This window comes from Ochotona curzoniae, unplaced genomic scaffold (genome assembly GCF_017591425.1).
Source record: "Ochotona curzoniae isolate NIBS_2020 unplaced genomic scaffold, NIBS_Ocur_1.0 scaffold_2453, whole genome shotgun sequence".
Classification (NCBI taxonomy): domain Eukaryota; kingdom Metazoa; phylum Chordata; class Mammalia; order Lagomorpha; family Ochotonidae; genus Ochotona; species Ochotona curzoniae.
The window spans coordinates 18,899,082-19,140,715 of NW_024467094.1; the positions used below are offsets into that span (position 1 = coordinate 18,899,082).

A 241,634-nucleotide genomic window follows, 5' to 3' on the forward strand; every position below is an offset into this window, starting at 1 on the left:
CCCTCCACCCTTTGGCTCTCTTTGCCAACATGACTTTGCAAACATGACTGTGTGGTAAGAACTCCTGGAGCCAGCAGCTCTAGAGAACCTACGAGAGGGATGGGCAGGTTGTGACACATACCAGACAACACAACGTGGGGTTGTTGAAATTCAAGGTGTACTGGGTCCGGCGTGATAGCGCAGTGGTTAAAGTCCTCACCTTGAATGCGCCAGATCCCATATGGGGGCTGGTTCCAATCCCGGCAACCCTGCTTCCCATCCAGCTCCCTGCTTGTGGCCTGGGAAAGCAGTCGAGGACAGCCCAAAGCCTTGGGACCCCCGTCCTGAGATTCCCCGTCCTGAGACCCACCAGCTGCCAGGAGGCAGCTGGAGGTTTAAATTCCCAGGCCTAAGGTCGCGCCCCTCCCAAATCCCCTTCACCGCCCAATGAGGGCAGTGGCTGGGTGCCGGACCTGCCCGGTCCCAGAGGCCTCCCCCCTCGGTCTACTCACCCCAAAGGAAGCAGCCTCTGGAACCCAGCAGGCCCGGACACGGCTCACCATGTGCCCATGGCGGCCGTCCGGAATCCAGGCATGAGACGCCCCGTCCTGAGACCCACCAGCTGCCAGGAGGCAGCTGGAGGTTTAAATTCCCAGGCCTAAGGTCGCGCCCCTCCCAAATCCCCTTCACCGCCCAATGAGGGCGGTGGCTGGGTGCCGGACTTGCCCGGTCCCAGAGGCCTCCCCCCTCGGTCTACTCACCCCAAAGGAAGCAGCCTCTGGAACCCAGCAGGCCCGGACACGGCTCACCATGTGCCCATGGCGGCCGTCCGGAATCCAGGCATGAGACGCCCCGTCCTGAGACCCACCAGCTGCCAGGAGGCAGCTGGAGGTTTTGTGTTTTCATTTAGTAACAACAATTAGATGAATGGATCCCCTGTAAATGATCTTGGTGCATGCTAATTCATCTCGAATTTTCTTTCAGCATATCATTTTTTAAACAGATTTATTTATTTTTATTGCAAAGTCAGATATACAGGGAGGAGGAGAGACAGAGAGGAAGATCTTCTGTCTGATGATTCACTCCCCAAGTGGCCACAATGACCAAAGCTGCGCCGATCTGAAGCCAGGGGCCTCTTCCGGGTCTCCTATGTGGGTGCAGGGTCCCGGGGCTTTGGGCCATCCCCCACTGCTTTCCCAGGCCACAAGCAGGGAGCTGGATGGGAAGCAGAACAACCAGGACACAATCAGGTGCCCATATAGAATCCTGGTGCATACAAAGCGAAGACTAAGCTGTTGCACCGGACCCTCAATACAGCCTTTTGATTAGGCCTTTCCTTATCTCTTTACAGAACTCAAATACATTTAAGCCCTCAGTGAGGTCAAATACGAGGTGTTTAAGAGTTTGCTACATTGTCACATAAGGTGAGTTTTGCTTTTTAAAGATTTAGGAATTATTTATTGATTTAAAAGGCAGAGTGCCCGAGAACGAGGGAGAGAAGGGAAGGTGAGATCTTCTACTTAACGGTTTGTACCTCAAAGGGCTCCAGTGACTCAGCTGAGCCTGGGTCTGTACAGCAGGTGGCAGGTCCTCGAGCGCTGGAGTCCGGGCCGTCCTCTGCTGCTTCCCAGGCATGGTAGCAGGCAGCTGGACGGAGGCTGAGTGGCCAGGACTTGAACTAGTGCTCTTACGGGGGTGCAGCATCACAAGCGATGGCTTCACCTACTGTGCCACAACACAGGTCGCATTTTGAGGGGGAACCTCTGGTTTGGTTGTTCTTCTGAAGCTGCTGAATTAGTGAGAAAAAGCCCTGGAGTGAGGAAAGGTGAAAGACAGCCTCAAGACTTTTTGTTCTTTCCTGGCTCTTCCTGGATGCCGGCTTCCTGGATGCTCGTACCGGCAAGCAGAGCAGCCTCCTGCCAGACCTTCAGTCTGTTCCTTCAGGGTCTCGCTCAGCTCTCTCTATATTTTTTTTTAAGTTGAGTGTTTCCTACTTTTGTCCAACTGACAGATACCTCAGTGATACACTGAGCCTCAGAATGGATCTCTGTGCTGTAAAAACGCACACCGTTCTCGCATTTTGTGTTTCCAGTCCCTACTATGTTTGAAGTGGTCTGGAGCGCCTAGGGCTGTTATTAGGACTCCTAGGTCAACATTGCTCCTGATTGCCCAATTTGCCTATTTTCTTGCCTCAGCAGCGGCTCAAGGGCGTCTGACCCAGGGTGTTTCTTCTTATTCACTGTTTTGCCCTCTGCCTTGGAACTACTTGCCACCAAACTGCCATTCCTAGCAGCGCTCGTGCCCTTCACCACACACCTGGGTCAGAATCAGGAAACCACTCCGGGTGTTCCTTTAGATTCTTGCACGCAGTTGGAATTCACTCCATCCCTCTCAAATACAATTTTTTTTCCTTCCACTTTTCATTCTGTCCCTGCCTACTGGTTGTACCAGGCTGCCTCTTCGGAAATTTCACATTTTCTGTTCTTGTTTTTTTAAGATTTATTTATTTATTGGAAAGTCAGATCTACAGAGAGGAGAAGAGACAGAGAGGAAGATCTTCCATCCGATGATTCACTCCCCAAGTGAGCACAGCGGCCGATGCTATGCCGATCCAAAGCCAGGATCCAGGAACTTCCTCCAAGTCTCCCACATGGGTGCAGGGTCCCAAAGCTTTGGGCCGTCCTGGATTGCTTTCCCGGGCCACAAGCAGGGAGCTGGATGGGAAGTGGAGCTGCTGGGATTAGAACCAGCGCCCATATGGGATCCCGGGGCGTTCAAGGTGAGGACTTTAGCCGCTAGGCCACGCCGCCGGGCCCCACATTTTCTTTCAATCACATTTCTTCAGGAATTTGGTAAAACCCGTGTTGTATTGTGTTGGGGTTCCTTCCAGTTCTAACTGAATTTCCACACACAGCTGCTGTGCAAGTGTCGCTGCGAAGTAACTGGCAGAGCTCAGCGACCTGGCCTGGCGTCCTCTCCTGGGCTTGGTATAATCACAGTGGAGCTTGGGAGCGGCCAGGAACTGGCTGGCACCTGTCTGCCCTGCCCAGGGCTGGCGGCTTTTGGTCCTTTGGCACACTGAGCTACTTTGACCAAGGCTTCTCCTCAGTACTCCAGAGTTCCTTTGGGGTGGGCGGCAGAAGTGGAACAAGGGTTTCCGGGGCCGTCTAGGAGTTGGCAGGCACTAACCCGGAGACCAGCCTCCGGGAAGAAGGGCAGCGGATGGACCCAACATCCACCGAATCCAGGCCCGCACGCCGCCTGCCCCACTCGCTCCTAGCTGCCGCTGGCCCTTCGCTTTCTGCGTCCCGGGGCGCCCGTGCTCCGCCTAGGCGGTGCAAGCGGGACCTTGTCCGCCGCTTGTTCCCCGTCCGCCGGGAGAGGGAGCCGGCGGGCCGGCCTCGCACCAGCTGCCGGCAGAGGAGGCGCGGAGCCCGGGCCCGCCCGCCCTGCAGCCGCTCGGCCCCGAATGGCAGAGCCGCGCTCGGACCATCGGCATCGCCTCACGTCGCCCCGCCCCGCGCCGCCCTCCCATTGGCTGCCCGCCGTTCCTCGGGACCCGCGCCTCGGGCGGCCCCCGGCAGCCGCACGGACCTCGCGGCAGCCGGAGCGGGGTTGGAGGTGAACGGCCCGGAGTAACCCCGGACGTAGTCACCTCATGGGGCTAGCCCGCTGAGGTGGGGGCGGGGGCGGGGCCGGCCGCAAGCCCCGCCCCTTCCCCGTGTGCCCGGCCGGCCTGGTGCTGCGCGCCTGTCAGCCATCGCCGGAGCCGCCGGCGTCTCCTCCCGCCCAGCAACGCCTCCCCGCGGGGGCCCCGGGACCGCCGGACGTGAGGTGAGGGCCCCCCTGGAATCCGTGACCGGGGGGGACCTGGAGAAGCTGGGGCCCGGGAAGGGACGGCGGCAGGCAGAGGGGCCGCCTCCCAGCCTCCCCCGCACGCGGCCCGGACTCCATCCTGTCCAGACCTGGGGCTTGGCAACCTAACCCTGGCCGCAGCTCCCGAGTGTTGAGGTCGCCTCCCGACAGCCGTGGAGAGACCTGGGGTCTCGGGGGGTGGGCTCTCCCTCGGGACTGGGAGAAGTATAGCCCTGGGCCGCAGGGAAGGGACTGGCATGTGTCATCCTGGCGCTCTCCTCCCGCAGCCCCATGGACGTCCCTCCGGACGCCTCTCCCATCCAGCCTTGGGCTGGGGAGAAGAGCAAGGCCACGTGGGAGTGGGTGCTGCTCTGGCTTCTCTCGGCTTCCATTCAAAGTCTTCCTCTGTTGCAGAGTGAGGTGTGGGGTGCAGAGAGTCGGCGTCTGCTCTTCTCGCTGGGTCTTTGTGTGGTGGTGAGAACCAGGGCCGGGCGGCTTGTCCCTGGCCCGTTCCTGCTGCCGGGATTTTAGGTTTTCTGTGAGAGGCGTAGTAAAAGTACTTACCTGCTGTTGCTCTTCCGCTGGCCACACTGATCAGGGGAAGCTCTTGCAGCAGAGGAAGGCGATGTGGCTAATGATTCCAGAGGGAAAATATTCATTGAAGGGCCCTGCCTGGGTTAGGGCCATTTGGACATGAACAAACAAATGGACAATTCAACTTTCAAAACCAGGGACTTGATTTAAGAACTTGTGGGTTTTGTTAGAAACATACACGGGGGAACTATTTTAAATTCAGGTGTTATTATTTGTCTTGTGATTTAAGACTGAAATCCAGAGACCCTAGAGCTTCCTGATTCCTTTCCTGATTCAAGCAGTACTTCAGTGCATTTATGAAGGAGGGTAAGCCCAGTCTTGTGGTCTTGTGAAAGTTGGTGTTCTTTGCTCTCATCCTGCCCCTCCCCCTCTCCAGTTATGCAGTTATTTCTTGGGTTAGGGTTTTCTTCTCCCCGTGGGCAGCACTGCTCTGGTTTGTCTGTTCTTGGGAATGCCTGGGATGCCCGTGGGGAGGGTTTCTGGGCTGTCTGTGGGGCAGGCACTTTTCAGGAAGGCATTGTTGTCTAACAGAGCAGGGCAGGATCACTGGTGGCAGTGTCCAGGTGGGTGCCTGTTTGCTACACAGTGACAAGTCTCTTCCCACTTGCTTTACCTAAATCGTCACCTCTGCTTGCTTAATGCATGACAGAAAGGCCCCCATCAATGTCGCAATCATCAACAGACATTGTAAGGTGGGTACAGGAAGGACGTCCGAGGTGCGCTGCTCTTCTAGGAAGTTAGCTGTGTTTATCAGTGTAGACATGTTTTGCTTTACCAGTGTGGGATGGAAATAAGCATAAGATTAAATTGTAAAATGAAAGGTTAGAAAGGAGTGGACTTTTGCTAAATGAATTTATAATTAAAGCCATGATTAGGTAATGTCTTAGGCCTGGCCTTGAGAGAACTGCCTCCCCAGGTGCTGACGTCTTTCAAGGGCCAAGGACAGGTTCAGGTGTAGCGCACGAAGTAACAGTCGACAGTATTCCTATTACTTGAAAGGCAGGCAGAGAGAAAGGGAAAGACACAGGTCTTACATCTGTTGGCTAATTCCCCAAAAGCCTGTAAAAATCAGGGCTTCGGGCCTGGCTTGGTGCCTAACAGAGTCCTCGCCTTGTATGCTCTGGGATTTCATATGGGTGCAGGTTCGAATCCAGCTCTCTGATTGTGGCCTGGGAAAGCAGTTGAGGATGACTCAAAGTCTTGGGACCCTGCACCTGCATGGAGACCCGGAAGAAGCTCCAGTCGATGCAGTTCCTTGGGGAGTGAATCAACGGATGGAAGCTCTTCCTTCTGTCTTTCCTCCTTTCTGTATATCTGATTTTGCAATAAAAATAAATCTTAAAAAAATCAGAATCAGGGCTTAGATCAGCCTGAAGTCAGGAGCCCAGAGCTCTGTCCAAGTCTCCACATGGGTGGCCAGAACCTAAACACTGGAGCCATCTTGTGCTGCCAACCAGGTGCATTTCCAGGAAACTGGATGGAAGGTATGAAGTAGCTGGGACTCTAACCAGGCATCCCATGTAGTCGCAACGGCCAGAGCTGAGCTGATCTGAAGCCAGGAGCCAGGAGCTTCTTCTGGGTCTCCCACACGGGTGCAGGGTTCCAAGGCCTTGGGCCATCCTTGACTGCTTTTCCAGGCCACAAGCAGGGAGCTGGATAGGAAGCCGGGTTGCCAGAATTAGAACCTGTGCCCATATGGGATCCTAGCATATGCAAGGCCAGGACTTCCGCATGGGGCCCTATCTTGCTCTTTTCTTTTCTTACTTGTTTGAAAGTCCAAGTTAGAGAAAGAAAGAGATCTTCTGTCCGCTGGTTCACTCCCCAGAGAGCTATGTTGGCCATGGTTGGGCCAGGCTGAAACCAGAAACTTCATTTGGGTTGCCCATGTGGGTGGCCAAGGTCTCAAAAACTTGGATGATCTTCTGCAACTTTTTTTTTTATACCATTAGCCTGTAGTTGGATTGGAAATTGAGCAGCTCTAACATGAAACAGTGCCCATGTGGGGTTTTGGTGTTGCTGGCAGTGACTATTAGCTGGCTGTGCTAGTACCAGTCCTAGTATTTTCTTTCCAATCAATAGGTAGAAATATACATACATACATACATGTGCATAGGATGTACGTACATATATTAACTCGTCACACCAATTGATTTAACAGATTGGCACTAGAGCTTTTTATTAAAAAATATTTTTTCCTTTTTTGGGCTAATATCCTAATAGTTTTGGTTGAGAAAAGAATTTTTTTTAAATTGGAGAATAATATTTTGTAATTTAGGATTTATAGTTGTGGGCAAGGAAAAGAGAATCCTTTTGCAGTTGGGAAGAAGCTGTTGGATTATTATCTAGCCTGTTCATGAAGGTTAATAATTATAGGAGTTATGTAGCAAACATCTTTCCAAACCCATAAAACAGATTATGAAAAATGGATAAACACTGAAGTCTTATAGGGTGGAATAATTCCTATTGAGGTGACCCCCCCTTTTTTAAATGAAAGATTTATTTATTTTTTATTTATTTGAAATACAGAATCACAGAGAGAGGAGGAGAGGTAGAGAGAGATCTGGCATTCACTGACTCACTCCTCAGATGGCTCCAATGGCTGGGGTTGGATCAGGCTGACCTGGAGCCTGGAGCTTCATCTCACCTGGTTAGAAGTTCCACTGTTTTCCCAGGTGCATCAGCAGGGAGATGAATCCAAAGTAGAGTAGCTGGTTCTTCAACTGGAACCCATAATGGATGCCAGTGTCCACAGTAGGAGGCTTAACATGTTCATGCCCTAGTGCTGGTCCTTGGTGACACTGATTTTTACAGGAAAAAAATTGTTGATTTTTCACTTTTTTTTTTCTTTTAAAGATTTATTTATTTTTTATTGGAAAGTGAGATATACAGAGAAAAGGAGAGACAGAAAGGAAGATCTTTTGTCTGCTGATTCACTCCCCAAGTGGCCACAGTGGCTGGAGCTGAGTCAATCTGAAGCCAGGAGCCAGGAGCTTCTTCTGGGTCTCCAACACGGGTGCAGGATCCCAAGGCTTTGAGCCATCCTTGACTGCTTTCCCAGGCCACAAGCAAGGAGCTGGATGAGAAGCAGGGCTGCTGGGGTGAGAACCAGAGCCCGTATGGGATCCTGGAGCATGCAATATGAGGACTTTAGTTGGTAGGCTACTGCACTGGGCCTGACATTGGGAATTTTAATTGCATGGACATATTAGATGGCAAAGTGGTCAGGCCAGATAGAATAAACTTCTATAAATAATGTTCCTTTTTTAGTTGATCTGAGCCAGGAGCTTCTTCTGGGTCTTCCATGTGAGTGCAGGGTCCCAAGACTTCTCTCCTGCTTTCCCAAGCCACAAACAGGAGTTGGAAGGGAATTGGAACAGTTGGGATTAGAACTAGCACCCATATGGGATCCCGGCGCTTGCAAGGTGAGGACTCTAACCACTAGGCTAGCTCACAGGGGCTGAAATTGGTTAGTTTTTAGGTTAAGAATAATGCTAGTATATTAGCACCATCTTTTTCTTATTTGTTTATTCATTTATCTGTTTATTTCTGAAAGGCAGAGTTACAGAGAAAGTAAAGACAGTGAGAGATCTTTCATCCGCTGGTCTACCTCCCCACCCAAATGGCTTCAGTGACTGGAGCTGAGCTTGTCTAAAGCTGAGAGTCAAGAGCTTCCTCCAGGTCTCCCACATGTGTAAGGTCCCAAGGGCTTGTGCCATCTTCTGGTGCTTTCCCAGGCCATAAGCAGGGAGCTGGATTTCGGGAAGTGGAGCCGCCAGTTGAAGTGGCAGCTCGGCTAGTGTTATATGAATTCGTGGCTATTGTGATCCAACCTGGTCTAACCTGCATCCTGTTCTGGCCATCAGTCATGACAGTGTGGGCTGTGGACCACCCCTGCCTGGTTCGCCCCAAGACCCAGCTCCCATGTGCCAATGGATATTGCAACCCAGCCTGGTCTAGCCTGCTTTAGCTTGCTCCTAGCTTGGTGGGTTCCTGGCAGGTGAATTCTGTGTTCCAGTGTAACTTGGCCCATCAGCACTTGGAGCTGTCTATGAAAGCTGGTGAGTGCTGCAGTCCCACAGAGTGGAGCCAACAATTATCCTACAGAATCTCCCCATGGATCTGATTATCTCGTGTTTTAGTGGGTGCTGTGGCCCAGCCTGATGTGGTCTACCACCTGCTCAGATACTTCTGGGTGGGTGCTATGGCACAGCCCAGCCAGGCATGTCCCCCAGCCCCAGCTTTTGCACTAGTGGGCTGCAGGTCTCCTACTCTGCCTTAATTAGACATGCTGTCCAGTTTCCTCCCTCTAAACCACTCAGTTTCAGCTCCCTTGTCTACCTGCAAGTGCAGTGGCCTGGTCCATGGAAGAACCAGACCTGATTCCTTTGCTGTCAAACATTCCCTCCGCCGCTCCCACTCCAGTGTATCCTCAGGATCCTTCGCTGGGTAATCTGCAGTCCTGTAACCTGGAGGCTGGTGTGGGTGTCCTGGTCTGGAGTTCCTGTCTTCTCTTATTAAAAAAAAAAACCACAAAAAACCAAAAAGCCAGCAGCAGCAGCCATGCTGGCATACTGGTATAGTTAACACAAATTTGGCATTAACCAGGCCCAGAATGCCTACCAGCTAGCTAGCTATTGGTAGAGAAAAAAATCCTCCATCTGCTGGTTCACTCCCCAAGTGGCTGTAACGGCTGGAGCTGAATAGATCCCAAGCCAGGAGCCAAGAGCGTCTTCCAGATCTCCCACATGGGTGCAAGATTCCAAGAACTGGGATCACTCTCTACTGCTTTCCCAGGCTAAAGCAATGAGCTGGAAGGGAAGTAGAACAGCTGGGACACAAACCTGCACCCATATGGGATGCTGGCACTTGAAGGTAGAACATTAACCTGTTGATTCATTGCACTGGCCGTATCTCCCTCTTTCTTAGTAACTTCTAAATAAACAAGATAAAAATTCACAATGATTTTTATAAAATATATTTTAAAAATATTTTTATTTGATTGATTTGTGTAGTACCTTAGTTCTTTAAGGGTAATAATGACAGTCCATTAGGCTTTTTTTTAGACACTAATTTTAGTCTTACAGAAAATCTGCCAAAGTAGCACATAGAGTTCTTGCATACCCTTGCCAAGCTTTACCTAGTGTTAGTATTTTATATAGCTACAGTACCTTTGTCAAAACCAAAAAAAAAAAAAAAATTAGTATAATTAACATAATACTGTTAGCTAAACTATGGACTTTATTTAGATCATCTTTTTTTTAATTGTGATGCTTTTCAGTTCCAATATCTAATCAGGATGCCACATTGCATTTAGAAGTCATGTCTCCTAAAATAAAAGAAATGTCTCGTTAGTTTTTCCCGATCTGTGACATAGATTTCCCAGTTTTCCAGTGACTTCAATAGGCTTAAAGAATATTCTAAAGATATTTATATATTTTTGTGTACACATTTATATATTTTATGCTTGAAACACATTTAAAATATGAACTGTTTTAAAGAGTATGCTATAGCAAGTTCCTCAGTTCGAATTTGATACTTTCTCCTGGTTCTCCTAGGGTTATGGGTTTCAGTGGAGTTTACCATGGAGCTGTTCTTCCTTCTCTGTTTCCCCACTCCTCTAGCCTTTTTTTTTTCCCCTTAACTAATATTTATTTATTGAGAGAGGCAGGGAAATGAGAGCTCCCAAGTATCTACAACAGCTGAGCCAGAGCAGGGTTGCAGTCAGGAGCCAGGAACTCAGTCCGGATGTTCTGTGTGGGTGGCAAGAAAACCCAGTTATTGGCTGCTCCCTTAGCAACAGGGTGGAATCAGAAGGTAGAAGCAGGCCTTGAACCTGACACTCTAACATGGGATGTGAGTGCTTTTTGTTTTTGTTCTTTTAGTACTAATGTTTATTTTATTTAGCTCAGGACAGAGTGACAGAGAATAGAGAGAGAGAGACAAAGAGATCTTTCCCCTGCTGCTGCTGCTTTTCCTAAGTGGCTGCAGTGTGCAGGACTGGGCCAGGCTGAAGCCAGCAGCTTGGAACTCCCATCTGGTTTCCCATGTGGCTGGCAGAAGCTCACGTCTTTGGGCCATTTTGTACTTCCTTCCCAGGTACATTAGCAGGAAACTGGATCCATAGAACAGATGGGGCTCAAGTGCTCTAATTTGGGAATGCCAGCTCCTTGTACCATAGTATTTCCCTTGGAAGCAGGCGTTTTAACTAGGTCTTAATTGCTAGGCTAAACACTTATCCCTGTTATTATAATTGATTTTTTTCATGTTGGAGATTTTTCTTAGGCATGTAATATTCCTTAGGTGTCTGCTTATATTTAAAAGGGGAATTGGAAATCTAATTAGAGATTAGGAAAATGCTGAGTGGGCTTGTTGACGACTTCACTGGTTGAGCAAATGAACTAGGGAACTTTGGTGTTAACTTGAGGTTTTTCTTTCTTGAGCTGGTCAAGTTCTGTAAAGGTGGATCCCAGTCTCCCTCCTGGAAGGTGAAGACTATAGAGTTGTTTTACTCAATATGCGTATTTGCTTTATCCACTTCCATTAATGCACTCTTCCTTTGCTGTTGCTGATATCCACCAGTCTAGAAACCCTCTGTTGTCACCCTCCCCAGAGAATCAACTTTCAGTGTTTTTAAAAAGTTTTTTTTTTCAATTTATTTTTATTTATTCGAAATGCAGAATCTTCTATCTGGTGTTTCACTCCCGATAGTGATAGTGGCTGAGGCTGGGCCAAGCCAATCCTTTTTCTTGGAAGGCAAAGTTACAGAGAGGAAAGAAGAGATCTCCCATTGGCTGGTTCAATTCCCAAATGCCACAATGGCCAGAGCTGAGCTGGTCCAAAGCTGGGGGCCAGGAAGGCACATGGGTCGTCTTGTGCTGCTTTCCAGGCCATTGGCAAAGAGTGGATCAGCCAAGATGGTAACGGGTGCCCTGTAGGGATGCCTGCGCAGATGTAGCCTGCTGTATAGACTGTGACACCAGCCTTCCCACACCCACCCTAGCCCCACCAGGTGCTTCTTCCAGGTCTCCTGTGTGGGTGCAGGGGCCAAGTGCTTGGGCCACGTTCTGCTGCTTTCCTGAGCACATTAGCAAGGAACTGGATTAGAAGCAGATAAACTAGGACTCAGACTGGCTACCTGGTGCCTATATGGGATGTCAGCGCTACAAGTGGTTGGCTTAATCCAGTACTCCACTATGCTGGCCCCAAATTGTCAGTCTTATCAAGATGATAGAATAGCAGGTACCCAATTTCAGTATTTGGGAAGAAAATCTAATGATCTGAGGCTTCTGAGACAAAATTTCAACTCATTTTCCCTTTTTATTTTTAGACTTTAATTGAAAGTCAGAAAGACAGAGGCACCCTAACAGACCTCTTATCTTCTGGTTAACTCCCCAAATACCTGCACAGTTGGGGTTGGATCCAGGCTGAGGGCGGGAGAGTGGGACTCTGTGACAGGGGTCCAGATACTTGAGCTATCACCTGTTATCTTGCAGCGTGCATATTAGCAGGAAGCTGAAATGGAAAGTAGAGCTGGCAGCCCAACCCAGGCGTTCTAATCCAGGACGTGGGCCTCCCAAGCAGAAACGTCACCACTTCTCCACACGCCTGCCCGGGATCCTGGGTTTTGACTCCAGCTCTGCTGAGCTTCTGATTACGTGATGCAAGCTACCTTTTCCACTTTCTCACTAATATTAGATGGGACTTTTCTGTCTCTTCTTTGTGTAAATATGCCTTTCCAATAGAAATAGATAAATTTTTTTTTAAAAAGAAATTCTGGCTTACTCAATTGCTTCGTTCCTGTATTTCCTTCTCTATTCTTGACCTGTGATTCTCAAGCCTGGACTTGCATTAGTGCAGAACAGAAATTCAGGCTCCTTCGACCTCCAGCGGCACTTGTGGTTCAGTAGATGCAGGGATGCTGTTTAGGCTTGTGAATTTTCATGCAGCTCTAAGTTCTTTTTCATATACACTCAAAGCTAAGATTCTCTTGATTTCAGTTTGAGGGCTTAGCAGGACATGCCGGGTAGTAGCTAACGACGCTTAGGTCGCTTAGAGAGTTTGTATAATAGGCGCTCTGTCCTCTCCCTGACTTCTGACCTTTGTGGTGTGTCACTGTAACACTTGGAAACATCATCAGAGCCTAAATGAATTGCGGAGAAGCTGTTGGTTCTCTTCTCAGTACCATCTCATGCTTGATGCAGTATTAGAAATGATAAAGGCTAGAAAGAATTCATCAGGTGTACAATTGGAAAAGTCACCCGGGGAAATGGTAGTCTTAAACCATTATTCAATAATTACTTAAATAATAATAAAGTCTTCAGATTTGTAATGCTTTTAATTTATAGAATTAAATTACCAAACTTTATGCTTCAGGTTAAATAAAGATTTGACCAAGAAAAAATAGGATATTTTAAATATTATTAATTTTACATTTTGCTGAGCAAAACAGGAATTGATGAAAATTTGATTTAAAAAAAAAACCTTCAAGTCTCTTTCTTTCTCTCTTTAGTTCTTTTTGGAGGCGGATATCTGCTCTGGCAGTAAGAATTTTAAGAGGTCAGTTGACAAATAATGTTTCTTCCTGTTTACAGTGTGAAAAAAAACTATGTTCATGTACTCAAATGTTGAACTGTGGGCTTTCATGTTTGGAGTTATCTCTGGCAAAAGATCGTGGGCAACGAAAGGGTGGGTAACGAGCAGTGACCAGAGTCCAGCACTGGTGGAGTTCCCCCACCCTCCTCCATTCAGGGCTAGAATCCGTGGAACTGGGGCAGGCTGGGGAGCAGCTTCTAGAGTGTCTGGACAAGTTCTCAGTGATTTTCCAGACACAGCCTCTCTGCCCCGTTAGCGTACGGCCTTGGGGCTGGGCACACATCCCATACCGTTGCTGCCTGTGGCGCAGGCTCCAAGGCGGCCTGCCCTAATCGGCTTCCTATCTGTGCAGCTCTTCACAGAAGGCTGCATCCACATTCGCTGCCAGGAAAGAAAAACCTGAGGTTGACCTTATTGAGTCTTTCATTTAATAACATGGGGACCATGTTTTGTTAATTAACACTTGTTTTTTTTTTTTTTTTCTCCTGCAAAATCAAAGAATCATCTTTTTGGTGTGTTCCTCTGATTTCAGTGAGACAGTAACCTCGGGTCTCAGGCGACGAAGGCAGCCGTTATCTTTTCTGTCAATTGGGATGTATTTTTTTTTTTTTGCAAGATCTATTATTTTTAAATTCCAATTGCTCACTGCTCCAAAATGTAAAAGGAATTAGCTGTTTTACCTTTTGGTGTTCTTCAGAGTCAGTCTGTTAGAACTTTCCATCCCTCCTTTCACTATTCCCCTTGGTCTTTTGCTCTTTTTCTCCACCTCACCCTACCCCCTCCCGGCTTTTTTTTTTAATCGGAAAGTTGGATATACAGAGAGGAGGAGAGACAGAGAGGAAGATCTTCTGTCCACTGATTCACCCCCCGAGTGACTGCAACGGCCAGAGCTGCGAAGATCTGAAGCCAGGAGCCAGGACCCTCCTCCGGGTCTCCCACATGGGTGCAGGCTCCCAAGGCTTTGGGCTGTCCTCGACTGCTTTCCCAGGCCACAAGCAGGGAGCTGGATGAGAAGCGGGCTGTCAGGATTAGAACTGGCACCCATATGGGATCCTGGTGCTTGGAAGGGAAGGACTTTAGCCACTAGGCTACTGTGCCCGGCCCCACCGTTTCCCTTTTCAAGGTTGAGATTTTTTTTCCTTAGGGTTTTATAATGAACCTCTTCATAAAATTTAGACACATTTAAATTTTTAGAAAAACCTAACAGCCCAAGGGAAAAATGCATGCTAAATTTAGATATCAGTTTTTTCTGTTGCATGATACTCTAGATTGAAAAAAAAAAGACAAGACAGAAGGGCCTTTTATATTCTGATCCCTCCTCAGATGGCTTCAATAACTTGAGGCGGGCCAGTCCAAATCCAGGAGCCAGAAATTTCTTCCCGGTCTCACATATGGGTGCAGGAGGCCGAGCACTTTGGGTATCCCCTACTGGTTTTCCAGACACATGAGCAGGTAGCTAGATCAAAAGTGGAGTAACTTGGACTCAAACTGGTTCCTTCAGGCAGCAGCTTTATCAGCTACGCCATGGTGCCGGCCCTTGCACTTTAAAAATGTTTTTTAAATGTTTATTGGAGGAGCAGAGAGAAGGCAAGAGCAAGACAGAAAGAGTGTAGGCTGCCATCTTCTTGGTCACTCCTCAGATGCCCCCAGCAGCTGGGGTTGAGCTGTCCTGAAGCTAGATGTTAACTCAGTCCATGGCTCTCACATGAGTGACGGAAACCCAATGACTCGAGCCATCACTTGCTGCCTCCCAGGGTCTATATTTGTAGGAGGTTAGAATCAGGACAAGATTAAAAAATGATACTTAATACCTGAACCAAAGTATTTTGATGTGGGACATAGGCATCTTAACCTAAGGCCAAATGCCTGCTCTCTGCAACTATTTTCTAAATTAAACCTATTGGTGAGGGGTGGCCACTTGTCACAGCTGATCAAGATGATGTTTAAGTCAACCATATGTCAGTTTGGAGTGCCTGGGTTTTAATCTTAGTTTTGCTTCATTTCCCAGTCCTTACTGATGCTCCGAAAAGCAGCAGATGGCATAAGTACTGAGTCCCTGCCACCAACGTGACAGGCTCGAATGGAATTCCAAGCTTTGGCTTCCATCAGGCTCAGCCTTGGCTTTTACCATTATTTGGGAAGTGAACCAGCAAGTGGAAGATCTCTCTTTTCGTCTTTGTGCCTTTCAAAATTACAGATTTTAAATTTGGTGGTAGATTAACTTTCTCGCTGTATCAACCCTAACACATTACAGTCCAAAGTGCACATTTTTGGGTGAATTTTTAAAATAAGTAATCTAAGGATATGAAGAGGACATGTAAAAATTTCTTTTTAATTAAAAGGACACAATTGAGTTTGCTTTTATGTACTTACACAAAATTCGTAGCTCTTGAATATATAGTGTTTAAAGCCAAATGAGCGTTATGTTATTCCTTCTAAACACCATCCTTCAAACTAGCACCACATTTCCCACTATACCTTCCTCATACGAGCAGCCAGAATTGCAGTGTCCCAGGGAGCAGGTTCCCCTACCACAAGGATTTCTTTGTGGAGCACAGCTTTCTCTTGGACATCACCACATTGACAAAGAGAATTATAATTTTTCTCCAGAAAGATTTCTTTTGGGGAGAAGAGGAAATGTTTTTAATTTTTAGGCCTAATTCGCATGCTGTGGGTTTCTCTCAAGGCTGAGGAAGCTCGCTAGTGCCAGGCTCCGCCCTCGCCTGCAAGTGTCAGCTGTGCTTCAGTAGCATCAGCTGGATTGTCCTCAGGTGTTGGTAGTTCTCTGCCATCAGCTTTTCTCGCTCACTCTTCGTTCTCTCTGCAGCTCTGAGAGCTCATTTTGCAGGAACAATGGAGGAAACATCTCCCATGGCCAAACCTCTGGAGCTCAACCAGCACTCCCGATTTATAATTGGGTCTGTGTCAGAAGATAACTCTGAGGATGAGATCAGCAACCTGGTGAAGCTGGACCTGCTGGAGGAGAAGGAGGGCTCTCTGTCCCCGGCTTCCGTCAGCTCAGATACGCTCTCTGACCTGGGGGTCAGCAGCCTGCAGGATGGCTTGGCCTTGCACATGAGGTAAGAGAGAGAAACTTGATAATTTGCTTATTTCCCCCATCTTATTAGCTTTCCTGCTTCTGTTCTGGAATGAGCTGGATTGACTGTCCCCTTCCTAAGTCACTGGACTAAAAGCTTTGATGAGGAAGGTGGGAAGTGATGTATTTGGCATGCTTTAGAGCTGTGTTTTCCTGAATGTTCTCAACTTTTTTTTTTTCCCATCCCTCCTCTTCACCCAGCTTCCTTAGCAAGGAATTTTAATCTGCACTGCTTTGACTAACATTGTTGTAACTGTCTTGATGATTGATGAGAATTCTGCAGGGGTAGGCAAATTTGTAGTAATTTTTCTGTGCATTGCCTGCTCACAGCAGGAAGTTACAGTCTGTTTCTGGCGGGGCTTATTCTCAATAAAGGATTATGGCTTGAACAAAGGATTGTTACAGAGCTGTCCTTTTTCTCTAGAAACACTATTCACTGTACTTGAGAGCGTCAGTGAATCGTAACACTGTTTTGTTTATTCACATTTTATTATTCAGCCAAAGTATAAAATATCATCCTTTGGTCATTTACTTCCTAGGTTTCTGAACCAGTGGTTCTTGGTTCTTATTGCTCATTGGTCTCACTTGGGATCGACTTCAGAAGCCTCATCCGAGATTCTTATGTATTTGGTGTTGGTTTCACTTAGAACTGAGGCTTTAAAAACACACTCACACAAGCCAACAAAACTATCCAGGTGATGTTAATGTACAGCCAGGGTTGAGATTACAGGGTTGGTCTCAATAAACATTCGTTAGGATGGCTGTGGCTGTTGGTATTTGTACATCTATTATTAATGGACTATAACATCATTCAGCTCCTTTTTGTACACTCAAGATTCTAACTTGAGTAAAACTCCACACTGGATGTGGCTGTTGTGCTTTATTGTTAACCTGTAGTTGGGAGTCTTAACTTCTAAGAGATGACCTAGGTAATAATGCTGCTAATCACATTTAGCCATGTGGAGGTCAAAAGAGTAAAGCGAATTAATTACGTTTTACCTAACAGAATCCTGGAATTGCAGTGAAACGGGGAGGGAGGGAAGCCTCAGGGTTTTTGTTTTACTAGATTAGAAAACTGAGGCCTGCTGAGGGGAAATAAGTTGTCTAATGCTGGATAGTGAAAAATTCAAATAGATATCCTGATTCCATCTCTGTGACTGTTTTACCCTTGCTTTCATGGCCAAACAGGTGTCTTAAATATACAACTAGTTGAGAAGAAGATTTGTCTCATGGAGTAGATGAGCAAGGTGTTTTCTGTAATCTAAAAGACTAGGGGGCATTATTATAAGCAGGCAAAAGAAGTTAGGTTAGGTTTTTACCTTTTGTGTAAACTTTTTTATTGCTTGATGGTTTACTTAATGGTTGACCCCAAGGTTAATACTGATGGCAGAGGTATCTTCACTCTTGAGGTCCTTTGGAGGTTTGTGGAGGTTGTGCCTCACAGGACTGCTGGCATCTAGAGGACAGAGGACCAGTGACATAAAACATGTGCAATGTAGGTAGATAGTGTCACACAGCCAAGAACTGTCCTGACCATGGTGTAATGCACCGTTGAGAAAAGACCGGTTTAACTCTAAATCTCTAAAGCTAAGCAACACGTTGAGAAATCCCATTTCAGACTATCTGTGAAAGACGATATTCATTTATTAGATTAAGAAACTCTGAGTTTGTCAATAGTGAGACAAATGTCAACATAGAAATTTCAGCTGATGATCTCGTGGGCAGTTTGTAGTTGCCAGGCTATCCCCAAAGCTGATGGCTCTTCTGCAGACACTGTGAGCACTGGCATGATTGCCTGCGAATGTCTTTGCAGCATGCCTTACTGTTACAAAACTCAGGCTGGTAGCTCGTGGAGGACCCATGGATTGAAGTGTGATCAGAGGCCTGGGAAGGAGTCAATGCCAGTTTCCACTCACTTCTCAGCTAACTAATGCTCCAAAATAGAACACAAGTTCACTGTTGAGCTACTCCTTAAGTCACTGTGGGCATGGTGTCCTTAGGTGTAGTTTAAATCAAGTCAAAGTCATTGGATAGTAAAAACTCCTCTTCTCTGACACTGGCCGCTTACTAGGAATGTTCCAATGTGATGTGCCTGACTCATTTCCCTCATCTATTAAAATGAAGATAATGAATCAGGTGCTACCACTCACTTTGCCTGCGGAGTGAGAGACTAGTTGTTCTTCAGATCAACTCTTCAAATAAGTAGCTTAATGTGTGTGTGTTTTAAAGATTTTTAAAAAAGATTTATTTATATTTATTGGAAAGTCAGATATACAGAGAAGATCTTCCTTCTGTTGATTTACTCCCCAAGTGGCCACAATGGCTGGAGTTGAGCCCATCCAAAGCCAGGAGCCCGGAGCCTCTTCCAGGTCTCCCACGCAGGGCCAAGGCTTTGAACTGTCCTCGACTGCTTTCCCAGGCCACAAGGAGGGAGCTGGATGGGAAATGGAGTGGCCGGGATTAGAACCAGCACCCGTATGAGATCTTGGCACTTGCAAGGTGAAAATTTAGCCACTAGGCTATTGTGCCAGGCTGGAATAGTCTAATGTTTCAACAGGTGATACAGATAATTAAGTGGGCAGGACCATTCCTGGGAGATGTTAACAAAGCATTCCTGGGAGATGTTAACCTGATCCAGGTTGTCACTAAATTGCCACAATACAAGATAAAATTGGGCCTTTCAATAAGACTCTGTTAGAGGCTCCAAATAAGGCTGTAAATAAAATTTTGGTGGGCAGGAATAGAAAATGGATGTTTTCCAGAATAGAGATGACTTACGTTAACCATTTCTTGGAGTCCGATGAAAGCCTGGTTGATCACTTTAAATTTCTGGCCCATACATTTGAAAATAAGGCTCAAAGTAGTCATAGCTGGGCTCAGCACAGTAGCCTAATCTCACCTTGTACGCACTGGGATCCCATATGGGATACGCCATCAGATCATATATCAGTTACAGAAATTAAGATGCCCTACAATCAGTCAGTGCCTATCAGTGTTTTCTTTTTAAGATTTGCCCATTTATTTTGAAGAGCTACAGAGAGAGAGAGGACTTTCATCTGCTGGTTCACACCTGAAGTAGTTGTCTTGGCCAGCATGGGGCAGGCTTAAGCCAAGAGCTCATTCTGGGTGTACCACATGGATGGCAGGAGCCCAAACACTTAGGCCACTTGGATGGCTTTCCCTAGGCTATTAGCAAGGAGTTATATTGGAAATACAACAGCTGGGCCATGAAAAGGTGCCCATATGGAATGCCAACAGTGCAGGCAATGGCTTTATCTCTGATGCACTCTTATCTGGTCCCAGTCTTCTTAAATGTTCAATAAAATAGTAATGGTGAATTTCGGAAATATATCTACTTAGTTTAAATATCAACACCCAGTTGATCTTAATGCAAAAAAAAAAAAATAGCAGCTCAAAATAGTTGTCTACAATGAGGCCTATACATTCTCACAGCTATGACTACATTTAAGATTTATTTGTTTTTATTGGAAAGTCAAATATACAGAGAGGATCTTCCGTCCGATGATTCACTCCCCACGTGAGAGCAACGGCTGGTGCTTTTGCCCATCCAGACAGGGTCCAGGAACTTCTTCCGGGTCTCCCACATGGGTGCAGGGTCCCAAGACTTTGGGCCATCCTTTACTGCTTTCCCAGGCCACAAGCAGGGAGCTGGATGGGAAGTGGAGCTGCTGGGATTAGAACTGACCCTGGTATGGGATCCCAGCACGTACTTGGAACCACTACGCTATCACGCCAGGCCCACAAGTGAAAATTTTAACCTCCTCCCCAACAAAATCTAATGAGTCATGAAGTTGGGCCTTGTTATTCAGTTAGACTTACAGATTATTATCTGAGAAAGATTCTTAGGACCACTGACAATATACAGTTTGGTCAGCTACTAAATGAAAGTAATTGCTATCATGTTTCCTTGATTTTTGCCCTGGTATATTTCTTTTACTTCCAGCATCACTGGCCTTAAGTGGGTGTTCTTTCTAACTTTGCCTATTGCTTTTGCCTTCTCTAATTTCTCTGACTTCAGTGCCTCTCTATTTCACAACTCTTTTAAAAACTAATGTTCTCCCCATTCTTCCTTCAGATTAAAGTCTGATAACAATAGATTTCAACCTCAACTGCAATTTACTGAGCGCTTCCTGTGAGTTGGGCCCTGTACTAAGTGCTTTCAGTATTTATCTCATTTAACCAAACACCTGTCAGGCCTCCAGAATGAGTGTTTATTTTCTTTGTTTTATAGGTGAGATGCAGGACTAGAGATTGTCATTTACTGATTGTAAAGTGGTGGAGGTATTCAGTCAAGGTAGTCAAGTTCTTCTATAGTCCCGCTAGCATGGATTTTTCTAGTCTTTTTCTAGTCTTCTGCTGCTTTCCTAAGCTGTTATTAAGGAGCTGGATTGGAAAAGGAGCAGCCAGGACTTGAACCGGTGCTCAAATGGGGTGCCAGCATTACAGGTAAAGGATTAACTTATTACACCATAGCACCGGCCCGTAGACATACTTTTAATTCATCCTATAGCTTTGTCTAATAGTTCATTGAGAAAATGGAAGCCTTTTTTAAAATAAGGCTGAACATCTTCTCTGAAATTGGTATCTGTACTCATATTCTCATTTTTTCTTATAAATTTCTCCTTGGGTCATCTTCTTTACATTTGAAATATATAAATATAAATATGTATATATAAGTAAATACTGGAACATTCATACTGGCATCCAAATGTACTGTGATCTTGCCAATCTTTTTAAAACCTTCTTTGGCCTTGTTGCCTTTGGGCCACTGCTACACCTTTCTGTCCACTTCCTCATCTCCTGCTCATGCTTGAAGCTATTCTAGTTGGACCTGTGCCCACTACCAGTAACTAGTATATTGCTGAGTACTTTTAAGTTCACCTGCTCAGCCTTGTCAGAGGGTTCTATAAAATTAACTATTTTTCCCCCTTGAAACATGGGCTTTTCTTTTCTGATTAATATTATATTTTGTTGGTTTTCCTCACCCTTACTCCTTTTCTAGTCTTCTTTACAAAGCTTTGTGTGTGTGTGTGTGTGTGTGTGTGTGTTTGTGTAACTTTTTAATGGTGAATAATTTTGTTCTGAGTCCTAAACCTTCTGTTCTCACTTGATGTGTATTTTCTCTTCATGTAATCTCATTCCTTTGCTATCACTTGTATATTGGAAATTTCCAAATGTAATATCTACCTGTCATCTGAGATCTCTTGTTTTATTTACTTATGTATATGAAGTTTTCATTTGGTTGTCCTATAAGCATTAAACTCTTCTTGGATACCCCTAAAACCTTCTTCTTGAATTTTGTTCTCTTCTTATTTTCTTCATCTCACTAACTACATCCTTTAGCCACTCTGCTCAAGTCAGAAATTTGGAAGTTCATCCTAAACTTCTATTGATTCTGACTCCGTTCCTACCTAGGTACTTGTGTGTTTACCTGCTGTCACCTTAGTTCAACTCTTCCTCATATTGCTAAAATCACTTACCTGAGTTTCCTGCTTTAGATTATACTCTAGCTTCTTGATTTTCTGCTGCAGTTAGCATAAGACACAGAAAATCATTTTTACTTTACTCTTTGTTTGCCTTATCTGAAAGGGAGACACTGAGTTCTCATCTGCTGGTTCACTGGAAGTGCTGGCTACAGCTAGGGCTTATCCCAGCCAAAGCCTGGAGAGGAAGTTTAGTGTGGGTAGCAAGGACCCACTTACTTGGCATTACCTGCTGCCTGCCCAGGCGTGTAGCAGTAGGAAGCTAGAACAAGGAGCAGATCCAGGGCTGGGACCCAACCATCTGATATGGAATGCGAATTTCATAACTGGTATCTTAACTACCAGCATTTATCCAAGGTATAAAATGCTTAATTTGGCTCATGAACCTTCTGATCTGACAGTTGAAATTCATTAATAATAGGTGAGTCTGTGGTGTCTCATCCACCCTTTCCCAATTCACAGGCATGGGGGTTTTGCCCATGAGGACTAGCAATTCTGATGCCACATTTAAAGGCAGCTTACCCAATGGGTGATGGAGGTTGTCTATGCTCAGTGGCCTAGTTGGAGGAAGTGACCATCCTGACAATGGATTTATTAGAGGGGATTCTGTTTGTTTTGGGTTCATGTGACTGGAGCAAGCCTTCAGCTATCTGAAGCTGTGTACATGCATAGTAGAGACATAATCAGGCCTTATAGAATGTAAAATGTAGGGCAGACTTGAAAACGTCTAGACTGTGGATGTGCTACTGTACCTTACATGTAGATGGACAGAGTACAAAAGCCTCTCTGGTTTTAAGTATTTGAACATATCTCCAGTCATTGGCTAATGTCTGAGCTGTGTAGACATAAGGGTGATTCCTTATGTCAGAAGCCAGGTTTAAACATAAAAGAAGAGGGGCAGGAATGAGCCCAAATATTGATGGCTGCACATAATAGAGGAAACAGATTTCATGGGCAGAGTATTAAGCCAAGAAAGAAAAAAAATGTAATAATGGCATCTTTCATGGATAAAAGAAGAAAGAATCTAGAGTTGTTTTAATAATTTGTTTATTACAATCAGATTTTTGAAATATTTGTTATTTTGAAAAGCTTATACCTTCCATCTCCTGGTACTCTCCCCAGATGGACTGAGACGGCCACTGCTAGCCCAGACCGACAGTCAAGAACTTCTGGGCCTCCGACATGGGTAGCAGGGGCACACGTACTCGGGCCATCTTATTCTGGCTCCCCAGGTGCATGGAAGTACAGGGAAAGAGCTGGATTGGAACTGGATTAGTTCAGACAGGAATCGGTGCCTTTATGGGATGCTGGCATTGCAGGCAGTTACTTTATGCAGTACTCCCTATGGCTGGCCCCAGTAAATTCAGTTTTTTTTTTTTTCCCCCAAGATGTATTTTATTTTTATTGTAAAGTCAGATATACTGAGAGGCAGAGAGATAGGAAGATCTTCCATCCAATGATTCATTCCCTAAGTGGCTGCAACGCAAGAGCAGTGCCAATCTAAAGCCAGGAGCTTCTTCCAGGTCTCTAGTGTGAGTGCAGGGTCCCAAGGCTTTGGGCCGTCCTCGACTGCTTTCCCAGGCCACAGGCAGGGAGCTGGATGGGAAGTGGAGTTGCTGGGATTATATTTGGTGTCCATATGAGATCCTCGCATGTGCAAGGCAAGGACTTTATCTACTAGTCTACTGTGCCAGGCCCTAAATTCAGTTTTTTTTTTTTTTAAGATTTATTTATTTTTATTGGAAATCAGATATACAGAGAAGAGGAGAGACAGAGAGGAAGATCTTCCATCTGATGATTCACTCCCCAGGTAAGTGCAATGGCCAGTGCTGTGCTGATCCAAAGCCAGGATCTAGGAACCTCCTGCAGGTCTCCCACACGGGTGCAGGGTCCCAAGGCCTTGGGCCATCCTCAACTGCTTTTCCGGGCCACAAGCAGGGAACTGGGTGGGAAGCAGGGTTGCCAGGCTTGGAACCGGTGCCCCTATGGGATCCTGGCATGCACAAGGCGAGGACTTTAGCTACTAGGCCATGGTGCCAGGCCGCCTAAATTCAGTTTTAAACCAACAAACAAACCAAAAAAGTCATGGCACATGATAATGTAAAGGAAAATGTAACCTATATTTAGTTTCTATGGATTTCAAGTTTTTCTATCTATAAGTAACCCTAGATGCTGGGTTTTAAAAATCTTTAAAATTGTGACAAATGTATTGAAAGAACTAAAGGAAACTATGTGCAAATAATTTCTTAAAGCATGATAATGATAAAGCAAAAAGTAGAATGTCTCAAGATACTTAAATAAGTGTCACTCATTAAAGAGCCTACACAGACATGAAACGATGTTTATAGCTAACAGTCTTAGCTATTAGGAAAACACAATTAGTAATTAGCTGTCCAGAAAATTGCAGATTAAACTAGCAAAGTGATACCTCTACACAGCTATGAGAATGCACATAGTAAAATATACTGATAACATCAAATGTTTGAGAATGCAAAGAAATTAGGTCATTTGTACATTGCTGGTGGGAATGTAAAATGATAAGCTACTGTGAAGAATAACATAACACTTCCTGTAAAACTAACATTTACTTCCCATATGATCTAGCAATTCCACTCATGGTTTTATACACTCCCCCCGCTAAAAAAAAAAAAGGCAAACATTTTGCTCACATGAAAACTTGCACATGTGGGCAGGGTTGGGGTAGGTTGCAGCATCCATTGATTTACGTAAGAGAGGACTGTAGATAGAACTGACCCAGCAATTGCAACTACCTGTGTGTGCGTAGGCTGATGTAGGGTGACGGACTGAGCCGGATCCTGTACCGGCAAGCACAGTCAGTTCTGTGATCACCTCACTGGAGGTCTCCTGGGGATGCTCGCTTCTGAACTGCTGGCACTGATCCCAGGGCTGATCCAGGCTGAAGCCAGGACTTGGGAACTGCATCCAGTTCTCCCAGGTGGTTGGCTTGTGGCATCACAGGCAATCAGTTAACCCACTGAACCATAGTGCTGGCCTTTGGGAGCTATTTCTTAATAAAGTCATTAACAAATTTTTTACAAGGAGTTTAGCAAAGTCATACGGAACAAGATCTATATGCAAAGGATAGTTATGTTTCCGTATGCTACTTAAGAATGAATTACACGGCCCGGCACGATAGTGTAATGGTTAAGTCCTCTCCTTGAATGCGCCGGGATCCCATAGGGGCGTCGGTTCTAGACCCAGCAGCCCCACTTCCCATCCAGCTCCCTGCTTGTGGCCTGGGAAAGCAGTCGAGGATGGCCCAAAGCCTTGGGATCCTGCACCTGCATGAGAGACATGGAAGAGCTCCTAGCTCCTGGCTTTGGATTGGCTCAGCTCTAGCCGTTGCGGCCACTTGGGGAGTGAACCATCAGATGGAAGATCTTCCTCTCTGTCTCTGTTCCTTTCTGTACATCTGCCTTTCCAATAAAATAAAATAAATCTTTAAAAAAAAATCACACATCATAAAAAAAAAAAAAATCACACAAAAATGAAATAATTTTTTTCACAATGACATAAAAAACAATCAAATATTTAGAAATAAATTTAACTAGCTTTAAGCTTTGTTTGCATACTGATACAGAACATGTATGACAGAAATGAAAAGTCTAATAAATGGCGAGGCAGAAGTGGGTCTTGTGCCTCAGAGGTTAAGACAGCTCTTAGCTTACTTATCTGTATCCCATATCGGGGTGCCTGGTTTGGAATTCCCGCTCTATTTCATACCCTGCTGTTTGCTAATGTGCACCCTGGAGGGGGCAGATCATACTATAAGTCCTTGGATCCCTGTAATCCCTGTGGGAAACCTGAGTGGAGTTCCAGGGTCTTGATTTCAGCCCGGGCCAGCTCCAGCTTCTCTGGGCCATTTGGAAAGTGATTCAACAGATGGAAGATCTCTCCTGTTTTTCTCGTTCCCTCTGTTTGGTTTTTCAAAAATAGAATAAATGGAGAGACTATCCATGTTCATGGGTTAGGAGATTCAGCATGACCAAGATGACACTCTACATTGTCTGTCATATATATTTAAAATCCACTTCAGAATCCTATCAACTTTTTTATTTTCTGTTTAGAATTTCACAAGGAAACCCTAAAGTATGCCTGATGTCTTAAGGACTGAGAAAAGCCGTAACAATTTTGAGAAAGAGTATATTTAAAAGATTTGTATGGATACTACCTGATTTCAATATCTGTAAAGGGATAGTTATAAAGACTGTGTGACATTACTGGGCATGGCACATAGATCCATGGACAGGATTTATATACCACAAATAAACCTTTGTGTAAACAGTCAATTTTCTCCAAGGGAAATGCTTAGAGAAATATGCTTCGTCCAGGATTTCTCTGCTCGTAAAAGCCCCAGTGTAAATGTCTCAGCTGTGGCTGCAGTATAACTCAGCATTGCGATCAAGTCCACGAATGCATCACTGTCTGCTGGGTGAACTGCTACGTCATCCTTGGCGCTTGGCATGCTACAATGCTGGGATCAGTGTGGGCTTCTAGTTGGATTTTGTGCCAGGTATGTGTCAACTTGGACACTCTGTGTTAATGGGACATTTGAATGAGGGTGGGAGGATGCCTTGAATTGGAGACATGGGTATGGCTTTTTATTTCTCGCGTTCTAATATTACAGAAAGATTGTGAGCCACATCCGCAAAAGAGCAGATCTTCTCGCTCTGCTTTTAGCATCTTGGTGTGCTGTTTGAGTGGTTGTGTTAGAAAGATCCTTTTAGTGAAAGGAAGCATAAAACCCGATTACTGAATGTGCCACCTTAGCTGATTTTTTTTTTTCTTGATATTCACATGCAAAACGACCTGCCTTCTTCCACACTTCGTGGTTTGTTTGCTTTTTAAATGTTGAGCCTGGGTAACAAAGGCAGGGATTCTGTTTTGGGAATGTCCTGTGTCTGGCAGTGGAGGCTTACATGTGTGTAAGATGGAGCTGCTTCTGCATGTGTGGCCATTGTAACTCCCAAACAAAGGCTCCCGTGCTTGGATTTCTGAGACTGGTTTTTCTGACGAGACATGTAAAGATAAGGGACTCTGTCTCTGCTCTTATTTAAAGGAAAAAAAGCAAAATTGACTGTCAGTATTATTGGGTGTTGGCATGACATAGAAGGGTTGAAATGGAGTGGGAGAGGCCAAAGAGTAACCTAGCACTTGGATTTATTATACCCGGTGGTCCTGTTAGGGCCTGAGTGAATCACTTGGATCACTTAAATGTCCCAAGATGATTTGCTTTAACCGTTTAGGCTCTGTCTGCTCATTTATTTTTTGAAAATGTATTTATTTAGTTTGGAAGAGTTAGAGAGAAGGTGGGGGGAGATTGATCTTGCATCGCTGGTTGCTCATCAGGGCAGCAGCAGGCCAAAGCCAGGAGCCTGGAGCTTCATCTGGCAGAGCCCCCATTTGGGTACAGGGACCCAAACATTTGGACCATTTTCTGCTGCTATTTTCAGGCCATTTTCAGGGAGCTGGATCAGAAGCAGAGCAGCTGACTTGAGCTGGCACCCCATGGGATACAGGTGTTACAGATAGCAGCTTTGTCGACTACACCACAAAGCTGGCCCCCAATCATTTGTTTTCTCTGTTGGTCATTTGTGTCCCTCTGTTTATGAAAGTTTTCCTGAAAGGTTGGTAGATTCTCAGCATACTTGGAATTTTATTTATTTATCTTAGATCTATTTATTTTGTTTTTGTGTTTTTAAGATTTGTTTATTTATTGGAAAGTCAGATATACAGAGAGGAGGAGAGACAGAGAGGAAGATCTTCCGTTCGATGATTCACTCCCCAAGTGAGCACAACGGCCGATGCTATGCCGATCTGAAGCCAGGAGCCAGGAACTTCTTCCGGGTATCCCACACGGGTGCAGGGTCCCAAGGCTTTGGGCCGTCCTCCACTGCTTTCCCAGGCCACAAGCAGGGAGCTGGATGGGAAGTAGGGCTGCTGGGACTAGAATCGGCGCCCCATGGGATCCCAGTGCGTTCAAGGTGAGGACTTTAGCCGTTAGGCCACGCTGCCAGGCCCAATCTATTTATTTTGTTTTTTTTCCCCCGATCTATTTATTTTATTATTATTTTTAAAGATTTATTTTATTTTTATTGGAAAGGCGGATATACAGAGAGGAGAGACAGAGAGGAAGATCTTCCGTCTGATGATTCACTCCCCAAGTGAGCACAATGGTCGGTGCTATGCCAATCTGAAGCCAGGAGCCTCTTCCGGGTCTCCCACACGGGTGCAGGGTCCCAAGGCTTTGGGCTGTCCTCGACTGCTTTCCCAGGCCACAAGCAGGGAGCTGGATGGGAAGTGGAGCTGCCGGGATTAGAACTGGCGTCCACATGGGATCCCGGGTGTGCAAGGCGAGGACCTTAACCACTGCGCCACCGCGCCGGGCCCCCGATCTATTTATTTTGAAAGAGAAAGGGAAGGAGTGACAGAGCAAAGCAATTGTCCATCTGTTAATTTATTCTGCAAACATCAGATTATTTGTTCTACCCAACATTTTGATGGCCAATGCTTTTTTCTATGGTATATGATTGTGTTTTCATGCAGCACTGATTCTTTAACACAGCACTGAGGCCTACTCTCAGCAAGTTGCCTTTGTAGATTCTAAACTGTTAGGATCCTTTACTGTGATTTTGTTTCCTTCCTTTACAAGGGTGCAGTATCGCGAGCATCTTTAAAAAGTTTATTCAGAGGTGCAGGTGGCATAGTGGCAGGCTAATGCGCCACCTTGCCGCGCTGGCATCCCCTATGGGTGCCAGTTTGTATCTTAGCAGCTCACATCTAGCTCCCTGCTTGTGACCAGGGAAGAGAGCAGAGAATGACTCAAGTCCTTGGGCCTCTGTATTCACATGGGGGTCAGCCCTGGCTTCAGTTCTTCTCAGCTCTGGCCATTTGGAGGAGTGAACCAGAACAAATGGAAGCTGTCTGTCTCTAAATCTGCCTTAGACTTAACAGTAATTAAATCTTAAAAAGTTTATTCAAGGCCTGGCACAATGGCTTAATGGGCTAATCTCTACTTCTGATCCAACTCTGCTTATGGCCTGGGAAAGCAGTGGGAGGGAAAGCCCAAATCCTTGGGCTCCTATATTCACATGGGATAGCCAAATGGCCGGTTTAAAGAGAAGGGAGAGAAAAATCTTCCATCCTCTGGTTCGCTCCCCACATGGTTACAATGGCTGCCACTGAGCTAATCTGAAACCAAGTACCAGGAGCTTCTTTCAGGACTCCCATGTGGGTGCAGGAGCCCAGACCTGAGCCATCCTCTGCTGCTGTCCCAGTCCATAAGCAGGGATTGGATCATAAGTGGGCCAGCCAGGATACAAACAGGCACCTGTATGGGATGCTGGCACTGCAGGCAGAGAGTTAGCTTGATATACCACTGCGCTGGCCTGAAAATTAAAATTGTGCCTCCTGCGCTCTTCTGAGTTCCTTGATAGTGCTTCCTATATGCTTCCTGTCTTTCCCTCCTGACACGAAACATGTCTGCTGTGGCTAAAGCAGCTATTTTCTAGCACAAAGTTCTATTTCACCCCCATCTCCTTTGGGAAATCAACTAATTCTATAAGTGAGCCAACAGTGTAGGGAGGAAAAAGAGAGAGAGACACAGACAGAGAGAAAAGGGAAGGGAAACATGGAAACTGCGGACAAACTAGACAATAACAGTGCTCTGAGGCTTTTGGGCGTCCTGTCGTCTGACTGAAGTGGGGCCAAGGGTAGGCAGGAGGCATGGTATCTGTTGACCTGGATTTTCACTGGCTGCTGCAATAGGAGGAAGAACTGTGACTTTAAAAAGTTAGGCTGAAATCCAAAGAGAAAACTTTGATCGCTTGGCCTTGTCGATATGGAAGAGAAAGCAGAGATGAGATATTATTTGCGACATAGGTGAGTCTTAGAAGTATGTTTGGGTAATATGCGCAGAGTCAAGCCCTGCAACTTATGGGAAATTCTTTTTTAATACTATTTTATTTAATGTATGTGTGAGAAAATAAAGGCCACTGTATTCTGTCCTGTATTTCTGAGCTCTTATTTAACACTCAGAATATATTTTAAAGATTTATTTATTTTTATTGGAAAGGCAGATGTACAGAGAGGAGAGACAAATAGAAAGATCTTTGTCCACTGGTTCACTCCCCAAGTGGCCACAATGGCTGGAGCTGCACCAATCTGAAGCCAGGAGCTTCTTCTGGGTCTCCCATGCGGGTGCAGGGTCCCAAAGCTTTGGGCTGTCCTCGACTACTTTCCCAGTCCACATGCAGGAAGCTGGATGGAAAGCGGGGATGCCAGGATTAGAACTGGCATCCATATGGGATTCTACCGTGTTCAAGGTGATGACTTTATTCCCTAGTCCACCATGCTGGGCCCAGTTATCACTCATTCTTTGACCCCACATCACAGTTTTCTCTAAAGTCATCATCATAGATTCTTTTCCTGTTTTCTTTAGGCTTATAAACTTTCTTTGTATTGTTTAGATATTTATATCCGCTTGATAGAGTGAGAAGGAGAAAATCTTTGATCCACAGGTTCACTTGCCAAATACCCACAGTACTTAGGCCTGGGCTGAGCCAAAGTCAGGGCGATGGAACGCTATCTAGCTTTTCATGTGTCAGGGACGAAAGAGCCATCACCAGGCTTCACATCAGCAAGGAGTTGTACTGAAAGCAGAAGAGCCGGCACTTGAACCAGGAACCTCTGATGTGGAATGCAAGTGTCCCAAGTGGTGTCTTAACTGCCATACCAAAATTTTGGCTCATTTTTAAAGTTAATTCTTTATTAATATGTTTTATGTGTTCATTTTTATAGAAATAAGGCAGCATTTCAGCAATGTCTAATTCTGTATATTTATCACATCAGGCAGTTGGTGTCATCTCTTTCTTTACAACTGAGCTCTTGTGGCTCCGCTTGCTTCTCTTTAAGCAGTATATTTTATAATATTACTAACCTTGCTGTCAGTCCTTTTGGATATTGGAGTGTAATGGTTGATATGGCAGGCATATGTTTGATGCTTTTAAAGCTTTGGAGAACAAAGGTAACTATATTTTGCTTTTTAAAGTAATTGATAGAAAACCAACCCCTGGTTTAAAAAAATTTTAGTGATTATTTATCTTTTTTTGGAAAGGCAGATTTACAGAGAGAAGAAGACAGAATGAGCTCCCCAAGTGGCTACAACAGGCAGAGCTGAACCAATCTGAAGCCAAGAGCCATGAGCTTCCTTCAGGTCTCCCATGCAGGTGCAGGGTGCCAAAGGCTTGAACCATCCTCTACTGCTTTCCTAGGCCACAGAGAACTGTATAGGAAGTGGAGCACCAATGACCTGAACTGGCACCCATCCGGGATGCAAGCACAGGCAAAGTGAGGATTTTAGCCACTGAACCATCATGCCACCTCCCCCCGCCCCCGGTAAAATTGGCTGTAATTCTTCACAGGGATAGACAGTGTATTAGGAACTGTGGCCATATTCCATGCAGTTTGAAGCCAGTACTGTGGACTAGTCACTCTCCAAGTACTGGAGTTAGAGCTGTACCCTAGTTTCAGCTCTGCCACCCCCAGCTGGGTATGTGAGCAGGGAAAGTTTCAGAACCTCTGTGAACTTCACTTTGCTCTTGTGTAAAATGGTGCTCAACTATCACAGTATTTTGTGAAGGTTAATATGCCAACACATACTCAGAGCATAGCACAGTATGTATGTTGTAGCAAGTATTCAGAAATAGTGTTATATTTTGTAACTGTTAATCATTAATAAATGATAGCAATGATCAATCAGAAATGTTCAAGCAGTTTTTACATGTGTTGGAAACCTGTTGGTGCTAGAGGTATAGCACCAGCCTGATGGGGGCCGGCATGGTGCTGTAGCAAGCTAATCCTCTGCCTACAGTGCTGACATGCCCTTTGGACATTGGTTTGTGTTCCAAAGCCCAACCTGGCTGCTGCACTTCTGCTCCAGCTCTCTGCTAGTGTGGGAAGGTAGCAGAGGATGGTCTACAGCCTTGGGACCCTGCCCCTGCATGGAAGACCTGGAAGAAGCTCCTGGCTCCTGGCTATGGATCAGCTCAACTCTGGCTGTTGCAGCCATTTGAGAAGTGAACCAGCAGATGGAAAATTTCTCTTTTTTTTCCTTCTTTCTCTGTGAAATGTGCCCTTCAAATAGCAGACATAAAATAAAATCTCTTAAAAACAAAACAAGAGTTCCTGACCACCAGGGATGATTAGGAGACACTAGCCTCTAGGAACTTATTGTTTCTATAAAAAAAAAAAAACGGGTATGGAAAGTCCGGTGCCAGTCTAGGGTGACTGGTAGGAAAGCTGTGTGTGCAGGAGCACGTGTGGCACAGAGGAAGCCCAGGTATCTGTAATAGTTGGAGCCAGAAGGATGAGTGCCATCAAAGGTCCCATGTGAAGGATGACCTTTGAGTTGTATTCTGGAGGATGAATTGCACTAGCTCTGACCGACAATGAGCAGAAGAGCATTCCTGAGCGACAGCAAGAGACGCCCATGCCTGGAGATTCATCAGTGTTATGTTTCAGAAGCTATAACTAACAGTCTTTCTTCCCCAAGAAGAACACAGCTTATCACATACACAGTTGTGTCTTTTGTGGAGTTTGCACTGCTACTTCACTCTGATTTCCTTTGCTGTCTTCCTGGTTTTCTGCTCTCTTTCCTCTCAGTGATAACTTACCTCGTGCAGGGGAAATGAATGCATTTGGCATTCTGGAACTTGTTTCTTGGTTGCTATTAAAATTTGCTCTTTAAACTTTAGGCAGTTGCTGTATACTAGTGTGGATAGGAAGGAGAGACAAAAATGAAAGAGTGCACTGGTGGCTTCCTGTGGCTGGGGGCGACTAGAATCTAACTCATAACCCTGCTTAGGGCATGTCATGCCCGTGTGGGTTTCCACATGGATATGGGATAATGGAAAGTGAAGGTACCCAGGATTAGCCCCAATTTGTATTTTTTTTTCTTTTAGACTTATTTTTTTTTTTTTTTTATCAGAAAGGCAGATTTACAAAGAAAAACCGATAAAGATCTCCACCTGTGGATTCACTCCCTGAAATGGCCAGACTGTCTGGAGCTGAGCTGGTCCAAAACCAGGAGCTACTTCCAGATCTCCCACGCAGGTGCAGGGTCCCAAGGACTTGAGCCATTCTCCACTGCTTTCCCAGGCTGTAAGCAGGGAACTGGATCAGCAGTGGAAGAGCCAGGACACAAACCGGTTGTGCCATTATGTGATGGCATTGTTAGCTAGTTGAGTCATCATGCTGGTCCCTCCAGTTTGTATTTTGAGTGACGTTTGTATCCTCAGATTTTAACATATTTGTGGGAAATGAGGCGAGGGTGTCTAAAGAAGCCATTGAAGGTGTGATGAGAACAGATGTGGAAATGTTGGATTATGTCATGTTCACAGACATTGGCTTCAGAGTGTGGATACCTCCCTTTAATATTTTATTTGTTGTTTTTCTATAGTAATAGTTTTCTGAAGGCATCTTTATTGAGGTGTAATTATAAACAGATGCACCTTTCATGTGGACAGTTCAGTGAGTTTCTTTTAAGTTAATGTTGTTGAGATATAAAGTTTTACAGTCAGGTTAACTTTTTGTTAAGATTTATTCATTTGAAAGGCACTTGGAGAAATTGACAGAGAGAGGTTTTCTATCTGTTTACTCCCCAAATGGCTGTGACAGCTGGATTTGGGCTGTTCCAAAGCCAAGAGCCAGAAGCTTCTTCTAGGTTTTCCACATGGATGCTGGGCCTCTAGGACATTGGCCACCTCCATTCCTCCCCCTGCTTTTCCAGGTACGTTGGCAGGGAGCTGGATTGGAAGTGGAGTAGCCAGGACTTGAAGCAGTGCCCATATGGGAGGCAGGCACTGCAGGCAGCAGCTTAACTAAGTATTCTACAGTGTACAGTGCCAGCCCCAGTGTGTACTTTTTCATGCCTGAGGTTTTTCTCTGAGCTTTTTTTTTTTTTTGAGCTTCATTCACACTATTACTCATTCTGATACACTGATTAACAGCCCATGGTCTTGGAATGGCAAATAAAGTTACAGAGCAGGAATGTATTTATTTTTAATGTGTGCCCTGGCAATATTTTCAGACTGGTTTTGTTCAGAATGTTATACCATTGAATACTGAATAAGACCCAAAAAGCCTGGTTTCTGATCCGTGTACGTTTCAAACTTTGTTACCAAGGGCAAATCATTGTATTTGTGGATTTGTTTCCATTGAGGCTTCTGTTAAGTTCAAACTTTGTTCCAGATGCAACATCACTAAATAACATGCAGAGAAAGTAATGAAGAGGAGAACGAACATATAGAGTACCTGGGTTCGAGTCCCATGTCTACTGCCTTAATAGACTTACAGACAGCCCATAGTCACTGCTGGTGTTCAATCTGTAAGTTTTAGTCTCTGATCCATCCTTCCTTCCTTTGTTCCTTCCTTGCTTCCTTCCTCCTCTTCTTTCCCCTCCCCTCTCTTCCTTTTCTTCCTTCTACCTTGCCCTTCTCTTTACATGCATTTATTTGAAAGAAATCCTTCATCTTCTGGTTTAGCTCCCAAATGACTGTAGTAGTTAGGGTTGGGCGAGCCCAAGCCAGGAGCCTTCCAGCTAGGTCTCCAGTGTGGGTGGGATGGGGCCCAAACACTTGGATCATCATTCACTACTTTTCCAGGTGTATTAGCAGGGAGCTGGATCAGAAATTGAGCAGCTAGGACTTGAACCAGTGCTCACAGGGATGCCAGTGTCTCAGACCATGGTTTAACTGGGTGCACTAAAACACTGGCCCCAGATACCAATGTTTGAAGTCAGCCATTCTAAGATTTTCTTCCAATTTTTCTTTAAAATAGTTTTGAAATGTATTTTTATTTATTTGAAAGGCAGAGAGAGAGAGAGACTCTTTAACCAGTGGTTGACCCTACCCTTTCCCCCACCAAATGCCTGCTGTTGCTGAAGGTGGGCCAGTCTGGAGCAATCTGGGTCTCCACTGTGGGTGGCAGGCAGCCAAGTACTTCAGTCATCACCTGCTAGCTCTCAGGGTCTGCTGGAGCGTGAAGGCGAGGTCAGAAGCTAGAGCTTGCCATTGAACCCAGGCATCCCAGTGTGGGATTACCCTACCCTTAATGAAAACCTATAAAGTCAAAATCAGTGTGAAAAGTCCAAGATGAAGGACCATTGTTGTGGCGTTATGGGTTAAGCTTCTACTCTGCAGCACTGGTATCTTGTCCGATCCAGTTCCCTGCTAACATATCTGGGAAAGTAGCCAGAAGATGATAGAAGTCGTTGAGCCCCTGTACCCATGTGGGAGAGCCAGATGAAGCTCCTGGCTTCAGCTTGGCCCAGTCTTGGCCTTTGCGGTCATTTAGGGAGTGAACCAGAAGATAGCTGTCTCTCTCACTTGTTTGTAACTCTGCCTTTCAAATAGATAAATAAATTTTTTTTTTTAAGATTTATTTTTATCATTTTTTTTTTTATTGGAAAGGCGGATATACAGAGAGGAGAGACAGAGGAAGATCCTCCGTCCGATGATTCACTCCCCAAGTGAGCGCAACGGCCAATGCTATGCCGATCCGAAGCCAGGAGCCTCCTCCGGGTCTCCCACGCGGGTGCAGGGTCCCAAAGCTTTGGGCTGTCCTCGACCACTTTCCTGGGCCACAAGCAGGGAGCTGGAAGGGAAGCGGGGCTTCTGGGATTAGAACCTGCGCCCATATGGGATCCTGGGCGTGCTAGGCGAGGACCTTAACCACTTGCGCCACCTCGCCGGGCCCAATAAATCTTACAAAAGAAACCCCATGATGAACAAAAGTCGATATTTTGAATAATACAGAGACTTAATGCTGAGTTTTCCTTTTGCCTGCCCTCCAGTATGGCTCTGCAGGACTCTGGTAAATGTCTTAACTTAATAAATTTAATTCATTAAAAAGTACAAATATTTATGAGATTTGATGTGATGTTTGATATTTGCATATAATATGTAATGATTAAATATGGATAATCAGTGTATCTTTCCACTCAAGCATTTATGATTTCTTTGCACTGAGATGTGCAATAATCTCTTTATTTTGAAATTGCAACATAGTATTGCTAATTATTGTCACTTTACTACAGAACAAAACACTAGAATTTAAACCTATTCTCTGTAACTTTGTACCCATTATTAACCTCTCTTGTACCTCTCCATCCACCACTCCCACATTATTTATTTATTGTTTCGTTTAACATGGAATTCTGTGATGTGTTGTATGAAGTTAGATCAAAGTTGGTGAAGGAAAAGGGAGTTTTTAAATTCTAGTTATATTTTTTGTTCTATCTCTAAAGGTGTCCATTTATGAATATCATTTAATTTAAATCTATTTTTAAGTATCTTCTATGATTTGTTTCTGTATATATGCTGTTAAGCTCCTCAGGGGAGAGTGAGGAAGGTACATGAGGAGGTTGAGTTGGTACATGTATATGTTTGTACATTTACATATATACATATTTTATGTACAGATACTCTTATACATATGTTTAGGGTACATACACACACGTGTGGGTAAAACATTAAGTGTACACTGTAAAACCAAGTGGTAATTACGTTTTAGGACCTCAGGTGATACTTAAGTCTACTACAGGCTTTCTATTGCCTTATTCAGTTGTCAGCTCATGACCCAAATGTAATTCCTGTTTGATTTTTCCAGTGTCATCCTCTGAGTCAAAACTAAGATAAATGCAATGCTGGAGTATACTGTGTTGTGTGACAGTTGATTGATGGCAGGGGAAAAACAACAGTTCTCCTAATATACTTATGATATGGTGTGTGAGATTTAGGTAATGTTGAAGATAACTAAAAACAGTCAGGGTAAATGGAAGATTCCGCACTGGAAGTAAGGTAGATATCTGTCCTCTTCCTCTGCCCTCCTTATTTAATTAGAAGGATGCTCGGAGCACTCTATCAGTTCCCTTGCGTCACTGATTAAGTCACCTGTCAAGTTCCTTCCCCACTCTTTTTGAGTTTAGATCTGTGTTCTTACCTTTCACTACCTGCTTGGTTAGCTGAAAGCTGGTCTTGGGGTTTGGGGAGAAACTAATAAGATAGTCATAATATTTGGTTTATTGGTTCATGACACACTTACCATTGGTTCACATTGACTCACTATTACTTATTTGGCTAGTTTTTATTTACTTTAAAAAATAATATAAGAAGAAATATGAAAGCACCACCACCTAAAACAAAGGTAGGTGTTTAATGGTGATCTGCATCTAGCCGTCTGTCCCCTCCTCAGCTCTTCTCCCAGCCTGCCCCCACTCATATGGCCATTTTCCTGAATCACATGTTCATTACATTCTCTTACTCGATTTCTAAATTAGTTTTAATATATCTAGACAGATGTCTTAACTATATTTTAGTTGTGTTAAACTTTGCAACATTTTGCAAAATTTAAAATCTATAACTTTTTGTACAGTAATCATGTATCTAAGTACAGGTAATATTTTTTTTAAGATTTATATTTATTATTTTTATATTGGAAAGGCAGATATATAGAGAGGAGAGATAGAGAGGAAGATCTTCCATCCGATGATTCACTCCCCAAGTGAGCACAATGGCCGATGCTATGCCGATCTGAAGCCAGGAGCCTCTTCCGGGTCTCCCACGCGGGTGCAGGGTCCCAAAGCTTTGGGCCGTCCTTGACTGCTTTCCCAGGCCACAAGCAGGGAGCTGGAAGGGAAGCGGGGCTTCCGGGATAGAACTGGCACCCATATGGGATCCCGGGCGTGCAAGGTGAGGACCTTAACCCCTTGCGCCACCTCGCCGGGCCCCAAGTGCTGGTAATATTGTGAAATGTACATCCTGGTCATCATCGGTTTCCTGACACATAGCTCTTAAAACCTTTGAAATCTCTCAAATGATAAATACCCTTCACTTTTTTTTAATCCAGTGAGATGATTTGTGTCTAGGGGGCTTCTGGATAGCCTGGGAGTGAGTTCTCTTAGAAGACTGAGGCTTTCAGTTTTACTCCCTGGCCGCTGGGGCGAGAGCAGAGGGTGAGGACTGAGCTGACGCCTAGCAAGATCATCAATCATCAATGTCATCAGTTAATGCTGATGAAGTCTCCGTAAAAATCCCTGAACTGGGGGGTGCAGAGAGCTTTCCCGGCTGCTAAACGTGTGGAGGTACCTGCAGTGTGGAACATCTGTGCTCCTTCTCACCTGCTTTCCCAGTGCCTGTCTTCATCTGACTCTTCAGCTCTGTGCTTTGTAGCATCCTTTGCAGTGCGTCGACTGATGTAAGTAAAGTGTTTTCCTGGAGTCTATGAGCTGTTCTTCCTAGAACCCAAAGAGGGGATCACGGGAGCACAGGTCCCTGGGGCTTGCAATTTGTATATGAAGTAGGGCAGTTTGGAGGAATCGAGCCCTTAACCCGAAGCGTTTAGCATGTACCTCTGGGAAGAAGGTGTCACAATTGGGCTGAACGTGTGATGGTGTGGAATTGTTCCCTGTGTGGGCAGAACTCTCACATGGGGTGGGCCCAGAAGCGTTCTGTAAAGATTAAAGTGGAAAAATTTGGTTGTCACATGTTTACTAAGTTTTCTTGTTTGTAATAATTTGTATGTAGAATTTTTTATGTGTTTTATGTGAGTGATAGCACAATTCTCGAATAATGATAGTTAAACTCTTCTTTGTAACTTTAATAACCCTATTTTTTCATTTTATTTCACTTTCTACCCTTTTAAAATCAACATCTTTTTAAACAATATTTTCATTTTTCTTTGAAAGGCAGAGTTACAGAGAGAAATATGTTCCTTCTGCTGGTTCATTCCCCAGTTGGCCACGTTGGCCAGAGCTTGTGTAGTCAGAAGTCTGGAGTTTTTTCTGGGTCTCCCGTGATGGATGGGGTACAGGGGCCAATGACCTGAGCTATCTGCTGCTGCTTCCTAGGCCATTAGCAGAGAGTGAGAGCAGAAGTGGAGCCACCAGAGCTCAAACCAGTACCCATATGCAATGTTGTTGTCACAGGCAGAGGCTTAGCTTGCTGTGCCATGGCTCAGGCCCGCTCTATACCTCTTAAGCATTTTTGTTTATAGATTTCCTAAAGTTGCCCTTTGCTTACATGGGACAAACTCGATTTGGTCATGAAGAAATATTTTTGTCTTAACATTTTGGATGTTTTGTTTAAGAAGACTGTAGGCATGTATAGAATGCACTTGGAATTTTCCCTTTACTTGACAGTTTTGGCAGGATTATTACTCTAGTTAGAGAGTTTTACTTCATTTGTTGTCATCTGGGGGTTTGATAGATGATTACTCTTGAAAGTTTAACGAAACTGGCCTTGTGTCTGAACCACGTGCTACCTTTGGAGATATTTTAACCATATTCTTTTATTTTCAAAAGATAATTTACTGTCCTGTGAAAGTTAGATTTAGGAGCAAGGAAGAAAAATTGAAATATGAGAAGAGTAAGTCTGCCTAGCAAGCGATGTATGAAGATGCTTACGTCTGTTACCTCCTTAAATCATGAGAACCTCTCAGAGGCTCTGTTGGCTAGGTCTTGTAGACAGAGGGTGTTTATTTTGTTATGACAAGAATAAAAAGTACAACATAATGATGCTGAAATAACCCAGAATTAACTTTAGGAAACCTTGTTACTGCTCAAGTTGTGAGAAAGCAAGAGTCCTGAAGCAGGACCTGGCAGCTTGCAGAAAGGCCATGCGGGCTGGCACAGGGACCTCCGAGCTGAAGGCCATGCTGGCTGGTACAGGGACCTCCAAGCTGAAGGCCATGTGGGCTGGCATGGGGAGCTCCGAGCTGAAACGTAGTCTGACTGGGGCTCAGCTGCCTGGGGAGGGGGCTTGGCTTGGCAGGCATGGGTAGACCCCTGGCACTAAGGCCCAAAGGAGTTGTGGGCAGGACAAGGCTGATACTCTGACTGTCGAAGAATTATAACTCACTCACTGTCACAGGTAGCTTAAATTTTTTTTTTCCTGGAAAATTTGATAGAAACCAAAGGCTGGAGTTAATCTGCTGTAACTGCTGGAACAGTGCTGGTAAGAGCAGAACATAAAAGATTGGCCTTGCAAATGAGAGTCAATAGGCAGATCACTAGAACAGTGAATAGAATGCATGTTTTACAAAGAAAATCTCAAAGTTGGAAAGATTAAAGTATTTTACAAACCCCCCAGAAAAGGGAAAGAAAACAACTAGAGATATTAATTGAACAGATCTGGAGTTTAAACCCAGGCCTTGGCTGCCTATACTGTATTTCATCTGATTTAAGATACTGTTGATTGTCAGGAAAGGCATCATTTTATGAACCACAGAGGGAGGAAAAAACTGATTAAATAACGTATGCATTGTAAAGAGACATACAAATTTCAGAGATTTAAAAAACTAAGCCAAGTGAGGGAGTATCTTAAAATTGATGAACTATGATATATTCCAGTGCCCTGTAAAGAGTTTTGTTTTGGAATTGTTAATTTTGAAATATCTATGGAATTTTTAAGGAGATCACCTAATAGGCAGTTAAAATGTGGAATGGTGGACGAAAGGAGGAGGCTGGAGGTCCAAAGCTGAAGGTCGTCCACTAGTTATAACCCGGAAACAGTCTAAATTGATTTTTTTTTTTTTTTTTTTTTTTTAGCTTTAGTGGTTTCTAAGTCTATTTCTTAGGTCATTGTGAATGTCTTTGCAGTGGCAGCTGTAGGAAAATGCTGATACTATCTTTAGTTATTCAAGAGCACCTTTTTTTTCCCTTTGAGTTGACACAAACAAGGATCATTTCCTTTGTTCTTTTTCTATTAGTGAAGTGTGTGGTCCTTGGGCATGCAGTGTCCTCAGAGGTGCAGTTGGAAGAGGCAGCTATACAAGTGAGGTAGTGCATGGCAGAGGATGCAGACGCTGGGAAGGAGCCCCTTCTACAGTCTCTCTCATGGTTTCGCTGTTTTACAGATCCAGCATGTCTGGCTTGCATCTAGTGAAACAAGGTCGAGACCGAAAGAAGATAGACTCACAGCGGGATTTCACTGTGGCTTCTCCAGCAGAATTTGTTACTCGTTTCGGGGGAAATAAAGTGATTGAGAAAGTAAGTTATCATTTGCTGAATTGTTTCTCGAGAGTACATGCATTTTAATACCTGGGTTTGTTGTCTAGATTTTCAGAGACTTTACCTCTTAACATGGAATTGCCCTTTCTGCCTCCCTAGCACCCTGTTATGTAATTTCACTATTTCCTGAAACATTTACCACTGATGATTCTGTGACAGCTAATGAAGGAGATGAGCCTGTTGCTCTTGAAGTCCTTTTGGAAAGACTGTGTTCCAGCAGGGTGTGAGGGATGTTACTGCTTTAGGAGTAGGGAGGGGAGTTTCAGAACAGGCTGTAAGAACTTGATAGGCAGGGACATTCTGCCTTCCACCAGTTGTGGAGGTTGGGTTATTTAGAGGGATTTTACTGCCCAAAATTCATAAAAATATCAGTTACTTTCAAGTGTTACAAGTATTTTGTTACTTAAAGTTACATTGAATTGTTTGAAAGGCAGCATTTTAGAGGGAAGGAGGAGAGCAGTTGAGAATCGTCAAAGTGCTGTTCACACCCCATCCTCCGACCCAGTGTCCATGGGTCATCAGACTCTCCTGGCTTCTCGCTGTGGCCTTTCTTCCTGAGGCAGTCTCTATGATTCTGGGATATCAGAGTTCGGCATTTTGGAGAGAAGCCATCAATGCCAGTGCCCTATTTTATTTCGGTAGAGACTAGCACAGGCCCGGCATGATGGCCTAATGGCTAAGTCCTTGCCTTGCATGCCCAGGATCCCATATGGGTGCTGATTATCTCGGCTGCTCCACTTTCCATCTAGTTCCTTGCCGGTGGCCTGGGAATGCAGTAGAGGATGGTCCAAAGCTTTGGGACCCTACATCTATATGGGAGACCTGGAAGAAGCTCCTGGCTTCCGACTTTGGATTGGTTCAGCTACAGCCGTTGTGGGCATTTTGGGATTGAACCAGTGGATGGAAGATCTAGCACCTGATGTATTGGTTTATTTGATAATATAGCATCTCATTAAATTTTCTTCTTTTCCTTAGCCATAAGGATGCTAGAGTAATTCATGAATCACACTCATATTTGATTTTTTTCCCTTGCAAAATCTGAAGTTAGGAAGGAGTAAGCATCACTTGGCACCTATTGAAGTATTTGCTTAGCAAACATCCCAAAGTACCACTTGTTCATTATGGGAAGTTTCTAACAGCTTGCAGGAAGAATTCCTAGTTTGAAATATGACGTTATCAGAGAAAAACTGATAAGCAAAAATTCTCTCATCTCTTCCTTTGCCATTGCCTTTGGTTTCTTTCTCTCCAATCCCTCTTCATTTCTTCCCAGGTTCTTATTGCTAACAATGGCATTGCAGCGGTGAAATGCATGCGCTCCATCCGCCGGTGGTCTTACGAAATGTTTCGAAATGAGCGTGCCATCCGGTTTGTTGTCATGGTCACTCCTGAAGACCTGAAAGCCAATGCAGGTGAGTTATTCTTGTTAGGAAAGCTGCACCCTCAAGCAGGAGACCTTGACCAGTGTAGTCTTCAAGTAGGAGAACTTGTGTAAAATTGATCTTTAAAGGATTTATTTCTTTGAAAGGCAGTGTTAAAGAAAGAGGGAAAGAGAGAAGGAAATAAATCAATCTTCCATCTGCTTGTTTACTTCCTAAAGGCTTCAACAGCCTGAAGCCAGGAGCCTGGAGGTTCATCCAGATCTCCCATGGGTGTGGCAGGGACCCAAGCACTTGGGCCATCTCCCATTGTCTTTCCAGGTGCATTAGCAGGGAGCTGCATCAGAAATAGAGCATCCAGACTTGAACTGGCACTGCTGTCAGTGGTTTTACCTACTGTGCCCCAACACTGGCCCCATTTGGGGGCAATTTTTTTTTTTCTTTTAAGATTTTTTTCAGGGCCCGGCGCGGTGGCGCAAGTGGTTAAAGGTCCTCGCCTTGCACGCCCGGGATCCCATATGGGCGCCGGTTCTAATCCCGGCAGCCCCGCTTCCCTTCCAGCTCCCTGCCTGTGGCCTGGGAAAGCAGCAGAGGACGGCCCAAAGCTTTGGGAACCTGCACCCGCGTGGGAGACCCGGAAGAGGCTCCTGGCTTCGGATCGGCATAGTATCGGCCCGTTGCGCTCACTTGGGGAGTGAATCATCGGATGGAAGATCTTCCTCTCTGTCTCTCCTCTCTGTATATCTGCCTTTCCAATGAAAAAAAAATAATAAAAATAAATCTTTAAAAAAAAAAAAAAGATTTTTTTCATCCCCATTCCAAAGTGTGATATACAGAGAGAAAGATTTTCCATCCAAAGATTCATTCCCCAAGTGACCACAATAGCTGATGCTGTACCAATCTGAAGCCAGGAGCCAGAAACTTTCTCCAGGTCTCCCACATGGATGCGGGGTCCTGAGGCTTTGGGCCATCCTCGACTGCTTTCCCAGGCCACAAGCAGGGAGCTGGATGGGAAGTGGAGCTGCTGGGATTAGAACCCTACGCTTTCAAGGCAAGGACTGCAGCTGCTAGACTACCACGCTAGGCCCAAGGAGTTGGTTATTAACAGGAGTAGAGATTTTATCTGATTTTGTAGAAGATCAGGCCATATTTTCAAGCTAAGTGGGAGAATGGTGTATTTGTTGCTTTTTTTTTAAACTTGATGTTAGGTATTGGGAAGTGGGAAAAATGAATGATTATTGAAATCCTTAGTAAAGAGTTGAGTACTGTCGTTGCTCAGTGTCCATGGGAGTTTGAGTAAAGGTCCTAAGACTTGGATCCTTTATATAAAATGGTATAGTATTTACACACCTTCCCAGATACTTCATATTTTTTAAAAGATTTATTTATTTTTATTAGAAATACAGTTTTGGGCCTGGCAGCGTGGCCTAGCAGCTAAAGTCTCGCCTTGAACACACTGGGATCCCATATGGGCGCCGGTTCTAATCCCAGCAGCTCCACTTCCCATCCATCTCCCTGCTTGTGGCCTGGGAAACCAGTCGAGGACTGCCCAAAGCCTTGGGAGCCTGCACCCATGTGGGAGACCTGGAAGAAGTTCCTGGATCCTGGCTTCAGATCGGCATAACATCGACCGTTGCACTCACTTGGGGAGTGAATCATTGGATGGAAGATCTTCTTTTCTGTCTCTCCTCCTCTCTGTATATCTGACTTTCCAATAAATAAATAAAATCTTAAAAAAAAAAAAAAAAGAAAGGCAGTTTACAAAGATAGAAAAATCTTTCTGCTGGTTTGCTCTCCTAGTGGCCTCAAGGGCCAGACCTAAGCCAATCTGAAGCCAGGATCCTCTTCTGAGTCTATCACACGAGCACAGGGTCCCAAGGCTTTGGGCCATCCTCAACTGCTTTCCCAGGCCACAAGCAGGGAGCTGGATGGGAAGTGGAGCAGCCAGGACATGCATTGGCATCTGTATGGGCACTTGCAAGGAGAGGATTTAGCCACTGGACCATTGTGCCTGGCCAAGATATTTCATATTTTAAAAATATTTATGTATTTACTTTATTGAGAAAGCTGAGTAAGAGGGCAAGAGAGATTTTGTATCCACTGGTTCCCTTCTAAGAGCCTAGGCGGTGCTAGGCTATAGCCAAATCAGAATCTCCCTCCAGGCCTCCCATGTATTGTCAGGGAACCAAGTATCTAAACCATTATCTACTGCCTCCCTGTGTGTGCATTAGTAGGAAGCTAGCTTGGAAATGGAGCTGGAGCTTGAGTCCGGGCACTCCAACAGGAGATGAGGGTGTCCCATGCTGTGGCGTCAGGCTGCAGCTTAACCCAGTGGGCTAGAACACTTACTTCTTAAGTACTTTAAAATCATCTATAGATTGCTTATAAGGCCTAGTACAACATACATACTGTGTAAGTAGTTGTGGTACTATATTATGTAGTGAATAATAACCTCCCAACAATCTGTATATGTTCTACACAGATCTCTTTTTTTTTTCCAAAATACTTTCTATCTGTACTTGGTTAAATCCAATGGATAAAGACCCAATGCTTATGGAGAGTCAAAAGTACTCTTTTTTTTTTTTTAGAGGATTTTTTTTTGTTTATTTGCAAATATACTTGTGAATAGTGTCTCTAGTGGCGGTTGTAAGGATTGCAAGAACTAGGAATTGATGGAGAGACACAAACTGTAAACTAAGTGAAAAAACTGTGTTTCTGCATGTCTTATCTTCACTGTCTTCCATCATGATAATGGATTTATTTGTGTAGAACTGTTTAGTTGCCAACTTTTGTGGACTTGTGTGTGTGTGTGTGTGTGTGTGTGTGTGGAGCATTTAGGCCAGCAATTAAAGGAATTCTGTTCTGCTTCCATTGTCCTGCTAACCTACGCACACCCTGGGAGGCAGATGATGGCTCAAAAACTTGGGTTCTATCTCCATTAGGGGAAACTCAGCCTAGTTCCAGGCTTCTGCCTCAGCACCTGCCTTTATGTACTTTTCTCCATTGGAATTTTAAAAAATATTTATTTATTTTTATTGGGGAAAGTCAGATATCCAAAGAGGAGGAGAGATAGAGAGGAAGATCTTCTGTCTGATCATTTATTCCCCAAGTGACCAAATTGGCCGGAGCTGAGCCAATCCAAAGCCAGGAACTAGGAGCTTCTTTTGGGTCTCCCACATGAGTGCAGGGTCCCAAGGCTTTGGGCCATCCTCAACTGCTTTCCCAAGCCACAGGCAGGAAGCTGGATGGGAAGCAAGGCTGTCAGGACACGAACTGGCAGCCATATGGGATCCCTGCACATAAATGGCAAGGACTTTAGCTGCTAGGCTACCGTGCCAGGCCCTTCATGGAATTTTTTTTAATAAACGACTTAAAATCTTTTGAAGTTAAGGACAGATATAAGAAATAATAACTATGGTATATATTAGCTTTCAGCAAGTTACTTAACTACTTTAAGCCATAATTTTGTATAAACTAGGCCACTAGCAATACCTGCATGAATCAGATTCCTGAGAGTGCTATTATGTGTAATGAAGTGCTTTAGCACAATCCCTCACCGTGGTAGCAGCTCTGCTGCAGTTGTTTTTTCCAGAATAGAAAGAGAATATGATCTGCTGCCGTATTTGAAAGAGAATAGTGAGCAAAAATATGTGAGATGTATAGAAATTTTTTTAGAAGTTTACCTAAATTTAGAATTTTAATTGCTAGCAGCTGGGGATGGGAGCAAAGAGGAACATGTAGGTTGCATAATGGCCCCATGTCACAGTCGGAAGGGAGAAGCCTCTGTGTGCCGCAGCATGGTGGGTGGCTGTCGTTCATAATGTTGTATAATATAGCATATACATGACAGGGGGAGGAGCTGGTAGGATCCAAACATAAAGGAAATGGAAATGCCATTTGCCTGATTTGATCCATTTATGCTTCATTACAAAGTGTTGAAAAATTGTACCATGTCCCAATTTGCATGTTGATTGCAAATTTTTAAAAATCAAGAAATTCAATGTAAATCACGTAATTATCATTCTAAATTTTTTTTTCAGATGCCTGTTAACCTCCTACATTCCAGATAAAACATTTTCAGGCACTAATTAGACTACTAGAACTAATCTTTCCAGTTTAGCCAGTCTGCAAACCCTCCAGGCACTACTGTGTCTGTCCATTTTGTCCTGCTCCACCTGAGGAAACCAGCTTTCTCAGGGTGTAAGTTAAAAGTAAAGAATGTCAGGGCTAGAACTTTTTTGGAATAGACTCTGGGCCATTAACCACCAGAAACGGCAACCTTTCTGCAGAGTCCCTTCAGAAAGTTACACCGTGACCTGTTTGCCAAGCGCAGTGTTAGCGCAAGCTTCTTATGTGTGTGTCATTTAAACTAGGAGCTTACTACTAAATAGTCCTGAGATTTCCCCCTTAATGCAGTTGGGTCTGTAGTTCCTTATAAGGATGGTTCTCCCTATCCTTTCCATGACTTTGCTGCACCACTGTGTGTCTGAAAACAAATCCCAAGTTCTGTTTAATGTGCTTGCTTTTCCAGAGTACATTAAGATGGCAGATCACTATGTCCCAGTGCCCGGAGGCCCAAACAACAACAACTATGCAAATGTGGAATTGATTCTGGATATCGCTAAGAGGATCCCAGTCCAAGTAAGAGATGCTGATGTGTGCTTCCAAACCACTTGCAGCTGTTCTCCGGAGAGAAGCTTTTTCCAAATTAACTTTTTGGGAATTTCTGTAATGTCTTTCTGTGGAATAATTGAACAAAGGAATAGCATGAGTAAATGTGCTGGTGTTTTAGAGATGTGGAGTATTTCCTTGTCCCCCTGTGTTAGGGATTTTTTTTTTTTAAGATTTATTTATTTTTATTGGAAAGGCAGATATACAGAGAAGAGGAGAGACAGAGAGGAAGATCTTTTGTTCGATGATTCATTCCCAAAGCAGTTGCAATGGCTCAAGCTGAGCCAATCTGAAGCCAGGAGCCAGGAGCCTCTTCGGGGTCTCCCACATGGGTGCAGGGGCCCAGACCTTTGGGCCGTCCTCAACTGCATTTCCAGGCCACAAGCAGGGAGATGGATGGGAAGTAGAACTGCCGGGATATGAACCGGCGCCCCTATGGGATCCCGGTATGCTCAAGGTGAGGACTTTAACTGCTACACTATTGTGCCAGACCGTATGTTTTAGGAATTTTAAGTGCTGTAATCCACCAAAAGCGTAAAGCTCCAGATTCGCATGGCGATTAGGTCAGCCGAGTAAGAGGACTTATAGAAGATGGCCAGTACTTCCAGATAATGTTCTTTGGAACACTACCAGAAGCTTCTTATCAATTTCAACTTTTTAAAAACAAATTTTACTTTATTATTTTATGATTTTTACATAGTTGACTAGGGTGATAAGGGTCAAAGGCTACAGAAAGGTGGGTGAGGTTAACATTTCCACCTTCTCTTTTTTTTCCTTCCTGTAAATGGGGGAAGGGGAGAGACAAGGAGAGAAACCACTCAGAGCCTCCCAAACGCCTCTGCACCCTGGGATGGAGGGCAGCGACACGACACCACCCCAGCGTCCCTGGTGTGGGGCATGCTCTGAGGGTCCTGCTCAAGACGTTTCAGTAGTTCAACAGTTCTGAATTACTGCCGATCTCACCATTCCAAGCACGATGAAATCTCTCCAGGATCCACTGGTTGACATAGTCCAACTTAGAGTCCCCATTTGCCCAGATATTCACTGCCAACACTTGGCTGGGTAGCTGATCGACTTGTTCTCTCCTCCGTCCTGTTACTGTACTAGGTGTCCTCTGCAGGCTCCGATGTACTGCCATTCCTGCATGTGCACCTGGATATACTGTCCACTGCTTGATCTAAGCCACTAAGGACGCTCAGCTACGACACATGCACTGTACCATCTCAACTTGATTTTGACCTCTTTATAGAGATTTTGTCAGAGTAGATTGCTTCTTATTCTATAATAATAATTTAAAAAAACTTGCCCGCAGCCACGCCTAGAAGCTGAATTGAGCGTTCTGTTGTCATAGCTTTTTTGTACCTCCTGAAGTAGGGCTAGCCTTCGTGCAGACTCAGCCTGTGGTTCTTTTGGCTTGGAATGTGCTCATGAACCATCCTGTGTCCCCTTGCAGGCAGTGTGGGCCGGCTGGGGTCATGCCTCTGAGAATCCCAAGCTGCCAGAACTTCTCCTGAAAAACGGCATCGCCTTCATGGGTAACCTTTACCATACACTCTTCCTATCTTTGTGTTTTCCTTTTTGTTTTGTCCATGTTCCTCAGTATAGTCTAATTTTTTTGTATTTACTGTATGTTACACTCTTTAATTTTCTCAGCAGTTCTCAGAGCAACCCTCTTTGTTTTATCTGTTTTTTTTTTTTAAGATTTAATTTTTTTGCTTGAAAGAATTAGAGAGAGAGAGAGACAGAAAGAGCAACATCGTCCATCTGCTGGTTCACTCTCCAAATGGGTGCAACAGCCATTTCTGGGTTCATTTAAAGTTGGGAGCCAGGAAATTCTTCCATGTCTCTCCTGTGGATGCAGGGGCCCAAGCCTTGGGCCATCCTCTACTGCCTTCCCAGGCCTTTAGCAGGGAGCTGGATTAGAAATGGAGCAGCTGGGACTCAAACTAGTATCTATATGGGATACTGGCATTGCAAACATTGGATTTGCTGGTTATTCCACTGCATTGGTGGCACTCTTTTCTTCTTTAGTTTGTTTGAATCTGCAATGACAGAGAAGGGGAGAGAGATTTTTCTAACTGCTGGTGCACTCCCCCAATAGCCTAAATGCTTTGATCTGGGCCAGACTGAAACTGTGAGCCTGGCACTCTGAGTCTACCATATGGATGGCAAGTATCCAATTACTCAGGCCATTGTCAGGCAGCTGATTTGGAAGTGGAGCAGCTGGGTCTCCAACCAGAGCTCCACTGTGGGATGCTGGCAGCACAGGTGGGAGTTTAACCCACTGTGCCACAAAGCCGAACCTTGTTCTTCACTTTTGCTATTTGGCGTCTATTACTTCATCTTACCATGTTTCCTTCGTACTTTGTCCCTAAAATTTGGGGAAAGTCTTGGTTTCTGAAACTGGCCATTAGTCACAAGAAAACATACGGCGGAAGGACATGTTGCAGACTGTAAAGACAGTCGGTTACTCAGGATACTTGGTAGCGTGCCCTTCAGTATGATTCAGCACTTTCCCATTTAACCTGTTAGCCTGTATTCCTGTGGGGAAGGGCTTCTGATGTGCCTAGGCTCCTTGTGGCAGAGAGAAAAACAGACATTGTACAGCTCCAGATGTTTCTCTCTGAGAGACGCCCCCATGACACTGCACTTTGTAAATCTGCCTGAAGGTAAACTCCTGTTGAAGATCCTCTTGAGCTCAAGCAAGGTATCATATGTCAGACTTCAACTCCACAACTTTATAGTCTGCATTTTGGGATATTTAAAAGACAAGACATTGTTATCTTGGTAAAGGTAAATCATGAAGCATTTCACATTTATGTTGATTTGTCAAGAATTTAATTCAGCATATGCTTCAATGTATTGCGTTCTTACTGTGTTCAAGAAAACTTGATTAAGTTTCTGGGGGTAGATTTCTCCCTTTCTCCTTTCAGGAGACACCCCATCTTTTGATCCCTCTTAGAAGGTGCTTTTCCTTTCCTCCTTTTTATGTTTACTTGTTCACTTTGCACATAAAATTTTTCTTTCTGCAAAAAAGAATTAAGTGTAACATGATGAATCAAAATAGAATAATTTCTATAATCAAGGTTTTCTCCTTGTTTGAATTTTAGGTCCTCCAAGCCAGGCCATGTGGGCTTTGGGGGATAAGATTGCATCTTCCATAGTGGCTCAGACTGCTGGTATCCCAACACTTCCATGGAGTGGCAGTGGTAAGAAATATTTTTCTTTTGCATCTTCGTTTTGTTTTTTCTCTTTTGTATCTTGAACTGCAGAAAGGCACCGTGAGATATCGGAAACTGTGGCTTGGGCCTTAAGTTTTTAAAAAATGTACTGGCATACTTGAAGAAATGGAATCCTAGTTAATTAGTGGTGTCTTGTATCTCCTGGTTTAATATACCTGTGAATTAACATCCTAGAAATGAATGTTTAGTCCCAGGACCATGTGCTAAAATTGAAATCTGGAGTGATCCTGGCACTTAATTTGGAGAAATTCTGGCATAACACGGAAGGTTCTGTGGCTTTGGATAGCCTGTGGATAGGCTAGTGCCTTCCTCAGCCAGAATTGTCTTAGGTGGAATTGGGCCTTTCACTTTACATGGCACTAGCCTGGATTTATAGAAAGAACCCTAAAAACCATGTATACCAATAATCCCTGCCAACTGTTTCCTGATGTGAGCCCACAATCTGTTACTGATTTGCTTTGCCTGTTTAATCCCATTCAACCTCTGTGGCCCTTGATGTAGAAAGGGAGGCAGGTAGAGGGATAAAGGTTTTCAAGAAAGAAATGAATTATTCTTGACAAATCCCTCAAAGAGTAGCATGTGAATTATTTCGACTGATAACTGCATGAGCATCCCTTTTTTAAGTACACAGGTCCTGGGAGCAGAAAGACATAAGTTGCTAAAGCATCTTTTAAATGGGAAGGACTGTTGTCTTGAGGCTAAATAGATTTGAGCCCTTGTTACTCCGGCTCTCCAGGGGGATTGCAATATCCTCTCCAGAGCTGCTGGGTCAAACAGTTTAAGATAAAAGGCTGAATTTGTTCTTGTCTGAATAGAGAGTCTCTAGTGTTCCCCTTGTGGCTGAGACCATGGACGTTCAGGGAGCGTGGAATCATGACTCTGCTGAGGCCAATAAAAGCGCCATTCCTATTTCCATTGGGCTCATAAAGATTGAATTATTTCTCAGACCTCTGGCCCTGGAACAGGCCTGAACACACACACATCCAAGATATTTTTGTCTCCTCAATTACCGTGAAAAGTCCGCTGTGCCTTTTTGGTCTTGTATGTCCTTGCATTTTTTTTTTAATTTTTTTTTTTTAAAAGGTTTATTTTTATTATTTTTTTTATTGGAAAGTCAGATATACAGAGAGGAGAGACAGAGAGGAAGATCTTCCGTCCAATGATTCACTCCCCAAGTGAGTGCAATGACCGATGCTATGCCAATTCGAAGCCAGGAGCCTCTTCCGGGTCTCCCACACGGGTGTAGGGTCCCAAGGCTTTGGGCTGTCCTCGACTGCTTTCCCAGGCCACAGGCAGGGAGCTGGAAGGGAAGCGGAGCTTCTGGGATAGAACTGGCACCCATATGGCATCCCGGGCGTGCAAGGCGAGGACCTTAACCCCTTGTGCCACCGCGCCGGGCCCTATGTCCTTGCATTTGTATAAGTTGCTCTCTGTTAGCTCTCCTGGCTTCTTCCAGAATAAGGACCCACATTGCCAGTTCTCGCTGCAGCTTAGCTAAATACTGTCAAACCCAAGGACTGACGAGGATTCTGCGGCATCCTTTCCTCCTCCCTTCTCCCCTCAATTTGGGGTAAACATGACAGCATTTTCACAGAGGCGTAGCAGAAAATTGACAGAAGCCAAAGCTCTGTGGCTGCTCGTAAGTCACTGTTATTTATTGCAGGTCTTCGTGTGGACTGGCAAGAAAATGATTTTTCAAAGCGTATCTTAAATGTTCCCCAGGAACTGTACGAAAAAGGTTATGTGAAGGATGTGGATGATGGGCTGAAGGTAGGTTGTTAACCAGGGAGTGATGCTTTTCAAACGACCAATTCAAGTCACAAATATGGGGGTTTGGAGCCTGGCTCATGATAAATGCCCACGTTGGCATGGAGGTTCTAAGGTGAGCAGGTATAGTTGATAGAGTATAGAGTTTTGAAATGAACCACATATGTAAACAGGACATTCCTATACTGTTTTAAGAAGATGCTATTTTTTTCTCCTTTTCTGCCACCTGCTCATGTTGGCAAGAGGCCAACAAAGAGCACACTTCCCTTTATCTGAGTAAAGAACAAAAAAGCTAGGCAGAGAGATGACCAGTGTCTGCCTAGTTACAAAAAGATACGTTGGCGAAAATGGCTAAAACGTAGTGGCAGCCGACAGATCTGTAAACCTAAGCGCTGTGATTCAGTAGACTTCCTCTGACCCTGCAGAGACAGCACTTGTACCAAACTCAGCTTCCTGTGTGACCGTGAGCTGACAAGCAGCACATGTATGTGAGAGAAGCGGAGCTACAGGTGCTCAGATCCTCCGGTCACATAATTAGTTCTTGTCCTTGTGGAGAGGTGAGGGCTGAGCCAAAGGAAGATGAAAGTGTCCCTCTTGTTATTGTCCCTCCCTGTAGAAAGGTGCACTTGGGCCGAAGGCATCCCTTCCCCCAGTGCTACCCTTTCTTTCCTTACAGTTAGGACTCGTTTATTCCTTCTTTCACTTTTTAGCTTGTTGGAAATATCAGTTATGCTCACAGGTGAAAGAGGCAATTTTTGAAAAGTACACTGCTTGAATTTGACCTGTATGTTATAAAATCAAGAGGAATGATGAATGTTCCAATGAAATTTGCTGTTTGTGTTTCAAACTGAGCATCCTGTAAGCTCCTTGATTAAAAAAAATTAGTATGTCTAATCAAATTACAAATGCTTTTTTCTGCTTGCTATAATTTGCAGAACAGTGGAAGTCCATTGTAGGAATTTGGCTAATTTTTAAAATTTGTTTTCATTTTTATTTGAAAGGCAGCATTACATAGAGAAAGAAAAATCTCACTTCAACTGGTTCACTCACCAAATGGTCGCAACAGCAAGAGCTGAGCCGTTCCTAAGCTAGGAGCCAGGAGCTTTCTCTGGGTTTCCCACATAGGTGTAGGGGCCCAAGGACTTGAGCCATAATCTGATGCTTTTCTTAGACACAACATGGAGCTGGATGGGAAGTGAAACAGCCGGTACTTGAACTGGAGCCACAGATGGAAGGTTGGCCACCTACACCATGCACTGACCCCAAGAGTTAGCTGTTTTGTTTATCAGTTAAATATCCACTGGTGGGCCCTATGCGGTAGCCTAGTAGCTAATGCCCTCGCCTTGCATGCACTGGGATCCTATATGGGCACTAGTTCTAAACCCAGTGGCCCCGCTTCCCATCCAGCTCCCTGCTTGTGGCCTGGAAAAGTAGTCAAGGACGGCCCAAAGCGTTGGGAACCTGCACCTGTGTGGGAGACCCAGAAGAGGCTCCTGGCTCCTGGCTTTGGATCAGCTCAGCTCTGGTTGTTGCAGCTGATTGGGGAGTGAATCAACGAACAGAAGATCTTCCTCTGTCTCTCCTCCTCTGTACATCTGACTTTCCAGTAAAAATAAAATAAGTGTTTTAAAAAAAATTACTTATAAACATTTTCCCATGACATAATGATTCTCTAAAATATTCTTAATAAATGACCCGTGACTGAAACTTTTATATATTTCTAAAAGGAATAGAGGCCAGTGTTGTGGTACAACAAGATATGCCAGCACCTGGGCTGTAAGCATCCCATAAGGTCACTGGTTTGAGTCCCGGCTACTTCTCCTGCTATTGCTGCCACCCATGTAATTCCAGATGGAATTGCAGGCTCCTGGCTTCTGCCTGGCCCAGTCTCAACTGTTGTAGCCATCTGGGCCATGATCCATCAGATGAAAGTTTTTTTCCATGTCTTCCTCTCTAATTCTTCCTCTCTCTCTCACTCCATCTTCAATTTTCTATGTGCTGCTGAAGTGAGTACTGTCACTCTGTTTTCAAATATAAAATAAGTCATTGGAAAAAAATTGAAAGGGCAATTCACTGGTAACAATTTTGTAAGGTATTGTTAAATGCGGTAAGATTAACAGACTAAAACATTTTTATGGAGATGGATTGGCGTTTTTAAATTTTGGTTCACTTTTCCTCAATTAAAAAATATATTTGTTTATTTTTATTGGAAAGACAGAGTTACAGAGAGAGGAGGACAGAGGGAAAGGTCTCCCATGTGCAGGTTCATTCCCTAAGTGCCCGCAATGACTGGAGCTGAGCTGATGCCATGCTGGGAGCCAGGAGTCTTCATGGTTTCCTGTGTGAGTGCAGGGGCCCAACGACTTGAGCCATCCTCTGCTGGTTTCCTTGGCCATGACAGGGAGCTGGATGGGAAGTGGAGCAGCAGGGACACAAGCTGGTGCCCGTATGAGATGCTGGTGCCAAATCGAAGGATTAGGCTGATAGGGCAGCATGCCAGCCCCAGTGCGTATTTTTATGTTTCTCACAAAACTGAGAAAAACTTGGAGTGTTTCAGAATTTCAGTTTGTTGAGTCTTACACACGTTTGCAAGTTGTGATGCGATATGTGCTTATATTGAGATAATTATTTCTTTTTTCCCCCAAATTATGAATAACATGAACATCTGCATAGTATCAGTGAGAAATTATTTTTTATTGCAAAGTTAGATATACAGAGATGAGGAGAGATAGAGAGGAAGATCTTCCATTCACTCTCCAAGTAGCTACAACAGCTGGAGCTGTGCCGATCTGAAGCCAGGAACCAGGAGCTTCTTCCTGGTCTCCCACGCTGGTGCAGGGTCCCAAGGTTTTGGGCCATCCTTGACTGCTTTTCTAGGCCACAGTCACGGAGCTGGATGGGAAGCGGGGAAGTCGGGACATGAACCAGCACCCAAATGTGATCCTGGCATATGCAAGGAGAGGATTTTAGCCACTAGGCTACTGTGATGGACCTGAGTAATTTTGAGTGTACAGAAAAATATACTGTAAAAAAGTGAAAGTGGGGCCCGGCGCGATAGCGCAGTGGTTAAGGTCCTCGCCTTGCACGCCCAGGATCCCATATGGGCGCCGGTTCTAATCCCAGCAGCCCCGCTTCCCATCCAGCTCCCAGCTTGTGGCCTGGGAAAACAGTCGAGGACGGCCCAAGGCCTTGGGACCCTACACTCGCGTGGGAGACCTGGAAGTAGCTCCTGGCTTTGGATTGGCATAGTATCGGCCGTTGCGCTCACTTGGGGAGTGAATCATCGGATGGAAGATCTTCCTCTCTGTCTCTCCTCTCTGTATATCTGCCTTTCCAATAAAAAATAACTCTTTAAAAAAAATGAAAGTGTACGTCCTTCTTCATTTTATAAATCATCTCTGATTTATTTCCAGGTTAAATTTCATATTTATATATTTGAGTTATGAATGCAAATGTAATCACATAAAAATTTGGGGGGCCCATCTTAGATGATTTTAGATTGAACCATGTGAAATTTACAGTGTATTTATTAGAGAGGCAGGTTTTGGGCCTAGTGGCTAAAATGCTCACGTTGCATGCATAGGGATAGCATTTGGGCACAGGTTCATATCCTAGCTGCTCCACTTACTATCCACATTCCTCCTGTGGCCTGGGAAAGCAGTCGATGACGGCCCAAAGCCTTGGGCCAGTGTGGGAGACCCAGAAGAAGCTCCTGGCTTCAGATAGGCTCAGCTCTGGCCATTGCAGCGACTTGGGGAGTGAGCCATTGGATTTAGCATCTTCCTCTCTGTCTGTCCTGCTCTCTGTAAACCTGATTTTCCAAGAAAAGTGTAAGTAAATCTTTAAAAAAAGGCAATTTTTTTTTAAATAACCTAATACTACCGATATCATTCTGTTTCATACTTTTTTGCTGCACGGTATTTATCTTGAGGACTTTTGTTATTTACTACATAGTCTGTTCTTAAAGGAGGAAATGCCAGGTTCCTTTTCCCTCTTAACTGCACTCTTTCCATTTCTCTTTCCGAAGGCAGCTGAGGATGTTGGATACCCAGTCATGATCAAGGCGTCTGAAGGAGGAGGAGGGAAGGGAATCAGGAAAGTCAACAATGCAGATGACTTTCCAAACCTCTTCAGACAGGTGCAGTATGAGCATACGTGGTTAACTCATAATTTGTATGTCCAGGAAATACTTCAGTTTGATCTGTATTGAATCTTGTCTGTGTATCCTCTGCTTGTTTATTGGCAAGGGAAAAAACTATACAGTTCAACTTGAGTTTTATTCAGTTAGGTAATTCAGAGTGATTGTCACATGAAATAGTTCTCTGTTTCCCATATGGTGCGTGTGGCTCATGGCATCTCCGAAGAGCAAGGGAGAATCAGGGGGTTTTGTTTTGTTTTGTTTTTAATGTGAGTGTTCCTGTTCTGCTGACATTATAGGTTAAGTGCTTGGGTGGTGATATGATAACTGGTCCAGTTGCTCTTGTGTTGGCTGGTCCAGGCTCTCTGGCCTTGTTCCAAATTGGGTATTAATCTCTGAGTTTCCACCTTCTGTCCCCAACCACCCCCCACTGGTGCAGCAGTCCAGACTAAGTTATACCTTCTCATCCATTGTGACACAAAAAACACATGACAGTCCTACTTTATGGAAGAACTGAGAGTGGCTCAGTAAAGCTTTTCTTAGTGCTTTGTCTGCTATGCCTTCTGCCTTGTAGCCAAATTGATATAGGCGTAAAGACTGGTCATAGAGGCAGCAAGAAGTGTTATCTTTTCAGAATGTTCGAGAAAAAGGAGAGAGGACCCTCCTTCGCCCTGCCCTCAGAACTTTACTTATATTCTTGATTCCCCCCTTTTTTTTTCCTCCTACCAACACTCAATGAAAGATGTGTCAGGAAAGAATAAAATAAATCTTTCCACTCCCCTAACTTCCCACTATTTTAAGTTTTCCCAGCATCTCCTACCTTGTATTCTTTTACGAATGTTTTGAATGCCTCTCACATGCTACTCCCCTCCTTCAGAATCATTCAGCAGCAAGCCTTTTGTTTCATTCTCAAAGGCTAATGGGAAAATTCTCTATAAATTCTTTTCCACAGTTTGATAAAAGAGTGTGAAACATATTTTCTTACTGCATTATCCTGTTTTGAATGTCACAAGTTAGCTATTACCTCAATCTTGTTTCCCATTATTTCTGTAAATTCTAATTTTGCAGGCAGAACAATGCTTCATGGGGTCTTGAGAAAAGTTCTCAGCTCTTAGAGCTTACAGAAAAATGTTAAACCATGTTGACTTTTCTTTTGACATTTCAAAACTACTTCCTGTGGAATTAAAAAGTTGAAATCCAGCATACCCGGAGGATGTTTTATGTGAAAGTCCTTAAGTTATAATAATGGTTAGTGAAATGTCTCAAACTAGTTCTCCCATTGAGAAGAAACTAGAAAAGATGGATCAGACTTTTTTAAAAGTCTGCTTTGAAACACTACAGACGTTTCAAGAAAGTGAAGAATTACAAGAAGAATTACCCGGAGAGCAGGGAGCCTGCCCTTCAAAGCCTTTCATTTATTTGTTTGTTTGTTTATTTATTTATTTATTTATTTATTTATTTATTTATTTATTTATTTATTTATCTGTAAAGAATGTCTTCTAGTTCAAGATTTGGGCAAAAAGCTGGTGACCAGTTTTCAGCAGTGTAAAAAAGACTAAGGCTGAACGCACTTAACATGTCAGGGCTTGCTGAGAGTTGGTCCCAGGAAACCCTCCACATTTTAGAATGGAATCCCAAAGCATGTAACTGCAGGTGGAAGAATGGACTGGAAATAGAGCGGTCTTCATAGGTGTTAAAACTGCCTCAAAGCCCTTAACCTCTGACTCAAGCAAGATGCTATAGGATCATTAGCACTTCTAACTACCTGCAATAATCAGTGTAAATCCTCAGATTGTTAGTTTTTATATCATGTATCTAGCTTCTAGTTAAAAAGGAAAATGCAATAAAATATGTACTTGAACACCAAGAAAAACAAAAGCATTAGAAACAGTCTCACAGAAGATTTAAATAATGGAACTATGAGACAAGAGGTTTAAGTTTAATATATTTAAGAAAATTAAAGACAAGATGGGGAATTTTGGCTTCTTTATACTTTTCAAATTATGCAGCAATGCAAATTTTGAAGTTGAAAATTACTGAAAGTAATAGGTCAGTGTAAGATTTTAATAATAGATACAATTGAAGAAAATTCAGACTCAAACATAAAATGACACAAAAGGATGGAAAGCATAAGAACAAGCAAAGTGAGATGTCTTTGTGTACTTTTTCCTGTACAGTATGATTTTGCTGCTCCTCCCATCAAGAAGTAGAGTTCATATTTTCCCACCCAGCTTTCAGTTGGCCTTGCTGTGTTATAGCCGATGGAATGTGGCATAAACGCTTTATACACCCTGAAGCTTAAAATTCAAGTGGCCTTGTAGTTTCTGTCTTGACCATCTTGGAACGAGTCCCATCCAGCTTGCTGGAGAAAGAGACCAAATAAACCAGGGGTGATTATTTCTGCTAAGACCCCCTAGTTCTGCAGGCAGACAACACCACATCTGAGATATATAAAAGCAGATTATCCAACCCAGTTTAACTGTAAGGTAACTATAGCTGCATTATGACTCCGCGAAAGAGCAAAATCAGAACTGCTGAAAAGGTTGTTTTCTGCAGGATTAAGATTCAATACGTAGGGTCCTAACAGCTGAAGTCCTCGCCTTACACGCGCCAGGATCTCATATGGGCACTGGTTCTAATCCCAGTGGCCCTGCTTCCCATCCAGCTTCCTGCTTGTGGCTTGGGAACACAGTCGGGGACAGCTCAAGGCCTTATGATCTTACACCAATGTGGGAGACCCACAGGAGGCTCCGGGCTCCTGGCTTTGGATTCGCTCAGCTCTCACTGTTTCGGCCACTTGGAGAGTGAATCAACAGATGAAAGATCTCCTTCTGTCTCTCCTCGTCTCTGTATATCTGACTTTCCAATAAAAACAAATCTTAAAAAAAAAAAAAGATGCAGTAAGTAAAGAGATTGCTATCACAGATACTAAAATTTTGTAACCTGTTAAGTATGGAAGATAAATGACACAAAAATGTATATGTAAGATATTGATTCTGCTATATCCGAAAACTGAAACATAAGATATTCACTTTGACTCATAGGTGGAAGCTGGAAAAATGAGGAGGAGGCTGGTAAACAAGGATGAGGGTGTGGTGAGCACAGTGTTAGTGGAGACTGAAAAAGTAGTGAAATAATGATTGGAGCTTGGAAAAACAATCTTCTATAACATAGAACAATTGGCAAAAATATTGTTTGAGTATATTGAATATATCATTTTCCATTTCAGTCAGACTTATGGATCTGGCTAAGTAGGACCTAAGAAAAAATGTTGAAAGTATGTTTAATGCCATAAATCATTAAAAAATCATAAAACTACTTTAAATCATTAATGTTAAGGAATCATAAATTAAGATGAGCTAAAGAGATTATTTTGTATGACATTTGGAGGAAATGTCGGGGACCCAGAGCTTGTTGCATTTGAAAGTAGGACACTCTTTTCTACCCATTTCTGCAGCTGGTAAAGTATTTTCAAAGTAAAATGCCTCAGGTGTGAAAAATCTAGTCAAGAGTGCTCGTGACTTTTAAGATTTCAGAAATAATTAAAGCAACATCTGATACAGTAATCTAAGAGATTACTAATCTAATCTGGTAATCTAGTAATCTAAGATATTTGTCATAAAGAAATTTCTCATAAAATGCAGTCAGGAGTAGAATGGCCTAGCCAAGAGCTGAGGATTATGGGTTAGGGATCCACTTCGATAGCAGCAACATATCTTCATAGGAAAAACTCCATGCCCTTGGAGAAAAGATGCTTGACAACATGTACCCATGGGAGGGGGTGAGTCTATTCTGCATGTGGGAGGTATGTGAATTATTGCAACCAGAGGGTGGAGCATAGTAGACTGTTTGCAGAGATGGCCGCAGTAACTCCTTCCATTCCTGTATGTATACTCCTTGCAATGTGACTTCACTGTTCCTTCCATCAGGAGGTGGTGTGTTTCCCCCACCCCTTGAATTTCGTCTGGCCTTGTGGCTTGCCTAAACCATTGGAACGTGGCCAAAGCTGTGAATAGGGACCAGAGCCTAGACCTCAGGGGCCTCGAACTTTCTGCCCTCATGCTCTGGAGCACTACCATGAAGACTGTTTTCTAGCCTACTGGAGGATAAGCAGCCATATCAAGTACAGATGAACTATTCCAGGTGAAGCTCTGTAAACCCAATAGCCAACACAGTTCAATCAAATGAGTTGAGACCATTCAGCCCAACTTGAGCCACCATGTGATGAGATGCACATGCGTTTTAGACTAGGACTGTCCAAATGAACACAGCATCATGAGCAAATGAAGAGTGAACAAAGAAGACAGCATAAAGAGGTGCATTGTAGTGATCTAACATCATGTACTTGAAGTCTCAAAGGGAAAAGGAAAAATGGAGTGGATGCAATTTTTGAAGAAATAATGGAACAGAAGCCATGTTTGAGATAAAATACAAAAAATTCCCTTAATCTGAGAGAGCATACCAAGCAGAGATTCAAGTACCCCTCTGAGTCAAGCAGAACAGCCACAAAGATAACCATGACTAAGCTTATCAGAGTGAATCTGCCACCCAGCCTCACTGAGAAAGAAAATCTTAAAGCAAAGGGAGAAAAAAGGTGACTTTCAAAGGAGTAGAAGTAAGTTGGGCCATCTCAACAGAATCCACGAAAGCCAGAAAATATTGGGTGTCATTAAGGTGATGAAATAACTACCAGTTGAGGATTTTGAGCCCAATGACAATATTCGTCAAAACTGAAGGCAAAAAGCTTTTGACTGTGATATAATGCAAGCCAGGAAAGCATCTGATGGAGAGGAAGTTGCACATTTAGCTCTATGAAAAAGGCAGCGGTGCTTTGCCCTGTTGTGCAGTTGTGTATGTTTGTGACTTTAAATATTTTGTTGTTTACCCTTATAATACAGTGAATGTTTGTATGTCTTCATTTCCACCAATTAATATGTTAGAAAACTAAAAAGGTAGTGTCTTCGAGATAGATGAGGGCATGGACTGTATTTTACTTAAGCATTGTGTTCCTACTGGTTAACATGGTTCCCAACACTTCCAGACATCTGCTTGTTGAAATCAGACCAGCTTATCAAGATAGGAAAAGTGTTTACCATTTATGAATTTGTTTCATTCCTTTTCTAACACAGGTTCAAGCTGAAGTCCCTGGATCTCCTATCTTTGTGATGAGACTTGCCAAGCAGTCTCGTCATCTGGAGGTACAGATCCTAGCGGATCAGTACGGAAATGCCATCTCTCTGTTTGGTCGTGACTGCTCCGTGCAGCGAAGGCATCAGAAGATTATTGAAGAGGCACCTGCTGCAATAGCTACTCCAGCAGTATTTGAACATATGGAACAGGCATGTCGATTTAAAGCCTTAATGTCTATTTTTTTTATTTATTGTTTTGATTATTTTGACATAGTTAATTAGGGTAATAAGGGTCAAGGACTATAGGAAGGTGAGTGAGACCATTTCCACATTCTTTTTTTTTCCTTCTTATATCTGGGGGAGGGATAGGGTTAAGGAGAGAAACCACACCCAGCTTCCCAAATGCCTCTGTACTCTGGGATGGAGGTCAGTTACCAGGGTCCCTGATGTAGGGATACCCATTGGTTCACGTGGAAGACAGGGCTGGAAACAGAACTGACCCAGCAATTGCAGTGACAATGTACATAGCTGTTTGGGGTGATGGACTGTGCTGGACTCTGTACTGGCAAGCACACACAAGAATCAGGTCTGGGATCACCTCAGACGAGGTTTCTTTGGAGATCTCTCCAACTGAACTGCTGATCTCAGAACCCCAACCATGAAGAGACTGTCAGCCAATGGATTCTGAATAGATTTCATCGTGCTTGGAATGGTGAGATCAGCAGTAATTCAGAACTGTTGAACTATCCAGACTGCTTGAGCAGGACCCTCGGAGCATGCCCCACATCAGGGACTGGGATGGGTGGGAGACTGTGTAGGGCTTCTCCCTTTGTTTCTCCCCTGACCCCTGATACAGGAAAAAAAGTGATGATATCAGTGTGGAAACTATGATATTATCCATTTTTCTGTAGCCCTTGACCCTTTGTACCCTAAACAACTAAGCAAGATTATTAAACAAAGATTTGTTTTACTTCAAAGTCAGAATTACTGAGAGAGAAGAGCAAACGGAGAGAGGGATGGATCTCTCCCTCCTGTTCACTCCCCAGGTGATCACTATGGCCAGAGCTGGGCCGGTTTGAAGCTGTGGGGCAGGAACTTCTTCCCGGTCTTCCATGCCAGTACATGGGGCTAGGCACTTGACCATCCTCCTCTAGTTTTTAGGTGCAATAGCAGGAGCTGGGCTAGAAGTGGAGCAGACAGGACTTGAAGCAGTCCCAATATGGGATGCTGGTGCAGGTGTAGGAGCAGCCCGATAGGCCTCCATGCCAGCCTGTAAACACCGTAGTTGGCTCTTACAAATGCTGAATGTATGTTTTTTAAAGATTTATTTATTTTTATAGGAAAGGCAGCTTTACACAGAGAAGGGAATAGAGGAAAAAAAATCTTTGATTTGCTGGTTCACTCCTCAAATGGTCACAGTAGTTGGAGCTGGGCCAATTTGAAGCCAGGAGCTTCTTCCAGGTCTCCCATATGCATGCTGGGTCTCAAGGCTTTGGGTCATTCTCCACTGCTTTCCCAGGCCACAAACAGGAAGCTGGATAGAAAGTGGAGCAGCCAGGACACAAACTGGTGTCCATAGGAGGTATTGGCACCTAAGGGGGAAAATTAACCATTTGAGCCCTGGGACTGAATGTTGAAGTCAAGAAGTCATATAGTGAGTTGCAATAATCTAGTAGCTTGACAAGGTGAGATATTTAGGTTTGCTTACCTTTTCTTCTTTGAGTGTGCGGTGAAACTTGCCAAGATGGTTGGTTATGTGAGTGCCGGGACTGTGGAATACCTTTACAGCCAGGATGGCAGCTTCTACTTTCTGGAGCTGAACCCTCGGCTTCAGGTGGAACACCCTTGTACAGAGATGGTAGCTGATGTCAATCTTCCAGCAGCACAGCTCCAGGTGAGTCACCCTGTTCTGGGCTCCAGGGGGCGCCTAGAGCAGTTGGGAATGTCCTGATACTGGAAAAGCTGGTTTAGCCAGTGTCTGATAAGAAAAAGCACCTCCTATCCAAGTCTGAGCTTGGTTCTGTTGTGTGATTAAGAGTATGCATGTGTAGGTTGGTTTTGCTTGCTGAAGAATGAGCACAGGAATATTACTATATTTTCTAACCAGACACATTGATACAAGCAATCATATTTTAGAAACTTTAAAAAACATCTTTTACTTTTTTAATGAGTGTAAACCCTCAAACTTTGTAATTATCCCTTACCTCTTTTGTCTGCTGTTCTTTACTGAGGTTGTTATATATCACCGTGATTATTGAGGATTTTCCTGCAAGACTGGGGAAGCACACTTTTATTTTTAAAACATATAAAAGATTTCTGCTGATATGTAATGTCTTCTGTGAGACCAGGAAGCCATATTATGGAGAACACTAATAGCTAATGATAAGATTTGATATTCTTTTTATCTGCTTGTCCACACTGGATTTGTCTGCTGATTTGCAAGTATTTCCTTCCTATGGGAGGAAGGAAGACATAGTTAACATTTGTTATGCATCCCCTCCTTTTAGATAACTGCTAACCACAGCCTATTTTCTGGAGTATTTCCATTCTTATTCCTTTATGGAAAGATGACAACAATGGGAAACTCAAATGTTGCCTTAGGACTTTCAGGACTTGTTTAAAGATTGAGGGATTTTCGAGCAACTTCTGTAGTGGTTTATTTCATTTCAAGAAACTTAGACTCAATGATTATAGAAAACAGCCTACAAAACCAGATTGTTTTAGGTGGAATTGTAAACATGAAATATCTTTAGTAATCTGGTACCCTTCACACTTTAAGGAAGGTAACTGTGAAAAAATGAATGACATGTGTTTTGCCACCTTTCAGATTGCCATGGGGATTCCTTTATACAGGATCAAGGATATCCGTATGATGTATGGAGTATCTCCCTGGGGCGATGCTCCCATTGATTTTGAAAATTCTGCTCACGTCCCTTGCCCAAGGGGCCATGTTATTGCTGCCCGGATCACTAGTGAAAATCCCGATGAGGTAACGCATCACTTAAAAGGTTGACATCTTTTTGTCTTTCCTGGAAATGTTGCTATTAAGATATAGGATCTGTGGACATACTTCAGCAATTTCTTGAGTCTTCTTCTGGGGAGGGAAATTTATAGGGGCTTCTCAGAACCAATAAATAAGTGATTATTGCCTTGTTGGTCACTTACACATGAGTCCACCCAGGGGTCCTCAGTCTGAACACTGGGCCTCGGCTTCGCGGTTTGTTGGCATCATTTCTGCTTCCTCGGGTGATTAATACAGAGCTGATGCAATGAATATCTAAATGTTCTCTTCCTTCCAAATAAAATCTGTTCTCTCATATTCTTCATTCTTTAACAGGGTTTTAAGCCCAGCTCAGGAACTGTTCAGGAACTGAATTTCCGGAGCAATAAGAACGTCTGGGGTTACTTCAGTGTTGCTGCTGCAGGGGGACTTCACGAGTTTGCCGATTCTCAGTTTGGCCACTGCTTTTCCTGGGGAGAAAATCGTGAGGAAGCGATTTCGTGAGTAAAAAGTGTTTGCGTTTTGTGGATTACCTTTGTACTGATCTGTCATGAAGGTTGAGCGTGCATCCTGTTAGTTAGTACTAATATGAATAGTTTGTGGATTGTACTTGTGTTCATATTGTGTCAAATTATACGGTGTTCAGGTGTTTTTCTGTTTTGAGTTTTTCTTAAAGACTTATGTATTTTGAGAGTCAGATATACAGAGAACAAGATTTTCTGTCCACTGGTTCACTCTCCAAGCGGTTGCAAGAGCAGAGCAAAGCTAATCTGGAGCCAAGAGCTTCTCCCAGGTCTCCCTCTTGGGTGTAGGATCCCGATGCTTTGGTCCTGCCTTTCTGGCTTTCCAAAGTTACAAGCAGGAAACTGGATGGGAAGTGGAATACTAATATTTTAACATTTTCACAAGTGGAGATCTCCTAATTTCTCTCCTTTAAACTTTACAACTTTTCCCATTTATTTAAAACTCTTAAATGAAAAATTAAAGCAGTACTGTCTCAAAAAAATGGCTAGCGTCTTAAGGCATTGGACCATCTTCTATAGCATTCCCGGGCTACTAGCAGGGAGCTGGATGGGAAGTAGAGCAGCTGGAACATGAACCAAAGCCCATACAGGATCCCAATATTTGCAAGAGGAAGATGAACTAATTGAGCAACAGCACCGGGCCCTGTTTGTTTTGAAAGCATGAGAGAGACGGCTTCAGTGGCAAATTCTGGGCCATGCTGAAGCCACAAATCACGAGTTTTATTTGGGTCTCCCACATGTATGGCAGTGGTCCAGACACTTGGGCTGTCTCCCACTGCTTTCACCAGGTTGTTAGCAGGGCCATCCTCTATGTTTTCTCAGGCCACAAGCCGGCAGCTGGTTGGGAAGTGGAGCATCTGAGGCACAAATTGGTGCCCATATGGGATGCTGATACTCTAAATCTAGTTAGTTAACAATAAATTAATGGAATGATGTAAGCTTACTAAGTGAAAGATGAGGATGATTTATGTGTAATTTGTCTTATGCTGTTTATAATAAAATGTATGCTATTAGCTGGTGCTTTTGTGGTAATATCAACCAGAATTCATAAGTCTTCTGACTTTTAGAAGTTCTTCCAACCAACACAAATGTGAATGACCACATTTTCCTATGTATCTTCTTTTGTTCTCATGTCTGCTTTCTTTTGTAAGACTCCAAAGAAGTCAAAATATTGTTGACATAGATTAACTTCTGTTCTTCTAGAAACATGGTGGTGGCTTTGAAGGAGCTATCTATTCGTGGCGACTTTCGAACTACAGTTGAATACCTGATCAAATTGTTAGAGACAGAAAGCTTTCAGTTGAATAGGATCGACACTGGCTGGCTGGACAGATTGATAGCAGAAAAAGTACAGGTGTGTATTTGTCCCCTTCCATAAACAACCTGTGGGATTTAGTTTTAGGGTTTCCTGTTGCCTGTATTTGAATCATTCTGTATGTTGTAGTATTATTTCCTGGAGTGCTTGAAGAAAGGCATGCAAGGGTTAAACTATTACTGTGTCCTTTCTTCATTTGGTGCTGAAATTTAGTTCTATTTTACAAGTACATGTGTTTATTTCAAGAAAATCAGGCAATGAGAATGAATGTTTTTACTGTGAGATGTTTCATCTTGGCCTTTGTAATTCTGGATGCCACACTGCCCATTGACCGTGTATTTACTCGATCCTTTTTTTCCCAGGCAGAACGCCCTGATACCATGTTGGGAGTTGTATGTGGGGCCCTTCATGTGGCCGACGTGAACCTGCGGAATAGCATCTCCAATTTTCTTCACTCCTTGGAAAGGTAGGCTTTGTTGCTCACGGGCTAAAGAGCCAACCAGTGGTCCTGCATCCAAGCCTTGAGCTCAGATAGGTTTATTCAATCCATTGCATCACACTTGTAGGTGCTACTTGGCTGTCACATACTGAGGTACACAGAAGTAGGAGGATAGAATTATTAATGGCCAACTATTTTGAAATTCTAGTTGCAGATTCTAGACATTAGCTTGTGAACAGATCATTTAAAAAAAAAAACACCTGGAATCCAGCTCCAGTATTTATTCTGTCCAATACAACCATCAAATCTCCCCAATCCTGGTGATAAAAATCTAGTGTTTCTCTCTAGCATTGATCCCTAAATATTATTTGTATTACCTGTGCCACCTTTTGGGAATTAATAATTGAGGCTGATCCGCGAGATGACCTTGTGAGTCTTTGAAGTAGAAGGTCAGACATGTTCAGGGCTTATCCAATTTTTCATGCTGGTTCTGGAGGCCAAGCTCTGCCTCAGAGTCCCCGGAGGAATGGTCCCAGGGGCTAATCATTTTAAAGCACTTTAATCACAAGCACTTTATTTCCTTCTGTGTTGTGAAATGTGTATCAGCTGCCTTTTGAGGTACCTGAAAGGAAGTAACAAAACAAATTTTTGAAAATTGAACTGAGATTGCAAACCCTGAGATAAATATCTTTCCCCGTGTTATTTCTGTGTGCTAAAACCTCTAGCCATTCTCCTTTCCTTTCTGTATCAAATCTAAATCCCTCAATGTGAGGCTCAACTCCATGTATACTTTGGTCCTTTTTTTTTTGGCCAATTCAGCCTTACTTACTTCTATTTCTTAGTGTTCAGTCCCTAACATCAGTAAATGATTTATTTCCCTACTAGCATACAGGTGTGTCACATACAACCTCTTTTATAGCCACCTTCCCCAATGTAATGTTGTTACATTTGGTTTACTTTTTAATGTACAAATGTTATTATTTGAGAGGCACAGGCAGAGTAAACTCCCATTTGTTGATTTAATTCCTAGATAGATGCACTGTACCTGGGGTGGGGTGGGGGGCGGCGAGGGCAGTTTCCAAAGCTGGGGGTAGGAATTGGCAATCCAGTTAGATCTCCCTCTGTGGCATGAACCCAATTGCTTGAGTCATCACCACTGCCTCCCAGGGTCTGCATTAATAGGAAACTGGAATCAGGGGCAGAGCCAGGTATTAAACCCGGGTACTGATCTGGGATCTAGGCATCCCAACTGGTGTTTCTACTACTTGGTAAAGCACCCTCCCTTTTATTTTTAAAATTTATTTAGGAAGCAAAAAGAGATGGACAGGTAGACCAAGAGCACCCATACGCTGGTTCATTCTCCAAATGCCCAGCACGGCCAGGCAGGGCCAGGCTGCAGCGAGAGCTGAGAACTCGGTCCAGGTCTGCCATGTGGGTGGCAGAGACACAACTACCAGAGCTAGCATCTGCTCCCTCCCAGAGTACACACGTGCAGGAAGCAGGAATTTGGGGTGGACCCAGGACTCAAGCCAAGGCACCCACATGGGACATAGGCATCCCAAGCAGTTTGTTCAACTGCTTAGCCAAAATCCCACTCCACATTTGTCAGTTATTAGTGTCTGGTCACTCTATCTTATCATTCAATCTCTCTATTATTATTAAAAATATTTCTTGGTAATGTTTCTCTCCTTAGTAATATCTTCCCTTTCTCCTTTCCTCAGCCTGTTGGAATTTTTAAGACCTCCTAAAAAGGTCCCAGTTTCTAGGAGTGGATTACACTGAAGGGAACAGATAATATAATCAAATGGTTCAAAACTTAAAAGACAAAATGATGCCTTTGAAAAGTCTTCTTTCCTCTGATTCCTGGTCACCCAGTTCTTATGGTCAGTCTGTTTTGCTGGCTTCTTTTACAACTTTCCAGAGAAACTTCAAGTTTATATAAGTACATGGGTGTAATACTTATTTCTTCCTGTCCTCTGATTTTTTAAAAACAAAAATGGTAGCATATTTTGAGACGATTCTTCACTTAGCATTTTTCAGTTAACAGTGTATTTGAAGATTGTTTAATATTTTATAAAAGGTTTTATCTTAGCTTTTTCAAGAAATTTATTCATTTGAAAGGCAAAGTGACAGAGAGAATATGAGAATTAAGCTTTCATCCATTGGCTTACTGCCAAAATGGCCATAAAGGTTGGGGTTGGTCCAGGCCAAAGCTGGGAGCCTGGAACTTCCTCTGAGTCTGTCCTGTGGTCAGCAGGGGTGCAAGCACTTGAATCATCATCTGTTGCTTTCCCAGATATATTAGCAGGATGCTAGGCTGGGAGTGGATTAGGCAAGGAAATGGAGAACCTGGGAGTTTTGTATACTATTGCTAACAATGCAAAATGATGGAACCCCTATGAAAAATGGTGTTAGAATTCTTTAGAAACTGAAATACTGAATTGCTGTGTGTTGCATCAATACCGTTTCTGGGTATTCTGAAAGAATTCTAAATTGAATCTCAAAGAGATATATGCTTACTCATGTTCATATAGCATTATTGAAAGTAGCCAAAAATGAGTGCAACCCACCTATCCACCGATGGCTGAGAAATAAAATATGGTGTGACTATGTGTACCAGTGTCCTAAAAGGAAGGGAATTCTGACATATGCTAAAATGTGGGAAAATCTTGAAGGCATTTTGGCAAATGAAATAAACCTGTGGCAAAAAGGCAATTACTATATGACTTTACTTTTGTTTTTATGAGTTACCAAGAATTGTCAGGCTCAAAGAAACAAATGAGAATGATGGCTGTCAGGGCCTGGGGGACAAAATGGGAGTTGTTTAATGGAGTCTCAAGTTTTGATTTTGCCACCAAAGATTGATTGCATAATAATGTGGCTGTAATTTAAAAGTATATATGTTAAGATTGTTAAGATGTTTTTATATTATGTATATTTTACCACAATTTAAATGAGGGTTTGAATTGTGGCATCGTGATTTAAATCTCTGTTCCTGATGTCGGCATCCCAAATGAGTGCTGATTTATGTCCAGATGCTCTTTTCCAATCCAGCTCCCCGTTAATATGCCTGGGAAAGCAACAAGACATGGCCCAATCACCTGGGCTCCTGTTGCCCTTTTGGAAGCCCTGGGTGACCCTGAGCCAGCCGTGTGACCATTTGGGGAATAAATCAGCAGGTGGAAGGTTGCCATCTGTCATTCTCGCCATCATCCTGCCTTTCAAATATACAAATGAATGTTGTTACACAACAGGAAAGAGGAATACATGTTTAGCACAGCAGATAAGACACCTGTGTCCCATTCAGAGTGCTTGCATTCACTTCTGAGCCCCAGCTCATGGTTCATTTCTCTCCAAGACAAACCTTGTGAGGTAACAATGATGACTGGCATAACTGGGTTCCTGCCAGTCACATGGGAGCCCTGGGTACATTCACAGCTCCTGGCCTTACCTTTGGCCTAGCCCTGGCCATAGCAGACATTCGGGGGGAACTGGGAGATGGGACAGCTCTGTCTCTCAAAAAGTGAACAGATTCAAATATTGCAAGATTCATTCATAATTTATGTGCTCAGTCCCTCAAAGATGGTCTTCAGGTGGTTCTGGTGTTTCAGAAAGTGCTGAAATCTGTGATTCCCTTATGAACTGCTGAAGTTTTCCAAAAATAGGTGTTGCACGTTTCTCTTATAGAGGTCAAGTGCTTCCTGCCCATACGCTTCTGAACACAGTAGATGTTGAACTGATTTATGAGGGAGTCAAGTATGTGCTTAAGGTATGTTGAACCCCCGTGAAGCCTGCACTTTACTTTTGGTCTGTCTCTAGCTTATTCTCTTTAAATCAATAGATGGGGGGCAGGGGAGGAGGGAGGGAGTTCAATTTACTGAAGAGCTAGGAGTGCTAGTGAGATCACTGCCTTATTTGTGTCAGTAACCTGAAGCTGAATTTGATGATATTCTTTTTAAAAAAATTTTTTTAAGATTTATATTTATTTGGAAGTCAGATATACATAGAGAAGGAGAGATAGAGAGGAAAGATCTTCCATCAGTTGATTCACTCTCCAAACAACTGCAATGGCTGGAGCTGAGCCAATCCGAAGCCAGGTGCCCAGAGCCTTTTCCTGGTCTCCCATATGGGTGCAGGGTCTCAAGGTTTTGGGTCATTTTTGACTGCTTTCCCAGCCACAAGCAGGGAGCTGGATGGGAAGTGGAGCTGCCGGGATTAGAACCAGTGCCCATATGGGATCCCGGCGCAATCAAGGTGAGGACTTTAGCCACCAGGTCAGCGCTCCAGGCCCAAATCTGATATTCTGTGAACATCCTGCTAGAAGTTTCCCAGTTTTACATATACATCCAACAAAGAGAAGCCGTTGAAGCAGCCTGGTGTGCTTGCAGTTCACTCATCCACCGCAGTGATGCACCAGACACATTGATCTTCCTCCTCCTCAGTATTGAAATTCTGTGTGGAGCTGCCTGGAGGGGACTCGCTGGCTCAACCCTTTTGGCCCTTGTTCACTGCAGGTGACTCGACAGTCTCCCAACTCCTACGTGGTGATCATGAATGGCTCATGTGTGGAAGTCGATGTGCACCGGCTCAGTGACGGCGGACTGCTCTTGTCCTACGACGGCAGCAGTTACACGACATACATGAAGGAGGAGGTGGATAGGTGGGTTGCTCTTTGAGGGTCTTTTACTGGTGATTGTGTTAGCTTTCTCTCTTGCTAGACGCCAGCACTGGGAGTTTTGCCAGGACCATCTTTGTATTTTGTCTTTTTTTTTTTTTTTGTATTAACTTAAAAAAAGGAGCACATAATTTAAAACAAATTTCAGTGATACACAAGTGCTTGCAATGAAAACCATGTCTTCCTGCCAGTACAATGAATGAAGAGTGAAAAAAATTGCTCTATAAGCAACAACTCTTGGGTATTTTGGTAGGAAGTTTTATCTGCACATGCATGTCACATATGTATACATGCTGAGTGTTTCCTTTATGCTTACACAGGGAGCAATATCCCTTTCACACTGTCTGTCCCTTGTTTTATCCTGTAACTTCTGTGGTAGACTAAAAGAGCAGGCACAGTGTTCTAAGAACTGAGTGAACTGACACATTAGAAACATTGCCAGCAACATAAAGTTGAAGAAATGTTAGTTACTATGTCATTATCATCTTTGTTTTTATAGAGGTGCCTGCTCTTTTTATTGGTTCTATAGTATTCCACTATAACAATATACCATGATTTATTTAGTCCCGGTCTTATTAGAAGAAATTATTGTTTAGCATTACAAACAAAAATAGATTAAAATGTGTGTATGTTCAGTTGTTTTGTTTTGTTTTGTTTTTTTTTTTTTTACATTTTGTACCATCCTTCTTTACTTTGCAACGCATTGTATTGGCTTATATTTTCCACTTGTCTCCTAGATACCGCATCACGATTGGCAATAAAACCTGCGTGTTTGAGAAGGAAAATGACCCATCAGTAATGCGCTCACCTTCGGCTGGGAAGTTAATCCAGTACATTGTGGAGGATGGCGGCCATGTGTTTGCCGGGCAGTGCTATGCTGAGATTGAGGTCAGGGAGGTAACTGGGTTGTCAGGTATTGGGCAGGGAGGGTGGGCTGGGATGGGCTAGGACAGAAAAGTAGCAGAAAGGAAATAGAATCAGAAAGAACATGTGTTGGCTTAGCTGAGGCTCTGAACCTTGAGTTTTTAGACACAAAAAGTTCATTCATTAACGAATGAAGATTCTAAGTCTAAAAGTAGGTAATAGACAATAACATTTATTGAACATTAGTGTTGTGTTGACTGCTGGCTTAACACAAAAACAAAGTATGCATTCCAAGGGAGGCAGGCACGGAGTGTGAAGGGGCTGTCTAACCCAGTTCTAGATATGGTGCACAATAAGGGTAGAGACCATGAGAGAGCGAGCTCTGGAGCTTAGTTTCTCCGAGGAGGTAGTACTAACTCAGGTGAAGCAGGACAGGGAAGAGTGTTTCAGGTGGGACAATCAGCGCCAGGGTGTGGTGCAGCTCTTTGTGATGCCAGCTGTCCCTCTGAGTGCTGACTTGAATCCCAGTTGGTCCATTCTCAACCAGTTTCCTATTCATCTCCTAGGAAAACAGTAGAAAATGGCCCATGTGCTTGAGGGCCTGGCTCCTGGCTCTGGCCTGTCCCCGTCCAGCTAGCAATTGTGCCCATTTGGGGAAGTGAACCAGCTGATGGAAAATATCTGTCTCCCGTTCTCTTTCACTCTTATTCTGCCTTTCAAATAAATAAATACACATATATATGAGTCTTTTTTATAAGATTTATTTATTTTTATTGGAAAGGCAGATATACAGAGAGGAGGAGAGACAGGAAGATCTTCCGTCTGATGGTTTGCTCCCCAAGTGACCACAGTGGATGGAGCTGAGCCAATCAGAAGCCAGGAGCTTCCTCCAGGTCTCCCACACAGGTACAGGGTCCCAAGGCTTTGGGCCGTCTTCGACTGCTTTCCCAGGCCACAGGCAGGGAGCTGGATGGGAAACGGGGCTGCTGGGATCAGAACTGGTACCCATATGAGATACTGGCTTGTTCAAGGTGTTTAACCGCTATGCTATTCTGCCTGGCCCAGGAATCTTTAAGAGTTGAGAAGTACAAGTACAGGAAGAAGAGAGTATTATGCATTTAGGGAACTGCAAAAATCTATTAAAAATTGATGAAGGTATAATAGGGAATAGCAAACAAAAATGGGAAAAATGCAGTTTGAGGTCTTGAAGGATCTTATAAGCCACACTAAGTTTAGACTGCTCTGGAGGCAGTAGGAAATGACTGAAGGAGGGTTTTTGTTTTTGTTTTTGTTTTTTAATGTTTTTTATTTGAAAGTCAAGTGATACGGGTGGGTGTGGGCAGTAAGAGTGATCTGCTAGTTCACTTCCCAGGGGTTGCAATGACCAGGGCTGGGCCAGGCTAAAGGCAGGGACCAAACACTTGTGGCGGCTTCTGCTGCTTTTCTCAGGCCATTAACAAGGAGCTGGATTGGAAGTGGAGCAGCAGGAACCCGAAGCAGCACTGATACAGGGTGCCAGTGTTGCAAGCAGCAACTGTTACATGCTACACTGCCACACTGGTCCTATTGAGGGAATTTTAATTAGAAAAGTGACAGGCTGAGATTTGCATCCTGGAATGATTGCTCTTGGTGACCCTTCTGCAAGTTTATAGCAGGTAGGGAATCTCTTAGGGTTTTGAAGTGCTGTAGGCCAGAAATGATGAGGGTCTAAAGTCACGACAGGAGAGGAAGGGCTCTGAGAGAAGTTTAGAAAATGTGCTTGGCTGTTCCACATGCATTCCCCCCTTATCTGTACCTTTAGCTGTGGGACCTGTGTTTAAGTCCTTTACCTCTTAGTTGTTAATTGGTGGGTAAGGGAGAAAAAGGGCTGAAGAATGACTGTCAGATTTTAGTGGGAATACCTTAGGTAGACTGCCTAGAAGCAAACACGTGGGGCCACTGGTCTGAGGAGATACAGAAAAAGCAGAATCACAAACTGGTAAAACGCGTTCAAGAGTTAGAAGCAGGAAATGTCGGTAACAGTTGTTGATCCTCACAGCTAGCTCCTGGCAAAGTTTCTAATTGCCTGCCTAGGTGATCCGAAGACATTTAGATAGATACCCATTTTTCTGGATTGAGCTAAATTTTGCCCCACGTAGATGGTGATTAAAACCCTGGCTTCTTCAAAACCTTCGTCTTTGTCAAGGGAGGTCAGGGCTCTTTCACCTGTGCACCTTTTCACTGTAGGTGATGAAGATGGTGATGACCCTAACAGCTGCAGAATCTGGCTGTATCCATTACGTCAAGCGACCTGGAGCAGCTCTTGACCCTGGCTGTGTAATCGCCAAAATGCAGTTGGACAATCCGAGCAAGGTTCAGCAGGTGAGGTAGTCCAAATGTTGGGTACTTGGGGCAAGCAATTTCAGTGCTTGGTTTTCCAGTGTTTTTATCCAGCTCTTTTCTTGTTATTCTTCTCATCTTTTGCCCTATATCTGTGCCTATGGTGTTGTAGACCTGGAATTTGCAAAGTCAGTATGATACTGCAATTCTCCAATTTCCTCCACTACTTCTCCCCCGAGAGCGGGATGTGGTGAAGGGCTGCCTTAATTCTGAACAGCGACTCAGTTGCTGTAATGTGTGTGCCCAGAATCAATGGTAAGAGATGACTTGCTCTCTTGTTGGGATTGGCAGGCGGAGCTTCACACGGGCAGCCTGCCCCGGATCCAGAGCACCGCACTGAGAGGCGAGAAGCTCCACCGGGTATTCCACTATGTCCTGGATAATCTGGTCAACGTAATGAATGGTTATTGCCTCCCAGACCCTTTCTTCAGCAGCAAGGTATGAAGCACTTTCTGGGTAGGGGCATATGAACAGGGCACTCCTTCTCTAAAACAGGTTCAGGGTTTTTGTTTTGTAATGAGGGAGGGAAAGAAAGCTGTTTGGCTTAGCATTCTGTCCCAGTTTTTTGTTTGTTTGTTTTTTAATGTTTTAAAAAGTTTTTGGGGTTTTTTTTTCTCTAAATTATTTGAAAAGCAGAGATACAGACAAAAAGAAAAGAGCGTCCCTTTACTGGGTCACACTTCAAATGCCCACAAGATGGGGTCTGGGCTAGGCTAACGCCAGGGGCCTGGGACACACCGTGGGTCTCCACTGTGACTCACAGGGGCCAAGCTGCTAGCACCGTCTCCCCTGCCTCTGTGTGTGTGTCCAAGCAAGAAGGTAGAATCAGAAGCAGAACCTGAAGTTGATCTGAGTGCTCAGGGAGGAGTGGAAGGTGTCCAGAATCGTGTCAACTGCCCGCTCCCTTCCACCCACCATTAGCTGGGGGATTTGAAGTATTTAGATTCTTTACGGACTTTACATTTTATTGGGATTATTCCTTTTTTAACTCAGAGATCAGGGACAGTGTTAGATGCTTGCACCGCAGTTTCATAGTAAATGCTGTATGATAGTGAATTCAAATATATATAAGTTTTCAGAGAGAGAGCTGTTAAATTTGTACTCTATTTTTTTTCTTAGGTAAAGGACTGGGTGGAACGGTTGATGAAGACCCTCAGAGATCCCTCCTTGCCCCTCCTAGAATTGCAAGATATCATGACCAGTGTCTCCGGCCGTATTCCTCTCAATGTGGAAAAATCTATCAAGAAGGAAATGGCTCAATATGCTAGCAACATCACATCAGTCCTCTGTCAGTTTCCCAGCCAGCAGGTACTTACAGGATAGCACTGTGGTGATTTTCTATTGGCTGGCTGTCCTGAAATTGGGGTACTGGGTCCTCATTACTGTCTGGATGTTGTCATCACAGACTTATTCCTGAATACTTTAGCAACGCCCTTTCCCTTTGCTTTGCTTGGAAAGCAGGTTCACGTCTCAGGGTTAAGGGCTTGGCAAGTGGCGAGCAGTTTACTTCTTCATCTGAAGTAGCTCTCACATGTCAGAGACTCTGCTACGTGGCTGTCTTGGTCATAGAGCCCTCAGCCCAGCAGGAACGGGTGAAAAGATGCTGGGTCCCTATGTTATGTCCAGTGACTTCTCTCTGCTGCCTCCATCCTTGGGAATTGTCATATCTTCACTAAGATGATTGATACTGTGATGCTGTCAAGGCTGATTTTGATTCCCTTTCTTACACCCGAGATTGCCAACATTTTAGATAGTCATGCAGCCACACTGAACCGGAAATCGGAGCGGGAAGTCTTCTTCATGAACACACAGAGCATCGTCCAGCTGGTACAGAGGTTAGTCACATGTAACCCCAGCTTCTCAGCTGCCCATCCCATGATTTCCTTACCTTTAAATGCCAACATAGAGATTTGCTTCAAGTTTGACTTTCAGGAAATTACAGGGTACCTTGTGTTTTAGCAATTACTAACCTAACCCTCATACTTGATATTTCTAATGATTTATTAGTCTACATTGTTGTTTGCTGAGTTACTAAGGCATAGACCTTTCCTTGCTTCCTTTTTCCTTGCATTTTGATGATGGCCTTAGTTTTTCTTTGGTACAAGGAGCAGCAGTATGACATTTTTCCTTAAGTGTTGAGTCAGATGTTCACAAAGAAATTTCAACTTAAGGGTACGTAGAAATAGGAGACCTTAGCCTTTTCAGTGATGTGGAGGTAATTCCTACTCACTAGTAGGAACTTAATCACAATGTTGTTAGATGGGACTCAGAAGGCATTTTTGGCTTTGTTTTCCTTTTTTTGTAAGATTTATTATTTTTTTTCTTTTTAAAGATTTATTTATTTTTTATTACAAAGTCGGATATACAGAGATGAGGAGAGACAGAGAGGAAGATCTTCTGTCCAATGATTCACTCCCCAAGTGAGTGCAATGGCTGGTGCTGTGCTGATCCGGAGCCAGGAACTTCCTCCAGGTCTCCCACGTGGGTGCAGGGTCCTGAGGCTTTGGGCCGTCCTCGACTGCTTTCCCAGGCCACAAGCAGGGAGCTGGATGGGAAGTGGAGCTGCCGGGATTAGAACAGCGCCCATATGGGATCCCGGTGCGTTCAAGGCGAGAACTTTAGCCACTAGGCCACTGTGCTGGCCCCAAGATTTATTTTTATTGGAAAGTCAGATATACAGAGAGGAGAGACAGAAGTATCATTTTTCCATTGATTCACTCCCCAACTGACTGCAACAGCCGGAGCTGAGCCGATCTGAAGCCAGGAGCCTGGAGCATCTTCTAGATCTCCCACAGAGGTGCATGATCCCTAGGCTTTGGGCCATACTCGATTTCTTTCCTAGGCCACAAGCAGGGAGCTGGATGGGAAGCGGGGCTATTGGGTTTAGACCTGGCACCCATATGGCATCCTGGCGCATCCAAGGTGAGGACTTTAGCTGCTACGCTGCCGAGCTGGGCTTGAGTTTTTTACTTTCTGTATTAAAAAATCATGTCGTTAGCAAGATTTCTTTGGGGTTTATGATTTAAATTCATTTTGTTAGACCATCCTGTATTGGTCCCTCTCCTTGCCCCATATTCAGAGGATAACATTTCAGTGGAATGTCTAGAAAACTACATTTGGCCTCCAGGTTTGATATTTAATAGTTAATTATTTAGCAGTATTTGCCTCTCACTTTTTTTTGATGCAAACTCTGTCTGTCTACCTAGGTACCGAAGTGGCATCCGGGGCCACATGAAGGCTGTGGTGATGGATCTGCTCCGGCAGTACCTGCGAGTGGAAACACAGTTCCAGAATGGTAAGCTGTGCAAGTTTCCAGGGACATGACCCAGCCCAAACCATCTCCAACAGATTGTGCAAGAGCTAAGCCATTGTATCTCCTCACTAACACCTCTCGTCAATAAACTCTTCTTCCTTTCAGCATGCCCTTTAAAAACCATTCTTGCATATCCCAGTAGAGCCAAGACAAAACAACGCGGTGTGGCTTGATGGTTGTGGCTCTAACGTGCTTCTGGGGGATGGCTGGGATAATTAATGATTGTATAGTGAGAGCTATCTGCATTATGACCAGGCTGAGGTTGAAATTTTGCGGCTGTTGTGTCTCAGCAGCTCATCCATGGACTGAGCTGCAGGCATCTAGGAAGGACTGGTGTTTTCCTGTAATGTTTTAGTGTGACATTTAGGTGGAGTCTGTCCCAGCTTTCTCTGAAGAGCTTCACTAAATGATGTACACAAAAAATGTGAGATATCAGTACCTTGGCTAAGAATTTAAAAGCTGTTCACTGCTGATACTTCCTCCTGCCACCAGATGGCAGTGAAATACCACAGACTTTGACCATCACACCTCCCTCCATGCCTTTTTTTTGTTTAATCTATTCTGTTTCCTTTTACTTCTTTTAAACGATGGTGCTGCCGTGCTTGACCAAGAAAAATTCTCAGGCAGATATGAGAAAACTGAAGCTGGCAATGTATAACATAAACCATTACAACCAAGTTAGTGTTATTCCACTAATGAAAGATTGATTTATTTGGGGAATATCATAATGCTATAATTTAATAGCGTAATGGAAGAAGAAACATGTTCATTATCTTAAGATGGGGAAAGCAAAGCATTTGACAAAATTTAGCATTAATTCTTGCTTTATTCTTTGAAACTAGGAAGGGAGTGGAACTTTTGTTTTTTTTAAGGATTTATTCATTTATATTGGAAAGTCAGATAGGAGAGACAGAGAGGAAGATCTTCCATCTGCTGGTTCACTCCCCAAGCAGCCACATTTGAAACTTCTTTTGGTTCTCCCACACGGGTGCAGGGTTCCAAAGCTTTGGCCATCCTCTGCTGCTTTACTGGGCCACAGGCAGGGAGCTGGAAGGGAAGCGGGGCTGCCGGAATAGAACCGGCGCCCATATGGGATCCCGGGTGTGCAAGGCGAGGACCTTAACCACTGCGCCACCACGCCAGGCCCGGGTCCATGTGTTCTTCCGATTTCACATGGTTTTAATCATTCCTACTGCCAGAACACACATCTACTGTCAGCTTAAGACTGAATCTCGGTGGGGGGAATAGGAATTTATCCAGTATAACCAATTTTTTTTTTAGCAGTTTCCATAGTTATAAATCAGTCTTTATATGAAATTGGCAGCTCTCTAGACAACTTCGGGCCACTGTATTGAAAGGCCTTTTCATTTCGACATGAAAAAAATATGTATAATTCAATTTCAAATATTTAAAGCAGATAAAAGCAGAGTTGCCCTTGGCTAATGTGCATTCTAGGAAACTGAAAATGTAGTTTGAACACTACCATTTTGGCTTGTAACTCAGCAAGGAGCTGAAGTGATAATCCTGTAGTTTGTTCATGATTTCTTAAAATTCTGACCCTTGAGAACATTCAAACACAAGCTTTTTATTTGGAGACTTAATTTGAGGAATACTGTCTTGTGATGAACTGAAATGAGTGTTAAAACAGGGATGGGAAGAAAGATACCTTTTTTTTTTAAAGTTATTCATTTGAAGGCAAGATTACAGAGTGAAAGGGAGAGAGACAGAAATCTTCACTTCTGCATTGGTTACAATGGCCAGGGTTGGGCCAGGCTGTATCAAGCAGCCTTGCACTCCATCTGTGTCTGTCACGTGAATGGCAGGGGACACTTAGGCCATTTTCCACTGCCCTGTCAGGTGCATTGGTGGGGAGCTGGATCTAAATTAGAGCGACTGATGTTGCCACTGGCACAGATACAGGATGCTAGTGTCCCAGGCAGCTGCTTAATCCACTGACCCACAACACGAGACCACTTGTATCCCTTCATGTGGCTGTCACGATGGTACAGCGGAAGTTTAGGCTTCTGTGGCAAAGTTCCATTTTCTTACTTAAAACTGCCTCACCCTTGGAGCCCTTCTGGAAGCTCCGTGAAGACATAACCACCTAGAGTCTCCTGCAAACCTTTTCATGAAACCAAAGTTCTTGATCATGCCCAGGTTTGTCATGCATTGCTTAGTCGTTCTTTGGATTTACAGGGAGAATGTTGATTTCAGAGGTAAGTCATGCTTCCCTTAGACATCGATGGCATGATTGCTTGAGCTAGAGCTGTTGCTACAAGTAGGACAGAATTTTCAGCGTGTCAAACATGGAGCGCATCTCACACTGGGGTAGAGCTCAGAGGCCACCAGTGGAAGGGTATTGACATTTCTTTTTAAGCAGTAGAATCGTTTCTTCTAAGGAAATCGTTGCAGGAGGCCAAGGGAGGGAGCGTGATGTAAGAGATGAATGGAGTTGTCCCCAACCCCTCAGTCTTTAATACTCACCCCCGCTTGATTTTTTTTTTTTTAATATAATGAAATTGAGGTTTGGAGAAGTCAAATCATTTGGCCACAGGCACACAGAAGTTGGTAAGAGCTAGGCTCCAAGCCCACGTCTTCAATCTACATTGCCTGACTCCTTGTTCACTGTTCCATTTCATAAACTACACTGCTGGTTTCCATCTAAGAAAATCCTTGCTTACTAGTTGACATTAAAAAAACAGCACGTGAATGTGAACCTTCATACATGGATGAGGACCAGTTCTTTCTGCTGCTTGCAGGTCACTATGACAAATGTGTATTTGCCCTTCGGGAGGAGAACAAAAGTGATATGAACACCGTACTGAATTACATCTTCTCTCATGCTCAAGTCACCAAGAAGAATCTTCTGGTCACCATGCTTATTGTGAGTACCTGGGAGGTTGGTTAGCAATTGGCACAAAATGTTCTTTCTGATGGCTGTGGTAGGAGAGAAAGTTACTGATCTAGCATTGTGGATTAACAACGTTTTGCATCTACCTTTGACCTTGATCTGAAGGCACTTTCCAGTTAGGGAAAAAACTATTCTGTCTTGTATGTACGTAATACTGCACAGGAACTCAAATCGTGACTCTGCTTACAAATGCCTGTTGCTTCCTTATTGCAGTTGTCATCATAACCGTAGCTTTAAAATTTGGTCAGAAGAACCATCATGGCACATCTCTTTAAGTGCATGGATCATGCCATATGAGCACAGATTCATGTCCCAGCTGCACCACTTCTGATCCCGTTCCCTGTGAATGTCCTAGGAAAGCAGTGGAGGATGACCCAAGTAGTTGGGCTGCTGCTATCCACGTGGAAGACCTGGATGGAGTTCCAGGCTCCTGGCTGTGGGTTGGCTCATTTGGGAAGTGAATCAGCAGGTGGAACATGTTTCTTGCTTTCTGTCTCTCTCTCTACTTCTGGCTTTCAAATACATTTTTTTTTTAATGGATTCTTACGTAGCCAGTGTACTCTTTCACTTTAACTCTTGTTTGTTACATAGATTAAAGCAGTGACTCATTAGAAAAATTGGTACTACCCCTCCTCACTGCCAAAGAAATCTGAATTTATTCTGGATCTTGTTGGTATCTTTTTATTTACTGACATGAAATCTAAGCTCAGATTATTCAGTTTGTCATAGATATATGATTTTGTCCCCATAACCCAGGAATCTAAGAGTTAGAAAATGGGAATGAGGGTTGAGACTAATCAGTGTAAGGTAGACTAATGTCCATTTATTAGAGCAGTGAATAGAATGCTTATGAACTTAGGAGTTTAATTTTTTTTTGATTAATTAATTCACTTATTTATTTTGGAAAGGGAGATCTACAGAGAGGAGAGACAGGAAGATCTTTTGTGTGCTGGTTCACTCCCCAAGCAGCCACATTGGCCAGAACTGAGCTGATCTGAAGCCAGGAGCCTCTTCTGGGTCTCCCACATGGGTGCAAGGTCCCAAGTTTTTGGATCATCCTTGACTGCTTTCCCAGACCATAAGCAGGGAGCTGGATGGGAAGTGGGGCTCCAGGGGTTAAAAACGGTACCCATATGGGATCCCGGGGTGTGCAAAGTGAGGATTTGATCCACAAGGGAATTGCACCAGGCCCATGAACTTACGAGTTTTAAAGATGTTTTGCTCACCTCTGAAAGCTGGATCTGTGGTTGAGTTACTTCGCGGAATCTGAAATCAATGGAACCGATCTTAGAGTCTCTTACCCCGTGGTTCCGCCCAGTTGCCTTATTTTATTTTATTTTTTTTTGTCTTTTAAGGGAACACCTTTTAGTCCTTTAACCTTTTCATTGCTAGAGTGTCCTTCCTGTCCTGTAGAAGTGGTGTTGCTGGTACCTTAGTACCATTATTTCTTCTTGGAGGGGAACAAAATCAGAAATCTTTACTGCCATCTTTTATTTCATACTTTCGAATGAAGAGAGCTGTCTACCTTATATGTCTGGTTTACAACAGTGCCACTCACTCGGTTAGCTGCCTGGCCGGTTAACTCTAACGAATGTAACATTTTCTAGAACAGCCACTTTTAAAAATATGTAATCATTTACATAGCATTTATATAGCATTCCTTCACTTTGCTATCGCAGAATGGCTAGATCGTGAGAAAATCAGATGATATATTTGAGAGAGGAAAAAGAATCTGTTAAAACTATATAATATTTCAACTTCCCCAAGTGATAGGTTTCAGCAAAGAAATGATATCTTCTGTGATAGCTTGCTAGATTTTTTCTCAATCAATAGAGTGAAGAAATCGTGTGTGTGTGTGTGTGTGTGTGTGTTTAATTTTAATTCAGGGGTTGTTAATGCTTTTTTGGATAAAGCCAGATTTGCAACAGAAAAGGGTAAAAATGAGGTGTAGAGGAATTCATCCTAGTGGACCCAAAATGGGACAGAATTTGCCTTTATAAGAAGCTAATTATGGAGAGGTTTTCGTCTTATTATGATTACCTTTTTTTAAGAACTTAACAGTTTTCTGCACTAAAAATAGACCAAAGCCCAGAATCCTTGGAGCAGCCAAAGAGTAATGATCGTCCAAGACTGTCGCTGGGTTTCTTAAATTCTAATTTGTAAGATATAGGGGCTCGGCTCGCTCCTTTTGCGGAGTGATTGTAAGTAACGCTTGCCTTAAGAATCTCATTATTGGAACACGGAGCCATATTTCCTCTGAGAATTCTGGAGTAGCTTTGAGCCGGGGCTGTTCATTTCTCAAGTAATCACGCTGGTGTGATGGAGAGAGAAAATGGCAGCTGTTCGGAGCTCAGGCCTTCAATTTTCTTCAGAGTCCAGTCACTCAAGTGTGTAATTACACGGGGGTGCTGCAGAGGCGTTGGGCCCTGTCAGAGAACTGGTTTGAGGCTTTGCTTTCTGCTCTTGCCAGTCAGGACAGGCAGAAGCCAATGGGACCCTGCCTTGCTGCCCGTCTTCCCTTCTCCCCACCCCCACCCCCACCCTGGTCATCCTGATTACTTCTTACCTGCATGGGGCGGCCTCAGCTTGCTTTCCAGCAGGCTGAGCTCTTTGGAGAAAAGAGCCGTTTCAGAATGTTCGGGTTTGCATGAATAGCAGACAGATTTGTCTTTTTCTTTATTTTGGCTACTTCACATCTTTTTTTTCCTCTCTCTTTCCCTCTCTCCCTCCATTCCTTCCTTTCCTTAAAAAAAAAAAATTCAGTAAATGTAATAGCATCTCTAGGTTTTCATATCCTCAATTTCTTTTGAAATACTGATATTTTCTCCACATCTCAGTGATACCGAAATCAAGAAATGAATTGATATGATTCCGCTCAGGGCCGGCTCGCAGTGTAAAAGGCCCAGAAGGCTCTCCTTTCTGAACTCATGTTTCTGAATGCCAGCCGTGCCTCCCTGTCTTTGACCTGGCTGGCTGCTGCTCCTCCTCCCCTCCGTCTGCATTAATGATAACTAGTAAGCGTCATGTTAGCCATTTGGATTACTCTTTATGTCGGTCTCACTGTCTTTGTGGATGTCACCTGACAATGGTGGCATTTTCATTTGCTCAGCCTGTGTTCTCTGCTGGTTCCCCATCCTGTGCTCCCCTTGGCGCCCCTGACTGATGCTTATGTGCCTAGCGTTCCAATCTCTGCCTTCTAGATGCAGGGATGTTGATAGTACACTCTGATGCGAGATGCTGATTTCTGGCAGTTTTAACTCTAGCAGGAGGAAACAAGCAAATCAAGTTGTGCTGTCACAGAACACAGACTTTTTTTTTTTTTTAACAAAACTGAAAGTGTCTGGTAAGAATTGTTCTTTTTAATGTATTTGTATTTTGATAATGTTGCATAGTTGATTAGGACACAAACGGTCAAGGGTTACAGGAAAGTGGATAATACCATGGCTTCCACGCTAACATAATCTTTTTTTTTTTTTTTTTTTTTTTTTCTGTATCTGGGGTAGAGGGAGAAACAATGGGAGAAGCCCTACCCAGTCTCCCACCCATCCCAGGTCCCTGGTGTGGGGTATGTCCCGAGGGTCCTGCTCAAGCAGTTTTGATAGTTCAGCAGCTCTGAATTGTTGCCAATCTCACCATTCCAAGCACGATGAAATCTCTTCAGAATCCACTGGCTGACATAGTCTCTTCATGGTTGGGGTTCTGAAATCAGCAGTTCAGTTGGAGGGACCTCCAAAGAAACTTCATCTGAGGTGATCCCAGACCTGATTCTTGAGAACATGGACTTTTCTAGTCAAAGGTGCTCCACCCTCCTGTGAAGCTCTCTGGACTTGCCCGCTGCAGCTTGGCTCAAGGACTTTTGGGTAAACTTCCCTCCTTCCTTCTTTTCTGTCTCTTGCTTCTTCCCTCTCTTCCTTTCTTTCCAAAGAATGTTTTTTTATTTGAAAGGCAGAATTAAAGAGAGTTAGAGAGAACTTACATCTCTAGTTCATTCTCCCAATGGCCAGAGCTTGGCCAATCTGAAGCACGGGGCCAGGAATTTCTACTGGGCCCCCCCGTGGGTACAGAAGCCCATGGACTTGGGCCAGCCTCTCATGTCTTACTAGTCCATAAGCATGGAGCCGGATGGGAAGTGGAGCAGCTGGGACACGAACCAGCACCTGTATGGGATGCTGGCACTGTAGCCTGTAGCTTAACCTACCATGACTTGGCACTGGTCCCTCACATTTCTTCTAATTTTTCACCTTGCCTTAAAAATCCAACAAGTCAAAAATTGAGACTATCGAATTTCCTCTATTTAGAGGAACAGTTGAAAACAAAATCTAGACAACCGATAGTAAATTTATTTGAGTGATGGCCAGTCCCCTTTGAATTCAGCTTCCCCATCATGTACTTGTTGGGAGGCAGCTGATGATAGCTCAAGTATTTGGGTCCCTACCAGTCACTTTGATAACCTGGGAGGAGTTCTAGGCCTGTTTCTGATCTAGTCCAGCTCCAGCTGTGCATACCTCTGGGGAGCTGACCAGCAAATGGAAGGTCTCTATTTCTCTCTCTCATTCTCTGTTTACTCGGCATTTCAAATCATTTTTTTTCCAGTATCAATATCCTCATAGCTGCTTAGGTAGCAATGTGCATATCCTGTAGCCTCACTATCCAGTTGTCCCTCACTGCTTATGTCTGCTTTCCAACCCATGTTATGTGCTACACACAGGCACCTGCTGTAGGCCTTGATCCCATGCGAGTGATGCTGTATACTTGCTGTGATTTGGTTTTAGCAAGCAGCATTTCAAATGTGGAACAGACTCCTGCATACTCCATTGGAATGCCTGTTCCAGACCTTGCTACTCTGGGCTTTTCCCCTTTCCCTCAATGTTTGTATTTATTTTAAAGGTAAAATGACAGATCTTGAGGCACTGCTTGGATCCCCGAATGGCCACCATAGGTAGGCTGGACCAGGCTAAAGCCAGGAGGCTAGAATTCTATCTTGGGTCTTCCGGGTGAGCAGTAAGGACCCCATGTATTAGGCCATCATTCACTGCCTTCTCAGCTGTATTAACATACTCTGTATTGGAAGCGGAGTAGCTAGGACTTGAACAACCACTGTAATATGAGCAGTATCTCCGCCTCTACTATGTGCTATTTATCCAACTTCCTGTTGGTGTGTTTGGGAGGCAGTAGGTGATGGTCCAAATGTTTGGATTGTTTCCATGCTTGTGGGAGACCTGAATGGAATTCTTGGTTACTGGCTTTAGCTTGATGGAGTCCTGACTATTACAAGTATTTGGGGAGTGAACCATTGGATGGTAGGTCTTTCTTTCACTCTTGCTCTCTTTCTGCTTCTCAAATGAATAAGAAAATACATCTTTCAAAATTGCCTGTGAGTGTCTTTCCTCCCTCCGATTAACATGACTGCAAAGAAAAGCCTAGTGATCCCGAATTTCCCAAATAACAGTAGAATTAGCATCTTCTTGTTAAGCCCGTGCTGGTCATCTCTGGAATGTCACAAAGTCCAGATGTGCCTGGAAGAAGTCAAAGTCCCTTGCTGGTAGTGGAATTAGGCTCTTGCCCAGTTAAACAGTGGCTGAGATCTTGAGGCACTCTGCACAAGGTCACTGAATGGCTCTCTGAGGCGTTCTAATGCCCGGGGTGCTAAGATCAAGTGGGACCTTACCAGGCTCTTCTGTCAGCTGTCATGGTTTTGATCTTTAAAGGTGTTTGTTGTTATTTTTCTTAGTTAAACATATTCTCTCTAGGGAGCAATCATTTAGGACCAGAACTTAAAAAGAGGAAGTAACTATTGGACTAATCTTAATTATTCTGGATAGTAATTACTAACTTTGGCCTACTGATTTGTTTTAGATGATCCAGAATCTCACAGTCACCAAGTTGTTTCTTTGGATGAATCTTTCTCTGTTAGGGAAACACTTTTCCCCCCAGTGATGTCACCTAGTGATGTCCAGACGTTCAGCAGGGTTAGATGGTGATGGGTGCGCTGGTCAGCTGCTCCCGGCAGCCTCTCTGCAATATCGACAGCCCAAGTCTCCCAGCGTATCAGGATTCTGAGAGCTCCAGTGGTTTCTTCCAAGGACCTGAATATCACGTGTAGATCCGAGGACAAGGGAGGATTGAGAAAGTTACTCCATGTAATTTTCTTTTGCCAATCTTTTTCTGAGTTTTAATGATGATAATGAAGAAAATAATATTTGATTGAAAAAATTTCAAGTCAGTATATACTAATGGAAATAGTTTTTTTTTTAATTCATACTGCATTGGACACTTCACAATGCAAAAAAAAGGATGGTTTCTATACTCTATTACAAGGGGCCCTGGAAGATTGTTAGCTTGTGGTCCTCAACTTTTCCTATAATGCTGTCTTTCCTATCCTGTTTCATCCCATTTCTCTCCTAGTGCAGAGTTGAAATTTTTAAAAAATTGATTTTTTAAAATTTAAAAGCTGTGGTGTTTGTGGTTTAAGTAGGAACTTGATCTGTGGTTAAGCGAAAGGATAATTTTTTTTATTTCAATTTAATCTGAAAAAATCAGCTAGATTTCTGTTAAAGGGAAAACACTACGTATCAGATGGGGAGGTACCCAGTGTTACTTTGCCATGTTGACATTCAGATTTGAGTATGGCTAGATGTGGAGTAGTTGAGTATACCTCATGTTTTTGCATCTTTTGGTGAGTCATTCTGATGTTTGAAATTAGTACCTTTGAAAAGAATGTTTGCTCTTGGACTTGTCTTTACTTTCTTTATATATATAAAGATTTTTTTTTTTTAATTGGAAAGGCAGATATAAAGAGAGGAGAGACACAGAGGAAGATCTTCCATCTGAGGGTTCACTCCCGAATCAGCCACAATGGCTGGAACTGAACCAATCTGAAGCAAGGATCTCTTCTTGGTCTCCCACATGGGTGCAGGGCCCCAAAGTCTTGGCCCGTCCTCAACTGCTTTCCCAAGCCACAGGCAGGGTGCTGGATGGGAAGTGGGGCCACCAGGATTAGAACCAGCGCTCATATGGGATCCTGGCATGTTTGAGACGAGGACCTTAACCACTACACTATCGCGCCAGGCCCTGTCTTCACTTTCAAAGCAGCTTTTTTTTTTTCCTCAGATGAGTGAGTTGCCTACATTAGATGTATAAAAATCATACAACCACTTTCTTAACTATAAATTCCATCATGAGTGTTAGGATTTTGGAAAGTAGGAACGCACTTCACATTGGTGGACTGGGAAATTCATAGTTTGGATTGTTTTCAAAAATATTAATAATAAAGTTTGAGAATCTTTGTCACTGTAGGTTGCCAAAAGTCACACCACCTTTATTTCTCTTGCCGTGATAAAAAGGCAATAGATAATGTTCCCGAGATAGGGAAGATAAAGTCTCAGATGGAGATTCCTCAAGAAGAGGACAGACATCCAAGAGGAAGAAGATTAAAAAGTGGCAATAGTGCTTTTCAAAAAGTAGAGGGAAGGGCCTGGTGCAATAGCCTCTTGGCTAAATCCTTGCCTTGCATGTTCTAGGATGCCATATGGGTGCCAGTTTGTGTCCCAGCTGCTTTGCTTCCCATTCAGATCCCTGTTTGTGGCCTGGGAAAGCAGTCAAGGATGGCCCATATCCTTAGGACCCTGGAAGCTCCTGGCTCCTGGTTTCAGACTAGCTCAGCTCCAGCTGTTGCAGTCACTTGAGGGAATGAACTGGTGGATGGAAGTTCTTTTCTTCCTCCTCTCTGTAAATCTGCCTTTCCAAAAAAATAAATAAATTTAATAAGAATGTAGAGGCAAACAATAAAAATGGGCCTGCACTGGGCCGCAGCGGATTCGTCTGCCCCATGTGACATGTGCATCACATCAGGTTGAGTCCTGGCTACTCCACTTCCTATCTAGCTTCCTGATAATGTGTACCCTGCGATGCAGCAGAAGATATTGGTGTCCTTGCCATCATCGGGGGGAACCTGGATGAAGTTGCAGGTTCCCTTCTTTAGCTCGGTATAGTCTTGACTGTTGCAGGCTTAAACAGTGGTATCACAATATGAATATGATGGGAGTTTTTGTTACTATTTAAAAATTTTTAAAACGGGAATAACCCCAAGATTGAATAAACCCTAGATTCTATAGTAGGAACAGTTCTTTTTTTTTTTAGATTTATTTATTTTTATTGGAAAGGCACATACACAGAGAGGAAGATCTTCTGTCCGTTCACTCCCCAAGCGCCCACAATGGCTGGAGCTGAGCCAATCTGAAGCCAGGAGCCTCTTCCAGGTCTCCCACGCAGGTGCAGGGTCCCAAAGCACTACTTTCCCAGGCCACAAGCAAGGACCTGGATGGGAAGCAGGGCTGCCGGGATTAGAACCAGCGCCCATATGGGATCCTGGCATGTGCAAGGCGAGGACTTTAACCTGTATGCTATCACACTGGGCCCAGAACTTGTTTTTGCCTCATTATAATCCAGCTAAGTCTTCACCATGTTTTAGTATCTAAAGGAATGACTCTTAGTACAAGAGAATAAATGATTTTTGGTATAGAATTGCCAGAATATGAGATGGAGTTTTTAGTTAGTGTGTATTTATAAGTGAATAATATGTTTTTGTGTTTATTTTCTATCCTCCTAGGATACTGAACATTTGGTTTGTATAATGAAAACCACCAGGGTGGTTCTTTTTTGGCTTGTTTTGCCTTCTTTCCAACAGTAGTAGAGGGAACAAAAAGACTTTTAACTTCTGTATTAAAGCTTGTTAAAGCTTTGAGACCTCATTTGTTCCTTTTTCTTTTTTTTTTTTTCTTCAATTTTCATTTTTCTTTATTTGGGAAAAAGAGTGGATAAGAGGGAGGGGGAAAAAAAAACTAATGTGCTGGTTTTTGCTCAAATTTTTGTAAGGGCCACAACTGGGCTGGGTCAGGATTAGGAAATGGGACGTCAGCTGAGGTCTGCCATGTGGCTGGATGGAATCCAGTTACTCTCACTGCATCAGCAGTGCATTAGCAGGAAGTTGGGGTCAGGGGTCAGAGGTGAGTATGGAACTCAGGTATCCAGTATGGTTCATGGATGTCTTAACCACTCGGCCTAACATCTGCCCCATTGTTTGATAATTTTTACTCAGAATCCCTTTGAATCCTTCCAGTGATTTCTTCTGAATGTTGAAAGTACAGGATTAATTCATAAAGAAATACACAAAGAGTTTTGAATCAGAATGACTTGGGTTGCTCCTTCTTAGCTGCCACTTGCTCTGGGCCATCTTTATGAAGTTTGCATTTTGTAATAATGTACATTTTGTTAAAAAATGAAAAAAAACAGCTGTTTTGACTTTGCTTTCATTCCATGTCCCCGTTTCGAAGTCCAGTGCACTGTCGTTTTTAATGTAGATGTGTATGTTTTTCTTTTTTTTCACATTAACCACTAGGATCAGTTGTGTGGCCGGGATCCTACACTCACTGATGAGCTGCTAAATATCCTCACTGAGCTAACTCAACTCAGTAAGACCACCAATGCCAAGGTGGCACTTCGAGCCCGCCAGGTAAGGACGTTTGTGGATTATCTTGAAGGAGGGATTAAGCTGGTCTAAACACAATGACCTTTCCCTGAGTCAAATTGTAAGGCCTATGCAATTGTATGCATGCATAACACTGCCTTTAGAGCAGATGTTTTCATGTGGAATACTTTTAAATACTTTTAAAAGAGGGAGGAAATGGTTAGTGTTGAGTCCCTGCCATTTTCTATCCTCCCCAGTTACCCTGTGATGGTAAACCAAGTCAGGAGGAGGAACAGCAACTGAAGGAAGAAAATAGACTCAATATTTCTCTCTCCAAGAGGGAGCTTGGAAGCAGATGAAAACTTCTCAGTTTAGAAGAAATAATCAAGTGGGGAAAGCAGAGAGATAATGAAAGGAGTCTTAGGTCCTAGAGAAGTCCCCTCAGTTTCACCCTGTAGACTTCATTTCCATTCCAAAAGGTTTCAGCGGGGGAGCGGTGAGTGGTGCTCCCTTTGTGTGTCGGTACACGGGCATCCACGAGGAAGCAGCATTTGAAGCTGTTCAGTGACCTTCTGCCTTCTCTAGAATTGTATCCATGTCACTGAATACTCAGTTATTGAACCTCTCAGTGACCTGCTGAGGGTATTCAGCTCCTACCACGTCCCAGTTTGTTTGTTTGTGGCACTACTTTCACTCTTTTTTGCCCTCGCACATACCTTGGCGTTACTTCCTGTCGCCTCTCCCTGTTCTCCATGCTGAGTACCTGGGGCCTTCAAAGCAGCTTCTCCTAGTCCGTCTGCCTGTCAGTTGGGAGCGGCTGGCCAGGCTGCGTCCACCCTCCCCACAGCTGCTCCCTGCCAGGCCTGATTCCCAATTAACAGCTAGTCCCGCAGTCCCCAGGACTAGCAGCTTTGCAATGGGAAATCAGATGCACTGATGGAACTTGATTGAGGCTGTTTGCTCTCCCTTCCCCCTAACCCCCTTGGGAAATTGCCCACGACGCGAATCATGATGAGAGCCAACTGAGATTTTGTATTTGGTGGCATTGGCTTTATGTTACAGGACCTAGAAGTTGTTTTACTTAGTCTCTGTTTTATCTTTGATGCCTGCACTTAAAGATTTATATTTATTGCTCTTGTATCAGAGCTGCCTAATAGGAGCCTAGAATAATCACTCCCTCAGGAACTGATGCCTCTTTTTTTGCTCTCACTCTAGGTTCTTATTGCCTCCCATTTGCCATCCTATGAGCTTCGCCATAACCAAGTAGAGTCTATCTTCTTATCAGCTATTGACATGTATGGACACCAGTTTTGCATTGAGAATCTGCAGGTATATACATAGACCCCTTTTCTGCCACTCTGCACTCTTATCTCTATTCCCAGGCATAGTTTAATTAAGTAATCAATCAGTTTTGATTTTGTTCATGTAATGAAATTTAATGCCATTCATTTCTAAAATGATTTATATTTATGAATATTTTTGCATAAAACTGCTGTTTGTTGTGGTTTAAAAGATCAAATAGGTCTGCCTACGCAGAAGTGTCTGAGGTGTTTATCTTTTGTGCCTCTGCCTGGAATGTGATCTAGGCTGGGTGTAAGTGGCAGAACTTATAAATAATGTTTGAATCAGGTGTAGTATTATGGGTAGTTGCTACTCTTTGGAAGACAAAGCTTTTTAAGTAGCAATGTTCAATTTAATGTTTCTTATTAAGCTTTGTAAAGAATAACTTTTGTAAGAATTTTGACTTATTTTTCTACTGATGGGAAGAACCTTGATGGTTATTATTAAACATCTTCTTTATACCTAGGAACAAGGCTAGGGGGCTTTTCAGACTTTTTGTAAGATTTCCTCCTGGGCTGCAAGGGGAAGAAGAATATTAGTTCATGGTTAAAATTAAGGGTTTCAACAGAGTTCAAATTTAGAGGTTATTATGGCATAGGATTGAGAAAGCAGGAAGTATAGATATCGCTAAAAAAATAGTGAGTTATGATTTAGGTTTAATATGTGTAGTTAATAGACTGTTGTAGCAAGACACCTAGAATTTTGCGTGTGTTAACTTAGAGTCCAGATTAGAGCCCTGTGAGGACAGGTGCTGTTTTTTCTGTTCTGTAGCTGGAAATGGCATTCATAGTGAGTTCTTAGGCTTTTCTAAATATTCAAACACTGAACAGTGTCCACTGAGATGGTTTCTCTCTTGGCCTTAATTGATTAAGCCTGTCTCTGTACCTTCCAGAAACTCATCCTGTCTGAAACATCTATTTTCGATGTCCTGCCAAACTTCTTCTATCACAGCAACCAGGTGGTGAGGATGGCAGCCCTGGAGGTGAGTGTCCTGTGGTTGCACATGACCTTCTCCTTTGCCTCCAGCCGAATTCTTGTGTTTGGCTATCACGTCCATTCTTTGGCTTTGGCCAGAAGTTTAGTTCTTCAGGGTAGTCATCAGTACTTTGCCCAAAGGTGCTTTGAGCAACGTTAATCATCAGCATTTGGGTGCCTGTCCCAGGGAAGTAACTGCCAGCATGTTTCAATAGTCCCTACTTCATAGGTGTCTGACTTCAATGAATTGGGATCCCCTGTAACATGATAAGTGAATGACAACACATATGAAACATTACCGTTTTGTGATTTGGGCCATCTTAAAAATGGTTTTCATTACATTTTGATTTGTGAGGCAACCTCATAGGAAAGGAAGTGATAGCATTTCACGAACTATTTTTAAGGTGCTTTGCTTTTTGTTTGTTTGTTTGTTTTCTTGCTTTTAATCCTACAATTACTGTATGGAACATGAAGAAAATGAGATTCTGAGAGGTGAAGTGACTTGTCAAAAATCACATCGATAATAATAAGAGAAGTTTGTATTGGAACTTCCTTCCGATTCCATAGACTCATGGTTCTACCACAGTGCACACTACACAAGGCATAAAATTGTGGGTCCTGAATCTTGTTGTAAATGTGCCCACTGATTGTTCCGCGTTTGTAGGTGATTTTATAAAATAGAAGATTATCATGTATTGCCAACTTTTTGGGGTTCCTTCTTGTTGATTTGTAATCTTTGGGTAGCATGTGATGTATCCTACTCAGTAGATACAAAATTTCACTTCGTGTGAATGAAAGTTTATGTGCCCCAATTGTTGTCCCATAGAAGCAGACTACTTCCGGTATAATATAGTAGCTCTGTTAATCAAGCCTTGTTAGTGCGTACAGAATCTTGGGACCTTTTTCGCACCACCAACCGCCACCCTCCACCATCAGATAATTTTTCGAGATGAACTTTTTCATGGACTAGCTATTCTGCGATTCTTGAATTGTATTTATTGAGGCTTTCTTTTTAACCCAGGTGTATGTTCGAAGGGCTTATATTGCCTATGAACTTAACAGTGTACAACACCGCCAGCTTAAGGACAAGACCTGTGTGGTGGAATTCCAGTTCATGCTGCCCACGTCTCATCCGAATAGGTGAGTTTGAACTGCTGTGTGTGCTTGAGCAGACCAGAAGAGAGTGAGGCGGGGTTTTGTGTTTGAGAAGTCCATGTGTTATTAAGCAGACATATAGAATGTGAAATGGACAAATTTGATTTTTCAAAATCAAACCAAAATTTAAAAACTGGAGCTAAGATATGTAATCAAGATGAGATTTAGCATTTTTGTTTTCACTCGCTCTTGCCTATATTATGTTACTGAGGAAGACACAATTCTTTTCTCTCCCTTCTGTGTCTCGCTCTCCATCTCTGCTTCTATCCCTCTGTTCCTCCTTGTCTTCCTCTTTTTTAGTTAGCACATTTTAGTCGGCAAGTTTTTAATTTGATGGAACCCTGGCAGAAAAATAGCCTTTTTAATCATTTTAAATTAGCCATTGGAATCTTCCTCTCGTCCCCCCCAAAAAAGCAGCAAAATAAAACAAAAACAGTGAGTAGAATGCTTTCTTTTCCTTTACGTCTGCTACTCGCTGAGGTTACACCTAAGGCAGCTTCATTATGTCCCTAAAATCAAATGTCTGAAGTTAGCAATTCAGATGCAGTATTATAAAGTCATGCTTCAGAATTTGGGTTCTCAAATCTAATTATTTAATGACCCATTCTAATTTCATTATGCTTTCCATCCTAAGTTCTTTAAAAATAAAATGTTTGCTTTAAATAAAAATCTTTATCTCACATACTCATTTTTTTAAAAATGAAAAAAAAAAGCATTGACAATCTCAGAATTCCACCTACATCCTGTATTCTCATTCTTTTTAGTTGTACCACAGGAAATATAAATATCCACTGCCCCTCTTCATTTCTGCTTTACGGCCTCTGGTCCTTCACTTGGTATTACAAAGGACTGTGTCTTTGGGGATCCTTAGGTTCAGACACCAGGAGTGGTTTTGTTGTGAATTGCTGCTTCCCACAAAGCAATAGAAACCTTTTCTGGAAACAAAAGAAGTCTGTGCTGAGCCTTTTGGCCACTGGATGCCACTGTTGATCCAGCAGAGGTTGGCAAATGAGCAGCAACATCTTCAGAAAAAGTACCTTTCTTCTTTGTCTCAGAAGATCCTTTCACTCCTCCACCTCAAAAATACTGTACGGCTGGCAGAGAAACACACATATCCTTGATTTAGCAAGCATCTCTTGGTACATTTCCACCTCCATGGATTTCAGAATCTCATTTTCTAGAAGCGAATACTTGTCCTGCAGCCAGTGAGCCGCCAAATACTCACAGCACACATGGGCTCAGCACTAGGCCTTCTTGCCATTCCTGCGTTCCGTGAGTAGTCACGGAGGACAACGTGCTGCACTCACCGCTCCTGGTGATTTCGCAGGACATCTCCTTCCTGCTCTCCTGCAGCCGCCCTCTTCCCGACTCTGATCAGCCTTCAGGCTCCCGGGCCACCTCGGAGATTCTTCTTCCCCCAGGGCACCCCTTTGCTCAGCTGCCCTCCCTGTCCCATTTTTAAATTTGAGAGTATGTGTTCAGTTTGCTGATGGGATTTGGCAGAAAAATGAGAGAAGTTCCTCTTAACCTCTTTGTTAAGAAGCTTTATTTACTTTTCTCCATCCCGGTGTGCATCTTCATTACTCCTGATCTGATTTCAAAACTTGTACAGTTATCTCTTAACATCTGAGGTTTATGCAGCAGATTTGAACAGAACTGTAGCACTGCAGATGCTCACAAGTCTTCTTGCGTCACTTCAAAGTTACTGTATTATTATTATTATTGACGTAGTTGTGAAGGTGAAGATAAATAAGAGATAAGGAGAAAAGATAATCCCTGAAAACCATAGAAAGTTTTAAATGGCTGTAATACTTCTTTTAGATACAAGATCTTTTGTTGGTTTATTGTCAGATGATCAGATTTGATCATAAAATGATATATTCCATTTTAAAGTTTATTCATATCTTATTACAAATTTTCTCTTTTAGTTTCTGCACTATTTCAAAAATATTTTTTCTAAAAATACCATTGTTGCAATTTGGAACTTTGGCCTTACTTTGAAAAAAGCTAATACACTGTAGTTCAGATGCTAACCTTGTTGCTGATCATATACTAGAAGCGTTCAGTCCTTTCTAAAGCTGCATCTACCTCAGACGGGGATACAAATGAGGTTTCCAGAATTCCTGCATTTCTAATTGGATGCAAATTTGAGAGTTCCAACAACTCTCCCAGTTCAGTAATTTCCTGGAATAATTTATAGAGCTCAAATACTAGAGTTATATATATATATATATATATATATATATATATTTATTTATATATGTATATAAAGGATACAGATCAGAATCATCCAAGGGCCAGCATTGTGGTATAACAGGGTGAGCCTCAGCCTGCAATGTTGACATCCCTATGGGTGCCTATTTGAACCCTGGCTGTTTCTTTTCTCATCCAGCTCCCTGCTGTTTATCCTAGGAAAGCAGCAAAAAAGGTAGCCCAAGTCCTTGGGCCACTGTACCGACACGCAAGACCCAAACAAAGCTCCTGACTTCTGGCTTCAGCTGGCCCCAGTCCCAGGCATTGTAGTCATTTTGGGAGTGAACCAGTGGATAGAAGAGCTCTTTCTAGATTTCATCCCCCCAATCCTCTATAACTCTAGTTTTCCAATAAAAATAGATCTTTAAATAATAATAAAAGAAGTTGGCCAAATGAAGAGAAACCTTTGGGGTGTGTGGGAAGATCTGAAATGCAGAACTTCCTTATTATTTCCCTGAGGAATTGGGGTGGAGCACTCTCCACATATTGGTGTGCTCCCTAAGAAGCTCCCCTGAGTTTCAATATTGAGTTTTTATCAGGGTCTCATTATGTAGGCGGGGTTGATTGAATCATAGGCTGCCTGATTAGTCTTGGCCTCCCCCTCATCCTCTACTCACATGGTTGATCTCGCTGTGACCTGCTTCTATCCTGAGTTATCTCATGTCTTCGTGTAAACTCAGGTATGATCCAATGGGCTCTTAAAGAACAAATATGTTCCGATTATTTGTCAAATTCCAAGGATTTGGAAAGGACAATGAGCATTCAGTTCTTGATAACAGGCCTGCTCTCCTTTTTCAAAACAGAAATATGACTGAATAATGGTTTCCTAGTTTTATCTAGTTTGAAATCATGTATTTTTCTCATATTTCCTTCCTAACTCTAGTTCTTTTATTATTTTTCTAAGCTTTATTTTATTCCTTCAAAAGGAAGAATGAAAAAAAGTGGTGCAGAAAGAGATCTTCCGTTTGTTACTTAATGATTGGGGCTATAAGGCAAAAACTGAAAGGAAGTACATCTGGTCTCCCATGTGAGTGCCAGGATTTCAAGTGCTTAAGTTATCCACTACTTGCCAGGCACGTTAGCAGGGAGATGTACCGGAAGCTGACTCTGCAAGTGGCTTAACTTACTGCACCACAATGCCAGCCCCTCCTTTCTGTTATTGGTTAGAATAAACAGGCAGTAAACTTACTGTTTCCTATTCTGCAGAAATAAGGTATAGAAGACATTAGAGTCCATTCTGCTCCCAGGCCTGCAAGGCTCACAGACTCAGTTATGTCCACTAGCCGCTAGATTAATGAGTCTCAGGATTTATCTGAGGAATGTTTTGAAAATACAAATGTTGGGAGCCTGGCTTTCAAGATTTGCATTCACTGATTCTGAATTAGAATCCAGGTGATTACTTTTACAATGTATTTTAATGTACATATTTACAGGATATAATATGTTGTGGTAGATATATACTACTACATCAGGATAATTGGTATATCTGTCACCTAAAACATAGTTTCTTAATGTTGGGAACATTCAAAATTCTCTTTGCTGTTTTGAAATCACTGATAGTTGTCAACCTAGGTGATCACTTTTTGAAAAGTTTTGAAAATTCTGATGAACATCTGCGTTTGAGTATTATTACTTAGCACTGTTTAATAGATGTAATGAAACCCACAAATACAATTTTAAATTATTGGTCACATTTGAAAGGTTAAAAGATTCTCATTGTGACACAGTAGCTAAGCTGTTGCTTGCAGATGCTGGCACCCCACATGGGTGCCAGTTCATGTCCCAGCTCCTGTTAATGCACCCAGGGAAGCAGTAGAAGATGGTCCACATGCTTGGATCTCTGCCACCCATATGGGAAGCTTGGATGGAGTTTTAGACTCCGAGCTTCCGCCTGTCCCAGCCTCAGCCATTGCGGTCGTCTGAGGAGTGTGTCAGCAGATGCAAGATCTCACTCTCCTCGTTATCTAACTCTACCTTTCTGATAAATAAAAATTTTAAGATAAAAGGCTATAAAGAAACAAATTGATTTTAATAATGTTACATTTAATTCATATAGACCAATACCATTTGAATGTATATACAAAGGTATTGAGTTTATTAGTATTTTTTTCTCTTTTTGTCTGAAATATATTGTTTCGCACTTACTGCCATATGTCAATCTAGATTGCCACATTGGTCATCTCAAATCTAGACCAAAAATTATATTTTTGTCCTAGGAGAGAACAAAAAACATGCTTCTGTTGGTTGTTCTTAGTGCTTACAGGAAATGTCCAAACCAGATAATAAATATGTACATTATAGTACAATATTTTAAGTATGCCTTAAAAACATTTCTTGAGAATATGTACTCTGTGAGACTAGAGGACAAGCATTTGAATTATGCATATTATGTTTCCCAATTAGGATTAGCAGACCAAATATTCTTGAGAAAGTAAACACTTTTTGTTTAATGAAATTTTTTCGAAATTTTTATTTGAAAGACACCTTCCGTCTACCTCCTCTTCCCACCTTCCCCCCCACACACACACAGCTGAAAGAGGTTGAGATTAGAACGTAACTGAGAGCTTATTTTTGTGGGTTCACTCTCCCAAATGTCCGAAATGGCCAGGGTTGGTCCAGTCTGAAGCCAGAAATGTCAAACTACCTGGGTCTCCTATGTGGCTTGCAGGGGTCCAAGTACTTAAGCTATCTTCTGCTGCACTCCAGGGAGCACATTAGCAGCAAGCTTGAGGTACAGCCAGAAGTAAAATCCAAGCACTTCAGTATCGGATGCATGTATCCCAAGCAGCATCTTAGCTGCCTCTGTTTAACCAATTTTTTGTGTGTTTTCTTTCTTGATATTTGGTCTTCATATTTCTAGCCAAGTACTCATTTGAGGTAGACTGAACATGCTGCTACAGGTGTCTTGATTAAGTTGTAACATCAAAGCTAGACTGTAGTCTCTTATTGTGTAAGTGGTCACCTGGTGGAATTCTAGTCCTGAAGTTTGTTTTTCACTAGTGACTTATGCCCTGTGCGTTGGGACGAATCATGGAATTTTGCAATCTGGCAGCAGCAGATTAGGTCTTCTTCTCTCCCAGGAAAATTCCTTGGTTGCCATTTATATTGAAGACCTGTTTCTGATTAGGACCTGTTTTATTTTTGGAGGCAGGCAACACTTATTGTGTAGGGCCACCTGTATAGAAGGAAAATGGTTCTTTGAGTACATTTTGGCGGTTACTGTGTGGCCAATATGTTTGATAACTTTGTAGTTTTTAATTTATCGTGGGATTGTGAATAGTTGGCATTTAGTTACTCTAATTGTCAGTGTAATTTGACATTTTGCCTAGCATTACTTGTTTTAGAACAAATTATGAAATAGTTTATTCCCTTTTAAAGATTTATGTTACTTATTTGAAAGGCATAGTTAGAAAGGGAGAGATAAAGACCTTCCATCTGGCTGGTTCACTTCTCCAATGGTCACATCAGTCAAAGCTCAACCAAGCTGAAGCCAAGAGCCAGGAGTTTCTTCCAGGTCTCCCACGTGAGTGGCAGGGCTCCAAGCACTTCCGCCATCCTCTGCAGTTTTTGCAGGTACATTAGCAGGGAGTTGATTCAAAGGTGGAGTAGCCAGTTTCCAACCAGCACCCCTGCTGGATGCCAGCATTGCAAGTGATAGCTTCAGCTATTGCGCCACAATGCTGGCTCCTATTCCTAACTTCTGACTGCATGTTCCGTGCATATTGCTAGGTTACTTTGTTAAAGGGTGTTTTCTTCTTAATCATCTATCCAATACTTGCGATTTTTTTCTCTGGGAATTGTATTTCCAAGTTAATTGGCATCCCTAGGTACTATTCATCAGAGGATCTTGAGCACTTCACTCAGGGAAGTTCCTGGTCTGGATTGACCCTGAAAGTCTCTTCCCTTGAACAACAGAGATATTTTCTAATTTAGGCCTAGTTAGAAATGTGTGTGTGCGCATGCACGCACACACAACAAATCTATGTACTTGTTTTTATGTTTTCTTAGTAAAAATTGTATGCTGTTGTTAAATTCTTTGGAGCGGAAGGGATCTTTTTTAAAAGGAGTCAAGTGTTTAACAGTGACTTGTTGGCCAAGTAACAATTGTTTTTGCAGGAGAAGTGAATTTTTTTAGTTGTTTTCTTGGTGCAGGACTTGTCAGGACAGCTTGTTTGCACTGCGAGAGCATTTTACTATTGCTCAGTCTTCAAGGACTTAATTCTGTGTCTTGGATGCTATGATTCCAGCTTTCCATGGAGTTCAAGCAGTGTGATGTGGATTAATCTCAAAGCTGAGGTCACATCATTCAGGATTCCTTTTTTTTTTTTCCTCCTTGTGGTTGAGGCTCAGGTTTTTGAGTCTGAGGTGTTTCTTCTTTTCTCATCCTGGTATCACTCACTGATGCTGAATATGCAAAAGCTTATTACACTGACATGTCATCTTGTCTGACTTTTGACAATTCACAGAATCATTTGACTTTGAGGGTTTCACTTAACTTTGGACGATACACGAGACTATCTGGAAACAAATAAGTTCTTAAGTCAGTATCCCTGTGTATTTGAACTACCATAAAGCTTTATTTATATAAATATAGATAAAATGTATTATTCCATATACTCTGTGACTGTACATATGGCTCAATATATTATGACAGTCTAGGAGTACAAAACTTTAAAAGTCCAAGTGATTCTCATATGTCATACTAGTGAATATGGGCAGTTTTTAAAAAACTTTTAATCCTGCTCGAATTCTGATTAAATTTGAAGTATCAAAATTGATGCAAAAGATGAGAATACATCTGGTTGTGTTTCTTTATCTTTGTAATGGGCGAGGACCTATTGGTGTTTTTTCTGCTCCTGTTTCTTAGATGGAAGTCCATGTTTTAGTGAAGTGTTGGGTTGCATTGCACCATCTCTGCTATTTGCTCCTTGTGAATTTGGCCTTCTGTATCATAATGCTTTAGTTCAGGTACTTCCATTTTCTCATGTCTTACAATCAGAAGAGGTTGGCTGGGTTCTCCCCTGGAAGCACATGTTTTGGTCATGGCAGGGCTTAGGCTACTTGGACTTCCAGTGTTTAGCTATTGGTGGGTGTGGGCAGTTTCTCTGCCTCTTTATTTGTGAGGAAAGTTAGAAATGACAAACTTTCCAAATGATTAATCAACGGCCTGCTGTCATTCTTGAGAATCCTGATAATCTTTGATGGCGAGAGAGTAGATCTTTCTTTGGACATTGCTGGGACACTCAAAAGTCATCCAACTCGTGGCATTTTTCAGCAGTGGGAGCGCTTGGTTGTAGTTAGCAGGCTAGAATGAGCTATAACTAAGTAAAATCCTCCTCCAGTGCCTGCTGTCTTCATTCGGGGTAGTCTGCTGATAAGATGCGAGCATCTGGCAGAAGAGAAGGATCTCAGCAGGTTGAAGTGCTTACCAGAGTGCTTTCCTCTACCCATGGCTCAGCTTCTAGCCTCTGCTGTGTTATTTTGGCACTCTAGACTTTCAAGATTGGAGAGTCGAGTTTAAAACTCCCAATATATCATTAGGGTAGTCCAAGGTCCCTTCCTGTCAAGGAACACTAGCTGATTCCAGGGGGAAGGAAAAGCCGAATCCAGGGCACCTGTAAATCCCTGTAGTTTTGTGCTGTGGGTTTGTAGCTAATTATACAGCAGACAGCCATAATACTCTGTCACCCCGTTGGCGTACTTGTTTCAGAAAAGCGCAAAATTTTCCAGCAGAGCAAAGAAGGGGCTTTAGCAGGTCTGCAAATGAATGAAGCAATGATCATTTTATTGTAAGCTAAAACTCTGCCGTGGAATCGGGGCATCTGAACTGCAAGGAGGTGGTGGTAGGGGTGATGGCAGTAGAAATATGTGGTTTGGATGTGTTTTACAGCTCTTGATTTGGATTCTCCTGCAGAAATACAGTCACGCAAGGAGACCACCACTGATCACAGCCAGTCAAATTGCTCTTTCTCCTACAGTACTGCTGTTAGTGAGTGCTAGCAGGTTATTCAGCCGACCTCTTCCGATTCTGCTTTGCTGCCTGATTTCAAAAGATTTGCCCTATCCCGGCTCTCACTCACAGCTTGATGTAACCACTGCCTGTTTGCATGCATCGCCATCATTTTCATACAGAGTTTTGTTTTCTGTTTTTTTCCTTCAAGTGAGAAGGTAAAGGAATCAGGAGCCTTTTTTTTTAAAGATGATAAAAGATTTATGTAGGGCCAGCTAGAATCCAGCAAGATGAAATTCAACTGGAAAGGATGGTAAAAAGGCTCAGGGAACTTGTGACTGCCAGAGAAGTCAGTGTTCTTTAAATTAAAGAGGATTCAGCTCCCAGGCAGCAACTCTGACTTTGCATTCATATTGAAGCAGGCTCTCCAGCCGTTCTGGGCAGGCAGATCAATAAAATCAGAGGTGACTTAATGCCGAGAACCTCAGAATTCAAAGGACTTCTCTTGTACTCCTTTAAAGTCTATATGGCTGTGGAATGCAAGTTTTCAGGAGCTGAGATGAGAAAATGCCAGATCTAGATTCTGGTTTATGACACCATAGTGAACTGTGTCCTTGGAAAGCATTCCTCCTTGGTTCTCCAGTTACCACACCTATAAAACGGAATCCGTCTCCTGGAAGGAAAGTGATTCCCAATTTTAAAAAAACAATGTGAATGAAGAGTTATCATTCTTAGAAGTGCTTTGAGTAGCCCACACAGCAGAACCTGAGAACTGAGTTCATATTCCACTTAATGTGTATAAAAAATACAGTTGGTTGCTTTTTCAGAGATTCAGCAATTCGAACATTTTTGCACAATGAGTTGGCAGCAGAATATGGTAGGCTTTATGCTTAGTGAGATAAATGGAATATTTGACTCCTGTACAATCTCTTCCTTAGTTTATTTTTGTACAGGCTGTGGGTCTAGCTTTCTGCTATACCAAAACTGTAGTATTAGGGCACGTTTGTCCTGTTCTTGAATTGATCAAATAGCCCCTGCATACGACAGCAGGCTACCTGAGCAACCATCTTAGACCTGGCCAAGTATTCACCTGTTAATAGACACTTTATCCTTTCTTCCCTGTTCACCTCCTCTGTGACCCCACAGATGCTTAGTGTACTGGAGAGGATTAAAGCTAGCACTAAACTTACCTCTTACATGATTGATTTGGGGCCCTGCCTTTAGAAGCCAGAGATGTTGGGAGTTTTTGTTCTTCACCCCATACTGTGCAGATGGTGCATAATTCCTGTAACAAAGCAGCAGGGGACCCTGGCTGAGAGCTTGAGAGTTGCTGATGGAGGAAGGCTGGCTTTTTGCTGTTGATGGTGTTGTGTTTTTGTTTTTTTTTGTTTTTGTTTTTTGTTTTTTTTTCAATGAAAGCCCTTTTCTACTGATGGCTTGGCCCGCATCCCTAAAGAAGGGAGGTGTAGCAGTAAGATTGTTTTATTAGTTTAAGAATCCAGTTAACAATTGAGAGAGATGAACTGGTTTCTAACTCCAGATATCTGTATGAACAGAGCCTGTGGCTGCTTTGCTGTCTGTTTCTTCTCTCTGAACTAAAATTCTTGGTAAGAGAGTGTGCAGGTGGCACCTTTCTTTGGAATCCTTTCTGTCTCAAAGACTCTTCCTCTAATCTTGTTAGCGTCTGCAGTATGCTAATTAGTTTTTTTATTTTTGTATAGCTACATCCCCCTCTGTTCTAGAACCTGTTCATATGTTTTGAGTTTTAATGGGGACTGAGAGCATTATAACTCAGGATCTCTTGTAAAATAAAGCCCACTCTCCTGAGAGGTTCAAGGACTCCAAGCAGCAAAGGCTGAGGTTTTTTGTGCTCTGAGGTTGTTCTTGCTGCCTTGTGAATTCACTCTGTGATACAGGTTTGATGCAAAGAGCATTGCTACTCACAAATCACATGAGGTATACAGTTTGTGTGCTGTGATATGTCACAGCTTTTCATTTATATGACCAGCTCAGTCTATTCTGCTCCTTCCGCTGCCTTGGAAAGTGCATCATTTTCCTCCCTCTATCCTCCTTCCCACATATCATCAGTACCACCCACTATGTTCTGCCCATTAAGTCTCTGTGTGCCAGAAAACACCTAGAATGATTAAATGTTGATCAAGCAATGTTAGAAGGTTGAGATATCAATCCATCAGCCCCCTAAAAAGGCCTCTAAATTGTGGGTGGTAAGTATAACTTTGCCCTTTTTGCATTGAAAGTAAGGATTTTTATTCGTTTGAGTCTTTCAAGTTGGAGAAATGACTGACATCTGATCTTTTTCAAATAGTAACAAAGACCAGAAAGAATGTAGGAAATTGGCTTTATAGTTTCCCGTTCTTAGCCTGCTCTGTCTTTCGTGATTTTGGCATATTTCTTATCGGGAAGTTCCAGAGCTAGCTCAATTTAAGTAAGATTTTTGTTTATGTGAGGTCTTGAATTTTTAGGTAACAACAAAAAACTCCTTTAAACTTGTTATTTTCCAAGACTTAATTAAAACGTGTTAATTTTAGCCAATTTTATCAGTTTAGTCTGAGAATCATTTACTGATATGGTCTTGCAGGATTTTCATTACCTGTAACCTCCTATAGTACAGGATGCGCTTTTGCCCTTGTCCTGGAAGGAAAATCATAGTAAAGACGACAGGAAAGCTAGGAACTCAAAGTATGGGATTCTTTATCTTAGAATTTTCAGGTCTATCATAGGTCAGGTTGGAGAAGCTGTGGAATAAACTTTTTTTCTGGACCTTCTGTTACACCTTTAGTAATAGGAATAAGAAAGAAGAATGATAATTCCAATTGGAAGCTTAGAGTAATATGCCATTATCATATAGCTTAAAGTAATTTTCATCGACCTGTGTTTTTGCCACTGGTTTGCATTATTCTTTTGTAAGAAAACTGCGAAAAGAAATGTACGGTAAATGTCTTCTGACCCTGTCCACCCACAGCTGCTGTGGTGGGGCAAGTCAGGAGGCAGGCCTGCCTCTTGGGAGGCTCCCTGGGGGTTGAAGGGAACAAGCCCCTGACTGTGTCTGCCAAATGCCAGAGCTGCCTGACACACTCCTCGTGACTGGTCGGTATCTGCTCTGACAGTTCTTGTATTATGACTTTCACTAACCTATCAGTAACTAACTGTGGTTGTTTAATTACAGAGGGAACATCCCCACGCTCAACAGGTACCGTATGTTTAGTTTCTTTTCCAATTAAAAGCTCCTTTCTTATAACTTACAATAGCAAAATCTGGAAAAATAACACTTTGCTTGATAAGCTAACGTGTCATCTTCTGTTAAGGAGTCCTGAGCTCCCCTTTGGACATCACAAATTCTTCTCTCTGTTTGGAAAACATGTTTTCAGCCCTTGAAAAAGCAGTCCCTGAAAAGCCTCATAGTATAGAAAAGCTCCCATCTTACTGTCGGTGCTAGGGAGTTTGCTGACTATCAGCTTGGATGGAAACATCTTTGCTAAATTTGCTGTCTAGTTTGGGGCTTTCAGAAGAGGAAACCCTTAAGGTTTCTAAATACGGCCTATCCTGGCGTAGTACTCAGTTAAAACAATTTTTTTTTAAATCTCTCTAAATCACTTCTCTTTTTAGAGGAGTACAAATCCAAAAAAAGGCTGAGCTTATGCTTTATCAGTTTGCTACTTATTTTTGCTAAGGTTTTAAAGTTCTATATAATGATATAGTTAAGTTTTGTTTTGGACTTACAATAAAGTTAATATTGGATAAGAACATTAAGTATTGCTGTGGTTAGCTCTGTGAAGAGGTTTCTAGGCAAATATAGCACAAATGATGTCTTAGTGTTTTGAGTTCCTCTACCTCTCGAGCCAAGCAAGGTGACAAATTGCAAGTTTGAGAGGATAGCAGGGCTGATTGGCATTGAACACACCCAGCGCTAAAGCAGTAATGAGCTGGTGCCAAGCTCTGTGGAGAGAGTTACACACGGAAATATTATTGTGTCTGTCTCCCTTTAAAATGTTAAGTAATTGAAACTGGTCATAGTTTTTAGAGCTATATTTTGATTTGCAGAGAAAAAAGAAGGGCTTTTATTTGCCCCTTCAGTCTTCCCTTGGAGAGAGGGCTTGGTTTGTTCCTGCCTGCCTTTAGCTGCCCTGTGAACATTGTAGTGGAGAGAAACTGAATAACTTATGTTACTCAAGGGATTTAGTTGAGTGAAATAAAGATCTTTAACCCTGTGCTTGCCACAATCAGCCAACAGGCTTATCCAGAGGGAGTTCCCTTTAAATGTTATCTGGAACCCTTTTGTCACTCCTTTCTGATGCCTGGCAGGTAGAAAAAAAAGAATGCCTCTCAAACTTGCTGTTTTAATGTATCTGGTGATCCTGAAAGAGAGGATGGTGGTGGTGTTTCTGAGTTAGCACAACTCCGAAGCCCAGCTTCTAAGGAACACCATGTGTGAGACTTGCTTGATGTATGTTTTGTTTGTTTCATTCGTGGTATCAATGGTTTCCTCTCCCACTCTGCCTTTCTATTCCACAGTACTGTCAAAAGATGAACTACCTTTCCCGTAATCATCACTTGGCAAAGAAATAAAATCCTAGAGTGTCAGTCTCTATAGTCTGTGTGAGCAGCCTTCCCATCCTGTAAAGCATCCCATTGCTTGTAAGAATTAATGCTTGCAGTCAGGTGCAATATGTATCAACTCTTGGGGCCACATTCTGTCTCTTTCCCCTGCAACACTGCAGGTGTTGAAGGAGATTTCTGAGCAGTCCCCCAAAGTTCAGATGCCAATGGCTTGTTCTGAATTCGCTTCAGATTAGTATGCACGACACATCAGGCAAGTCCTCGAGGCATCCTGCAGCTTGGTCCTTCCTGAGACGCAATCCTGATTGACCAGACATTCAAAAATGCTTTACGTATTATGGATCAGTATGTACTCCTGAGGTACACCAAGGAACATGCAGTTCTTTAGGGTTTAGATTGAGTAAATCAGTTCAATTCTCTTTAAGCATCTGCATTTAGCTACCGTTTGTCATGCTTACACATACTTTGAGACCCATGCTCTGCCTTTTTTTTTTTTTTTTTTTTTTTTGGTCTTGCTGGGAATTATTAAGGACTTAGTTTTTTTGCCTTGGTACAGAAATGTTTAAAGAGGAAATTTTTGCAGTTTAGGAGTGGAAAAATGGCTCTCTTTCCAAAAGGGAGAATTATAAGCCTAATAATTATCCCTATCACTCCATTGTAGGAAAAAGTGACTATCTTGGTAGAGTCCCTTTATAGGCTATGAGTTGTTCCTATGTCTAAATAATGCTGGTAGAGGAATTTACCAAGCCTTTCTAAATGATTGACTTAGAATTATTTCACATAATATGTATATCTACCTACTGCTATACCTAACTAGGAATAATGTTACAGTTCATACAGAAAAATTTCTTACATGTTAAATAGTTACAACTCACTTGGCTTGCGTATTCCTTTTGGAATGAGCAAACGTTACAGGGAAGGGGACGATGCAGGATGGTTTTGAAGCCCCATGTCCTTTCACTCATTAGATATAATGCCATTATAGCAAAACTGTCATGATACTCCAGACAGTCCTTATATTCCTACTTGGAGACATTTTGAAGTGATAAAAATGGAGGTCAAATGGGGAATCAAATGATAGGGCTAACGTGAATCTAGCAGGCTACTTTATCCATAATGGCTAAAAAACCAGATCCTGCTCCGCCACCCGCCCCTACCTCAGTCTTCTTTCAGCTCCTCCCCTCTGTTGTTACACTCCCTTTCCCTACTCCTACCCTTCATGTCTAATGCACTTCATTGGATTGCCATTTAGAATGTCCTTCTCCTCCAACCTCAACCACTATGGCATGACTCATGTAGCTAGTGTCAGTGACGTGCTGCTGGACAACTCGTTCACTCCACCATGTCAGCGGATGGGCGGAATGGTCTCTTTCCGGACTTTTGAAGATTTTGTCAGGTAAGACGTAGCACTGTGTCTGTACAACAAGGGGCATGGCCATCTCTGTCTTGGCAGGCGGGGTGGGGGAAGGGTCTCGGCTTTCCTAGAAGAGCCATGAACCAGCTAAGGAGATGGAGCATTGGCCATGTAGGGCCTATGGGAGGTATATTTCCTTCCATTTCCTCCTCTCTTTCAGGCAGCGCAAGTCACTACTTGTAGTAATGAGCCTGGTCAGGGGGAAGGAAAAAAAAAAAAAAAAAAGAAACAGAAGCCTTCTTTTCCTTAGGAGCTAACAGAAGAAGCTGTCTGCTCTGTGATGAGTGAAATGTCAGGAGAAATTAAACACAACACTAGAGTGAGCCCCACCAGAGACGATACATCTTTTGATTAAATGCGTTCAGCATCTATCTCTTGATGTATACTGATGCGTTACCCTAGGGGGAGGGGTAATTACATTGGTCTGTCACCGTTCCGGTCCCAGGCTCCTTCTGTTACTTTAAGACCGATGATGACAGCAGTGCTCATATCTTACAAAGGGAGGGGAGAAAACAAGCCCAAAAACCTCTAGATCATTTAAAAAATAAAAGGAAAAAGAATACACACAGTTTGAGTTTAAACAATCCATCCTCCTAATTTCTGCCACTTGGAGAAATTTTGCATGTCACCTCCAGCCACTGGTGATTCTATTCAGTTGATTTTTGGGTTACAGGATAGGAGAGCTAAACCTCTTAGACTGAGCTGCCAATGGCAGTGTGCGTCTCCTGCCACTTGGGTGTTCAGTGTTTGGCTGATATTTTTCAGGATCTTTGATGAAGTGATGGGCTGCTTCTGTGACTCCCCACCTCAGAGCCCCACGTTCCCAGAGGCAGGCCACACGTCTCTGTATGATGAAGACAAGGTACAGTGTCCCCTCAGAAGAGCTGCTTTGCTCTTTTGCACACAGGTCTTATGCAACAAGCTACCTTTCTATCTTTGCAAATTAAAGGGAAGAATGCACTGTTTTTTTTTGTTTTTGTTTTTGTTTTTTTTTTTTTTTTACCCTACTTGATATTATTTAACTTTGTGTGCCTAGTTAAAAGTATTTTTTGGAAATAGGTGGCATATGAATTCTAACTCTAAAACTATCTTAATCTATAAGGTAGGATGAATTCAGCCGTAGCCATTGCAGCTGTTGCAGGATTCCTGAATGTTGTCTTTTTAAGATCTGAGCTTTGGGACCCGGCATGATAGCCTAGTGACTGAAGTCCTCGCCTTGCACATACTAGGATTCCATATGGGTGCCAGTTCTAATCCCAGTGGTCCCAGTTCCCATCCAGCTCCCTGCTTGTGGCCTGGGAAAGCAGTTGAGGATGGCCCAAAGCCTTGGGACCCTGCACCTACACGGGAAACCCAGAGGAGGTTACTGGCTCCTGGTTTCGGATCAGCTCAGCTCTGGTCATTGAGGCTGCTTGGGGAATGATACAACGAACAAAAAAATCTTGTCTCTCTTCCTCTCTGTCTAACTTGCTTTCCAGTAAAAATAAAATAAATTTTTAAAACAAAGCCCTCAGCTTTGGTTGCTGGTATTCTCACGTAGGGATGGCTTGTGGCTAGCCACGGTTCTCAGGCGATGATGGACTTTAGGTTGCAGCAAAACAAAACAAAACAGTGATTTTGTTTAAAACCTTTTTTTTTTATTCCCTTTGCATTTTTCCAACAACAAATTAAGTTGTATTCTTTCTCTACATTCTTTTCCTGTGGTTTGATATTTTCACTGTTTGATAAACTTTCAGGAAATACTTAATGTGAGAGGATGTTCAGTTGGCTTCTTGTACCCCTTTTCCTTCACTTCTGTGAAGAGACGGGGCAAATCAAATGAATAAATGCTCTCCCTTCCCCATTTCCATGTTGGAAATGTTGAGACCCGGATCTCTAAGTTCATGTCAATTCATGATTTAAGGCCACCTCTAGGTAACGCCTTTACTGCCTTACATCTTAAAAGTTATATGCTTTGTTGAATCTCTGTGTGGCTGGTGGGCAGTGGTTTCAATTTGCTTATTCCTCCTGATGGGTGAGCCAAAACGCCCCGTGGGGATGTTTTCACATGTTCGACCAAATAGTGTAATGTCTTCTGCTTTTGAGTTAGCCAGCCTCGTCATTTCTTGGTTTTGTGTTCTTGGGTTACAGGTCCCCAGGGATGAACCAATTCACATTCTGAATGTGGCTATCAAGACTGACTGCGACATCGAAGATGACAGGCTGGCTGCCATGTTCAGAGAGTTCACCCAGCAGAATGTAAGTCCTCAGATGGATGCAAGCTGGCCGTGGTACTTTTCCCTGCCGTCTGCATCACACCCATCGTTCTGTCAGCTGCTGCTTACACAGTTTGTCTCTGTTCCTGGCTGCATCTTTAATCACAGCTGTCAAAACTGTAGCTAGCTCTGCCTATAGAAATAAGATAACAAAGTAATTTTAAAAAAACAAAACTACAAAGCAATCTAATTATTTGTAATGAACATACTTTCATATTGAGAAATACAAACCCTAACCATGGAAAACGCATGTCAGGGGCTCTGGCACTGTAGCAGGGTCCTGTGCAACGGCAGGTTGAGCTACTGCCTGCAGTCTCAGCATCACCTGGGGAGCACTGGTTGGAGTTGCAGCTTTTCCACTTTGTATCAGTCCAGCTGTCTGTTAAGCACCTGAGAAGGCCGATGGACAGCCCAAGTACTTGGGCTCCTGCGTCCCATATAGGAGACCCAGATAGAAGTTCAAGCCCCTGGCTTCTGCCTGGCTCTGACCTAACCGTTATAGCCATGGGGGTGGGGGGCGGTAGTTAGCATGTGGTTGGAAGATCTCTCCCTCTTTCTCTATCTCCTCCCCTGTCACTGTCATTCTACCTTTGATGAGTGAAGTGAAGTGAATCTTCAAAAATAGTTTTAAAACATGTTTTAGGGGAAGTTGCATCTCTAAAGCTTTCCCAAAGCTTCAGCCTTGAACTTTCAGACACCTGCTGATTATTTTCCCATGGTGGCTTAACTGTGCACATGGCAAGTCCAAATCCACTCAGGTCCTTTCTAAGTCTGTATCTTTCCAGCTTCAAAAATATCAGATATATGCTGTAAGTTTCTGTTCTGTGGATATTTCATGCTGACATCAAGCTCCCAATAGTTAAATTGAAATTTCTGTCATTTTTCTTTTTCTTCTCACCAAATTTCACCTCTTTGATGAGGACTTAGCCTTAACAGCACTGTTTGTTTTGTTGTTTCTTTGTTTTATCTCTTGATTTCCTAATTGTACAGCATACATTTATTTATTAAGAGTGCTAATGCTTTTTACTTCTGAGAATTTTCGAAATCTTAACATGTGTACTATAGACCAATTCCAAGAATTGTTTCAGTTCTAAGACTTGGGGAATAATTGAAGCTCAGAGAGTGTAACTAGGGGCTGATCACAGAGAACCAGGAGTCTGAAGCCTTGGTGCCAGCTCCAGGGAGTGCAGGTCCAGGAATAGTAGACCAGTGAGTAGAATGCTGTTAGTCCTGAGGGTGCTCTGGGTCTAGTGGAGGGACTGAGACGGTAACCATGCTGCTTCATTACAGTATGTGATAGCTGCTGCTTTGCTCTCTTACACTGCCCCTAGTGCCCAGAACCATGTGTTCTCTTTGAATGTGCAGTGGAATGGACCCATACTACTTGAGACAAAGAGCTCAGTAGATGTTTCTGGAATTTAATTAGGCATTGGCGTCACATAGGCTGATGGTAGTAGATGTGTACAAAACAAAAACGGTGACTTTGTGATTAATATTAGACTAGGTACTTAATCTGTGATGCCCTCCCAGTCCATAAACTCACTGGGATTTGCCAACATGGCCAGCAGAAAGAAGAGCTGTTTCCAGAGAAAGGAAAGAACTTGCCTGGGAATTTTTCTTTAAAAGTAAAATTCAGTTTACTTCTTGCCATTGGCTAGCTGCTATATAGAATTAACTTGAAAACCGTGCTCAGGGTAACTACTGGACGAGTCCTCCTATTCCATATGGCTGCTACTGTTGCCAAAGTTTCTTCCCAGGTTTTGAAACACTACTTGTCCATGTTTATTTGCTTTTCTGTAAGTTGTTCACTTTCAGCTTTTCGTCACCTTTACATCAAGTGTTACATAGCATCACACATTGATTTAAAAAGCTTTCATCATTTTCACTATGTGTCTTTCTAATGTTAATGAGCTTGTTTTCCTTTACTGCAACTTTAAACTGGGGTACCAAGAAATCCAGTTTCTACGCAGAACTATTGAGAAGGATCAGGGTTGACTATGCCAACACTAACACTCCAATCCTAGAGAAGCTGTTAACTGGTTTGGGTATTATGCTTATCTTCAGATATTTGGTATTTTTATCTGATTGTTTAAAAAAAATCATGCATCTATATATACATACATGCACACACATACACACGGAAGGAAAAGCAATTTTAAGAAGCAGAAGTGATAACTAGTTTTATTATTCACTTCATGATCATGTTCCGAGCACTTTAGAAAAAGTTTTTTTTTTAAAGCACACATTAAACTATCAAATAGGTTGATCCAAATTGTCCAAATAATCTTCTAGTCCCAGCATGCCTTTTTTTCTCTTGTAGAAATTAGGATCATATATTTGTAAATGACTTGTGGAGGAGATTGCAACCGTCAGTGTAAATGGAGTTTCTCCAGGTGCTGACGCCTAATCGCTGGGTAATAGCTGTGGACTTGCTGTGAGACCCGCATTATTACAATGTAATCAGAATCCTGTTGCTCTGCTGTTATTGTCAGCCACTTGTGGAATTTTAAAAGCAATAACAATTTTGATTTTAAATCATGGCATTATTAAAGTTATTTTCTTCCCTTGCCAGAACATGGCTATTGATGCTCATCTTTGAAGGAGTAGGCTGTAGAGGAATTCTTTGTTGGCATCAGAAGTGGTGTTTCTGTTTTCAGGAACACAGAGAGGCCGGAATTACCACACCACCTTCTCCCAACACTGTTTTTTTTTTTTTTTAACATACTGTGGCAGCAGTACTTGTTATTTGCACTTAGGGGTGGGGTGACAGGATGGATCATTTTTTAAGTGTTGGTAAACCAAAATTTCTTTCTAAAAAAATTTTCCGATTATCTTTTAAAGCCTCTTATACTCAGCAATGCTGTAGCAGAAAAGAGAGATAAAAAGAAATGCCTGGGACTGGGCATCCTCTCCATAAGAAGACAGTTTAGTTAAAAAAAAAAAAAGTCCTGAAAGTGAAGGGTTCAGGGGTGGGGTGGGAATTTGAGATAGCCATTAAAATACTCACAGGCCAGATTTGAGTGCCTGAATTCAAGTCCTTGCACCAATGTTAAGACCTGGGTTCCTGGTGGCAGACTGACACAGCCCTAGCTATTGCAGCCAATTGTGCAGTGAACCAGCTGATAGAAGCTCGCTCTATATATCTCTCCTTCTCTTTCAAATAAAATCAAAATAATCTTTTTTTAAAAAGATTTATTTATTTTATTGGAAAGGCAGATGTACAGAGAGGAGGAGAGACAGAGAGGAAGATCTCTGTCCGATGGTTCACTGCCCAAGTAGCCACAACGGCTGGAGCTGAGCCAATCTGAAGCCAGGAGCTCTTCCAGGTCTCCCATGCAGGTACAGGGTTCCAAAATTTTGGGCTGTCTTCGACTGCTTTCCCAGGCCACATGCAGGGAGCTGGATGGGAAATGGGGCTGCCGGGATTAGAACCAGTGCCCATATGGGATCCCGGTGTGTGCAAGGCAAGGACCATAACCATTACACCATCACGCTGGGCCCAATCAAAAGAATCTTAACAAAGTTTGGATGTAGGTTATGAAAGTCTGTATTTTCTTTGTTGTACACTATTCACATATTCTTCAGCCTGTTGAGCTGTAGAAATGCTTTTCTATTTGTTGTCATGTAGTCCTGTTTGTTAGGAACCTTTTAAAAATCATGTCTTGGGCCTGGCACCGTGGCCTAGCAGCTAAAGTCCTCGCCTTGAACATGCCGGGATCCCATATGGTGCTGGTTCTGACCCTGGCAGCTCCACTTCCCATCCAGCTCCCTGCTTGTGGCCTGGGAAAGCAGTTGAGGATGGCCCCAAGCTTTGGGACCCTGCACCTGTGTGGGATACCCGGAAGAAGTTCCTGGTTCCCGGCTTCGGATCGGCATAGCATCAGTAGTTGCGCTCACTTGGGGAGTGAATCATCGGACGGAAGCTCTTTCTGTCTCTCCTCTTCTCTGTATATCTGCCTTTCCAATAAAAATAAATAAATCTTTAAAAATCATGTCTTACACTCAATTTATTAATTTGCTTATTAGTTCTGCCTTTTGTGGTAAATACACAATAGAGGAGAGCTTAGATCCAGACTTCCAATACTTGTAGAATAGCTGCCTTAAAATGACCAGTTTCCATCAGCTTCTTTGTCACTCACCCATGCAGAGCAGAGTTAGTAAATGCCTCTTAAATTTAAAATCCCATTAAGCATTGCTTTTAACAGTTTTTAATAGAATCCTTAAAACTCATGTAAAATGGGGGAAATTGTTTTTGAAGAATCAAAGAGTTAGGGCTTGTTGGATTGGAGTGTAGGAAGGCTGCTGCTGACAGTAGCTATGATATAAACAATGTAGAGTCTGTATTTCTGTTTTATGTGTCAATATTATTACATTATTAGTTGTAACTAATTAATCTTCACATTGAGTATATACCCAACAGTGTGACTTTAGAAGCAGTGATTGTGTTAAGGGCTTCCTTCCTGGAAATCACCTCCCAGGGAACCCAGCTGACCTCACCTGAGCTTCTCTCCTCTGCACAGGTCTCCTTCCTTTTTGCCTAGCATATAATCATTTCCATAATACTTAGTCCCAGGAGCCAGGTTAAGATTTAATTACAGGGCCTGGCACAGTAGCCTAGCAGCTAAAGTCCTCGCCTTGAATGCGCTGGGATCCCATATGGGTGCTGGTTCTAATTCCAGCAGCTCCACTTTCCCTTCTGGATCCCTGCTTGTGGCCTGTTAAAGCAGTTGAGGATGGCCCAAAGCCTTGGGACTCTGCACCCACGGGGGAGATGTGGAGGAAGCTCCTGACTTTGGATTGGCTCAGCTCCAGCCATTGCGGCCGCTTGGGGAGTAAACCATCAGATGGAAGATCTTCCTTTCTGTCTCTCCTCTTCTCTGTATATCTGACTTTGCAATAAAAATAAGTAAATCTTTTTTTAAAAAAAGATGTATTTACTTACAAATTTGAAGATACTGAGTTGAGATATAGAGACCCAGAAAGGATACTTAGTCTAAATATAGCCTAATGCTAATTGAATCGAATAAAATATAGGATGAATGGAGATATCATTATCTTGTGTTTTGCCCATTTGTTCTTAGAAAGCAACCCTGGTTGAGCATGGAATCCGACGTCTTACTTTCCTGGTTGCGCAAAAGGTATTGATACATAAACTTACACTTAATATTTCTTATGATACTGCTAGAATTTTTAAAGAATTTAAAAAAATGAGATAAAAATCTTTTGCTTGAATTTAGAATCCAGGTGGATATATCTGCTTTTCTGTAAAGTCAATCTTTTCCAAAGTTAATTAAATCATGTTTTGCTCAATTTATATTTAATCTTGTAACTAATGCCCTGCTTCTCATGTTTTTTCTTTTCTGGTTTTTATTTCACAGGACTTCAGAAAACAAGTTAACTGTGAGGTGGATCAGAGATTTCATGTAAGTAAAAGGAATCATAATGAAAGACTGGTTACTGTTTTGTTTGCCACTAGTTATTTAAACAGAATATGTTACTTAAGTGGAATGCACTGATGTTTGATTCCCACCATCTTTTTTTTTTTAGGGAAGTATTAAATGGAATGTAATACTTTAATTCTTCTATCCAGTGTAACAGCCAATGTTTTCTCTAACTCTTTCATGATTTCTCAGTAGTATCTTTGAGAAATAGTTACAAATGACTGTATCTGTTGTCTAGATGAAATAACTAGTAATCTCTGCCATGCACATGTTGGGTCCATCATGAAGTACGCGTTGCATGCGGTGGTCTCAGCCCCTCCCAAAAATGGGGTCAAGTTCCTTTAGAAGGAGCTCACAATTCTGAAGGACAGTGACAATTCAAAATGCCTTCACAGAGCCTCAGTTGCTACTTTTGTCTTATATTAATTTGAAGAGTTAATTCAAGGAGAAATAAAAAAAAATGGAGTATTCTGTTGCTGATTCTCCCATTTAGCGAAATTGTCTGTTAATATTTATGAGATTAAAAATTGTATTGAAAAGAAAAGTAAGTTAATAGCCTGGCATCTGAACTCTGGTGTACCTGTGTGATCAGACCCAGTATGATGACAGCAGGAAGGCCAGAAATCCAGTTTGTAATCAAGATGTCGTTCTCAGAATGACTGATTGTAGTCACAATAGTTTACTGAAAATTGATTCTCGTGTAGCTCAGTGAGATTCCAAGGGATGTTAGGAAGTCTTAATTTTCCTGATAAGAATTTCATTTTGTTTTGGCAATTAAAGTTATTAAGTTAGTTCTCAAGCCTGCTCATTTGCAGTAATGAAGATAACACTTGAGATGCTAGGAAAGACTTTCTCCGCTCGAGGACTTTTGTGCATTCACTTTTATTCCTTTCATGTAGCAGGTCTCTGTCACCGGTGCTTTGTTTTCCTTCGTGCAGTTCACCTTGTTGGTCTAGTCTATAGAGAAACACGAAAGCCTACCCTGCAGGCTAAAGAACTAAGATTTTCTGAAATGCTTTAGGAAATGTTGAGGACTACACAACTCCCCTGTGTTATTGATGTCAGGAAATCAAGCAGAGTACAGATATATATCAATCAATAACTTTAGATAGGAAACTGGAATCAGTGGAGAAGTATGAGGAGCTTAAAGAGAACCCTGGGGCTTTAGGAAGAAAAATCAGGAGCTTAGAGAATAAAATTGATACTCGGGGGATAGACTGTCAGAGCCCATGAATAAACACTGGCTGGTAGGGGCTGATCAGGACTAAAGCAGACATGCCAGAGCCAGGCCCTGGATTTTAGAAGGCTGCTGGACTAGACTCTTAAGTGTTACTGTGCATTTTACTTTCATCAACTGACTTTGGAATAATAGCATATTATTCTAGGGAATAACAATGAATCTGTCAAATTATTTTTCCTTTTTACTATTGGTTTAGACAGTCTTCATGCCTTTAATGCACTAACTGACTTTCTATAATAGCATTCTATGATCAACTAAAACTGGCCAATAAAAAATTATTTTGTAAACCATTTGTAAAAAAAAAAACAAAAAAAATTAATCTCTGAATCTGTGTCATGTCCTAGAGTATACCTAGTGCCTTTGAGGCATTTTTTTTTCCTCTCTTCTATTTCTGGATTTAGATTGAATAGGGCATATATAGGCAAAATCTGCTAGGAAATGAGGCCACCAAGGAAGGGTCTTTCCTGACATTGTCCGATTTCCTATTTATAGTGGCATCAAGTGGGAAATCAGTTAAATTATCAAGTGACTTGGTTTGTCATGAATGTGTGAAAGGCTTCTTTGCTTCTTTAGAGCAAAGAAAATATGGAGACTTTGTTGGCAGCTGGATTTGCCCTGAGCAACTGGATGGCAGAGGAAGTGGGGTATTTGGATGTTAAACCCCTTAGTGAATCCCACCCAGGATCTGTGGTAGCCAGGAAGCCTTGGCAGGAAAGACAGGAATTCAAGGCTCACTGTCATGGTGCTGCCATGAGTTCTAGTACTGGTGATAGTGTGCCGTTCATGAAGTATGCGGTGCCTCTGTCATTTCATCTGCTGTGTGTTTGCCCATAGGTAGTGTGGTGTGAAAAAGAGGAAGCTTTGCAGGAGTGTTAGAAATGAATCCCTTGATCTCTTTGGCTTCTTGGTAATCCACCACGATGTATGCAGCCTCCCCTGTTGTACACTGTAAAATCCCCAGGTTATTGAATAGAAGAGGGGATGCACCAGGGGCAGGGAGAGGAGGAAGGTTATCAAGTGTGGTCCAAGAGCAACACTGGTTGGTGTGGAATGAGACAAACTGTGCTGTGTCAGTCTTCTGCCTTTGAGACTGCCTCAGAACCAGACCTGGGCAAGTACGGGCCAAACAGAGAGACTATCCTGATGCCATTGAAAGCTGCCAGCATTGCCAGGGCTCCACTGTGTAGCCTTTGTAGTTCCCCAGAGCTGTCGCAGCTATGTCCCTTGACTTTCTATGGAGAATCCTGGTCTGAGACAGCCACGTTTCGCAACATTATGTAGACTTGGTGTGCAGTCTGTTTCTATAACCATTGCTTTAAATCGCTAACCCATAATGTGACTCGAATAACTGCTTAACACTGACATTTAAACATAAAGTTAAAGAAAGCAAGCCTGTCCCTGTAAGGATTAAAGATCCAAGCTGTGAAAGCAGAGGAAGTGCCTTGAATTTCTGCAACCAGCTAAGTTGTAGTTGACAGTTTTGTATTAGGTGAAACTCGCTAACTCACTGTTAATTTCACTCACAGTTCAAGTCTGGAATTCTAAAAACACAGAAGAATGTTCTGTCTTAATTGGAATACCAATAATATACTTTATTTAAAAATTTTTTAAATTTTTTTTTTCAGAAACGTTTTCTTAAGTATACTCAAGTGTATAATCTTGGCATTTCTTATGTTTGCCACTGAAAAAAAGTCCAAAAACTGTCTAAAGCAAGCAGTTTGCATCTGTTTAGTGTTTCCTTTTCTTTTGCTAGTAAGAGTTCGTGAGTTCTTTCACATTTCTACAGCTGTCTGAGAAATGGTTACAGTTTATGGTTGTGTGATTCCACTTCACAAAATGTTTTTGGTTTGTTTGGCCTTGAAGGAAGAGCTCAGTATCATAAACAATGATCACGACTAGTAGTTCATTTACTTTTTAAAAAAAAATGAGCTGTTCGCTAGTGGACCAACTATTAGTCTTCAGAAGGTTTGGCTTATGTTTTTTGTTTTAATTACAGTCTATATAATTAGCTCTCAGCATGGTGAGGTAAAAGAGAATTGCACCAGCAAGCTCCCAATTTCTTCATCTCATTAGGTTTTTAACACGATTATTAGTATCATAATCAGCTATGATGTTTTCTGTTTCAGGTTTTTACATTCTCTGATTTGCAGGGTGTCTTGATTGGCTAATTTAGGCAAATTATTTTGATTGTCTTGATGATGGTTGGCTGATTAGAACACAGCAGGGGGATAATTCCTTCCTGAGAAATGTTGCATTCTTTTGTTTTTTGGTGTCAGAACGCAGAAAAGGTTTTTCTTTGTGTACATTCAATTATGATATTTGCCCATAACACTAGTAGAATGCCCTGGAAAGCACTTAGAATAGTAATGGAATAAACCTGATTACTGTTAGTGGAAAAATTGGCAATATGAAGATGAGGTGAAATGAAGAAATTTACTTGAACCACTGGATGAGACTTTTGCATTTCCTTTTTGCGATTTTGTGGCTTTTGAGCCAACAAATAAAAGGTGGCATTTTATGAAAGTATTCAGGTTTTTGTCTCCCAGGATTAGGGCATGATAATCCTGTTTTGTCATTGCACACAAGTTCTTGCCATCTTTTGTTCTGAACCCATAAATTCTAAAATCATGGCTTTTTCAGTGGAACTAAAACTTAGGCAGTTTTGGTTCTAAGTTTTGCTGATGACACCATCTCATGACACCTTTTCTCAGCCAACCTTAATAATGCTTTTTTTCTCTGAAGAATAAATTCATAAAATAAATGCAATGAAACAAGAAGGCTATTTTTTTTTCTGATTAGCAGTTGTTGCACACTTCTGCCGAGAAGTAATCTTTTTTACTGCTTAATAAAGACATTTCCATTCAAACTATTTGCTTTTCATGCCTTTTAGTTACTATGAATTTTCTTGATTCGTTTAATGGAAAAGTGCCATCTTGGTTACTGTTGTTTTGTTTTTGGCAGGAAATAGTGTTTATCTTAAAAATGTACATAATTGAATAAATTATATGCTAAATATTTTAATTAGTAATTGTTCAGGCAGAATAGGAAGAAGTGTGTGCTTAAAAATTGCATTGACATGTTCCTTGACTTTTCTTTCTGTGAGTTCCACCTCTTTTTTTAATGTATTACATTTTAGGTAATATCCTGGAAGTTACACCTCTCTAGAATAAAACTAGGGGAGATGGTTATTAGGGTGCCTACATCTCATGTTGGAGTGCCTGGTTTTGTGCCCCAGCTCTGATCCTGATTCCAGCTTCCTAGTGATGAAAACTTGAGAGGCCGTGGGTGATGGCTCAAGTACTTTGTTTCCTGCTAGGCACATGGGAGACTCAGCCTGAGGTCTGGGCTTCTAACTTGCTGCTTCAGTCCTGGCAGACCATTTGAAGGCATTTAGGGAGTGAACCAGCAAGTGGAAATGGGCTGGCTAGCTTGCTCACTCTTTTTCCTCTTCCTCCTTCCCTTCCTTCCTCCCTCTCTCCTCTTAAACAAATATTTTTTTAAAAAGCAAAAGATCCAAAACTATATTATGTAAAGTTTGAGCATTAAATTTATCAATAATTCAGCAAAAAAAAAAGTCCTCCTATTTAACCTTTGTAGTCTCCCTAAACTCCTTCACCATCACTTTGGCGTTAGAGAGGTATTGAGGCATTTTTTACAACAAAATGCCACTAGTAAAAGTACTACCATGTAAAAGCAGAAGCCTGAAAAGGAATTTCCCTGGGCATGGTAACAAGCACCGAGGTCTATAAAATGAAGAGAAAATGTGAAATAATATGCATGCTTAATGCCTTATCCATTAAGTTCCAAGTTTTCAATTCTGTGAATTCTTCAGTGGCATAATACAAGTGGTGTGTTTATTCAGTGTAACTCTTTATAGGTGCCCTGCATATGAAGGGGGATAATTTGGGACATAATGGGTTAGTGTGAGGGATAATGCACATGTAAATATTCAGGAAATTTTGAATTCAAGAACCACAGATTTTCAGCATGAGTTTGCTTCGTTCATTCTGCTATTTTCCTTAACGTTTTAATTGCTAATTTTTTCTCATCAAAGAAAATTTTTCAAATTAACAAATTTGGATTACAACAAAGATAGAAAAGCAGTGCCCCACATTGGAAAGGATGTAGGCTCTGGTGTTATAGACCCACGAGCTCCTATCTGGCCCTGTGATGACTTGTCACTTGAGCCACCACTTGCTCACCTAAGATGGGGGTCTCATCATGCCTACCTCGAGAGCTTGTTCAGAGCAGTGCATGGCTCAACACATAGGAATGGCTGCCACTGTTTCCTTTGTGGTTCCGAAAGCTTGTTGAAGGACACATGTAGGCAACTAGTGCTGGGTCCCTCTATCTTATGCCAGTATTTGATTACATTGCACTCATAATGAGGACGATGCCTAATGAAACCTCCTATTGAGGCACATAGTAATGACTTGATTCCAACACTGCTAGTAGAGCTTTCCATCCGAGAAACCAGAGGTGTTGGGCGTTAATAAGTTAAATTTCAGAAAGTAATGAACTCTGCTAATTGAATTCATCTTTGTTAATTAATAAGATCCTAGTAAATTGGTTGCTTTCTTGTGTAATGCTCTGCAAAAGAGTAGTAAGGCCTAATGATTACAGGGTCCACAGTCTCGCTGCTTTCTTTCCTACATAGATAGCAGTGGTGGTGACAGTGTCATCTTGGATTTCCATTAAACCTTTGTGTTATCATTGAAACCCCTGACATTGGTTTGAAAAAGAATGTGGGAGAAAAAAAAATGAACTGAGAATTCTAGGCCAGCTGGCTAGCTTATGTTTTAAGAGTTTGTCAGGGAGAAACTTGGGAAATCAATCCAGTAACTGTTGTGCCAGTGGCTGTATCGTCAGGTTTGGTTGGTTTTATTTACCAGGTTTGCCGAGAGCAGCTAGATTTTGTTTGGTTTGGTTTGTCTTTTTTCCCCCACTTAGGAGAAGAAAGAATTTTTTCCTCCCTGGGAAAGTGTAGGTGCTAAAGTTAGGTTAATAGCGTGGTGTTCTCAGATTTGTACGAGAGGGTCAAAATGATGGGTCCCTGAGGTACTGTTCATGTTCCCTGACTCAGGCTGGGGTGAGAGGATGTTTTCTGGAAAAGTGTCTTGTAGATTTGTGGCCGATTTTCTGCTACATGCTTGTTTCCCAAAAATCTCATCTAGGAAGAACTGACACATTTTCCCTCTTTATTTAACACAGAGAGAATTTCCAAAATTTTTCACATTCCGAGCAAGGGATAAGGTAAGACCTGATTCCTTTCCTTTTTCCTTTTTTTTATCTCTCTCTCCCCCCACCCCCCGAGTTCTTACTTATTTCTAAAAAGCCCAAGAATAGCTAAGCTCTGCCACGAGTTCTTCCTGGCCTTCTTTTTGGATTGAGCCTGTGCTTCTCTTTGTCTTGCATGTGTCTTCAAACTAAAACAGGCTGCCCTGTGTGACATGTTGTTTCTGGAAACATCCCAGTGTGCTGAGCTGCCCAAAGGAGACAACAACTCGGGAGAGCATCCCTAAGCTTCAGGACAAGTTGCATGATGTGCAGTAGCTCCCAAGCAGAGTTAGTCTTGTCATCAACAGGCAGTTTACATTTAACTTTGATTTGCTTTTTACCTTTACATTATTTCAGATTGTGCTGGTTTCTTTTTGTTATCAGCTTATATTTTTGGCTTTTTGGCTCCATTCATTCAGTTGACAATCTGGAAAAACAATTTGGTATTAGCAAAATGTACAAAACAACAATGTTCCATACAACTTTTTAAGAAGCTGCACCTATAACTGTATTTCTAAGGATACAGTATGTTCCAAACCCAAAGATCATTTTTTAAAGGAAATTATATGATGCCGAGAATTAACATCCTTTCTGCTGTGTCCTAAGTGCTAAGACATGGATCCTTGCTTTAAGCATTTAGACTCGTGGGGTAATTCCAAAATGTGGGCATGTGAATTAGCTAGTAATCTGAAGCAATCTGTGCTTAATTATAAAACACAAGTTAGAAAACACTAAATGCTGCAGGAAGTTTTTAGAGAACTTAAGATTTTTGTTTCTTTGCTTCCAATGGGGAATATTACCGCTTGAAACATCCTAAATCCTGAGAGCTTGGCGAGTGACTAGTTATTTGCCTAATCTTGTGTAAGTGTTAGCGTTAGCCGGGTGGAGCTTACTTTTGTTGCCCATTAGTACAACATAGCTTCTGTTTCTGTTTCCAATCATCTTTGACTTACACATAGATGCTAATTCTGTAATTGCCACATGTGAGCTATTTTTTTTTTCTCTGATTCCTTTCCTCTCAGTTTGAGGAAGATCGGATTTATCGTCACTTGGAGCCTGCTCTGGCTTTCCAGTTAGAGCTAAACCGGATGAGAAATTTTGACCTCACTGCCATTCCTTGTGCCAATCACAAGATGCACCTGTACCTTGGGGCAGCCAAGGTGGAAGTAGGCACAGAAGTGACAGACTACAGGTTCTTTGTTCGTGCAATCATCAGGCATTCTGATCTGGTCACCAAGGTGAGTGTTGCTTTTTAATGGGAACATAGCTCCAGGGAAGGGACAGGAAAGTATTCCTAGCTGGAAATCAGGTCTTCATTTTTTTTCTTTGAATTAAGGTGCCTGTTCTCTTTTATCTGATTTTCCAATAATCAGACAAAATCTTTTAAGTCATTTCTGTCACAAAAGTAAATATTCCTTGCAAGAAATCCTCGCCCGCCCCCATCGATTTCTTGGTAATAGAAGTTTGATACCACTGACTGGATAAAAGGAAAAGCACTTTAACAGGAAAGTCAGCAGGAGAATTCAATGGGGACAGAGAGTAAGGAGGAAAGCTGCGGGAGAATGAGCCCCCTTGTCAACCTGTCCAGAGGTTTGGGCAGTGTCTGTACATAGCACTTTTTCGTATGTTGGATATTATCACATACCATGTTTTTGACCTTTCTTCAGCTTCCTAAACAGATGAGATTCCCTTTCTGCATAGCTCAGTTTGGCATATCTGAATTATTATCTCTATTGAAGCTGCAGTTCTGGGAATGCCTAGCAGCTCCACCTATCAGAAGGAAATGATGTGCTTAGAGGCAAATGAAAGCCCTGACAGGGATTGTTTACCTGACCCACGCTTGTTCTCGCTGTGTCTGATCACTGCACTTACTCTAGGGGCAAAGGAAAGCAGTGTCTTCACCAGGTACCTTATGATTCATGACATCCTGCTGGTTAAATAATCATAAAAGCGATTTTTTCATTGCCTCTTTTAAACTATGATAATGCTGGGGATGCCCCGCGTGGCATAGGGGTTTGCTCCAACATGCAGAGCCAGTAACGCGTACAGGGAGAGGTTCTGGGGATGAAGCATTGACAGGAGACCAGTGATGGTAGAAGTCCGCGAAGTCTCTTTTTTGCTCCTTCACTTCTCCTTATATACTCTTCCCCTAAGTCCTAATTTAGCCAGAAAATTGGATACATATGAGTCCAATTTGTCTTGGTGTTTTTAGCCACAAGCTCAGTTCCTTTTCCTGCCCAGTCCAACCAGTGCTAATCAACTGCTTAGCCCACAGCAGGGGTTGCGATGTAGCTCTGGGCACTCACATCACATAACACAGTACTTAGTTTCATGTTTAATTGGAGTTCCCACTCCTCTTCCAATCCAGCCACCTACTGAAGTGCACTGGGAGACATTCCTGCTAGCTCATATACTCAGGTCCCAGTTATCCTTGTGTGACTCTCAGATGGAGTTCCTAGCTGCTGACCACAGCATGACGTAGCTGGCACTTAGGGGCGTTTGGAGACTGAACCAGCAGATGGAGGATCTCTCCCATCTTTTTTTTTTTTTTAATATACTTGTTGATTATTTCTGTGCAGGAAGCTTCTTTTGAATATTTACAAAATGAAGGGGAACGACTACTTCTGGAAGCCATGGATGAGCTGGAAGTTGCTTTTAACAACACAAACGTCCGCACAGACTGTAATCACATCTTCCTCAACTTCGTGCCCACAGTCATCATGGATCCCTCAAAGGTACCGTTCTCCTGAGTTTTTCTCCTGGCACTAGCAAGCGCAAGCACTGAAATCCATTCATGTGCCGCTCACTTGTGCTTGGATACAGGTCCTCTCTCTCTTTGGTGGTTGAGCCCTAAATCTTTAAAGTTTACAATTTGATTGTGAGGCTGATTGTAAAGTTTACACATTGATTATTAGCAATGTTAATATTACTAATTGTTAATGTTAGCAATGTTAATGCAGGTAGAACTCAGAACTAAATGTGGTGTCAGCTTGCTGGTCCTGTACAAGCAATGCTGAAGTGCTTTGTGTTCTGCTGGCACCTGTTTCATGATATTCCTAGACCACTTTTGTGTGTTGGTTACAAGAAATCACGTCTGAGGCCTTTTAACTAAAAAACTCTTAACCTTGCAGACTTAGAGTACTGAGTTGCCTTGGTAAAAAGATTAGAGAAAGTGGGAGCATATGCCTCATCTCCCTAAATCCCAGTTGAACTTGACAGAGACCAAGCGTCAGAGCTATAATGTTTGGGTAGAATGTTCTAGCATCACCTGCAAATTGCCTTTCTTTAATTTGTGCAATTTACTAAAAGACATACATTATAAAGTTTAATAAAATTGTATGGAAAAAAGCTCATGTTGGTAATTGCTATGTTGATTTAAGGTCCTGTAAGTGCAATGAAACATAGTTACCATGCATATAAATGCCACTTAATAGCTACTTAGCTGGAGATTTTATTCTTATTTGGGGCTTTGTCTTAAATCCCATGGCTTTTAATTTTACCTGTTGCAGATCTTTGATATAGAGTGTGACTATAATTGGGAAGGGAGAAAGGGTTGAGAGGAGGAGAAAACCATTCAGCTGCCAAACCAGCAGAAACTGTCCCTGACTTGTTCCAAACTTCCTAAGAAACTTTGTACTTTTTGAAAAGACAATTTCTAGCATACATCTCCACAGACCAGCCTCTTTTTCCTCATTTCTCTTATCCTAAAGATGGGCAGGCCTTAAACAGGCCCTGGCTACAAAGTATTTAAGTTTTGTGCTTGATATGTCTGTGTCAGATTGAGGAATCTGTGAGGAGCATGGTAATGCGCTATGGAAGTCGGCTGTGGAAATTGCGCGTCCTCCAGGCAGAACTGAAAATCAACATTCGCCTGACACCGACTGGAAAGGCAATTCCCATTCGCCTCTTCCTGACAAACGAGTCTGGCTATTACTTGGACATCAGCCTCTACAAGGAAGTGACTGACTCCAGGACAGCACAGGTACAGTGGTCAAGCACACTCCTTAGAGTTTTTGATTTGGTCATGTGGATAAACTACTTGTCCTTGATACAGAAGACCCAAGCTCACAAAACCCATTGTTTCATGGGGGGGGGAGCGGTTGTCCTTTATTTATCCAAATAGTTGTGTGAATTTGAAAAACATTGGCTTTGTAAGAAGTGCTGTGTTCTCTGTCATGATTATGTCACCTTTTGGTGAGTGCTAAAATATGGTGTGAGCCTAACTCCAGTGGTAATTCTGTAATGTGGGGCTCTTGTTTTAGAGGGCTTGTGGGCCACTTCAGCAGTCTAGTCTTTTCTGGTCTGCTTTGTCCTGTATGTTTTCAGCATAGTTAAAGCCCTCATTTTCAAGTGAATAAAGGATTGTTGGAATAGGTCCACAACTTCCAGCTTTAAAAAGGAAAATTTCAGCAGCATCTAACAGCATGCACAATATACAGTAGTAAGTATGTCCTATTTATCCATTCTGAGCTTCCAAGAGCTCAGAGCAATACATACCTGCACAAGAGCAAAATGTCAAAGTTGAACCCATTTTTGAGATGGAAAAATTGAAGTCACTGAGTTGACTCATTCCGTAATAAGAGAATTTCCTTTGAATCTACTTCACCACCTTATTTTCTAAATGTTTGGGCCACTGTTTATGATGCTAGATTTTCATTGGTTCACCTTTGGTGCCTATCTGTGTAAGAACTTGGATTTTTTTTTTTAAATGAATTTGGCCTGAACTTGAGGAGTGCATCCTACTGATTAAAGGATGAACTTGTTGCAGTATATACAAGCAAAGGTTTCAGTCTATTCTATGCATTGGGTGCCATGAAGAGATTATGTGTTTCTGTTATTTTTTTTTTATCTACAGCCTTTTCAATCCAGAAATAGAAGTAGGAAAGGAAAAATTTTTTTTTGCCAGTCTTGTGAAGATGAATTTTAAAACCTTCAGTCTGGGTAGTTGTCAGAATGACCTTTCATTTTGTGCTTTGATTACCAGTTAGATGGCCAGAGAGATCCATCCTGTTGAGAGAAGTGAACAGTTAGAGAGCGCACGCAAGAGCATGAGGGGTGAGCAGGAGAAAGGACGCAATCATTTCTGCTGCGTTTGATGTTTTTCAGGACAACCTTACAGACATTTTCAGTCAAAGCTTTCCATGTGCAGGGATATTTTTAATTAACTTCTACAATGGCTTCAAGGCAGGTCCATTCTTGTGAAAAACAAGATGGCCACCAGAGATTTTAATGTTTCTGATAAATACGTTTGTTCTTCACAGCTGCTTTTTTTTTTCTCTCCTTTTGTTTACTAGAAAGCTCTTAGATTTCCCTCATGGCTGATGTTGTTGCTGATTGGGGGAGCAAAAGGCACAGGTGCTCTAAGTTGGGTGTGGTACACTCCTGGCACAAAACAAGACCTTGATAAGTGTCTGGGGGTGGGGATTGCTTGTAGCATGCACCCACAGTGCTCGGGGAGCTCTGAAGGCAGGCGTCTTCTTCAGGCTTCACAGCAGACTGCGCTCAGGAGCTATGGCTGCTGGGGAACTGACTTGGGAGCACCCAGCTAAAGGTGGGTACCGACTCAAGGCACAGCCCACAGCCCTTGCCTATCGGGTACTTATTGTCAGATTTGAATCGTGTGAATTTAATACAGAACCATGTCTATCATTTACTCATTGGTTTATTAATTTAGTCTTTATTAATCTCTGTGTCAGAAAAAAATGATTTGCAGAAATTTGTAATTGCAATAGGAGAAGACAAACAGTTCGTTTCTCTGCAATGTAATATGCACCCTCATGTCATCAAGACGGAGTTCTAAGGGTGCAGGTTGTGTGTGCCAGACATTGGTTTCAAAGGAAGCCCTTTTGTTGGCCTTGGAGAAGCATACTCAATATATAAAATTTGTTAATATTTTCATGAACTTGTAAGGCATATACTTTACCAGGTTTTAATTACCACATTTATTACAGTAGAAAAGAGAACTAACATATAGTGGATCATTCAGGGGCTTCCTTCACTAATCATTACTATCAACCTCTTGTCCTTACGCATCATTTATTCATTCTGCCAATAAGCAACAAGGTCGACTGGCTTGAGTTTCATTTTCATTCCTTTTCCTTGGATAGCCTTAGTGTGGAGTAAGCTGTAATGAACCCTGATGTCAGGCAGTCAGAGTGGGGAGACAAGATTTGTGTAATGCATTGCATAAGTGAATTGATTTCCAATGTGTAGCATGAGAGAGAAATAACATTTTAAAGTCACCTTTATTGAGGTTTAACTTACATATAATAAAGTGGACTCCCTTTTATGTATACAGTTCACTTCATTCTGGTGGTTGTATGCACCCTGGGAACCACCATTCCTATCAAGGTAGAGAATGTCTCCTCAGCCCCAAAAACCTGTCATGCTGTTTTGCATTCAGAGGTAGAGACACCGATCCCACCCTTAGGCAGTCCCCAATCTGCTCTGTGTCAGTGTAGATTAATTCTGCCTGCCCTGGAATTCATATAAATGAGATCAAACAATGCATACTATTCTGTGTCTGGCTTCTTCCAGGCACAGTGTTTTTGGAGATGCATCTATGGTGCATGGATAGGTTTCTTTCTATTACTGAGTGGCTTTCCATTTTGTGGATTTTATAACTTTTATATCCATTCACCTGTTGGGTAACATTTGAGGTTTTATTTCCCAGTTTGAGCTATTAAGAGTGAAGTCTGAAAATCCGTTCATAAATTTTTATTTAGATATGCTTTCCTTTCTCTGGTAGATATATAAGTGTGTAATTGCTGGATCTAGGAAGTATATATTACTTTATAATACTGATGAACCATTTACTCAAGTTGTGACATTATAAATTCCTATCAGCAATTATGTACCTAAATTGCTTTTCTCCATCTTCCTTCTTCAGTGCACAGTATGTGTGGTAAATGTTGCCAGCCTCAACTATTGCCTGACCTAACTCTAAGGAGTTAGCAAAACTGAGTCTCAAACTCCTGAACCCACATGTCTTGTCTTCTCTCGATAAACAGGAAATGTACTTCCTGACCCTGCTGCTTTTACTCCTGTTTTTTTAATGATTTGGTTTACGTCCTTTGGGCCTAGGTTTCTCACATTGTAAACTTGTCCTGGGTGCCAGCATTGTGGTACAGCAAGTGAGGTCACCTCCTGAGATTCCTGCATCCCATGTGGGCATCGTTTCTTATTCTGGCTGCTCTACTTGTTCCTGTTCTGGCTGTTCTACTTCTGATCCAACTCTCTTCTATTGCACCTGGGAAAGCAGGAAAAGATGCCTCAAATCTTTGGCCTCCTCACCTATGTGGGAAAGGCAGATACAGCTTCTGGCTTCAACCTGTTCCAGCCCTTACAGTTGTGGCCATTTGAGGAATGAAGCAGCAGAGGGAAGATCTCTCTTTCCCTCCCACCTCTCTCCCTCTTTCAGTAATTCTATCTTTCAAACAAATCAATAGGTTTTTTTTTTTTAATGATTTATTTTTATCTGAAAAGCTGATTCACAGGGAAGAGGAGAAGTAAAGATCTTCCCATCTGCTGGTTCACTTCCCAAATGGCCTCAGAAGCCAGAGCTGAGCCAATTCAAAGCCAGGAGCGTTTTCCTGCTCTCCCACAAGGGTCCAGGGCCTAAGGACTTGAGCCTTATTCTGCTGCTTTTCCAGTCCGTAAGCAGGGGACTGGGTCAGAAGCAGAGCAACTGAGCCACAAACCCGCACCCATTTGGGATGCCGGCACTGCAGATTCAGCATTAGCCTCATAAGCTACTAAGTGGGCCTCACAAATAAATTTTTAAAAGTAATACATAGTTGTTTGGGGCTGTATTATGATCCACAGGGTAAGCTGCCACCCATGTGGAAGTCTTATATGGAGTCCCAGATTGGTTTCTGTCTGGCCCAAGCGTGGCTGTTGTCACTGTTTGGGGAATGAACTAGCAGATACATGGAAGATCTGTCTCACTTTCCTCCCTCCCTCTCGTTTCCCTCTTTCTGGCTCCTGTCTCTCCCTCTCGCTGTAATTCTACCTTTCAAATAAAGCAATAAAACCCTAAAAGAAATTCTCATTTCTTATGTCACACTTTCAAGACGTTGCTAATTTTACTTCCCACATGGTGCCTTTTTCCCTTCAGTGATGCAGAGCTTCCGGCTGTTGGCCGTTAGGCAGCCTGAGACAATGTTGTCTGTAACAGAGGAACCTGTAGAACATTCTGACTGCCCTGAGTGAAGGGCTAGGGAGGCCAGGGAGGCCTTTAGCTGCCCGTATCCCGGGCTTGGAAAGCTAATCGCGTCTCTGTGTCTGTGTTTCAGAGCCCAGAGATGCATTCGTGTGTTGTAAGCTTGTGCGTCTCTTTTAGGTCTCGATAACCAGAGCCTTGCGCCCCATCTCTATTTGTATTCTCCGCACTGGGAATCTGTATGTTATGTATTCATGCATAAAGTTCCTAGTTTAGTGTTATACAACCTACGAACATTCAATAAATATTAATTGAATAGAAATAATGGCATCCTTTATAAATATTCATAAGCAAATAAAACAATATATGGAGTATAAAGTACTCTCCTAGAATTGTTTAAAATGATTAAAAACTAGTTTGGTAATTTTGTTATGTAACAAAATAGGTATTGCAGAAATTGTTCACTAGTTGTAGACACTGTACTGGGGGAGGACATGTATTTTTTTTTTAAGATTTGTTTATTTTTATTTGAAAGGCAATATACAGAGAGGAGGAGAGACAGAGAGAAAGATCTTCCATCCGATGATTCACTCCCCAAGTGAGCACAATGGCTGTACTGCGCCGATCCGAAGCCAGGAGCCAGGAGCTCTTCCGGGTCTCCCACGCGGGTGCAGGGTCCCAAGGCTTTGGACCATCCTCGACTGCTTTCCCAGGCCACAGGCAGGGAGCTAGTTGGGAAGTGGGGCCACTAGGATCAGAACCGGCGCTCATATGGGATCCTGGTGTGTGCAAGACTAGTACTTAACCACTATGCTATCACTACGGGCCCCTAGGGCATGTATTTTAATACACAGAATTTAATGAAGTATAGTTCTTTTACTATAGAGTGTGTCTTACTAACCAATAGGAATGAACTGTCTGGCAGATATTTTTGAAGTTTTTATGTGGCCAGTGAGACTTACAGGCATCTTCTAATTAAGTGGACTGAAACATGGATGATAGTGGTGGAGCCTTAATCTAGACTTGTACATTGGAAGCAGAAGAAAATTTTTTTAGTGCATAGCTTGTTTATTTCTGTTTTTGTTTTGGCTAAAATGCCAGGATTGCTCAAACTGGTTAGGTTGACTTCATTTTTGAGTATGTTGTTGTTAAGTCAGTTTAGAAGATGAGCATCTTTCTGTTTCTGAGAGAAGAGTATTTCACTGTATTGTTGATTTCATGTAGTTCAAAAGTGAGAGCAGCCTGCTAATTGCACACTATTTTTTTTTTTTTTGGAGTTGATTATCTGTAAAGTGGTAATAGCATCAAGTACCTGATTCAGACAGAACACCTGTTTTAACTGCCCAGCCCACCAAAAATTAAACAAACAAACAAACAAACAAACAAACAACACTCATGGAAAATCTCCTCTTGGCAGCTGATTTTTTTTTTTCCTTCTGTGTCTTAATTCCCCGTACCATTCTGTTTTTCCTGCAGATCATGTTTCAGGCATATGGAGACAAACAGGGGCCGCTGCACGGGATGTTAATCAATACTCCGTATGTGACCAAAGACCTACTGCAATCAAAGAGGTTCCAGGCACAATCCCTAGGGACAACGTACATCTATGATATCCCAGAGATGTTTCGGCAGGTAGGGGGACAATGGGCCAGAAGCATTCCAGCATGGCTAAGGACGCAAAATTTTCCAGAATTTTCTTTAAGATGAAATTTTGACTAGAAAGGGCAGGGAAAAATTGTGACACAATTCTCATTTCTGTTTCATGAAGTAACTGTGGACTCGGATATTGGATGGTCCTTAATGAATTAACAGGAAGAATAGTGAGAATATAAATCTATTGAGTAGAAGAGAATAAACTACAACCACCTGCCCAATATGGTGCTTCACAACAACTTATGCGAGGACTTACATATGTATTTCCTATATCTGTATTTAGATTAGGGTTATTTAAAAAGAGGTATGAAAGTTTGGTTTTCATTTTTCTATTTTCTAAGATCACCCAGGTACTTAGATGATAGGCCAAGGTTAATATAGTGAGAATCAATATAGACAGCATAGACAAATGGATATAGAGTCCATGGTACACATTTAAAGTATAAGTCCTTTTGTGGGAGATTTATTATAGCTGAATAAAAACTAACATGAGAAAATATGACATTATGAATCTCATCCTCTATATGAAAATAAATTCCTTTGATCTATATGGTGAATCATCTATGCTGCAGATTTTTCTTCCATCAATACAAGGCAAGAAAAGTATATCAGCAGAAAATGCAACAGATAAAGAATAAGCTATCAAAAGAATACTGAATTTGTCCTTTTAAAAAAAAAATCTATGAATATAGGATTTCCCCATGTCTCGCAGTCAATATTACCAGCATTACCACATTTGAATTTTAATAAAGTAACTTATGGCCTTGGCAAATAGTCTATGTATGATTGCTCTGTTACTCAGAAATACAAGGGATTACTTTGATGTAACCATGTGTTTAGAGTTTCTGTCTCTTGAAACACAGCTACCTTCTGCAGGATTTGCCTCTTACGGCATTGTTAGTCTAAAAGCTGAGTGCTGATTCTGTTTCCCAATGCCAGTACCATGAGTAAAAAGTCCTTCTGAGGCTCAGCATGGTACCCTAGTGGCTGGAATCAGTCCTCACTTTGCACGTGCCAGGTCCCCATGTGGACACCACGTCATGTCCCGCCACTTACTGTGTCTCTCCCTGCCTATGACCTGGGAAAGTGGTCGAGGATGGCCCAAAGCCTTGGGACCCTGCACCTGTGTAGGGGATCTGGAAGGAGCTCCTGGCTTCAAATCAGCTCAGCTCTGAATGTTGCAGCCATTTGCGGGGGGTGTGGATCAGTGGACAGAAGATCTTTTCTGTCTGTCCTCTTCTCTATATGTCTGACTTTCCAATAAAAATATTTTTTTAAAAATCCTTTGCATGGAATTCTTATATGATAGCAGATATAAACATATATCTGGAACATATAGGTATGTATGTGTCATTTGAGCTTCAAGTGTTGGAGTCAAGCCAAGAAAGACCCTATACTAGTTCCCACTTCATAAAATATTGGCTTGTCTTATTTACATGAAGTTGGCAATGGGAATCATGATTTCAGATGTATAGGTGTGCATTTTCTCAAATACTAGCCACATTGATCTACGCATTGGCAAATAGTCATGCATGTCTAGAATCTAACTTCTGTGTCTGGGCCTGTACAATTTGCCTCAGAAGAGCTGCTCACCTGAACCTGTGCCAAGAATTTCATTCTGGCTGTTCTAGATTCTCATGAGTATCATGAGATTCTTCTATTGTTAAGTTTCTCTAAGGCATTTTTACTTTTGCAGGAGAGGCTACTACTTAGTTTTACATTTTACTATTTTTGAGATAGTATTGAATCTCTTGTCTGTTGGTAATGTTCCAGTGATGATTCAGAGCCACTTAATTATTTAAACTGGAATGACTTTTTTTTTTTTTTTAGAGAAGTGCCCGATACTGACATATTAAAAACACCATCAAAAAATCAGACTTGGGCAGGTGTTAGGTACAGTAGTTAACATGCTATTTAGGATGAGTGCACGCTATTCCAGAGTGCCTTGGGTTCACGTCCCAGTCATTTAATTCATGATCCAGCTTCCAGGTGATGCACTCCCTATACGGCAACAGGTGACAGCTCAAGTACTTGGGTCCCTGATATCCATAGGGAAAATTGGATTGAGAATCCTCATTGTTGGCTTCAGCCTGACCAGATCTCAGTTACTGAGGACATTTAGGGGCAGACCAGTAGTGGGTGAAAGATCTGTTTGTATCTTTCAAATAAATAAAAATAATCTTTTTAGTGACTTATTTATTTTAAAAAGCAGAGTTGTAGAGAGAGAAAGAGATCTTCCATCTGCTGATTCACTCCTCAAATGATCTCAGCAATCGGGGCTGGGCCAGGCCAAAGGCAGGAGCCGGGGGCTTCTTCCTGCTCTCTCATGTAGCTGCAGGGACCTTATTACTTGGTCCATCCTCTTCTGCTTTTCTAGGCACTTTAGCAAGGAGCTGGATCAGAAGTGGATCAGCCAGGGTTTGAACTTGGCCTTCAAGTAATCATTTCTTTTCTTTTTTTATTTTAAGATTTATTCATTCATTTATTATTGCAAAGTCAGATTTACAGAGAAAGAGATACAGAAATATCTTCCATCCACTGGTTCACTCCTCAAGTAGTCACATCGGCTGGAGCTGAGCCGATTTGATGCCATGAGCTTCTTCCGGGACTCCCACATGGGTGCAGGGTCCCTGGGCTTTGGGCTGTCCTCCGCTGCTTTCCTGGACAACAGGCAGGGAGCTGGATGGGAAGTGGAACAGCCAGGACAGGAATCAGCACTCATATGGGAGCCTGGTGGGTGCCACTAGGCTACCATGCTGGACCCCACAGGCACTCATTTCTTAAAAAGAAAGGAAAACCAGGTGGAACTGTAGCAATTATGTTTATACATATCAAAATGTTCATTGTTACCATTTAAACTTGTTTCCTTCACCAGTCCTTGATCAAACTCTGGGAATCTATGTCCACGCAAGTATACCTTCCACCACCTCCTCTGCCTTCTGACATGCTGACGTATACCGAGCTGGTGTTGGACGATCAAGGTCAACTGGTGCACATGAACAGGCTTCCAGGAGGAAATGAGGCAAGTAGCTGCACTCTTCTTACTCCGCTTTCATAAGAGGGGCCAGTAACTGGTATTAAAATCCAGGAGGCTTAAGGCAGACGTGTAGCCTTATGGTAGAGTTCTTCAGAGAGACAACATTGACTCAATATCAAGGAATTACTGTTAATTTTTTAGTTGGGATAATGGCTTTATGATGTTTCCTTTTTTAGGAAAGAGTATTGAGCTCTGCTAGGTCTATATACCAAAACATTTGTTGAATAAATTTATCTGATATCTAGCATTTGCTTCAAATAGAAGCAGGTGAAGGGGAATATTGGTCACATTTAAAGTATGGTTTATTTACATACTAATGTACATTTTTTAGTGCGTTTTCTGTGCTTAGTTCATTTGTCACTATTGTACGACAATGAATTTTTTCTTAAAGGGATTCAAGCAGAGCAGGAATTTAAACTGTACACTAAGAGAGCTCACTTGATAACAATTGTAGGATGTGTTTTCTAGGCATCTTTTCTCATGGCAACTTCTGTGTAATAATGTAAGTCATATTCTGCCCTACATCCTTAACACCTGTCTGTGTCTGTTGAGAGGCTTCCTGATTTTAGCTATGCTTCTAATTATGCCTCCAGTGCAGTTGTAGCAGTAATAATAAAAGCAACTCTTAAAAAAGAGAGGTGTTTTTTGTCTTTCCATCTTGACGATAATCCCTGAAAGAATTACTTTCTTTAAAAGAGGTAATCTTTTCCTGGGTAGTCACCTCACACAGGCTAGATCTACGATATATGTGTATTTCATTTAGTATCTTTCAAAAATTTTTCTTCTGTGCACACGGTGGATAGCTGTTTCAGTAATACACCAGTGGCTGCCAAGAGTGCATGATTTGATATTAAGATAAGATAGATGCAGGCAGTGGACCAGCTGGACTTGTAGAAGTTCTTCTATTCTAGAGCATAAACAAATGGCAAAGACAAGAGGATGGGGAAGGGGGAATGTCCAGAATTTTGACAACAGTAAGTACGTACTTGTCAGTGCACGGAGTTGAGGCACAGGTGTGTGCTACTGTGCGCAGCCTTTGCTTAGTGGGCCTCTCAACAGCAAAGAAAGGCTTCATTGTGGTAGACTTAAATTCTGATTCATTGAACAGTGGCGTCTTCAGGAATGGAAAGCACCCTCGTGAACATGCGGCTGGGAGTAAAACGGTTTTAACTAGTATAATTAAAACACAAAATGAGATTTTTGGCCCACGTGAAAGCTAGCTGCAGTGTTGTGCAAAACCTCTTGCCATGATCTTTCTCTCCTGCTTTCTCTCTGCTCTCATTCTGTTTGAGCGAATGGAGACAAGGGGAATAGTGAAGTCCCAGAGGGACAGAGCTCTGTTCTTGCTGAAATTACAAGCACAGAGCTGCCTGGGCATGAACATGTAGTGTTTACTCTGCCAGTATGAATACAAATAGTCTTATTATACAGGACTCTGTACCCAAAGACCACACACACACACACACACACACACACGAATAAAAAAATTAAAGGTTTTTCTTAACCCTTTTGAGACCTAGCAAACCTTGGTGCAAAAAGAATGACTGAAACAGCTGCCCAGGATGTTAGCTGCGAGTCGTCAGTCACACGTTTTCTTTTGCCCAGTGCTCTAATAGTCGTGTAGCCAGACAACTAATAACATTTGCCAAAATGTTTTGCTTTTTTTTTTTTTAAGTTCATTTTCTTCCTCTTCTATCCTTTTCCCTGCTTAGTTGCCTCATTTCTTTGTTCTCTTTTCCTTTCCTTCAAATGATTGACTAGGATTGAGACTGAGTGCTGGCTCGCTGTTTCCAAGCCTTTCGAGCTCAGGAGAAGTGAGACTGATGTTCTTTTGCAAGCAGTTAGTGACTAATGCCCAGGATGGCTGGTGTAGTCAGCCAGTGGCCTTAGCTAGATTATAGGGCGCTGCACAACAGGAATGAGGTTGGAGTATTAGCATCAACCTCTGCTACCGATAGCTTGAGCATACAATGGAGAATGTCCATCGAGAGACTGACCAATCTAAGCATGGAGTTTGAGCAGTCAGAACTCTGAGGGACAGCTGTACCTAAAGGATGACAAGATGTCAGTAGGATGTATTTCCTCATGCTGAGCCCACTTTTATCAGAACACATTGAATTCCAGCTATTGCAGTTTAATTTTCTTTGGCCAAAGAGACAAGTTTGTCATGAGCCTGGCACTCTACATATTACCCCAAGAACGATGTGAGGGAAACGAAAGAGCTCATGCTGATGAGATTGGGTGCAAATCTCTCCTGTGCCAAAGAGAATGGGTATCTGAACCGAGTCTTGAGAAATTGTTTTATTTAAAAAAGCAATAAAAAATTGAGCTGTTAATGTACCAAGAGCCAAGGCGCCATGTAAATGCATTGATGCTACATAGACATTAAATCATCATAATGTGGTGTTCTCCAAAGGAGATGGCTTTCCCAGGTCATCACTGTGGGTGGTATTGCATTACCTTCAAGCATTGGAGTCTCTGGGTTTAGAAAGCTAGCACACGTATAAGCATAAAGCAGAAGTTCCTGCAGAGTTTTCCCAAAAATTGAAATGCTTCTCTGTGCAATCCAATGCAGAAAACCTGCACTTACCAGATCTGAGACTATATGAGTGACCACTCTTATTTTTGTTTTTCTAGGACAATAAATAGGTAAAATGGTGATTGGGCCAAGACTTGGTCCAATTCAGTTCCATTTAGTTTTAGGTAACTTGTTTGGCATTTGAGGAAGAATATTGGCTGTCTCAGCAGAGATGTGACCTGCATTTTGAACATTGGTGCCTGTGTTATAAACAGGAGAAAGAGAGCTTGCCTCATGTGGTGTCAGCTGCTTTTTCATTTCTGTTTTCCTATTTGTTCCTTTCCCATAAAGAAAGATGTAACTAAAAGAATGCCACCCACTGCTTGATGAAAGGTGTAGGGGAACACATTTTTTTTTTCATTGTCAGATTTGAATGGCATTGCATTTAGTATGAAGTTAGAGAAGAAATAAAAAAGAGGTAGACCAAATCTGTGAACTCCGTTACTGGCAAATAGCTCCAAAGATGAGTTACCCAGGATTTTTCTTAATAGTATCAAGTAAAAATGAAATTTTGAGGAGAATGTGATGGCAACATAGCCCAAACTGATTTCATTTGTAGCTGCTGTGATGCAATGATGAACACTGTATGCAAATGCGCAGTTAGATGAATGTGTTCTACTGAGCCTGCAGACAGGAAGGACGCAGCTGGCCAGCTCCTCTCCCTTGCCGCCTCTGTTTTGGAGGAATTGTTTTCATTTTCCTGCCAGTTTGATAACCTGTTTTGATCATTTGGTGGAAGCTGTAATTGCAGGTGGGCACATTTCGAGTAACAGTTCGCAATCTGTGCAGCTGCTTTTTGCAGTACATCCTGTTATTTAAAAAAAAAAAAAACTTGGGCTAAGATCAAATCCATGGCTATAAGGGACTTGACAGAGAACAGCTTAACTTTACCTTATAGGACAAAAAGAGTCCTGGCCTTCTTGAGACTGTGTTTATATTCTGAGATAAGTGATTAGCATTTTTATGTCCTTTTAATAGTTCTGTACAGTAGATCAGGAATCTCTAAATTGGGCAATGATGAAAGAAAGAAAAGAGAGGCATCTTTTATAGTAACTTTAGCTCCAGAAGACATTCAGACCCTTCTTTCTAGTTCAGAATATGGTGTACTTTTACATTCCCTGACACATTATAATGAAACGGTGAGACGGGAAGACTTGTGGAGAGAAGTGGTTATAATTAAGTATAGGATGGGCCTGGTAATCAGAAACTTGAATTATTGCATGGCATAAAAATGTGTGCCTCAAAATCTTTCCGGGAGAAAACTTGTTCCATATTGGAAGCAACTCTAGGGTCGTCTTCACCCACATTGAGTTGGCTCCACGGCTTCGTTTTCCGCAGATGGGCACTAGGTGTCAGGATTTTCCCTTCGCAGCGGCGTGGCAATCAGTCAAGCCTCTTGAATTGCAGTTTGGTGAGACAAGCCCTCTGACATCCTTCCTTTTTATCCTTTGGCATGGCAGGCTTTACCTTGTGTCCCTGCAATATGCGATTGCAGTCTTAATTCTGAATTGAGATCTGTTGAACCTGTGTCACACCTGTACACATTTTTTTTTTTTTTAATGAAGAGGATGTTCAAAGAGGGAATAAAGTAATACAAATTAAAGTTTGAAGACTAGGTGCCTTTGTGACTGTTACCTTGGTTTCAGGACAGCTCTGCGTTCTTGAGGGTGACAGGGTAGGAATTATTACTAGTCCTACTGGTATGAACAATTGTTGTTTAATTGTTGAAAAAGGAATGATATCTAGTGTCATTAAGGAAGACATTGTTTATATTTTATTTATTTTTTTAAGAGTATTTGTTTATTAGAGAGAAAGAACATGTACAGGAGACTCGTCCAACTGTTGATTTGCTTCCAAGATGGCCACAGCTGCTAGGACTGGGCCAGGCCAAAGCAGGAGCCAGGAGCTCCACCCACCTTGCGTGGCTGGGACCCAAACATTGGGACCATCTTCTCCCAGGTCATTATTAGGGAACCAGATCAGAAGCGGAGCAGCAGGGAATACATGCAGACACCCTTATGGGATGCTGCCATGGCAACCTACTGTTTTACCAGCTATGCTGCAATACTGGCTGGCCCTGGCATAGCATTGGTTTAATTAGTTTTTTACGCAAAAAAAAAAAAAAATAAAAAATTAAACATTCAGAAAAACCTGAAGAATAATATACTAAATACAGCTGCATCTCCCAACTGGTGCATGCAAATCTGACCCTGTTGTTTCTTCATTTATATGTTGCTGTAATTCTTTGAAATTTCTGATTTGAGTATCTCTTTTTAAAAATGAGTAGTTAGGAGTTGGGTGGAGAAAAGAAGTTGGTAAGCATATATAAGCCTAAAAGAACAGAGAAATTAATTAGTAGATTCATTCTGACAGTTCTTAGGCTGGACCTCCTCGCCCAAAGGACCTTTTGTTCTAGTAAATCCAATCCAGCCTAACACACTCTTAGGTTATGTGGGTTACATTTTCCATACTTGGAGGGGTCACCTGGTTCTCAGGCCCTAACATTCTTGGGAAACCTGTTGTACCCCGACACTCTGGCTGGAGAGAATGCTTATATGCTTGTAGGTTTGGATAAGGGAAAAAATGGACTGTTTTCTCAGAAACATAGGCAGAAATATTATTCTAGCTTGCCATTAGGTTTCCATGAGTTTGTAGCCCATTTGGGCATACTTCACAGTGCTTCAGTTTCATTCTTTGAAGCTAGATGTAGAATGGAGTCGGTCTTGGAGCAGTGTGTTCTATGAGCATATTCTCATTGTAGTGTACTGATGTGCAGGTCTGAAGCAGACCTCAAAAACATGGATCTGTAAAGTAGGACCATGGCCTATGCACTATTCGCTCAGTTTATAAAAAGGGACTACTTGACCTCAATCTATCTAGCAGCCACCGGGCCTAGCTCTGAGAATGGGAGAGAGTGTCTTGAGCTCCTTAGCAAAAAAGGGTCACATGCCACTAATTAAACATGAACATTCATAATTTTCACTTGCTTTTTCATCAAAGGGCTTTGAAATACCAGTTTTGAGTTCTTTCAGACCTAACAAGAAAAACACATTATGGAATACATGGCAAGATTTTTTTTTAATGATTTCATGCTTTTCTTTTTTAATCCCTATTCTATATAAACATATTTGGCTATAAATCTTACGGTAAAATCATCTTCCAAACCAAAGAAAGATCCCATATTAGAGAATTATACAAACTTATTTTGAAAGTGTATCAGCCTACCATGGAATGATGTTTAATGAATGTGTAACACTGTACTTTTAGGATTCATGTACTTTACTTAGAATTCCTACTCAATAACCAGCAGTCAGCATTCATTCACATAATCAAAGGACAATGATTCTAGCAAGGTGACAAGGCTATTTTCCAGATCAACCAATGAATCCTGTGCCATTTCTTAAGAGCTATTGCTTTCAATGTTTTCCATTGCATGTTTCTCAAAAAAAAGTATAAATTGTTTTATGTACATGTGTACAAGTTTTATGATTTTTATACACACATGCACATACTCAAGTTCGATTTATTTATTTGAAAAGCAAAGCGACACAGAGAGTTAGAGATACCTTCCATGTGCCAGTTTGCTCGCCAAATATCTGTCACAGCCAGAGTAGGCCAGGCCAAATTCAGGGTCATGGAACTCCATCCTGTATTCACACATGGGTGATGGGCACAAGTGCCTGGGCCATCCTCTTCTACCTTCCCAGTTGTAGTAACAAGAAGCTGGGTTAGAAGCGGAGTAGCCAGATACAGGAGTAACTCAGATACAGGATGCGGCGGTGCAACTGGCAGTTTAACCAGTGCCACAACACTAGCTCCAGTGGCTTGTATATAAATATTGCAGGGAGAAATAATTCCCCTGTACAGATTTGCTGTTTCTAATATTTGGTAACATTGTCAAAGAATTACATCTGGGATGAGGTTTTTTGTTGTTGTTGTTGTTTTGTTTTTTTGTTTTTGCTCTAAATGTAATCCCCTCCCTCCCACTCCACCCCCACTTTTATCACTTTTTAGAGGGATTAGGGCAAGTTTGTTCAGGCATTTTTGAATTATCAAAGCAGGAACAAAAGGAGTTTTTCAGCTGTTAATAAAATTTATTTCAGCTCTTTTTTGTCCTCATATAATACTCAGCAGTGGGACATGATACCTGGCAGATTTAAGATAATATAAAGGCATAGGCATTTTTTTTTTTAATTTGTTTTTTCCAAAAGTTGCGAATTAAGTAAAATGTTGCACATTGTCTAATTGGTTTAAAAATACATAAAAACCTCTGCAGTATTTTCTAATGTAGTATGTTTAATTAATGGATTAAAATGAATTGAAATTACTAAGGTAATTATTTTTATGCTAATTTTAAAGAGTTAATATTCCTTCAGTTCCAAGAGAAAATGGTAGGCAAAAGGTAACACTAATGTTTTACCTCATCACTGTGATGCATGTGATCCCTAAGCCTGTTTTCAGCTCAAACACTCTACGGTTCTTTGTGTTACTGCTCTGGAGCCTTGCAGGGTGGTCATCTCCTGGCATTAGCAGAATTAGAACAATAGCTATTGGATGCTATGCCTGAAAAAGCTCAAGTTTTAGACTCTAAGCATGGAAAATGACACATAAAGCCTTAACATCACAGCCACAGTGTAACCTGTATTTAAATCTCTGTGGAAAGACTGTGTTTTGTAAGCTGAACTCTTCAAGTGTGTAGACAGGCAGCTATGGCAAGGACACTGTCTTCCTGCTTCTCACAACGTGCCTGGAGCCGCCGGATGCTTGCCTCTCAGCACCCTTCAGAAATGAAATCCCGTCATGTTTTGCCCCTTTGCTTTCCCTTCAGAGTTTCTTGTTGAGCTTGACATTGTTGTTTTGTTTTTGTGGTAACAGCAGCTTTGTAAAGTGCCTGTATGTGCATGCACATTCAGTTCACACTGATAGTACAATTAATGTTGATGTCAATTTTGGTGTTAATTTTGGGTCATGATTAGTGTTGACACTTTGTGTCAGACTGATGGCATTTATAGGCACCACCTGAATAAATATTGGTATTATCATGTTTTTAGTATCTGTTATAACATTATAGCATTAACATTAAACCAAGGTCCTCCCAGGAGGGGAAAAAAAAAAAAGCCCTGCATATATGGGTAGATGGATAATGCCTTTCCGTATCACTGGTGTTACTCAGCGAGAAAATGACATCTCAGGGCAGAATCCTAATCACTGTTTGCAGCATCAGAAATAATGATCACCTCTGATCGGAGGTTGTGAATAATTCATTCAGTTTGATTTTCACGTCCTGTCCAGTGATACTTTTCAAACCAAATGTGTTTCTACAGGAAAATAATGGTCCCACTTCTTATGGAAATACCGTGGCACAAATCATTTTACCCACATAAAAACAGTTAAATAAGACTGTTCTCTTCTGCTTGCTTTCTCCGCCCCTTTCCCTCCTCCCTCACTTGAGCATGTTTATTTGAGAATCACAGTATAGCCAAAGAAATATTTCCTTCCTTAGAGCCTGTATAAGGACAACAAATATTTATTTCTGCTTATCTTTAGTTTATTATTCACATAGCTCTTGTGCTCCTCTACCCTTGACCACTTCAGTTAGCTCAGATTGATAGCTCTGTTTAAACCTCAGACACCTGCTTGTTGGAATGTTCTGTTGCAAAAGCAGTAATCTGAAATTAAATGTTTTAAAACTTGTTCATGGCTGTGGTGATTACAAGGTAGTTGGATTGAGTGCCTAGGACCACCTGGCTAGCAGGTGCCTGCAGGCAGAGGTGCACTGTCAGGAATGCGTTACGCTGACCTTACCTGTGCCAGGAAGCTGGAGCCTGAAACTCATTAAGCCAGAAGTCCAGCTACCCACACACACAGGCTACAGGTTGCCCTTGTGTTGCTTCCTTTGCCCTTGAGTCCTCCTGAAGCCCTTAACTCCTGGTTTCACCTTGGATGACAGAAAATAGGGGAGTTGATGATGGAATTTCCTTTGGTTGTTATTCTTTATTCAATACATAACATTGTGGGCCTAGGTGAAATCTGCTAATGTCGCAATCCCAATCATGGTGTCAGATTTGTATACACTTTTGTAATGATCGCAGAAATTTCAACATCAAATCTTCATTGTGTATATAACATAGATAGACCCATCCATGTGAAGTAATTTGACTGAAACAATTAGTGTCCTAATTAGATGGGGGGGATAAGATGATGGTCTTCTGAAGTAATGGCCCAATCCTCTGAGACAAAGCTATTCTTGGAATATTTTTGAACCATTTCTTCTGAATGCTGTGACCCCCTTTTCTCCCTCTGAATCTGACAAGGGCAGGAGGAAGCGTTTTTTCAACCCAGTTTTCATCATGAGACAGAAAGTATTTTGCATTCAGAAGCCATTTCCATTATCAAATTCAATTTTGTCAAGTGATTAGTTGAGTTTGGGAGAGAATGATTTGAAAACACAGAGCTGGGAATGGCTCCTGTGCTTCCACACACGAGGATAGCAGTTGCCATTCTCAAGTCGCGGGCTCCCTGTCAGTGATTGCACATCGCAACTGGATCGTTGCGTTGCATGTCTCTGCAGCTGTTACAGACTCGCGTCTGTTGACACCATGTGTTCCTACCCAGGACTGCTAAAAGAACGTGAAGAGCGGGCATTGGTACCTTGCCTGCCTATCAGGGCAAATGTCCTTTATGTACATATGTTTGTAAAGCGCTTTAGCTTCCTTCAAGATGAAAGACTCTGTATAAATATAAGCTTTCGATTTTAGTACATGTTTGTAATACATGTGGTACAGTCCTAAATATGTACTTAGCTGATAGGCACTGTTCTTGTCTATTGTACAAATATTGACTTTAAAAGTATAAATATGTATTTAATCATCAGACCAGAAAAATACTGAAGCAGTTACTTCTCAGGAAGAGATATTAATATTGTATAAACCTATATGTACATGTGTTTACATTATGCCACATCACTCTAGAATGTTTCTTTATAAAAAAATGAAATGATAGCCCCAGCCAACTAAGCTCTTCCTGATATTCTTCTCCCTTTGAGGTGACTCTTGATTTTTATTTTTTTGGTATATTTATGTCTCTGATTTTATACAAATGATGTCTGTTATATGATAGCTAAGATCTATAGTCGGTTCTTTTAAAATATGGGGAATTCATTAGGCTTGTGAGATTTTTTTCTGTCTCCTTTTAAACATTGTGGTACCGTGAGGTGAGTCACTGTATGCAACAGCAGCGTCCCATATGGCCACCAGTTTATGTCCTGGCTGTCCCACTTCCTGTCTAACTCCCTGCTAATGTGCGTGGGAAAGCAGCTGAGGATGGCACAGGTGCTTCAGCTCCTGCACCCACATGGGGGAGCTGAAAGAAGCTCCTGGCTTTGACCTGTCCAGCCCTGGCCATTGCAGCTGCATGGGGCCATGAACCACTGGATGGAAAATGTGTTTCTCTCTCTTTCAAATAAATAAAATTAAATCTGTGGGTTTTTTGTTTTTACTTATTGTGGAAATCTTCAGATACACACTGATTTAGAGCTATGATATAAGCATCCCTATACCTGATTTAATTAACAGATTTAACCTGTTATTCTGTAACTTATAGAAGTTTAAAGTTATTAGTGCAGTATGAAAGCAATAAATAAAATTAGGAAAGCAGGTGTAGGTGGTGACAAACTGCCCCCACTCCCTTCATTTCTCTTTTTTTGCTGTTCATCGTTCTCTTCTCCCTCTCCTCCCACCCCCCAGCCAGTGTTTGTTGAGAAAGTTGTGACACCAAATATGTACTTGCTGCATGCCAGGTGCAATTCTAGGACTTAGCATGTGTTTAATCCTCACAAAGAAACTAAGGTACAAGATTAGTAATTTACTCATGCCTGGAAAACAGAACGACTCTGTCCACTTCAAATTCAGGATACTAAAATCTGGTTCCTAAGTCTGTGCCTCTTAATGACTACCCGTGAACCTCTTACAGTCACGGTGTTATGCATATAGCTTTCTGTATTCCATTTTCTTTTTTATTTCTGGTCATTATGTTTTTAGTGGGATTCACATTTTCTTATTTTATTTTTGATGATGTTTACACAGCTGATTAGGGTAGGATAGGTCCAGGATTAGGGGAAAGTGGGTGAGACCACTATTTCCACACTTTCCTTATATTCCTATATCTGGGGGATGTCTTCCTTTTTCTAATTCAGTATTGTGATATCGTGGGTGTTGTAAAATGCTGTTCATCGTCCTTTATGAGACTGCAGTGAATGCTGACAAGAACGTCAGCTAACCAGTTTACTCCTTCCAGAAACGTTTTTGTGGTGACATTTATTTTTACTTATTTTAGGAGTGTTTTACATTTTGAGATAAGTTACAAAGGTAGAAAGTTTTCCATGTACTTTTCACCCAGTTTTGCCACTGATTACATCTTAAATAGACATGCTATAATTAAACCACAGACTTTAAAGAATTTCACCAAAACAAACAAACAAAGAAGAATTTCGCCAGGTTTTGTACTAAGTCCCTTTTTCTGCTCTAGGGTTCAGTCTAGTCCAATGTGCCAGAATGTATTCAGAGATCAGCGACATCAGTGCTGATGTTATGATTGACGTTCAGCTGTCCTTTTTATGTTCAGTTAAAACTAACAGCACTGGTCTAGAACATATTTCTTTCATCTCACTAGTAAGGCATTTCTTCTTGTGTAAACTTTAAAAAAACAAGTAAGAAATTTAGGATTGGCATTTGCCCTACCAATTAGACTGACATTTAGGACCCATGTCTTCACAGTACCTGGTTCGGATCTCCTCTCTAGCCTCTAATTGTAACTTTCTGATGGTGCAGATCCGGAAGGCAATGGTGATGGCTCGTATAGATGGGTTCCAGTCACATGTGCGGGTGTGTGGGTGACCTGGATTCTTTTCCTGATTTCCTGGCTTTGGCACCCAAGCTGTTACAGGCACTAAGAGTTACAGTCAGTGGGGTAGAGCTTGATACCTCTTAAATACATATTAATAAACATTCATGCTATTTGTACAGAACATTACTGGATTGTCCTATGCCTCGATTTCCTGATAACAATACCAGTCACCTTTGAGTTAGTAATGATAGCTAAAATTTGGGAGCTTTAATCTGCCTGGCTATGTACTAATTTAGTGTGGTGTTTCTCACATCAGTTCCTGCAGGAAGGTGCTGTTATCCTCATTTTATGATTGAAAACAGATGAGTGATAGGAAGCTAAGTAACCTGTTCAAGGTTAAACAGCTAGCATAAAACTGAGATTGGAACTAGGACAGCTTGAGTCTTCAGCTTAAGCTCTTCATCCCTATCAGTGTTTTTCTACTTTTCATACAGTGTGGTCAGATGAACTCTGTGCAGAAGGGTTTTAGTAAACTGGAAAACAGGGCATGCGTTCAGACTGGCGAAGTTCTGAGAATCTGAATGAGTCTATTGGAATGGATTAGATTTGAATAGGTTGAGAGGGAATGGCCAACTTTCTATATTAAAATTAATGCAATGTCAGCTTCCAGCAGTTTGTTGATCAAACTACTAGATGTGATTTTCGTAGTATTGTGAAGTTGTTGAAGCTTGATTAAATAAGACTTTCCCAACGTCATGCAGCTAATTAATTAGTGATAGAGCCGGAATTTGGATCAATGTTTGATTCCACAACTTATTTTCACCATGATATACTTATGTCATTTGATTCGTTGTGAAGTCTGTATTTTACTGTGAACAGGAGAAACAGATATTTAGATATTTATCACTTGTGCTAACTCAAAAACCATAGCTCTGCCGGTAAGGAATCTTGCTGTACTTGGCCTGGGCTAACACTCTCCAGTCTATAATGGTTCCTTTCAAGGCGGGAGGATAGCGGTCGATGAGAAACACACTTTGGAAAGACATTGATAAAGACTAGTGTGTTCTTGGTGCTGCAGTGTTGACACCTAATTAGAAGTCAATATTGCAAGCATAATGACCTGGCCAATTGCTGAACTGACTGCCCAAGTGACACAGTTAGAGTCCCCAGGTAATAATGTGAGATAAGAGTATTATGTGACTGCCCAGGGCCACACATTCATTGTTTACATTACCACACAAATGCTGAAGTTGATTCTTCAGGCTTTGTAGCTAAGCTGCTTCTGACCTATGTCACAAAGGTTAACATATTGTAAAATTTGGTGTAAATCCTAATGTTCCTGATTAAAAATGCATTTACAAGAAAGAAGACAGAAAATAGCTTTTTCTTCCTGGGGGAGGGGGAATGGGAAAAGGCAGAGAAAGTATGCCTCCCCACATAGATATTGTATTAACTAGTGTCTAAGAAACCACAGCCCCAAATTACCTGAGTGCTTGGGATTTCTCTATGCTGTTTTGTGAATGAGCTGTTTCGCCTCCTTTTCTCTCTATAATAAGCAGATACAGTAATGCCTTATCTGAGAAAATGAGTGGATTTTTTTCTGTGTATATTATATCCATTTTGATTTCTATTTAGCCAATGATATGATATATTAAATGGCTTATATTTATCTGTGGGTGTTTCCTATGTGTATTTCTTAATGCTGAGAATCACAAATAGCTGTGTGGAAAGCTTCAACCAGCCTGATTATAGTGGATGTGCAATTGGATTGAGGAATGTGTACTCAGAGCTTATGATCACTGGCCCGGTTGAGTCTGGGTGATGCATATGGCTTTCCAGGGATGCTGCTATTTACATCTGTTAATGGCCCTTCTTGATGACCAGCTCCCCAATGAGGTGACATGCAGCAGCCTGGGGATGAGAGACCGACCAAGGCTGCAGATGTGGCTGGGGCCCATTAAGCAGGGCCAGGAATGCTCATGTGGTAGATTTTGTGTTTGGGGGAGGGGGACCAGTAGTGGCAGTAGGGAAGGGGGCGAGCATGGGGGCAGATAGATGGCAGGGGAAGGAGAACATGTTATTTACCCAGGTATAGGAGAAATACACAGGCAGACATGAAAAACTGCCAATGTAACTGGGGTGTGAATGAATGGAAAAGGAGTGGAGCTAGCAAATAAACAAGTCGAAGGATTGCCTCATTTTCCTACTGACGAGGACTGAGAGAGGACAAGACTTGTGAGGGTTTGGGAAGAGACCTGTCACCTCCACCTTTTAAGTCAACATCCTTTATTTGTGTGGCTAGTCATTGGTGCGGAACAGAGAGCAGAGATTTGCATACAGCACCCGGCAGCAGGTCAGGCCCTCAGGTCCTCGCAGCCTTTGGCTTTCCGGTGCCGGGAGAGAGCAGCAGCAGCAAGGGTTGCTCACCCGGGTGCAGTGTGGAATGCTAGTAAATTCTTGCAGACAAGGAGCATACCTGAGCAAACCCATAAAGAGTATTTCTATTATTCCTGCCAGATGTTGAAGGACAGTAAAAGGACTGTGGATCACAAAAAAGTGTACATTTTACTCCCTTATGTGTTGGAGGCTTCTTGGATTCAATCAGAGAAAGAAACAATAGCTTACTATACTGGATAGTAAAACAAGAATTCTGGATTGAATCGCCAGTACCGTGGCATTCTCTGTGTATGTTGAATACATATAGACTTCAGTTTTGCCATCTTTGAGCTGGCCATAAGAAGGAATTGAGATAATTTTGGAATACATACTGAACTGTGTGTTCCCAGCACAGTCTGCAGTGGTAGGAAGGCGTATTTTCTGGTTCTCACACGGGGCTGTGCTGTGTGGCGGTGCATATTTGTCTACATTGAAGGCTGTGTGTAGGTATGGTCTCCTACCTTCAAGGCGCCTTGTAAAAAGGTATATGAAAAGTTTATTTGTTTGTTTATGCCTCTGCAGATTGGCATGGTGGCTTGGAAGATGACCCTTAAAAGTCCTGAGTATCCAGAAGGCCGAGATATCATCGTAATTGGCAATGACATCACATACCGCATTGGGTCCTTTGGGCCCCAGGAGGATCTGCTGTTTCTGAGAGCTTCTGAGCTCGCCAGGGCAGAGGGGATCCCCCGCATCTATGTAGCCGCCAATAGCGGGGCAAGAATTGGACTGGCAGAAGAAATTCGTCATATGTTCTATGTGGCCTGGGTAGACCCTGAGGATCCTTACAAGGTACAAACTAAGAAAAGTCAAAATATTAAGATGCGCATTTGTGTGTGTGTGTGTGTGTGTGTGTGTGTGTGTGTGTGTGTGCATGTATCCAGAGGAGTCGAGAGACAAAATTCTAAATTAAGTCAGCACTTAAATTTAAACGAAATGACTCAGGAGAATTCCTTAAGACACCATTTTAGAGAAAAAGTATTTCTCAGATGTTCACCTGGGTTTTTTTCCTCCCAGCTTTAAAACAGATAACTATTGCTGTGCTTGAACATGAGATGAAATAGTAGGTATGCGCTTAATGAGAGAGACACTAAAGCGAAAACACGTATCTTTAAACTCTCCAACTGTGGCTTCCAGGACAGTCATGCACAAACATCACTTACTTCCTCAGCCTCTACTCAGTCCTGCCTGCTCTGCTGGAACTCTGCCTCTCCATTAAGGATTTGCTTTCCCCTCGGCACTCCCAAGTTGCGGTTGACGTCTCTTCCTGCATCACGAAGCTGTGGGGGGAATACTGTCTCCTTTAATTCTCAGTGCTGCTTCACACTCTCCTCCCCCTTCTCCCTGAGACTCTCGTCTTTCGAGGCTCTGTCAGCAGGGGGAGCTGTACTTCCCCTGCTCCTTACTAGTGTCTGTCGGCCCTTTCCTCACAAGTGTGTGCTCCTTGCACCTTTTCATTCGTGCCACGTCGTCTCACCCTTCTATACGACATCATGTGATGGTTCTTGATTATTGCCCTATGCATCGGATAATCCTCCCCTCGAGCTGGCCTTCTGGATCCTCGAGTTTATCTCCTGGGATGCTCCTGTCATCGACCCCCAGCTCAGTTTCTCATTCCCTTAATCTCAATTTCAAGGAACAACCCTTCCTTTGCCACCCTCCCTCCTTTCTGTCCAGCTCACTCCCTCTGGTTCTCTCAGTCCAGCAGTCCTTTGAACCAAGCAGGGCCTACAATATTGATCCCTCCATCTTTGTTATTCACATCCGCCTCCTATCCTCTCTTCCTTCTTGTCTACACTCACCACCTTTGCTATATTCCTCAACTTTTTACGCTCTTGATTCTGTTTTCTCTGTGCCTTAAAGAAAACCTTGTTTAAATCTAGCTTTCTCCCTCTACTCCCATGATTGCACTTGTACAACAGAACGTTTGCTGGAGAAAAACACACAGTTCTGTTGATGGATCAAATTCACCATACTCCTGAATGACAGATTCACATCTTCTCTTCACCCAAATCTCTTAACATGCTCTTCCCACATCCTCACTCTCGGCTGATAACTACAATTCACTGAGGCATGAAAAATTACAAGAGTGTCTCGGGCCCAGTGTTATAACCCAGTGGCTAAAGTCCTCACCTTGAACGTGCCAGGATCCCATATGGGTGCCGGGTCTAACCCCGGCAGCTCCACTTCCCATCCAGCTCCCTGCTTGTGGCCTGGGAAAGCAGTCGAGGACAATCCAAAGTCTTGGGACCCTGCACTCCCGTGAGAGACCTGGAACAGGCTCCAGACTCCTGGCTTCAGATTGGCTCAGCTCTGGCCATTGTGGCTGCTTGGGGAGTGAATCAGTGGACAGATCTTCCTTTCTGTCTCTCCTCCTCTCTGTATATCTGCCTTTCCAATAAATATAAAATAATCTTTAAAAAAAGAAGAACAAAGAGGAGCCTCCACGAGCACTTTGCATCACTGTCAGTGTCTAGACTTCCCACCTTTCCTCCTCTGCTTCAGGTGAATGATCCCAGCGCCTCATCTGAGGCTGACCTTCCTGTGGTGCGGCTGACCTTTGTCCTTCTTGCCAATTGAAGAATGTCGATAATACTGCCCATCTTTCTTGCATAACCATTTTTCCTCCCAGTTGGATCTTCTTAGGTCTCAAGTATGCTTCAAGCCACTTTCCCTACTCCATTTATTCTTCCCTTTAGAATAAATCTTCTTACTGTTGCCTCTTCCTGCTGGATACAGAAGCTCCTGGCTTCTGCTTGACACAGCCCCAACCACTGTGACCATTCAGAGAGTGAACCAGCAGATAGAAGAGCCCTCTCCTTCTCTCTCCTTTCTTCCAAATAAAATTTTTGTAATAAAAATAATAAAATGGTCAATTTTTCTTAGCTTTTAAATTAAAAAAGGCAAAGCATACACCACACACACACACACACACACACACACACAACACCCCACCTCCATACCCCGGTCACCCCTCTGAGTGGAGGCAGATGACTGTTGAAGCTAGGACAGGAACAAGAAGGTGCAGGCTTCGCTTGTGAGCCCCTCCGGTTCCTCCTCCAGTTCTCGCCTGGTGCTTTGTCAGGATTGCTGCCCCAGACTGTGTGGGGTAACTAGGGAAAAATAGCCTCACTATCCTCGCCCTGGAACAGCTTTTCTGTGTTCATCTTCGCTTAGTGGTCTCATTTGGTCCTGAAGCTTTACACTCCGTGTATAAGCTGATAAGCTGACAAACATGCATCTTCCTCCTCAGATGATTTTTTTTTAAGATTTATTAATTTTTATTGCAAAGTCACATATACAGAGAGGAAAGACAAAGGGGAAGATCTTCCGTCCAATGACTCACTCCCCAAGTGACCACAATATCCAGTGCTGTGCTAATCCAAAGCCAGGAGCCAGGATGAGGACTTTAGCTGCTAGGCCATGGCACCGGCCCCAAAGTCAGATTCTTACATCACTGCTTCACAGCTCAGCCAGCATCTGTGCCTAATTGTAGCTTCTGTTGTCTCTCAAATTTGTTCTTCCCACAAGCTTCTCTGTCTCAACAAATGTTACGTCTGCTGTATTTGGTTTAGCCAAAGACCTTGGGGATAACTTCTCCTTGACTTCCCTCTCTTGCACACACTGCATCCATTGTTTCAGTAAATCATATTTATGCTGTCGCCTTCAAGACATACTGAATTTCTGCCTAATACCTGGCCACTTCCTCTGCTATGCAGGAGTCAGCTCCCTGTGTGAATGTTGAGTTTACCTCCTAATCGACCTCTTGCTGCTTCTGGACTTGCCCAGGCCTCCACCCAAGTCTCTTCTCACAGCAAGTGGAATGATCCAGTTAAAATAGATTAATCAGATGGCAGCCTGTAACTTTCCTCTGTCCCATTCAAGTAAAACCCAAAGGCATTATGGGAAGCTACAAGGCCCTGTGCAGGTTGACCTTCTGATACCACTGTGCTCCCACTCATGGCTGTACTCCACTCATGGCTCACGCTGCGGCTGCCAGCCTCTGTGCTGCTTCTTAGACCTCCCAGCTACACTCATGCCCTGGTGCCTTTGCACTTTTTCCTTCTGCCTAAAATGCCTTCCCCCCCTGTTACTCGCATGCCTCATTTCCCCAGTTCCTTTAGATCTGTACTCAAATGATAACTTATCCATTCTGAAGCCTCCACTGGCTATTCTTCTCAAATTTAATTCTCTGTTTCCCTTCTCTGTTTTTTTTTCCCTCCCTAAATATCATTACCAGTAATATTCTGTGTTTTGCTTATTTATGTTGTGTGTTTCCTGCCTCTTCCATTAAGAGGTAAGTTATGTGAAGGTAGGCAGGAATTTTTGCCTGTTTGGTTCAGGGCAGTTTTTCCAGTACCCAAAACAGCACATACATGTAGAGATACTCAGTAAATGTGTGCTGACCGACATACCATTGACTCAGTGCAACAAGACGTTCTTGTCACAAGTCATATAAGCCAGTGACAGAGTCCCATCTCTTCCATGTTGTGTTCACTATGGGACCATACTCCTTGAACTAAATGGTAGGTTTTTCATATTATTTTAAATGTTTTTCCCTAATTCCTTTTTTTTTCTTTAACTTTGTGACAGATTCGCTAAAGTTAAATACATGTACCATGTACCTGTACTGTATGTGTGTATATTGGTACCTGTACAGTTGTCCTTAATGAAATGTTAACATTATTTTAAAAATATTAAGTGGGAATTATTTATTTAAAACATCACAGGGAACCAGCGGGGAACCAGTACTGTGGCACAGCAAGCTAAGTTTCCACCCATGGTACTGGTATCCTATATGGACACTAGTTTGAGTCCTAGCTGCTTCAGTTGCGATACACCTGAAAGAATAGTAGAAGATGGGGCCTGGTGCAGTGGCGCAGTGGTTAAGGTCCTTGCCTTGCACGCCCGGGATCCCATATGGGCGCCGGTTCTAATCCCGGCAGTCCCGCTTCCCATCCAGCTCCCTGCCTGTGGCCCGGGAAAGCAGTCAAGGACGGCCCAAAGCTTTGGGACCCTGCACCCGCGTGGGAGACCCGGAAGAGGCTCCTGGCTTCTAACCTCAGACCAGGCTGGCTCTGGCCATTGGGACCATTTGAGGAGTGAATCAGCAGATGGAAGATCTCTACGTGTTTCTCTTTCTCTCTCTTTAACTCTATGCTCTCAAAAAATATATATATGAATCTTTAAAAAAAAAAAACCAACAACATAATGGGGACCCAGCGCAGTAGCCTATTGCTAAAGTCCTTGCCTTGCACACACTGGGCTCCCATACGGGTGCTGGTTCTAATCCCAGCGGCCCTGCTTCCCATCCAGCTCCCTGCTTATGGCCTGGGTAAGCAGTTGAGGACGGCACTAAGCTTTGGGGCCCTGCACCCGCATGGGAGACCCAGAAGAGGCTCCTGGCTTCAGATTGGCTCAGCTCCAGCCATTGTGGCCAATTGGGGAGTGAATCATCGAATGGAAGACCTTCCTCTCTGTCTCTCCTCCTCTTTGTATTTCTGCCTTTCCAATAAAAATAAGTAAATCTTTAAAATGATAATAATTTGTTACGTTTTTACAATTTATTTGAAAGGTGGGGAGAGAGAGAAGGACAAACATCTTCCATTTGCTTATTTCCTCCCCAAATACCTGTTACTACTGGATCCGGCCGGTCTGAAGCCAGGCACCTGCAACTGAATGTGCATCCCACTGAGTGACAGGGACAGAACTCCTTGAAGCCATTGTCCACTGCCTCTCAGGATCTGCCTTAGCAATAAGCTGGAGTCGACTGTGGAATTGGGACTCAAAGCAAGGCATTCGGATGCCTAACGCAGGTTTCCCAAACACTGTCTGACCTGCTGCCCCAGAAAATGACCCTTTAACTCTGCTAAACATAAAATGAATGGCTTCTGACACAAGTTAGTAGCTCTAAGGCAGTTTATTTCAGACAGGCATGCAATGATTGAAAAAATTAGTTAGTTCCCTCATTCACATGAGAGTTGTCCATGCCAGAATGCCAGCATGCAATGCATTAGTATGTCCAAGAGGTAATGTTGCAATTTAAAGTTAGCTTTGAGCCAGCTTCATTACCCAGGCTTTGCTGCGTTTTCTGAATGTGATAATGGCACGTAATAAGTTGAAAGTGGTTTGTGCTTTACAGGGATACAAGTATTTATATCTGACCCCTCAAGATTATAAGAGGGTCAGTGCTCTCAACTCTGTCCATTGTGAACATGTGGAAGACGAAGGAGAATCCAGGTAAGTTCTATTTGTTTGTATATTTGTATCAGAATTATTTGACCATGCCAAAGGAAAGGGAACTATGACAATTCCCCTACTGGCCTGCTCTCAGTAAGCTTAAAGGCCATTGAAGGTTGCTTGTTATATCATTGGCATATCTTAAACTGGTATCAACTTTACCACTTATTAGCTGAAGGTCCTTGTTATTGAAGCTTTTCGATTATAATACTTTTTCATTTTAAAACTATGGAAACATGTAAAGAAAAAAAAAATTACTCAGAATCCTACCCAAGGCCATAATTAATATGTGTTGTGGTCTATGTTTTCTATATCCCTTTTTTTTTTTTAACATAATTGTCATTATAATAAGCGTCTTAAGTTTTTTTTAAGAATTTTTTAATGCTATGAGTTCTTAAGGTCACAACAAATGCATGCTAGTCACAGCACAATTCTCATGTTAATGTGTTATTAATACAAGGAGAACTGATTCAGTTCTAATTTTTACAATTTCAAAAATGTAAATTTCTGTCCTTCCTTCTTCCTTCCTTTCTTCCTTCCCTTTTGTGATAATGTATTCTAAATTTACATTGGTCAAAGGCTTCATGCTCCATAAATAAAGAGTTGAAGAAGTAAAAAAACAATAGTTCACCAGGAATATAGACAAGGACCATAAATAATCAAATTTAAAGATGTTCATTTCACTCATGTGGTGATGTTAAGATAATCATAGATCATTAAAACAACAGTAGTATATCCATATTTTTTTTCCTTTTTTTTTTTCAAATTAATCTTTCTTAGTTGCTTAGAGTACGAAGGGTCAAGGGTTACACGAAAGTGGGTAATACCATTGTTTCCACACTAGTATCATTTTTTCCCCCTGTATCTAGGTATCCATATATATTAACTACCACAAACAAGCGAAAATATATTGTTTTTCCTTTTGGGTCTGTCTTACTTCACTAAACATAATTGTCTCCATTTATTTGACAGGCAGAGTGACAGAGTTCTTCCATCTGCTGGTTGACTCCCCACATGGCCCATGAGTAGGGCTGGGCCAGACTGAAGTTGTTATTCCAGAACTATATTGGGTCTCCCACATGAGTTGCAGAGGCACAACCAGATTAGAAGCAACATAGCCAGGGCTCGAACCAGCACCGTATGGGTGCTAACATCACAAGCAGCAGCTTATTTTGCTGTGCCACAACAAAAAAGAATTGCAATTACTTATTTTATTTATTTGCAAAGCAGAGAGACAGAGATCTCCCATCTCTGGTTGCCCCTCTGTATTTTACTCCATAACAGCCAAAGCTGGACCAGGCTGAAGCAAGAAGCAGGAACTCGATTGATTGAGCCTTCACTGCTGCAATTTTTGGAGAGAATTTCTTGCATTCTTGAAATACTATATTATTATTACATAATCATTCCTCAACCTAAGGGGCTAGTTGTGTCTACATAATACCTCAGATTTTATTTTTGTATAGAGCTTGTTTTTTTCCTCCGATAGAAATGCTAAAAATCTTGCTTGGTAAACATTAAACATTGTTGAAAGCAATACAGCACTATGCATGGTTAAATCCTGAACTCCCCAGGGCCAGTGTTGTCAAGTAGAAGATAAAGCTGCCACCCACAGTTTGGCATCCCATGGGGGCACCGGTTTGAGTCCTGGCTGCTCCACTTCCCATCCAACTCCCTGATAATGGCCTGGGAAAAATAGCAGAAGATGACCTATGTACTTGGGCTCCTAACCCATGGGAGACCCAGAGGAAGTTTTTGACTCTGCTTCAGCTTGGCCTGCGTTATTGCAACTATCTGAAAAATGAGCCAGAGAATGGAGGCTCACTCTTTATCTCCCCATCCCCAGCCATGTAACTCTGACCTTAAAATAAATAAATAAATCTTAAAAAGAAAAATCCAGAACTTCATAAAGGTTCTAATTCCTGTGGGCTCCATCAAGTACCAGGTGATAGTGTTTCTCTCAAAGAGGTCTGGGCCCAGTGTGGTAACTTAGCGGCTAAAGTCCTTGCCTTGCAGGTGCCAGAATCTCATGTGGGCACTGGTTTGTGTCCCAGCTACTCCACTTCCCATTAAGCTTTCTGCTTGTTGCCTGGGAAAGCAAGATGGCCAGTGGCCTCGGGACCCTGCACCCGGGTGGAGATCCAGAGGAGCTCCTAGCTCCAGGTTGGCTTAGCTCCTGCCATTGTAGTCACTTGTGTTTGTGAAACAGTGGATGAAAGACCTTTCTCTGTTTCTCCTTCTCCCTGTAAATCTGACTTTCCAGTAACAAATAAAAAAAAAATGTGGACCCCTTTGGGTTCACTATGTTAGCCTAGGATGCTTTGGGGCAAAATATGAGTATGGTGGGGTTTTGCCAATTTTCCTTGTTTATTAATACATAGCTTTTTTTTTTTTGCTACTCTGGGAATTTCCTCATTTTATAATTTAAGAGTGATTTACTTACTTATTTATTTGAAATGCAGATACAGATCTTTAATTTCTGGTCATTCCCCAAATGCCCCCAGCAGCCCAGGCTGGGCCTGGCTAATGCCAGCAGACAGGAACAGCATCCGGTTCTCATAAGGCTGACAAGCACTCGAGTTTTTGGGCGTTTATCCTCTGCTTCCCAGTCCATTATCAGAGAATTAGGTCTGAAGCAGAGTATTTGGATTTCAAACCTGCGGTCAAACGTGGGATCCAGGCGTGGCTTTACCCTGCCGGCCTGCCCCATTATAATTTTAAGCTCTTGAGTACTGGTATCTATGAAAGTTGTTGATTTTGTGTATTGATTTTATTTATTTAAAAAAATTTATTTATTTTTATTGGAAAGGCAAATATACAGAGAAGAGGAGAGACAGAGAGGAAGATCTTCCATCCATTGGTTCACTCCCCTATCAGCAGCAATGGCTGGAGCTGAGCCAATCTGAAGCCAGAAACTTCCTCCGGGTCTCCCACGTGGGTACAGGGTCCTAAGGCTTTGTGCCATCCTCGACTGCTTTCCCAGGCCACAGGCAGGGAGCTAGATGGGAAGCGGGGCTGCCGGGATTAGAACCAGTGCCCATATGGGATCCTGGCGCGTGCAAGGCGAGGATGTTAAGCACTACACTATCACGCCGGGCCTGTGTATTGCTTTTATTATAAAACAAGGTTTTTTCTGTTACGAAGTTGCTCATCACAACGAGCCTTAACCACAGCACCAAGCAGCTAGTAAGCAATGGGACATCCTGCTGTGGGGCAGACATCGGGTGGAGCAGTTAACTGTCACTTAGAATGCCTGCATCTTGTATGGTATGCCTAAACTTGGGTCCTGACTCTGCTCTCCTTTCCATCTTACTGCTAATGCACCCCCTGGGAGGCAACAGATGGTGACTTAAGTAGTGTTGTCCTTGATAACCCACATGGGAGACCTGCATGGAATTCCTGGCTCCTGCCTTCGACCTAGCCCAGGTCTGGCTTTTGCAGGCATTTGAGCATTAGAAAATCTGTCTTCTTGTCTCTGCCTGTCAAAGAAACAAATGGATTTTAAAATCTTGGCTGTCGTTATTATCTTTAAGGATGGAGATGATATTGCCTATCTATCTATGGTTTATTGTAAGGATCAAAAATTGTGTATATGAATATTTTGTTAACTATAGTATGTTATACAAAGGTTTTTTTTTTATTGTGATGCTTAAAATATATAGTACTACTGGAAAGAATGATAGACCTAGGTGGCAGGAGACTCAGGTCATAGAACAGGAAAGTGGGACATTTTAGTTCCTTTTATGTAATAGAGTGGGAGACAGTACTACTTAACAAATGATGAATCCCTGTGGAGCTGAACGCAGCCCAGAAGAGGGAGGCCGTGCTTTCCAGGGATGGCTGACTGGGCCCCTGAGTGTCGGTGACTCCATGGTATGTGGCCCTTATCAAGAGGATACTTTACCAGCTTCCCCAAATTAATGTGGGTCATTAACCTCTTATGGGAGATTAGCTCCATATACAACATAAATCTGGAATCCAGAGTTTAGGCAGAGAACAAAAGGAAGAGTTGGGGAATTATTGAACATTGGGAGGGGCTAAAAATAGAAAAGCAAGGGGATCTCGGAAGCAGAGATCAAAGTCACAGACCAGCAGCAAGGGCAAAGGAAAGGAATTGATGGAGGGCTGGAAATAAAGAAGGGAGCAGAGAAATACGGGGTGGAGAGAAGTAGTTTAAGAGCCACAAAGGGATACTTATTTATTATTTCAATTTGTAAAACTGTGCCCAGTGCCAAGCCTTCTGGGTACACATGGAACAATAAATAATATATGCCCATCTCTGCTTCCAACTTTGTATTTTTTCCTGTCTTTTATTAGTTGCATTTCCCCATCTCCCATTTCCCATTATCAGCTATCACTCCTAATCCCCTGCCAGGAAGACAGATGAGTGACTCCCACTAGATCCACAGGATGCTTTCCAGACAACTTGGTCAGCATTTCACTTCTACACACATTCCACCTGCCCCTCCAGAGAACTGTAGCCAGGAACCCTCATGTATACACTTGATATTTATGAAGAAGCAAGAATGAATGTTCACTGGGTTGGACTTCACTTCATCTTGATTTGGGAAAGAGAACTTTTTTTTTTTAACCTGAGAAACTGGCTTAAACTTTCATTACTACCTCTCTGTTTAGAGGTTTTTATTCTTGCTTAAAATGGTTAATGTAATGACTGGTGCTTATTATAAAGGAATGCATTGACTCCGCTGTTAAGAAGCTTGTTTCAGAGAGTAGAAGAGCACATATGAAATCCTATCACCTTCTACATGTCAAGCCCTCTCCATTTACACTCTGGTTTAGCTCTCATGTCACCTGCTTGATACTGTCATACCCATTTTACAGAAGTTACTGTATTGTCCCCATGTCGCACTGCTGTATATATCAGAGCAAGAATTTAAACCTTGGTGCTCCTTCTGTGGTACTTGATTGCTTTCAGGTAAAATAGGAAACACTAGGCTTTATGAGTAAAGCTGAGCAAGACAGACAAGGGAAAGGTGTTAAAAATAAGGGTGTTAAATGCAAGATTTTCCATATGCTTTTAGCAATTATTCTTAGAATGGTTTGCTGTTACTCTGGTTAATCTTTATAATTTGGTATGGCTGTATCCAACAGGTACAAGATAACAGATATTATCGGAAAAGAAGAGGGGCTTGGAGCAGAGAACCTTCGAGGTTCTGGCATGATTGCTGGAGAATCCTCGTTAGCCTATGATGAGATCATCACCATCAGCCTGGTAAATCTTCCCAGAATGTGGAATTTTTGGAGAGATGACCCTGCAGCTAGGTCTGCTATTTGCTCTTAAATGAGAGCATTTCTTGAAAATTACCTATCTACAATTTTATTTTATAACACATGATAATGAGGACTTGGGATGATATAAGTAACAGACTTTCCCAAATAAACCTAGGCTGATTTTAGCCTACAGTTTAACTTCATATTTCCTTGAATATTCTATCACACTTTTAGCAGCTTGGAATTCTTCTCCCACTTACTCATGCCCCTAGCAGACATCTGTGAAATGGGCAAAAGTAGAGAAGAGTTGTGCAAGTATCTGATACCTGCACTATTGAATGAAATTTATCTCTTGTTTTCTTTGACCAGAAAATTGTTTTTGTATCATTAGGACTTAGGCTTCATAAAAAACAATGTTTGCTTCTGTGAATGTGAATTTTATCTATCTGTGCCTCCATTATTAATAGATTGAAAAAGGACACAGCATGTGACATGCAGATTTCTGTTTGTTTTTTAAGGTGACATGTCGGGCCATTGGGATTGGGGCTTACCTTGTCCGACTGGGACAGAGAACTATCCAGGTTGAGAATTCTCACCTGATTCTGACAGGAGCCGGGGCCCTCAACAAAGTAAGTTTGTGGGATTTGAAGATAATTGTGAGTTCTTAATTCAGGATTGACTGGAGGGGAATGATTCCTTCTGTGCCTTCTCAGTCTATGTCTTCTTCCACCAGCTCCCATGCCTGTTGGCTTGCTTGCCTTTTCATTCATTCATTTATTCATTTCACTCTTAATTTCTATTATGTTAGAGGTATTGTTCTAAGCCGTATGTATGGTATGTTAGTGAAGAAACTGTATAAAACCCTTGCTCCACAGAGCTTACATTCTAGTGCTTTTCTAGAAAGACCAAGGATTTGGTGAATGCTTATTTTGTCTTCACACCCTCCCTTTTCTCATCTGTGTCAGAAGGAAGGTGAGAAGATCTGTCTAACACTTGGAGCTAACTCTGATTCCAACTGTACAATTCCTATTTCAGATCTGCAGAATGGGTTATGCACTGGCCTGAGTGATTTAATGTTTTGAGAAATCTGTGAATGTGCCTCTTAAAAAAGGCAATTACGGTGGTCTTTTGTGCATGGCAATAGTGAATGAGAAGGATGAATGGATATATGGATGGACTTCTGGGAAAGAGATTTTTTTTTAAAGATTTATTTTTATTAGAAAGGCAGATTTACAGAGAGCTAGAGTGACAGAGAAAGGTCTTGTATCCACTGGTTCACTCCCCAAATGACCACAATGGTCAGAGCTGAGCCTACTTGAAACCAGGAGCTTCTGGGTCTCCCACACAGGTGAAGGGGCCCCAAACCATGTCTTCCTCTGCTGCTTTTCTAAGATCAGAATTAGAAATTCGGGATACTAACCAGTACCCACATGAGATGCCAGCATTTACAGTCAGTGTATTAGCCAGTTGGGCTACCACAATGGCCACATCTGACAGACTTTGACAGCGAGCTTTAGACAAGGCAAAGAAAGGCTTGTGCTGTTTTATCCCGAGTTGAAGAGGACTTTTCCAAAGAGGGAAAATGGATGGTGGGGTTTCTGCTCTGAAGAGTGAAAGCTGCCATCATGGAAGGCAATGCAGCTGTGACTTCTCAGCAGGCTTCAGGAAATGAGTTTCTCCAAGTTAAAAATGTAGAACAGAATTGTCTGGAGCTGGCTGCCCTCACATAATTTATTTACCCTCTTAGCTCCTCGACTTTAACTGTTAAAGAGGGATAATAGTTTATATCTCCAGACAACCTTATGGAGACTAAACAAGAAACTCTAAGTGGCACAGCCTAGGGCTTGGCCTTCACTAAAGCTCCTCTCTCTCCTGTGATTTGGTGGGTGAGCCTGCAGGCAGGGACATATTGTGTTGGAAAAATTCAGGAATTTTTCAGTCAAGCCTTGACTTTCAAGTGGAAAGATGGGAACATAGCGACCTCTAGATCCCATGTAGGAAAAATTGACATTCCTATTGGCCCAGTGAGTTTGGAGGGCATCAGAAGTTGGAGGAATTGTTGGCCAGGATCGACTTGTTGTCTGCCTTCTCTGAACCCTCCGCCTGCTCGAGGTTTGCTTGTTTCTCCAAGGAAAGGCAAAGTTGTACTGGCCTGGCACACGGGGCCATCCTCCCCTTTTCTTGGAGAACAGCTTGGAAATCAAGCTTGTGAACCACTACTACTAAAGATTATGGCAGTGAGGAAAACAGCTAATTATCTTAATTTTTTTTTTGTTTGCTCTTTTGTATATCTTCTTAGAATGAGATTAATGCCTGCTGAAGAAAATCATTTCCATAATATTTTCATACCTAAATAGAGTTGGTTTCTGAGATGTGTCTTTTTACACTCAGTTTCCCTCCCTAAAAAGTACTGTTATTTTAAGCACAAAGAATATAGCCCAAGGAAAGGCTGGGTGGGGTTTTTTTGTTTTGATTTTTTTTGCCTGGCAAATTGATAGTTGAATTTGATTTGTGTCATAAAAAAAAAATGCATTGGTGATTTTTTTCCCTTAAAATCTGATTGCATCCTTAAGATCAAATTTATTATATTCATTTTCTTCCTGGTCCGCAGGGCTGATTGTTAAAGAAAAGAGCTAGTTTCAAGCAGAAAGAAAAAAAAAAAAAAGAGCAAGCAATGCTGCAGCTGTAACCCAGCGCATGATGCTTCATTTCCAGAAGGACATGATCATTTTTAGCTGAAGAGAGTAATCATTTATAGAGGTTGCCTAATCCTGCTCTGCCTGCTTCCCTGTCTCCATGTCAGCACCTCTTAAATACAGAGTCATGTTGCTGGAAGACACCTGATTTCATGCAAATTTATTAAGAATGTCGTATCAGCCCCTTTGCTTATCAGGTATGAAAAAGGAAACTGTGTGGGAGCTCCCCGGCTCCGATCGCCTCTGGCTCACTCCTGGTGCACGCTCTTTGTGTGCTGATGGGGTCCTGCGTCTCTGCCTTCCTTTCTGCAGGTATTTCTCTGCCTTCCCGCTCCCAGAGTGTTGCGATTCTCTCAATGCGTGTCTCTTCCGTGTGAGTGCTGATCTCTCTCTTTGTGTCTGTGTCTTGCCCATAGATATCTCTCTTTCCCTCTGCCTGTGTGCCTCCCCGAGTCTCCATGCGAGAAAGTCTTTGTGTGTGAAACACCGTGGAGTCCCCTTTCTTAAACCCTGACCATTTTGCTCAGAGTATGCGTGTAATGGGGAAACATAGGTGGCATGTGCAAGTTTATATATAGTCTTAGATGGTAAACATTTGACCCTTGCCTTTTTGAGTCTTCATCCTTTATGTTAAACATTGGGGTGAAGAATAAGGAGGGGGTGGTGCACAGAGGTTGTAGAAAGAAAAAATCTTGTGTGTGCAAGTGCCGATCCCGTTGACCCCTTTGAAAATTGAAATAATGATAATGCGCGTCTCCTGACTGCATCAAAGTATCAGCACATCAAAAGCCAGGAGGCATGAAATGCAAATGATAAAGTGAAAGCAGATGGATTGTGCATGATCGCCTGATGCCCAATGAATTTTAAAAGGTGCCGGTTTGCAAAGGGGGGGGCGTGGGGGTTGGGGGTGGCGGGACTGAAATAAACACGTTATCCCTGCAATTTTTTTTTTGTTCTTGACGCTCACTCCTGACAATATTTTTTCACACTTCAGTGAACACCCACTCCATCTCTCTCCCTTTCTCCCTCTCTTTCTCTCTCTTTCTCTCTCCTCTCCTACACCCTCCCTCCCCTCCTCCCCACCACCTCCCTGCCTCTTACACGTCTCAGGTCATGTCGCTGCAGCTCCGGTGGAAATAATAAGATATAAACCACGAGGTTGTTATTTGCATAGAAATAGCATGGAGCCCCAGGCAGCAAGGGAGAAGGACACCAGGATCATTTGTCTAAAATTTTAATGAAAACTTTTGCTGAGATAGAGATTTTTAAAAAACTTTCTTTAGCTAGGCTTTTCCTCTTCCCCTCCTCTCCTCCCTAGCCCCATCACTGATGCGACTTTACATGCTTCGATTTGAGGAGAATGGTTGACACTGCATGTACCGTATTCACAGGATGCAGCACCATGTAAATTGTTTGTTGCTTTAACAGAGCCGAAGCTGAGGAGACGCACATTCCCAGCTTAATGCATGCACATGTACCCCACCTCTGCACGTGCAGGGTGTTGCTGACCCGTTTTCCATTAGTTTACACTCCCATATGTTTTTGCATCCGGGGCCTCTTAATGTTTTAAAGGGTTTCCCTTCATAGCTAGCAGCAGTTAAGTGTGTGTAACATTTAAACACTGCAGTGGTTTCCCAGTGTTGTACCTTCCATGGCCTCTCTGTATGCCTTTTATTGTTGGGTTCTATCTTTTGCCACTGTGTCCTTTGTTGCAAGTCCAGAAGATGTTTCCTACATTTGTGTTTGTATCCCTCTCTTTTGACAATTTCAGTGTTGGTATGCTCTTTCCAGTCTGTCTTGCTTTGTTGACTGCAGTTACATGTGAAATATTCAAATACTGCTTGAGGAAGGCTATTCTATCGAGTTTCTCTAGGGTTGTGGAAACCCATTTGAGTCAAAGGCAATGAGCTCGTGAGTGGCGCAGCATGATGAACTCAACATAAGGAACCTCTGTTTGACTGCCGTGGTCTTCTGGGCTGGCCTAGTGGTGTCAGGCCATTTTGCAGATCAGAACATTCAGACAGTATGAAGGAAATGGACATGCTTCTATTGACATGGACCAGAGTCAGAAGCTGAAAAATAAACTTCCATGTCCCTAGGTTTTATAAGAGAAGGGCTCGGGTCTCTGTGTATAAAACCAAAGAAGAGAAGGTGGTTTGGTCATTTTCTTTTGCAATCCAAATGTCTGGAGAGTGGTGACATAAGAGAAGCTTCCTAGGGCAGACTATTTCATGCCATTCAAGGTAGTAAGTCAGTCAGAAGTTCCTCACTCCAGCGGCAGTAGGCTGTAGACAACAGGGTGCCTCCCTGAGTGGGGAGGACAGACCTGGCAAATGTGGCAGACTGCCTACTTGGAGAGAGTCCTGCAGGCCTAGCAAAGCACCATGCCCGTGATGTTGGGCGACTGACTTCTTTGCCCCTTAAGGAACTGAGGTTATTTGCAGAAACACACACACACTCCCGAGTGCAGATGCCTCACGTTTAGTTTTGCATTTACTTCCTCTTGCCACCACTTCCTCTGATATTGCTAAGTCTGTTTAGCATAGTGTCAGGTGCCAGAAAAGCGGGAAGGATATTGTGTTATAAGAACACAGAAACAAAGTTGAGTCTGTAGGGCCTGAATCCATTGCCCAGGCCTTGGTGAGAGCGTCCACTATATACACAGAAATCCAAATTTGCAGTTAACCATTGTGCTGTGCACAGCAGCTACCTATAGAGGTAAGGCCTGGGCTGAGCTGATTGCCGGGCACTCAGGAGTGACATGTGACTTCCTTGTGGTAAGCATTTTAAAAGAAGGAATGAAGGAAGAAAAAAAACCCCATAATTTCATCTTTCTTAATGAGATCAGACCCCTCTTTGCACTGAAATTGCCAGGAAGAAAGAAATTACATGATGGATGTGACTAGGGCTGTTAGTCTTCTAAGTGGTGAATTCCGCTAATCTTGCTTTTGATACCTGGTCCAAGTTTATCCTTCTTTGGATCTCGGTTTCCATACGCACATTTGTATAGAATTGTGCAGAGTGAAATGTGAAGTTACCACCATTGACTCTGTTGGCCACTGTATCAGGGCTCTTCTCATGAATGGGGACTTGTGTGTCACACCAGGGGCACTGCCCATGCTCACCCATGGCTCTCTGACATGCAAAGCGAAGCCAGGAAGACTCTCAGAGGGAAGGGAAGGTGATTTAGATCTCTCTGTAAGGTGGGCTGTATGATAACTTTCATGTCACTTAGAGAGATTAAAAGCCTGGGTCCTAGAGGCAGCCTGTCTAGGTTTAATTCCGGGCTCTTCGAGCTCTGCGACATTGAGCAACTTGCTTAACCTCTTTAGGTTACGTTTTAATTAACTGTAAAATAGGGAATAAAAATAGTACCTATAAACTGGAATTGTTGTGAGGTTGAGTTAATAGCGGTAAACACTGGCTGGTACAGCTGCCGTGTTTGCTAAGGTACGTTGAGGGTCCTTTCTCATCCCAATTCATTACCCAGGCTCTGGATAGGAAATAATAAACAGTGTTCTGGATACTCTGTGGTCCTTTGAAAGCAAAAATTCCGTCGAGGAAATGAGACAGCAGCTCTTCCCATAGTAGTACATCTGTGTGTTGCCTTCCCCAGTAGGTGTTATCTGAAGACAATCAACGCACTTTGGAAAGCCATTAATGTGAGAGGCGTCCTGTAGGGTCATGATAGGGTAGTATATGTGTCAGTCATCCGTCTGCAAGCGTCCCAAAGGACTTGTTGATACAATGGGCCGTCATCACTCCAGCAATTTGCATTTTTAAAAGTCCCTAACTACCTATTTTCACAATAGACAGTCCCTGTTACTCCCTCAGCTGCAGATGGGCTTGCTCTACTTTTCTGAAGGGGTGTTTTTACTTCCTGTCTGAATCAGCTGTGCTCAAGGAGTGTTGCTGTGGGGAGAGCTGCGCCCACCTTCACTACCCACAGATACACAAACACCCAAGAAGCCAGGGATAGGGGGCAAGTCTGGGATGGTTTACTTTCTGTTTGGTGTTGTTTGGTGTTGGGTTTGGAAGAAAGCTGCATCCGGCATGTTGGACTCTGTGAGTGATCTTGGTGATCTGCCAGCCAGTGCTGTTGGGAGAGCTCACAGGTAGAATTGCCATGCAGAGCTGTGTTACCCCAGTTGCCTTCCGCCCATAAGAAGTTCCCTCATATGTTTGGAGGCATAGATGCCGAGAGCTTGGGAGGACCCGCCAGTGCCAGCCCAAAGGAAAGGTTCTGAGACCCAGAGTGGGGCACTGTGTTCAGATTCAGCGTTGGTCACACTGAGTGACCTGTTACGGATGTACTCAAACTTCTTGCAGTTTCTGAACTTTTAGATTCAGATTTGGGTGGGGGGGGAGGCTTTTATCTGTACTAGGTAAGTAACTTTTGGACTTTAATCTTTTTATATATATATAAGATTTTTAATTATTTATTTTTATTGCAAAGTCAGACATACAGAGAGGAGGAACGACAGAGAACTCTCTTCCATCTGATGATTCACTCCCCAAGTGAGCACAAGGGTCGGTGCTGTGCTGATTCGTAGCCAGGAGCTCCTCCAGGTCTCCCACATGGGTGCAGGGTCCCAAGGCCTTAGGCCGTCCTGGACTGCTTTCCCAGGCCACAAGCAGGGAGCTGGATGGGAAGTGGAGCTGCCAGGATTAGAACTGGCACCCATATGGGATCCTGGGACATACAAGGTGAGGACTTTAGCTGCTAGGCAATGGCACTGGGCCCTGGACTTAAACAATCTTTTTGAGAGCCTCAATTTCCTCCTTGTAAATTGGGACAAAGACTTAGGTATATTTTTTACCTTAAAGGACCAGAGGATTCCCTCAATCTTAAATTCTGTGTGATCTCTAGTATTCTTGTGACGTTATGAAAATATACATGGACTCTGGCTCTGGCAGGAGGAGAATGGGTTCAAAGAATTTAAGTTATGACACATCAGCTGTCCTGTAGTAGTAAGGGTACGTGTTAGTGACATGAGATCATTATATATCCATGAAATTAGCAGTGGAAGTTGTCATGCATAATGACTTGTTTTATTTCGTTCTTATCTAGATTATGGAAAAGTAAATGTTGTGGTGGTAGTGTTGTGCAAAATCATAAGTGATCAAAAAATGATAAATGTTTGTAACGGGAGGATCCTGAAAAGCTCAAGCATCCCACTGTTCTATATGCTTCCTCTCTGACACTCTTGCCAAACGCGCAGTTACACCTGAGATACAGAACTGAAGGGGTGCTCAGTACATTTTGAGTCAACCCCTTTTGGCCATGTAATGTTCTTCCTTAAATTTGGCTAAAGTCTTTCCCTGTGAAATAGACTGATTCTCTTCAATTAAAATAGTGTTCAGAACTGAGCATTTAGCACAGCTAGAGTACTGCCTAAGACATCTGCACCTCCTATTGGAGTGCCCAGGTTCGAGTCCTCATTCAGCTTCCTGACGATGTGCACTGGCAGAGAAGGCAGATGATGACTCAAGTAGTTGGAAGACCCAGATGGAATTCCAGGCTCCTGGCTTCAGCTTGGCCATTCCCAGCTATTGCAGGCATCTGTGGAGTAACCTAGTAGGTGAGAGAACCCCTTTACTTCTGTCTTTCAAATAAACAAGAAAACACACCCCAAAAATAGAAAAGAATAGTAATCTAAATCAACAAAGATGCTCACATTTTTATGGTAAGACCTGCAAGAAATCCAATGGAACCAACCTTGCCTGATTATTTTTCTTTCAGAGTTTGATCTTGTCTAAAGGACAAATGTAGTAAGGGGTGGAAATACTATTGTAGAGAAGAAACTAAATTCATAAATAACATTTGCTATCTAAAAATAACAGATCAGTGATGGTTAAAAGAGAAACCACAGGCCTGGCGCCATAGCGTAATGGTTAAGGTCCTCACCTTGAACGCACGGGGATCCCATATGGGCGCCGGTTCTAATCCTGGCAGCCCCGCTTCCCATCCAGCTCCCTGCTTGTGGCCTGGGAAAGCAGTCGAGGATGGCCCAAAGCCTTGGGACCCTGCACCCATGTGGGAGACCCGGAAAGAAGTTCCTGGCTCCTGGCTACAGATTGGTGTAGCACCAGCTGTTGCGGCCACTTGGGGAGTGAATATTCGGACTGAAGATCTTCCTCTCTGTCTCTCCTCCTCTCTGTACATCTGCCTTTCCAATAAAATAAATAAATATTTTTAAAAAAGAAAGAAACCACTAAAACAATTTCACTTCAGAGTGCTCCATGGAACCTTGGGGGTCTCCTGTCCTCACCAGGCATACTCACAGCATCCCGGCATGTGATTGTTGGACAGGTCACCCTGTGTGCTGTATTTTTAGATGACATGTAAAACTGTCACTAGGCTAAGGTTTGGTAGAGTCAGTAAAGGGATATAGCTTGACAGTATCCAAAGCCTTAAGCACACACAAGCAAGAGCTACTCTGCTGAAGCATGTCATCCTTCCGGCTCGCTGAGCTGTCCCTGGCTCGTGTCCTCATGGACCCCATCTCCACAGGGGCTGTTCCTGCCTCCAGAATATGGAAATGGCCTGAGAATTAGAATGGAGAAATGCCTCTACTTCCGCTGCCTGGTGGCACATGGGATCCTTTGGATTTGGCACTCTGGTCAAACATGGCCCATGAACTTGAGCCAAGTATCCATTAAGGCTATGAGGATGGTCCCTTTGGAGGTGCAGTAAGTGCTCTTTAAAAAAAAAAAAAGATATTTTTATTGCAAAGTCAGATATATAGAGAGGAGAGACAGAGAGGAAGATCTTCCATCCGATGACTCACTCCCCAAGTGACTGCAACAACCAGTGCTGTGCTGATCCGAAGCCAGAAGCCAGGAACTTCCTCCAGGTCTCCCACATGATTGCAGGGTCCCAAGGCTTTGGACCATCCTTGACTGCTTTCTCAGACTACAGGCAGGGAGCTGGATATGAAGTGGAGCTGCCAGGATTAGAACTGACGCCCATATGGGATCCTGGCGCATGCAAGGCAAAGACTTTAGTAGCTAGGCCACGCCACCAGGCCCTGGAGGTGCAGTTTTTTCAGCTTCCTTTTTTCTCATCACATACATTACACCTTCCCACTTGGATTTTTCCTCCCCTTTCACTCCGTCTGCACATGTTCATAGTTCTGAGTCTGCAGATCACTATTCACGCGAAGCTTTGCTACTCTATCACCCCCTTCTCCCTTCAACCTCTTTTCTCCCCTAGTCCCAGCTTGAAACTCAACTGCATTAGCTTCTCACCCATGCCCCCACTTAAAAAAAAAAAAGGAAAAGAAAAGAAATTCCCATACTCCTCCAACAGTGTCTGTTCTTGGATTTGCAGTCAGCAGCCATCTCCAATAACCATCAGGCTGTCAGCTTTGCAGCTCCCCACCACCTCCCACCTCCCTCATCACTCACCAGAGGAAAAAGAGAGCCAGAGCAAGAGCTTGAAATATATCATGCAATAGTGTATCATGAATTTGTTGTGAATCACAGCAGTGAAGCAGGTTTATTTATTTCTGAGACCTTAAATCAATACAAAGTAGGTCTCTTAGTTCTGAAGCTGGGATGGAGTGTGAAAAAATGAGCCCATTGTACTCTTAAAACTTTGGGGAAAGGAGATGACAGCTATATAATTCCATTTACCAGGCACTAGGGGCTTTAATGTGAAGGTGACAGGGAGCTCTTTGTGCATTTAGAGCACCATATCTTCTAAATAAAAGATCTGTAGACTTGATAGTGGAGCATAGCTCCAAGTTTAATAATCTCCAAGCATTAGACCGAGCCAATATGTTCCCAAGTCAGAAAGGTTCCCCCCTAAACACTCATAAATTAAAAGTACAAGAACTGCACACGTTGGTAGATTAGAAATGCAAGGAATGTAGTTTTTTTTCTAGGAGGAAAAGAGACCTGGGCCCTGACTGTGCACAGAGTGCTGTGTGAATATGATAAAGACCCAGGAAACGAGACTACTTAGAAATCTGACTCCTGGCTGTTCATCATTCTGGGGAATGTCCCCTGTGCACAGATCCAAATCCAGCTATGTCCCCTCTCATTCAGTGTGGCCACCATCACACAGTCTAATCAGCTAATGTACACAGTCGGGACTGTTGAATTATGAAAAGAAGCTTTAAGAGCTGCTTAGGCTGAACTACAGATTACCATATCTGGGCTTCACGTTTTTCTGGTTGGTTCTTGACTGGCTCCTAATTTTAATAATGTCCCAGTGTCTGGAATTTAAGCCCTTCAGAATAGAATGCACATCTTGAAAAACTGAAATCTCAGTGATAAAAGGGAAAGAACCTGCCCAAATTCCCCCAAGACCATAAGATGGAAAGTCAAGACTGTTGGAACGTAATCAGAGTATTTTTGTCTTCCATCCAACCCATTGGTAAAATACACCTTTTCTCAACAGAGCAGGTTTAGGAAATCCTAGTATAATATTACATATATAATTCTAACTTAGATAAAGCATTTTGAAAGAGGATGGGGAACCCTGTTGTCTGCACTAGGAAAACCTTAAAAAGTACAAAAATTGAATCACTCCTTTACTGATCACTCTATCATGTTACTAACTTGAAAACCTTGTTTTTATTAGTTTAACTTGCTAAAAATGCACATCGAAGTTGAATTTTTACTGAGGGCTGAGATTGGTGGTAGTTTGCACATACTTAATATGTGGCTGTTTCCGTAAAGCCTTCTTAAGATGTAGAAATACAAAGATTATTCTAGTTTTCTTGGAGCTCAAAATGTAGGGTAAGGATCACGATAGGCTTCTCGTGTATTCAAAGGGAAAAAATTATGTTGTTACCACAAGGTATAAATAAAAAAACATAAGCACAAAGCCCACAGAGATTAAATTTGCTGGCTCCCTTGACACTTGACTTTGGCAAATGGACCCTTGATGCCTGACAGTGTGGCTACCTGCCTGGTTAGGAAAACAGGTATGTGGTAACAGGGATTTTTTAAAAAAAATTCTGTTTTGTGAAAAAATACCTGATGAAAATCTCATGTTCAAAATATATAAAGAGTCACTGAAACTCAGTAGTAAGAAAACAATCCAATGAATTAGAGCAATAAAGATCCTTCACCAAAGAAGGTATTTATAATATAAAGAAATCATTAGGGACACAAAGAAGTCAATAGGGAAATGCTAATTAAAACTATAATTAAACACCACTAATCCTTCTTTAAGTGTTTAACTGAGAAATTCCAAACGTTGATGAGGATGTAAGACTATTGGAACTCACACATTATTGGCGGAAATTAAAGTATTTTCTAAAATATAAGTAGATGCAAAGTCAGTTATACAATATAAATTACAGCCTGGCAAATGTTGCTGCTATTTACCCAACAGAAATGAAAGTGTATTCATACAGCAAAATCAACAGGAATGCCAGTTTGTCCATCCCCACCTTCCGCCTGGAAACAACCCAGGTATCCACCAACAGGCAAACAAATGAACAAAGCAGGACACTTCCAAGGCTTGGGATACTAGTTGACAATTACAAGGAACTCCTGGTAGGTGCGCTGAGTTCATCTGTTGAATTATGCAAACTGCAAGAGGCTAGACTCCTGAGACCACATACTCTGTGACTGCATTTATATAACATTCCAGGGAAGACAAAACTAGGAGGACAGAAAGATCATTGGTCATTAGGGGGCGGGAATAGGGTACAGATTTCAGAGGGACATGAGGGAACTTTTACGATGATGTACATGCTCTGTGTTCTGAAGGTGGTACTGTTTCCAAGACTGGGTGTTTGTCAGAATGCAAGGAGTTGCACTAAAATGAACACTTTTACTATGAGTATAAGCTTCCACAAACCAGACTTTGTTTAAAATAATTTCTGTGTCTGTAATTTATTAGAACTCTCAAGTGCCCAGCTGAAAGGGCAGTTGATGGATGAGTGACTTCCGTTGACAGGCAAGTGATCATGTGGGAGCCTACCTGTTCACATTAAAAAGGAGACTCCTTTCCTGTCACTGCACCTGCTAGTCCTGCAGTCCTTCCGCCATCTAGTTCTTCCCTCTGTTGTCCGGTGAGCCCACTGCTCCCGCAAGCAGGTCTTTGTGTCATTTCTAGCCTGCCTCTTGGTCTCCTTTTTCCAGTGACTATTACAGTCTCTTTGCCCAGTTAATCTTTCAGAAAGCCTCATGATGTTATAATTTGCTGTATGTACAGATGTGGATGGGCTTGAATCTGTCTGTGTCTCAAGTCAAAGACTTGTCCCGCCTCCATGAGCAGAACTTCATGGGTCTCTTTCTCACCCCCAAATGGAAACTTCCAACTGCCACCCAGCTCTCTCTCTAGCTTGCTGGTGGCCAGAGAGATAGTAACAATGGAGAAGAGCTGTCCCCCTGTGGCTGTGTAATAAGAAAGTGTATCTGGGAACACCCACACGTTCTTGAACACAGGTGCACTGGTCCTGTCTCACTAGAGATTTAATTCCATTCACCCTTGGATCTATTCCTGGAGAAACATTTACACAGTGATATGTGCTACACCACTTAAAATTGTTAATTGGAGATTGAATTACTTGTCAGCTTTTAAAAATGTAGTCTTCTAAGGTCAGGGAGGAGGGGGCTGGCAGCCAGGAGTGGATGAGCTATTACAGGTTTTCCTTGCCCTTCTTCTTCTCTTCTCACCACACCCCCAGCCCCCACCCCGACGCTGGCATGCATCCTCCTTTCTTTTGTCCCAGGTTTACCACTCCTTCCAGTGCTCAGCTTGTTCTTCCTCTCCTCACTCTCTCTGCCAAACCTTTATCAATACCCTTCCAGCTCCCAGAGTGACTTTACTGTCTGGAATCACTCATGAAGTCCAGTTATGACTGTCGCTCAGTGAATTTGCAGAGTGTCTCTTCAGATCCTCTTGAGAATGGAAATATCCTAATGAAAAGGAGGGTTGTAGGGAGGACTCATTCTGTGCAGCTAATTCTTAGATGCAGGAGGAGTTTTGTCCTCCCTGCTTCTTTAAATAGAAGACACCGAGACCCACCGAGGGATGCTTAGAAATGGGAGGGGAAAGCAGCCGTAGATTCTATTTTTTCGTTCCATCATTGAAATGCATCATTATTTCTCACGTCTTCAACACATGATCGCAAATATTTGTATGTGTGTCGAAGGGTCCCCAAAATAATGTGGTGTATCAGGACAAAAGTAATTTTTTAGAAAATTGTGCTAAGTTACATTGCGAAACTTGGAAATCTCCACGTCTGTGCTGACAAATATCCTGACAAGTAAATACTGCACTCATTCCGTGCTACATAGTGATCTCATTTGCACAAAAAACTCACAATGCTCTGGCACTTCAGTCAAACGTCTGGAGCACTGGGGAAAAGAAGAACGTGTTTATCTTGATCTCCAAAAGCGATTTAAGGGAGAGAGCAGGCAGTACATGAGACTGTTTTCATTGCCTGTCAGCTGTGCTAAACCTGAGCTGTCTGCAGCATCTGCAGATAAGTGGTGCCAGCAGCAGGGGCCTCTGTGCACGTAGGACTGCATCCGTCCGTGCTGCTTAGGCAGCTCAGTAATTCCCAAAGGCCGGGGAACATCTTCTGTGGAGCCTTTCATGACTGGGTCTCCGCACATCACCAGCTGTAATGTAGCACCCCTAATGCTTGGGTTGCCCACTCCAGTGAGTGATGCTCTGGAGGGGCCTTCAGTTCCTCTTGGGCAAGGGTTGGATCCCGTGCCCACAGCCTGTCCTGTCAGTGTGGGCACCCTTCAATGGGAGGAGCTGAGGCTGTGCCTGCGTCTGATACTTCCTGGTGCTGCCTCTCCACTTTGACCTGGAGGACCCCGGAAGCAGCAGTTCTTTTGCTGACTCCTTTATGTCAAGGTGATTGATGCTTGTTGGGCAGATTAAAAGTGTGCATCATGCAGTAGAAAATGTAAGGGGAATAATTTGGGAACTGGAACATGGCAAGGAACTTGAATCGCTGCATACATCAGAGTTTAAGAGGTTGATGAGCGAAGGTCGCCTACTGTCGAGAATATTCTGTTGATGTGGGTTGCCTACCCCAACTTCTTCTGCAGGAGGTTGGCGGGGCAGCATGACAGGGAGTAAAAGTGGCGGCTCTGTGTGTGAGCTCTTTGTGTTGTCTTCCTTGCGGCCGACTGGGGTCCGTGTAAGTGTTAATGGCACGATCGTCTCGAGGTTAGGTGGAATGGATTTGATCCTAGCCCCGATTCTGCTTCCTTGGCTGAAGCTTTTGTTGTGAAGTATTCTAAAATCATTAAAACCACTTGAGTCAGCAACGACCCCTATAAATCAGGAGCTATTGTGTGCACCCTCATTCTACTGGTGCGTGCTGCAAACATACAGTCATTGAAGATGAACTGGCGGGTACAGCTTTCTCTTCCCTGATTGATAAGTAGCTATGATTGTTAGCATTTGTTTGCGGTTAGTGGAGCAGCAGGTTTATTTCTGTGTCCTCCCCCATCTCCCAAGATGAGACGTGGCAGAACTGTTTGGGGACTCTGCTAGTGTACCCTGCAGGATTTTGTGTTTTTGTTTTCTGTCTCGTTAGTTTCCAAGTTAAATTAATCCATGTCTCAATGAAACCCTGGTTAGATGTCTTCTGAACCCAGAGCAGAAAGAGAGATGCCACTGGCTCTACACAGCAGTGCCCAGCCTCCAAGCTGGAGCTTTAGGTTATGAAGGAAGCAAATGCTAAGTTACTGAGTTCTTGCCTTTGCAAGTGTTAGTGTAACAGAAAGGAGAGATCTTCCATCTTCTGCTTCATTCTCCGAATGCCTCCAACGACGAAAGCTGGACAAGGTCAAAGCTAGGAACTCGATATGGGATTCCCATGTGGGTGTCAGAAACCCCATGCACCAGGGCCGTCATCTGCTGCTTCCCAGGCACATTAGCAGGAAGTTGGGTTGGAAGCCCAGAGTAGCCAGAACTCGAACTTGGGCACTGTGATATAGGATGTGTGCATGTCAAGCAGCAGTTTCACGCATTGCATCACATACCAGTCTCAGCAAGGTGTGTTGAACAGCTGAGTCAACCATTCCTGAGCCTCTTTCAGTCCATTTTCTGAGCTGGATTCCTCATCAGTTTGTTACTGACTTTGGAACCATGTAAGATCTAAGTGGTTGGACATTATCAGATATTATAGAAAGGAAAGGAAATAGTGTTACTAAGTAGAAAATGGCCTCTGCCCACTTCCTCTAGGCAGCAAGGAGAATTTGTGAATACCAGACCTTCAGGGTCAGCACAGTCTCCTCTTTATTCCTTTTCTCCTTTCCAATTTTATTTTAATAATTAGAAATACTGCTGATCACACTAAATGACTTTTAGCAGAGACACACACAGTCTGTCCCAGAAGGACCAGTTGTGGGCCATCGGGTTTATGACGACCATAAAACCAGAGCCAGATCAGAGCGTGGCCTCTCCAAGGGATAGGGTTTCTACATCCACCAGGGTCCTCCATCAGCCAACCACACTGGAGGTCTGGTTTGGGCTTTTGTGTGTGTGTGTGTGTGTATGTGTGAGTGTGTGTTCCATTTCCTGATGCATGTGCAAGTAAGTGTACATGTGCGCACACATTTAAAGATATAAATGAAACAGGTATGTAATGCCCTCTGCCTGGTAGAAAGACTAAAGCCATAAAAATAACAAACAGCGTGTATTTGCTCGAATGTCAAAGTTATGAGTTTATTTTGTAATGATGTGCTCCTGCCTTCATGAGGTAAACTGGCCGTGGCGGAGGTGTTATTAGTAATATGGACTCAGTGGAGCAGAAAGCCAAGTGACCGAGAGATCAGTGTATCAGTCAGAGAGAGGGCAAATGGAAAGAGACAGCAGGAGAATGAGAAAGGAGCCGCAGCGCCAGGGCCGAGATGAAAGACAGCCCTAGTGGAGGATGGGAGCCCGGTGCCCAGACGCCGTCTCCTCGTTCACAGCGCCCCTTCAAAGGAGCTGCCAGTGTGTGGCTCAGCTTGGGGCTGCCCAGAAAGGCTTGTTTTCTGCACTGCCTTATCAAGGAGAGCAGTAATCTCAGAGCAATTTGGCTTTCCGTGGTCCTCTCAGAGCAGTCTCTCACCCTTCCTAGCTGAAGTTAAATGGAGCCAAGGCCGGCTGGGTCACACTGAGGTTATTTGCCTCGGTCACCGACTTTTTCAGCATTTGGAGGGGCTTGATGGAGGGGCTCACCCAGCTTGCAGGGGAACCTCTCCAAGCGCCTAACAAGAAAGAACAACATAGGAACATCCAGGTAGACGTTGCTGGTGTTTAATTCATTGGGTTTTCTCCAGAGACTGGAAACGAATAGAATGTAGTAAGGGAAAAATTTTGTGTTGTCATTATTTTTCAGAGGAGGAGGGGAGAGGGGACAAGCGAAGGTAAATGCAGTAAGCGCTCTGCAACCGTTGAGAGCTCTCCAGGGCTACCCTGGATGACTGGCAATTACCACACACTCGGTGATGGGGCTGCCCAGCTTCCGTCCGCCAGCTCGGAAAACTCCGTCCCCGAAAGAAATGATTAACCCATCTTTATGAGAAAAGGAAACCCTACAATTTCCAAGTCCAAGAATATTGTTTTATCCTCTTTTTTTTTCCCCTCCCCTTTGAAGGAAACTTTGTGGTTTCCCATGGCAGGTGCTTTCTGACTTTATAAGGGTTAAGCTCCTCCAAGGGAGCGTTGGGAATCAAGGGCCCAAATTGTCCCCAGGCTTAGAAAGGAAGGACAGAGGGCCAACAGTCTTGGGTATAAATCATACCCAGACACAAAGAGGGCCTGAGGCTCCGGGGTCTGTGGATGTGTCAAGAATGGCTTTCGGATTTCGCCAGACCTGAGGCCCAGCTTTCAATATCAAATATAACGGGGAATATTCCTGGAGAAAAAGAAAGAGGAAGAGGAACCCAAACCTCCCAGGATTTCTTCAGCTCTGACTGGTGAGGAAAGACTGCAGAAGGGCAGGCAGGTCAGAGGGAGAGTGTGTGAGTGCATATGCACAGAGCAGCTTTGCCAGACTTGTGGCTCAGGGTCCCAGCTGCATCTACACCGCGGCTTCAGGCCAGAGCTGGATTGTGGCACACCCAGCTGTGGTCTTTAATAGCAACAATATGGATGATTGCTAAAATCCTCTGAATTTCCTGGTTTTAGGGAGAACGCCCAGACAGCCCCTTGGAGCAACTCATGGTGGCTGGAATCTGTCTTATGGGAAGAGGAACCCACTTTCGTCAGCATTCTGAAACAGCCTGTGCCTTGATTTTTATAAAGACAAATGCCTTTTCTTTTTCTCATTTGTCTAGGTCCTTGGACGGGAAGTGTACACCTCCAACAACCAGCTCGGGGGCATCCAGATCATGCACAACAACGGGGTCACCCACAGCACGGTGTGTGATGACTTTGAAGGGGTGTTCACTGTCCTGCACTGGCTGTCCTACATGCCAAAGGTGAGCCCCTTCTCCCCACCCTGCCAGCGCCACAGAGCCCATCACTCCCTCCTCACTCCACTACTCTGGCATCTGAGCTCTCTTGCCTGTGGGTGTTGCCCTTAGTAGTCAATCTGGGGAGCTTTACAGACAGCATAGCACCCTGAAACTGAGAGTCACAATGCAGTCCCCTTGGTGCTAGACCCCGGAGGAGATTCAAGACCCATAGTGTTCCTTGGAGCTTTGCACTCAAGGTGACGATGGGAACCAGTAGGTATTACCGTGCACATCGGCCCTGGTGTCTTTCTATCCCTGCTGTTCCCTGCTATCGTTGTCAAGGTGGAGTAGGTGATTGCTGTTAATTGATTGCTGGGCTCTTTCTCTCCCTGTCTCTTTTCAGAGTGTACAGAGTTCTGTTCCGCTCCTGAGCTCCAAGGATCCCATAGACAGAATCATCGAGTTTGTGCCCACAAAGGCTCCATATGATCCTCGATGGATGCTCGCAGGCCGTCCTCACCCAAGTATGTCCCTCGCGGCTGCCTGGCTCTTGTGCCGGGAGCCTTCTTTCCATTGCTGTGCAGTGCCTGCCCAGTGCCATGTGACTCAGAAAACAGAGCTGGGTACCTTGAAATGAGAAGTAACTCTGAAGAAAAAGGTGGGAAATGCCTCATGAACAAATGAAAAATAAGTGAGGTTTACAAATCAGCCAGTGGATTATAAACGGTGCAGTCACGAACACATTTCCCCTTTTTATTCTGATTTTAAGAGCTTACGACTTAATGGGTTCAAAGACCTTAAAACAATTTGATGAAAACCATATAAATCATTGACTTTTATAGAGGACCAGTGCTCAGACTGTCTCATCCCTCTAGACAAGTGAAGGTGATTCGGGGAGACCCTCAGGTGAGGAATGTGACTGCAGCTGCAGGTGCTCAGCGTCTGCCCATCCTGGGCTTGTGCGTGCTCACAGGCCTTGGTGCTTGCTTCAGTGAATCATGTCAGTTTGCTTTATAAAAGCAGTTATTCATGAAGAGTGTCCACAGCTTTACAATTCTTATTTATTTATTTATTTTCCCTGCCCCGTCCCCAAATCCTCTCCCCTTCACCGAATCCCCCTAGCTCTTCATAAACAGTCACATGTTCATCATTGTGGGCATGGACGATGGCACAGAGTCCAGCCTCCACAGCTTTACAATTCTATAAGCAGAGAACAAACCCTCCTCCGTTTTGTCTAATATACCCCTCTGACGAGGCTGAATTTTACCTTAACTTAAACTACATCCGAGGAAGCCAGGAACACTCCTGTCCCATTTAGAATTTTTTTGTAATAGTTTTATGAGGAACTGTTCTTTTTTGAATACTTATTGTAACTTTTCACAAAGGCTGTATGTATGTGTTAAAGATTTTTTTATTATTATTATTGGAAAGGCAGATTTACACAGAGAGGAGATACAGAGAGAAAGATCTTCCATCCGCTAGTTCACTGGCAAGTAGCCACAGTGGCCGGAGTTGATTGGATCTGAAGCCAGGAGCTGCTTCCAGGTCTCACAAGCGGGTGCAGGGTCCCAAGGCTTTGGGCCGTAATCAACAGCTTTCCCAGGCCACAAGCAGGGAGCTGGATGGGAAGTGAAGCAGCGGGGCTATGAGCTGGTGCCCATATGGGATCCTGGCACATGCAAGGCAAGGATTTAGCTATTAGGCCATTGTACTGGACCTTAATTATTTTTTTAAAAAAAGATTTGTCTACCTGGCTGGCTCGCTGTCTCGCTGGCAGAGTTACAGAGAGATAGATGGAGGAAAGGGAGAGACAGAGAGAAATCTTCTATATGCTGGTTTATTTCCCAAATGGTCACAATGGCCAGGGCTGGGCCAGACCAAAGCCAGGAGCTTGCTCCAGGTCTCCCAAATGGGTTAAAGGTCCATAACACTTGGGCCATTCTCCACTGCTTTCCCAAGTTATGTTAGCAGGAAGCTGGATCAGAAGTGGAGCAACTGGGATACAAACCAGCACCCATAGAGAATGCCAGTGTTCCAGTCAGTGGCTTTACACACCATGCCACAACACCAGCCCCAAGATGGTGTATTCAAAAGAAAATAAGTACTGCAGAAGACATTTTGTTCAATTGAAGAGGAGCTGTGATTTTGCTTAGAGGTCTTTGCAAGGAAGATGGATGTGTATCGCATATTAAGCTGCCACCTGCAGTGACTGGCCTACCATGTGAGTGCCAGTTCAAGTCCCTACTGTTCCACTTCTGATCCAGCTCCCTACTCATGCACCTAGGAATGCAGCAGAATATGGCCCAGTATTCCCTTCGCCCGCATGGGAGAGCAGGACGGAGTTCCCAACTTGCTTGCTGTGGCTTAGCCCAGATCCAGCAGTTACAGCCATTTGGGGAATGAGGCAGCAAGTGGAAGACCTCTGTCTGTTTCTCCTTCTCTCTCTGTAACTGACTTTTAAGTAAAATGTATAAACTTTTAGAAAGGAAAAACTAAACCTTCATGGATAAGTACTGCAAGCCAGGGGGGAATGTAGAGTGCTTCCACAAGGCTCTCGTCTCCGAGCTGACTGCATATCGGAGAGGGAGAGAGCTGAGCATTTCACAGTCTCATAAACTGAGTGTTCATGGGCAAGTAGAGCCTCATCTGAAGACTGACTAGAGATATTGCAGGAAAATCTCCGTGAAAATGTTTTCATTTGTAGTTTTACCTGTTGTCTCCAATGGTTTTTCTCGTTAATCTTAGTAAAGCCAGTTTTTCTTACATCACCAGAAAAGTGACCTTGGTAACCTCTTCTAATTTATGTCCCTGTGATTGTGATGAGCATGCTGGGCCAAAGGTGCCCATCAGCCTCCCCCACACTCCTAACTGAAGAGGAGAGACCTTGCCCTTACACACTGGTTCCCTCCCAATTGCCCGAAGATCGAAGGCTGGGCCAAACTGAAGGCAGGACTCAGGAACTCCAGTCTGGCCTCCCGGAAGGGTGGCACTTCCACAGTGCTTGCCGCCTTTGTTCTGGATCATCAGAAATTAAGCAGCTGGGACTAAAGGAGCACTCTAATATGAGATGCTGTTGCCACAGGGTGCAGTTTAACATGCTGCACCACAATGCTGTCAGTCTTAAAATCCAGGAATTTTCTGGTAATGAAATGGGCATTTTTTTTTTCTGGAATTTATTTTTAAAAATCCCCTAAGTGTTCTCCTGCGGAAATGGGGCATCATCTTTGTGTGTAAATCCTGCGTCTGGGGTGAATGCTATCTGGGAGACTAGGAAGCCTGACTTAAGGCTCCCAGCACCCACCCAACATATGAAGCAGGAGGAATTTTTTAAAAAAGAAAACATTCCCATTTTGAAATTAATGCTATACTACTAAATTATTGTTATTGAAAGAAGAATCATAAAATGACCTGGGCATGTGAAGTTAAAATTTAGTTTTCCTCAGACTTAGAAATTTGGGTTAGAACCTTCATCAAAATTTGAGTTCCATTTTAATGGGGTGAACAAAAATGTGCATGTAGGTGGGTGTTATCCCAGCCATTATTAATGAGATCCAAGGAATAAAATGAAATTTGTGATAAACTAAGTTTTCCGGTTTTTTTGGATAATATTTTTTCATCAGCTCCCAAGTAATTCATTCTGCTGTCTGTGTGCAGCTAACACTCGCTCCCAAATCGAGTGACTTCAGATTTTAATTTAGTGGAAGCGTTAAAGAAAGCAGATGATTCCCTGTGATAAGTTAAAGCAGATATCTTCTAGGTGAAAAGTTAAAGTCATTTATTAGAGGAGATAGTGCTGTGATATTCTTCAAACTGACGCCCAACACGAGCCTGGAATCTAAACGATCGGCTTTGGGCTCACGATAGAGAGATAATTTTGAAATGGATGATCACATTTTACACTGGGGCCATAGAGGCAAGGAATGTAGAACACAGTAATTACAAGTTTAGTCTTGATAAAACACTCTCCATCCTGTTTAAGTCAGCAGAGGTTAGCTTGCTCGGATCTCCACTTTTAATTGGTTTTGGACTTGAGTTTTTAGGGGGAGGAGGGCCATGTTCAAATTAGAAGAATCCATGAGCCGAGAGGGCAAACTAGGAAACAGTTATTTGCAGAAGCTTTTACGGGGCCTTGATCAAACATTCATACCTGTGGAACAAAAGTTTTTTTTTTCTTCTTCTGCTTCTAAAACTAAGATGCTTAAAGTCAAGAGTCTTGCCAATGAAGGAAATCCTGTTTGCAGTCGAGGTTAATGGCATTAGGTGTGCGCATTTTAACCATTATATTTTTTGCCATCTGTCAAGAGTATGTGGTCCTAGCCCTTTCTTGTAGAAAGATTATCCTTTGTCAGCTGTAAATAAAGTGGCTCTATCTCACTGCTTTTCTAGCAGACAGCCCAAGTCCCTTCGCTTTCCCCCCAATTTGGTTCCTCCTCTAATCATTAGTACTTATTGTTTGGCTGGCTCCAGTTTTCCATGAAAAGAAAATCAGTGGAATCAAACAAAATGTAAAGCAAGTTTTAAGATAGAATTAAACATTTTGAAAACATTGTAATGACTTGGCTGCCATTTGACAAATGTTTGTGGTGTCTTGAAAAAAGCCAAGTTATTTATTTAGAAGCATGCAGACTCTCTCTGCTAGCTGAACCCCATCGTTTAACAATAAATGATGCTTTTGCTGATAAATGATTCTTTTTATGCAGACTAGCAAATGAAATGGGAGACGATGTCTGAAGGCAGATGAACACTGAGCTGCCTAATGCTGCCATCCATTATAATATGGTTAGAAACAACAAATTCCCCCAAAGTAATCCCCCAGACCCCACCTTGAATTCGTCAGTTCCAGTATGCTGTCAGTGGATTCAATGTCATTACTCACTTTGTTTTCTCTTTTCCCTCTGTAGCCCAGAAAGGTCAGTGGTTGAGTGGATTTTTTGACTACGGATCCTTCTCAGAGATTATGCAGCCCTGGGCACAGACTGTGGTGGTTGGGAGAGCCAGGTAGGAGCTTTTTTGTTTCTGAAATTTTGTCCTCTCAACTAAAAATAAGAATGCAAGGGGCCATGACTATGTAGATATTTCTGCCAATCAAGCTCTGTCTGCACTCTTTAAAAATACTGGACTGTGGCCATGGCTTGGGCAGTGACATCGAAACACTGATTCCCAGTAATCGTTTAGTGTATCACTCCAATATGCCTTTAATCTGAACACTGGTTTTGATGGTATTACCTACCTTACTACCTACTTTTCTTTCTTCCTTCCTTGCTTGCTTTGTTTTAAAGATTTATTTATTTTTATTGGAAAGCCAGATTCACAGAGAGTACAGAAAGATCTTTCATCCGCTGGTTATCTCCTCAAATGGCAAATATGACTGAGCCCATCAGAAGCACATCAGAAGCCAGCAGCTTTCTCTGGGTTTCCCACACAGGTGCAGGGTGCCAAGGATTTGGGCCATTCTCTACTGCTTTCTCAGGCCATAAGCAAGAAGCTGGATTAGAAGTGGAACACTGGGACACAAACCGGTACCCACACAGACTCCTGCATTTGGAGGTGGCACATTGGACAGCTGAGGCATTGCACTGTCCCCCAATATTTCCTTTCAATAATGCTGCAGGGAAAGCTCTCAGGGGAAGGGGGTTGCAAAGACCAACTACAGCATCCATCAACCATCAGTGACTTCCTCCCCTGAAGACCACTTTCCTTGCAGTCTAAATGAAAAGTGAATCTGAGACTCATCCACTTCTCTGTGTACACTGAGAGAAGTTCTTTAAAGGTATCAGGATTATATAAGTGACAAATATACTATACTGGATTATAATCAGATTTGAATTACCAGTAAAAAAAAAAGTTTACCTGAATAAGCTGGGTCGCTGGGATACACATATTTCTTCAAGTGGGAAATTGAAGTTTCTATTAAATTTTAATACCCACTCTAAGAAGTGCTTCACTCAACAGCCAGCTCTGCACGCAATAATCTGTAGTGCTTGCTATAACAAGCACCTGCCAAGGCCGATCTTAATCTAGCGCAGCACCGCAGAGACGCGCTGCCTGAGGGGCCCACATCTAGAGCTCACCTTTCTCTCCGGGGCAATCAGTTTCCCTTATCTTGGTGAAAAGTGGCACCTGTTCAAGATTTCAAATATGCCACATTGGGTGGAGATTTAGATTTCAGCCTTGGAAATAATTCCTTGCTTTGTGATTCTCTCTGTGCAGCAGGTCAGCACGCCTTGTGCTGCCAGTGGCAAGAAGTCGCGGATGGCCAGTCCCTCAGCCAGGGGCTTCTGCTGCGACTGAGCAGGAGCAGGCCCAGAGGCAGCTCGGACAGAAACTCATGGGCATCTGCTACCCATTATCCTTCTAAGTCTCATGTCTTTTCCTCAGCACTGGCTTCTGGGTCTCAGTGAGAATCATTTTTTGTACCTGAGAGAATTCCACCCCAGGGAGGTAGGAGATGCGGGAAGCACTAGGATGGGAGTCCTTCTGCCCAGGACCTACAAACTAGTTTTTGAGTCTTCATTTCACACCAAGACCAACATTTCTGAGAATTTGTCTGTTTGCTTCATTTCCTTGTCTGTAAAAAAAAAAAAAGAGAGAGAAGAAAAATGTCATATTTTAAGCCTCACAAAGCCAAACCTTTATTAATGTCCATAAGGTCCTCCTAGGGGAAATAGGAGAGTGATGTTTTTATATATAAGTATAAAAGGAAGAACAGGGAAGAATAGGGGTTGTTTTGCAACCAGGATCAGTCCAGTTTGGTTTTGGTTAGCTCTGCCATTGTTTATTGCAACACTCCGTGTGGCTTCTTCCTTTCTTTCCATCTGATGAGTTCTGGGCTTCTTGCTCTAAAACATATACATGCCCATAAGTATATAAAGCACAAATGGAGCTAGCTTCTTTCAAAAGCAATGGTATTTCGAGAAATAAATATAAATGTATTCTTCTGGGATTGTTACTGTAAGTGCTGCCAAAACTCATCTTTGGTATGTATGTTTGGAATATGTGTGCTATTGGCTGTAAATTGTCTTTTATTATTCCATGGCACCTTGTCCAGGGACACACTATAAAACAAGATGTAGCATCTTCATGTGCTAGCCTGATAAAATTTATATGAAGTATAATAGAAAACAGAAGTTGTTCTGAGCTGTTTTCAAGTCCAATAAATAACTGTAATACTCGGATAAAGATGTTCTTTATTAGGTCACATGGGCCCTAATATATAAGTTATAAGTTACCGATTTAGGGTGGCTTTTGCAATTACAAGTTTCCAGTTGGATTGTTAATCATTGTGAACAGAAATATTTCTAAACTCTCCTGTGTACCTCCTGCTCGTTGTCTGATTGTCTAGAGGGCTTTTGATTCTGATTCAGTGCAGGCAAATGACAAGGGGGTGGGTGGTCTTCACTCAGGTTCCTGCTACTCCTCTTGTGATGACAAGAATCCATTTCCAGGCACCGGTTTGTAACAACCAAAGACCATCTTTCACAGCTAAGTTCGTTATGGAGATGCTATGGGACATGAGAGACCATAACCCATCCAAGCCCCAACCAACAAGGAATGAGGCTGAGATTCAAGAAAGAAAATCACATTTTCTAGAAAAAGGACTCACTCTGTACCTTGAATCACTCCCTCCTTCCTGCAAAAAACAAAACAAGAACTTTGTTCTCCCTCCTGAGGGCAAAGTTAAGCTTTGAACAGCTTTGAAATGAGCTAAATACTTCCAATATAGATTACCCTAAGATTGCTACCTAAAACAGTCCCCTGTCCTGCTGCTGTGTTCCAGTCAAAGAGAAAGTTAGTCACTTCCCTACCCTTGGTATCATTTTTCTTTATCATAACACACCAGTATCCTCCTCATCCACACACCCAATGGAAAAGCCTGTTGTACTCACAGATCTTTTATGCAGTCACATATTAACATCCCATAGGAAATTTTAGCCCTATCCCAGTAAGGCCAGTGCTCATTCAATGTTACTACGAGTTTCATGTTCCTACTACCCTTCTTATAATTTCCTACCATCTTTCTCCAAAAATATGAAACACAGAGGTAGAAGGATATGTTAGTGCTGGATTGTTGAGTCTAAATGCAGACTGCCCAGTAGACCCTTGGTTTTAGTTGATCCATCTTGGGACATTTCAGATCAGGAGTGATTTAATGGCTGATTTTCTGTTGTATTCACAGAGTAAATGCCAAATGCAGCAGCTCACAGCCGATGTGAATTGGATCCTTGCTTTCTGTATGTGTGTCCTGTGTTTCCTTCCATGCCTTGATGTGGAATTGGAAAACAAATGTCTAGCCATAATGTTGACATAAACTGGGTTCTTATGTGGCTCATATTTCACCAGGCTAGGAGGAATACCCGTGGGAGTAGTTGCCGTAGAAACGCGAACAGTAGAGCTAAGTATCCCTGCGGATCCTGCGAACCTGGATTCTGAAGCCAAGGTAGGTCCCCTCAAGTACATTGTGCACCTGTACTCGGAGCTTCTTTGTGCTTGGAGTTTTTTTTTTTTTTTTTTTGATATGTTGGGAGTGTTGTGAACCACCAGTTTTAGAGGGAGGGACATTAGCACCCTTTCATGATTTCTGACCATCTAATCATCATGTGCTCTTTTTTCTTTTTTAACTTGCTTTGCCACAAGCACCAGTTCCATGTGCTGCTTGCCTGTAAGATGATTATAGATGGACTTGCAAATTGAATATTGCATGCATAACGTAGAGGTCTTTACAGTGACCTTTTTTGATTAATTTGAAAAGCAGTTAGAGACAGGTAGAGAGATCTTCCATCTGTTGGTTCACTCTACAGATGGCCTTGACGCTGGGTCTGGGCCACGATGAAGCCAGGACCCCAGATATCCACCCAGACCTCCGGCATTATGACAGGGACGCAGAGGCTCTGGCCATCTTTCACTGCTGTCGCAGAAATATTAACAAACAAATGGGTCAAAAGTGGAGCAGCCAGGATTCAAAGTGGCACTTGAGTGGGATGCTGGCATCGTTGGTGGTGGCTTAACTTGTGCCACAGTGCCAACCCCTACAGTGGTCTTGTCAGTGTGTATAAAACAGTCAGTTGTTGCTGAGGAGATGGTCTTACACAAAGGCAGCTACATCAGTCTGGAGGCTCACCGGTCCCAGGTTCTCTTGAGCAAACATCTGGCAGAGCTGTACTCAGACTAAATGATGGCTCTGTCCCAACAGCAGGCATAAACACCACAGCCTGTGTCTTTCCAACAAGGCGGATTACATTTTTATATCCTGACACCATCCAGAAAGGGAGGGTAGCTGGGGGACAGGGCAAGAAAGCTATCCAGCAGGGTGACCTCCAGTGTGTGTTGAGTAACCATACCGCACCAAGTAGACAGATGAAGGGACTGGGAGACTGTGCTCAGTTGGCTCACTTGAAGTTGTGTGACTGAGTCAATTAAAGGTGCCTCTGTCAGCTCTGAAAAGGGTTCCTGGGACTGCTCCTGCAGTAGGAGCAGCTAGGTTTCTACTTCTACTCTAAGGAAGAGTCACGTGCTAGGAATTAAAGTGTCAAGTGATCAGCACCATGGCCTACTAGGCTAAGTCTCTGCAGCGCCAGCATCCCATTGGGCGATGGTTCGAATCTTGGCTGTTCTACTTCCCTGTTTTATGACCTAGGAAAGTAGCATAGGATGGCTCAAGTCCTTGGGCCTCTCCACCAATGTGGAAGACCTGGAAGAAGCTTCTGGATCCTGGCTTTAGATTGGCTCAGCTCCAATCATTGTAGCCATTTGGGAAGTAAACTAGCAGATGGAAGACCTCTCTATGACTCTAATTCTCTGTCTTTCAAATAAAACAAATTTCAGAGAAAAAGGCATATAAAGGTTAAACATTTAAAAATTAATAAGGCCTGGTGTGATGGCTCAGTGACTGTATCCTCACCTTGCCAGGTTCCTATATGGGAGCTGGTTCACATCTCTGTTGCTCCACTTCCCATCCAGCTCCCTGCTTGTGGCCTGGGAAACCAGTTAAGGACAGCCCAAAGCCTTGGGACCCTGCACCTGTGTGGGAGACCCAGAAGATGCTCTGGCTTCAGATTAGCTCAGTTCCTGCTGTTCTGGCCATTCGGAAGTGACCCAGTGGATGGAGGAGCTTTCTCTCTGATTATCTGTGTAAATCTGCCTTTCCAATAGCAATAAAATAAATCTTTGAGAGAAAAATAATAATTTAAAATAAACAAATAAAAAGGTAGTATTTAATAAGGTTAAAGACCCAGGATCCTTTCTTCTTTTCTACTTCAAAGAGATATTTTTTTAAGATTTATTTATTTTTGTTGGAAAGTAGATTTTTTAGCGAGAAGGACAAAAAAGTTCTTCCATCTCCTGGCTCACTCCCTAAGTGGCCGCAAAAGCTGAGCTGAGCCGAAGGCAGGAGCTTTTTCCAGGTGTCCCACTTTACTGTAGGGTTCTAAGGCTTTGGGACATTCTCTATTACTTTCTCAGGCCACAAGAGAAGCTTGATGGGAAGTGGAGCAGCCGGGACTCAGGCTGGTTCCTTGTGGAACGCCAGCACTTAGAGGTAGTAGATTAGCCAGTTGTGTTAATGTGCCAATTCTAAGATCTTTTTATTATTATTATTATTATTAGTAGTAGTAGTAGTATTAACAGATTTAAAAATGTGTCTGAAAGAGTTACAGGGAGAGAAGGAAAAACAAAGAAATTTTTTTCCATCTGCTGGTTCAGCTCCTTAATAGCTGCAAAGTCTGGTGTTGAGGAAACCTAAGCCAGGGTCTAGCAGCATCTTCCAGTTTTCTTACATGAGACCAGGGGTTCAAGTACTTGGTCCATGTTCTGCTGCTTTCCCAGACGTATTAGCAGAGAGTTGGATTGAAGGTGGAACAGCCAGTACTCAAACCAGTGTCCATATAAGCTGCTGGCACTGTAACTTTACATGCTATGCCACAGCACCAGTCCTGAGATGATCTTGATGAATAACAGTTTTGGTTTGCTTGGTCTCTGTCATTTTTGTTTGAGAGACCAGGAGAGAGAGAGAGCTCCCACTCCGTGGTTCCTTCTAAATGCTCAGGGTGGCTGGCGCCAAGTCAGGCCAGAAAGCAGACCCAATCAGGCGGGCTCTCAGCTATGTGAGCTGCACGCCTTCCAAGGTCTGTTGGTGTCAGGAGTCAGAAGCTGCAGCTGAACCCAGATGCAACAGGTGGGACATGGCCTTGAATTCTAGCCCAAATCCCTGTCCATGGGTTGATTCAGAATTTCCCATTTTTGATTAGTAAAATTGTGTTTGCCTTGGAAGAAAGTCCCTCTCAAACTGCTGTTAATTGTGTCCACATCTTTAACTTTCTCCAACAGATAATCCAGCAGGCTGGCCAAGTTTGGTTCCCAGACTCTGCGTTTAAGACCTACCAGGCCATCAAAGACTTCAACCGCGAAGGGTTACCTCTGATGGTCTTTGCCAACTGGCGAGGCTTCTCTGGTGGCATGAAAGGTAATGAGGCCTGGCTGCAGGCTGGGGGAGCCACCGATGTCCGGGCACCCTGCAGCCACGGGAGGGCAGGGGAAGGGCAGAGCCTGTGGGTTTCCTGGCAGCCTGTCTCTCTAGGTTTTGGGGGATTAAACTTCTGAACTGTTTTCTGAGTTAGAACTTGCATGGAAAATGTAGTACATCTTATAATTCCATATAAGAGTTTAGAGTTTTCTTGCTCATGTTGTCTCAGGGGCTGCTGTTGTTGATTTAGTTTTCACAGCTAAGTGGTGGTCCATTCTGATGGTCCTGGGCCAAAGTGACGGTGCTTCTCTCTCCCTCTTTTCTGGGCACGTTCTTTGCTGAGGTTACTCTCTACAGTTCCCCAGCGCCCAAGATCAATACCAAAATAAGCATTTACCAACCAGAAGAAAATGAACAATCGCTGTACCAGAGGCTGTTCTTCATGCAGCCTGTGCTGTGTGCCATTACTATCCGACAACAGCCCTGGGCCTGTGGCTCCAGCAGATTAGAGTGTTATTAGCAAGGCTGTCTTCCGTGCTTTGGGGGTCGCTCGGCGATCAGGCAACCGCTCTCACCATGGACTGAGAACTCTCGATGTGCTGAGCTCCTGTGGGCCAGCCAGGGAGAGCCAGAGCAACCACAGCTCTTGGCCTTAGAGCCAGGAACTTCTGCCAGGGACAGAGACCCCACCTAGGACAGGAAGTGTGCTCTTGAGCGTCAACTTCCTTCACCTTCCACTCGGGGGAGCCCATGATGCTGAGCAGCAGCAGAAATGGTCAGGGAACTGGAAGGGAGGCAGGAGCCAGTCAGCTGGTGTAAGCAGAATACCTGGAAGACACTAAGAGTGTGTAAGCTGCAAAACAACAGTTGGGAATGCACCTGGAGATATTTTAGGGCAGGAGTACCACTAGCCTCGGTGGGGAGAAACGCCTGGGGAAGCTGCCCTTTATGAATGAGCAGCAGGCATGATGACAGGAGGTTCTAGCAAAGTTTCCCTTCACTAGGATTTGCTGAGAATTACCACACTGTGCACATTTCTTGGGGTGGGACTTGGATTATCCATAGGAAAGAAGGTAAATTGCTTTTAGACCAAGATAACAAATCTGTGAAAATCCCATGAGAAATCCAAAGTCTAGGTTAAATGTGTAGGTCAATCCTACGCATGTTTATTTAGTTCCTAAGTGGAAGGAACTATGCCAGCAGCCATTTCTGGGAAAATAAAAGTCAGTAACAGACATTACCTGAAGGAGTTAAAGTGCTGTGAGTGGAAGTCGTAATGCATCATAATGTATCAGCCAAATATCAGGGTGATATTGGTATTGAAGAGGCTGATATCTTTGAAAAGATGGGCAGGTGGAGAATGAGCAAAAATACCTTTTATTTGTATATGGAGTTTATTCAGCACCAGGTCCCACCCAGTCTCAAGTCACCTGGCTACAAGATTGATGTCAGACCTGAGAGAGAATGCGTGTCTGTTTCTCCCTAGTGCTGCAGGGCCCGGGAACGCCTGCTGTCCAGCACACCCGGGCATGCGGCCGCAGGGATTGTTCTTCAGCCCAGAGACGGGAGTCCCCATGTTCCCAGAGTTGCACTTCCAGGAAAGGCTTTTGTTACGCTGTATGTTTTGGGTCAGACGCACTTGGCTGCCAGCCCTATAACAGTAAGAACAGCAATTAAGATTCATGGAGCTCTTCTCACCAGAAACCTGTTAGCCATTTCACATGGATTAGCTCAGTAACCGGCACAAGTCCCTCGGAGGGGGCAAGCTGCCGTGTTTTCTACATCCTCACGTAAACTGAGACTTTGGTTGAGTAGATGTCCCTGGGTGATTCCGCTGAAAAAGGGAGCAGAGCCGAGGGAGGAGAGGAGCTTGACTCTGGCTCCTGTAGCCACCGTGACCAGGTCTGCTAGAAGATTCCAGGGAGAGCTGTCCAGCAGCCTAAGAAAGTCATATTCCACCTCCTTCCCCTCTGCCCAGGAACGACCTGGCTTACCAGAAAACAAATAGCAGGAGTTCAGAAATGAGGTTTTTGTTAAATTGTGGCAAAATATAGAAAACATAATATTTACTTTACCCATTTGCAAGGGTCCAGTTCTTTGCCATCCAGTATATTCACAGTGATGTGTAACCTTGGTGTTATCCATGCACCAAACTTTTTCATGTGCCCAACACTAGCCCTGTACCCACTGAACATTCACTGCCCGGCCCTCCTCCCCGGCCCTGCTCAGAAGGCCTCTACTGGCCTGCTACAGAGCAGGACCGGTTCTGTCCTCGGAGCTTGGGTGCTGATAACATCTGTTCACCTGTGTGTGTGAACGTGGGAGGGATGTATTTACATATAGGCCAGGATGTTCCCTCGTATTATCTCATGTAAAGGGACCCGGGCTGAGAGCCTCTTGTCATTCCCCACATCCCTTGGGGAGATGCTTGCAGTTTTGGTTTCAGTACTGGCTGGGGATTATGCAGGGAGGGAAAATAAACAATTATGCCATCCCTCAGTGCACACAAACACACAGCCAGGAGCCGGCTGCACTGTGGGTAAAATGACTCCAAAATTGTGTGTAATGAGTAGGAAAAGATTAGAGACAGCTCTTGCTATGCTGAAAATTGACATTAGTGGAAGAGGGAAAAAAAAAACTCTTTACTAGTCAGCCTAGGAGGTCTAATTCGAGCAGTAAAAATATAAATAAATAAATAAAAGCATGTCAAGATGGTATTGGTGCTTTTTTTCCAATGAGCTCTATCTGGCCGGAAGGCTATTCAGCATAATGCAAAATTAAATTATAAAAACTGGCTGAATATTTAGATGGAAGAGCCATTTGGAAACAGTTTATTTAGACGAACCGGCAATGACCCACAACAGGGAGACATCAAGCGTGAAATTTACTAGAAATTAGCACCAGGGTCCCAGCCTCAGCATGAATAGCTTGATAGGATGCAAATCCCAGTGATATTAAGCTGCCTCACTGCTGGTGCTACAGGGTCACTCTCAGTTGGCTTTTCATGTTATACTTATTATTTTTTTCCTGGGACAGGTTATAAATAACAATAAAAGAAGAACATGTATTGAAAACTTTAACTGGAATGAAAGTCTGTTTTAAAGTCTCTGATTATTTGGATGTTGAAACATGGTGTCGGGCGGCTGTAACGAACTCCTAAGAAGCATTTCATCTGTGCGGCCTGTGTGTGTGTGTGTGTAATGTTTACCTTTAGCTTCTCCCAGATAAGCTTCACCAACCAGTTAGATCTGTTCCGTGTTAGAGTGCGAGGCACTTGTGGCAGTGCTCGGTCACCGTGCCCCCGCCTGCCATGGGGGCTGCCGCACTTTCTCCACGTTGCGTGCTAGCAAAGGGCTTAGGCAGAGTTGGTACCTGGCTCTGAGAACAAGCCACAAAGGCTGTGATGCTGAGCATTTAGACAGCTGCACGTGGCCCAGATGCAGAAAACTGAGCTCCCGCCTTTCTGGTGAAGAACATTTCCATGTGTGTTTCTCATGGCTTGAGAACTGACAGCCAGAGCTTGGAAATTCCCTGGAGTGTTTTCTTGCCTGAACCGTTGGGGGTCCCCTCTACACGGTGACTTTTGGCTTTTGCTGTTACATAAGAAGGGATCCCAGGCTGCCGGGTGACAGATAGATGTCAAGTGCTTTGCCTGCTTTCCAGAATATATGATTTAGTGCAGCTGCTGTGGTGCAGTGTGAGAATGCTGATTGTAGAGTTTGTGTGTTTCTATTGTAATGCCTGTTTTGAAGTGTTTTGATGCTTGGTTGTGGGTTTGTTGGTTTTCCGGGTTAGAGGGAGACATTGTTGCTGCCCCACTCACGTCCAATGCCCCTTTTGCACTCGGGGTGGGACTAACGAGTTTTGTTTAGCCATCAGATGCAAACTCTTCACACAGCTCCTAGTGTCCAGTACCATTCCTGACATTTCTGAGCATTTACAAATAATCATGTCTCTTTCCTACTTTTTATTTTAACTCAATTATTAATAGGTTAATTATTGAAAAGCAAACTAACCCAATGTCATTCTCTTTCCCAGTAACAAGATAATGAATCCAGAATGGGGTAGCAGATTGTGGGCTCCCCAGAAACAGAAAGATCTGGGTTTGCATCCTGTCTCTGTCACTCTTAGTTAATGAGCCTCAGTTTACCCACCTGTAACTTGAGTATTTGAATAAGGTGATGTTCTTGGGACCAGCTTTGTGGCATAACAGGTAAAGCTACCACCTGCAATGCTGGCATCCCATTTGTGGGCCAGTCCACACATCCTTGCTGCTCCATTTCAGATCCAACTGCCTGGAAAGCCAGCAGAGGATGGCCCAAGTACCTAGACCTCTACACCATGAGGGAGACCTCAAGGAAACTCCTGGCTTCAACCTGACTCAGCAGATATTTGGGGAGTAAGCTAGTGGATCAAAGATACCTCTCTCGGGCCCAGCGCGATGGTGCAGTGGTTAAGGTCCTTGTCTTGCACGCGCCAGGATCCCATATGGGCACTGGTTCTAATCCTGGCAGCCCCGCTTCTCATCCAGCTCCCTTCCTGTGGCCCAGGAAAGCAGTCAAGGACGGCCCAAAGCTTTGGGACCCTGCACCCGTGTGGGAGACCTGGAAGAGGCTCCTGGCTTTGGATTGGTGCAGCACCAGCTGTTGCGGCCACTTGGGAAGTGAATATTCGGACAGAAGATCTTCCTCTCTGTCTCTCCTCTCTGTATATCCACCTTTCCATTAAAAAAAAAAAAAGATGCCTCTCTCTCTCTTCCTGTTCTTCTCCACCACCTCCAGTTTCTCCTTCTGTAGCTCTCCCTTCCAAACAAACAAATGTACCTTAAAAAAGGGGGGGGGCAGGAAAAAGGAAAAAAAAAGATGTTGTGATGGTTGAATGATGGGTGTGTGATCGCATTCCCCAGTACACAGTGAGCTAACTACGAGGATGAAAAGTGTGTTTCACAAAACCCAAAGTGCACACGTGTCCTCTTCATTGCAAACTGTGTCCATCATGAAATCAAGTTTTTCTTTTCTAAGCTAAATGAATAAAAAAATGAAGTCTCACCTTGGAAGTTTTTATCTGTTTATCATAGACAGGAGCAAGGCTGGTGTAGATGTGAATTTAATCAGCAGAAGTGAGTGGAGAGGCTGGGGACTTGGTTCCTGTTTGCCCCCGGCTGACGTGTTTCTCTGCAGTGGAGTGATTGCTGCTGTTTCTTAGTTTGAGATTCTCTCCTTTGATCCACACCTTCAATTGCCTCTGTGTGTGATGTTGCTGAAAGCCACTCCTTTCTGTTCCTTGTTCTGAGGCTGTACTCTTGGCAGCACTGAAAAATGTACTGCTAATTACACAATTATTTTATTATGTAGCACTGGCTGAAATACCCACTAAAGAATTAATTTAGTTAAAATAATTTGAACTGAGCAATTATTTTCCTAACCACGGAATTAGCGTAAAGCGCTTAAAGTCCTTTATTCCCTGCTCTTCACGCAGCAGTTGTGTAATTAGCAGTAAATTTTTTTGGTCTTTGGTTTCCTCCCAATGGAATGAATGTCTTTGCTCTAATCATATATATGAAGTATGTGACCAAATACATCTCACAAGTGTAGGGCAAGCGTGGGATGTTTCCAGGGGCAACTTACAGTCTCTGAAGTCTCCACAGACAAGCCAGGTCTCAGGGCAACCGAGAAAGGCAGATGTCTTTCCTGAGCCCTGCAAACAAACTTATTTTAAAATAAACCTATGTGATGTATTTATTTGAAACTTAGGGAAATGGAAACAGATCTCTTCCACCCTCTGGTTCACTGCTCAGATGTCCAAAACCACTGGGGTTGGGTCAGGCTGAAGCCAGGAGCCTGGAACACAGCCCAGGTCTCCCACAAGTGGTGGGACCTTAGTACTTAAGAGCCGTCACCTGCTGCTTCCCGAGTGTGCATTGGTGGGAAACTGGGATAGGAAGTGCGGTCAAGACTAAAACCCGGGTAAGGGAGCAGGTGTCCCAACAAGGACCTTGGCTGCTCTGACGCCTGCCCACCTCGAGGCACTTGGACTTTGGAGGAGAAGGCGGTAGGCTAATCTAGTTAGGACAGTTTGGTTTGTCCTTAACTTCCTGAAAAATATTTCTCTGCCCTGTATTTCCACAACTGATTTATTCCAACTTGTGATCCTCCTTGAAGGGAAGGTCTGAACTGCATTGAACTTGTCTGTTTAGCGTGCAGAGAGGATCCAGCCTGGCTCCCCTGAAGTACCCCTCAAACACCTGAGTCAGAAACCTAAAACTTCACCAGTGTTTAGATTTCAGTGAGCTGGGAAAGGGGAAGGCGTGCATAAAAAGTCAGGATGTGAACAACGGATCCCACTCTCCGAGGCTCCGCTCCTTGCAGCTGCTTCTGGCCTCAGGCACGGGCCAGCGTCCGCCGGGCGAGGGAGGGCGAGCTGGCTCCTCTCATTTATGTTTGTGTTTGTGCCATTTCCTAGACGTGTCTTCATTTTCTCCCATCCACACACCGCAAGGATGGCATAGGTACGGAGTTCATTTGTTTTCCTTTCTCATTGTATTCTTTCCCAAGTGTGTATGTGCTGTTCATTCGTTTGGCAGATACCTGTTGATCACTAGTTATGTTCTAGACACTGGGCACTACAATGGGGCACCAAGATGAAAGGCCCAGGTTTTGAAATTAAAATCCTTGAAGGATTCCTTTCCATTAGCTACATGTTTTTGTTTTTTTTTTAAAGATTTATTTTTATTATTTTTTCATTGGAAAGGTGGATATACAGAGAGGAGAGACAGAGAGGAAGATCTTCCGTCCGATGATTCACTCCCCAAGTGAGCGCAACGGGCCGATACTATGCCGATCCGAAGCCAGGAGCCTCTTCCGGGTCTCCCGAACGCGGGTGCAGGGTCCCAAAGCTTTGGGCCATCCTCGACTGCTTTCCCAGGCCACAGGCAGGGAGCTGGAAGGGAAGCGGGGCTGCCGGGATTAGAACCGGCGCCCATATGGGATCCCGGGCATGCAAGGCGAGGACCTTTAACCACTTGCGCCACCGCGCCGGGCCCAGCTACATGTTTTTAAAGAGCTCATTGTATGCTAAGTATCATGAGATGACTTGAAAAGAGCGGAGTTCCTTCCTTCACAAACTTAATGTAGTGGGAGAGATCACATATTGACATGAAAAATCCTCAACGTTTGTCAAGCAAGTGTGAATTAATGCGGCGAGGCCTGGGCACTGAGATTCAGGAAGGACATAAAACGGATCTGCGGGCTGGAGGGCTCGCACGCTGTTGCTTGTCAGAGACACTGCATTTTTCTTTCGCTGTCTTGTGCTTTTGAAAATCCTCTAGCGTCGGCTACAAGTCTTCAGAGAGACCAAAGAGGACCCGGGGCCTCTGAAACTGCCACACCCAGCACGTGTGTACGTCACAAGCAGTGTTGTACACACATTAGGTGCCCATGTGCGGGATGGGGGGGCCGCCTTGGGGAGGTTGTTTCCTGATTGCCCGTGTGTCTCCTTCTCGGCAGATATGTACGATCAGGTGCTGAAGTTTGGTGCCTACATCGTGGACAGCTTGCGGGAGTGCTCCCAGCCCGTGATGGTGTACATCCCTCCCCAGGCCGAGCTGCGGGGTGGCTCCTGGGTGGTGATCGACCCCACCATCAACCCTCGGCACATGGAGATGTACGCCGACCGAGAGAGCAGGTAGCGTGTCACCTCTGCTGGCATTCACTGCCGTGGGGGCCCTGCGGCTGTTTCCTCCTGGAAAACACTGTGACCAAGAGGTCCTTATTTGAGGCTGTCCATCCCCAGTGCACTCCAAGGTGACAAGCCTGCCCCACTGTCTTAGTTGTGGCAAAGGGAGCTTCCAGCAATTTGGCCTGGAAGGCTGCATCAGGAGGCTTTAACCCATCTGCCACTAATGAGCAAGAAACTTAGAGCAGTTCTGACTGTCCTGAGGCGGGATCGCTGAGGCACACCAGAGCACCCACTTTGTGTGATTCCAGGCCAACATCTCTCTCTCTCTCTCTCCCGTTGGTACTCGGGATCTTGTTCTGGTGTTCCAGGAGACTGGAGAACATACTGTGCCACAGCCCGCAGTGTGGGGAGACGATGCCTGGGACAGCCAAGTCAGACCAGACCTGAGCCTGTGTCCTCTCAGCACCTGCCCTTTGCCTGAGTCACTAAATTTCAGAATGTATTTCCTCCAAATTTCCCTGGCAGATTCCTATATCCAGTCATTTCAGTAGAGTCCTCATTACTATTTTCCTGCTATATTCAGTCCCCTACTTCATACACCACTTTAGGAAGTCTGGCAGTTTGGGCCCAGTGTGGTAGCCTAGCAACTAAAGTCCTCACCTTGCATGTGCCAGGATCCCATATGGTTGTCGGTTCTAATCCCAGTGACCCCGCTTCTCATCCAGCTCCCTGCTTGTGGCCTGGGAAAGCAGTCAAGGATGGCCCAACGCCTTGGGACCCTGCACCTGCGTGGGGGACCCAGAGGAGGTACCAGGCTCCTGCCTTTGGACCGGCTTAGCTATGACTATTGTGGCACTTGGAGTGAATCATTGGATGGATTATCTTCCTCTCTGTCTCTCCTCCTTTCTGTATGTCTGATTTTCCAATTTTAAGATTTATTTATTTTTATTGGAAAATCAGATATACAGAGAGGAGAAGAGACAGAGAGGAAGATCTTCCGTCCGATGATTCACTCCCCAAGTGAGCGCAATGGCCGGTGCTGCACTGATCCAAAGCCAGGAGCCAGGAACTTCCTCCAGATCTCCCACACGGTGCAGCATCTCAAGAATTTGGGCCGTCCTCAACTGCTTTCCCAGGCCACAAGCAGGGAGCTGGATGGGAAGTGGGGCTCCTGAGATTAGAACCAGCACCCATATGGGATACCAGTGCGTTCAAGGTGAGGACTTTATCTGCTAGACCATGTCGCAGGGCCCAAAAATAAATAAATCTTAATAAGTATGTCTGGCAGAGTTATATTTATATAAACATGTTATATTTAGGGGTCTAAGTCACATGTCAGACCCTGAGCAGAGGCAATTTCTCTACAGACTTTGGAATCAAACTGGTTCCAAGTTCATTATTTCAGATCTGGTCCTGGCACTCGATACATTCAGATAAGACTCTGAACATACATGTCTTTGTTTTGCCATCTGTGAAATGGGGATGATAGCAGTACTTTCTCATAGTGGATGTACACTCAGCATAGGCTTGTGGGGGCTTCCGTGTGAGCACTTGGAGCAGTATTCTGCACACTGTGAACATTAGCTCTGGTTGTTTTAAAATACAAAAATAGTAAGGAGGGCTGTGCTGCAGCACAGCAGGTTACGCCACAGCCTGCAGTACCAACATCCCATGCAGGGGTCTGTTTGAGTCCCAGCTTCTTCACTTCTGATCAGGCTTCCTGTTAATGCGCATAGGAAAGGATCAGAAAATGGCCCAAGTGTTTGGGTCCCTTGCCCCACGTGGAAGACCCCGAGGGAAGCTCTTGGCTGGCTGTTTGCGGAGTACACAATGAATAGACACTCTCCCTCCTTCTCTAGCTCTTGCAAATAAATAAAATCTGTTTTAAAAATTTATTTAACATTTTCTATTAACTTATTGGGAAGACAGAACAGAGAAGGGGAGAGACAGGCAGAGAGCGATCTACCATCTGCTCATTCACTTTCTAAATGCCCACGAGCGCAAGGGTCGGGTCCGGCCAGCCACAGCCAACATTCCAGCAGTTCACCCAAGTCTGTGAGCCACACCCACTGCATGCTGGGGTGAGCGTTAGCAGGAAGCTGGGTGGAAGCATAAGGGGCTTGAACCCAGGGACTCCCGATGGCATGGGGTGTCTCAAGTGTCCTCGTCACCACTGAACCGCACACCCGCCCTGAAGGTGTTTCTTAAGGTTGAGTTTAGGGAAAAGTTTCTGGCTCAGATGGCATTAGCGTTGACTAGAAGAAACTGCGAGAACTTTCCATCTGTACGTTCCTGCTTGTGCCGGCAGAATGCTTTCCTGGCCACTGCTAGCGGCGGCGCTGGACCACCATCATGGCCCCCTGTTCATGCAGCTGCGGCCCTTGCCCTCCCGCTGTGCCCACTGCATGCTTTTGTTCCTGAAAATAATGTGGTTCCTGTCCCCTTCCCAGCTGTGGGTGGAGGAATTTGTATTCTTCTCCCTTTGAGATGGAAGTCAACTGGTGTGGTAATGAGAATTATTTTAATTGCTTTTTGCCAAGCCTTTCTCATACCTCACTCAGGCACTTCTCCCTGCTTTCTCCCTGGGGTGACTTCTGGGAGCCATGGGTGGGCACAGCCGTAATGAAGCTATTTCCTGGTCCACAGATCGTAACTGGCCTCATTCTGTTTCTTTCCTTTAAAGTGCCTCTAATTCAGTTTTGTTTTGTTTCTTTCTCTCTGATCCAGGGGATCCGTTCTGGAGCCAGAAGGGACAGTAGAAATCAAATTCCGCAAAAAGGATCTGGTGAAAACCATGCGTCGGGTGGACCCGGTCTACATCCGCTTGGCTGAGCGATTGGGTATGTCTGCTTGTTCTCCTGGCAAATCAATGAGCCGTTCAGCTGATCGGTAATGAGTGCATTCATAGGCCAGGGGAGGAGGCACTGAAGCATTTGATCAAATTCATGATAATCTTTATTTACTGTCCTCTGTGTGCTAAGAACCCTCGTAGAAAGAGTGTATGTAATAGCAGGAAGAGTGGGCCCTAAAAAAAGCAAAAGTCACCCTGTGTTTCTTCTAGTATTTCCCTACAGTACAAATAACCTATGTTTCTGGAGTGACCTTACAGACAGCAGTGAGCTAGAAGCTGCTGTGGAGGGCAGGCTGACAGCAGAGGATGCACCAGAACTAAATGATGATCTGCTTCTGCGTGTCTCTTGGGACGGTCGGCCTCGTTCCTGGGGGGTGTTGTGGATCAGCCTCACAGGGCACAAGAGCCACGCCTTCCCCAGGCCGTGCCCTTCAATCACCTCCAGCCAGAGAGCTGGGCACAAAGATCGGACACTGTGGGTTTCTAAGCAGGGAGCCCCAGGAGTGCAGCCATCACTGGTGCCCACTTGTTCTCAGAGCTTTGTGGAGGCGCTGAAGGAGAGGCGGCGTGCACCCAGGACGAGGCCCCGGAGCCCTGGGCGACCCCAGCAGCTGCCCCAGTGTCAGCTCCTTTTCAAAGTTGCTTTCCTGCCCAGTTCCCCATTGAGCCTCTTGCTCTGCTAGTGAAGATAACTGCGAGGGTTCTGGTTGGTCTTGTTTTTGTTTTCCTAAAGGAACAGAGATTCTGTCTTTAAAAGGTAGAGAAACTTAATGAATAGAAGCAGTAAAAAAAAAAGGTGGGGGGAATGCTACTTCATTTGTATTCCAAGGGGTTGGTTACTGAGGGACCATTGGGTGGCTCTCACTGCCTAGAAACAGAAACTGTTGAGGGTTTGCAGGTGCAAGAGGGCCAAACACAGTGATTTAAGTCATGGTCAAGGCTGCCTGTGTGCCCGTTGCCGAGAGGTAGACGCCACCACTGTCTAACCTGTGCCACCCAATCCTTGGATGGGACATGCACACACACCATGGGATACTGGCAAGGTTGTTTCAAAAATCTATTGCCACCCAGAGCTGTCAAGGTGGTTTTTCTCCTCTTTTCCAAGCAGGGTAATTACTTCTGACCAACCCCGTACAGTTTAATCAAAGTGAGTGTTGCTTGGGAGCTAGTTACTTACAACCCTATCTGGAGCAAGGGCTGAGAGCCTCAGCCACCCAGAAGCATCTCACTCACTCGATGGCTCCTAATTGCTCCAACCCCACTGGAGTGCTGGCCCCGCTCCTGGCACTCCCCCGGTACCCAGGCCCCACTCCTGGCACTCCCCTGGTACCCAGGCCCTGCTCCTGGCACTCCCCCATTACCAGGCCCCGCTCCTGGCACTCCCCCAGTACCAGGCCCCGCTCCTGGCACTCCCCCATTACCAGGCCCCATTCCTGGCACTCCCCCAGTACACAGGCTGCAGCTCCCCGGAGGACACCTTCCTTCCTTGCCCTCTCTCCTTTTTGCCTTTCTCTTTTTCACTCTGCTTTTTGTTTCTTTTTGCTTTTCTCTTTCCCCCCTTTTTATTTTTTTTCTTTATTTAATTTTTTTTTTCTTTTTGCTGATTTTCTTTCTGGCCAATTTAAAATTTGTCAAAGTCGGTCTTCTTCTGGATCAGTGCCCTTTGATATTTCGCGCACTCCATTTGCCGCAAACAAGCCGCAGGGCCGCAGTTCATGCTGACTCCAGCAGAAGCAGAGAGAGCTCCATTTATCTTACACTGCCTGCTGAATTCCTACTCATTAACTGGGGGTTCACTGCCTCTTTTTAACCCCCCCCCATGGCTGTTATCATCCCTTCGGAGTAGCTGGGTGGTGGGGAGGGAAGCCTCTCCACGTGGGTTCGCAGGGCAAGCAGATGGCAAGGGGTGTGAGGTTGAAGCCTACCCCTCTCTCTCTGTTTCTCTGTCTCTCTCTCTCAAGAAAGCCAGAGCGCTTGCACCTTCCCCCAGCACCTTTTCACTTGGGAGGCACAAGGCAGAGATGCCCAAGTGCTGGCCATTTAATGATTTGTTACAAATCATCTCATTATCAATTTCCCTTTCACATTGAAGAAACCATGTTTAGTTAACCTTACCCAAAATGGCACTTGAGAAAGGATCCGTACCCTGATGAATGTGAGACCGACTCCAGCCCAGGGCAGCTGGGAAGATGAGCAGTAGATTTAGAATAAAAGGAATGAGAACAGTGTTTGGAGCACGGGTGTGCCCCCGCAGGCCAACCATTCTCCCCTGCTGAACCACGCTGCCTCATCCCCGGAGGCGGCGAAGTCCAGGCACCCTGCCCAGGTCAGCGCCTTTGCCCAAAGGAGGTTGTTTCCTTCCTGTCTTTGTCATGAGGAGAAGCAGTCTCCATGTGCAGCACCACACGCCCTCTGGGGCTCGGACCCACCTGGGGCTCTCAGGCACTTGTCATCTTTCAAGGACATCACACGGGCACGCCCAGATGTGTCTGTGACACAGCAACTCAGCCTGGATTTGGCAGAGCATCCCACTGGCCAAGTTCCTTTCTGGGTGGGTCACTGTGGGCTTTGGCTCCTCTCCCTTTGCCTGGCACCAAAGGCCTCTGAGATGCATTCTCACAAAGTGGGTAGAGGGCCTCGTTCCCCAGGTTGGCAAATGGAAGCAAAATGCAGAGATGAGGAAGTAACCGCGCTGCGGAGCCCAGCATGGACCTCTCATCCCGTGTGTTGCCTTGCTCGGGATTTTCCCAGAATTCACTGTGGCTGAGGATTGAGCCAAGATCCTTTGCCTTTGTGCGCTAGGGACAGTTTCTAAGAGGAGCTGACTGAAGAAAGCCTGTGGGAGAGGAATCCCAAATCTTCCCCAGTGGGCCACTGCGCCGGGCGCTGCGTCCCTGGCTGTCCTCACGGGGCATCCTCTAAGGTTAATGAGCAGTCGGCCTCTGAGCAGCTAGCTTGAGCATGTCTGTGGGTTTTGAAAAATGGCATTGAGGGGCTGCCTTGCAGCTGTGGGAGTCTAACGGGCTGTGAAGCTAGTGCAGCCATGACTCCTGAGCGAGGGAAGAGCTGCCCCCGGAGGAATCCTGAATGGGAACGCAACCCCACGCCCGAGCCTCACGTGGGCCAACCCCATTCCGGCCCTGCAGGCTCCAGACCACAGCTCGGCACAGTCACTGTGGCAAGAATTATGTATGTCCTACCATCAGGTTGCCTTGGGGAAACTCAGTTCTTTCTCTGGAAATAGAGTGCTGCTCCCAAGGGCTTCTGCATCCCTAGCATCCTGCCCCACAGTGCTGGAAGCAGGAGGGTGGCAGCTGAGCCTGGCCCAAGTGCTCTCTGGCATAAGTTCTGCTCCCGGGTCCTTCCCCTCCGCTGTGTTCACAGACAAATCACCATGGGCAAACAGGAGAACTGTCCATCCCCCATGGGAAGCAGCTGTTAAGCTCTCCTCTATCCCCTCTCCCCTTAATTTAAAGAGTACCTGAGCGTGGGAGCCATGTAGGGATGCGTTGTCCACCATGGCCCCATCCCCAGAGAATCAGGCATCCTGCCCTCAGGGCCACCCATGCCCTCCCTGGACATGCCCTGGCATCTGCTGTGGTGACTCTGGTCCTTCCTGGCCTCCCCAGCACCTGTGCCTCCTGTCCACAGCCTCAGGCACAGGGGGCAGGTGGAGGAGGGCAGGGACAGAGGACTTGTCTGAAAAACCACCTGCAGGAATCCCTCTTCCTGGACCTTCCCTTGAGCGGCCAAGGTGACCAGATAAGGACTGATGTTTGGATTAAGGGATTAGGGGTTGCTGCTGCTTTGCTGGCAGAAGTTGCCAAGGTACCTGAGCTGTGTGTGCTTTTCCTACTCTGGTATCCACCTGGAAGATGTTATAAGCTGGGGAGAGCTAGCGTTGCTTATTTGAGGCACAAAGTGGGGCCCTTGCTTGCAGAGTTAGGTCTAGGGGAGGAAGCAGTTCTAGCATGAGGTCTGGGAAATGTCTGCTGCCCAGCGCCATGCCCCCTGTGGCCAGACAGCTGATGAGGAATTGCTGTGGGTCTTGGTTGTGAGGTGGGTGGGGCTCTGGCTCCTCCCTGAAGTTGGCAACCCCTGGTCACCCACCTGCTCACACTGATTCAGAAGCTGTTTGCTTTGAGGCAGCTGACTGCAAGTGATAGTGTTTTTTTCAGGAGAAGGGGTAGTGCAGTTACCTTAGTCTGATTGTATTTATAAATGCACCTAGGCTTGCCTTCCCCGGGAAACAATGTCAGCCCTCTGCCAGGCAGGGGACCCCGCAGCCCGAGATGTCCTTAGGCTGGGTCTGAAAGACACCCTTCCCTACGTGGCCCTAGCTGGCCAAGATTCCTATCCCTGACTGGCCAAACTCTGAAGGACAGCAGGAAGGAGAGCCGAGGCCTGGATCCGCCAACGTGTGACATTCTGAGCTCCCCATGTGGCATGGGCATGTGTGCGCGAGGAGGTTGCAGTGTTTCTGCTCTCTGAGCAGAACTCGGGGTTTACTAGAGATACGAACAGGAGCGCAGTAGCACTGTGGCAAGGAACTTCAGGGTTAAACATCTCTTGAAAAGATTGCAGCTAAAATCTATATGCAAATGCAGTTGTATGTAGATAGGTATGGCCCCCTTTGAAGAAAAGCAGATATATGAAAATGGGATTTTAAAAAAACCAGATACATTGGGAGAAATTATTCCCATTACAAAAGGATTATTTGCTTTACCAAAGGATTCACTGCAGGGTTCCTTCTAAATAGCTCCCTTAAGGCATTTAAAACAGGATCTGATTTACGCAGTTTTTTAGGAATGCTTTCGTGCAAAGAAAGGCACACCTGTTATGGCCGTGGAAATAGTTGTGCAGGGTTATTTTTTGCACCTTACCTTACTATCTTTATGGAGAAATTCCTCTCAACACAGAAAATGTGATTACATCGCTCTTTTAAACAGCTACTTATGTTTGTACTTCTGAATCCTAATGAGATGCCAGTTCTTTTATGCCGATTTCTCAGTCTGCAGGTTGATGTAGGGGTGTGTGCCTTAGTACCCGAGACATTCAAGGGGCTGTGGGAGATGGGCAGTCTAGTCCTGTCGCCAGCATCCTAAGTATTTAACCAGACACGGCGAAAACAAACAAACAAACAAAAAGCACATTTTTTAAACGGAAAGAAGGGCCCATGAAAGTTAAAATTGTGCTTCCATTTACAAAGGCTTCTTAGCATAACTTTTTAAAAAGTTTTAAGACTGTTTTAAATAAAACACGGCAATGTCACATTTTTTTATGAACCTTTTGCCTGGAACAGCTTAGAAAAGCAGAGGCTTTCGGGTCATTGCCTCGTGCCCGTGGCTGAGCGGGAAATTCTCTTCTAGCACTATCATTTTTATCTACACTTTGGGCGTTCCACCTCACCCAGCTGCTGCCCTGCAGGGTGGTCTGCTGAGCCCAGGGCGGGCCTCCCGCAGTGTCGCAGCTGGATCAGAAGCGCCTCCCAGGGCAGAGACCGCTGGCCCTTGCACAGCTTCCCTTCTCCCTGCACCTCATGTGAGAAAAAGGGGGGCTTTTCTCTGTGTCCTGGCCCCAGGGACACCTGCCAGGCTGCTGTGCTGCATGGATCTCTGGCTCCAGGTAGCAAAGGTGGGCTCTGACCCAGAGTCCCTAGGCCTGACTTACAGGGTCTTCATCTCTAAGGTGGTTTACCTTGTAGCACTGTGGCAAAGCTTATATGAGCTTAAATGGAACCAGCACGTAGCAAATATCTCAGTAATGTAAGCTCTTTCCATGTGATCCGACCAGGATGACGCTTCTGTATGGAACTCGTTACATTAGAAATGCAGAATGATCGGGTGGAGTTTCAGGATTTCATGGGGACTTTTTACACCTTTCCTCCCCCATCTCAGCCCTTTTCTAAAGTAGGATTGTAGAGAATGACTTTGCTCCATAGCGTATTCTTAAACACACACACGCGCCTCACGTTCCTAAAAACCCCGAGGCCCTGAATCTGGCTAGAAGAGAAAGAAAACCATTCCAAGATATTTAATTGCACAGGGAGCTTACAGGATTGATCGAGAGCTTAGCTTTTCACAATAGTCCAGTGAATAAGAAATGCTCCTGACAAACGATCAATGATGGGATAATCACTCTTTATCTCCGTCCTCATTCTTACCTTCTTTCTTTCAGGAGAACAGGGTTCAGAAGTCAAAAATCTTTATAGACGCCGCTTTTAAATTAAGCAGAAAATAGACATTGACATATTTGTTAATCTCCCCTAAATCATTACCGGGGCTCGCTGCTTTACCGTACACGGAGAGGGGCCCTCCACCCTCCACGGGCCGCACAGGGTGTAACTAGCTTAAGCGCAGCTTTCTAGTTTTAGAAAATAAAATTTTAAGAACCTTTCCTCCTATCCCCCCAATCTCCCATGCTCCTCACTCCCTCCTCCCCCAAAAAGTGTTTAAGTCTGCCCTTCACAGAGGCAGTTAAAGACACACCATTCTCTGTTGGTGTGACGCGAGGAATCCGGCCAGCTGGCCAGGCGGGGGCGCTGTGGGCCTCCTGTCCTTGGGAGGGCCAGGGCATTCCAGGTGAGGAATGGATGATTCAGAACTCTGGACCTCCTGGACCCAGTGGCCATGGTCTTCTGTCAGTCCAGGTGCCAGTCCTCTCTGGCCCTCCAGCTGGGTAAAGTCAAATCCTCCTTTCCAGAACCTTCCCTTCAGCCCAAAGCTCCTTCCTCTTCTGTACCCAGTGCTGAGCCTTGTCTTAGCTCCTTGCCAAAGAGAGAATCCAGCCCTGCAGCTGGCTCACTTCGGTTGCAGCTCCGAGTGTTGCTGCCTGATTGCCCTTAGCACCATTTATTGGGGGAAAGGGAAAAGCTTGGAGGGAGCCAGACCCATGTGTCAGTTGTGACTTTGTCACTTGAGAGTCAGACACCACTGAGGATGCAACATCCTGTCTGTGGACCAGAAAGCCCGGCTGTAAGGTGCGGCGTTCCCGGGATGGAAGGCGATGCACAGGAAGGAGGTGCAGGTACCACCGAGGGGCACAGCTGGGCAGCGGCATCAGCAGCTGACCAGACCGGGGTCTGACTTGTGCCTGGCGCACAGCAGGGGCTCAGTCGGGGGTGTGATGTGTGGGCTGTGGGGATGTCGGTGCACACTGATGCGTCATGTTGGTGGCTGACCCATGGCGACAATGCCACAAGGGTTTGGAACTACCCATTCACAGTGTCCACACTCCAGCCATCCCTGGACCCCAAGCAGGGCGGTGTTCTTATCTGCTGTTATAGTTTTCCTTTTTTTTTTTTTTTTAAGATTTATTTCATTGTAAAGCAGATTTACAAAGAGGAGAGACAGAAAGATCTTCTGTCCATTAATTCACTCCACAAGTGGCCAACAACAGCCAGGTGCCAGGAGCCTCTTCTAGGTCTCCCACATGGGTGCAGGATCCCAAAGCTTTGAGCCGTCCTCGACTGCTTTCCCAGACCACAAGCAGGGACACCAACAGGCACCTATATGGGATCCTGGTACACACAAGGCAAGGACTTTGGCCACTAGGCTATTGTGCTGGGCTCCGTAGCAGATTTTGATCTCACATTAATGAAAGAAGATGCAGTTGCAGTTAAATCTTAAGCCTGGGGCTGGTGCTATGGCACAGCTGTTTAAGCTACTATCACTGGAACCCATGTCTGGCTGTTCAATTGTTAGATTGGCCATCTGCTGGTTCACTCCCCAAATGCCCTTGACGACCAGGCGGCCTAGCTGGGCCTAAGCCAGGAGTAGAGCCTCTTCAGGTTTTCCTCCAGGGTGGCAGAAGCTCAAACACTTACTCCTTCCTCCACTGTACTCAGATAAATGACCTGGATTGGAAGCAGAGCAGCTGGGAGTTGAACCACTGCTCATATGGCATGCTGGCATCACACTGTGACACAGGCCCCAGAGCACTTGGCTCCTGGCCCAAGGCGGCAAGAAGAGCAAGCACAGCGCTGTGTTGAAAAGCCTTGGGGGCCAGACTGCGTGTGAGTGTTGTAGCATGAACTGAGTTAACAGAGGAAAAGCACCCAGCCCCGCAGCCTCTAAATGTTAGCTTCTCATAAGTATGTGTAGGAAATAACCAGAAGACAGTTTTTTCAACTTGACTAAACTTTTAAGTTTTGATAGACTTTCCCAGCAACACTGCAGAAACAATATAAAAATTCCCATGTCTTTTTTTCTAAAGATTTCTTTTATTATTTGAAGCAGAAGATCTCTCCCTCCTTCTGTCCCTCCACCTGCTGTTCACTCCCAAGATGACCACAGCAGCCAGGGCTGAGCCGAGCCAAAAATCAGGATCCTGGAGCTCCATCCAGGCCTCCCGGGGTCGCAGGGGCACAGACACATGGGCCATCCTCCCTTCTCAGTAGCATTAGCAGGAACACAGGTTGGCAGTAGAGCAGCCAGGACATGAACCTGCATCCATATGGAGTGTCAGTATCACAAATGGAGGCTTTACCCACTATACTACGATGCTAAAGGGTTTTTTTTTTTTTAAGATTTATTTATTTTTATTGGAAAGTCAGGTTTACAGAGGAGGAGAGACAGAGAGGAAGATCTTCCGTCCAATGATGCACTCCCCAAGCAACTGCAACTTAGAGAGCTATGCTGATCCTAAGCCAGGAGCCTAGATGCTCTTCTGGCTCTCCCACACAGGTGCAGGTCCCAAGGCTTTGGGCCATCCTCTACTACTTTCCCAGGCCACAGGCAGGGAGCTGGAAGGGAAGCGGGGCCTTAGGGATTAGATCCCGATCAGCATCCCAGCGTGTTCAAGGTGAGGATACTTTAGCCACTGACTACCGTGCCAGGTTGTTTTATTATTTTGTAAGGTTATTGATTTGAAAGCAGATCTTCTACCCACAGGCTCACTCACTCAGTGCTTGCTGTAGCAGGGTGAAGCCAGGCACCAGGTACTCCATCTGGGTCTACCCATGGGTGGCAGGAACCCAGGAAGCTGGGCCATCACCTCTTCCTCTACGTTAGCTGAGGGCTCAATTGCAAGCTGTGACAGGAGATGATCTCAGCCCTTCATTGCAGGGTGTGGGTGACCCACCGCATGAATGCACTCTGCCCCCATGGCCCCTGGCACCATCATGTCGCCTTGCTTTGTCACTGTGCGTGGGTGCTGCTGCACACCAGCTCTGGGCAGACGCGGTTCCTGTGCACATGCCCTGGGCCCTGTGCTCCTTTCTCCACAATACTTAGTGTATTTCTGAGCCACAGACTTTGTCTTACATAACCATAACACATTTATCAAAATTGAGAGCTATAAACATTGATACAGCACTGATGTCTAATCAGTTACTCATGCTGAAATGTCACGTCTCCCAGGGATGCCCTTTGTGGTGGTTTCACCTCGTTTCTTTCCTTCTTCTGGGTCTGCGGGCTGCAAGTCACTGCTCGCTCCTCCGCTCTGTCTTTATGGTCTTGACTGGGTGCGTGCAGGCCACCTGCTCACGCACGGGCCGCAGCGCGGTGGCTCCTGCTCCTCCATGACCAGTGCTGCCGTGCGCAGGTTCTTTATCCTGGGACACCGCGTGCTGGGGGCCGGGTGGGGCTCCTGATGCCAGTCCTGTTAGGGTAATGGGAATTACTTCTGTTGGTCAGTTCACTGCAAGGCTGTTCCCCTCCACAGCTGGTCCGTCATGTCAAGCTCGGCTCTGCGGGAGCGCCTGGCTGCTCGTCCAGCACTCAGCCTTGGCGATGACTCCTGTCTGCTGGTCGCTGTGTTCGTCATGACATGGTGCCTTCCTAACTCCATGCTTGCCAGGAGGCCAAGTATTCCCTTCCTTTCTTGTCCACTTTTTTAAAAAAAAATTTTTAAAGATTTATTTATTTATTTTTATTACAAAGTCAGATATACAGAGAGGAGGAGAGACAGAAAGGAAGGTCTTCCATCCAATAAATCACTCCCCAAGTGAGCGCAACAGGCAGTGCTGTGTGCCAATCTGAAGCCGGGAACCAGGAACCTCCTCTGGGTCTCCCACGCGGGTGCAGGGTCCCAAAGTCTTGGGCCATCCTTGACTACTTTCCCAGGCCACAAGCAGGGAGCTAGATGGGAAGTGGAGCTGCTGGGATTAGAACTGGCACCCATATGGGATCCCAGCGCGTTCAAGGTGAGGTCTTTAGCCACTAGGCCACAGCACCAGACCCCTGTCCACTTTTTTTTAATTGGAAAAGCAAACATACTTTAAAAATTTTTGTCTCCCCGAGTGGCCATATGGCCAGAGTTGAGCCAATCTGGAGCCAGACACCAGGAGCTTCCTCCAGGTCTCATGCAGGTGCAGGGTCCCAAGGCTTTGGGCCATCCTCTACTGCTTTCCCAGGCCACAGGCAGGGAGCTGGATGGGAAGTGGAGCTCCTGGGATTAGAACTGGTGCCCACATGGGATCCCAGGTATACAAGGCAAGGGTTTAACCACTAGGCTATTGGCCAGGCACTTTTCTCTTCCAGTTCACTTAGGCCAGGAGAGCCTCAGGCTGTTACTGATTCTGCAGACAGGTTGATAGCGATGGTATTTATTTTCGTGCTTTGACTGTCCCAGATTGGGCCAGCAGGGAGCCTTCCACCTGGCTCCTGTGTCCTGTGGACGTCTCCTGGTCATCTGTCGTGCCTCCTTGCCTTGCGTCATGGCACATCCCAACCTCTTCTACTTTCCTGTCCCAGCCCTGGGCACGACCATTTCCCCAAAGGGTCTTTGTTCCTCAGTGGGGAAGGAGAGACACTGACTTCCCTATCAACGGCGCCCTCCCCAAGCAGGGCTTAGTTCCGAAGTCCCCGTGAGGCGCCTCCCCCGACACCAGGAAGGGAAGCTGCTGAGCTGGCAGGAGGCTCTAGAGGCAGGCCAGGGACTGACTCTCGCACAAGAGTCCCTCCAGCAGCATCTCATGGTAGCATCTGATGGGTTTAAAGAACAACATGAGAGGAGGTAGAACCGGGCAGCCCAAACCTCATAAAAAAACCAAGTCTAGGTGTACAGCTGCGGCCCCTCCTGTTAACATGTGTTTACGTGTAATCCCCACGGCTCACTCAGCTGCCCGAGGCTGCTGATGGCGGGTGATTCATGGTGGCAGGAAAGCCAGGCATGCTTCCAGACAGGCCTGCTCCAACAGGCCTTTCTCTGTCGCATCCCTCAGCTCACCACGTGTATTTACTTGTCAGCTTTGGTGACAAAGCACTTCAGGTTGTCCCCGGCACTGGGGCTGACACCCACTGCTCGTTCAGCTACTTCCTCCTCACCAGGCAAGCAGCTAAATTTCCAGTATTGATTGTAGATCCCATTCTGAGAGTAATTACGAAGAAAGACACGACAGAGCAGCAACCTCTGGGGGGACACTGTTGACTGGCGGGGCAGCTCCTCCTGGCGGTAAGGACTCCCCGGCCTGCGGTCTGTTCGCGGGAGGTGACGTGCGCTGAAGAGCCACAGTGCACATGGGCTCTATGGGCTGCCTTGCTCCCTGTCCCAGAACTAGGGCCTCTCTCCATCTGCTCAGTGCCCTGACACTCGCAGCCTGGTGAGGCCAGGGACGGAACCCTGAGCTGGCATGAGGCGCGCACCAGTCTGGGCTCTGTCTATCCGAGAGTAACAGCACCTTGGCCTGCCATCGGAGGCTGTGGCCACTGCGATCCCTGCCTGGACATGGGGAAGCATTGCCACTGGCTTGTGCCCTCAGCAGGACAGGCAAGGTGGCAGGGAGCTGGCCCTGGCCTCGCAGGGGACACGGAGGCTGTGAGCTGAGGTGCTGGGATGCAAGCCTCTCGGTGGTGTTGCTGCCAAGTTGCCTTCACATTGGTGACCTCGGGGAAGAGGGGACGTGTGAGCTTCCTGGGCAGCACAGGGACATGTCTGGCATCTCGCAGACCATGGCGGCCAGGTCCCAGAGGTGAGTGGCTGGTGGTTAGCGGCTTCTCCGCAGAGATGTGTGACAGGCAGGTCTCTGACTGCAGGCACCCCGGAGCTAAGCCCTGCCGAGCGGAAGGAGCTAGAGAGCAAGCTGAAGGAGCGGGAGGAGTTCCTGACTCCCATTTACCATCAGGTGGCTGTGCAGTTTGCTGACCTGCACGACACCCCGGGCCGGATGCAGGAGAAGGGAGTCATTAACGTGAGTATGCCCACTCCTGTTTCTCCCTGCCCAGCAGAGACCACAGGGAGGGAGTGGTGCCTGCAGCTTGTGGGCCAGCAGCTGGGAAAGCTGGACTAGGAACGCTTGTGCCCATCAAGCCACTCCCGGGTTTTTTGAGACCTGGCTTATTTATTGTCAGCCATGACAACCCATGCAGGGGTTCCATGGACTCCGCAGGTGGCCTGCAGCCTGGAGATTACTACAGCCTGGGGTCCTGTCTAGCAGCAGCTCTCTCTCACGGACCTGCAGGCACTTGCTGAGCTGGCAGCTGCAGCCCGTGCTTCCCTCCCTGGCCATCTGGGACTTCGTGGCATTTTCCCAGTCTTCGGGCCCTGTGTGTGGCCGGCTCCCCTAGGCCTGTGGCTGCACCTCTGCACTCGGGGATCCTGGAGGTGCTGAGCGCCCACAGTCCACTCATGAATTCAGAAATGGCTTGTTGGGAGAGAGTTTTCCTGCCTGTGGGATGCTCTGTGGACTGTGTGCTGAGCAGGCCTGGCCTGAGATCCCGCGTCTGCACGCAGGACATCCTGGACTGGAAGACATCCCGCACCTTCTTCTACTGGCGGCTGAGGCGTCTCCTGCTGGAGGACCTGGTCAAGAAGAAAATCCACAACGCCAACCCCGAGCTGACGGACGGCCAGATCCAGGCCATGCTGCGGCGCTGGTTTGTGGAAGTGGAAGGAACAGTGAAGGTAAGCAGGGCGCGTACAGAAGGGCAGGCTGTGCTGAGTCTCCTTAAAGCTGTCTGAGGGTCTGCAGGCCCCTGAGGCAGGAGCAGACAGGGAGTAGAGCCTGAGCCCTGCTCTCCACCAGTGTAGTCACATGTCCCAGCACCTTGTTAGAGGGATGGGGCAGGGTACCTGGCTGCTCAGGCAGTCAACAGTCAAATCTGAGCACTTGCTGCCCACCAGGCCCTTGGGGAGGTGGCAGGGAGAGAGACAGGCCCTGCTCTTGCCTACTCAGAGCTGGGCACCTTGAGGGCAGCAGCTGATCCTGCCCAGCAGTGAGACCAAGGTTAAACAGCATCAAGCTTAGGGGCCTTGGACTGGGGACCCTGACCCCTCTTGGGATGGGAAATGGGGCTAGGGAGTCAGTGAAGACTCGAATCTTCGACAGACAGGAAAATGGTAAGAACAGACCCTGGGGATGGGAGGCAGGAGGAATGGTGTCTTGCTTCCGAGGAAATGCAGGCACCAGTGGATGCTCAGAGATCGGAGCTGGTACCTGGCCTGAGTTTGACTCTACTCACTCAGCTCTGTGAGAAGCCACAGTGTTTTAAGCAGCATGATACATGCCAATTTCTGTTTGGGCGATCACGAGGGGCAAGGGTAGGAAACCCCATCACCCTCAGAAGATGTGTTTCTGTCGGGGCTGGAAGGGGACAGCCAACTGCATGTGGCAAACGGGAGTTCACACCCATTTGAGCTCTCCTGGAGCGGGCCTGTGCCTTGGCACAGCACTGCCCTCGGTGTTCCTGCACAGGGCTGAGGCCTACAAGGTGTAGCCCTGCAGCAGTAGGTGCACATTGGCCCAGGGGAGGAAGGGAAGAAAAATATGGGGCATGGATTCCTATTTATTTTTATTAGGCAAAAGATATTAACCTTTATTAGTAGTTAGTGTATGGCTTAAATCACGTGTTCTATATACATGTCGTCAGTGTACTGGTAGGATGTATTTGGAGTACAATTTACCTGGGAGGGAGATGTACACACACAGGACTCTCCTCCACCAGCTCACTCTCCAAATGCCCATGGCAGCTGGGACCGAGATGGGCTGGAGTCAGCAGGTAGGAACCCTGAGCCCCCACTGCCACCCTCCAGGTTCTGCACTGGCAGGAAAGGGGTGAGGGTCAGGAGCCAAAGCCCAGGCGCCCTGGTGTGGGCCATGTGTGTGTGTGAATTGCCGGACTAACACCTGCTCTGCCAGCCAGACGGTAGACAGGCTGGTGGTAGCTTCAGGGGTCCTGGCCAGCACAGCCTCTCATTGGCAGGTGTTTGTCACTGTCTCTGCCCTGCTTGGTCTCAGGAAGGACCACCAGGGATGGCTGTCAGCTTTAAAGCCAGGGCCTTGGGCTGCTATTCACAGCCCCTTCGGTCAAGTCTGCCCATTTCTTCACAACCAAAAAGCTGCTCTGAATAAATATCTCAGATGTGCAGCCAGGGGGCACGGCCTTGCCCAACATTTGGTTCAGGTTAAGGCCAGTCTGTGGCATCATAATTGAGTGAGACAATTTTGTCAGTGGCTACTGGCAGCTCCTAGTGGAAGTTGGCATTGAAAATCACACAAGTGTAAAATAAGAGGTTGTTCTGCAGTTAAGAGCGGCCAGCCAGGTAAATGGAGTGTGTGTGTGAGTGTGTGGCCAGGAGAGACGCGGCTGCCTTCCTCCCACATTAGTCCCTAATGGCCGTGCACAGCCTCAGTGGGCACGAGGATGAGGAGAAGCAATAGCTTCCCTCCAAGCATGACGAGATGGGCCACAGCACGCTGCTGGACGCCCGCTCCCAGGGGCAGAGTGCGCCTCATAAGTAGGTCATTGCCATCTCCCATCAAGAAGGAGCACAGCCGACCCAGGCCCCAAGGCACCGGAACCCACTCAGCTCGCAGCTTCTCCCTCATGCAGGCACCCTTGCGAGGAGAGCATGGAAACGTCCAGAAGCCAGGTGCGTGCCTCTGACAGGCTGATGCAGAAATGCTCAGTGTTTGGAAAAGACTTAAAACTCAACCCCCCTCCTTTGTTTTGTGTCTTCACACAGTGGCAGGTGTTGTGTTGCTTGGGTGCAGAGCTGGGACGCTGGCTTTTCAGGGGAGGCCACCCACCTTCTTCCCCCCACCTTGGTTGCCCCATGAGGGACTCTCGAGGGGCGGCATCCACCAGCCAGGCTGAGTGCTGTCCACGCCCCAGGTCTGTTTTAACCCGAGTCCTGAAAAAGAGATTCCAGGCCACGACTGCAGACGGGGTGCTGGCCTGTGTGTGAGCAGTATCTGCCGTGGAGGCGTTTGAAGCTGCTGCGACAGCCCTCCTGTAGGAAGCAGTAGGGTTGATGGTTCATAGTAGCACTGCAGGCAGAAGCGAAGCATCACTACAGCTTCCTGGGGGGAAAAATCAGAACTGTGGCTTCAACTGGGTCATAAGAACCTGATACCCATTCACTGCTTCCCGGGTGGACTCGTGCTCCTGGCTCTCAGGCCGTACCTTGTGCTGTGTGGTTTTTCCAAACAGGCTGGGTTCTTTGTTTCCACGACCCCAAGAGGAGATGCGGACATCAGGCAGAGTGAAACATGGGTTCTGCAGTCTGAAGCGCCGTGGGGTCGGCTGTGCCACACGCAGGCTTGCAGAATCCCATGAACTGCCCTTCCCTCCTGGGTCAGATGGAGTGGATGTCCCAGCCAGGATCCGGTGACTTCTGAGCAAAGTAAGACAGAAAGCACGGAGCTCAGTGTCCCCCTCTGGGGTGCACTCATTTCCTCCAGGCACAGTGCAGTCTGTAGCAACAGCCTGGAGTGGGGGTGCAAGCCAGTCAGCGGCTGGAAGGGCATGATCTGGCCCCCAGGAGCTGCTTACTGAGTGGTCTCTATAGCATTAATTTTCGGCAGCTGCAGGCCCCACTTCCGCCTAAGCACTGCATCTAGAGTGTCAGTAGAGGCTTTGGCAAGGAAGCTAGGGGACAAAAGACCATGGTTGGGATTGCAGAATGAACTCCCAAACTTCTGACATGAGGCCAGGGAGACAGGCAGGGTAAATCCAAATCCAGCAAGCATGGCTCCATCAGGCTACCTAAACCCATGCGGCCTCTGTAAACAGCCGTGTTGCTCTCTGGATTGCTGCGGGGTGGCTCTCAGCATGATGAAGACACCTTAACAATATGTGTGTGAACCATAGGACACGCTGGCTCCCATGAACACCCTCGCTCTGGCTTTTCCAGGCTGGGTCTGAGCACCGTAGGCCAGGCGCCATTCTTGCTGGTGGCATGCCCCAGCAGCCCACAGCAGAGAGACATGCAGGGCATAGTAATCGGGGCTCTCATCCCTCGGGTGTAGTGTAGGAGGGCTTTCCAGCTATCTAATACGTTGGAAACAAAACTTTCCTTAACAGGTCATTTAGATTTTGTGAGATAGGCTAATTGCTACACCTCACAATTAGTGAGGCCAGTCCAGAGAGCAGGTGTCCACTGGCCGGCTGTGTAGGGCAGGGTACTGTGGCAGGGTGTAAATGCTGGGGCTCCACTGTATTAAGTGTTCGGCTGGGAGGGGTGAGGCGGTGATGGGGCGTACCAAGAGCACTCACCACTCGTGTATTCACACTGGGATGAGCAGTCCCACCATCACAACGGAAAGAAGGTCGAGAGTGTATATCCAGAATACGCTGGCCCAGAAGTGCTCTGCATTGTGAATTTTTTTTCTAATTTGGAGATATTTGCAGGATCAGCTGTCTTGGGTGTGGAACACAGGTCTAAACACAAAATGTTTCATACCTTGCACACAGGCAGCCCGCAGGTGACTGTCCGCTGCACTCGTGGCCACAACATTAGAGGTTGGGGTGTTCAGCTTACAGTGGCAATCAGTGGACATCTCTGCTGGCCCCGACGAGCCTTGTGCCTCTGAGGGGACAAGGAGTCAATGGTTAGCTCCCACCGGTGGCATCAGTCCTCCCAGGCCCGGGGCGTGGCGGGTGTCTGTGTTGTCCACACTGGATCAGGACTTGCCACCTTTGGCCATTGTGTGCTGGAGCTGTCCTTGGCACTCTCCCCGGGGAATTGATTGCGGTGTGCTGCTGGCCCGTCGGGCCGTCCGGAGGTTGCCGTGCATGCCCTGCACTCTGGCGTTCCCAGGCTGGGTCTGGGCACCAGAAATTGCATCTCTCGTCAGCTAATACATTACACCAATCAAGGAGAGTTATCTTAAGCCACAATTAATCTGCTCCCTGGCATATGTTGATAGGAAAGCATCATGCTGTTTCTTAATTAAAAGCAAACGGATTAAAAATGATTAATAAGAGTATTAAATATTCTCCTAAACGAAAAGCTTTGGGATTCTTGGGTAAATCTAGTTGTTTGATTTTGCAGGGTTTTTTCCACTCTGAAAACCAGGAAGCAGTCATTGTCTTATTTGTTCTTTCCCTCAAGTCTTTCTGCGTAGGGGAATGTGTTGAAGTCCAGGTGGCACACAAACAGGAATTCAGACACCCTGTTGCCACTCTGGCCCAGGGCACTGTGGCCCCTCCTTTCCTTAGGGGCACAGACAGGGGCAAGGCCCACTTGAGTTTGCTCTGTGTCCACCACAGCACCCTTCCTGAGGGACAGCTGAGCTTACAGGGGTGACCCACGGAAGTCCACCCACAGTGGTGCCACCTTTGAAGTCACTGGAAAGACACCCAATAATCCACTCAGGGTGGCAGCTCACCCACCAGCTAACTCCAGGGGCTGGAGCAGTGCACAGTTCAGGTCCCACTGCCTGCAATCTTGGGAAGGGGCTGGTGCTGCCTCGGGCCTGTGGCTCAAGCTGTGCTCTTGAAGCCACATCCCAAGCCTCAGGGAGTCCCTAACATGCCCACCTATTACATTACAGCACCAAACTCATTGTCATTCTGACTTTGACTTCGTTAGTGATAACAGGGAAGGATAGCGCACCTTTAAATGACGAGCTTGGTGTTTAATTACCCAAACAAAATGACATAAATATGAATGAGCCCTAATGGTGGTACTTGGTTTTCCGGAAACCATTAGCAAAATGATTCCTAAATGATTTGTAAAGAAAATGAGAGAAGAGAGCAAGGAGAAGGCTATTAGGCTTCTAGCACACTCCTGAATTATTCTGTAGCCAACTAGCTAGGAGTCCTCAGCTAAATGATCTGGAACACGGGGGCAGAGGGGCTCTGTTCAGCCTTCCAGGGCTGCAAGTGTCACGACCCTAGGCACACTCTCACAGACAACAACATGGCAGGTAGGTTTCAAGGCTGGTGGCTCTGCCCCAGCAGTCCTGGCGGGGTCTCGCTGAGTGACACAGGCTCAGGCCAGGTGGCTTCCCAGGGCCCCACCCGCCAGGCCTGGCAGAGACGGAGACTTGTGCCCTAGGATTCAAGGCTCTGTACCCAGCAGAAAAGCCCCCAATAAACTCCCTCTCTGTCCTAACTCTTAAACTTTTCAAACTTCTGGGCTCCTCTAGCCTCTGTCACACACACGGACACCCAGAGCCAGGGCCGGCAGTGCCCCTTCTCCCACTTGCATGCCACCTGTGTGGGCAGTGGAATTTCCAGATGCTGAACACTCCGGGCACCCAGGCCTAGCCCCCATGGATTTTAAACATGAGTTGTCTGTCCACAGGCCTACGTTTGGGACAACAACAAGGACCTGGTAGAGTGGCTGGAGAAGCAGCTGACAGAGGAAGATGGGGTACGCTCGGTAATAGAGGAAAACATCAAGTACATCAGCAGAGACTACGTCCTCAAGCAGATCCGCAGGTGACCAGCTGGGGACAGATGCAGGGCCCCGGGATCCAGGTGACCTGAGGAGACCCAAGCCTCGCTCCTCGTGCCCCATATCCCTCCTGAATGCAGATAATGCAGCGGGAGGAGAGGCTGCTAGGCAAGCCCGGCCTTGTGCTACGTGGGGGCAGCCTGCATGGCTGCACCAAGATGGCCTGGGGATGGCGCCTTGTCCCCTGGGCCTTATTCTATGGAGGTGCTCCTTTGTCTCTCCTGCAGACAGAGGGATGTCACAAGGGCCCTGGCAAAACAGCACTGATGGTTACTGAAGTGCAAAATGCTCTGAAATGCACACACAGTTTTCCCATGAAACCCTGGCCCCTCCTCCTGAATCCTTCCACCCACATCTGCCAGAACATAAGAGGCCACTTGCAACCCACATTGGGAACTCATCCCAACCCTGCCACCCCCCTTGAGTCATGTCTCTGGCCAGAATCACACTTGCGTGAGGGTGTGGCCCTCACAGGCACCACCTCCAGAGGCACGTGCTGCCCTCCACCCTCCTGGGCCTGCTCTCCCTCGTGCTTGTCAGTGTCCCTTCAGGCAGACCTTGCTCTTTACCAGCACTCCCATGAGCCCGGCGTCCATCGGCATGTGCTCCCGCGGGGCCTTTCAAAGTTGTCCCTGGTACATGCCAGCAGACTTCATTTTCCACACAAACTTCTCCATCACTGCTCACTCTGATGCTTAGACGGTTAGAGATCCAGCCAGTAAGACCCTTGCGAGCCATGCTGGTAATGGGACATGCCCCCCGTTTTTTTGTCTGGGTCTAAAGTTATTCCCAGCCTGACCCAGGAGCATGTTTTGGGTTCATACTGCACCCCTGAAAATAAGGAATGAGCTTGGACTAGGTGGTGACCCCAGTGCCTCTGCCTTTCTCCACCCCGTCCCTTTCCAGCTTGGTGCAGGCCAACCCCGAAGTCGCCATGGATTCCATCGTGCACATGACCCAGCACATCTCCCCCACGCAGCGGGCCGAAGTCGTACGGATCCTCTCCACCATGGACTCCCCCTCCACGTAGGAGCAGCTTCCAACCTGCTCCACCCCATCTGCTCCAGAAAGGGCTACAGCTGCCCTTCCCGCAGAAACCACTATACTGAGAAGGCACACGAGTTCCTGAGTGTTTCCGGTGATGTGTGACACCCTGGTAGGACACCCAGGCCCCCGCAGACCCCAGCCCCACCGCCCGCTCAGTACTTATTGCTCTGGCTGTGACTACAGTGCTCACTCCCTGCGCAGAGAAGGCAATGACGGGTACGGGCACGTACCATGAGGCCTTACCATCAGCACAGCAGCCTCTGCCCTGGCAGCCCCTGGCTCCCGCGGGGACAGGCCAGGAGGGGCCAGGCAGGCAGCAGCGGCCACCCCAGCCCTGTGAGCCGCAGCCACAGGCAGCAGAGGAGGGCTGGACCAGCCTGTCCATCACCCTCCCAACCCACCCGGCACCAAGAGCAGCCCCAGCTTAGCCACACCCCAGGGTCCTTGTCTAGGAAGAAAAATAACAGCACGAAACCCACTGCCAGTGCCAGAAGAGCTCAAAGCAGGGCAAAACCCCAGCCCCGCAGTGCAGGAAGAACAGGGACAGGCCATTGTTGAGAGCTCCTGAGGGTGCGAGGCTAGGCTCATGCCTTAAAGCTCGGGGAAGGGTTGGCCTCCCAGCACTCCATATGTCCCTGCTGCCACATCTGCCTGGGTGTGGCAGTGCTAGCTGAGAGCCCAGCATGCTGCCAAGCCCTGTCTGGCTCTGCTGGAAAGCAGCAGCACAGGAGAGCCATTGCAGAAGTCTCTTCTGGGTGCTGGCTATGACTGGCCACAGACCCGCGCCCTGTCCAGGGCAGCACCCCGCAGGCCTGGGCTCCCCCCTGGAAGGACCCCAGCTACTGGAAGGACCTAGTGAACACCGTGCTGCAGCACCAGGGAACACACACTCTGTGCCCCCATAAGCTTCCTTACAACTCAGTCACGGTGCTGCTGTCTGTCTGCTCCCTCCCGGGCTGCTGCAAGGTGGGGGTCGCAGGCAAAGCTTATTCTCAATGGCCATTTTGTTCAAGACCAGAACTTGCTGCTGCCACAGCAAGAGCGGCAGGTCGTGGGCCCCGGGTGGCTTTGCTCGTCCCGGAGAAGCATGGCGTGAGCACGCAGAGCCCTGGCCCCAGGGCCTTAGTGCTTGGCACCCGCCAAGCAGGACAGCACGGTTCAGATCCCAGTTCGCTTCTTCATAGCCAGACCTGGCCTCGTCTTGGAGGCAGGGCAGATCAGGTTATTGCGCCTCTCCTTACCCATGTATGCCAGCCCCAGCTCTGCCGGTGGTCCTACGAGGGGCGGAACAGAGTGGGGGAGGAGTCACTGCTCTGGAGCCCTCCTACGTGCCAGGTGCCTGGCAGACTCCCTGGGGCTGAGGGGGCCCGCGTCTGTTCAGCGGGTCACTAGGCAGCCTTTGTTCGCTCAATGGACCTGAACCCCACCGAGCAAGGAGCTTCAAACACACTCTTTTCACATTTTCTTGAAATAAACCTCCACATTTGTAGAAGCGTTGCAGTCTGTCATTTCGGCCCATGTCCAGCCTCCCTCTCTTGTTCCTCTTTGGGCAGAGACGTGGGTTGTGCAAGTACACCGACTGAGGGGAGGCCAGAAAGGACGCCCCCGCAGCCACAGCCCACAGCTGCCTCCGCCCTTCACGCAGCCTCCCTTGTGGGTAGAGCCACAATCCCGCCTGGGGAGGCGCCCCCGCCCCCGGGAGGCTTTCTGGCAGACGCAGAAGCTCCGCATGGACCGGCAGTGTGGCACAGGTTAGTCTCTGCTTCCTAAGCAGGCAGCTGAGGTCAGAGCCCCCCCACCCCAAGTCGGCCCCCACAGTGGTGCTGGGGTCACATGAGTGGGCAGAGGAGGGGCCCTGCCTGCCCACACACCTGCACTGTTGCTAGGGCGTGATGTTGCTGAAACTCGCCACTGCTGCAAAAGATGGAAATGCAAGGATTTTAGATCAAGTCCCACGTCCACCTCTACACAAAAGCACTTGAGCAAGTTCATGGAACATGAGTAAGATGGAAGCAAAAGCATCTGAAACCCACGTGATGATAGAGCCTTCAGCAAGTTCACTGAAAATTTGTTTTGTGAAAAGGGAACACTCAGGCTTCAGCTTCTCCCTGACTTGCTGGGCGCCCTCAGGCTGCCCAGTTAAACAGCCGGAACACCTGAAGGCCATGCAGACAACTCAGCAGGCAGCATGCCACGCCATTTGCTGTTCCTCAGGGAACACTAACAATGCGGAATGGGAGAGAAGTGGACGCAGCAGGCAGAGCCCCGCCCATGGCCCTGCAAGGTGGGCACAGGCTGAATGCGCGGACTACAGGAAGGGGGAACACCACTGGCCAGGAAACTGGGGCCAAGCCTGACTATCCGCCCTCTGGGGCTGCAGGCCCAAAATGAACAGCACTGTCAGCCACGTCCATTTTGTGCCTCAGGCAGGCAGCCTTGCCCACCCGGAGCCTCCCCAGCCCAGGGGGTGAGTGCTGGTGCCCCGGCCAGAGACTGTCCTGGGTGACCTGGGTGGTAGCAGTAAAGGGGCCTTTCTAAGTTCACATCAGGCCTCCTGAAGTGATGGGGCCGGGAGAGGGCAACAGGCAGTTCTGAAAGGTCTCACAGCAGGAGGCTCTGGGCAGCCTCACTGTGTAACCCTACATGACCACTTCAGAGAGCACAGACTAGAGCGAGCCTGAACTGCAGCCACATCCCTGGCCGCCCTGCTGCCCTGACCCCTGGGCTGCGGAATGGGGGCAACACTGCACTGAACGAGCACCAGGTCTCTTTACACCCTGTCCCTCCCTCATCTCACCAGGTTCAGACCTGCCCTCATTGAGGTCCCTGTGACAGAGAGCACAGTCACAGGCGCATACTGTGGCGAGGGCAGGTGCCCAGTGACATGGACACTAAGTGTGAGGGCCACAGCTGACCCCTCAGGCCAGTCCCCTGCAGAGGACAGAGCAAGATCTCTTCCAGCCCTAGAAAGAGTCTAACTTTCAATCACAGATGACATGGAGTTTGAACAGAAACAGGCCATGCCCAGTGGCAGCATCAGGAAGCGTAGTGCCCTCAGTGAGCATGGCTCAGCTGCTCAGCCGCACATTTGAGGGGTCTGCAGCAGTGGCTCCCCTGAATTCCCACATGTGCATCAGGAGAGAGCACCGGGCTCCACTGTTCACACCCCTCACTGCCTAACACCAAGTGCAGGCAGGTGGGTAACTGCCTAGGGGCAGAAAGCTGTGCCAAAACGTGCCTCCGTACCTAAGCTAGAGTCTCAGCAGTCTGCTGATGGGCACCCCAGGAAGCAGCAGCCCTGCCACCCCAAGACATCAATTCAGTTACTAGCTCCTGGCTTCAGCTTGGCTCAGCCCAGGCTTTTGCAGGCATTTGGGAAGTGGATGGAAGATCTCTCTTCAAATACAGATGTTTTTAAAGATTTATTTTTGGGCCCGGAGCAGTAACCCAGTGCTAGAGTCCTCGCTGTACATGATCCAGGATCTCATATGGGCACTAGTTCCTGTCCCAGCTGCCTTACTTCCCATCCAGCTCCCTACTTGTGGCCTAGAAAAGCAATGGAGGATGGCTCAAGTTCTTGGGGCCCTGCACCCACATTGGAGACCCAGAAGAAGCTCCTGGCTCCTGCCTTTGCAATGGCTCAGCTCTAACTGTTGCAGCCACTTGGGGAGTGAACCAGCAGATGGAAGATTTTTCTTTCTGTCTCTCCTTCTCTCTCCAATAAAAATAAATCAACCTTAAAAATTTTTAATGTCCCCAAATTTTTATATACCTCCCCTACACAGACATACGCACACACCACAAAAAGAAAGTGAAGGAAGCCTCAATTCAAGGTCCGTCTGCCCAAATCATGTACTATCAAGACACTTAAAGGACATTTCAGGAGAACACCTGCAGTGCGTCAATGTGTGCATACTACACCAAGGAGTCAACAGAATCTACAGAATCAGCCAAACTGTTGGGTGGGGAGAGATGCAAGTTTTAAGGGAGAACAAAAATCTTTGCTATGGCAAACACCGCCAATGTCCAATTTCCAACAAAAGATGAGACATCCAAAGGATGTACAGCATCCTCAGAAGGAGAATGAGGCCACGGCACGCCACTGGGCACGGGGGAAGCTGTGCAGAGGAAGTCTCACAGCAAGTCTGCAGGCAGAGGAGCCCCAGCAGTGCAAATGCTTCCTAGCGTAGACTCCAAATGCAGCTCCGATGCCGTGGCTGAACGCTGATGGCAGAGCCAGACCGAAGGGCAGTCGTCGTGGCTTGGCTCATGCGCAGCATCAGGAGCCCGTCCGATGTACATGGGGACGTGGACCCAGATCCTAGGCGCAGGTCAGCAGCCCCTGACCAACACACAGTCCTAGTGACTGCACAACAGAGAAGGTGCTTAATGCCAATGAACTCTGCACTTAACCTAGTTATGCAAACGTTTTGTGTATTTTGTCACCCACACAAAGGAAATTTTGCAGCCAGTATTGTAGTGAGAGCCACACCACGCACCCTGTTTGGAGCACCGGTTCAAGTCACAATTGCTCAGCTTCCAACCCAGCTCCCAGCTACGGTGCCTGGGAGAGCAGTGGAGTCTTTCAAAGAGTGAACCAGTGGATGGAAGCACATGCTCCCTCCCTCCCTGCCACTCGTTCTAGTTAATAAATCATTCAAAATGAATGGGCTGGACAATGGTGTAGAGAAATACATCTTTTTAAAAAATTCTGGGGCCCGGCGGCGTGGCCTAGCGGCTAAAGTCCTCACCTTGAACGCCCCTGGATCCCATATGGGTGCCAGTTCTAATCCTGGCAGCTCCACTTCCCACCCAGCTCCCTGCTTGTGGCCTGGGAAAGCAGTCAAGGACAGCTCAAAGCCTTGGGACCCTGCACCCGCGCGGGAGACCTGGAAGAGGTTCCTGGATCCTGGCTTCGGATCGGCTCAGCTCTGGCCGTTGTGCTCACTTGGGGAGTGAATCAATGGACGGAAGATCTTCCTCTCTGTCTCTCCGCTCTGTATATCTGACTTTCCAATAAATAAATAAATTAAAAAAAATAAAAACTTGCCAACCTCAGTGGAAGGGGACACTCCGCAGCTTCAAGATGCTCCTACACCAGCAGCATGACATGCTCACAGAGACGGGTGTGTCAGGGCCCCACGATGGGCAGAAAGGCTTAGGGTTTACTTATTTTTATTGGGAAGGCAGACTTACAAAGAGGACAGAAAGATCTTCCATGTGCTGGTTCACTCCCCTCATGGCTGCAATGGCCGGAGCCAAGCTGATCTCAAGCCAGAATATTGAGCCTAATCCAGGTCTCCCACACAGGTGCAGGGTCCCAAGGCTTTGGGCATTCTCCCACTGCTTTCCCAAGCCACAAGCAGGGAGCTGGATGGGAAGTAGGGCAGCCAACACACAAGCCAGCGACCATATGGAATCCCGGCACCACAGGAGGAAGATTAGGCTGTTATACCACCACATTGGTCTCAAAGGACAGAAAATCTTGGGCACACAGCACACAACACATCACATCCAGAGGGACGATAAGACAAGTCACAGGCACTCTGTCAGAAGCCCTGGACACCAGGTGACAGTGGTTTGGCACATAGCAAGACAACAAGAAAATGCAAACTGTCCTGAGGAGGCAGAATACAGACCATTCACTGCCAGCAGTCACGACAAGTGTGGAAGGCAATCACCCAGGCTGGAAACATGGTTCCCTCTGAGCTGGCACTGCGGCCCAGCACGTTAAGCTGCCACCTGTGACACCAGCTGCTTCCTGCTAATGTGGCTGGGAAAGCAGTGGAGGCAGCACGAAGCCGCCGTGAGACCTTGGCAGTCCTGGCCCTGCCCCCGGCATCGAAGCCCCGGGACATCGGACATCGCAGCCCCGGACATGAGCAAGGAGAAGACTGATACTTTCTTTCTAAAAAACAGATACTAAAAAAAATTAACTTAAAAAAAAAAAAGATTCCCAAATGTAACTCAAATCTACACAAGGAAATAAAGACGAGCTGGGAAACGCAGATACCGGATACCTGTAAAAAAAAAAACCCCAACCACCATTTAACGGCACTCAGTCTTGTGAAGGCCGTGAGTTGCGCCCCGCGCTGCGGCCCCAGCACACACACATGCACCGTCTGACTCAGTCACAGGAAAGAGCAGGACGAATGCAGCTCCAGTGGAGCCAGTGTCTGCACTGGGCCAGAATTTAGAACTGGTAAAGTAGATCACGTGACTACATCAGCCCACTAACAAAATAAGTTAAAAATATATCATAATTGGGCTTGGCACAACAGTCTAGTGGCTAAATTCTTGCCTTGCACTCGCCAGGATCCCCTCTAGGCGCTGGTTCATATCCCAGCTGTTCCACTTCGCTTCTAGCTCTCCACATGGGAGACCCAGAAGAGACTCCTGGCTTCTGACTTCAGACTGGCTCAGCTCCAGTCATTGTGGCCATCTGGGGAGTGAATCAGCAAACTGAAGATCTTCTCTCTAAATCTGACTTTCCAATAAAAAAAAAGTCTTCGTACAAGAAAAAGACACATTATGTTTTCACTCACCACACACAGGCACGCACACACACAGAGTAAAAACAGCAAAGCTAAAATGGGCCAGTGGACAGAAGATCTTCCTGTTTCTTCTTTTTCTCTGTAAATCTACCTTTCCCAGGGCCCGGTGGCGTGGCCTAGTGGCTAAGGTCCTTGCTTTGAATGTGCCAGGATACCATATGGGCGCCGGTTCTAGTCCCGGCAGCTACACTTCCTCTCTATCTCTCCTCCTCTCTGTATATCTGACTTTGTAATAAAAAAAATAATAATAAATCTTCAAAAAAACTTTTTTTAAAGATTTATTATTATTATTTTTTTTATTGGAAAGGCGGATATACAGAGAGGAGGAGAGACAGAGAGGAAGATCTTCCGTCCGATGATTCACTCCCCAAGTGAGCGCAACGGCCGATACTATGCCGATCCGAAGCCAGGAGCCTCTTCCGGGTCTCCCACGCGGGTGCAGGTTCCCAAAGCTTTGGGCTGTCCTCGACTGCTTTCCCGGGCCACAGGCAGGGAGCTGGAAGGGAAGCGGGGCTGCCGGGACAGAACCGGCGCCCATATGGGATCCCGGGCGTGCAAGGCGAGGGCCTTAACCACTGCGCCACCGCGCCGGGCCCCCCCAAAAAATTTTTTTAATTGTACTTAAAAAAATTTACTTTTCCAATAAAAATAAAGTTTAAAAAATGAACAAGGGTTGGGTGCTATGGCATAGCCGATTAAATTTCTATTGTAACACTCACTCCCTTACCCATTTCTGGCACTGAATTCTGTCTCTACTTCCCACCCAGCCTACACTGACGCTCACCCTGGAGGTAGCAGCAATGACTCAAGTCCTTGAGACCCTGACACCTACATGGGAGGCCTGGAGGAGGCTCCTTGCTCCTGGCTGGAAATCAGCTCAGCTCTGGCTGATGTAGTTATTTGGGGAGTGAACCAGTGGAAGATCTTTTTCTCGCTTGTCAATCTTTCTTTCCAATGAAAATAAATCTCCAAGAGAAAAAATGCCAGAATTAAGAGATAAGAGACAGAGATTATCTCTCATACACTGGCTCACTCCCCAAATGGCTATAAGAGTTGGAGCTGGGCAAATCTGAAGCCGGGAGCCTCTTCCAAGTCTCCCATGTGGGTGCAGGGTGCCAAGGACTTGGGCCATCCTCTGCTGCTCTCCCAGGCCATAGCAAAGAGCTGGATCAGAAGTGGAATGACCAGGACATGAACGAGCCAGCACCCACATGGTATGTTGGCACTAAAGGCAGAAGCTTAGCCTGCCTACGGCACTGGCCCCCGTCATTCTATATTTAACTTTCTAAAAATGGCAAAAAAAAAAAAAAAAGTTAGATATTTCTCCAAAATATGGCCAGCCAACATGAGATGTTCAACATGAGCAATCACTGGGAGACTGCAAATCCAAATGACAATGAACCAGAGCTTCACATGTGCTAGGGTGGCTGCTACTAAAGCTCACAAGTAACAACGGAAGAAAATAAAGTGCTGGCCCCACAAAATGGAGGAACTGGAAACTCTGTGGGCTGTGGCATGAATGGAAAGGGCTTAGGCAACAGTTCCTTATGACTTTAAAGCAACATCACCATCTGACTGCAGGAGGCCCCCTCCAGGTGAGCAGGGGCTGAAGGGGGTGGCCGCGTTCCTTGTCCGTGGGATTACTACCCACCGTAGCTAAGAGGTGCGAGCATGTGCACTGGGCCCTTGCTCACCCTCATGAAGGAAAGTTGGCTCCCACGTTGCAGGGGGCAGCATGTGGAAGATGTCCTGCTATGGGAATAAGCCAGTTACAAGCAGACAAATTGCAGGAAGTAAAAAGTCACCTTCACAGAAACAAGGCAGCCGGGTTCCGGGGCTGTGGCAGCTCGGCGGAGCTGTAGCTCGGCAGGGCTGCAGTCAGCATGGTGGCAATCTGTTGCTCACACATGCTTGCCTGCACTCCTGCACTGGCCAAGGTGGCCACAGGTACACTGCCTGGGATGCCCACAGTGCAAACGGAAGGGTGTGGCTCAAGTTCCAGCTGTACTTCTAACCCAGGCTTCCTGCTACTGCAAGCCCTGGGAGGCCGCAGGTGGCAGCTCAGCAGCTGGGACCTCACCTTCCATGCGATCAGGATGGCGTTCCTGGCTCCAGGGCCTCTGGAGGATGAAACAGCGGATCGGCAGTCTCTTTGCATGTTTCACCTCCCAAAGCTTTACACTGACCATTTTTTAAAGACTTATTTAAAAGACAATGTGATAAGGAAAGAGTGATCTATCTGTTGGTTCACTCCCCAGATGGCAACTGTCAGGGCTGGGCAGGCCACAGCCAGGAGCCAGGACTCCCATCTGGATCGAGCCCAGGAGGGCAGCAGCATAACCACCTGGGCCACTGGCTGTTGCTTTCCCAGGAAACATTAGAAGGGAACAGCTGAGGACTGAATCAGAGCTCTAATGTCAGACGCAGCATCGAGGGTGGCAGCTTAACTCCTGGCAGCACAATACCACTCGAAATTTTTAAATACGTTATAACAACAGAGAATTAAGACACTACATTTTGTTTTTAGTCACTGTACACACACATACACATGTAGTAAAGACAACAGAGCTAAAATGGCAAACTATTTAACAAAATACAATAGTAAAGGAAGGACAAGTGAACAAAACCTTCATTATTAAAGACCTGGGTGGGGCCTGGTGCAATGGCTCAGTTGGCTGATCCTCCTTGCAGGCACCAGGATCCCATATGGGCCTCTGTTTGTGTCTTGGCTGCTCACTTGGGACCCTGCACCTGCATGACGACCCAGAACAAGCTCCTGGCTGGCTCAGCTCCGGCCGTTGCAGCCATTATGTGAGTGAACCAGCAGCTGGAGGATCTTTTCCTCTGTCTCTTTCTCTCTGTAAATCTGCCTTTCCAATTAAAAAAAAAAAAAAAGGTAGAGACTGTCAAAACCGGGCAAAAAATAAAGACAAACTACATGTTGTGTGCAAGAAAAACATCAGAGACCATGGCTGTGGCATAGCAAGTTAAGCCTGCGTCTATGACCCCAGAAGCCCAAATGGGCACTGGTTCAGGTCCCAGCTGCTCCATTCTGATCCAGCTTCCTGCTAATGGGCCCAGGAAAGCAGCAGACAATTGTGCAAGTGCTTGGGCCCATGCACACACGTGAGAGACACGAAACAATCTCCAGGCTCCTGGCTCCGGTGTGGCCCAGTCCTGGACATCGCAGCCATTTGGAGAGGGAACCAGTAAATGGAAGATCTCTTTCTCTGTCTCTCTCTCTCGCTCTGTAAAATCTTTTAAATAAACAAACACGTCTTTTAGAAAAACATTAAAAGGACAGAGAACCATAAATAATGCAAACTGCGGCCTTAAGAGGGTTGGCATGACTAGATTCATATTGAAAAAAAAATCATGTTCAGATATCATCACTAGCAACACCATGCAGAATGATAAAAGCAGCAGTCTGTCACGCAGCTGCAGCGATTCTGGGCGTCTGTATCGGCAGAAAGAAGGAAAAAATAGAAGGGACAGTGACAAAGAAATGATACAGATCAATAAACCCAAAAGCTAGCTATTGGAAAACTATTATCAAAATTAGCAAGCAAGAAAACATTTCTAGGGGCCAGTGTCACAGCACATCATTGCGCTGTCACCTACAGCGTCACACTGCACACCGGAAACTGGAGGAAGCTCCTGGCTTGGGTCTGGCCCAGCATCAGCCACTGCGGCCATTTGAGGAGTGAACCAGTGTATTCAAGACCTCTCCGTCTCACACATCCTTCCCCCACTTCAAATAAATGAATCCTTGAAGAAACCAAAGAGAACATGGTTCGCTTGCGTTGCCAGGGACCAACCCAATTAAAAAGTGCACACAAGACCCACCGCAGTAGCCTAGCAGCTAAAGTCCTCACCTTGAACCCACTGGGATCCCTTATGGATGCCAGTTTGTGTCCCAGATGCTCCACTTCCCATCCAGCTCCCTGCCTGTGGCCTGGGAAAGCAGTTAAGGACGGCCCAAAGCCTTGGGACCCTGCACCTGTGTGGAAGATCTGGAGGAAGTTCCTGGTTCCTGGCTTCAGATTGGCGCAGCACTGGTGACTTGGGGAGTGAATCATCAGACGGAAGATCTTCCTCTCTGTCTCTCCTCCTCTCTGTATATCTGACTTTTCAATAAAAATAAATAAATCTTTAAAAAAAAGTGCACACAGAAGTATGAGTGACTTCTTGCTTATGGATTGGACAACTTAAATCAAATGAACAAATTCCTAGAAATATATGTAATTCTCAAAACTGACAAGATTACAAAATATAAATAGAACCAGAACAAGAAATGAATGAGTCATTAAAAGGCTTGCTACAAAGCAAAGTTCCGTCTGGGGAGTTAGGTCAGGAAACGCCAAGCCAGCACTTGCACCAGCCAGGGGCGGGAACACTGCCCAACTGTGAAAATCACAATCTCCCGACACTGGAATGCAGGGGAAGCTGCAGACCTGCCTGGCCCACGCACGTGGATGCAGAACCCTTGACAAATGTCACCCGAGTCCAGTGACATCCTGGAGACAACATGAGGACCCCATGGACAGGTGGCATGTACCCCAGGGTGCAAAAGTTGGTGTAACAGCAGACACCAATTAATGTGACATACCAAATCAACTGAGGAAAAACCACATGATCTTCCCAACAGATGCATAAAAATGCAACACTTCAACAAATACAAAGGAATGTCCTCAACCTCAACCAGGCATGTCAACAACCCTCACAGTTGATCTTACATCTCAGTAAGGACCAAGTGGCTGGGAACAAGGTCAAGGTGCTGTTCTCTCCACTTGTCCCGCGTGCCAGAGGTCATGACCACAGCCATAGGTACAGGGGGAAAAAAAAATCAAAGCCTTGGAAACTAAACGGAAGGGGTTTAAACTATCTTGAGTCACAAATGCTATCATCAAGTTGTTCAAACTAGAAACAACAGAGACCAGGGTAGTGGCCTAGGGAGCTAAGCTGCCACCTGCAATGCCAGCATCCTGTAGAGCACCCGTTCAAATCCCAGCTGCTGTGCTTCCGACAAGGCACCCCGCTAACATGACAGGGAGTGCAGCAGTAGACGGTCCAAGGGCTTGGCCCGATACGCGCGTGGGAGACTCCGATGAAGCTGGGCTCCTTGGCTTCAACCTAGCCAAGATGCCATGGCTGCGGTCATCCAGGCACTGAACCAGCAGATGGAGAGCCCCCCCGCCCCCGCCAACTCCATTCTCCTCTCTGTAACTCTGCCTTTTAAATACATAAAAAGTAAATATTTGGGGCCAGTATTGTGCCAAGTAAACAAGTCTTAAAAAAAAAAAACAATAATAAATGCATTCAAGTCACAGGACACACTTCAAAATATAAAACGAGAGTACACTAGCAAGAAGAAACCCAAAACATGAAGCCTTAAATATCACTGACAAGTGTTAAAAGAAAAAAAAATTATTTAGGAGTATTTTCCCCAAAGAATTGCGTGGGAGAAAAACAGAAACAGAGATCTTCTCTGGGGACAGAGCTGAAGGCCCTGGTGTCATGACCGCTCCTCCCAGACTCACCTGCAGGGTCAAGGAATCCCGAGCAGCATCAAGCACACATGTGGACAGAAATTTATATTTACTTCGAAACTTACATGCAACCGCAAAGGGCCTACATGTGCCTAAACAACTTTGACGAAACTTTGGAAGACTTACTATTAAAAATGTTTTCAGGTGTGAAAACACATCCACAGACCGCAGTGGAACGGCAAGCCCAGGGACAAGCAAGGTTCTCCACGGAGGCAAAACGACACACATGGTACTGCCCTGCGCATCTACATGGAAAGTTACATACTTAAGACTGCCACGCCACATGAAAAAACTAACTCAAAATGGATTACACAGACTTCCACAAAGGAACTGAAACTGTCAAACACTCAAAACAGCTTCTGTGATGCTGGATTCAGCAGAGATCTCTTAGGTATGACAAAACCCATGAAAGGAAAATTAAAAATACAGACTATCAACACCAGTAACTTACGACAACAAGGACAAGCCACATACTGGGAAAAAAGTCTGCAAATCATGTACCTGATAAAGGACTCCTGCCCAGGATATATAAAGAATTCTGAGATCACACAGTGTGGCTACTGCATGAGAAACGAGTCAAGGACATGAATACACATTTCTCCCAAGGCGACTGGCTGAGGCGGGCGCTGTGCACGTTAAGCCACTGCCTTCACTGCCAGAACTGCATGTGGGGGCCAGTTTGGGTCCCCACTGCTTCACTTAGGACCCAGTACCCTGGGAAATCAGCGGAGGATGGCCCAAGTGCTTGGGCACCTGCACTTATGTGGGAAGACTCCTGGCTTCTGCTTTGGCCTGGCCCAGCTGATGCAAGACTCTCTCTGTCCCTCCCTAACTCTGCCTCATAAATCCGCACAATAAATCTTTATATGAACAGCTACTACACACATAAAAAGCTGTGTGACCCTGTGAGTCATCAGGGAAATGTCCGTGAAAGCGTGGGGAGAGGCAGCCTGTCAGCAGAGAGCAGCAAGCACCCAGCAAGGGGCATGGACACACGACACTGCTCACACTGCTAGGAGACGCTGGCCGGCGAGTCTCAGTTCAACAGAAGCTTGCACACGCAGCAATCCCACACCTACCCATCCATCCCACAGACGCAAAAACACGTCCTACCAAGACGTCACAGACCCAAGTCTGAAACCCCCAGACGCTTGGATGCATCTATCCCGACAGAGGAATACTAGTCAGCAAGGAAAAGGAGGCTGAGCCCTGTTCTAAGACACAGGGACCACACAGCACAGCAACTGATTCTCCCTCTGTGGGAGTGCCGAGGGGGCCAATCATTGGCTACAAAAAGCAGCTAATTTGTTGTCTGGGCTGTGCTGAGGAATCTTTTTTTTTTTTTAAAGATTTAATTTTAATGGAGAGTCAGATTTACAGAGAAAAGGGGAGACAGAAAGATAGTGCATCTTCTGGTTCGCTCCCCTAGCACTGCAATGGCCGGAGCCAAGCTGAGCTGATCCGAAGCCAGGAGCTTCTTTAGGTCTCCCACACGGGTGCAGGGTCCCAAGGCTTTCGGCCGTCCTTGACTGCTTTCCCAGGCACAAGCAGGGAGCTGGATGGGAAGCGAGGCTGCCAGGATTAGAACCAGCACCCATACGGGATCCCGGCACATGCAAAGCGAGGACTTAAGTCACTAGGCTAGGGTCCGGGAACCAACATGTTGTGTGACAACGATGTTTCCGAAGATGCAGGACACATGTGCAGCGAGGGGTCACTTAGCACACTTCACAGTGGCTGAACTTCACGCTCTGTGCATGTGTCAGTCTCCTCTGGGGGCAGCGCCCGTGCCCACCTTCCTGCCAGCAGCCAGCCTCCTGCCCCTGCAGCTGCTTCCACAGCCCCTCCTTCCCACTGCGTGCCGGTGAGCATCCACACTGCTTGACCAGTGACCGTCCCTGCCCCAGGCCCAGGCCTGTGCAGGACTGGGGTGGCCATAAGCCACTGGTTCCTCCAGAAACCCTGTTAGCAGAGCAGACTGCTGCTCTCTCTATAAATAACAGTTTAAACTTCCATAGCTCATGTGGCAAGTGGGCCCTGGGACCCCTCTAAGCTAACCGGGTCACAAAAAGAATCCTTTCAGACCAAATGTACTCAATCCTCTCACAAATGTGCTCTGCTTCTCCAGCCCATTTCATTACCGCTCCCTTCTAAACCTGCTCTGGGTGGGCAATCCTCCCACGCAGACCCCAAGCCCTCCCATGGGGGCCTGCCTAGTGCCAAGGGATGACGGCTCCAGGCACTTGCAGGCATCTCTGGTCAGATGCTTCCACCACCATGTCCCAGCAGAGCCCTGGCCAGGGCTCTCCCCTGCAAGCTGCAGCCATGCCCCGGTCCCAGACAGACCAAGAATTGGGCACCTAGCAGGAAGGGAAGGGAAGCCGTGGTCCATCACCAGGCCAACTGGCTAAGGCAGCCTTGTACCTAACCCTCCTCCCACGGGCAGCACTCTGGCCACCCTCCCAGTCACCAAGGCCACAGCAACAGAGCCAAAGCCTGGGAGGCACCCTCTTCCCCACACAGGCCTCGGGCCCCCACAGGCCTCGGGCTCACCGGGAGAGCAGCATGCTGGTAGGAAGCCACACCCACACAGCTCCCTAGGCACCTGCCAAGTGTGAGTCTGGGAGGAGGAAGCCACTTCCACACTGCTCCTAACTCCCCTACACTACCCACGTGCGTGTGAGCGGACCAAGGACAGCTAAGCTTTCAAAGGGAGAAGATCAAAGTGCTGTCATCTTTTAATTTAATCCTTTTGTTCCATCAGTGGTCTTAAGAGGGATGAGAGAGATCAAAATAAAAATGGAAACAAACTATATCTTTGTGGCTGTTGTGTTTTAGTCTTTTTTCTCAATTTGGGCCACAAAATAGGTCAGCTCCATTACTGATCAGTCTACCCACAAATATTTAAAACAAATTGAATTGCACACCCAATACCCATCACAATTACACCAGGCACAATAACTAAATTAGCAATTCAACAAAATAATTGGAAATGCGCTTCTCTCTATTCCGCCAGCCTCCCTCGAGGGTTGAGCCGATCTATGGGGGAAAACTCAGCTTTCCTAATTCTGCAGCTAATTAGAGACACACTTGTAAATGAAGTTGTTTGTCTTAAAGTTGAAATTCTCTTCTGGGGGTGGGGAGAGTGGAGGAACGCTCAGAGCATCCTCCCGACCCAGAGCGCACGTATGAACAGGTATCAAGAACACCCGCCTAGCTTCTCATTAGCCGCCCTGGCCGCAATTAATAAGAGTCAGCCATCTCCCCGTCAGCGACCTGCAAACGTCAGCGCAAGGGCCGGCCTGGTGTCACCCTGGCGGAAGTAGAGGTGCACGCTCCTAACACACTGAGACCAGCAGGTGCAGACGCCTGGCACTGGGGCAGCCACAGGGATGCCGCGAGCTGCAAGGGCAGGACAGAGCCGCTCAGCCTCCTCAGCCCCTCTGGGCCAGTGAAACCTTGACTGGAAGCAGAGGGCTCCTCCCCCGTGGGGCCCGGGCCACCCTGCCACTCAGGGTTGGACATCCACCTTGGCCCATTTGCTCCGGCTACTCTTGGGGAAGCAGGCAATGTCGAGGTTTCAATTAGGCCGTCCTTGGCCTCTTTTTGCTCCTTCTGGAAGGAACATCTTGGTTTAATTATGGAACTGAGAACCAGGGCTTACATGAGTCCCCACTTACCCTCCTCCTCCAAGATCGTGATGTGACCCTCAAAAACAAGCTCTCCACATGCGGTCATGGTCGCAGCGGGCTCCGACCCAGCCAGGCAGGAGCCTCCTCCACACACACTCCTGGGGCCCGGGCTCTCCCGCCAGGGCAGGAAGGCCTGACCTTCTGAGCAAGGTCAGCAGATGCTAGCATGGCCCACAGCCCGGGGACAGCTCCACTTCCAAGCTCTTCCAGGGTCGGGGAGCTGAGGGCCAGGAGCCTGCTCCAACACTGATAAGTGAATTCAAAAGCACCTGCTCCTTGCAGCTTATCTCCTCAAACAATATGAACCCAGAGTTATCACATTTAAAGTGTTCCGCATTAGCCTTACATGTAGCTCTTAAAACCAAGTGCAGCACACTACAACTTTAAAGGACGCAAGAGTCAAACCAGAGAATAATTTCAAGATACCAGGGAGTCAGATCGCAAGTTAATCTCTCAGGAGGACAGCCGGGGCTCAGCTGACCTCAGGGGCGCCCCACCGCCTCCTCCATCCCCTCCACTCACCCAGGCTGCAGGCAGAGATACGCAGGCACAGCTACCCTCAGCTCTGGCGCAGGGCCTTCCACTCCGCCTGCTGGGGGAACACGAGTGTATCAAGAACTCAGCTGAGACTCCTACACCCCCAGCTGCTGCCCATTTATCCCATTCTCAGCTTTGGTGTTGCTAGGACCTGAAAAAGGCTCCGAAAGGGCCAGGTGGACCTGATTCATCAGATGCAAGAGCTACAGGGCACACTGTAAGTGCTTAAAAGATGTTTGGGGATAACCCAGAATGAAATCATTCTAGAAAGCTCCATCAGCCAGCTCCAGTCTAGATGCTGCAGTTAGGAAAGGCATCTTCTGGGGGGACGTCCAGGCCTCCCCCACGTGCGGGGAGGAACGACCAACGCCTGCCTCCGTGCTGGCCGGGAAGGCAGCTGGCGCAGAGCGGCAGGCTAATTGCTTTGTGCTCGGCCTGGGCGACACCTGCATACTAATGCCTCCGCACTGGTGCGGAATGCTCGCAGCGGCACTTGGAAGCCCCACGTGGAGGTGGTGCCCCCCGTCCAAACCCGGGGCAGCAGCCCCCCGCCAGGCTGTGGAGAGTAGAAACAAGCGCGTCCGGGCAGCCCGGGCTTCCTAGGCTGCCAGCCAGGCTTCACAGCGGCCACCGCGCTGGATGCCCTGCGAGGGCCCGGGCCAGCATGAAGCCGGGTTGGAGTGTGCGGCACAGGAGAGGGCAACCGAAGCCTGTCCGCAGACTGACCCCAATCCACACAGCCTGGTCTTCCGGCAGGGCCCGTCGCCGAGACGCACGTCAACAAGCACCAGAACATTCCAGCACCGGCCCATGGCGTGGGGTGCTCCCCGCTCTGAGGGAGGCTGAACCCTTCCCTGGGCCCCCAGCCGGCCTGCCCCTAGGCCCCACCCTGCATACTCCTCGGTGGGACCCCTCTCCTCCACAACCTGCCCTCCCGGCCCGACTGCGCCCCAGGCCAACCCGGCACTCACCCGACTGGAGAGCGGCAAAATGGCGGCCCACCTCACTTCCGGTGCAGTCCCGCAGAGGAAGATGGGGCCGAGGGGCCGGTAGTGTGCTATGCGCGAGAGGCGATTGGGTTCTCCCCCCTCCCACGCACCATTCTTTTAAAATTTGTTGCCTGAGAAGCCAGCATCCTTGACCTCCACAAATGAACCCTGAGAGCCCTGGCCCAGAAGAAATAAACCAACAGAGAAGCGCTGCGGGGCCATGGTGCCGGGGGAGACCAGGCGGCAGGCGGGCAGGGTGGGGCACAGGCGACCGCCCCTCGGGTGTCTCGCGCCCTGCTCGCCTGCCTCCAGACTGACGGTGCAGGGGCCTGGCCAGGCCGCCGTGGCACGCGGAGAACACGTTCCTGAGGCGAACCAAAACGTCAGAGTAAAGAGACACGAAATGAAGCAGGAGGAATTGGAGGGGGGAAAAAATCTTAAATTCCCAATAGCAATAAACAAGCACATACAGGAACTTAAGAAGTAAAAACTAGACGGCGGCACCAGGTACAAGGCTTGTAGGTGGGATCTGCCCTTATAAAATGCATGGCAGAACAGCAGGTGGAGGGGTGGGGTGGGGAGGTGGCACAGCTGGAGGCAGCACGTGTGCAGACGCCCTGACATGGGCGCCCCCGGCCTCCGCCACCTCTGTGCGGAGCACACCCAGATCCTGGCGCTGCCGCCTTCCGCATGCAGACCGCCTTCCGCATGCAGACCGCCTGCCGTGGCCTGCGGGAGGAGCACCACGCGGGCGTTAACTCTGGGTCTCTAGCATCCCATGAGCTCCCCGAGGCCAAGACCTTGAGGAGGTGGTCATCTTGGAGAGGCTTTTTTTTTTTTTTGTGGAGGCCTAGAGGGAAGTGGCTGTCCCACACCCACCCTGTGGAGGGCACCTGTCACTTGGCTGGTCGGAGCCGGTTCTGCTGAAGTGGCTCTTCTGTTGACACTAGGACTTCAGAAAGGGGTGACTAGTGACTTCAGAAAGGGGTCCAGGCCAGTGTTCCTGAGAGGAATGGCTGCACACTTTGGACAAAGCACAGAGCGGTTGGGTGACCCAAGAAAGCCTGCTTGGGAGGACCCGAGGGCGAAGACACGGTGAGCAGCAGGCACGGGCAAATCAAGGAGAGCGAGCTCACGGCTCCCAGGGAGCTGGGCCAGAGCTGGATGGGAGGCGCAGCCCGCTTGCTGTGTAGTCACCCTTTCTCACTGCAGCATCTCACAGCGCCTCAGGCAGCTTTCATGCTGCTTCTGCAGGCGCTGCTGAAGCGCTCCCTGGGCAGAGGAGGTGACAGAGGAGGTGATGGCGTCTCCACAGCACGGCTTCCCTACACCCTGTGCTGCCCTGGCCTGCAAGGCCAGGCTGGAAAGTGCCAGACCAGTTCCTTCCGCCCATCTAGACCCCCTTCCACCTGGCTCATTTTATTCCTTCAAACATATGCCAAAAAACCCAGAAGCTTCAAAAAACAAAAACAACCAAATCATCCAAGCTTGAGGTACAAGTGTCCTGTCACGTTACTCATAGTAACAGAAACCTGGAAGCAATGGAATTGTCCAGCACCATGGGGTTTGGTAAAATATTGGTCTTACATGTCCCAGATGGAATGATTAAAATTTGCCATCTATAAAAACACGAAAATCCTCCCTTATGGCGCTGTTGATGGCAACATGCAATGCGGACTGCTGCATGCCAGTGTTTTTAACTGGCACTGGGACAGTGGGCATGGCAGGTACGGCTGCACAATCTTCTCATTTTTAGTGCTTTTCAAAGGGCGAGTAAAACCTCTCAGGAGTCTAAAAGAGAAGCCAAGTCTTCAGCCCTGACTGCTCCTCGGTTTCTTTCCACAGGGAATCACGGAGGCCATCCCTGGCGCCGACTCAGGGAAGCACCAAAATGTTAACGCTGCCAAGTGTTATGTTCAGGGGGCGGGGCAGTGCCCGGGGTGGGAAGCAAACAGCTGAAGCAAACAGCCAAGAACCCCGCCTTCCCGTGGCCCGTCCTGAAGGGAGCAGCCCGTGCAGCTGTCCCCTCTCCAGCCGGGCTGCACAGCAGGCTAGTGGCCTCGCTCCTTCCGCCCGGGTGCAGCTCACAGCGTCGCTGTCCTTGCTGCCGAGGTCTCCAAGGTCTGTGGTTTATGAGTGCCGTGTGTGAAGCACTCAGCTGGGCAAAAATAAAATAAGCAAACTGCACACAAAAGAGGGGGATGCTTCAGTCAACACCAAAAAAGGGCTCTGGATTGAAACCCTTGATAACTGTTCTCAACTCATTTAAAAATCAGCATTAGCTACCAAAATGTAAAGTATTAGTTTTATTAAAATGCAAATCAATCAACTAATCTGTCTTTCTAGTAACAGTTGAATTGCAGTATCTGTGTCAATTAAAATAGTTTCCAATTTATTCTTGGCTGGAAGGAGGGTGGTCTTGTGAATTTTAAAACGCAGGCCTTCCTTTAGTGAGTATTCTGTCAGTTCCTTTTTCATCTCTCCTGTTTCTCATTTTAATTAAAATGCTAGACTCAATATTTTGAAGAGCCCACTGAACCCTTCCTCATCAGACCAGGAGTGGTTCCTGTCTCCTTCAGAAGGGTCGGGGTTGGCACTGGGCTCACCAGGTCAAGCAAGGAGACTCCCTCTCTGCCATCATGGCACACACCAGCCAGAGTCCTTGGGCCATGTGGACAAGCCTGCACGTTCTGGAATCACTTTAGAATGGGTGAATGTAGGGGGAATCCCCTCCTTTCTGCTGATGGATCTTCTGAGCAGTTGGAGACACACTGACATTAGCCATGTTCCTTGCAGTCAAGCCCAAGAGCCTAGTGCTGAGACAAGAAAGCCAGCCGATCGTCGTCTGTGGAGGTCCGGTCTCCATAAGGTAGAGAAGCCCTCCTTTCTCTGCTGGCCCAGTCCTGAGCTCAGCAGATCTGTTCTGCACTCAGACCTCACTCCCTCTGGAGTCAAGCCCTTGGACAGCAGGCTGTGGCACCAAGATCCTGAGTCAGTGACACACAGGATTTCTGGGCACAAAAGCTTTATCCTGCATCTTGACATTGCCAGACAGTAGTGAGTAAGCACTGTGGCACAGCGAACTGAGCTGCTGCTTTCACCCACATTCTACATGGGGGCACCTCCTATTTTCTGTTAATGCACTTTGGATGCAGTGGGAGACGGTCCAGGTACTTGGGCACCCACACGGGATCAGGATGGGACTCCTGGCTCCAAGCATCAGCCAGCCACAGCCCCTGCTGCTGCAGGAACTGAGGGAGAGAACCAGCGATGCAGGCTCTCATTCTGCCTTTCAAATAAACAGCTTAAAAGATCAAACCAGGGCTATATATTAAAAAAAAAAAGTAACTACTTAATAGCTACAACTGGACTCATTTGCCTAGACTCTATATTTCTCTTCTTACTCTGCAGTGCTAAAAAAAGGTGGGCAACAGGCTAGCTGCACACCTTCATGCACCAGCATCCCACATGGACATTGTTCCTGTTCTGTTTGCTCCACTTCCCATCCAGCTCCCTGCTTGTGGCCTGGGAAAGCAGTCAAGAACAGCCCAAAGCCTTGGGACCCTGCACCCACATGGGAGATTAAGAGGGGGCTCCTGGCTCTGATTGCCTCAACTCCAGCTGTTGTGGCTTTTGGGTGAGTGAAACCAGTGGATGGGACAGCTTTCTCTCCTTCTGAAAATCTGTCTTTGCAATAAAAGTAAATCAAAAAAAGAAAAACTCTTGGGCAGAGGACCCAGGAGTTGGTCAGTCCCATGAGCAAAATACCCATCATCACACACTGCTTATGCAAGCTCATCTTCCCTACATATTGACCATAACAGGCCAGTAAGTACCCCTTCTGGGGATTTAATTCTCAGTTTTCAGCCTTCGTATGAAAAGCAAGTGAATCGTCCCCCTACTACTACTAAATTTATACCAAAGCTAATCTCAATCGTGCTGTTTGGAAATGGCAAGAAAAGAGCAGGACTCTGGGAGAGTATTTACAGGCGAGAAGGAGAAAGCAAGAAGTAGTCAGAGATGTGCAACTATCTCCAAGCGGCAAGGTTTCGCTGGGCACCGGGGGTAGGTCTGTGAGGATTCCCTACCCTTCAGAGCCCTGATAACAAGGAACCACCATCCACAGTGTCCTGTGCCAGTTAGTTCTTCTTTTTTTTAAATTATATTTTTGACAATCTTTACATAGTTAATTAGGGTAAAAAGGTTCAAGGGCTACAGGAAAGTGGGTGAGACTATTTTTCCATATTGTTTCCTTCATGTTTAAAGGGGGGTATTAAGGGAGAAGGCCCACCCAATTTCCCACCCTCCCCAGGTCCCGGATGTAGGGTATGCTCTGAGGTTCTTGCTCAAGTGATTTTGATAGTTCAACAGTTATGAATCGCTGCCAATCTTGCCACTTCAGTGCCAGTTAGTTCTTAAAAGTGATTTGTAGTTGAAAAGTCATAATTGCAACTGATGTGATGGGCGCACACACTGCGGGAAGATGAGGTCAAGTTGATGCGCACAGCCAGCATCTGACTTGCAAGACGTTCAGTTTACTAACTTATTTGGAAATCTGGCAGCCGCCCTTCTGTGCAGCAGGTCGCAAAATGTATCCCTTAGCAGCT

General features: G+C 44.8%; 1 protein-coding gene across 1 annotated transcript; it reads left to right on the top strand.

The window, feature by feature from the left end:
* Positions 1-3,692: 3,692 nt before the first annotated feature.
* Positions 3,693-220,910, top strand: ACACA (acetyl-CoA carboxylase alpha). The gene is made up of 56 exons (XM_041001716.1): positions 3,693-3,813; positions 12,938-12,984; positions 15,848-16,100; positions 40,555-40,687; positions 41,979-42,117; positions 46,616-46,725; positions 48,209-48,290; positions 49,866-49,964; positions 51,661-51,767; positions 55,792-55,902; positions 61,032-61,241; positions 62,755-62,925; positions 63,859-64,020; positions 64,369-64,532; positions 65,760-65,910; positions 66,234-66,337; positions 69,998-70,079; positions 70,825-70,970; positions 71,723-71,873; positions 74,076-74,210; positions 74,520-74,666; positions 75,348-75,536; positions 75,963-76,063; positions 77,435-77,523; positions 80,301-80,425; positions 89,850-89,963; positions 91,134-91,247; positions 92,152-92,241; positions 93,256-93,374; positions 104,780-104,803; positions 107,423-107,566; positions 108,350-108,446; positions 109,715-109,822; positions 114,921-114,977; positions 115,218-115,262; positions 121,732-121,773; positions 122,820-123,035; positions 124,377-124,532; positions 125,576-125,779; positions 131,435-131,590; positions 134,487-134,633; positions 149,029-149,298; positions 154,649-154,746; positions 159,856-159,976; positions 160,494-160,604; positions 177,930-178,073; positions 178,453-178,573; positions 182,951-183,047; positions 186,390-186,486; positions 189,372-189,507; positions 197,013-197,190; positions 199,912-200,024; positions 212,011-212,165; positions 212,708-212,878; positions 218,507-218,643; positions 219,566-220,910. Exons 3-56 carry the CDS (start codon positions 15,874-15,876, stop codon positions 219,687-219,689), a joined length of 7,041 nt encoding a protein of 2,346 aa, XP_040857650.1. The 5' UTR covers positions 3,693-3,813; positions 12,938-12,984; positions 15,848-15,873; the 3' UTR covers positions 219,690-220,910.
* Positions 220,911-241,634: the final 20,724 nt, after the last annotated feature.

Excerpts from the sequence above, each read along its gene's own strand:
- ACACA (XM_041001716.1), top strand. The coding sequence starts at position 15,874 with ATGGAGGAAACATCTCCCATGGCCAAACCTCTGGAGCTCAACCAGCAC. Across the intron at positions 123,036-124,376 it reads ATTCTGATCTGGTCACCAAG|GAAGCTTCTTTTGAATATTT; the intron begins GTGAGTGTTGCT and ends ATTTCTGTGCAG. Across the intron at positions 183,048-186,389 it reads GTGGTGGTTGGGAGAGCCAG|GCTAGGAGGAATACCCGTGG; the intron begins GTAGGAGCTTTT and ends ATATTTCACCAG.